Source organism: Squalius cephalus, assembly GCF_949319135.1.
Source record: "Squalius cephalus genome assembly, chromosome: 20".
NCBI classification, from domain to species: Eukaryota; Metazoa; Chordata; class Actinopteri; order Cypriniformes; family Leuciscidae; genus Squalius; species Squalius cephalus.
Window position 1 is genome coordinate 6,201,876 of NC_137141.1, and position 288,358 is coordinate 6,490,233.

Consider the following 288,358-nt stretch of genomic DNA (forward strand, 5'->3'; position numbering starts at 1 on the left):
TCCATATCCTCAGCAAGAGACAAAATGAAGATTGCAGCAGTTGGGCGTTCCCTCACAAAGCGTTTATTCCCAGGGGCGGAGTTTCCGGAGAAAACATATTTAGTTTCAACATTACCAATTTTATATGGTTGAACATCCTAAACAATAAATATATTGAACAAGATTAAAGTATGTTTTGATGAGAAATACGAAATGCAGATATTAGAAATTGAACAACCTCCCCATTACCATTTTTTCAGTGTAAGTTTTCATCTTGAAATATTACTAAAAATATAAAGAGTTATTTACCTTCTAAAAATCTGTGAGGATTTCACAACATAAAGGCACATGAAGCACGAGCTGAAGGGGGACGTTTTGTACAATCATACTAGACTGTTTACTTGTTAAAAACAAAAAGTCTAAACAATCAATCAGACAATAGAAGGCATGGAGTAGATTGTGTGCAACAGGGTTTCAGCAAAGTTTTGATCATGTTGATCATTTACAGTAAATTGGAGTAGCCTATCAAAAATATGAAATAATAGGGTAAATCTGCACAAATTACCTGATGCGTTTCGGTTGAGCTGGGTTTAGTCCAAATGATGGTATAAGAGTGTAATTTTGCATTCATTACAATTATTTAATCATCTAGTATTTCCCGAAAATTTGATTTAGCAACATTAAACTGGTCTTGCAGTTCCCATAAAATCCCAGCATTTCCAACAGATCTCAATTAGTCAGAGAGAGTGGGATTCAGAGAGGTGTGAAGTGTGGCAGATGTGTATGATACATCTCCAGGGATGATGTAATCCTCAGATGAGAGTCCTTCTAGAGTGCCTGCTAATTCTCCTCGTCTTCATGGAGGACACTGGCACCACATCATTATCTCACTCACATTTACTGTGTGCGCAACTGTAGTTCAGTCTGAGCTGCTCAGTACTGATTAAAGATCTGTGTCTGACCTCACGATGTTTCTGCTTCCCTACCGATCAGCAGGACTAAAAAAGACCCCTCCTCTCCTCATGCCGCTGTGATGAAATACACCGTAACCTCACAGCAGTGTAGAGAGACTTCCTCCCTTGGTTAATTATCTTGAGCATATTTGAAGCAGATAAAGTGATTATGTGGCTGGAATAGAATTACAGCGAGACACTGAGTGGGAGAGATAGAGGTAGAGAGATATGTCAGCATGCTCACTAACAGAATGAGACTAAAAATCATCATCAAAAGGTGAATGTCTGGGAATAATCAAGTAAACCTGAGTTGCTTCAATCCAGCAAGTGTAAAATATTCTGAGCAATATAACATTTATTCTTGTGTTTTCTTCATAAAAATCAGTGCAGATTTCACAGCAGAAAGACACATGAACCATGAGCTGAAGGAGGATCACATTCACATTTATGCTAAAAGAGTCTAAAGTATCAATCAGACGACAGAAGGAATGTAGTAGATTGTGCGCAGCAGGTTTTTTGGCTAAGTTTTGATCATTTTGATCATTTAGAGACCTTAAAGGGTGGATATCTGTGAAAATGCATTTCTGATTGAGTTGTCTTGCCATTTTTAATAACAGCATTTCTAATCGCAATTTCACACCAATGGAGGCTACACTAGTTCTTTGGTGCCACCTCATGAGCAACTGTGGTGAAAAAGGTTTTGGAGGGCAACAGTATTTAACATGTTTTTTTGTTTTGTTTTTTCAGGCAATCAAAAACAGCGTCTGCTTTCACTTCCCATTCCCATAGAGACGCTAATGTCATCATGTTGCTAATTAGCCTCATTTGCGTCGGCATCTGCAGGCGGCTCATAGCTGCAGTCTGAGAGCACAACCTTCACCCTGAAACTCCATTTGAATTATCCTGTAGATTTCCCGTATGTTCCTTTACCAGCCAACAGATGTGAACGCAGTTTGCCTACCGCTCACACCCATATGAATCCAACTAGTATGGATAGGTGGATTGATCTTTTTCTCCTAAGGATCAAATCTCACATAATATTAACCTATAAAGCCTACTGTATCATGTTTGATGAGCAAATTTCTAAGAACGTGTTAAAAGCTTTGCTGAAAAAAACCCTTTTGCACCCAATGTTGCACATGCCTTCTGTCGTCTGATTGATAGTTTAGACTTTTTTAGCAAGTAAAAGGTCTTTTAGTTTAATTCAGCTTCAGCTTGTGGTTCACATGGCCTTCTGCTGTGAAATCTTTACTGATTTCCTGGTCGTTCAGCGGTGGTACAGCAATTGTGGCGAAAGGACGTAGTAACCTTGACATTCCCTTTCAGTCAGTCATGTTCAACGTTACGTCAGAACGACTGATGAATTGGGATCCCTACCAAAGCACTACTATTGTTGCCCTTCCAGCACTCCACACCTACTGGGGCTGAAGATGGGACATGGCTTTACACAGACAAGGTCAATCACTGCTGTTACGTCTGTGAGTCTATTGGATAACACTGGGAAAGCTAGCTATGGAGAGGGACATTACGGAGACCACATCATGCCCCTAGGGAGGTATCATGTGGGAACTTAAACATATGGAATGGCCAAGAGGACAGTGCTACATATGGAAGGTCTCTGTGGTAGATCCAGACTAGTTAAGGTGAAGTCAATACCGACAGAGACTGCAGAGCAGGCCCTGCCAAGGGAAAGGCGAGGCAAGGCAAGGCAAGTTTATTTATAAAGCACATTTTATACACTTTTGCAATTCAAAGTGCTTTACATAGAGAGGAATAAAAATAATCACAAAATAAAGGCAAGGAAAATTCAAACAGTTATTCAAAAGCTTTACATAGAAAGGAATTATAATAATCACACTATAGCAATTCATAGAGCTTTGCATAGAAAATAGACGCAAAATAAAAGCAGGGGAAATTAAAACAGTTATAAAAGGAATTAAAAGAGATAAATTATACAGCTATAAAATGAAATGGAGTAAAATGAATTAAAATAGTAAAAAGATGATACATAGAATAAACTTCTCATCTGGCAAAACACCGGTGCATCTTATTTTGACTCTGAGATTTCCCCATGACGGTCAGTATTCTTCTGTGGATTTTCATATACCGTGGATTATCTGAGCCCAACAGATTAGTAATCTGTACCAATCCAGATCAGTAATCTGTACTAGTCACCATAGTGTTCTCTTGATAATCCCTACCAGAGACTAGTAATCTGTACTAGTCACCACAGTGTTCCCTTGACCGTCATGAGTCAATCCCTCTCAAACTCCACCACAGAAAGGTGAGCACTTGCTCACAAATTTGGTCATCAGGACCATCAGGGTTTCCCCCACTACTACAATACCCTTCACCAGTGGCGCAGATAGGATTTTTTAACTGGGGGGGACCAAGCTGTCAGCAAATGATTTAAACTCAATTCGTTATTTTGCGTAATTTGGGCTTTAACTAGTGCTCAAGTAGTTACTTTGCGTAATTTGGGCTAATGATTTGCACTAAAAAGCCATTGTGGGATTCTTATTTGAAATCATGTATAAACAACAATGAACAAAGGTAAACAAAGGCCTACCTCATCACCACTAGCAATGCATGATCAGATCAGACTGTTATTTGACTAGTATGCCAATCACCCACCAAAACTTCATGTCTTCAGCAAGGTATGTTTTATTTAAACATTTGCTTATCTCAGCATACAAAGTCTATCATTATGAATTCTACTGTCTCTCATTCCTCATGCTGTCTTTTTCTACTGTGGCTGCCCTCCTGCAGATCCTCACTTGACTGACTAGGGCCTGCCTTACTGTCATCAAAAATTGCCTGCAGGCCAGGAGGACAACATTTTAAATCTTATAATTTCATTTAACCCTCTATACCTCTATAGAATTTCACAACAATGTGAAATACAACATATTCCTGAGAATTAATGGCTAAAACTACTATTTCAAATGTCTAAGAATAACTCTAAATTTTAAATTTAAGTGTTAATTACAAGTTTGTTGCAATTTATAGATTAGAAATATCTTTCAAATGATGTAGGACATATTAAGAAATGTTTTTCATAGTCCATAATTTAAGAATCTATATCCTCCGTTGCTCCGTACAATAAAAAAAAAAAACATGATTTCCTGCTATAAGAGGATGTCAAAAGTTTATGTAGGCCTTTATTTGTTGTTTGCATAAACCTTGCACCACACAAATTTACTTATAATTATTTTTATAGTGGCTTACACGACAGTGAACATACCTCAGTCAATTTATACAGTACAATGGGTTAAATAAGATAAAACATTATTTCCTGACGACGATAAATTGATTTATCCAACCATTCTTTTTGTGTTCATTCATTATTTGCCTCTGTCCACTCACCTAAATGCATAGTTATGGTCCCCACATTTTGCTGTGTTTGCTAAGTGCAAAAGCCTTCTTGCCATTATTGTCAGACTAGCTATTCCCCTTAACAAATCTAATCTGCCACATCTGGGAAAGTCAACAGGCATAGGATACTTACATTGTTTGGTTTTTGAAAAAACGAGGTGATTGTTTTTTGTCTCTTGTTTGTGAGATCACAGACTCAGCTCAGTCATAGATTGTATATGATCACTATGGTTACCGCTCCTACAGGCACGATTGAGGCAGCTAGCAGCTCCTCATAGGACCCCGGCGTCACTCAGGAGTCGTAGCACACACACACAGAGAGAGTGTAAACGTCGGTGGCATCGTGTGTTTATTGACAACAGAACAGCGTGTAGTGAGAACGTGGGTACAAAGTAATGGTGACCGGTGTAGATTATTATTGTGTGTCAGCCTGCGTCTACCCCGACCCGATTCTGAAGCAGCGGCGGGCCGGGACACTACTTTGGCTAATGTATGGTACATAGCGAAAACTCTGGTTAACCCTCGCCTTTCGTAGGGATAGTGAGGGCGGGGAACGGATCGGGTCACTATGAATCTGGGGGGGTCATGTCCCCCCCGTCCCTAGTGCCATCTGCGCCCCTGCCCTTCACAAAACACTGGTTATCAATCAGTGCCATTTGAGTTCAGTTTAGAATCAAAGGGAAAAATACAGTAGTTTAGAATCAAAAGGAGAATGCAGAGATAAAATAGTGTAATCAGTCGGACGAACAGTGGCACAGTGCTCATTCATTTAAAAGCACAGCTAAACAGAAGTGTTTTGAGTCTGGATTTGAATGTGACTACTGTAGGAGCACATCTGATCTCTTCTGGAAGCTGGTTCCAGCTGCGGCTGGCATAATAGCTAAAAGCGGACTCGCCATGCTTAGAGTGAACCCTTGGTATTTCTAGTTGATATGATCCTAGTGATCTGAGTGATCTGTTGGGTTTATATTCAGTGAGCATATCTGCAATGTTTTGAGGTCCTATGCCATTTAATGATTTATATACCAGTAATAATACTTTAAAATCAATCCTAAATGTAACTGGGAGCCAGTGTAAAGACCTGAGGACTGGTGTGATATGTTCATATTTTCTGGTTCTGTTCAGAATCCTGGCAGCAGCGTTCTGTATGAGCTGCAACTGTCTTGTGGTCTTTTTGGGAAGGCCCGTGAGGAGTCCATTACAATAATCCACCCTGCTGGTGATTTAGTTATTGTTTTGACATGACTACTGAAGCAAAGGTCTGACTCCTTGCTACTGTATACAGGCCACCAGGGCACCATAAAGATTTTATCAAAGAATTTGCGGACTTTCTATCAGAATTAATATTGACTGCAGATAAAGTACTAATTGTTGCTGATTTTAATATACACATCGATAATGAAAAAGATGCATTGGGATTGGCATTTAAAGACATTGTAAACTATTGGAGTTAGACAACACGTGTCAGGACCTACTCATTGTCGTAATCATACTCTAGATCTAATATTATCACATGGAATAGATGTTGATGCCGTTGAAATTCTGCAGCAGAGCGATGACATCTCAGATCATTACCTAGTCTCGTCAAGTCAAGTCAAGTCATCTTCATTTATATAGCGCTTTTAACAATGTAGATTGTTTCAAAGCAGCTTTACAGAGATAAACGTATAATTTATGGTAACAGAGATTGTTTTGGCTTTATAGCGGTTCTTTAGTAAAGTTATTTTCCAGCTAAGGTTAGTTATGATTGATTCGCTTCCGTCGCAACAATCATTTGTTATTAATTTAGGGGCTGCTAAGACGACACAATTCTCTCTACACAGACTTTAAACGCAAACCTGTGAGAAACGCTGATGGCGTTCACATGCGCATTAAGAATTGGTTCTATAGTTATGTGCGTTTGAATATATGTACGCCGGTTTGTAATTCCCTACAAACCAAGCCTAAACAAAGTACTGGTGTTTCCTTATTATTTTTGATACAGAATTTTATTTTATTTTATCAATTCGGGGTAGATACGCGAATTGAGTTTCCTGACGACGCTTTATCTGTAGAGTGGTAAAGGGATCCTCCATAGGGAGAGACTAGTTGGCACTTCGGCACTGCGTTGTCATCGGGTCCAGGCGAAGGTCCTTCGTCAGATCTGGATACGGCCTGGATCCGGCAGGCTGCGGGAAAACCTCGGGATAAACAAAGACACTAAAATTAGCGTAGATGCCATTCTTCTTATGATGTAATGAGTACATCAGGATTTATGGGAAGTGTTCCCGGTTCCAGCTGACCTAATCTATGCAGCCTAATATTGAATTATAGAAGTCTATAATGTATTATGTGAAAGCTAGGTCAAAGAGATGTGTTTTTAGTCTAGCTTTGAACTGACAGAGTGTGTCTGCTTCCCGGACAATGGTAGGAAGGCTGTTCCAAAGTTTTGGTGCTAAATAGGAAAAGGATCTACCGCCAGCAGTCGATTTTGATATTCTAGGTATTATCAACTGGCCGGAATTTTGAGATCGCAATAGACGTGAAGGACTATAATGCGTTAAGAGCTCGCTCAAGTACTGCGGAGCTAAACTATTTAGTGCTTTGTACGTGATCAGCAATATTTTAAAATTGATGCGATGTTTAATAGGGAGCCAGTGCAGTTTTGACAGAATCGGGCTAATATGGTCATACTTCCTGGTTCTGGTAAGAACTCGAGCTGCTGCGTTTTGAACCAGCTGTAGTTTGTTTATTAAGCGTGCAGGGCAACCACCCAGTAGAGCATTACAATAATCTAGCCTTGAGGTCATGAACACATGAACTAATTGTTCCGCATTTGTCAATGAGAGCATATGATGTAATTTAGATATATTTTTAAGATGGAAAAATGCAGTTTTACAGATACTAGACACGTGACTTTCAAATGAAAGATTGGTATCAAAGAGCACACCCAGGTTCCTAACCGACGACGAAGACTTAACAGAGCAGCCATCAAGTGTTAGACAGTATTCTAGGTTATTACGTGAGGAAGTTTTTTGTCCAATAATTAGAAACTCTGTTTTTTCAGAATTTAGAAGTAGGAAATTACGAGTCATCTAATTTTTTATATCCGTTATTTTGTGAATTGGTAAGTTTCGTTAGGTTTTGAAGAAATATAGAGCTGAGTATCGTCGGCATAACAGTGAAAGCTAATGCCATGTTTCCTAATGATATCTCCTAATGGTAGCATGTACAGAGTGAACAGCAGCGGTCCTAGTACTGAGCCTTGTGGTACACCATACTGAACTTGTGATCGATGAGACATCTCTTCATTTACTGCTACAAACTGATAACGGTCAGATAAGTATGATTTAAACCATGCTAGTGCAATTCCACTAATGCCAACATAATTTTCGAGTCTATTTAAAAGAATGTTGTGGTCGATAGTATCAAATGCAGCACTAAGATCGAGTAACACTAATAGAGAGACACAACCACGATCGGATGATAAGAGCAAATCATTTGTGACTCTAACGAGAGCAGTCTCAGTACTATGGTACGATCTAAATCCTGACTGAAAATCCTCACAGATATCATTTCTTTCAAGAAAGGAACACAGTTGTGAAGATACTGCTTTTTCTAATATCTTTGACAGAAAAGGTAGATTCGAGATTGGCCTGTAATTGACTAATTCTGTAGGATCAAGTTGCGTTTTTTTAACAAGCGGTTTAATCATAGCCAGCTTAAAGGTTTTTGGTACGTATCCTAGAGACAAAGATGAATTAATGATATTAAGAAGAGGATCTATGACCTCTGGAAGTATTTCTTTCAGTAGCTTAGTTGGTATAGGGTCTAACATACATGTTGTAGATTTAGATGATTTAACGAGTTTAGTAAATTCTTCCTCTCCTATAGCAACGAACGAATCAATTTTTTCCTCAGGGAGACTACAATGCACTGCCTGATGCGATACTGTAGTAGACGGTTGCATAGTTCTAATTTTCTCCCTGATATTATCAATCTTATAAGTGAAGAAGTTCATAAAGTCATTACTGCTGTGTTGCTTGGAAACTTCGGTGCTTGAAGCTTTCTTTTTCGTTAGTTTAGCCACCGTTTCAAATAAATACCTAGGATTATGTTTATTTTCTTCTAATAGGTTTGAAAAATAAGCAGATCTAGCAGCTTTTAAGGCCTCTCTGTAAGCAATCGAGCTCTCTTTCCATGAAATGCGAAATACCTCTAGTTTTGTTTTCTTCCAGTTGCGCTCCATTTTTCTGGCTGCTCTCTTAAGGGCCCGAGTGTGCTCGTTGTACCACGGCGTTGGACTATTTTCTTTAATCTTCTTTAAGCGCAACGGAGCAACTGTGTCTAAAGTGCTGGAAAAGAGAGAGTTAAAAGTTTCTGTTGCAATATCAAGTTCTTCTAAGCTATCTGGGATGCTGAGATGATGAAACTGATCAGGAAGATTATTGATAAAGCAATCTTTAGTGGCAGAAGTGATAGGTCTAACATATTTGAAACACGGAGTCGGCTTTGCAGCCTTGGCTAAATGAAGTTTACACGAGACTAGATAATGATCTGAGATGTCATCGCTCTGCTGCAGAATTTCAACGGCATCAACATCTATTCCATGTGATAATATTAGATCTAGAGTATGATTACAACGATGAGTAGGTCCTGACACGTGTTGTCTAACTCCAATTGAGTTTACAATGTCTTTAAATGCCAAACCCAATGCATCTTTTTCATTATCAATGTGTATATTAAAATCACCAACAATTAGTACTTTATCTGCAGTCAATATTAATTCTGATAGAAAGTCCGCAAATTCTTTGATAAAATCTTTATGGTGCCCTGGTGGCCTGTATACAGTAGCCAGCACAAATCTCAAACGTGATTTATAATTTATACTATATATTTTTACATTAAGTACTAACACTTCAAAAGAATTATATTTAAAACTTGATTTCTTAGTGGTTTTAAAAATATTACTATCGATTACAGCAACTCCTCCCCCTTTGCGTTTCAGACGAGGCTCATGTTTATAACAGTAATCTTGCGGGGTGGACTCATTTAAAGTAATGTAATCGTTTGGTTTTAGCCAGGTTTCTGTCAAACAGCACATCTAGGTTATTATCTGAAATCATATCATTAACAATGAGTGCTTTTGAAGTAAGCGATCGAATATTCAGCAACCCAAGTTTTAGCATTTGCTCATCTGTATTATAGCTGTTTTTTATTTGTTGAACATCAATTAAATTTTTAACCTTAGATGGGTTTAAACATTTTTTGGATTTCCAAATTCGGGGAACAGACACAGTCTCTATATGATGATAGCTAGGTGAAAGAGGCTCTATGTGATGGGATTTATCTGACCTTGGTGATGCGAGGCCGCTAGCAGACAGTCGGTTTAGCCAGTCTGTCTGCTTCCTGACCTGAGCCCCAGATTGTCATGTTTGAGCTCTAAGACTATGTGCCATATTACTAGAGAGAAGAGCAGCACCATCCCAGGAGGGATGAATACCATCTCTTTTCAACAGGTCAGGTTTGCCCCAAAAACTTTTCCAATTGTCTATAAATTCTATATTATGTTGCGGACACCACTTAGACAGCCAACCGTTAAGCGAACACAATCTACTGACTATCTCATCACTCCTGCGAACAGGAAGGGGGCCAGAGCAAATTACAGTGCTTGACATCGTACTTGCGAGTTCACACACCTCTTTAATATTCATTTTGGTGATCTCCGACTGGCGGAGTCGAACATCATTAGTGCCGACGTGAATAATGATCTTAGAGAATTTACGATTAGCATTAGCCAGCACTTTCCATTCGTAGGAGAGGAAGAATTTACTAAACTCGTTAAATCATCTAAATCTACAACATGTATGTTAGACCCTATACCGACTAAGCTACTGAAAGAGATGCTTCCAGAGGTCATAGATCCTCTTCTTAATATCATTAATTCATCTTTGTCTCTAGGATACGTACCAAAAACTTTTAAGCTGGCTATGATTAAACCGCTTGTTAAAAAAACGCAACTTGATCCTACAGAATTAGTCAATTACAGGCCGATCTCGAATCTACTTTATCTGTCAAAGATATTAGAAAAAGCAGTGTCTTCACAACTGTGTTCCTTTCTTGAAAGAAATGATATCTGCGAGGATTTCCAGTCCGGATTTAGACCGTACCATAGTACCGAGACAGCTCTCATTAGAGTCACAAATGATTTGCTCTTAGGTCTCTTAGGCACTAAATGGTTTAGCTCCGCAGTACTTGAGCGAGCTCTTAACGCATTATAGTCCTTCACGTCTATTGCGATCTCAAAATTCCGGCCAGTTGATAATACCTAGAATATCAAAATCGACTGCTGGCGGTAGATCCTTTTCCTATTTAGCACCAAAACTTTGGAACAGTCTTCCTAACATTGTCCGGGAAGCAGACACACTCTGTCAATTCAAAGCTAGATTAAAGACACATCTCTTTGACCTAGCTTTCACATAATACATTATAGACTTCTATAATTCAGTGTTAGGCTGCATAGATTAGGTCAGCCGGAACCGGGAACACTTCCCATAAATCCTGATGTACTCGTTACATCATAAGAAGAATGGCATCTACGCTAATTTTAGTGTCTTTTGTTTATCCCGAGGCTTTCCCGCAGCCTGCCGGATCCAGGCCATATCCAGATCTGATGAAGGACCTTCGCCTGGACCCGATGACAACGCAGTGCTGAAGTGCCAACTAGTCTCTCCCTATGGAGGATCCCTTTGCCACTCTACAGATAAAGCGTCGTCGGGAAACTCAATTCGCGTATCTACCCCGAACTGATAAAATAAAATAAAATTCTGTATCAATAATTATAAGGAAACACCAGTACTTTGTTTAGGCTTGGTTTGTAGGGAATTCCAAACCTGCGCACATATATTCAAATGCACATAACTATAGACCCCTTTTGCGCCGACGTCACAGTTACGTCACGGCGCTAGCTGGAGGCAAAACAAACGGAAAACTGGAGGCGGCCAATACAAACCAGCACAGATTCGGCTACATAATAAGGAGCTTAAATTATTATTTTTATTATTAAATGTCATCTTGTTGTGTTGTTGGGTGCAAGAATCGATGAAAAATGAGTATGCTGTATCTGGAATTTTTATTTCTAGAAAATATTCATATCATTAAAATTGCACCGTAGTGTCACTCTTTACATTGTCGTCTTCTTGGCGCTGGCTAGGCAGAACTGCGGATAGTACCACACAAGTCTTTACATGGCCATTCAGCACATAGTTATAGGCATCTAAATATATATACCCTCAGTTTCTCTTTACCCTCGGTTTATCTGTCGGGTAGGTGTAGAAGTCAGGCCACTCAACCGGAGGTAGCGTTAACGTTAATCCTGTCAGATCGTCCATTGACTGAGCGTGTACGGTCAGCTGGTTCCGTCCGTTAAAATTAACTTTTACAAATAACAATCGCGGTCCTGGACAGTGAGTGACCTTGCACATTAAGACAAAATCGGATTTTCTCCAGTCATTGTTAAAAAAACAAGCTAACAAAACTTGCAAACTAGCGTTAGTGAAGCGGCCAGAGGGATCTTTCTGCCTCCAGCTAATCCCCGCCCACACAAATACTTCAGCATGTTTACCAACTGTAAAAGGGTCTATAGAACCAATTCTTAATGCGCATGTGACCGCCATCAGCATTTCTCACAGGTTCGCGTTTAAAGTCTGTGTAGAGAGAATGGTGTCGTCTTAGCGGCCCCTAATTTAATAACAAATGATCGTTGCGACGGAAGCGAATCAATCAAAACTAACTTTAGCTGGAAAATAACTTTATTAAAGAACCGCTATAAAGCCAAAACAATCTCTGTTACCTTAAATTATACGTTTATCTCTGTAAAGCTGCTTTGAAACAATCTACATTGTTAAAAGTGCTATATAAATGAAGATGACTTGACTTGACTTGACTTGAAAGACTTGCAGGTGTGGGACAAGGAGGATGCTGGGAACTGTAGTGCAAATGACAGTGACCATGACGGTGACGATGACATTGACAGTGACAGTGATCGTGACAGACGGAGGTCCAGTAAAAATGATCTCAGTTTTGTCCATATTAAGTTTTAGAAAATTGAAGGTTTAGAAAATGAAGCCAATCTTTTATTTCATGCACACAAGCAGAGAATTTGTCGGTTGTGACAGATAGAGCAGGGGTACAGATGGTATATAATTGGATGTCATCAGTGTAAAAATGATAATTAAAACCATGATGGTGGAAGATCTGACCAAGAGGTAATATGTAAATTATGAATAATGATGGCCCAAGAACGGATCCCTGGGGGACACCTTGCTTCAGTAGGTGAGCAAAAATCTTGTACTGAAATGTAGAATTGAATGTCAGAGAGATAGGAAAAAAAACAAGAAAGAGCAGCACCAGAAATACCCACATCCGAAAGGCGAGAAATTAGAAGTTCATGGGAGACAGTATCAAAGGCAGAGCTGAGGTCGAGCAGCAGGAGTGTAGACCGAGAACCAGAGTCACCAGAAAGAAGTAGATCATTCAGTACCTTGACAAGTGCAGTTTCAGTACTATGAAATGGGAGAAATCCAGATTGAAAGGTATCAAAGATATTATATCTAATATTTGTAGCATCATTAGAGAAGCACTGGTGGACTAACAAGGTGGACTGTCTTTTCTAACAAATGATTCAGGAATGAACAGCCAAGTTCATTTGAAGCTAGAGCAACCTGAGATGGAGGTTTGGTAAGCTTATTTATTGTGTTAAATAATGCTTTTGGCCTGTTGCTTGACTTGTTAATTGTGGCAGATACAAAACTAGAACGAGCCGAGTTCAGGGCAGATTTGTAATTTTTTAGATGTTCAATAAAAGCTAAATAGTGAACAGTCAGGCTGGTTTTCCTGTAAAGACGCTCAAGCTGTCTACCAGTGGCATTTAGGATACGAAGCTCAGGAGTGTACCAAGGAGAAGAATGGACGGAAGGGATGCTTCTGGTCTTAACAGGAGCATGCTTTTGTAAGATTTCCGAAATTATGGAGTGATAGTTAGATAATACCAGGGAGGGAGAAGAGATATCAAATACAGATCAAATCAAGGGAAGGACCATGCATATGAGTAGGAAAATAAACATGCAGCGTCAGATTAAAACATTCAAAAATAGAAAGTAACTGATTAGTGTTAGAGCAAACAGCATCAACATGAATATTAAAGTCACCAGGCAGGAGAATGGGAAATGACAATGAACTGGCAAGGGTCAACAGTTCACTGAGTTCAGAGAAAAAGTTGGACAGGGCCTTAGGGGGACGATAGAGCAAGATAATTATAAGAGAGTCAGGCTTTAATACCATGTATTCAAATGTATTGGTGTTGTGCAAGTCAAGTTGCTCGAAGGTTGCTTGCTTCGAAGTCGAAGGTTATCACGATGGATGATAGCGAGACCACCCCCTTTACAGTGTAGTCGAGGTCTAGACAGATACTTATATCCATCTGGTGTAAGTAGATTTAACTTAAGAAAATCTTTTCGAACTTGCCAAGTTTCAGTGAGAAGAAAATGTCAAGCTTATTGTCAATGATCATTTCATTGAGATAAGGGGCTTTGTCTGAGATTGATCAACAGTTCAAAAGTGCAAAGTGATGATGCAAGACATTCAAATTAGAGGTCTGTTGCTGATCGCTACTAATGAGATAGATCAGAGAGCGCTGAATAGTGTGACCGGCAGGCAATTATCTAGGTATGGACGACAATCTGTAGTTGGTCCAGATGCATGGAAGAGCATGCAGGCTTAGAGCAAAAGGTGCGCTTGAGTGCACGCCGCAAGCGGTGTGTGTATCGTAGGCGACAGAGAATCCCTAGTATCTGACAGCATTTATGCGTCATAGGATCAAGACGCGGGCAGCAGTTCAAGGCCCTTAGAGCTTGCAGCAGCCCGATGGCAAATGTATAGACAGCAAAGATTTCTAGTGACAACAGTCACTTCAGAGATCAGCAGTGTAAAATGGAGTAATCCAACTAGGTGCGAAGCAGCTGGACAGACGCGCACAGCGTTCTAGAGGTCAAACTTACAAACAGCAGAGGTAGATAGTGACAACAGTCCAGTTCAGAGATCAGCAGTGAGAACACAGAGTTCCGCTAAAAATTATCCGAACAGAACAAGACCCTCTCTTCTGCAATATTCTAGATTTCAAGTCTGAAGTAAGAAAAGCTTTGCTACTTCCAGTACGAAATAAATAACGAGCCATGAGGCTACAGGTGTTGCATCACAGGCCCCCAGCTTGTTCTGTTCTGGCAATCATGCATTGGAAGCATGCCATCAGATAGCGTTAAAGCCTCATGGAGAGAAAGTCGATTTTCTAAAGGGAAAAGGACTATGCTTTGCATGTCTTCTAAAGGAGTATATGAGCAAAGCGTGTAGAAAACGTCTGGATTGTAAGACTTGTCACAAAAGGCACCCAACAATTCTCCATGTTGAAAGCATGCCCCCCAAACAGCAACACACTTCCCAGAAGGATAAAGGTGGCAGTAACTTAATTACAGTTGCCATGGTGTCAGCAGAACAGAACGGAGGTTGGTTCTTTAGGCTACAAACTTGCTATTTTGCCAGTGAAGATTAAGGCCTGCAACGGGAGTAACATAATACAAACTTATGCTTTTCTTGATCCTGGAAGTTCCGCAACTTTCTGTACAGAAAGTCTAACGGAAAAGCTGCATGTGAGAGGGAGAAGAACAGAATTTCTACTCAGGACTATGGGACAAGAAAGACCAATATGTACATACAGATTGGATGGGTTGGAAGTAAGTAGCCTCGACAGTAACAACTTTTTGTCCCTGCCAGAGGTTTTTACTCAAGCTTCTATACCAGTTGGTAAAGAGAACATTCCTACTCAAGAGGACATTCAGCACTGGCCATATCTCAAAAAGGTCAGTTTGAATACCATTGAAGCGGAAGTCGGTATGTTGACTGGAGTTAATGCTCCAAAGCTTATTGAGCCATGGAGGGTCATTAATAGTCAAGGAGATGGACCCTATGCAGTCCTAACCCAATTAGGATGGCTTATTAATGGACCACTGGGCAGAAGCCCATCTATAAACTGAAATGAACAACTAAAGGTCTCCTGTAATAGGATTTCAATTTACAGCATGGAAGAACTTCTCCTGAGTCAGCTAAATCATTATTTTCCGAAAAGATGACACTAGATCAGCTGTCAGGAAAATTCGGAAGAGTATGGTACATACCCCATCACAGCGTGAAAAAGAAAATTAGGGTTGTATTTGATTGCGGGTCCTCATTTCAAGGAACATCCTTAAATAAAGAGCTTCTACAGGGACCTGGTCTCTCAAACAGTCTCCTCGGAGTTATCCTTCGATTCCGTCAAGAACCCGTGGCAGTCATGGCGGATATCATCAGGTTAAAGTCACACCTGAGGATGTTGACTTTCTGCGGTTCTTATGGTGGCCTAACGGTGACATTAGCCAACCACTGGCAGAGTATCGGATGTTAGTTCACCTCTTCGGTGCAGTCTCTTCACCTAGTTGTGCAAACCATGCACGCAAGAAAATGGCAGAGGACAACGAGGGCAGCGTTGGTAAAGAGCTTCTTAGTACCATTCGAAGGAACTTCTATGTTGACGACTACCTAACTTCCCTACCCAATGAGGATGCAGCCTTTGCCCTCATTCGAGACTTAAGAGCAGTCTGTGCCACCGGCGGATTTAGACTGACGAAGTGGACAAGTAATAGTCGCTCTGTCCTAGCTTCAATTCCAGTAGAGGAGAAGGCCAAAGAAGTGAAGGAGTTAGATCTTGATATAGATAAACTCCCTGTGGAAAGAGCTCTCGGAATTAAGTGGAGCACTGAAACAGACTCCGTTTTCTTTAAGGTTAACTTAAAATAGCAACAGTCCACCAAGAGGACTATTCTTTCCACTATAAATTCCATTTACAATCCGATTGGGTTTCTTGCCCTATTGATTCTTCCTGCAAAAAGAATCCAACAGGAACTTTGCAGAATCAGCTGTGGTTGGGATGATAAGATTCTAGATAAGTTAACAAAATACTGGGAGGAATGGCTTGAGGGTTTGGAGAAACTTAACAACCTAAGCATTCACAGATGTTTCAAACCAGCAAATTACGGCAAAATAAAAACTGCCCAGCTACATCACTTTAGTGATGCGAGTGAATCAGGGTATGGTATTGCTAGTTACCTGCGACTTACCAACATCAGTGGTGATGTTCGTGTTGCCTTTGTATTGGGCAAGACCAGAGTTGCTGCATTAAAACCTGTAACTATCCCCAAGGCTTGAGTTGGCAGCCGCTGCTGTTTATACATGTGTTGACAGGATGCTCAAGAGAGAGATTGAAATTCCTCTCACAAAATCCGTTTTCCGGACAGATAGCACATCTGTCTTAAAATACATCTTTAATGACACAACACGATTCAAAACATGCGTTGCAAATAGAGTCTGCAAAATACGCGATTTGTCTGATAAATCCCAGTGGTATTATGTGAATGGCTGACTAAACCCTGCAGATGCTGCATCACACGGCCTTTCGATTGATTCCTTCCTTGGTTCAGAAAGATGGTTGAATGGTCCAGAATTCCTTTCACTACCTGAATCAAACTGGCCTTGCTTTCCGCAGGAGCAAATTATCATATCTTGTGACGACTTCGAGATAAAGAAAAAAGGCTATGGCTTTCACTACAGTTTTAACAGGAGTCTCTGATACTATTAACAAATTCATAGAGCACTTCTCTTCTTGGAATAGCCTTAAAAGGTCTACTGCATAGATCCTGAAGTTTAAAAGGATGCTTTGGATGTCGAGCCAAAAGCAAAAAGATGCTCACTCAATTCTTCATCTACAAAGCACTGATCCTCATTATTCGGCCAGGTCTAATGACAGGAAAACTGAATTCAAAACTTAATTTGTATATAAAGTGCTTTCAGTAAAGGATCTTAAACAAGCAGAGAAGGCGTTAGTAGACTTTATCCAGCAATAGGCATTTCAACCGGAAATTACGTCTCTGAGAAAAGGACATACTGTTAAGAAAGCTAGCAGTATTTACAAAATCGACACTTTTCTGATGGATGGTATCTTAAGAGTTGGAGGGAGGCTGCATAAAATGTCAGAGCCTGAAGATTTGAAACATCAAGTAATTTTGACAAAGAACAGTTATCTGTCCACATTACTTTTAGACCATATTCATCAATCAGCAGTTCATTGTGGAAAAAATCAGATACTCTCAAAGCTTCGCCAGAGATACTGGATAGTTCATGCCAATTCCGCTGCTCGAAAGCTAGTCAGAAACTGCCTGCCATGCAGATGTTGGAACGCACCAGTAATGGAGCAAAACATGGCAGATGTATCTCTAAGTCGTCTTGCTTGTGACTCCCCTCCATTTACATGTGTAGGTATTATTATTGTCACGGTTGGAAGATCCACTGTCTCATTCTAGTCTTGTGTGTTTGTGTGTGTGGGGTGTCTCGTTACACTGATTGTTTTATGTGGGCGTTACCGCTGATTATCAGTGATCAGCGGCAGCTGCATGTCATCTCACCAGCCTATTTAATGCCCTGTCTTTCGTCTCATGTTTGTCAGATCGTTGTTGAAGCTTCCCGTGTTCGTGCCTGTTCATGTTTTCCTCGTGTTTCCTGTTCACCGGATACCGGATTGCTTCACTCCCGTTCTCACCTCTGGCTCACCGTCATCTTCGTCAGTCACCTCAGGATCGTCCATCTTAGTCCCTGCGTCACGCTCTCCTGCTGTCTGTGTTCCTGATCTGACCCTCTCTTGCGGAGTGACTGCCTGCCTACACTGAGTTCTGCATTTATGCATCTGACATTTCTGAGTTTCCTGAGTGAACCATTGTTAATAAACATAATTGCACTTGCTATTGCTTCTGTCCTGTTTATCATTACAATTATAGATTATTTTGGTCCATTTGAGGTAAAAAGGGTCCGGAGCCTGGTAAAGAGATACAGTGTCTTATTTACATGTTTGGCAAGCAGAGCAATCCATCTTGAAATGGCCTAATCATTGGATACAGATTCCTGCATTTTGGCCTTAAAGGTAGGGTAGGTAGGATTTTTATAAAAAACTTTTTTTTCAAATTTGTTTAAACTGTCTTTATATACCAATACATAATTAAAATGTAAGTGCTCTGAAAAAGAGTGTATAAAAATCGAGTGACTGTAGACCTTTTAATCTGCAATAAACACAGCTCATTATTTCCATTCGGGACGAAACAATTGATTGGTTTGGGCGACTGTCACTCACTCTCGCAACCATGGCTACCACCCTTGTTGCTAGATCTGCCCATATGCGCGTGCACCCGAAGGCAAACAAGGCAAAAACTACTTCCTCGGACCCTGGTTGCCCGCACTCTTGAACGACCTCCTCTGCTTCGCCCTCGACCCCGAACTGTCCTCGAACCGACGAAGCGGTACTTGTCTCCGGAGTGTAGTCCTCATTAGAGTCAACAATGTTTTCATCATGGAAACTCGTAAAACACCGTATATGTTATGAATCTTACACGAAATTCACCTTCATCACAGTGTAACTGATGGTAATGGAAAAACGTGTATCAATGCAACCTGTTTGTAGCTTTGCCTTATAAATATAGCTCGTTACCTATAAATATAGCTTGTTACCGAATCAAACAAAGTATATTTTAAACTTTACCAGTATCGATATGCTAGCTTGATAGTGAGTACTAAAAGAAATCTTATTTGTTTATATTTATAGTGATAAAGTTAGGTATTTTATTACATGTGATTCTGACATGATGTCACTGCATGCACTGCGCTCCTTCCTCTCCACTCGTCTCAGGTAAATAAATGCGTCTTCCAGCTGAGCCTGAGCGTTTGGCGTCGCGTGTTCATGTGTTTTGGGGGCGTGGCTTTGGAAGGAGCTCAGAAGGGAGGGGGGGGGGAGTGAATGGAAATAATTAGCTGTGTTTACAACAGTCGTGAGAGGTCTACAGACACTCGATTTTTATACTCTCTTTTTCAGAGTACTTACATTTTAATTATGTATTGGTATATAAAGACAGTTTAAACAAATTTGGAATGTTTTTTTTTTAGAAAAATCCTACCTACCCTGCCTTTAAGAAGGTTCATATGTAGAAGAGGTCAAGTTCAAGAAATGATATCAGACAACATAACTAATTATGTAGGAGCCGAACGAGAGCTTAGAGATTGTCTCGCTCCGCTAGATAACAGCAAGATCAAACGTGCAATGCTGAACGAGGGAATCAGATGGAGTTTCAATCCTCTCTAAGGGGCTCATCACGTAGGCGCATGAGAAAGGCTTGTCCGCATCAAGAAGTCTCAGTATTCTGTTTTAAAACAAGCCTTAGATGAAGAGGGACTACAGACAGCACTCTGTGAGGTAGAGGCTATAGTTAACGATCGCTCTATTACCACCATATCTCATGATATCACCAATCCCGAGCCTCTTACACCTAATCATCTCCTACTGCAGAATGGAAAACCTATTCTGCCACCTGGACTGTTCATAAAAATTACTTGTATTCAAGACAGAGATGGAGACAAGTCCAGTATATCAGTGATCTATTTTGGAAGAGATGGACAAGAGAGTACCTGCCACTGATGCAAGAAGGGCAGAAATTGCATGAAGTGAGAAAAAATCTTAAGCCGGGAGACATAGTTCTTATAGTGGACGATACATCACCCAGGAACTCTTGGCCTATCGGACGGATCACAAAGACTTTGCTTGACAAAGAGGACATGTTCGTCGTGTTTTGGTTAAAACGAAGTCCAACATACTGGAAAGACCTATTAATAAGTTACGTCTTCTTCAAGATTAACCCTAATAGTAACTTCAGTTGTTTGCAGAGTTGACAAGCTCTTTTGATGAAGGTAACGATTTTTTTTTCTTTTTTCATTGGACTATTTTTGAATCTTTTTCTTTGTTTGTTTCTCCATTAGACTATTTTGGACACCTTTTTTTGTGCATGCACAGATTTAAAAATCTTGAGGTACATTGTAATATGTATTTTTATGGCTCCTCAATATATGTATATTTTATATTAAATTGCCTTAACATCGTCAATTAAGGGGCTGATATGTAGGAGCCATAAGGCTATTAATTATGTTACTCAATGTCATCGCTGTATGTAACTATTTTCTGTACTCCCCCTGTGGTAAAGGGAAAGAAATGTACCCCTTTTGGGGATTTCCTGAAGGTAGCCATCTTAAACTGGAAATTATGTGGCAAGGAGCACGGGGGAAGGGAGACAGTTTTTTGATCTACATTACACCACACTGCTTGTTTTGGAAGGAGAGTTTTGTCTTTAATTTTTCACCTTTTTGTTACAATAAAGTTCAAGTCTTGCTTAAACCGGTTCGTAGCATCAAAGATACTTTCCCTCACAGAAGGGGCTAAAAAGGAAAGTGACCGTCGGTGCAGAAGGGCCTCAGTCTGCTTCTGGGCGGTTGAAAACTGTTGGGCACAGTCCTCAACCACACCGCTGAAGAGCCCAGCCTGGGATATGGGGGAGCTGGGAAACGAGTTCTCGGACTCCCGCACATCAACCTGGTTGAGCCCTAATGGTGTTCCTGGACCACACATGTGGGCATCACCTGACCCAGGGATCACGCAGTAACCAACGTCGCCCGTAGAGCGAGGTCGGTACAGTGCACAGCGGATCAACCAGCCCGGACATGGGAGGCATAGCATCATGGCGTGGGGGTGTGGTCAGATTCCGCGTTCTGACAGTGTAGGCCAGGGAAGGACGAGCGTTCCGCGGGGGCTTGGTCTGACAGAAGTCCCGGGTCAGCACTGCCTCGGAGGCGCAGGCGAACCACAGCTCCATTTACCCACTCTACCCACACGGACTCTACCCACACGGAGATCATTGAGTCTCTATCTATAAACATTGCGATGGTCATGTTCCCGCAATGAAAACATGACTCATCCACGAGCGCTGCCGAGCGTGATTAAGCCCAGATGTGACCGTTAGGCAATGCGATCTTGCTGGAATACACCATCGCATCAACACACTGAAGAGCCGCTCATCTCGTAGAGTGAAGATGATTCAGAATGGCTTGTAGGAGTGAAGAGAACTCTTGGCTCCGAAGCGAAAACATATCTGCATGTTGCCAGTGTACTTCCTTATATACCCACGAGGTAAGGCGGAGTTACGCAATGCAAATTCCGCAGACCCATGGCATTTCTTTGCCATTGGCTCATTTTACTTCCCGAAGATGAGAGGCTTTCTAAGCGAAACCCCACTCGTCGTCACAACGTAACTCGTAGTGACCACGAAAGGGAACTAAGGTTTACTTGATTATCCATACATAATTATTTTTGAAAAATCAGCATCTGCATGAAAAGTATTATTTTTATATAGTTTTTGCTCAGTTTTGGGCCAGTGCATATTATGCACTGATACCAGTTTCGGCATCAGGCCCGATCCTGAAGTCATGTACTCGTACTCATTTAATGCTCCAATACCACGCAGCATGTACAGTCAGTGCTTGTGACAAAGAAACACAGATAACAGACAATAGAATGGATATATCACATAAGGATGTCTATGAAGTCAAGTCAAGTCAAGTCACATTTATTTATATAGCGCTTTTTACAATATAGGTTTCAAAGCAGCTTTACAGAGATAACAGGAAAATAATGTAACAAAGTTTGTTTCCAGAAGAATGTTTCCAGAATGTTTCATTTTTGTTGTAAAAAAGTTATTATTTTAGTTCATTTATATATATATATAGCCGCTCTGGAGAAAACCGTGATGTCATCATCCAGCTCGATTCAGTTCTCATATAATGGTGTCAATGCAGGCAGATTTTTATTGTTCAAAATTATTGTTGAATATTAAATTCAAAAAGCCATGTTGCGCATCCATTTTGAAAATATATTAGACAAAGAGGGACATACCTGGAAATTCAAGCTTCGCCTTTTGCGTTTTGACACTCAGTGGCACCGTGACGAATGCGAGGGGGAGATTACTCGCGACTGCCGGCAGATTTGAAATAATACAGCCACCGTCCTGAGTTAAAACGCCCTCTGAATGGGAGGGGCTAGAAAGTAATATCAGTTGGTAGTCATATACAATTTCACCGCTAGATGGGAGAAAATCCTACACAGTGTAGCTTTAACACATCAGCAACAACTTCAACATGTAAATGTAGTATTGATATCATAAATCACAGAGGTAATGTGAAGCTTGTCTGGGTGTTACAGTGACAGATGAACACGTGTGTTTATCCGGTGGAGAGTGGCTGATGAAGGAATGCTGCCATCAAAGGCTTCGAGTGAGTATACTACAGAAATGAATTGTTTATTTTAATTATTGTAATTTCAAACAGAGCTATTACAGCACTTTTCTGATTCTTGATTTCTGTGCATTTGCTGCAGATCTTTTGTGGTAGAGCAGAGGATGCAAATAAAGATGATGGCTGGGGTGGGGGGGGGGGGTTGTAGGGATCTTACTCTATGTAAAGTAAGATCGTTTTGTTACTATTAATACTAAAATCAACATTGTGCTGTTAAAATGACTGATTTTGTATTATGTTTGTGTATTTTTGCAGGATCTGAAATGTCTGCAGACTGGTGTGAGCACTGAGGATGGAGAGCCACAGCTGAATCCTGGAACCGGTATAGTGCCATCCTTCCACCGGCCCTTATTGCCTCAGATTGTGAAGCGCAGCACAGCACGCAACGACCTCCGGCACAGAGGAACGGCTCACCTCTGGCGGTCAGCTGATTCATCAGAATAAAGCCACAGAATGGGAACCGCTGTGTTGAGATGGAAGTAGGATGATTGTTAGAACAATAAGTTTGAATAAAGCTTTGTTTCATGTGCTGTTGACTTGTATTATGCATTTGTTTGTGATGGTTACTTTTATTCATTCTTTTACTAATTTATTCATATTTCTTATTGTTGTCAGTATATAAAATATAATTATTTAATTAATGTAGGCCTATGCATTAATTCATTGCTTGACTGAAAATTGAGATATGTTCACAGTACTTACCATGTGTGTATTCATGCCTACAGTACCTATGTCATATGACATAACAAATTTTGTTTGCCTTATTGAATTATATAATTTTCAGTCAAAAGTAATATAATTAAGTATTGGTCAGCATTTATCATTATTATTGTATGTTTCGGGGTAGACTAGCAATGCAATTCATTCTGGGGTAATATTAATGAACCTTAAAGTTTTCGAGTATAAAATCAACAGTTTTCTCCAAAGGCGAGATACTCGAGCAGCTGCCCGTCTCCTTTGTGCAGACATTACAAACATTACAAACGCTGTGGAAAACCATTCAGGGCTGTCGAGTTACTGATGAGGTGTCAGTGCACCTGTTGCTCATATCATTTTTTTTAATTTTTTTTTTTTTTTTATTGCAGAACTTATACAAGATCAGGGAAAGATACCATTGTTGTATCTTTAACAATAAACAATCATAATGACAAAAAAAAAAAAAAAAAAAAAAAACATAAATATCATGGGTACCTATGTGTACATCATAATATGAGATTTTATACACAGGAAAAAATAACTGAACTTAAATATCTTTGAATAATTCATTATAATACTTTTTTTTTTTCTTAAATGCATGTTTTGTTATTTATAAGCCCGAGGGATGAAACGAGAGTTAAATTCAACAAGAAAGAGACGAAAACATAAAGAAGATTTAAGCCACTTTTGCTTGTGGGTGAAACATTCTGGATTTAAAATAAAGACATATTCAAGAGATGACGATTTTGGGATTTCGTAATAAAAAAAAAAATAGTGTAAGGATACAACTGTGGGTCACATTAGTAAAAATATAAGAACTTAAATCAACCCTAAATGTATTCACAAAATAAATGGGCTGCAGTTTCTTTAACAAGACCACAAAATTAGCAAGTTTAATCAATATCAAGATATTTACAGATAGATGAATTAAACGTGTCGTTCATATCTTTTAGGCTAATGCTGGGTACACACCAAAAGATAATCGGGCTGATTTTGGGCCGATTTCCCCCCTTCCGACAATCCTAGCTATGTCCCGATTATCTTGATGGTTCAACAGATTATCTTATCAGATTTTCCCTTGGTGTGAGGTGTGTTAAGAGTGTCCGAACCTGCTCGGAAGAACGTCGGAGCCGCCCCGATCGCGAATCGTAAATATTAAACATGTTTAATATTTACGATCAGAAATCCTGATGTGTGGGGGGAACCCCGAGGACAAACGCGCGAACGTTCTGGAGATTATCACGTGAAGCGAAACAATATCCAATCAGAAAGTGAGATGATGGAAGACGGTCATTCTCACACACACACACACGCAGGAAGCTGAGTGTTATAGGCTAAGGGTTCAGTGAGGGATTAAATAGGCTAACTTTTTCTAAAGAGAAAATAAATACAATAAAGAATAAATTAAGACAATAAAGAATGAATATATTTCTGTATAAAAGGTTATATATAATGGTGGGTACAATGTTTTTTTTATTTTTATTTTTTTTTTTTTTTTTTATGTGAATTTTCTGTGAAAATCATTCATCAAACACTATCATCATAATTTCTTCCTGCATATCATCCGACATGCTTATTCTGAAGTCTCGCGAGCTTTTGTGAGATTTCCTGTGTTCACAGTCGAGAATCTGGTTGAAAATCTGTTTGTGTGTGGTGTGCTGTCTTTGTCACATCATGGCACACCACACACTATAGGAGCAAAATGCTTAAATCTAGGATTTTTTGTCCTCATGTTTGTGGTCTATCACATTTTGAAAATCTTATAAGATGTAAAAAATCTTTTGGTGTGTACCCAGCATAAGTTGTTGCGCTTGTGATAACGTCATAGGTCACATGATAAGATGTCTGGTTCGCATTCATACCTATGATTCATACTTAACGTGATCAGGCTATAAAGTACCTACTCTTTTAGCGCTCGTCAAGTACTTATTAAAATTAAGGACCTACTCACTGAATTTGCGTTCGAACGCAGCCCAGGTATTATTATACACCTCATTGGTATTGGATCCCCACCCAGTATGTTTTTCGCCACTAGGTGGCACCATTCCCAAAAGACTGATGTCACTCTGCCTGCACCATCTCTTCAGTGTAAATCTCAGACCCAAAGCTTTTCACAATAAACCAGGCTACATTTTTCCATGAAGCTGAAAGCAGGTTGGCATTTGTTGAACCGTTCATGCAGATTTTATTGTAAATCCATATGTAAATACCTATTTTGTGCAAGTGTTATGTATTCTCCCACTGTTAAATAATGTAATGTTAATAAGAAAGGGTGTATCTGAGGTGTATCTTATGAGATTGCTTTTTTTATAGGCGGTAAGCAGGGACAGTGGGCAACCGGTGAAAAGGCCGATTTAAGCCAGTGCGAGGAGGTAAATGTCATGCACTGCTTGTTTTTATTGGAGGTTCTGCCGCAATCTGCCCTTTTCCGTTCCTGGGACCTATTGTTTAAATAGGAGCTTTTAATGCAGGGCACCAGATGGGCCCTCAAACAAGTGTGGATAGAGGCATGTTTACCGGTCAGCGGTGTGTGCAGAGCAGGTGAAAATATTGAATACCCCGCACCAATGGCTGTGAGGCAGACGTGACACTTTTGCTTGTAAAGCTTTATTAGGCATATGCAATTGTGGAGAGGATATTATCATACAGAAGGGAGGATATGAGAGCAGATATGTGCAGCGATTTGAAAACACATTTAAAGGCAGGTGAAGTTGTTCCTGCACTAGGCGGGATGCATGATTACTGTATTAAATCAATAAGAGCCTGTATTATGACAGAGTGCCAAATTAGCATAAATGTCTGAAGGCGAAGGTTTTATCCATCTTATTTTGCAACGTGGAAGTAAGCAATTTTCTATTATTGTGCAATACTTCTGATTCATTTGCCACTATAGGTAAATAACTAGTAGAATAAAAGTACAGTAAACACTACAACTATTTGATAACAAATACCAGTTTGCAATATCAAGCAGCATAACAGACTGTTTTTGTACATCTAAAATAATAAGCATCTGACACCAGAAGCCTCACACATTCAAGCTCTTAAAGGGGTCATAAGATGCTTTTTAATGTTTTCATTTAGTGTGCAATCAATGTATCTGTTGTGCATGTATATAAGATCTGCAAAGTTACAAAACTCATAGTTCCCACAAAGAGATTTATTCTATCTAACAGAGAACAGCTGCAAACCTGCCTAAAACACCTCAATCAAAGTCCATATTACTTCCTCAAACGTCACAATGTGAAATATTAGAATAATGCCGCCATAAAGCCTTACGCAAAGAAAGAGGGCGAGGCTTCAGTGAACTGTAGTGTTGTCGTCATGTTGTGGAGACACTGTGTGTTTGGATGCGAAAGCAAAACCCCTTTGTTAGGAATCAGTGGTTAAGATTTATATATAAAACTGTTCCAGAGCTGTATAAGCCAAAAGTTTGCTTGTGCACAGGGCATTTTACAGAGGAGAGCTTCCTGAACCTGGGAGAGTACATTCCCAGCTATACACACCTAAATAAATGAGAAATATACACTTCAGTATATAGTTAACTATTTTATGTTGTCCCTTCAGAACAAAAAGTTGTCGCAGTGAAGACAAATTAAACCATTACAAACTGCATCTGAAAGGTAAGAGAGTTCCACTGGTCAGTCTGCTTGATCATCCGCATTTTCAGAATCTTACTCGGGCTCGAACTGATACTTTAATACTGACGACATTATTAACTGTAGCTGAAGCTCACGAATTTAACAAGGGGCGTTACATTTCCAACACATGCTTGAGGTGTTTGGCCAATCACAACGCACTGGGTCAGCTGGCCAATCAGAGCACTCAGAGCTTTTCAGAAGGAGGGGATTTGTAGAGATGTGTTTCAGACAGACTGGGAATAGAGGAGCTGCAATAATGTACAGTATGTGAAAAATAATCTGTTTCTTGAGCATTAATGCATGTTAAGCTATTCTATTACACCCAATATAGAAAATAATGAACTGTTAAAATAGCATCATAAAATGCACACATTTTTTGTGTGATGTTTGTGATCTGCATATTCCCGGAACAGACACATCACATTTTTTTGAAAATGCTCAGAAATAACACTATTATCTTTCTCTGTGAAAAATGCATTACATATTACTGTGACATTTCATATAATCAGGGCGGCTCTGAAAAATGGGTGGAATGCCCCAATTACTGTCCTGTGTGATATAGGACGTGTGTCGTGGATTGTGTGTGTTTGAGCACCTGGCTCTCTGTCAACACAGGATCAGGTCACTGTGTACATTACGCTGCTCACAACGACAAAGGCTGCTCGGTTTCCTGTGATTAAAACTGAAGGCCAATACTGACCACACCGGGCCTTTGATTAACTGCCTCGCTTTTCTTTCTTCTGTGGATCTTTTGAGAGTTTGTCCATACAATGAAAGTCAGTGGTAACCAAAACTGTTTGGATCCCAACATTCTTCAAAATGTCTTCTTTTGTGTTCCTCAGAAGAAAGAAAACATCATAAAGGTTTGGAATGCCATGAAGGTGAGTAAATGATGACAGAATTAACTATCCCTTTAATGATGAAGCTGTGCTATAAACATCTAGGCAATAATGCACATGCTCTAACAAACCCTTTAAGACTCAGACCAAGACCAGACCCCTCAAAGCCCAGATCCAGACCCAAGAACCAGGCTCTCCAGATTAATAACCAAAATAGAGAAAACTATGAACTTATTTCTTTAAAAAATGCTTCTGTTTTATACAGTTGTTGGCCACGGTTGAGAGCTTTAGTTTTACATGTATGCATCTGACAGACATTTTTTATCCAAAATGTCTTGTAGTGCATTCAAGTCAAGTCAAATGTATTTGTATTGTGCTTTCCACAGTAGCCTACTCATTGTTTCAAAGCAGCTTTACAGAACATTACATACATTATGTGTATTGTATGCATTACATGCATTACATATCCGGATGACCTACTACTTCCGGCCAGATTCTGAAGTGTGATACGATGGATGCTTTACTATCCCATTAGGCCATCAGAGAAAGATTTATGAATGGCAGTGAAGTGACGCAACTGATTCTTGTAGATCACATGATAATGACAACATGGTGAATGTAGTACATCCGGATTACATCCATAATACACACATTCATACTATATAGAACGTCTCGGTTACGTATGTAACCCTCGTTCCCTGACTAGGGAACGGAGACGTTATGTCGTGACGACAAATGGGGTTTCGCTTAGAAAGCCTCTTACCTTCGAGTATACAAAACGAGGCAAAGGCAAGAAAATGCCATGGTTCTGCGGAATTTGCATAGCGTAACTCCGCCCCACCTTCTGGGTATATACGGAAGTACGCTGGCAACATGCAGTTATGTTTTCTCGCTGAGGAGCCGAGACTGAACTCACTCCAGCGGTACAGCGGAATGGCAGGGAGATGTAACGTCTCCGTTCCCTACTCAGTAACGAGGGTTACATACGTAACCGAGACGTTCCCTTTCGTGGTCACTACGAGTTACGTCGTGACGACGAATGGGGTTCCCAGTCTAATCACGCCACCTCGGCTGTCTTCCAGTGCCCGGCATAAGTCTGAGCTCCCTGTCGTGAGACTAGCACGGACGAAGGACTCCTACTTAACACAGGAATACCAAGGTACACTGGGAAGCATATCTCAGAGGAAATATGCAATCAGTGCCAGCCCAAGGGGGGACTTACAGAATACACATATGACCCGAGAGGGGGCTGCATATGGAAAAACACTGGGGTGTCCACCCTGCAGGGTGGAATGTTTCAACCCCAGGGGTGGCAAGGTGGCTTGACAAGGGAAAGACACATGCTCGAGAGAGGCTTACAGTGGAAATACACATGTGGGGGTCGCCCAGAGGGGCAACCATGCACATGGAGGCACCTGGCCAACGCGAAAGACACCTGAGCAGATCCTAGTACCGGCTGGTTGAAGCGAGTACATGAGAGGACACTGGCTCCACTCGGATATTGTAAAATCTTGCGAACATATTGGGTGTCGCCCAGTCTGCAGCTCTGCAGATGTCTGTTAGCGAGGCGCCATGCACTAGAGCCCAAGAGGAAGCCACACTCCGGGTGGAGTGAGCCTTCACACCAAGGGGGCACGGTCGACCTTGCTGCTGGTATGCCAAAGCAATGGTGTCCACTATCCAGTGAGACAACCTTTGCTTGGAGAGAGCCTTTCCTTTCAGCTTCCCACCATAACAGTCAAAGAGGAAGCGAAGAGGAGACCGTGCGAACTGAATCGCATAGCCGAGCCTGATGGTTCTCACTACCCAGCGGGACAGGTTGGGAGCTCTAACCACACAGCCAAAGAGCCCAGCCTGGGACATGGGGGAGCTGAGAAAACGAGTTCTCAGACCCCCTCACATCAACCTGGCTGAGCCCATTCCTGGACCACACTTGTGGACATCACCTGGCCCAGGGATCACGCAGGTACCAATGTCGCCCGTAGAGCGGTCTGACAGAACTCCTGGGTCAGCACTGCCTCGAAGGCGAAGGCGACACACAGCATTGCATGCCTGTGCCACGACAGTGACAGAGAACATACAGACCATGATCGCCACGTCAACGAGGGCAGGGAAGGCGGAGGACACAGGATCTCATGCGGCCCAGAGGCGTCCTGATGCACGTCCGGGAGAAAGGCACTGGGGGCGAGTGCTGGTAGAGCAGCACGCGTCACGCCCAGGAACCAATCGTCAAGCCTACAGCGCCGGCGCCACTCCAATCGATGCTTTCAGCTGCCCGGGAAAGTATGGCCGTCAGCTCTGGATCTGACTCGGCTAACGCTGGCACTCCCGAGGGAGGCAACGCAGTCAAATCCTCATTTCCAGAGGAATCAAGCCCGCCTTGTGATGCTTTGATTGACATGACATCATCCGCCGGAGCCCCGAATGAAAACACTGGGTCCCCGGGAGGAACCAGGCACATGCGGAAGCTCCACTGTTTGCGATGTGGAGGGGGGCGTGGCCCGAGGAATGACTCGTCGGTTATTGTGCCGTACCGTAACCCTCTGATCACCCTGGCCACCAGCCAATGTATCCCCTCTCGAGGAAGAGATAGATTGGGGTGTGGCAGAGGGGACTCTACCCACACGGAGATCATTAAGTCTCGATCTAAACACCGCGATGGTCATGTTCACGCAATGAAAACATTACTCATCCACGAGCGCTGCCGAGTGTGATTAAGCCCAACACGCGAAACAGCGCTCGTGACCGTTAGGCAGATGAATCACGCGCCCACATCCAGAAAACACACGGGCAAGCCGTCTTGAAAAAGACGTGCCATGTGCAGCTCTTTTAGAGAGAGGAAAAAGCTCAGCAGCGTGCTGAAGCGCCCAGGGAGAAGCACACATACTGTTGGCAGATGACTGCACAGATCAGCAACGAGAGCCGCTCGTCTTGTAGAGTGAAGATGATTCAGAATGGCTTGTAGGAGTGAAGAGAACTCTTGGCTCCGGAGCAAAAACATAACTGCATGTTGACAGCATACTTCTGTATATACCCACGAGGTGGGGCGGAGTTACGCTATGCAAATTCCGCAGACCCATGGCATTTTCTTGCCATTGGCTCATTTTGTATACTCGAAGGTGAGAGGCTTTCTAAGCAAAACCCCATTCCTAGTGACCACGAAAGGGAATGTACTTTTTTAGTGGCCGTGGAGTAATTACTTATTTAAAGTATCTACTCAAAAAAAGTATGCGATTTCGAACGCAGCCGCTGATTGTTTCGTTGATTGTTTCTCACGCCAGCTGCACTGATGCAAGACTTTACCAGTAAACCTTATTCGCAGCAGCGTCCAAAAGGTATGACAGCGAGCTGTGAGGGATAGACTTATCGTTTTTTCAACGGCATCCACTGCAAGCTCTAAAGCTCCTATATTTTCCACAGCTCATGTTGTTTGGGTTTTTTCGTCTACTGAAATTCCTTGGAAAGATATTTTTGCAGTGTTTCATCAGCAGAACAATCCCAAAACACGTTACAGAACAGCCCACTGAAGAGATGCATGTCTATCCCTCACTTTCATTCCCATTAAAAATCAAAGATGGCGCTGCTATGAATAAGGTCAATTGGGGATTGGCGATTTTCAGGGGTGCAAACACATGTATGGTCAAAAAAGAGAGAGGTAATCGAAGCCCTCGTCCCGCGGCAAATATCCAGATACTAAATTGCCACCATCCCCAACCCACCCCTATAGGCACATAGAGTCAAAATTAGAGTCAAATTTAGAAAAACTATCTTGCACTTCTTCTTCTTGCTTTACTGCTACTTCCTGAAAACAATTTAACCTGATGATTTGAATAGCTCTTTTTGTAAAGAATTAATAATTCTAGGATGATTGGGGTAATTGTGTAGGGTAGGCCTAGTGCATCTGCATAGAAACTAATAAACAAAATACAAATATAAATACAATAAAACACAAATACACGAGAAATAAAGCAGTGCTTTATGTTTTTCAGGTAAATTAACTGTATTAAGTATTAATACAGTTTATCTTTTGACAAAATGTGATTTTTCTCTTTCTCTTTTGTTGTTTGATTAACTTTGGTGACACAAACAGCTGCAGGTATATTGGGTGCTGTCCCTTTAAGACGAATGCACGTAGCCTATCTAATACCGGTAATGACACGCATCCGTTTTATTTTGACTGCGTTTACGGGGAAACTCGTTGAGACGGACACTGGCTTATTTTTTCGTGCACATGTCTGTTCAAACACAAATAGATAAGAAAGAAAAGGGAATTCGGTGTTCACGAACTTCACGTGCTGTCTGCGACTGCGTGGCTCTGTGCGCCGACAGACCATCTACATTTGGATGTTAAACATAATATAGCCTGATACAGCAAAGACAACGTCGGCAGTATTGACGGCAAAATAGGCTACAGAATATTTCGTTCTGTAGGCCTATTGACAGGGGCAATATTTGGAAATCGATAATTAGGCCTATTTTTTAAATTACAATTATATATGCATTTGTCAAAACCGAGAGACTTTCAAGCATCAAAATGTAATTTATTAATATGTATTTGCGCCTTCTATTTTGTCTGAAAACTTCCAACACTCTTGCGTGTCGCGTGAAAAATAGGCGTCGGTTGCGGTTCTATTTCTAGCACGCGGTTTCGGCGCGGCTCGAGAAGTGTGTGTGTCACGCAGGCATTGTGCTCTAACACAAGCTCTAACTAGTTAATATGAGAGCCGACCCTATTTTTTACAGTCTATGAGAGCCGACATAAAAACGGACACGCCACGCAGAGAGAAATGTGATGCAGTGGCAGATCCAGAGTGAGACAGAAACACTAGTGGTTCACGCTTGCGCACATACTGCTGGTTTGGCGCGCAGTGTTCTGATTCGCTTATTTCCTATTTACTTGTTGGTGGACGCAATCCAGAATTACTGTTGGTTAAATTATAATCAGACCCTCTCACCCCCCCCCCCCCCCCCCCCCCCCCCCCCCCCCCCCCTTAAAAAAAAAACTCTTCGGATCTGCACGATTCACACAAGTCACCCAAACTGACGTGAAAAAAGCGGGAGGCGCCGAAAAGCGCGCTGTTTGCACCCCTGGATTTTATTTAGAAGGCGGGACTTATTCGGCCACTTCCACACTTTCTCCCATTTGTAGTAATACTGTAATACTACGAGTGCACCATATTGGTTTATCTTGGTAAGTCTTTGGCAATACGACAATATAAAACAAAGATATAAGTGATCCTCTGGATTTAGATCTTATAGTGTTATCTAGCACATATATCAGGCAATTATGAGATTTAAATATTGGTCAGTATTGTTCTATTAAGAGGTTTCAATTTTGGTAAAAATCTTCGGTTGAAAATATTTTGGCCATATTGCCAACCTCTAAGTAATTTTAAGAGGGATCTGCTAGAAAGTCAACATATAATGCTTTAGTTCCCTACTGAGAAAGCCTGAGGCGACTGGCAAGAAATGAAAAACTCAATTTTGGTGGTCACAACAAGTGTCTTGGAGGCTGGTCTCTGATATACTGATGAGCCATTCACAGGTAAATATTCTCTCAAGATGTGTGTTCCCTGGAAATCAAAGGTGTCTACAGAACATGGGATCAAAACCACAAGATCAGCTTATTTCTCATGCAAGTTCAGTATTAGATTATTTTGAGAATTAATCAGGATGCTCATCCTAACACACAGAGAGCCACCACCTTCTCCTCTGGCCTTACCAGCTGCCCTTTGACCGATGGCCTTTTATACTGGCCATGTGCTGCAAGACAGAAGGGTCTCCTCACATTACTCACAGGGACAGCCAAAGAATCCTCCCCGAAACCCCTCGGACAGAGACGGATGATGAGCAGGAGCCGTGTCCCTTCAGTGGCTGTCGGCATGGGCGTCCGTCACCAGCTAATAATGAGGAGAGTCAGTGGAGCAGGGCTCGGGTCAAGTTTGGAGACAGCAACGTGGGATTGTCATCCAGCAATCAAATCAATCATATTCCACATCAGGAGCCAATATCTCGAATGGTGAAGCTCTAATGGGATGCAGAGATCGGATGGACACTATATACGTGTGATGGCTATAGTTTGTGAAAAGACAATGGGTGAAAGGGTGAGTACAGACAAAAAGATTTACAACACAAGCTCAAGGGTCAATAAGAACAGACACAATGACCATCAAAACGCCCAAATGTAACGCCTTCTTGCCATCGCACAATAGAAAAAAATATTCACACACAAGAGCATAGTATTGCTCAGAGGTTGCTCTTTGCACATTTATCATCCATGTGATCTCAGATGTTTCGAACAAAGTTCAGGAAAATAAAGGGAGGTACAAATTAGACTTTTTTTACATATAACTTTTTTTTTCTAAACACAATAGCCTGTAGCACCACCATTTCGGAATATCAGCTTTCTTTTTAAAGTTAGTTCTCCTTTGTGAGCACTGAATGAGACGCAGCTCTAAATAATGATTTTTCAAAGTCGTACATAAAACAAAGAATATTGGAGTATGTTTTACAGGAAATAATATGAAATACTATTTCATACTTTATATGTTTAATTCAGTGTTTCTAATTATTATTTTCAGTGCATAGAAGAACCATTTTTGTTTCCCCAAAGAAGATTTCAATGAACAGAATCACTTTTAATAATCTAAAGAATGTTTTTTTTCCCACTATAAAGAGCCTTTTGTGCAATGGAAAGGTTCCATGGATGTTAAAGGTTCTTCATGGAACCATTTATTAACCAAAATAATCTTTTTTTTTTTTAAGAGTGTTTCTCATTCATTCTTTTTGTCAGGTCACAGAGCATCTTTCACCTCCGCTGGCGATGCTGAAGGAATGCGGCCTCAGATTCGAGACACCTGTCATGTGAAATACCAGAGCCCATTGACATTTCAACATGACATTTGAGATCCACTCCATCTCACTGAGGGAGACCGTGAAATACACCTTCCTTTTGCATTGCCCCATTATGTGCAAAAGAACATTTACAGGAGAAAAGAATTGGCCATTGTGTTGATCACATTAACTGGGTAACCTTTAATATGCAACTGGCGCTTGGGCTTCAGTTTCCATTTTGTTCATTTCATGACCGTAAAAATGATCATAATTTTAACGGTAAAAGACTGTAAAAGTTCATTCCTGTTAACAGTATACGTACGGTGAAATTTTTTAATAAACTAAAGGGACATTTCATGTAATTTTACAGTAAAATACTGTTAAATGTACCGTTTTTGGAAGTGAAAAAGTCATTTTAAAATTTATTGTGAAAAAACATAAATTGACAGCCAGAATTCCCCGTGCGACATTTTATATTTGATGGATTTTCATTGAAATGAACTGTTTCTTCTTAGTTTTTTTCTTGTCATTTATGTAAATGTGGGTTTTATATTCCATTTTATGTTGTTAAATTAATGTTTATTGCATTATTTTAGTGTCATGTTTATTACCATGATGATGTTTGTGTCACCCACCTTTATATAATAAAATTGGTCCTGTAAATTAACAATAATTAGGCTACTGTTAATTGAACAGTTTACAGCATGTTTCTGTAATATTACCATGCACTGAATTAAAACCTGAGTTAACTCATTTAACTCAACCGATTGCCTTGAATTAAACTGCCTTAAAACTATTTATACTGTGTTAGTAATGTGAGTATATTAGAACTGTGAACTTATTTCATTTGATAAAATAAAATAGCACTTCAGTTCAACATTTACTCTCATTATCAGTGATTTAGTTAGATAGTAACTAATATTTGAGAGAAATTAACTTGTTTTGTTTAGTAAATTTGGCTGTAGGTTTTACAGCACATTGCTGTATTTTCTTAATTTTACAGTAAACTACTGGCAACCAGAACCAAGTTGCCAGTAATTAACTGTTCATTTACAGGAGAATTCTTTACAGTTACTTGTGATGAATATCAGATCATGTGGCTTTCTGTACTAGTTATAAACGTTATACGTTATAAACCGTTAGACCCGTGTAAACTTCAACAACGTGAATCTGTGAAAACGGGGATGGCATGCACACGTGTATTACGTGTTTCTATCGGCATGTGTGTTTAAATGCGCATGTGCATGAAGCGTAGTCTTTCTTTACAAAGTGACATGCAGTCTGGCATGTAGTGTTTTTAGTTGTTTCCGTGGACCCGTGTGAACGGGAAACATTTTGCTAATGTTTTCATCTGTACATTACATGTAAAATAAGTTTTTAAATTGTAAAATTAACCAAAAACGTTTGTTTTACGGTAAAGCTCTGGCAACAACAGCTGTTTTTTGTTGTTTTTTTATCATACATTTTTACAGACCACCCCCCCCCCCCATTTTTTTTTCTTTTTTTTTTTTCCCCCTTTTTTTTTACAGTGTTGAAAGCTTTTCTCTTTCGTAACTCTTTTGGAAAGAAGCAACTGCCCACTGATGCAGTTTTTTTTTTTTTTTTTTAGATGCTAAAAGTGGTATTTAATAAAATGTACACTTTACAATTTGTTTTGCAATTTTGAAGTTTATAAGTCCTCTGAAGATATGAGATATGAATGGTTTTAGGCAATGGTTTGTTTTTGGCAGTGTTCGTTGGCACACCGTAGACCCATTGAGGCAGAGATTGGGGATGGGCTGCTCCGCTGACCTTTTAACCTTTTGACCGGTAAGCCACTATCATGCTAACCAACTAGAACACTCTAGCAATCATCCAGCAACACTCTAGCAACCACTCAGAGCTATGTGACTTATGAATGGGCAAATTACCACACACACATATAATATTAAAAATCTACCATTTAAGTTTTGCAGAAAGCAAAATTACATTTCTGGTTTCTTGCGTCCTTGTTCATTATTTACAATTCTTCATCATAAAGCAGTAATTTTGAAACTTACAATAAGATACAATATAACATAATTCAAATTTTGAACTGCAACAAACAACATCAGCCGAATGACAGTGGGCTTTGGATTTGATTATCTAATCACATTCCTTGTAATCTCCATCAGTCCTCTCAGACCCTTCCACACGGCTCATCACGGATGATCATGTGATTGTGATTGAGAATCTAGAGCAGCGGATAGAGAATACTGGTGATTAATGTGCCCATCATGTGTTGGAGAATTGATTTCTGCACAATTAGCATATCACAGATTGTCTCAGATCACAGCTTGTTCAGCTCTCAAGGGTCACAGCACGGTGATCATAGAGAATTCAGTCGTGTAAAAACATAAAAATGATCGAAACTGGACAGACAGACAGACAGGCAGATAGATAGATGGATGGATAGATAGATAGATAGATAGATAGATAGATAGATAGATAGATAGATAGATAGATAGATAGATAGATAGATAGATAGATAGATAGATAGATGGATGGATGGATGGATAGATAGAGCCAGACTGACAAATATAAATATATATATATACACATAGATAGATAGATAGATAGATAGATACTGCAATTGACGAGTTTTTCCAGCATGTTTTCACTGTTATCAGACAGACAGACAGGCAGATAGATAGATAGATAGATAGATAGATAGATAGATAGATAGATAGATAGATAGATGGATGGATGGATGGATGGATGGATGGATGGATGGATGGATGGATGGATGGATGGATGGATGGATGGATGGATGGATGGATGGATGGATGGATGGATGGATGGATAGATAGATAGATAGATAGATAGATAGATAGATAGATAGATAGATAGATAAATAGACAGATAGACAGATAGAGCCAGACTGACAAATATAAATGGATGGATGGATGGATGGATGGATGGATGGATGGATGGATGGATGGATGGATGGATGGATGGATGGATAGATAGATATATAGATAGACAGATAGAGCCAGACTGACAAATATAAATGGATAGATAGATAGATAGATAGATAGATAGATAGATAGATAGATAGATAGATAGATAGATAGATAGATAGATAGATAGATAGATAGATGGATGGATGGATGGATAGATAGAGCCAGACTGACAAATATAAATATATATATATATACACATAGATAGATAGATAGATAGATAGATAGATAGATAGATACTGCAATTGACGAGTTTTTCCAGCATGTTTTCACTGTTATAATGTTGCACGTTATACGCTCTCACAGATCTTCTGAAATTGTACTGCATATACATTTGTTATTGCGGTGCATTGTGGGATTGAATGAGTGCACTTGATAACATCCACTATGGTTTCAGACAGCATTACAAATGGCTGTTCCCTCAAACAGTGCCCTAGGGAATAGTGATTTCAGACACAGCCCAGGAGCGGATCTTCCTGATCTACGTTCTCTGCTTTTTCTTTGAAACATGTTGATAAAAAAAGAATGCATGAAGCGAGAATAAAATGTTTTTTGTTGTTGTTTGTTTAAAAGCAGAGGCTTTGCTCTTTCTTTTATAAATATATATAAATATATATATTTTTTTAAATTCAGGTGAGATGATGTGTAAATAAGGGCCCTGAGTTTACATTGAACAGTCCTGATTCCAGCTTGACTAATTTGTTTTATTGAGATGGAAATGAGCTTGAACACAACTGCTCAGCGGATATCCTGCAAATGTTGCATCACAATCCTTCAACACACACACGTCATCCACTCCACGGCCCGCGGTGTCAGGAGACCTGTGCTAAGCGAGGGTCAAACTCTGTGTCGGTCCAGTTTAAGCGACATGTAAAGGCATTGCCTTCAGCTCAGCGTCTCATCTCGTTTACAGGGTCTTATTATGCAAACCACTCCCTGACGCCCACTGGCTAATTAGGCCTAGATTAATTTGAGTCCAATCTTTTGTGTCTCTGGCCCAGGCTGTACCACTTCCCTCCATTTGCAGAATCATATTAATGTTCGTGTGGGAGCACTACTCCTGCAGATGAAAAGACTGATACAATTAATTAAGTCCTGCCTCTGTTCTGGCCTCCTCTCGGCAGAGAAACGATAAGTGCAATGAGCTGCCTCTTATTAACCCAATTATATGGGCTAATAAGGAAGATCATATACAAATCAAGGATGATTCACAATTATACGGGAATGCAAATGATGGCAGCTAACGAGCTGTGTGTGTCAATGTTGGAAATGCTTTGTTTGGGAAACGCGACATTCAGCATTCTTAACACGGACTCGTTTATTTTCACCAATTGCAACGTGTTCCTGGATCGGCATCTTTGTTGATCCTTGAACAACATTTCAGTCAACCAATCAGATGATGAAATGAGGGCCAAGTATAAAGTGCATGTCAAGTTTAGGCTTAAAACCAGGGATAGGTGCTTCTACATCAGTGCTATTCACCTCTCATTTCCCTCTGATTTCAGGGATAAGTTATGGGCAGGGTTAGGACTAAAGGAATGTTGATCCGTGAACATGTCTTACTTGGCATAATCATGGTGACGGTGAACATCTGTAGTTGTGTATGCATGCCAACGAGTGCTTGATGTTCTTCTCACATCTTTATTAAGTGTCAATGCAGTCAGGAAATGTGAGAGAATAGTGTTAATACACTCTGAGAAGCAAAGGCTGTGTTCAGAACCATGGACAGCAGCCAGTGAGTCTCCGTGTGGAAAACTGTGCAGCGCTCCAATGGATTTAGCTTTGCTTCACAAAATGTTTCATTGGCAATATGGCTATCACGTTCTTACACCGACACAAATGTATGCACTGTGCGCACAATTTATCATAGCACATTAACATGCTTTGCTTATCCTATGCGTCCTTCACATAAGCCAGAAACGGATCATTTTGCGATTAAAGATGTATAGAAAACAAAATGCTCAAGTAGTGTTTTGATTGGCTGGTGCAATAGCTTGTGCCAGTCTGTAGGTGGAGCAGTGCCAATGACCCTATCACACTTCACTAAATACACCCTAATACTAAACCAGTAAACATTTAGATGTGTTCATTTATGTGACCTGTTTAGGCTGTGCATGTCTGTTTACGGTATGAATAACGTTCTTTTGAAACTCTCCAACACAAACAATAGTAAAACACAAAGCTCACACAGATGTAATAAAGCCCTCGTATAGTCTTCTTTTGCCTTTGAGCCCCGGAGCTTGTAAACAATGACGTATTCGTTAAATGGCCACATTTGTCATGTTATGGGTTTTGGGGTAATATGTTGATAAGTCTTTACTGTGATCCTCGTATTGAGAGGGGGCTCGTGGCCAGCAGGGGAGGGGCGCGCGCCGGCGAGCAGCTGTATGCAAATGAGACGCGACAAGCACGCGCCACACAGCAAACACGCGCAAAAAGCGGCCGGGGCGCGCGCACACAATCTCATTAAAATGCCATCGAAGTGCATTGTCCTGGGTAAGACCTAGATAAACAAACTTCAGAGAATGTTAACACAGAGGAAAACATGTTCTGATGATGAAAGGAAAACGAGTGAAGAATCAGAACTCGAGATGAAGTTAAATATTAGACGTGCGCAAATCCGGGTCTGCGCACATGCATGATTTAAGCAGAACTTTAGACGATTTTGGGAACAAGCGACTGTCTATTAATAACATTAATTATAGAACATTTCAGTTAAAGTCCGCTGGTCTTGCAATATTCCTGAAACTGCAGTGAAGAACGGTGGCAGTCGCATATCTGAACGCTTGAGCAATTATTTGACTCGGTCATACAGCAGCTTTATGCTAATGAGGGGAACAATGGATGAATGCAAACCCGTGCAACACGTCTGTCCAATTATGCGCGCAAAAGAGAATCTAAAGCAACTGTTTCACAGAGTAAAAATAAGATCTTTAGTGACCTGCGATGCAGCTTTCATTACTGTGCGTTTTCTGACAGTAAACTATTATTGAAATCAAGCGCAGTTTAATCATTTTGAATGCAGTATTTCTTCTGTGCGTATGGCCCAAAATATACCACTGATGATTTTATTTAAAAGTAAACGAACACATTATGTAGAAGTGAAGGTTAAACACTGTGCAATAACTACTAACTGCACTAACTTTGTACGTGTTTTTCTTTACGATTGCAGCTCATTATATTTACAGGAAATGTGTGTAGTTGGACCGCAATGGACAGCATTGCTCAGTACAAAAGCTCGAATGTCTGAGGTTGTCAGTGGTCACGGTGGTTTGAAGAAATGCAGTGCTGCCTGACCCTTGGCTTGACCTCGAGGTCAGCGCTCATCTTTGATGGCGTCCAGCACGCGTCTCTCTTTTGGCCAGATTGCTCGTGTATCCCTGTAGAGGTCAATTTGCTTTTCAAAGGCAGAAAAGCCTGTGACGGCTGTCCAGACGCGCCATTGTGTTCAGAGATGAGCCTCTTCTGATGACTTATGCATGCGTTAGCCAGCTGATTTATACTGCGCTCAGACAGACGCGTGGCCTTACAAATCTCTCCTATATTGTCCAGGTCTGCAAGCTTGGGCAACGCAGGAGGAAGCTTTCGACAGACATGTTCGGATTTCATAAGTAGCTACTAATTAATAACATGCTTTGTGTAATTACTTTGTGGAGCTTCTTGAAAATACTCAGTTCGTTTTTAGTAGCCTATTCTAATCCCACTTATAGGCTACGCGTGAAACAACACACAAAACAAGCCCAGCATCCAAATTGTTTATTACTTTTTTTTTATCCTACATAATATTCCATCTTTTACAAAAATGACAACGTTAATAAAACTCTTTTTCTTCCCGTCTGCATTCACTTCTGTTCGCGCTTGTGTAAATAACTTGCATTGTGTACTGCAATTATTGAATTAATGCAATTGTAATGTAATCACTTATAATATTTTTCTTTTTTTTTATACTTTAAATGTATATCTAAATGTAGCTCATAGTCTACACAGTTAAAACAGCAGTCTGCAACAGTTATTGTCCCGCAATCATTTGTGGATACAATTTTAAACATAGGCTACATTTCAACGAAAGATGCAGAAAGGCATCAATATTTAAGTTAAGACATTCTCAGGTCTAAACTAAGCATTCAGAAAGAACTTTCTTTGTTGTCGGTCATTCGGAATTCTGATGATAGCGGTGAGTGACATTTCCTTGTGTTTCCCTATAGCCGCGGCACGCGCTCCTCCATACATCTCCATCAGACCGTGAACGGAGCGCAGCGCAGCGCGCATTACTACAATAAAGGCCAGGTACATCTGCTCTGTAGCGCCCGGTCCGAGTCTCTCAGCCCTCCCACGGGCAATTCCACAGAGATCCGCGCTCGTCCCTGATTGGATGAGGATGGAGCGGCGAGGGGCGAGAACAATAACATCATTCCAGCTTAAAAAGAGTGCAGCTATGCGTTGAGAAGCAAAAGCATCTCTCAGAGGGAGGGAGGCGGACGGCGTGTTTGTGGCTCTGGATCTCGTCTTGTTGTGCCTTGTCATCCTCGCCTCATCCAAACGCCGACATGCCCAAAGGATTCCTAGTGAAACGAAACAAGAAAGCATCGCTCGTTTCGTACCGGATACGCTCGGACGAGGATGGAGGATTCGCTCCAGAATGTCAGATCGCGCAGATCGTCGCGTACTCGCCCGCGCCCAGCGCATCCAAGCCGGACAGCATCATCTCTGCGCTCCCGTCGGACGGGGCAGAGGCGCCGGTGCCGGTCCACAAGCCGGTGCAGTTCGGCAACCCGGAGGCGGTGTACCAAGCGCTGTACAGCCCCACCCGGCCCATCAGCAAGGAGCACGACAGGAAATATTTCGAGAGAAGTCTCAATCTCGGCTCGCCCGTCTCTGCCGAATCCTTCCCAACTGCCGCCTCACTCACCAGCCTAGACCATCATCTTCTGTTCGCGCCGGTCGACTTGAAAATCGGCACCAGCAACAGTAACCGGAGCGGCGCGCACTCCTCCGCCATCCGACCCGGCGTTAAAAGACCTTCCTCTGACGCAGCCGAGCGTAAAAGCGGCAAAAGCGCCAAGAAACCCAAAGCCATACGCAAACTCAACTTCGAGGATGAGGTAACGACTTCCCCGGTGCTGGGCCTGAAAATCAAAGAGGGGCCCGTGGACCCGAAGCCCCGAGCGGCCTCGGGCAGCTCCAACAAGCCCCTGGGAGAGTTCATCTGCCAGCTTTGCAAAGAAGAATACTCGGACCCGTTCTCTTTGGCACAGCACAAGTGCTCCCGGATAGTGCGGGTGGAGTACAGGTGTCCCGAGTGCGAGAAGGTGTTCAGCTGTCCGGCAAACCTGGCCTCCCACCGGCGCTGGCACAAACCGCGCGTCCCGAGCGCGCCCAAACAACCCCTCCAACCCGCCAAAACTTTCCCCGAAGACCTGAGAGCAGAGTTCCCCAGCGACAGAGACTCCCCGAGCCCGGGTCTGTCAGAATCCGGCTCGGAAGACGGGCTCTATGATTGCCAGCACTGCGGGAAGAGATTCAAGCGCCAGGCGTACTTGAGGAAGCACATCCTGGGACACCAAGCGCTCCAAAATCAAATCATCGGAGAGGCTTTTCGCAACGCAGAGAGCCCAGACATGGTGCCGAGGGAGGACAGCCAGAGCCCGGGTCCGCTCAATCTAAGCCCCGCGGACTGTCTCACGTGTCCGGCCTGCGGAGAGAAGCTTCCCAACCGGGCGAGTCTGGAGCGGCACCTGCGTCTCCTGCACGACGATGCCCAGGCGTTTCCCTGCAAGTTCTGCCCGGCCACTTTCTACAGCTCGCCGGGTCTCACCAGGCACATCAACAAATGCCACCCCACCGAAAACAGGCAAGTCATCCTCCTCCAGGTGCCCGTGCGTAACGCCTGCTGAAGAAGAACACACTCCAATCTGGCCTTTTAGAACGCTCTATTTTCTTCATCCAATCCCTCAACTAGAAACGTCTGGAGAAAAGTATTAGTTTGGTCCTTACAAAGGTATTTTTCTAGAACCTTGCACACATGGTAATGTAATAGCTCCTAGACCTAAGATTATGTTCATGTACCTCTGCCTTGAATTCACATGCTGTGCGTTTCGCGTCTGTAGCTTTAATCTAGTGTGTGAATTACAGGACTGAAAATGTTCTCTCTCTCTCTCTCTCTCTTTCTTCGTACTCAAAACAACTACAACACATCTTGAAAAGTTTCCCTTTAGTAGCCAGAAATGCCTTTAGAGAAATACATCAAACTACTGCCTTAAGAACTCTTCAGTGTAATGATTGTTTTTGAATGTCGGCACACAATTACAACTTACTATCATGATGTAAAATTATTGTAATATGTTTATTCGTAATATTTTATTTATTTATGTATTTATTTATTTTCAATGGCTTTGTATAATTTATTGTGTGATTTTTTTCCTGTGTCACATGTTGCAGTCTAATCGTTGTGTCGAGATCATCTTGTCTTGGGTTTTGTGCGCTCCCTTGAAACGTGAAGCTCTTATAGATGCAATCTTTTTCTACGTATACAGCTTATTTTCCTAAATGTTTGCTACCTATCGCTTTATATGTGCGTCCGTGTTGTCTACTCAAATAAAATATTTTCAAAATGAAAAAAAAAACAAACAAACAAAAAACATCTTTTTGTTCGTGCATATTTGCCACAATAACGTGTACTACTTGTACAGTAGTTTATATGAATGAAAAAGGAAGTTACTTTCGCTCAGCCTCACTGTATGTGAACTGTAGATGGCAACTCATCCCTTTCATTTGAACCTTTAAACACAACATAACTGAGAACTGTCCTCCATACACACATTAATGTTATTCACTATATTTATCTACAGACTTATACAAAACTAAGAAAAACATAGTTTTTTTGTGTGTGTGTGTGTGCAGCCTTTGCTACTGCAAAGTTCATGTGCGGCTGAGCAACTACAAGGTGTTTTTCTACAGGTGTCAGATGATATGAGATGATATAGAGCGGTCAGACAACCTCTGGCAGTTCACTTCTACAGTTTCTGTTCTAAACCCTTGTTCGTTCTGTAAAGTGCAGCAGTATTGATTTTATATTTGTCAGGTCATTCTGAAGTCACCATGTAAGCTCTGCTTGATCAGTGAAATAATGGATTTGGCCCTCTGTAAATCCAGCTGAAATCATTTAAAGGGTGACAACAGCCTTTGTGATTATGAACTCAGAAATGTACGAGGACATTAACCCAGTAATGCATTTCACCACTGCCGTTATTGATTCTCCAATTTTCTATTGGTGCCTTATTCGTAAGAAATATTTTTTTTTTTGACAATAGTAACAAACACCTCTAGAAAAAGTGCTGTAAGAGCAACTTGTGCTCCATTTACATAATAGGTTGCTGAGAGATTCAGATAACGAGCTGATACAGATGAAAAATAAATGCATCATCAGCCATTAAATACAAATCACTAAAGAGGAAGGGAACAAGTTTGCAAAATGAGCATCAGATTGTTTCAGCAAACTAATTAGTGCACATTATATTCATGTTTAAAGCTCTCACTGTGTCCTGCAACTGGCAATAAATGTAAAAAATAAAAAAAATCCTTAAAAGAGTTTTGGTCAGATTTAGTGCACACAAACACACACAGAGTCAGTAATTAAACGTGTGTGTGTGTGTGTGACGGAGGCCACCTGCAGGAGCTGTAGGTGTTGGAGTGTGTGCACCTGTACTCAGAGACTCATGGAGCAGCAGGAGAGACAGATGGGAAGAGGGTCAGGTTACACTCTTATTCCCTCAGCTCCAGCAACACAACAACCTCTAACCCCGAGCATCACTTACACACACTCGCTCCAACACACAATATGTCCACGCATTCTCTCACAAGAGCACAAAGTCATGCATGGTTTCAGACAGATATAAAACAGTTCTTCAGTTCAGAAGCGGCCCAAAGTCAACGTCTTATTTTATGCATGAAACAGGGTTTCAGTAAAGACAAAATACTTTCTGCTGTGGAACACAAATGGATTTGGACTCCAAATTACTTGCATTGTGTGTGTGTGTATATATATATATATATATATATATATATATATATATATATATATATAAAGCACTTGAGGGTGAGTAAATGATGTCAATTTTCATTTTTGGGTGAACTGTACCTTTAGAGGGTATAGTCAATTCAAATTGTGGATAGTTGACAAATAGAATGTCCAATAACTTTTTTTTGTCAACAATAAACATTTAGGTTAACATTTTATTTTTGGTGTAACTGGACATTTTTGATTACTTGTTTTGCATTTTACTTAAAGGGATAGTTCACCCAAAAATGTAAATTCTGTCAAGTTATGTCAACATTATGAAGTCCTTTCTTCTGCAGAACACAATGGAAGATATTTAGAAGAATGTTTGAAAGCAAAAAGTTGACGGTAGCCATTGACCTAGTTTTCTACCGTCAACTGTTTGATCTGTTACCAACATTCTTTAAAATATCTTCTTTTGTGTTCAGCAGAAGAAACTCATACAGGTTTGGAACGACATTAGGGTGAGTAGATGATGACAGCATTTTCCTTTTTTGGGTGAACTATCCCTTTAAATACACTGTAAAAAAAAAAAGAAGACCTTTTCAAAGTGGCGATTAAAACAAATAATATTGGAGTGTGTTTTACAGGAAACAACTTTTTCAGTGAAAATTCTAAGTAAATCCTACAGCATTTTTTTCTTTTTCCAGTGAAGTGCTGCAGAGACATTGGTTAAAATAATCAGAAACATTGTTTAAATAAAACATAAACGTGCAGGACACTGCTGACGTCATGGCAACAACCTAAAGAGAGCAAGAGACAATGAATAAAACAGAGCAAACAAATGCATCTAAACATGAACTTCAAATCGATTTAATGAAATGTTTCGACTTCTTCACATTTCTAGTAAAGATAAAGCGATTACTTTTTCTATTAAAAACAGTCTGATATGTTAACAAGTCATGATGAAATCTTCAAGCTTCCTTATCAATGTCTTTTACAAAGATTATATTACAGGCATTATTATATTTATATCCTTCAGAATTTAGAACATTCAAAAAACAAAAACAAAAAAGACACAATATACAGGGCTAACAACAAAGTCTACAATAAACATATCGTCCTCAAACAGAAGTCAGGCTAGTTGCAGTATTTCAAAATCCGTATCAATCTGGGATTAAGCTGGGATTCGGGCCGTCGGTTTGCATACATTCGTCAGCTTTTTCATTCAGTGCACTCAGAGAATGCCTCCTATGTTACTTAGCGTTTGGAAGAGAGGGGGAAAGTGTCAGGCGAAGCAAGACTACAAAGACAAGTGTTCAGGTAAGGCAAAGTAGTGCAACATGTGTCCTGTTGCAGCGTGGGCGGAGCTTGCAGTGTGTAACACCTGGTCTCCATGGCAACCAGGCCGGTCTCTACGGCGACAGAGAGGGGCGGCAGGGCGTTGGCGAGAGAGAGCGAGAGAGAGAGATGTAGAGAGATAGAGAGAGCGAGAGAGAGAGATGTAGAGAGATAGAGAGCGAGAGAGAGAGAGAGATAGAGAGATGTAGAGAGATAGAGAGCGAGAGAGAGAGAGAGATGTAGAGAGATAGAGAGAGAGAGATGTAGAGAGATAGAGAGCGAGAGAGAGAGATAGAGCGAGAGAGATGCTGCTGGTATGGTAAAGGGCACTCGGAGAGGCACGTGGGAATCGGGGAAGCAGGTGGAAAAGATCCCCATCCAGCATCTAATCTCACAGAAGCAGCTCTCACAAAACACAGACAATCTCATTCAATTTACTCCAGTGAAACGCAAGACTCGTGCGGATCTTTCTCTCGTCTGCTCTCCATCCAGGAAGTGTGGGATCAATTAAAGTTGTGGAGGGGAAACACAAAGAAAAACCCCACAGACTGGTTCCAGTTGGCCAAAGAGAAGCAGCGGACAGGCACTGTGAGGATCGCTTCATTCACAGCCAGAGTTCGGGTTTACCTGAGGCGCTTCCTCGGGCCAGTCTGCTACAACACGCCAGATCCTGCTCCGTATATACAACATGACACAAATATATATCATCCAATCAAATCAAATCAAATCAAATCAAATCAAAATGAAAGCAATGTACAGTACATTCAAACACAGAGGGAAGAAAAGAAGAAACCACGGCATCTTCACCACTGAGAGAGTGCAAAAACATTGGAATGTTAGAGTAGATTCACATGACAGGAACGGGACGCGTTCAAATCCCAAATTAAGAAGCACATTCATGCCACACCTCGACAGAATCACAAACGACAGGTGCCTTTTCAGTTCGGCACCTTGCATTGATCAGCTCCATAAAACAATCAAACCAGTAGCTTAAAAGTAATCATAACGAGAAAAAAGAAAAGAAAACATGATTTCATTGCTTTGAAAGACGTCACTGGTTACACGTTATTAAAGTAGTAAAAGCTGACGCTCTCTCTTTCCACGATTCAAGAGTGTCAGTGTTCTCTCAGACTGGCCAAAAGCGTCGCAGTGCCGGGACGACACCAAAGTCTCTCCCACATTCATCAATGCTTGGGGTTTCAGTGTTTGACATGAAGAAAAGTGAGTGTTCTGAACTAGATAAAGCCTCGGCCGTTTTATAGCATCATTCGAGTTCTGAATGCGGCATTTCTATGAAAGTCCTTTTCTTCAGCATACATTATTCTCTTGGTTTTTCTTTCTTTATAGTGACGACAGTTGCATCTTTCAATGCTACAAGGCTTCAACACACACACACACAAACTAAAGTTACAGGTGAAAGACATTCCAGTCAAATAATACATTCAAGCACAGGTTTAAGGACGCTGCAGTGTTCGGGCCGGAGGAAGAGCTCAGTTTGAGGATTTGCTGATGGCGCTGGCCGAGCGGCGGAGCTTCCCGGACACCCGGTGTTTGGATGTGCGTGGTATCGTGGGAGAGACCTGGTCACCGGTGTCGATGGTCATCACGGTAACACTGAGGTCAGCGCTCGTGCTGCCGCTGAGGGAACCTGGGAAATGAGGACATATTACACGCAGAGTCAAGCATCAGCAAACACGACTTTAATAAGCTGATAGCATGCCATTCCTGAAGCAGAAACCCCTCTGATGGAGACGGATGTGAATGGTGCTCAAGTAAATCAGCCATTTTACTGTTACCGCCAATTACTGTCGTTCTACAAACTCAGGCGTTTAGATGTGAAAAGCAGTTCCTCTCTGCTGCAGGAAAGAAACAGAGATGCAAAAATATGGATTCTGCTGGAGATCGGAGACACTGGTACTCAAGAAAGCATCTAAATTAAACAAGCTTCCTGCTTTGTCAAGATGGCATCTGCTTGGCTATTTTCTTTCTTTTCGACCGTTTTCCTTTTTTTTTTTTTACGGGCATCTCAAGTTTCTGAGAGCAGATGGTGTGGGGAACATGGACCTCCACTCCAGGGCTTCTCTGAAAGAGGGGGAGGAGAGCGGAGAACAACAGCCTCAGCATGTGAAAGGAGTCGGGGAGGAGTGAACGAGCGCGGGCGGTGTCCGTTCCACTCGTCCACACACACCACCTCAGGATGCCAGCAGAGAGGACACACACTTATCCACAGGTCCCTCCTCTCCAATGCTGAGCGAACGAGGGATTTCATCATTTATTGATCTAAGAGATGACTGTTTCCACACTGGAGCTGAGCTGAGAGCGTACCGACCCAACAGTGCTCTTCATCACAGTGATTGATCCGATCATCTTCAGAATTAACTAGGTGAGGTGTGTGAATCAAGTCAGTCATGCAAACCCTGAGAGTTTCTGTCTTCATCAGCACCTCTCATGTGTGCGTTTTCATGAAGTGCACTCAAAATTAAAAATAAGAGTGTTGCTTGTGAAAAGAAAAGCGTGAGTGAGAACAGCATATAAATATTACACGGGCCAAACACAAAATAACTATATAGAAATATAGAATTCATTTCATTTCATTGTATTTTTTAATTTTTATAATATATTTTAATTAATTATATATTTATTATTATCAAAAATACACACATTCTGAAAATAAAGTTAGAAATGCCAAAATGTTCAACAGCACAGATATATATTTTTTCTTAATTCTGTTCATTACAATCAAAAGTTTAGAGACATAATAATAATAATCATTTTAAAAGTTCTAATATTGGTAAGAAGGAAGGAAGGAAGGAAGGAAGGAAGAAAAGAAAGAAAGGATAAAGGAAATAAATGAAGAAAGAAAGAAGGAAGAAAGAAAGAAAGGAAGGAAAGAAAGAAAGGAAAGAAGAAAGGTTGGAAGAAAGAAAGGAAGGAAAGAGAGAAGAAACGTAGAAAGGGAAAAGGAAGAAGGAAAGAAAGGTAGGAAGAAAGAAAGAAAAGAAGGATGAAAGAAAGGTAGGAAGGAAGAAAGAAAGAAAGAAAGAAGGAAAGAAAGGAAGGAAGAAATGAAGGAAGGAAAAAGGGAGAAAAAAAGGAAAAAGTAAGAAGAAAGGAAGGAAGAAAGAATAAATTTGTGAAAATACTGTTGTGAAGTGAGACTGTAAAATTCAGTGTGACGTGTAAATATCCACATCCAGCAAAATTAAATGTATACAATTATTTCCTGTTTGGCCTCTATAATATATATATAGAGAAATATATATCCCAGCATATTTATATATAAAGTAAGTGTCCCTCATTCCCAGTTGCTCCCCCAGCAGTCCAAACAAAAGCGTAAGTGACAAAGACATGTTCCAGTAGGGCAGGTGTTAGTGTCAGATGTGGCCTCAGGCAAACACACACACGCCAAAGGACAAAGACGAGGAGAAAAGAGGGAATAAAGCGGAGACATGCAGGAGAGGAGGAGAGATGGAGAGCATTCATGCTGCTACTGTGTTACGATTACTGCGCTTGAGTCCATAATCAGAACGGCCTCGCTGTTGCTCCAGAGGGAATAAAGAGGGGAAGATGAGTAGACGAGAGGAAAGGAGAGGGATCTCTGGGACAGACACCAGGCTTCCGCTCAGACCGAGACTCTTACCTTCAGTTACTGAACTCACACCTGTAACACACTTAATCTGAAGAGGAGAGAAGACAATAGAGCAACACGTAAGCTGTGCACCGTCACGAGTGTGTGTGTGTGTGTGTGTGAGAACGCTGTGGAAGAAGTGTGTTAGAAGTTACTCCTGAGGGGTGAAGGAAGGACAACACAAAATGTTCAAATACACACACAACAGTGATGAACTGAAAGGAATGTTTCAAACTGAAATTTAGCCGAAAACAACGTTTATTTCATCATTTGCATTTAAACATTTTTGGTAACACTTTACAATAAGGTTCATTAATTAATATTAGTTAACACGAACCCAGAATGAACAATACTTCTTCAGCATTTATCAATCTTAGTTAATATTAATTTCAACATTTACTAATACGCTATTAAAATCAAAGGTTGTATTTGTTAACATTAGTCAATGCACCGTGAACTAACATGAACAAAGATTAATAAATACTGTAACAAATGTATTGCTCATGGTTAGTTCATGTTAGTTAATATATTAACAAATGAACCTTCTTGTAAAGTGTTACCACATTTTTATATCGACTTCTTAATAATATTATGTTTCTACTCCAGTTTGTTGTTGAAATATAAACATTTAAATTCAAAAACTTATTCTCATGAAATATTTATCCAAACATTTATTAAATAATGAAGTTAAGGTTAACTAACTATAATATGAATATGTAATACAGTGCATACATTTAGCAAAATGCTCTCTACATTTTTTTACATGGGCTTTTCTGATGTAAATGTAGGATTGCGTGACATTGTTTACAAGCGGAGTTATTGACATGTATCGCCGTTACAGAACCTTAGGGTAATTTTCCACCCAATGTTTGCGGTTGCTGAAACTTCAGCGCATCACTGACACACAACATACAGTGCTCATGACAGACAAGCAGAAGGTGGAACATTTCTATTCACACCGTGTGTTTTCTGAGAATGAAAGAATGTTTAACATGGGAAAAGCTGTGGGATGCCAGACATGGAAGTGGAAATAGATGCTTGTTCAAAACATGTGCATCAAACTTGTGTTCACCGAAATGAGTTTCGTTTACACCCGAGCACAAGGCTATTTCTGAACAAAGATGATCAGGCTCGGTGTTTGTGCTGGAATAATGACATAATCATATAATATATCTGAGTTTTTATATGAGGGAGAGTGTAAATGATATCAGTTCCTGGCCTATGTCTGCAATGAGACGATATATCTCAGAGCTCTTGTCCACCAACTGTCATATCAAACAAATAAACAACAATTTAACTCAATCCTCAATTCCTGTCAATACTCAACTCAATCGAAGAACCGAACGGCCCAAACCAAACCCTGCATGGATACAACCAGAGATTTCTATGCTCTCACGTTTAGTTTGCCCTGTTCCAAAACCTAGTGAGCATCCTACCTGATTCGAGGATCAAGAAACATTTCTGATTATTAAATTTTTTTCAGCACTTTAACAGAAAAAAATGTAAACAGTGTAAAAGTATTTACCATCACTTTTCTCAAATGAAAGGATCCTTGTTGAATAAAAATAAAAATAAAAATCTTACTGACCCCAAATCTTAGAACGGTAGTTTACTTCGCTTTGGCATTACATGATGTACAGTATCCTTCACAGATGAGGCAATCCCAGAATACACAGCAATGAGCTTAAACAAATAAATAAATTGGCAGACAGTGTTGAGAGATACATCACTTATATCATTAATCAAAAACAGCTCAGTCTGAATACACAAAGTAAGGTTCATTCCAGTCTCCTAGAATGCTGCCTTTGAAGCTTTAGCTGCTTATCTGGTGGTGAACTAGGTTTTGGAACAGAGGTAACGTTTTTTTTAAATAATGAAATATGTGCCTATCCATGAGCTCACATGATCCACTGCGCTTTCCACAAGTGCAACTCACATTTTTGTTTTTTAAAGTACCCCTATTATGCTTTATTAAAGGTCCCTAATTCAGTTTTGCAGGTCTCCTACAACAGGTTTCGATCCGATGGTGAAAAGACCAGGTGCAAATGCCCTCCGAAACACATCTGAGACGGATTTGAATCCGATCGCTCAAACCAGAGGAGGTCTGGGCCGTATACCAGACCAAACTGGACAAGTGTAAACGCATCTGGTTGTTGAAACCACAAATGTAAATTTGACTCCTCCCAACAATGCTAAAAAAATAAACGTGTGAGAGCGTGTTATAGGCTATATGTCATGTTATAGTCAGATATGACGACGCTACTGCAACAGCTGAGCATCTCTTCATCAAGCCAACACGCAAACTATCGCAAATCAAAGTCACAGACGCTTAACACACAATCATCTTCATTAAAATTAAATGAAGCGGCCTCCTATTCTCCTATTGCGGTCTTTGATTTTGAAATTAGCTGATGATCAATAAAATGCAGCTCATATCTGTTGCTTTCGGTGACGTGAACTCCATTAAATCTGCATATAGCGCAGGAACTGAAGATCAGATTTATATCCGTTTTACGAAAAACACATTTATGTGAGCAGGTGTAAATGGGATCGTTTTGATAAATTAGTAGAAACGCATGAAGTGACCAGGTGTAAACAGGCCCTAAGTGTCTGAAACGGTTCGATCAAGGATTTGGTCTCTCTAACCCTAACCCTGCCTGCTCTGCTCTGATGCGATTGGTCGAACGCTTACTGTGGCATTGTGCATGACGGAAACGAACTGGCCATTAGCATCTCTGAATTTCAGCTCTTCCTCAGGACTTGATACACAGTGATACGAACAGTAACGATGGTGTCAGTTTTTCCATATCGGCTTGAGCTTGAGTCCTCATCTTTTGGAAGAGTATGTGCTTTAACAGCGCAGAAACCAGCGTCTCCTCGACATGTCGGCAACACAAATAAAACTCTTCCAGCTACAACTACAGTGTTTGAGGGCGGGTCAAAGTAGACTTTGTTCACGGACAGCCAATGAAAACCATAGGTGGGCATTATGCAATGAGTTATAAACCTACAGGTTGGTCCAGGAAGTGAGACTGGAATTGCTGACAGTTTTGACAGTTCAGAATCGATTCTTTCTTTTAGGAGACTTTAACTTTATTTGACGTGCACTTAGGTCTTTAAAACTTTGCAGACATTTCACACTCACAAACAGCTATATTACACACAGCAAAAAGGGTAATATTCAAAAAAGCATAATAGGGGCACTTTAAAAGAAACCGTTCCGGGAAAACAAGGAGGAAATTCTATGTGCTCGATTGACTGTCATAAAAAGGGAACATGCAGGGTATATTGAAAACGGAGAGAAGAAGAGTGAAAAAGACAGGTTTGTGTAACAGACGTGTGGGGCCACATGCCTAATGGAGGAAGCAGGCAGAAAGGCTTACAGTCCAGCTTGGCCCAGAGGTAATCCACGTCCCAAACCATCCCTGGCCAACGCCTGCCTGCTGTCATGGGTGAGATGGTGGTGAAACATGGAGCAGGTCAAGAGACCGTCACCCACACAACAGCTAAAGTCCTACTGGGTGAGGAGGTGTTTGAAATGACCTGCACTGAACGGTAGTTTAAGCATCTGTGAGTCTGAACATGTAGTGTGAGTGAATCTGTGGCTCTGCTCCAGAATGCAGTGAGCTGTCTAGTTGTTGCTGTCTACATAGGCAGTTATCTCATAAAAGTGTCAACATTGCTATGGCTTGATGTAGATGTCACATCAGAATATTAAACAAAGAAAGTGGGTAAATTACTACTCTACCCTTCTGAAGTTTGGGTCTGTAAGATTTTTTTTATGCTCATATTCTCAGCAAGGATGCATTTATTGGATCAAAAAATGCAGTAAAAACAGCAATATTGTGAAATATTATTACAATTTAAAATAACTGTTTTCTATGTGAATATATTTTACAATATAATTTATTCCTGTGATCAAATCTGAATGTTCACATCATTACTCCAGTCTTCAGTGTCACATGATCCTTCAGAGAAATATTTATTATTATTAATGTTAAAAATGCAAAACTTTATTTTTCTTCAGCAAGGATGCATTCAATTAAATTATTTTGATCAAAAGTGACAGTAAAGATTTCGGTTTCAAATAAATGCTGTTCTTTCGAACCTTCTATTAAACAAATAATAATTAAAATACGTATAATGTTTTTCACAAAAAAATTAAGCAGCACAACTGTTTTCAGCATTGATAATAATCAGAAATGTTTCTTGAGCATCAAATCATCATATATTAGAGTGATCTCTGAAGGATCATGTGACACTGAAGACTGGAGTAATGATGCTCAAAATTCAGATTTGATCACAGGAATAAATTACATTTGAAAATATATTCACATAGAAAACAGTTGTTTTGAACTGTAATAATATTTCACAATATTACAGTTTTTACTGCATTTTTGATCAAATAAACGCAGCCTTTATGAGCAGAAGAGACTTCTTTTAAAAACATAAACAAAAAGATCTTACTAACCCCAAACTTTTGAATGGTAGTGTTATGTCTCAACTTTATTTTCAAAGGAAATCCATAAGTGTAAATAATTAGAGTATATAATTACTACTGTACAACATTAGTTTTACAGAATCAAGAATTCAACAGACTCATGGTACAATCAAAATGATGGTGTACCAGCCTTTGCTATGAACCTCTGATGTCTCTAAAACGCTCTTAAACTGGACGGATCTCTAGGCTTTGGAACAGAGCTTGCATGTCTTGTACAGATACACAGAATCACCTCTTTCCATCTTAAGGCTACATTTTATGGGTATATTATTAATTTAAGTGTTAATTAGTAAATAAATATTGAATTTGTAATTTAGTTTTGGCGACACAAACAGAAGAAACACGAAAGGAAAAGAAACCGGCATGACAACTCAGATTATACACAGAAAGGAATGAACATGAGACAGTAATTAGAACAAAAGAGAAAGGCGAAAGAAGAAAAAAGAGAGAACGACAATCTGGGAAAGCAGTTTCTGATGTGTTTGATGGAGGTACAACAAGAAACCCTGAGATGCAAAACAAGAGAAATTCAGAGAGATGGAGTTTGAAGTGTCTAATAGGGTCGGTCTCCCTCCCTCTCTCTCTCTCTCTCTCTCTCTCTCTCTCTCTGGGTTCAGTGGGTGTGTCTGTGAGCCGCTCTGTATGCAGCTTTTGTCATGAGTCAATAGAGGTCACCATAGTGATTTTCAACGCCTTTCTAGGAAATAAATGGGCGTCGCTATAGAAATCAAACCGTTCAGAGGATTATTCTGCAAAATGATGTAAAAGAGAGAGTCCTGTACAGTGCACTCCACACCAGACCTGCTGCATTCAGGGACGGGGGAATTACCGTCCACTTGAAGAACAGAGTGCACATATTAAACAACTATTTAAATAAGAAAGAAAAGTAAATAAACTCGGCAAAATGCACTACATGTCCAGCCAAACAAACACAACCGCTTTTGTCATTCTGTAAATGTAATAAAAAAAATAAAAAAAATTCTAAAATCCTGAAAAACTGACGAAAATGAAGATACAATGTTTGTTTTGTTTTTAAAGAAAAAGGGAAAGTCGTGACTGTAGTATATGAGACAGGGTTACTATCAAGAACTTAAACTAAAACCATAAAAAGACATTTTCATTACGTGAAAAAACAAACATTAACTGATATAAAACAAAATAAAATATACACAATGTTTTTTTATTAACTTATTTCATTTCAGTTAGTTGCAACATCTCATTTTCGTTTAGTTTAAGCTGAAGTACTAAAAAAAGCTAAAACTAAATAAATTTAACTTTTCAAAAATTAAATAGACATATTCACTACAGATATGTCCGTGATTGTTAAGATTAGATTCATTCTCATGACACCCTGGTTCTTTAAATAGAGTTATGCCCACATCAATTTCTCCTTTTCAGGTGTGTGGTTCATTAAGCTGTACAGCCGTGCAATTGTGGTTTGACATACTGCTTTCACAATCGTAGGCTGTATTGATTTTATTTTTGCAGTCATAAAATGTCGAGCCTGTGTGGTCAGTGCAGGGACCTCATGGTTTCATCTAGACCTGTGCATTGCACACATCCATAGTCTTACACCACATGTGAAATGCAATAAGCAACCGTATCAGACAACCTATCCATTTTAGTGATTTCCCAATTTTGTAAACGGGGATGGAAGAGGAATTACTGAACAGCAAAATGAAAACTGCACTTTATTTTGCAGTATGTGCACTTACAGTTTATTTACGCAAGAAAGTACTGACTAAAATAAGTTAAAGGAATAGTTCACTTGAAAATTTCAATTCTGTCATCATTTATGGACCCCAGTTACTATGGAAGTCAACGGGGTGCATCGACTGTTGTTGCTCATATTCTTCAAAATATCTTCCTGTGTGTTCAACAGAAGAAAGAATTCATACAGGTTTGGAACAACTTGAGGGTGAGTAAATGACACAATTTTGATTTTTTTAAGTGAAACTATTCCTTACATGGACTTAACATGGGTTAAGTTGTTAGGTTTAGGTTCTGGGTTAGTACAGTACCAATCATTAAAAGAAGGAAAATAAAAGGCAAGCGGCGGTGTCTCACCTGCTCCTCCCGTTGGCCAGTAGCTGGGGGAAGGAGAGAAGACCTGGGCAGCAAAGTCCTCGAAGGTCATGTTCTCCTTGTGGTTCTGAATGATGGCCTCCAGGTAGAGAGCTCTCTCCTCATAACTGATGGCCCATCAAGGAAAATTACATTCACATGACAGAAGATCATCACAGGGTTCACAAATACCCAGGAACAACGACTGGACAGTGAAAACAGCACAGGAAAAAGAGTTATAATGCTGTCAGCATCTAAAAAGTGATTCATGAAATCATCACAAAGTAGAAATTTTGTGTGAGGAACTCACTAAAATGTATGCACGCATATTCAAAACCGGTGAATCAAGATGTTTGCACCATTTTTATGCCAATGATGCCAAATGTAACTGGTTCTCATGAGTTTTGGTGCCAACCAAATCTGAATATGCAAAAGTGCGAGGAAGCTTTTTGAGATCTAACAGTAGATCTAACACATATATATACGTTTTTAAAAGATGTCTCTTGTGCTCACCAAATCTGCATTTATTTAAAAAAAAAAACAAAAAAAACAGTAAAAAACCTTATCCCCAAAGCTAAACAAAACCACAAAAAAAAAACAAAAAAAAAAACAAAAAAACAATGCTGTCAGTACTGTATGTATAGATATAAATTCTCATAAGATCACTTTAAAATGCATCAGTTAGGGTTAGTGGATAGAATATACAGTCTGCACAGTATTAAAAAAATCATTATCTCTATGGAAAGTCCACATAACACATGGGAAAATATATGTGTATGTGTGTGTCTGTGCTTAATGTATTTGTAAAAAAATTAAGGAACACTTAATACTAATGCACTTAATGTCCAACAAAGGTTGGTTTAAAGCATTTCATTAATGACATTTTCTGATTTTCTGTGACCTAATGTAAAGTGAGTACTATTTACGGTTAATATGATTAATTAACTATAAACTAATAGTTTGCAAATGATTTGTAAGTACTTTATTACTGTATACTTTTTATAAAGTGTTACCAATGTAATTTATTCCTGTGATAGTAATTAGTCCAGTTTTCAGTGATCCTTTAGAAATCATTCTAAAGGTACTACGGTAACATTTACCGCAGCTCTGCAAAATTTCACAGGCGAAATCCAGTCATTCCAATGGGAATATATTTGTGGAAACCATGATACATTTTTTTAAGAGACTTTGATGAATAGAAAGTTCGAAAGAACAGCATTTGTTTGAAAAAGATTGTTTTTGTAACAATGAAAAAGTTCTGATCTAAATAAAATAATTAATTTACAAAAAATCTCCTCAAAAAAGACCTCACATTCTTTAATGGTTCATAGAGAGTATTATAATGTACATGTCTTGGTGAAAGTGCATTATTTTCATGCATGGGCGGCAGCAGTGTGAACATACTGCTAAACTTCTCCTTTTGTGTTCCACAGAAGAAAGAAAGTCACACAGGTTAAGTAACACAGCGCTCAGTAAACGAGTTTTAATCTTTTTTTTTTTTTTTTTGCACAGGCAGCTAAAATAATCAAGGGAAGTAAATTAAAAAGAAGATGTAGTGGAAGACTTTTAGAAAAAGGACAGTTAAAATTACAGTTTGCTTTAATCACAATTTAGCTTCAGGATCCGGCACATTCCACTTGGCATTTCAGAGCAAATGGAAACTTCATGTAATAGGTTGGGCACTGGTACTACGGCAGACGAAACAAATCAAATCTTCCTGAAGCCATTTGCACCGCAGTCATTACACACATGGTGAGCGTGGCCTGTTCAGTTACAGCCACAGTCCGTTAACCGTCCAAACAAACGCATGAGCAGGTGTTTCTGCCCTGACGTCCACATACACACCAACACAAGCCAGGAAATCACTCAAGAGCTAATACACGTATACAATCAGTGTGCATTGCTGTATATATATGTATATGTGTGTGTGTGTGTGTGTGTGCTCTAATGTGTAATGAATAGGTTGAGGAGTGGAGGCACATGCTTGCCTGCTGAAATTCTGGAGGGCCCGACTGATGCCATTCCCATCTCATTAGGGAGGCTGCTTATTCCGCCAGGCGCTAGGCTGTTGCCAAGGCCTTTGCACTCCATCATGACCACGCTGGCTTCGCCACACCAGTGTGTGTGTTTGTGCCACGTGCCGGCGCAGCAGGAGCTGAGGCAACCGTGACAAATTGTTGAAAAGGTCCGACTGAACCCAATGCTGACAAGCACCTGAGCCTGAGGGCTGCACACAAGGAGGGAGCGATCGGCTTCACTTCTGCATGCTTTCTGCTCAAAACACACAGCGGGAAGGGAGGGGGTGCGGATCTGGGTGAAAAACTTATAGCTTAGCCTCGAAATAAAACCGACTGATCAGCAACAGACGGCATGCGGTGTTATCAATGTGTCCGTACAAATCTGAGTATTACAGGGGTATTATCTAAAAATGAAAGGTTTTGCTGGTATGGAAACATGGGCAACATTATAGGAAAGAGCCTTTGTATCAGGAAGAAACACCTTACGCACAATATAGCTTAGCCTCGAAATAAAACTGATAAATACAGCATGCATACATAAACATAAAATCTAAAGATTGCACAGTAAAGAGCCTTTATGGTTCATCAGGAAAGAAAACTAAAGATGAAAAACAGTGAGTCCTGAAAACACAACTGAGATGTAAAGCACATTAAGTAATGGGTGCGAAAGAAAAGTGTATGTGCGTGAAATAGAGGACAGAGGGAGGGAGGGGAAGAGAGGAATGAGAATAAGGGATAATAAGCCTGATCCCACTAGGTCAACAGAGCCATATGGCGTGCCATTATCAGAGATGCAGATGACTTAAGCGTGGCTCAGCTATTGAGATTCCTAAAACAAATATTGACCTCAGCCAGAGTCACTGCTGCCATCAGCCAACCTGCACTCCCACTTCCTGAGGATGGAAAAAAAAAAATCTTAACCTCCCATCTATTGAACACATTTATGCTGCAGTCACAGCACATTACATATCATACATTCATCTGCGCCTAAGCGATGTTTGCGGCTTCTGGCACACCTCAGATTTACGTGATACCGCTCCGGCAGCTGTTTACATAAATGCACGCTGGTCTTTAGAAATAGGATTTGTGCTTTATTGTTCCTTGTATGCTTGATATTATAATATAAAAAAGGTGTTGACAACTAACTACAAAAAAAGTAGTGTAGTAGAAGCTATTTTCACTCAGAAATTGCTAGTAAATTTCACAAATTGCAAGTAACACATTGAATTAAACCTGAAATTTTCTTGTAAAACTTGAAACTTGATCTCGAAAGCTATTTTTTAAAGTGTAGAAGTCAAAACCATCAAGCTGCTTTTACTGACAGACTTGATTTATGATTTGTCCACCATCTCTGCCTCGGGTTTCTCTAATTGTTGTGGCACAGGTTGTTCCTTTGAGTGCACGAGGTGGGTTCCTGAGGGCTGGATGACGGTGACATGGACTAATTCAATAAAGCAGAGAGCAGAGACGCCGTCCAAGCGCTCGTCTCTGTCGGAAGCAGGGAGATCTGAACATACAGGAAACACGCTGAATGTTTGCACAGACTGAGGTCTTTTAGATGACACTGTTCCAAAATGCTAATGTTGAGAGAAAAACAAACACGGGACCGTTCTGTATTTTCCGCAGGCGAGCGGGAACCTATATAAAGTAGTCAATGATAATAAAGTTATCCGAAGTTTAGGGATTTCCCAACGTGATTGTAATTTAAGTCACCATTTCAGCACCTGTGATGGAAAAACTCTCCAGTCTGATGGAAACGAAACGTAGTGGGAATTTCCAAACCCGTGTAAGAACACGACTCCCAAAGTTTTACGCGCCCAGAACACTCTACACAAAATATTTTAGAAAGAGCTGGAATGGGATGTGGTGTCAAAAGGGCCAATTTAAAATCCCCCTGAATTGTAAAATAATGTGATGACCTCATTCAAGCACAGGTCAGATTGTGCGTAGATGGGAGAAAGGGATAAAGGGGATAAAAAAAAGTGTGTAAACAAAAAGTACAATAGCGCTGTTACAACAGAGAGGGAAAAACAGACGAAGCAAATTCACTTTGGAGAAAAAAATGTCCTCTAAGCATAGTGCGGAGGGGTTTTAACAGATAATGCTCTTTTACCACTATTTTAGAGGCCACTTTGCCACCCCACGGTGCACCAGGTGACAAAGGCGAGGCATTAAAGGCTGTCGAGAGCAGAAGCCCAGGGGACCGCACAGACTCATTGAGTATTCAGGAACAGTCCAAAACAATCTATTCAACTGGGTCTTCAACCAGAACACTCTGAAGCAGAATACAGTCGTAGAAGCTTCAACTGGTCTGTACATGTTACTATTCAAGTATGAATCTGAATCATCACTTGTATAGGGGTGTATCTTCTATTATAATATCGTAATTGTTGTTTTAACGATGTACAAGCTGACATTCACTTTGCCAAAACCAAACAATAAGATGCCTTGAGATTGCACTTTAAGTGTCTGATGTAGTCTAGTAGAATGCGGTTAGAATTACCCCATTTTTTTAATATATTTTCTCAGAATATCAGCACAAATATCAATGTGATTGATTACATAACAGCAGTTCAATAAACAAGAGGTTGATATTGGGTTGCATTTTAAACTTAGTATTCAGGAAACTCATTTCGTTACTGAATGAATACGCGCTTTTGAACTAATCGGTTGAGTCAATGATTCAATGACCCATTTATAAAGACAGTCACTCTTCATTCCTGAAAGAATCAGGAATTTGAATGAATGACTCAATGACTCACTCATTACACAAACCTATAGGCAGTTTTAGTGTCATCTTTAAAGTATCATTTAATAAAAAAAAAAAATAAAAAAAAAATTATATATATATATATAAATTCATTTTTAAAAACAATGTTTATTGATAAAAATTAAAGCATATGATGCGTTCATCTAATTAGGTGAGAAAAAAATCCATTATAGAAGGTAAAATCGCCCTGGAAATCAATAAAAAAAAAAAGGAAATAAAACTGCTGTGAATTGCACAGAATATGAAGAATTTGAAAATCTTCGGGAGTCAGCTGTCCACGACAGGCATAAAACCAATCAAGGTACCAGCACAAAAACACACTCAACAAAATATCATGTAATTACTGATATCAACAAAATCCCAGAAACACGTTAGGATACAAATTTTGTCAATATTGCACACTCCTACACACATATTTAGTGGTTATTATAAGTCAGATGTTTTACCGTACGAGTAAGTCCATTCGTTTTTATCACCCTACCCTACTAAATTAGCCATCGTGAAATTATAATTTTTTCTGACGTGTGTGTCAGGGTGATAGAGCGAGATGAAGAGAGTGTGTGTAGTTGTCCAGATGGTAAGGGGTGGCCAGTGGGGAATTGAGAGGTCAAGCACTTTGGCAGATCAAAGCCAAGGTCAGGTGGCAGTAGTGGCCATGTTCAAGGTGCAAAGAGACTCCGAGGGCCTCAGATGGCTTCTCATTAGCAGTCAGCTCAGGGCCCAGACCCCAGGGACCGCCTTCTGAACCCATCCCACCCTGAAACCCCTCCTCTCAGTCCACACACACAACAAAAGATCTCACCCCGCAGGACACCTCAACACTGCTGACTCAGGGTCACAACGCCAGTTTGACAATGCGCATAAATCCATCATTTACATGTTGGTGGAGATAAGGAGGTAGCAGGGTAAATGGAAAGGACAGCCGTGGTTAAGATTACATCATGAAATATCAGAAAATGGTCCTGTTAATGAACCTTAGTCAGAGTAGACACCATTTGTAGTGCGATGTGAACTGAAAACAAGACTGTGAGGGATGTGGATATCAGGGGCCGGATTCATGAAAATCATCTTAAGAAAGATGTTAAGCAATTTCTTAGGTTAAATTCTAAGAAATTTGTAAGAATGTTCCTTGGTGCAATTCTTGAAAAATTCGTAAGTTCTGAAATATATTCTTATTTTTGTTTTCTTAAAAAGAAAATGCCAGGTTTTGGTGTTATCTGATTGTATGATGGTAATAATCGGAATAAACATTCACGTTATTTCCGTTGCAACTGGCTTGACTGGATTCAGAGTCGAGTTTAACGCATGTTTTTAATGCTTTTTTTAAAGATCTCTAAATATGGATAGGTCTGTTGCGTTAATAACTTCATTAAGCATCTTGGGGATTTAAGACTTAAGAACTAAGTTGGAGATTATCCATTATTATCCATAATTAAATTATATATGTTATGCTATTTACCATTTTAAGAATATTCTTTTCAATAAATTTGTTTAAAACAATCTTAAGAAATGTTTTGGGAATACAAAATATTCCCAACTGTATTCTTGAGTTCACAAAAACCAAGAAAATAGCAGTTAAGAAGAATTTTAGTCTTAAGAATGTTTTGTAAATCTGGCCACAGGTCTTATTTTCACAACCGTGTTTTCTGGAGTTTTTAATTCACAGTAAATTTTGTGGCGAGGCATATTTTCAATGTTTTGTTTGCAATCAATAAAATAGTGAAAATAGTATCTACCCTGACCAAGGTCTGTAAGCATTTATTCTGTAAGTTTAAACATTAAGCCAATTTTGTATTTAACCCCATAAATAGTACTTTGATAAAATGGAACAGGTTTGTGACAAAGTGCAAAGAGCAGATGGACACAGTGACCCAGAGGGCCCTGAGGAAGAGGAAGAGGAAGAGGTGTAATGCTAGAGCTGTTTCAGTTGGGTTTAGAGCTCTATTAGCATCGCAGGGGTCAATTATCAGACAGAGGCTTGAGGCCTTACACTGCTGTGTCTGGTTAAGCTGAAGAAAGGCCAGGTCTGATCAGAGATGGAGGCTGTAATTGAAACATAAGGAGCCTCTGGAGTTCTAGCCTGAGGACAGGCCACTTCGCTGCGCTTCTGCATTTAACTGCCTGTGACAGTGATGCTTGAACAAAAAAAGTGCAAATTGTACAATACATTTAAAATGGAAGTCTATGGAGAAGTACACTAGGACAAAATAAAACAGTGTTTTAAATGTGTAGCTACAAGACACACCTGTTCACATGAGACTAGTGTGATAAAAATCACAAATCAATTGTTTGAGCAAAGTTACAATACTGTTAAAAGGTTTGGGATGAGTATGATTATTATTTTTTTTTATTAATACTTTTATTCAGCAAGGACACATTAAATTTATCAAAAGTGACAGTAAAGACATGTATACTGTTACAAAATACTTCAAATACATTCTCTTCTTTCCATTCATCAAATAATCTGAAAAGACACTGAAGACTGGAGTAATGATGCTGAAAATTCAGATTTGATCACAGGAATAAATTACATTTTACGATATACTAAAAAAGTTATGTATTAAATTTCACATTATAAGAGTTTTTCCTCCATTTTTGATGGGATAAATGCAGCCTTGGTGAGCAGAAGAGACGGTAGTGTACATCCAACTCCTGTCATAAGCATGTCAAAATCTGGCTACTTTCACATAATATGCACAAGGCTACCAAGTCAAGTAACTATCCCTAAAAATATTTATTTTTTTCTGCTTTTTAAACCCTCAGGAATTCCCACAAACGTTTACTGCAACTGCACTAATGTAATCAAGACATTTATTCGCTTTTACTACAAACGAGGTAACATTTTACTAAAAAAAGTGACTGCTCAATGTTCATCAAAGGTCTTCCTCATTACACTGCTATTAAAACGTTATTTTAATTAACCTCTATTATAGACAGAAATGATGGACAGGAACGTTTATGGACAGACATTTAAAGTTTAAAGAGCAAATGCAAATTTCCATCATTTCATTGCTGTAACTATCAAGGCACGGCAAAGGTTAACAATACGCTTCTGCACACCCCTCTCTTATTTGGCCTCTAAATGGGCTCTTGTGAGAGGAAGGAGAAGTTGAAGAACTGGAGAGTGACCATGCATGCTCAACCTCCACTCCAGCCAAGCACCAGCCATTAACCTCCACCAATCACATTGACCTTGCCGTCTAGTCGGGGAAGAGGATAATTGGCTGGTTTAGAAAAAAGGCCCCGCTGCTTTTGGGATATTGTCCGAGCGAACGCACTGCTGACATTCTCTATCTGTGAATGGAATGTTCTGCATACAGATGCCTTTCCATTTCTGCTGCACTTGTGCTCTAATTAGGCGCTGACACCAGCAGTCAGATCAAACACACTTCCACAGTCTCAGCTACGCTACAATTATATAGTATCACCACCACAGACTTATATCGTGTCATGCTGTGTGATTGACCATTTGTTATGCTGAGATATGGGAGAGAACAAAACACAAACTTGGTTAAGGTGTTATCTAACAAAATTATATGGCAAAAAAGGCAAACCACAGTTCCAGGTTTTATTTTTCCTATGCACAAAGAATTCATAGAAAAACATAATATAAAAACTATTCATTAACTACAACATAATCAGTTACTAACATTTTTGTTGGTTCCCTCTCGTTTTTTTAAATGTCTTGGCCAAAAATTATGCCATCACAAGCACAACTACACAAACTGCTTACAAAATCTTACATTTTTTTATAATATTTGACGCTGCAGATTCAGGGCTTGATCATACTCTTAAGCCCAAAGTTTACTTCGGTTTTGGCACAAATACTTAGCATATGCATGCAGCCAAACACAGACGCTTTTGAAGTATTTTGAAGTATCGCTTCTATTACCAATTAACCATTTATGAGGGCTTTTATGGGATGGGAAAAAGTTCTCAAATCTGAGAAGAGCAAGCAACAAGAGATGTACAGATAAAGAGAGAGCACAATGGACTTGATGCCAGTTCCCGTCAGCTCCAGTGCCCGTGGGATGGCAGGTGTTGATTGGTGGATTTCTATGGCACCGCTGTAAGGGTACCTGTTGTCACGGCACTGGACGGAGGCGCGAAGCATGTCTCGGTGGAAAAGCCAGGAGGAGGTGTGAGGTGATTATGGGATGGATGGGGGAGGGGAAGAGAGGGAGAACTCCGGAGGGACGAGTGAAACAATGCTGCTGATGTGCTCGTCATTAGCTCAAGGCCCTGGCGTCTCATTACTCAGCTTGTTCTCAGAAAGAGACGATGATTACTGATCAAGAGTGCCAGAGAGAACATGTGCATGAGACACGGAGAAACTACAACAAACAAGGGTGGGGACGCGTCAGAAAACATCCCTCTCGTCTTTCAGTCAGTAATGTCAGCTTCTGAAGGATGTGTGTGTGTGTGTGTGTCTCTTCCACTTTAACACAAGACTAATTAAACCCAAAGCCCAGAGCTGAGGGGACATGAAGGGGAGTTGAGACAGGTTAATTGAACCTCAAGGGGGACGTTCACACCCTGCACATCTCACCTCTCCAGCATCCATCTCAGAAGGAGACGCAGCGACGTAGAGTTACGAGCGTGACATCACTTCCCATGCAGATTCCCGTATAGAGCTGCCAGGCCGGCCGAGTCTGAGCGCAGATTTACGATGGGTTTAAATCAAACGTCTCTGCACTACCTGAGCGTGAACATAAAGGCTCCTCTGCCTACGGCGCTCGAAGTATTGATCCGATCTATGGGTCAAAGAAAAGGGCTTGTTGGCATAGAGTGAGAATGTAGAGAGGTTAACAGGTTACACCGCACTGAAAGATACAGGTGGCACTCGTATTATGGATCTCAGGGGAATTGTTGATTAAGGTGAGGTGTATGTGACTCGGCAGTTTTCCCCATAGAGAAGACGCGTATCCTGAACTCCAGTCCGTCTCGCTTTCTCACTAGAGAAAGCTCTGATAGGAATGGGGAAGTAACTTTTGAGGCTGTGGAAAGTGGGAACACAGGATTTTCGAAGACACAGCTGGACGTGTCTCTCTGAAATTTTCACTGGTCAACCAATGCCAGCACTGCAGCAAAATGTTTTCAACCTCTGGTCACATGATGAAGCGTTGCTTTTGTGAACCTTTGTACTTCTCCTCTACCTCCTTGTGACAAACCATTGGCACTGAAATCAATGGCTTTGCTGCATTCAACTCTAGTGCGTAGGCATCTTAAGACTTTGAGAAGATTGCACAGCCACACATTGCTTAACTCCAAATTCAGTCTTGCATTCTGCTGTCTACATAACATGGCACAGACGAAACCTGTTGATCGTATTATCCAGCATGATGTCACACATTTGCTTATTAGACTAATGACCTAGAATCAAACAAACAAAACACTTAAAAAAAATTAAAAACTTTTCAGTTATACATTATACATTACTAGAAGAGTCCATTTTTATTCAAATGAACAATTTTTTTTCTCTGTCTTGGAGGATTTTGTAATCTTTCCAGATAAATGTTTGAACAAATTCAGACTGATAAGAGCTTTAATATGAGATGCGATGAGGGAAGTAATCAAGCCAACAAACCACTACTATAAAAGGCAATTGGGAACAGTGCCGCTTTTAAAAGAAGTTTTAATAAGATGGAGCCATCAAGGCAGACGCATCTCAAGTCAGAGGTGGGCAGCGCAGGTTCTTTGAAGAGCTCTTTTGTATCAGACACAGGCCTCTTTGTGATAAAAAGCTCCAGCATTTATAAAGCCCTCCTCACTGAGACAATGAGATTAATTCACATGCGAATATGCATTGGGTGCTGAATAATCAGCTAAACATGCGGTTCTGAATGGACATGGATTATAAGAGAGATCCTGTGATCCTCTTCTAAGGTATCAGACGAATGCATGGAAAATTAATAATGGTGTTAAACAATGATCCAAAATCTAAAAATCTAACTCTAGTTTCAGTGAGAGAAAAAAATGCCAGCCTTTCTACAATATCAGTAGTACAGAATATCAAATTAATTCATTCAATACATGCCTTTACCACACATGTTGTTTATTAGGAACATGTAACCAGAAAAAAAAGAAAGAATTAAATACAGTCAATAATAATGATTTGTCAATTAGTGAGATTTATATAATACATATGCATGTGTTATTTTGTTAAGTATCATATTTGATACACCAGACTTTATGGATGATATAGTCTGATATAGTGAGACTATGGAGATAGTAAAAAAAAAACCTTCAATTTTATTCAGAGGCCCAAACTGAGCAAAAATACAGGCTAAAAATGAAGATGCAATTATAATAGCTTGTAATCTAAATCAATGAGATCTTTATAACAATATGAATATTCTAGTAAATTTGTTTCAGTCCAGTAAGTGTTCAACTATTTTACTAAATATTACTAAAAATATAAAAGTTATTTTTATGTTTACTTTATAAAAAATCAGTAAAGATTTCAAAGCAAAAAGACACGTGAACAACAAGCTAAAGGGGGAAGTTTTTACAATTACACTAAAAGGCCTTTTACTTGTTAAAAAAGCAAAAACTATCAATCAGACGAAAGAAGGCATGTAGTAGATAGTGTGCAACAGGTTTTCAGCAAAGATTTGATCATGTTGATCATTTAGAGTCAAATATGATACAGTAGGTTATAAAGGGTTAATATTTATAGGGTTTGATATTTAACTTTAAGCATGTTTAGTAGCAATTTGGCTTTTTTCTGAGGTATCAATTTTCACTGGTATTAGTATTACCTGGCAAAATGTTGATATCACAACAATCTGAACAATCAGAAATGAGAGAAAATAAGAATATGTGTAGGTGGGGATGATAAACAGACTTCTGGAGTAGCAACTCTCTCTCTCTCCATCTTGTCTTTTTTTTGGGGGGGGGGGGGGGGGGGGGAATTCCTGCCTGCAGGCGCTCTGTGCAGTCAAGCGCACTATTACGAGGCAACAATTAAGCGGGATGTGGAAGCCGGCACCTGGTCCAAGGCATTCAGTGGCTTTCAGCAGCAGCTGACTGTACAGTGTCCTCCACACCAGGTGGTCCTCCTTCAATGACATTAGCTAGTGACTCCAGGGTTAATAAAGGGCCCGCATTGGCCCAGTGTGCTAGCACAAATCCCATTCACTTAGCCACAGACACTGGCTCTTTAAATGGGCTGACCAAACAATGTGCTCTCACAACACACACATAAAGACAGCTCGAAACACACGTTGAGAATGTTACTTGTCATCAGAAAGCATACAGGCTGTCTTTAAAATGTAAATACATCTTATGGATATTCTGCTGGAGCAGCTGTAATGCTTCCTAATATTGGTCTCCTTTTCTGCACAATCACACTGCTGTGACAATACAAACATATCTATATTTCTCACAATATTACGGTGATCCTTAGATTGTTTTTTGTTTACTTAATACGTTTAATCAATCATTTGTCCTTTATCTAATGACAAAGGGATTAAAATCATGATCCAACATTTTAAATTGTGATTTATTTAGAGCCATACACCACCAGTCAAAAGTTTAATAAAATAATATTAAAATAAATAAAATGTAATAAAAAAAGATTGTTCACCAAGGCAGCAAAAATACAGTAAAACCAGTGATATTTTGAAATGTTATGACAATTTAAGTTTTATATTTGCAAAGCTGAATTTTCATCATCATTACTCCAGTCTTCAGTGTCACATGATCCTTCAGAAATCATTCTAATATGCTGCTCAATTATTATGAATTATTATTTGTGCTTAATTATTAATAATAGCATCAATGTTAAAAAATAGTTTTGTTACACACACACACACACACACACACATACATATATATATATATATATATATATATATATATATATATATATATATATATCCATATATCCTTGTCAAATAAAGATATTAACTTCTTTAAGTAAACAGTAAAAGATAGTAAATAGTAAAAGTAAATACAATAAAATGAATGGAAGTATTAAGTTCTCAAAATATTAGAGTATTAAATATTTAGTGTATATTTAGTTTTTAAAGGGGTGGTTGATTATGATTTCACTTTTCTAACTTTAGTTAGTGTGTAATGTTGCTGTTTGAGCATAAACAACATCTGCAAAGTCACGACGCTCAAGTTCAAAGCAAAGGGAGATATTTGCTTTTAAAGAAATCGTTTTTTAAGGACTACAACAAACGGCTGGTAGAGACTACACCACATTCCTCCCGGGTTAGTGACATCACCAACCTTAAAAATTTACATAAACCCCGCCCCCGGAACACGATTTATAGATTATCAAGACAGAAAATGCTAATCAGTGATTAGAAAATACAGTTAACTCCACATCAGCTACATACATTTAAACATAAACAAAAAGGTTTTTGAAATTTTCAGGACACAAGCTGTTGTAGCTCCGCCCTCTGTGCCGGGAGCAGCTGCTCATTTGCATTTAAAGGGACAGACACAAAAACGGTGCATTTTTGCTCACCCTTAAAAAGTGAGAACTTTAACATGCTATATAAAAATATCTGTGGGGTATTTTGAGCTAAAACTTTACATACACACTCTGGGGACATCAGAGACTTATTTTACATCATGTGAAAAGAGCATTATACCACCCCTTTAACATTGATAATAATCAGAAATGTTTCTTGAGCACCAAATCAGCATATTAGAATGATTTCTGAAGGACCATGTGATACTGAAAACTGGTATAATAATATATGTAAGGGATAATATAGAGCAAGGCGGTTGTTATAGCGAATACAACCCTGACAGGCTGATCAGGACCTCGACGTGAAGCGGAGCCTGAAGGGGTTGTATTCGCTATAACAACCGCCTCGCTCTACATTATCCCGCTTATTACATGGCTACCCACCAAATAAATCAATAATTTGACACAAAATATTGATTTAAAAAGGAGTTTATTGATTTAAAAACGATTGTATTGCTTCCGCTAAAGAAAATAGTCTGTTCCGTCTCTACGGTTAGAATCCTGCGTCCATAGCAACGCTCTGTTTTTCATGGCAACGGTGTGTTATACTTCGCAGCGGTCTGTTATCAAGAAATAACACACCGCATTCTACATTGGAATTCAACCAAGCCATGTAATAAATATATATATATATATATCTATATATATATATATATATATATATATATTGCACATCATTACACAATATATTTTTGATCAAATAAATGCAGCCTTGGTAAGCATAAGATACTTTTTTCAAAAACATTAAAAAACATGGTAATTAGTCCAAACATTTGACCGGTAGTGTGCACTTATTTGTCGATACTAAATGGATAATTCACTTTATAAAATAGAGATAAAAAAAAAAAAAAAATCAATAAAACGTTGTGATATCAATTGCATCATACTTGTGGGAGATCAAGACAAAACCCTGGGCTGGTGTGGGGGAGGAACTATAGACACCTCCACATAAAGCCTGTGCATCCTCACCTCACAGCTTTGTGCATTAACCCTCAATGAGACTCATATACATGACAACAGCTATAGATTTGTAGTGGCTCTGCCACAGTAATTAAAAGGCTGTATGCACTGTTTGAAACCAAGACCTGCAAATCACAATGAGATGCTAAGAGCTTTCATTTCAGCAACATGCTGGATTGTCTGGCAATCAAAAGAAGCAGCAAAAATAAAAACCAATCGCAGACCCGTAATGAAGTTCCAAACAGACGTTCAAAGATGAAATGGCCTCTGGTTGAGGCACTACTTTATAATGAGCAAACAAATGAATAAGAATCACGGGGGAAATGACGGCATTATTATAGACATCCAGCGTAACGTTCTCATGCCAGGAAAGCTAAGGGACATTAGCAGAGCTTAGCCCTTCACCGAGCAAACTGCACTCCTCTACTTCACAATGTAAAGAAGCTCCATTTCCACATCAAAGCCCGGATGGAAAAAAAGCATGATGCACACTTTTATGTTGCTTTGCGGTTTTTGCTGTTGTTTTGTTTATTCCCCCTATCCTCTTCGCAGAGACTCCGTTTTGTGTGAACATGCAAATGGAGAAACACAAGGACATCCTTTAGCTCAGAACAATCACAGGCAGCGCGTGGAGGAGCCGTCTCTGCCTTTGAACTGTTTAAAGTGGTATTAATGGCCAACTTATAAATAATCAACTAATTCCTCTTTAAAGATATCCGCCAGTGGAGCGCTGGAAACTGGGAGCGCTGCAGTCTTTAAAGCAGCCTCAGAGCGCAATGTTTTATTCATTTATTTTTTATGAAAAGCAATGATTTGTTGCTTGCAAAACTTTATTAAACAGCAGATGCTTTAATCAAAGACCGTCCCCCAGGCATTTTCATTGAAAACTGTTCACGTTCAACCAGATTTCTTCATTTGTCTTTATAAAAGAATAATTTAAATATTACAGGCAAATTCCAGGGTACATTCAGCATAATCTGAGCAGCATCTGTGCATTCAGAAGTTTGGTGCTAATGTACATTAAGAAATAATTAGTGTTTTTGTGAAGTCACCTGAATGGTCTACACTCACTTGAGATGAAGACTGCGCTCATAAGAGCTTTCTATAAAAAGTGTTTGATTGTGTATAGTGAAATGACAATGTACAGTTGTGATGACGTGACCCACTAGATCTCGGAGAGAATCATTGGCTGCCAAGTTGCTAATGTTGTTGGATTATACAAAGAGAGCAAAGTAGACAACGAAAGTTATTATCGTGAATCAGTACCTGTACGACCGAAGAAGCAGAAAAGGTCTGAAGCCAGAAGACTAAAAGAATGACAAAAAAAGTGGAAGGTGGAAAGATGTTATGACTGAGAAAATCCTAAGTAGTGATGTTCGTTTGTACAATTATACTAAAATACCTTTTACTTGCTAAAAAAGTCTAAACTATCAATCAGACGACAGAAGGAACTGGAGTAGATTGTGTACAATAGGTTTTTCAGCAAAGATTTGACCATGTTGATCATTTACAGGACTTAAAATTTCTGTCTATCAAATATGATACAGTAGGCTTTATGGTTAAACACCTTTCTTGTACTTGTGCTCAACACACAGGCAACAGATTGAAAATACCCAAGGATATTCCTCGTTTATGATGCCAAGTATTATATAAAGCTGGACCAACTAAAATGTGTTTGGTACATACATGCGTTTAATTAAATTGCTCTTTATACATCTAACTTTTTTTTGGTGCATGTGGTATAATTGTTAAATTAGTGCCACAGCCGCTTGACAGAAACAACACGACACAGAAGCATAAAATGAACGTATCACGGGACGTACAATACAGTTGGCGGGTTATACGGTGGCTGACATTTGAGTGACATTTAGGGAAGAATTGGATATGTGTTGCATAAGAGAGGATAAGCAGTCTTCATTCAGGCCGAGAGAGCCAGAGATGAGTGACTGAGCTCTGGGAGATTGAATGGTAATCAGGACACTGCTGATATTCACCGATTGAAGACTCTTGCTCACCATTGGAGGATTTCAATATCACAAGAGCCCTAGAGGCAGTATTCTTATCAGCAACGGCCTCAGACAAAGAAACCCCCCGAATGAGATATGAGCTTTAACGAGGGCCAGCGCTAAACAACCATGACGATTAGCCAGAGAAGATTCAGGCATGCATGAAGACGCAAACACAAAGGCACGAAGCCCCTCTCCTGCAAACGTGTCCACAATCCATATCCTGGCACGCAATCGCACGCAAACGAACACGAGCCTTGAGACACCACAACTCTTTTGAGAAGAATACCTCCGCTGCCGCAGGCAATCTCATTCTAATGAGCGAGAAACAAAACACAAACAAAACAAAGCAACAGTGCTCTGGAAAAACGCAGTCCGATCTTGCGCACACACACACTCTCGTACATTCAAATACTCCCACACTTAAGTGCCAAAGCTTGCCAGAATTGCTCATTATCACTCCCTTTACAAGACTATAGACAAAGCGCGCCAGAGACAAAACCCACACACAGCTCATCAATGCGAACGCGTTCATTGTGTACAAGGGCGACAAACAAAAAGCGGAGCGACATCCATTTGGATAACCTGAGAGGGCTAACAGCTTTCTCCCAGAGTTGGCAGCCTGAGGAGGGAGGAGAAGAAAGTTCATTAATTAAACAGGGCTTGGGCAGACAGATGGAACCGCTAGCTGGATGCTAATTACTCGGAGACGAGCAGGTTTAACACTCGTCCTCCCCTCCTCCGCCATCAATCACAATTAGCACGGCTCCGAAATGTCCATCCTGCTCATCGGATCACCAACAGGAAGAGTGGGAGACAGAGGCAGGAACTGTGACCGACTGGGCCACTTCATGTCGGCTTAGAACACTTTTTGCAGATGCACAGGACAGGTGTAGACTTGGGTATGGACCAGAGGATCGTGCACCAGTTACGAGACCAAGAATGTTTTATTGCAAATTAAATGAGCAAAAACTTTGGAGAATGCTTGCGAACTTGTGCACAGTCCCTTCTAAGGTGCGCCTGAGGCCGCTGAGAGACATCTATCCTCTTTGCATCCTCACTGTTCTGAGAACATATCAGCTGAACCAGTTAAACTCAGGTAAAACTGTTCAAATACAGCAGAGGAACACAACTATCCACACTGGCTGTGGCTATGGCTCTTAGTTGTGCTCAAGAAAATAAGCTCTCGGTGTCTAGCATTTATATTTATGTTTTTGATCGTCGCTTATGCTCACCAAAGCTGGATTTATTTAATTTAAAAAAACAAACAGTATAAACAGTAATATTGTGAAATATTATGGTTGCACTTTCTTCTACAGTGTGTGTACTTGCAGTGTACTTACCTCAGAAAGTACTTAGAAATAAAAGGTAACTACGTAGATTAAGGTTAAGTTTAGGGGTAGGTTCAGGGTTAGCTACCCAGTTATTGTAATCACTTTAATAAGTATATTAAAGGGTATAGTATGTACATGCGAAACAGGTCTGTGAAATTATTATATTATAACAATATTATAACAATTTAAAATGTTTTCTATTCTAAAATGTAATTCATTCTTGAGATGGCAAAGCTGAATTTCCAGCAGCCAGCTGTGCGGCTTTATATTTTTGTTGAAAACCGTAATACATTTTTTATTTCAGGATACTTTTATGATGAGAAAATTTGCAAGAAAAGTATTTCATTAAAATAAAAATGATTTGTAACCAAGTAAAAGTCTTTACTGTCATTTTGTATCTTATATGTATCTTATGGAGCCCAAATCTTTGAATGGTACTTTTGCACTTTGAAATAAATAAGAGTTATTTTTTATTAAAACCATCAAAGACCAGTCTACTGTGTGGTCACTGTACGCGAGTAGGGGACAAACATGTAAACAAAGAAACATTCTGTCTAAACAAGAACAACTGATCAGCCATGAGAGCTAATTTCACTGTGTACTTGAAAACATGATCTATTTGTACAAATATAATGTTAAACCATTGCTTGGAGGCAACCGTTTATCCATTGTTTCGCATTTAATACAGTTGTCTCTTATCCACACAAAATAAACAACAACAAAACAGGAGAATACTCTATGCCAGAGTGCAAAAACACAAGCTGGCAGGAGCCAACAGGAGCCGCTCTCACGCTTTTCTCACGCGGTTTACTAACGTCACTCCTGAGGGAGCATTAATAAAGGAGCAAGCTCTGTGTAACTCTACCTCTCTCTCTCACACGTACACACACGTACACGCACACACACACATGCGCTGGGGATCACAACCCTGATCTGGCAATGGCTCCTCCATTCACAATAGTGGCAGAACATGGACAGATGTCAAGCATGAATGCCTAATGGAGTGCTAGTGATTTTTTTCTTTTTTCATTTTGTGTGGGAGGAGACGGAGGTTCAAGTTTAAACGTAGATTGTCAAATTCAATCACATTGGTGCAGACGTTCTGTGACAGAAAAAAATATCAGAGCAACAAACTGGGTGTTAGCTGCTAAAAGAAGGCAACATTTTGTGGAAACTTACTCAACTAACCCAGTGCACTTTTAAACAGAGGTTCTTTATTGGCATCGATGGTTCCATGAAGAACCATTGGAACCTTTCCATTCTACAAATTGTTATTTACAGTAGAAAAAGGATTACTAAAATGTTCTTCATACTAAGAAAAAATTGGTTCTTCTAAGAAATGTTCATTGTCAGTTTCTATTTTTGCATCACAGAACGTTTGCATAATGTGATTAAATTGGACAATCTACGTTTAAACCTGAATCTCTGTCCCCCCCCCCCCCCCCCCAAAAAAAAAAAAAAAAAAAAAAAAAAAACCTAGCACTCCATTAGGCATTCATGCTTGACATCTGTCTATGTTCGGCCACTACGGCATCGCTGTGAAAACACCCTTTTAGAAAACTAATTTTAAAAGAGCAAGCAACCACCCTGACAACTAGTCAAAATGAGTTCTGCATGAGCAAGCACTACTTACATTGTATTCAGAAATGTTAATAATCTAGTTTACAATGTTACTTCCCCATGCCTTCATCCTCGTCAAGAAAAATGAACATTTAATGCATTAAAATTCTGGTTGGAGAGCGGCAAAACAAAAGAAAACCGAGAATATCATCAAGTGCGTATTTCATATCACGTTGATAAAGTATGGAAGAGTTTGACCCAGTAGCATGCAGTACTCATATCAAATTAGACATGACTCGATGACCCGGGAGTCTTCCTGCTCCCTGCGGAAATTTGATTAAAAAAGCTATTGAGGATTCCGAGCATGATGATGATGTGCAGAAAAGAAAGCCACGGCCGCATGGATAAACATGAAGTACAAATTACATTTGCCACCTGTTTTTTCTTCTTTTATCCATTCCCTGAGTTGTTTACTGACCTGTGTTTAAGTCCTGGGTTTACCATAAGAGAAAATCCCCCACGGGCATTTGTGTGTGCGCGCGCATGTGTGTGTCACTATTCTTTGTTCCAGGCATCATGAGCAGCAGGAGGGGTAGAGAGAGCTAGAGAAGAGTAATGCTATGAGTCATTCAGTGTTAGAGAGAGAGGGTGGGTGGGAGAATACTTGAGTATTTCATATAAAGAGGCAGCAGTGAGACGCCATATGCCATATGGGCAAAACTGACTTTCCACTCATGGCTGGGCTTGACAGGCCTGTGGATGGGAGCCCCCCTTCATTGTGTGTGCGTGTGTGTGTGTGTGTGTGTGTGTGTGTGTGAGTGTGTGTGTGAGTGTGTTACAGAGGCTATGTTCAGAATAAAATATTAACTTACCAAATAAAATAAAATATTTACTTACTGTACTGGGCTTGAAACATATAAAGTGAAACAGTAGGTATTATTTCACACACTGCAAATAGAAGAATAGTTGAGAATATTTCATCCATTCAAAACACTTGAGCCATTCAGATTTTTAGGTTCTCTTACTTTATATGAATATATAGTTTAATAGAACATTTAATGTGTGAAGTGAACAACCCTATGCAAAAATCTCTGGATATAGTTTTTGTAGAAGGTTGTAGATAGACCTCAACATATGACATAAACCTAAAAAATGGTGACAATCAACAAATGTAAATGATGAGCTTGTAACAAAACAAACAAATGATTGAAAATCTGAAAGAGCAGAAAGTGCTGTAACGTTGAAAAAAAAGCATGTTGCCTTTAACATTTAGCAGCCGCAAATATTGAGCCAATAAATCATTGTTTACATTGGAAATGGAAAGTTGAGTGCATTAACTTGTGACGTAAAGTGTTCTATACATTGTATTTTAAATGCACTGAAGCAATAGCAAGGGTAGTATGGTAGTTTGATATTCTCAACATAGCCCATAGACTGTCTATGAATGTGTGCAGGCATGAACGAGAAGAAAAGGAGAGAAAGAGATAGGTGGGTGGTTGAGTTGGTGTAACTCACTGATCTGAACACACTGGACTTTGTCAGGACCTCCAGTAACAGCTGGCAAGTTGGGAGACCCAGGAAAGCAGACTAGGGAGGGGGACAAGCATGGGGGTGGAGAAAGGAAAGTGAAAACGTGCTTAGAGATGCTGAACTGCTCTCCACTGAGACATCGTCCACCAGATCTCCAGTCAAAGATGCTCATATCAAAAGGGAATCTTCCCAGAAAGGCCAGAAATATTATTTATGTAAGGATGCAAAATGTAGGCATGAATGTTGGCCAATGCATTGGAAGTGCACAGTCCCGATGAACATACTGAATGTGCGCTCTTGCGTTTCTGTGGTGGCAACAAACCTCAGTGGTTATTGCGACATCAAGGGGGTTTCTAATACTGTCAGCTAAGCAGGTTTATTGAATTAAAACGTTTATTTATTTTATATTAAAATATTTTAAAATGCCAAACACTTTAATATAGTTTCAGTAGTTTTATTGTTTTTGTCATTTTTGTTAGTTATTGATTTTTAATCCATCCATCCATCCATCCATCCATCCATCCATCCAACTAATAAAAATGACAAAAACAATGAAATTACTGGAACTTCAATATAAAAATATAAAATAAAAACGAATTCAAAATATGAATAAAAACTATAATAGTATCTCAATTATACTGAAATTTTTACTGTTGGTCTACACTCATTTTCAACTGAATTTCTTTAGTGTTGTCGATACAAACATGTGTAGAAACTGCTGCACCATTATTTGAATGCTGTTATCTACTATTATACTATGTTGGTCTATTATTGTGGTATCAGTAATTGCAAATGTACATGGCCCCAAACGCCATGCAAAAAAGCTAAGTGTGGATGTCACTAGGACAGTCTCTTCCAGTTTAACTAGGTGGTTCTTAGCAAGAATAATCTGCAAATTGTCGGCAGTCGAATGTCAGACTCGGCCTCAACACAAGAAACCATGTAAGCCATTTCATCCCATTTGACTTAACCCTGACAAGTGACTTCAACATAATCTATGGATACTGTGCTTAAATAAGAAGCTACTATGAACACAGTAAGATCTAATATGGTGGGATGGCCACAATGACATCCAAATGATCACATTCATAATCCTCACCCTAAATTGCTGGTACTTATATTATGGTTTATATGAGACCACATCCCCAACTTAAAGGGTTAGTTCACCCAAAAATGAAAATTCTGTCAGTAATTACTCACCCTCATGTTGTTCCAACCCCGTAAGACCTTCGTTCATCTTCGGAACACAAATTAAGATATTTTTGATTAAATCTGAGAGCTGGATCACTCCTCCATAGGCTTCTAAGGCATTGTAACTTGCTGGCCCAGAAAAGTTATTAAAGGTGCCCTAGAATGTGAAATTGAATTTATCTTGGCATAGTTAAATAACAAGAGTTCAGTACATGGACATGACATACAGTGAGTCTCAAACACCATAGTTTTCTCTTTCTTATTTAAATCTCGTTTTTGAAAAACACCCCTGAAAAACAGGCAAATCTCCACATAACACCGACTGTGACGCAACAGTCGGGATCATTAATATGTACGCCTTTTTTCCTCGAGAGACATCGTGGCTTGCAAACGAGCGAACGAAGCATGGCAGTTGCTCAGTGTTTGGATGTACAAATGAACACAAAAATATTTTTTTAGCTCCTTCATCCGAGCCTCTGGAGAACCAGTGGGTTATGTGAATTTCTGATGTGTAATTGTTAAAGTTCAGACAGATAATCTTTCTCTCAAAGTCGTTCAACACTGTTTATGCATCAGTAAATCGTGTTGCAGTGATAAGATCTTCATTCACGCGATCAACAGGCTGTCATCTGCTCAATGCTCATCACTGCAACCTTTTATGTGATGGGAATAGATCTAAATACTTAAAAAACTTCTCATGATTCGTTAATCCCGATAGCTGTAGTAGTAAAAACGTATAAAAGCTGTAATAGTAAAGTTTTCCAGATAGTTCCACATGTAATGCTAGATATTTCATATGCAAGCATGTCAGCCAATCACAGCAGAGGGCGTTTACTCTGAAGTCTCACAGCAGACACGCCCCTTCAAACTGAGTATTCAAATCAGAGGATGAAATCAGGCTAGGTAATATGCCTTTTATTTCTAAATTATAACAAATTTTGATCTAAAAAACATACTAACATTATAAGGGCACCCCAGGAAACATTATTAAATAATAAAATAATCCATTCTACGGCACCTTTAAAGAGATCGTTAATATAGTCCAAGTGACTACAGTGGCTCAATCTTAAGTTTATAAAGCGACGAGAATACTTTTTGTGCGCAAAACGCACAAAAATTTTTTGGGGGGCAAAAATAGAGGCCCAGAGAGAAGGAAATGAATAATGAATAGTTATTTTTGTTTTTTTTTACACACAAAAAGTATTCTCGTCGCTTCATCCATCACGGGTGCTAAAAGCTGAATCTCGCATGACTGACGGTGGGTAGGAACAGATTATGGCTATTGATTGGTGCCTAGAGATGGATCTGAGCCAGGAGGAGAGAGGGAGTAAGCAGGCTAACTCCATCGATTCTTGTTCAGCAGGGAGGCAGCAAAGAGACTGAAGGTCAGTGAATCTCTGCCTCACCTCTTAAAGGCCACTGGACTGCCATCGCAAGCCCATATGGATTAAAGCATCTCAGCTTCATGCAGAGAATGACAGAAAGAAAGTGAAAAGACAGTGTATGACACACTGACCTTAGGCCAAGAAAGGTCATATGGCGTTATGACAACACCAGGGTGAGTAAATAATGATCCAAGTTTAATTTTTGGATGAACAATCCCTTTAAAAGGACACATTATAGTCCTCAGCAATACAAAGAAGGAGAATATGAAGGAACAAAAGGCTCTCGTATCAGCTGAAGATTTATTGATCTTGTAATATATCCTAAGTTTCACTGCACAAGGCTTCATCATGGCCCACTTCAAACTCGCAGCAGCTGATGAATCAATAATCACGACGCATTATGCGCGACGTGAAAGGTGTCAGCAGGAGTGAGGACTCTCCATTCAAGCTAAGCCCTTTGGAAAAGCATAATCCCAGAGTCGGGTGGGACAGAGATCCATAGATTAGCTCCGCACACTCACCTGCATACACGCATACGAACACGGACAATGGAGCGCAGGGGTGTGGGACAGCGCAGGGCACAGGGGTGGACTGCAGTGCCCCATGCCAAGCGCTGGTGGTCATTTCACCAAAACCCATCCAATTAGAGCTGAGTGATGGTGTACCCCGCTGGAGGCCAGAGAGAGACACCTGCTTTTATCAGCCTGTGCAGGGAGTACGAGGACTCGCTTTCAAGAAATATTCAACTAATTACGTTGGAGCACCAAGCACAACAAGCAGGAAAATTGCAGGGATCCCGACCCATTGTGAAGCAGAAAACTCCAGAGAAGATTTCATCTCCACACAAAACAGACGTCTTTTTTCAGACTGCGAGGCAAGGTCATGGTTCAGACCGGGAGACGGTGAGAGAGAGAGAGAGAGAGAAAGAGAGAAAGAGAGAGAGGAGAGGACCAAGACCATGTTCACACTGCATATGTGATGTAGATCTGTTTCTGGATGACAGTGTAAACGGTAAAATTAACACTCAATCTAACAGTTCTGGTCTGGGCCGCTTTCATACATTGGAATTAAATCATAAATGTACCAGATTTTACATAATGTGACTGAGTAAAACCTACTGCATGTAACGTAAGGCATGGGTTGGTTCTATCCATCGGTTATTGATTGGATTTTGAGATGTTGGAGGCAGATCTGAATGAGAGCTTGCAGTCGATTGTAAAAAAAGGGGCGGGTTTTAGCAAACAAAGTGATTGGAGAAGTCTGGCATATGTCACCATAGACACGTCTGTCCCAGTGTTGTTATCGTTAACTAAAATTAAAATGGTTAAAACAAATCTGAAACAAATCTGAAATAAAATAGAAATTTTAGATGAAAACTAAAAAGTAGATTTTTTTTTTTAAATGTTGCCTTGGCAACTACCTGAGAGAAAAGTACTAAAATTACGAACTGAAAGAAAACTAAAACTGAAGCTAAAAATAAATTAAAGCTATTAAGAAATATATATATATATATATATATATATATATATATATATATACACACAAAACTGAATAAAAATGACAAAAGCACAAAATATCAATAACATTAAGATCAATTCATATAGAAAATAGGTAATGTGAATTTTCTTTTAATGACAACCAGAGGATTTTGCCCACGCCTCTTTAACATCATAATTAATTACTGTTGTTTTATGTATGCGGGTCAGTGCAGGAGCACCGTCTGTTCAAGCCAATGTCTGACATGAGCCACTTTTCAAAAAGTCACAACCTTAAAACCAACAACAACAAAACAAAAAAATCTGATTTGATCAGAAAACTGGAATTGGGCTTGTGTTGTGAACTTGGACAAAGAGATGAGATGAGCAATGGAAAGACAAACAGAGACAGAAAGACACACAGAGAACGAGAGGATGCACTTATGTGTGTATGTTGAGCAGATGTTCTTGTGACGGACAGATAAGAGACAGTGGTGCAGAAGCAGCACCCAAAAGCAGATCAATTATTCATAGGGACAGATCAAGTCATTGCAGGAAGCTGTGAAAGCAGAATATCCTTAATGGCCTTTCACACCCTATTCACAAGAGACAATTAACAGTCACACACACACACCAACACACAATAATGATCATACTGATGCAATATCATTCCAGAAAGCAAAGAGCAGAATTAAAAAAAAAATCAGGCATGATGCAGCAATATCTGCTTACAGTTTGATCTGCAGTATTCTCATAAGTGCCACAGGTGAAATACAAGCTTGTTACACAGGGATGGGAATACCGGATTGGTAATTTTTTTTTTGAAAATCTGTTAAATAGATGCACTATGCACATGCACTACCATCTTATTTCTAATTTAAATAAATGCGTTTTACTGAATTTACTGCATTTTTGTTAAAGTAAACGCAGCCTTGACGAGCACAAGAGACTTGATTCAGAAACCTTAAAAAAAATCTTACCAACCCCAAACTTTTGAATGGTAGTCTAGCACTCCTCCTTCTCACAAATCAAAATTATATCCCCTCAAATCAATATTTTTGTGACCATATTTTATTTACTTGCATTAAATGGGATAATTTGCAGTTAGCTGATCATTATCAAAAAGTAATGACCACTGTTTTATGTCAGCGTTCCTTTAAGGTTCATTTTGTGATAATTCATATTTTCCCATATACCAACGGCACGTAAAACTGGTTGGCACACTTTCCAAGAGAGTTGATTTATTATTTACAGCTACACAACTTGACGTATTACATTACTTCACTTCTTGCCAAACACTTTCAAACTAGTATGGCAGCTTACTCTGTTTTTAGAGAGAAGTTCTACATGCAGATGAGAAAGTTATGAGACAAACAAATATACATTTAGTAACAGTATAAGCATAACAGTTGATTCCTGACCACTGAATTATTGATGATTAAAGCCACATTTCATGTTGGCCATTGATTTGTTATGATTACATAGCTGGTCTGTTTCAATTTGATCATTAGTTCCATAGAAAATATGCACTACCTAGGAATTTATCATTGTCAAAATCATTCAATAAAACATTTGCTCACTGAAAATTCCCAGAATACACCATAAACACCAGAATATTTGGACTTACCGGAAAATGGTGCATTGTCTTCGCCAGAAATGGAGGACGAGCTGTACTTTTAACAGCTATAACAAAGAACAACAAATGATGCCCCCCAAAAAATAAACAAAAATTTGCTCACGCCGTATAATACAGCAATAGTGATAATGATTAACCTCATAATGGCGTTGTGATTATTGAGGCATCAGTGTCCCGACATTTAGTGGAAGTCATGTTCACGATATAATGATCAGGGAACTACACACACAGAGTGTGTTTTCTCCACAGGTACAGTTAGCACCTAAAGCACATTCAGATACTCGAATGCAGTGACCTGACAGTCTACTGCATCACAAACCATAAAGGTGAAAGGATACAAACTCTGGTAGAGCGGCAGTCGAGACTTCACGGCCCTGCTAGCATTGATGCACGTGGCCCGCACCAGACTGGGCAACAGCGTTCCAGTCACTATCGCCCCGTCGAACAGAGGCCCGAAGAAAGGAACCTGGTCAAGAGAGGGTACAAAAAAATGTTTCAAACTTTAAATCACTATACATGAAGTCTCAGCCTGATGTTGCATGTGATGTGTAGCGGAGTTACAACAGCTCGTGTCCTTAGCAGCTTGCAGACACGCACTAAAATGTCAGAAACTATTCTGCCTTTTATATTCAAACTGGAGTCGGACAATGATGGACTCAAGAAGAAGTGACAACATGTAGAAGCAACAGGACATTTCTGAATTGTTAGTTGATGAATTTAGGTAGGCGATTTCGAGTTGTATCTTCTAGTCATTGATTAGCATATTCTGTCATTGATAATCTATGAAACGCATTACGGGGGCGGGGTTTATGTAAATTAAATATTAGGGTTAGTGATGTCACTAACCCGGGAGGAACCCATTGTAGTCCCTACCAGCCGTTTGTTGCAGTCCTTAAAGGGTTAGTTCACCCAAAAATGAAAATTCTGTCAGTAATTACTCACCCTCATGTTGTTCCAACCCCGTAAGACCTTCGTTCATCTTTGGAACACAAATTAAGATATTTTTGATTAAATTTGAGAGCTGGATCACTCCTCCAAAGGGTTCTAAGGCATTATAACTTGCTGGCCCAAAAAAGTTATTAAAGACATCGTTAATATAGTCCAAGCAACTCCAGTGGCTCAATCTTAAGTTTATCAAGCGACGAGAATACTTTTTGTGCGCAAAAACACACACAAAAATAACGACTTTATTCCACTATTCATTTCCTTCTCTCTGGGCCTCGAGTGAGTTCATGTAGTAAAACTGCGTAGCGCGTCTGTGTTGTACATCACACGCATCACACACATGACCAGCGTTGGCCAATAGCGAGCCTACGTGTGACGTACAACACAGAAGCGCTGCGCAGTTTTACTACGTGAACTAACTCGAGGCCCAGAGAGAAGGAAATGAATAGTGGAATAAAGACGTTATTTTTGTGTGTTTTTTTGCGCACAAAAAGTATTCTCGTTGCTTGATAAACTTAAGATTGAGCCACTGTAGTCACTTGGACTATATTAACGATGTCTTTAATACACTTTCTGGGCCAGCAAGTTATAATGCCTTAGAAGCCTATGGAGGAGTGTTCCAGCTCTCAGATTTAATCAAAAATATCTTAATTTGTGTTCCAAAGATGAACGAAGGTCTTACGGGGTTGGAACAACATGAGGGTGAGTAATTACTGACAGAATTTTCATTTTTGGGTGAACTAACCCTTTAAAAAGCGATTTCTGTAAAAGACAATATCTCCCTTTGCTTTGAACTTTGAGCGTCGTGACTTTGCAGATGTTGTTTATGCTCAAACAGCAACATTACAAACTAACTAAAGTTAAAAAGGTGAATTCATTATCAACCATTAAATCACTATGCATGAAGTCTCGTCCGATGTTGCATGTGATGTGTACGCCACTACCAGACATGAAAAAATCTATGAGCAGGACAGCTGAATCTAGTCGATGGATAATGCAGTACTTCCATTTATCGAGCGGATGACACGAGAGTTAGTTGAGTGGAACGGCAGATAACAGTGACACAGCTGAGGGAATTTCACTAATTGCAGCCGCTGACATGATGCAGGAACCATATATATCTGACAGCATCCAGGCCACTCAACACACAGCAGTCAAGACTCGTAGAGGTGACGTGTTTACGAGAAATTACAAATGATGCACGCTTGGTTTCTCTGGGGATCTAGTGGCAGACGCGGGAGGAGGAAGATGAAAGGCAGCTTGACCGCGATGAGAGTGGCGTGCCGACAGTGCAGTAATGGACTCTGAGCATTAGTGCTTTCAGGGAACAGACAGGAAGAGAAACCATTCAGCCACAATCCACATATCCTGACAATCAACCAAACATCGCACATCCTGGCGAAGATCTTAAGACGCCTCTGGAGAGGCATTTCACGTAATATATGAAAATCTGGCAAGTTATGGTGGACGGTTGTGGTTTTTAATGTAACGTAATGTCATTATCTTCACGATGGGGGACGTACCTGGGTTTTTTTCAGGATCTGAACAAAGAACATGTGGTTTTTCATCGGGTAGATGATGATGAGGACATCTCCGAAGTCGGTGGGAATGATTCCTCGTCTGTAATCCCGCGTGTGCTCCGACCACACAATGTGCACTTCATCGTTTCCCAAGTGACGAAGCTATGACCAACCAGAGGCAAAACGCATCAATAAATCTGACACAAAAAAATTGTAAACATTAGTCATATAACTCACAAGGGGGCTTCATGTTGGAGAAAAAACAAACAAACACAGATAATCATTTGTACAGGTCAAACATATTGAGCAGACAGAAAAACAGATTCTTAGAAAAACATTAAAAAAGGATAACTCAACCTCACAAACATGTATGTTTTCTTAGTGATCAACAATAATTCCAGAAAGAAAATACTACATTTATTTTAGTACATAACAACTCCTGGAATTATTTTGGGAATTTTCAATCGGAAGACAAATGAGCTGGAGAAATTGGGTTCATTATGTCTCAATCATTTAAACAAATTGGCTTTTGCCAGAAAATTGGACAGATTTTCATTTTACATAAAAATATACATACATTTGTAGGAAATGCATTTTTCAGAAGCTAATTTTTGGCAAGGAACATGAAACACATGGGTGCCGAGAGTCTGAATAATATGTAGTTCTAATGTTGAAGCACCAGTAACATATTGCAATGATTTTTTTAATGTTGTACATGTGGAAATCTGTGAATCAGAGCAATGGGTTCAGAGATGTGGTACTATCAGCTGTCAAAGCTGTAAATGCCTTTCAGTTCGGGTAAAAAAAAATAGTAGAAATTGTTTCTAGAACTCGACCGGTAAGGGTCAGTGCTGATACAGATGTCTAGAGAGCTGGTGACATACTGGTAAATATAAATTAATTCAATAGTTATTCAAACCACAATAAATAAATGTGTCTCTATCCATTGACACAGCTGTTAGTAGATTTTTTGGTAGATTCACTGCTGATTTTATGATAGATTCTGACAATTAAAACAAAAACCAGGCATGTGTATCTATGACATCAATTACTGCTTTATTTGTTCAGAAACGGAAGTATCTTAAGATGCTATTTGTGTATTGTACTTTTCATATTTTTTGAACAGCAAAACAATTTTATGGAGCTGTCAACACTGGAAACTCTGATGGCATGCAATCATTTATAAAACTGTACGTTATTAAATTGTATACATACAATTATTTTATTTACAAGTCCCATGCTTGTGGTTTTTTTTGTGCTGTTTTATTTGGTGCATTTGTTTCTGAATATTGCTTTATCTACACTAGAAGTCTACAATGTTTAGATTTTTTGTTTTGCAAAAATCCCCCCCCCCCCACACACACAAACACATTAACACCAAAACACACCCCCCCAAAAATTGTACATGCACTCTGGCGCTAACCCTGACTTGACATTTCCCACAAATAAATACATTTATATGCTGTTATATATACACAAGAGGGCTGAATAAAGAAGCAAATTCACTCTCTGACAGTAGGTGGCTCTTATGGAAAAGTAGAAATACACGCGTTCACACAAAGCAGTGCTGCGCTTAAAAATGAACTGCCAAAAAGAAAATGAAATGGATAAAAAAAGTAGTTTGGTAACAGTTTACAATAGGGTTCATTAGTTAATGTATAAACTAACATGAACTAACAATGAGCAATTCATTTGTTACTTTATTTATAATGTTAGTTAAAAATCCAGCTGTTCATTGTTTATTCATGTTAGTTCACAGTGAATTAACTAATGTTAACAAGATTTTAATAAAGTATTAGTAAATGTTGAAATTAACATTGACAAAGATTAATAAATGCTGTATAAGTGCAGTTCATTATTAGTTCATGCTAACTAAAGTTAACTAACGAAGCTTATTGTAAGTTGCTTACTGTGTGATACAGATACTGCAGTATTGTTATCAACCAAATTAAGAGAATAATGCGCTAGACATATCGCCCAATCCAATAATAAAAATTATCCAAAAATTATTTCTTCATCCAGGGCATCATTCACTGTTCCCAGCATTCACTGTAACTAAACAAAACAAAAGCAGGGCAGACAGACCATTAAGACTTAATTCCAAATAATTAACAACAATTAAGTGGAGTATTAGCAAAATAGTGAGAAATTAAAGTGACCTCTGTAATCAAGGAAAAGGAGTCTTGGAAGCATTTCGCTGCAACAGTGTGGCCTTAAGCGAGCTCTTGTCAATGGGTCGTTAAACATCTGCCGATGCACCCAAGCCTAATGAGCCATTACCAAAACATGTCCTCTTCACCAAAAATGCAATTACCACATTTCCCCATAAGCCCTTAATTATGCTAATGGGCTAAAATTAAACAAATCCACAACAAGATGATTGGGTCGGCGCATACCGATCCATTTGGAGAGTCAGCAGAAGAATTGGCGGCATGTAAACAGGTTGGGGGGAAGAGAGGAAATGCAACACACATTGTACACATATACCAGATGCCATTCTCAATGAAAGGGATCAGATGTTAAAGACTGCAGACTTCTAAGAAATGCAAACTTTAGAATAGGGTGAAGTAGAAGGTGCTGCTGAAGGAGCTGAGGGTGGTTGCCATGCGGTTGCTATGCATTGCTAAGATGTTCTATGCGGTTGCTAGGGTATCTGGTGGTTTCTTCCCGGCCCAAGCCAAAAGAGTCCCTAAGACCCTTTGATGTGCTGGTCTCTAGATATAACTCGGGTCATTCCACCAATCAAAGGCTTTGGGATTTTTTTCACCCCATTTTATCACTCACCAGATGGAAATCACAGTGATGGCACAGCTTTTCTTAAAGCTACACTGTGTAATTTTTTAAGTTGATTCTTAGCAAAAAACACTTTGTTCTTTCAAAATGATATGTGCTCATTAATGTGTAATTACTTCTACCAACTAATCAAGTATTCTCGTAAGCGTAGAATCTGCCATTTAGAATACATACGAGCGAGTGCGGCAGCCATGTTGCGCCTCCATCTTGAAAATACATTAGCCAAAGAGGGACATACCGGGAAATTCAAGCTTCGCCTTTCGCGTTTTTACACTCAGTGGCACCGTGACGAATGCGAGGGGGAGATTACTCGCGACTGCCGGCAGATTTGAAATAATACAGCCACCGTCCTGAGTTAAAACGCCCTCTGAATGGGAGGGGCTAGAAAGTAATATTCAGTTGGTAGTCATATACAATTTCACCGCTAGATGGGAGAAAATCCTACACAGTGTAGCTTTAAACCACATGACTTGTGGTATCATGTTTGTGTTGGACAGGACTATTTGCCAAAGTTTAATCAGGGTATCTGCAGATTTTTAAATTCAAAGACGTTTTACAAATAAAATGAATACAAAGAGAGAGAGAGAAAAAACAAAAACAAAAAAAAAAACTCTCAAAATAAATCGTGTATTTACAGTAAGATCCTTTTACTTAAACAGGCTGGGGCATATATTCAAAATAGGGTAAACATTTTAAAAATACTCAAGACATGTTTTATTTAAAATATACTGACATTGGTTTTGTGTACCAATATATAAATACATATGAATTATAGGTCGACTGATATTGGATTTTGCGGATACGATAATGTGTTTAAAAAAAATATTATTGTACCGATACTAGTGAAGTCTATATACTGAATGTATTAAATAATGTTTTTTAGTTTAGGCCCAGAGAGAAGCTGCAAGAGTTTGTTAAGATGCCAGATACAGTTTACTGTCTAATAAAAATAGCAAAAAACAAAACAAAAACAAAAAACAACTACAACAAAAAAACAGCAACAACAACATTGTATGTATAATGCACGCCTTTTTTTTTTGTGATAATTTTCATGACCTTAAATTTGATCAAACTGAATTTAAAACTTAAGGCTTAGATCTAATTGTTTAATGCCAAGTATTGTTCGAACGGCAATACCTTAAATTTATTGAAAATCAAGCTTTTAATGTAGTTTATATGTCTATGTGGTGTTTTTAATATGCTTTAAGACAAACCATGTGTAAATTCATAAGTTGACAGCATTGCTGAGTATTTTCTCCTTAAAACTGCAGTGAACCAAAGACAGTCTCAAAAACACGCTTTGAAATCGCTGGTGTTTCTGACGACACAAACTACCTTGAACCAATCTAAACCTAACCAATCAGGTCAATGTGTGATCGTCAGCGAGTGGATCTCAGAGCTGTGTGAGTGAGTGGAGGCGGGGCTCATTTGCATATTCATAGAACCGCATACTAAATAAGGCACGGGTGTCGAGTTACATTCAAGCTATTTTAAGACAAGAAGATTTTTTTTAAAAGGAAAAAAACATTTAAATATGTAATTTTGGTGATCAAAAATTAGTTTTAAGGGATAAATTATTGACTACAGGAGGACTTTAAGTATGAGCAATAGTAATAGTGGCATTTGGATCAGCAAACATGAAAATATGAGCATATTAGCAGCCATATGTTGCATGGAGTATAACATTTACACTGAAAACAATTCACTCAGAAATTGCTAGTAAGTCTCAAAAATGAAACAAGGAACACATTGAATTAAACGTGAAATTTTGAAGTATAAAGACTGAAAAAATATTTTCTTGTGAAACGTACTCCAATAATCTTTATTTACAGCTTTAAAAAAAACTATTTTACAGTGTACATGCAGATTGTAAACACACAGACGCTGAGCAGAGCAAGAGATGCCCTGAAGCTTAAACGCTGCCTTGTAAAGAAGCAGCGTCCCTCCCTCTGAAACAAAAGAGAGTGTGTGTGTGTGTGTGTGTGTGTGTGTGAGAGGTGCCTCCTGACACTGGGCCTCGCATGGAAACACCCTCCCAGTAACTGCATTACTAGCCTGGCCAGCTGCTCTGCTCGATCTGCCCCCAGCACTCAATTTGATTCAGGAATTCTTCTCTTTTCTCCTCTCTGTGTTCCTCGCCGTCGTCTCTTCACCCCTCCTTTCTCTCACTACCTCTGAAAGTTGCATTTGCAAATTAGAGGAGTTACTTCCTGTCTGCCTGTGGCTGATAAAACAGCCCTTTCACCCCTCCTCACACACGTGCCAGAGCGGGAGCGCGGCAATTACGGGGCCTGATGTCCAAAATGAATCGAGCATGGCTCGCGGCACACACACTCCCTCCCACTGGCTCACAGAGGCACGGAGCGTGGCTGAGATGGGCTAATATGAGCTCTGACGGTGTGAGGCTTCGATGTCCGGGAGCCTGATGAATTTTTCTCTCTGCAGGCCTGCGCATGATCGGATTGAGCGCTCAGAACTAAGCAGGATCCCACCGGCTCATTTTGCCAGAGTTAACCTGCTAACGCATGTCGATCGCCGTCCCGCAGACACAGGGGGAATTCGATAGCAGGGCCCTGCTGGTATCCGGCAGGCCTTTGGCCCTTGCGGCGTGAGTTAATGTGCTGATCGGGACCCCGGTCACAGCGCGCACAGGAGTCCAGAGTTACTAAACCTGCACATGCTCGGCTCCCTCACTCACGACACGCTCTCGCAGCTCGCAGAGATCTGACAGAGACCAGCGATCAGCAGCACGCGCCAGAAGTCACGCTTTATACGCATGTCACCCCTCATTAAATCAACATTTTAAACACAATGAAATGTCAATAGGAGTTTTTTGTTTTGTGTTGCTTTTAATTTAAAACAACGTCCAAAGCACATACACACACACACACACACACACACACACACACACACACACACACACACGCACGCACACACACACATAGATATTTTACCTGTCAAGCATTTTCAATTGACTATGACAGATGCTTTCATTCTAAAGCTTCACCATGCATTTCTTTGTCCAGCTTGTAGACTTCCATGGCTTATTTACATCTTGGTGACTAGATATGATTGCTAGATTACAAATGCACTCAGTTTTCACTCGATTTGATTGCTTCTCTCTCACTGCTTGACAGTGGTAGAACAAACGGCAATAGAAAAGCTTGATAGTGATAGCAACAGTAACAAAGGGGGCACAGTTTAACAGCAAAACCAAAGATAATGCACTTTTTTCTTCCTCATTTCCTCTCTGAATGTGACTGGAATGCCTGCACTCCTGACCAAGCTGTGATGCAATTTATGATACTGATAAATGACAAATTTCTACCAGTTTATTGTGTAAATCACATTAAAACCGCTATATTTATTTTAAAAGTGTATGGGTCATGTCAAGTAGGAAATGAGGCACTACCTTTTTGGTGATGGAGTCATCTGAGTCAGAAGGCATGCGAGTGGACACGTGGAAGATGACCTCCACGTTGGAGGTAGCGTAGTACGGCGCTGTGGTTCCTGTGCTGCCATTCCTCTGCAAACCACCCATAAACCCACAGTGAGACGCCAGATTCACCTGAAAGAGAGAGAAGCTTTCTGATGTAGTCACAGGACATGATCTCTGCTCACTACAGACGCATTAAGTGGATTTTATGTGTTCTTTCACCTCCCATCCCAGCCCAGAGACGAAGTCCTCATACGCCTGACTGCCCTCTGTGTTGGACAGAATGGAGCATTTGTCCTCTTGGCCTTCTCCAATGTAGAAGACAGCGATCTTGTGCGTCTCTCGACTGGAGACAGAAAAACACAAGACGAACAGACATCATGCAAAAAGTTGTGACATCATGACATTTGAGGTGTCACCATATTTGATGTGTTCAGTGTATTTAATCACAGGCGAGCCAGAGAAATGAGAAGCACCTGAGCAACATTTCAAGTGTTGTAGCAAAGGGTGTGAATACTTACGCAATGCGATTTTTTTTCTTTTTAATAAATGTAAATCAAAAGTAATCACAAATCTGGTTTTACTTTGTCATTATGGGGTATGCAGTATAGATTAGTGTTATTTATGTTATTTGTTTATTCACATATAAACATTCATCAACTCACACATCAGTTGTGGTAAACGAAACAAGCATGTTCGATTGATGTGCGAGAACCAATGAGGTTCATTCTCGTGTTACGCAGCACGTTTGAGCTTCAGCAAGAACCAGTGAGGTTCATTCTCGAGTTACGCAGCACGTTTGAGCTTCAGCAAGAACCAATGAGGTTCATTCTCGAGTTACGCAGCTCGTTTGAGCTTCAGCAAGAACCAATGAGGTTCATTCTCGTGTTACGCAGCACGTTTGAGCTTCAGCAAGAACCAATGAGGTTCATTCTCGTGTTACGCAGCACGTTTGAGCTTCAGCAAGAACCAATGAGGTTCATTCTCGAGTTACGCAGCTCGTTTGAGCTTCATCAAGAACCAGTGAGGTTCATTCTCGAGTTACGCAGCTCGTTTGAGCTTCAGCAAGAACCAATGAGGTTCATTCTCGTGTTACGCAGCACGTTTGAGCTTCAGCAAGAACCAATGAGGTTCATTCTCGAGTTACGCAGCACGTTTGAGCTTCAGCAAGAACCAATGAGGTTCATTCTCGTGTTACGCAGCACGTTTGAGCTTCTGCAAGAACCAATGAGGTTCATTCTCGTGTTACGCAGCACGTTTGAGCTTCAGCAAGAACCAATGAGGTTCATTCTCGTGTTACGCAGCACGTTTGAGCTTCAGCAAGAACCAATGAGGTTCAGTCTCGTGTTACACAGCACGTTTGAGCTTCAGCAAGAACCAATGAGGTTCATTCTCGAGTTACGCAGCACGTTTGAGCTTCAGCAAGAACCAATGAGGTTCATTCTCGTGTTACGCAGCACGTTTGAGCTTCTGCAAGAACCAATGAGGTTCATTCTCGTGTTACGCAGCACGTTTGAGCTTCAGCAAGAACCAATGAGGTTCATTCTCGTGTTACGCAGCTCGTTTGAGCTTCAGCAAGAACCAATGAGGTTCATTCTCGAGTTACGCAGCACGTTTGAGCTTCAGCAAGAACCAATGAGGTTCATTCTCGAGTTACGCAGCACGTTTGAGCTTCAGCAAGAACCAATGAGGTTCATTCTCGAGTTACACAGCTTGTTTGAGCTTCAGAAAGAACCAATGAGGTTCATTCTCGTGTTACGCAGCACGTTTGAGCTTCAGCAAGAACCAATGAGGTTCATTCTCGAGTTACGCAGCTCGTTTGAGCTTCAGCAAGAACCAATGAGGTTCATTCTCATGTTACGCAGCACGTTTGAGCTTCAGCAAGAACCAATGAGGTTCATTCTCGTGTTACGCAGCACGTTTGAGCTTCAGCAAGAACCAATGAGGTTCATTCTCGTGTTACGCAGCTCGTTTGAGCTTCAGCAAGAACCAATGAGGTTCATTCTCGAGTTACACAGCTCGTTTGAGCTTCAGCAAGAACCAATGAGGTTCATTCTCGTGTTACGCAGCTCGTTTGAGCTTCAGCAAGAACCAATGAGGTTCATTCTCGAGTTACACAGCTCGTTTGAGCTTCAGCAAGAACCAATGAGGTTCATTCTCGTGTTACGCAGCACGTTTGAGCTTCAGCAAGAACCAATGAGGTTCATTCTCGAGTTACACAGCTCGTTTGAGCTTCAGCAAGAACCAATGAGGTTCATTCTCGTGTTACGCAGCACGTTTGAGCTTCAGCGAGAACCAATGAGGTTCATTCTCGAGTTACGCAGCACGTTTGAGCTTCAGCGAGAACCAATGAGGTTCATTCTCGAGTTACGCAGCTCGTTTGAGCTTCAGCAAGAACCAATGAGGTTCATTCTCGTGTTACGCAGCACGTTTGAGCTTCAGCAAGAACCAATGAGGTTCATTCTCGTGTTACGCAGCACGTTTGAGCTTCAGCAAGAACCAATGAGGTTCATTCTCGTGTTACGCAGCACGTTTGAGCTTCAGCAAGAACCAATGAGGTTCATTCTCGTGTTACGCAGCACGTTTGAGCTTCTGCAAGAACCAATGAGGTTCATTCTCGTGTTACGCAGCACGTTTGAGCTTCAGCAAGAACCAATGAGGTTCATTCTCGTGTTACGCAGCACGTTTGAGCTTCAGCAAGAACCAATGAGGTTCAGTCTCGTGTTACACAGCTCGTTTGAGCTTCAGCAAGAACCAATGAGGTTCATTCTCGAGTTACGCAGCACGTTTGAGCTTCAGCAAGAACCAATGAGGTTCAGTCTCGTGTTACACAGCTCGTTTGAGCTTCAGCAAGACCCAATGAGGTTCATTCTCGAGTTACGCAGCACGTTTGAGCTTCAGCAAGAACCAATGAGGTTCATTCTCGTGTTACGCAGCACGTTTGAGCTTCAGCAAGAACCAATGAGGTTCATTCTCGTGTTACGCAGCACGTTTGAGCTTCTGCAAGAACCAATGAGGTTCATTCTCGTGTTACGCAGCACGTTTGAGCTTCAGCAAGAACCAATGAGGTTCAGTCTCGTGTTACACAGCTCGTTTGAGCTTCAGCAAGACCCAATGAGGTTCAGTCTCGAGTTACGCAGCTCGTTTGAGCTTCAGCGTGGTTTGTTCTCGCGTGTCAAGCAGGTTCGGTTGAGCTTCTGTTTAAGTTTGCTGATCAATGATTATGTAAGGGATAATGTAGAGCGAGGCGGTTGTTATAGCGAATACAACCCCGACAGGCTGATCGGGACCACGATGCGAAGCGGAGGGTTGTATTCGCTATAACAACCGCCTCGCTCTACATTATCCCGCTTATTATATGGCTACCCACCAAATAAATCAATAATTTGACACAAAATATTGATTTAAAAGCGACTGTATTGCTTCCGCTAAAGAAAATAGTCCGTTCCGTCTCTACGGTTAGAATCCTGCGTCCATAGCAACGCTCTGTTTTTCATGGCAACGGTGTGTTATACTTCGCAGCGGTCTATTATCAAGAAATAACACACCGCATTCTACATTGGAATTCAACCAAGCCATGTAATAAATGTGAATAAAATACTAAATTAAATCTGTTCATCATATAAAGCGAGATTTTCTTAAAAAAATTGGACTTAACCGCTCAATTCAAATGGATTAGTTTTACGATCTCTTTATGAACTTTTTGAAGCATTAAAAGTGGTAGTTAACAATGCTCTCCCTAAAGAACAGCTGTGGCTTAAAAATTGTAGTCAAGTAATAGGATATTACGATAACCTTTACATGGAACAACCTTTGTTATGCTCATTAAATTCAAAAACCCTAAAACAAAAACCTAAAAAAAAAAAAAAAAAAAAAAAAAAATATTGTAACTTCACAGCTATTGGCTAATAAATACAATACTGGTATGCGCTGTGTATGTGTGAGCAGTGTGTGTCTCTTCGAGCAGTGCTGCTAATGAAGCCTCGTGCCCTTGCAGTGTGATGTTTGGCATGCTCAGTCAGCGGTTGCCATGAGTGGGCCGGCTATGCCTGCAGAGGGGAACGCTGGCCCGATCCTGGGGGTATTCTTTAATAAGCCTCTGTAATTAGCCACTCTGAGTGCCTATTGATCGCTGTTGGCTGAGAAGTGTGGATCTGTGATCAGCCAGACGTGGGCAGGATTAGGCTGTGAGGAGCGGAGTATCTGAGAGTGTTCTTAAGACATGTCTCCTTAATAGTGCTTTTAAAGGATTTAGCCACTCTCTGTAGACTGGCATTAGGCTGCACGATAGAGCTCTCCAAATGCATGCTGTTGTTTACTGCTGATTTTTAGCGTTAAGTGCAGATGAGTCAGAAAGAAGATATAATTCAGTTTTCAAGTCACTATTTTACTTGGTGTATAATTATGTATGAAACTTTAACTCTTTCCCCGCCATTGACGTAAATTTACGTCATTTATGAGACAACGCTTCCCCGCCATTGACGGAATTTTCCAGATTTCCATGTTTTCACTGTTACACGGAAGGGGGCGCTATTACGCATCTTCTAAAAGAGTACTGAATCTCCTGATCAAAACACAGGGGGAAAAGAAGCAGAAACAAGAAATGCCATATGTAAGCAAATGCATATGTAAAATAACACGATCATCAACATTAAACGGCACGTAACATTAAACTTCCTAATGTTACCGAATGAAATGTCGACCCAGGACGAGCTATAGGAATGTGAAGCTTGGAAGGTGTTGATGGACTTGATCTACTCCATCTATGTTTTAATCATCGTTCTGAATCCGATCTGAATGTAATCTTTGATAAAAATGCGATTTTCTCATCTTTTTGCTCAAAATGTTTTTTTGTTTTATTAAACTTACCCACATTCAACTGTTGATAAAAAAAATATTTTTTTTTTCTATTGTTGTTGTTCAAAAGCAGAGGCTCTGTTCTTTCTTTTGACATATTGCATGTTCAGATATTCATACAACAAAATTCTGGCAGTGGCTGGCTTTACTTTTTTTTTTTAAACGCTGGCGGGGAAAGAGTTAAGGCATGAAAGTCAGATGTTGTCCTAGCAGAAGCAGAAACCCTTACCACTGCCTCGAGTCCAAATTCTTCAGCTCTCTCAAGAGCTTGGAGTTCTTCTTTAGAAGATGAAAGCTCTTTCTATATAGAGAAAATAAAATGGAACATCATAAAACTTTTCAAAAGATAAATGGTGAGACAAAAGAAAATCTAATTATTATTTTTAATGTTAAAATGTTTCCTCCAATCCCACTGCAACCAATGTTCAGGCCAACTAGAAGTACTGCATGCATTTAAAATATATTTAGACACCATGTATTCCATCATATTCACACATTATTTTGTGACATGCTCATATAGTTTGAGATGCAAAAAGGTAATACAAAAAAAAAAAAAAAGAAAATTCTTTAGTCATTTACTCATAATTCCACATCCATATTAAGAAGTATAGAGGAATATCTAAGCAGCTCTTTTCCATTCAAAAAGAACAAAATGGCACCATAAAAGTAGATTTTTAACCGTTGTTCGAATAGTATATTAAGCATATGATCAATCATAAATTAACACATTTTAATGTGAATAATGTGAAAAAAAAAAAAAAAACTCTGGAGAGGAAAGATAGATCATAGTGTTGCAATTGTATGACTTGTGTCTGTTCTGTCCGTTACTGTTACTTAAATATTATACTGTTCAAATGTTTGGGGTCAGTAAGATCTTTTTGAATGCACATTAGATTCTGGTCGATCCACCGATTAATATTTACAACACAGTGTGTATTCGTAAAACATGGGTCTAAACGTGTTAAACATGCAAACATGCAGCCTGAAAAGTGAAGCCAAAGCATTTCGATCGCCCCCCGGTGGCTCGCTGCAGTATAGGTCATAAACCCCACCCTCTCCATGTAATCGAATGGGACGCAAGCCAAACTACAAAAATCCAATCATACTTCAAATAACTTTTTTTCCAAAGATTGTTTCTGTCATTTTAGGTAGTTCTTTTGTTTAAGTGTTTTTCATTTTTCCAATAAGTTTGGGTTTACCGATAGTTATTTGATGCTATAAAAACTATATGTAACGTATAGTATATTACAACGTATATGTAACATATATGCAATATGTAACGTTATGATTGACAGCTGTGCTTGCGATTGTGGGCATGAATTTGATCCTGGGGCTCCACCTCAGGATCACTACATCATAGACTTGGGCTCTGAATGACGTAATCGGCAACTACCATTTCTGGGTTATACTGGTGGAAGGAAATGGAGACGCGGATTCCATTTAACAGTCTATGATAAACACCATAAAATAAACATTGTCATAATTAATTAACAATAGATCATAAGCAATCATTTGGCATAAATGTGCGGAATTCAATGATTGTGAACTACTCTGAAACCGTGAACCTGTAGAACGTGCAATAGCGCCCCATTTTTACTTTGAAACGTGCAGCTCTCACATTTATTTCATTAAATCATCGTCTTTTAAGGTTTCAATCAACACATTAAGGCCTGGTTTCACAGACAGGGCTTAGAAAATCTGCCTTAGGAAAAAAAAAAAAACATTAATGGTCTTGAGACAAAAAAAATTGCACTGACATTTTTTTTTTAGATATGCCAGTGCAAAGTTGCATTCAGATAAAACAGCTAAAACATGACTTGTAGTCTAGGTCTAGGCTTAAGCCTTGTCAGTGAAACCCGTGGTAAGTCGCATAATGATTCCTGTTTTTCTGTACCCAAATTTAAGAGCTCTTGCAATTAAAATGAAGAGAACTCTTATACCATTTAACATATTTAAGACTTTTTATGCTCTTGAATTTGATGAAAGTAAATGTAAGACTTTTTTTTAAGGACCAACAGGAACCCTGTCTGACTCCTAAGCGAAGAACGAAAAAGAACTTCACTTGAGTATATTAGGCCTTAAGAATCAATGTCCAATGATGTGGGAAAGAGCAGCTTTACAAGTGGGTGAATAAATGACTTTTGATCGAATTTTGTACCTGCGATCCCATGAGTTCATGCCGAGGTCGTTGAGGAGAAGTCTGCAGAGGTAAAAGGGTGATTTGGGCTCCTGATGTGTGGGCTCTCTCTGTGTCTCTGCTCGGATGCTGGGGTCTTCGCTCTGTCTCCGCATCAGCTCCTCATCCTCTTGCTTCGCCTGTCTGTGGATGGCATCCATGATGAGCTCTTCCATCTCAGGGTTCATGCCCATGGGTGGAGCCGGTGGTTGTGTGAGCCTCAGCTGGGGCTGCGGGAGGCACTCGGGGCTGCTGTGGCCGAGATCTTCCAGTAGCTGGTCCAACACATCCACACCATCCTCCATTTCCGACTCAGAGGAGCATTTACTGGAGCGGACGGAGCTCTGCTTTTCAGAGAGACCGGTGTCATGAGACAGCTGATCTCTACTGCCACTGGAGCTCAAGCCAGATCCGTCCAAAGTGCAGAAGAGAACACCGCCGTCCCACGAGTACTTTCCCGAGATGTCCCTGACAATGACGCGGACCTCAGAGGAATGATCCCTTGGGTTGGCACTTACAGTGCTGGAATTATCAGAGGGGATCTGAAGGTACGAGACTAGTGTGCTGTCATTGAAGACGAAGAGCTGTAGATTGGGGCTTTTGAAGACTTCAGAGGAGAGTTCGGAAGACTCTATGTAGGGGTTGTCGTGGTTCTCACTGACCAGGCTGTTTAAAAGAGCAGGGCCGCCGCTGAGAGGATGGTGTCCCAAATGATTGACCAGGTGTGACATTACCATCCGAGCAGTCAGAGGAATCAGCTCCATGCTTCTCCTTTTCTTTTCTGGGATGTCAAACAACTTTAGTTTAGTAAATTAGAAAAAATATGACTTAGGTATACACTAAGGGTAAGTTCACCCAACAATGTAAATGGTGTCATCAATTTATTTTATTTATTTAAAAAGGGATACTTAAAGGTATAGCGGAGGATTTTCTTTTTCCGGGTGGATCATCAAGACTATTGGTCCTCCTAAGTGTCAATCATTCTGGTGATATGTTTACGTAAGGCCGTCGTACGTGCTCGTGCACACGATTCACACGATGGCGTGTGCTCAAAACACAGGTTGGGCTTCCCACTGATGCCTCAGTCGCGAAGTTTCTACTTGACAGGTAAAGTTTGGCATGCTATTTGGAGAAATCCATTTAAAATCACTGCTAGTAAAAGTTAATGTAAGCTATGATTAGCTCGTGCACACGTTTAATAGGCGTTCCCTCTCGGGAGCAGGTAGAACATGAGCATGTTGCGCATGTGCATTTTTTCAAAAAGTGGAGAGGGCGGTTCTTTTCTAAAATTCGGGAAAATCCTCCACTATACCTTTAACATAAATACATTTTCAAATAAATGTTTATGTACCCGAGTTAGTCAAAAGGCTAATTCTCATCAGCACCCATTTTTGCCAGAAAAGAAAAAAGGGGTACAATAAAAACAACATTCAGGTAAAAATTCAAGTCTTCTGAAGAGACAAGAACGCTTTATATGAAGAAAAGATTTAATTTAAGCTTTTATTCACATTTAAACATTGATCAACGCACATACATATAAAGCACATCAAATTTGCTATAAAATGAAGCTCAACCCTAATTGCTCGATATTCGAGACCAAACTTCATTGGTTCTTGTGCTTCTGTTGATCATATTTGATGCATCCATATGATCTATACATGTGTTCATCATATAAAGTGAACGTGTTTCCAGAAGACTTGGATTAAACTGCTTGATTTATATAGATTACTTTTATGATGTCTTTTGGAAAAGTCTATGTTTTTAGTGGACAGAAATCTCTCAGGTCTCATTAAAAGTATCTTCATTTGAGATTCCAAGAAAAACAAAAGTCTTAAGGGTTTGTAACAACATGAAGGTAGGTAATTAATAAATTAATTTTATTTTTTTGGGGTGAACTAACCCTTTGAATGAAAAAAAAAAAAGGTAATCCCCATTACTGTTATTTAGAAATCTGCCCATCACCCTCTTTTATTACATGGCTCTCTGGGATATGTGATTCTGATAGGTCAGTTGTGGTATTCTGTTGGTAAACTGACCATCCAGGCCAACTAGGTGGCCATTATTTGGCCATTTTGAGATCTGCCGTAATTTGGACATTTTAACCATTTTTTTATTTATTCATCGCACAGACTTTTTCATAGCACAGCCCTGATAATGTACAGTCATCACCACAAATGATCACAAATCTCTTTGTAATATCTGATTCTGATTTGATGCATTGACTGTATGGCTAACTTTTTTAGGGTCCTGGTCACCCTGTCAGAATTTATTTTGCAATAATGATTGGCTGACTGTTTTTTCCCTTACTTATCTTTATCAAAAGCTAGCTGGTATACTGGCTTTTAGCTATCATGACCAATGGAGGCAGTTTTCCCACGTTCGCACCATCTATACGGGTGTCCACATAGACACCTTTAAAATATCTATTCATTCTCCTAAAACAGACTCAAAGGGCTGCACTAATGAGCATCACACCTTTTCGTGATGAGTGAATAGGGCTCTGCAAGCACTATGAATTAAAGTCCTCTGAATGCTGAACACCTCTCAAAGTGAGAAATCTAGTGTTGTCATTAGTGGATATTAAGATTAGGATGAGAGAGAGAGGAGGGGGAAAAAACGAAGTGCTCACATTGTGACAGTGCTATCAATACCATCATCCCCATATCAAAGTGGAAAAAGCTCTTTGCAAAGACGAGCAAGTTGCATTAGGGATGCACAGAGCTTTGAAGTGAACTAATCAATATGAGCTAGGTACTGGGATATTGCTTATGAGTTGCTCTTTGGCTGAGGTTGTTTGTTTTTTCGTACGCAGAGATATAAAAGGCATGTCAATGGATGGAGATGTTAGTGTTGCAGAAGCCAGCAGTCTTTTTCTTCCTCTACTCTGTTGATATAAATGTACTGTCACAAAAGGCATCCCTGTTGGAAGAGTAAAAATCCCCCCCCCCCACAGCCCAACCAAAAACAGATGACATTTGATGACATGCCAAGGTAGAGAACACACAAGAAATATTGCCTAATGGATAAAGCAAGGTCGGAGGAGAAAAAAAAAAAGAGATTTCTTTAATAATTGGCATAAATGGGCTTGCTTTGAGTGGATGAGGGAACTAATGCACACCTCTTTAAAATTCTATTTCGTTTTACATTGTGCTACATTTGCTCTAATATGATTCACGAGAGCTCAGTATAAACTCAAAGGACAAATTAAAAACATCCCTTTTTGTACTTTCTTTGCTTTTTCAAGGGAGATGCAGCGGTTTCACAATTTATACAGGAAAAGTTGACATCATAAATTTTGTAAATTCGCCTTTACATTACGGACATTACAAATTGATTTGTGTTTATTTGTAGCAAAAAATTGTTAAATATGATGTAACAAAATAAAAAATAAAGAAAATATGGTTGATCTCACAAAAATATTTTTTGCCGACCATTAGTAATAAATGAAGTATAACAAATACTACTATGGTGTATAGATAAATAATATTTGACAAATGCACTTAATTAGGAAAAGGCAAAAAAATACTGATATTTATTTTTTCTTTTGATTTTGGGGTGAGCAATGATCCAGCAGAGTTTTCATGGGATTTCCCTAAGCACGTTGTCGATAACGTGTTGTAGATAACAAAACACAATAGCAATACGATTAATTGGAAGCACAACAGGAAATCCTTACCTTCAGCAACAGTGAGGAGATTTCCAAAGTCTCCCATGACATTGTGTACGGGGGGTGGTTCAAAGCTCTTGACATTGCCTAGAGTAAGGAAGGGTTCGTAGTCTGTTGACAGATCAGCAAGGCTGAGGAGGTAGTGACTTTGTTGAGTGTGTAGGTTAGACCCTGATACACAAGTGTGCAGCACCTAAGACAGAAGAACAGTGAATTAAGCATACCAGTGATACGCTACAAAAAGTAAACAAAACTAAACTAAACTAAACTAAACTTTATTTTGACTAAACAAAATAAATAAAGTAAATAAGAAAAGTTTTGCGGGCCTAATACAGAACCCTGGGGAACACCTTCAGAAAAAAAAGTGAGATTACAAGGATTATTTATTAAATAATGAGCAGCTTTCTCGCTTGTTCTGTTGTTACAAAAGCACAATGCAATGCATAAGGTACTACTGAAATTGTTTAGATAAATCTAAACAGATCTAAGCATTTTTAAAATCTAATGAGATGTATCAAATAGAGAACTCTGTTATGATCAACAACTCAGCCATGAAGATGATCTTCTTGGCACACCACTGAGATGCATTAAAAAGAAATCTTTAATAGATTGAAACATTGTTGTTACACCCAGACGGTGTGGTTGAGTGCTGCAGGGCCACCATATGGAGATGGGACGATATTTACAATGCTAAGCCAGGAAACCCAATGAGAGGGCCTTTATGGGCTAATAATCTATTTCTCTTGTGATATGGGAGTGTATCGATGTGCAGAAACAGATGGTCATGGCTCTATTGGCTGGAGAAGATAAGACACGGTCCAGCACAGTTTATCTTAGTGCCTGAACAGGTTTGCTCTGTTTGATTTAATTAAGGCTTTATCCCTTGGCTCATTCTCAAACACCACACACTGACGCAGCGAACAATGACAATGTAAGCTACTTAAACATGATCTGATATAAATTCATGTCGTAAAAATACCTAAAAATAAAACCACAGAACTTTGATTTGCCACATAATCACCACCATAGAGCTATTAGTGCCATCTGGTTCAACTGGAAACTGCTGATATATCAGAGATACAGGTCATCCAAAGGTGTGATGGATGATCTCTCAATGTTTATCAGTAAAAGTGAAAATCAAGAATAAATCAGTAATAACTATTGGATGAGAAAAAACCTAAATTGAATAGAGCTTGATGACGACACCACTGTTTTCTGTAGAGGTGATTTATTCCGGTTGATTCCTGTTTATTACTATAAAGCTTCTTTAAAACAATCTGTATTGTAAACTCTATAAATAAAGGTGACTTGAGTTGACTAAGGTACTGTACAACCCACTGCACTTATATCCCTCACATACTGATTGCTGCGAGCTGCGATACCTCGGCCATAAACTGATTGCTTTTCCTGTTAGATAAAGTAGAAAATCAAACTGATGAAGTATAAAGCCGTCACCTAGTGACAAGAGGAGAGAGGAAGAAGATAAATTGAGGAAAATTTAGCACCCAAAGTATTAAATGGCATTCGCTGGTTCTGAGGATTCAGTGTGATTTTCATCAGTTTATACATTTTCTAAGTGGCACTTCTCAAACTGTGCTGCATAAATGAACCAAGACTCCATAACCTTCATCAATTTATCATCAATTATTATTTGAGTAGTACTATGAGCATGAGATGCTAATCATTATTTCTCGCTCTTAATTGAGACAAGGCACTCAAAAACAAGAGTATTGATGTGTTGTCCTGGCGAGGGTTATGTACATGTGCTCATGTTAGATGCTATTCAGCTCTGACAAATGGGAGATTAAAGTAATCCCACCGAGCATATAATAACTAGCAGAAAATGATTAACAGTCAAACGAGAGCAGAGGAAAACAAAGGACATTTATTCTTCCCCTTTCCCCTTTGCAGCAGGTGCATTTTCTCTCATATGATGATGAACTGAATTCTTGAGTTTGGCATTCATTGGTGAGCTTATCAATCCAACAATGGGGCATTTAAATAATTCGGCCATTTTTTTCTGGGAGCATGACATCTGCACAAAGGTCCATGTCTGTCTGCATCTGCACAACAGCCCGGGACTAATATCTCATTTATTCTGTGCCCCTCAATGCCCTCTCATTAGCGTCTGATGACTAAATATGAGCTGCGAGGGGACGAATGCATTTATAATAGAACATAATGCGCACACACACACACTGGAAGATTTCTGCTTTAATTTCAAGTAACAAACTAGAGTAACAGTCACTCTACGGCTGTACGATTAATCGAAATAAAACGAAATTGCAATATGGCTTAGTGCGATTATCAAATCGCAAAGGCTGTGATTTAATTAAATATATGTGCTGTGTGTTTCAGCACAAGCATGGCACTGTGTTTTTACACATGAGCAGCTCATGATCTGTCAGTGTGATGTTCACAGTAAGTGCCCACCCGAACTCCATCTCTGCATCTGCTCTGGGTTTGGGTCACCGTAACGTGCCTTTGTGAACACAACGTGTGCCAACCATCTTCCCATACATGTAATGAGAAGCGTTCATCAACAAAAGACAAACGTTAGGTGCTCATGCGGTTTTGTGTCAAATGTAATGTTTGAAAATGAAGAAATTTAGGGTGTGTTCACACTTAGTAGTTTGGTTATTTTAGTCCGGACCAAAAAATCAATTTATACATTTTGTCCTGGTTTGCTTGGTGTTCACATTGAACCTAAGAACCTAAAGGTTTATATATAAAAAAAAATAAAAAAAAAATAAAAAAAAAAGGTTTTTATGATGTTTATTTATTAGGGGTGTAACGATACCCTCATGTCAAGATTCGATACATCACGATACTGAACTCACGATACAATATTATTACAATACTCAAAGACGGTTAATAAAAAATTTACTGTTGATTAAAATGCTAAATTTGGTATTACATTGTGGGTGTAAATGATGAATAGTCTTGGACTTGGTGCTGGAAACCCAATGCACAAGACATTAGAGACACCAGAACAATATTCATGATTCTGAAGCTGAAAATACAGAATTATTTTAGACGAATATGTTTGCACTCCTTCACTGACTAGATATACAGTATTTAAAATAACGTAGGACACTTTTTACTGGTAACATAAGACATTTGGCATTATAAGGACCCACAAATATTCCCCCATTGCATTATTATACATTATTCAAATGAATCAGAGCAATCACTCCATAGTTTGTCTTAATTGAACCAAACCTGCCAAATGTGAACACAAGAATGAAGAATGTTAACTATAAAGTCAACTATAACGATAAATATATTTGAGTCCACACCAACGAACTGGTCTGTTTATTCTAAGCTTGCGCGCTACAGTTTCAAAGTGTGTACAACGTCATTGAACATGCTATGTTTTAAGTGAAGCTAGTTTAATCAATCTAATAATCTAACAGTGAATTTAGCTGATGTAGTCAATAAAGTGGAATAAAAACACCACCTAGTCTTTTTCACTGCAACTTCAAAGGAAGCAATGTTGTCGAAACGAGCGCTGGTTACCTGAGGTAATACTTCTCACCATTTATTCAGAGGGTATGAACGATTGTTTTCCATATCCATTTTCTTTATAAGGGGCTTGACTTTTCAAACTGGTGGATTTTTCTGGACCTCGGCGATTAACTTCTCCACAATGTCGTCTGCCATTTTAAATGCGCAAGCCATTATCATTAGCAAACCTAGATTTTTTTTTAAATCGTGATTTTTATCAACAACAACAAAAAAATCGTAATAAGATTTTTTCCCTAAATTGTGCATCCCTATTTCCTTAATAAAAGTCCCCGAGGCCTGTACCCACCCTGTAAATGTAGTCGAGTAGAGGGGCTTTCTGTGAGGTGGGGTCATCCAGCACAGGCATAGTGATGGGCTCCAGGAGGATGGAGAGGGGTACGGCCATGCACCAGTCCAGCAGGCACAGCAGTAGAGACACCATTAACTAGAGCACACGAGAACGCATTCATTTAGCACACTCATGACACCACTACAAAATAATCAATAAACCTGCCAAAGACAAGCTGTTAAGAAGGATGGAACAACAAGCACAGAGACAGAATAACCGGGAGCTGCTCATTCTGAATTCCCATGTCCAACACTGCTTACACACACAGAGATCTGAATAAAGACTCTCAGTTCTGCTTTGCTTACCTTTTTATCTGCCTCAACTGTTGAGTGTTCAGCACTGGGCAGAAGAAATGCTATGGTTGCTACAAAAATCTACAACAGAGAAAAAGCAGAGATTAATCAGGCGTCACATGCACAATACCACAACAGATGCATCATGCTGATGAAGATGCTTCATACCTCTATAATTCTTTTGGGAAGGGACGGCTCCAGCCTCTGTAAGTGCTGCCAGTGAGAAATCAGTAGCTGAAAGATGTCACAGGCCACATTTGCCACCACCTTATTTCCAAACTAAAAGACAAAATCACATTCACGCTCACGTTACGGTCTAGATGAGAATTAGAAAAAAAAAATGATAATAGAAATTACTGTTTTTCACGAAATGAACATGACCAGGAAGAAATATATTTATTAATTATTACTTATATGCAGAATTTGATATAAAGTATAAAGCTAAGTAGATGAGGCTTTACCTCTTAACATTCTATTTAATCAAAGAAAAGAAACATTTCATTTGACTGATTCTTTCAAGCTATGGCTCACTAAAACCACCTGTTCTCAGATTATAACTTATAGTTCATATACGTTGTTGATTAAATATATATATATATATATATATATATATATATATATATATATATATATATATATATATATATATATATATATATATATATGCAACTTAAGAAACTCTTTTTACAAGGTTTTACAGCCTAACACAATTAGGTATTAATAATATTATATGTGATAAATCAGACGGTAAGAGATGACGCTGAAAATTTATATATGGCATAATACATCATCATGATTAAAACACATGCCATTATTTGTGTCATTTCTATTTTTATGTTTGTTTTTGCTGTTTATCACCATGTTATTCTAGAGAAACACATCTCTGGGAGGATTCCAGGTTAATGGATTCTGTCTGTTGCTCTACCCACAATTCTCTCTTGCTCTGGGCTTCAGTCATGTGGAATCTGAGGTGAGAGAGTGAGTGTTTGCTCAGAGTAATAGAAGAGAAGAAGCCGCACATAAACTCCCAACAGCTCGGCACATGCTTTTAGAGATGGAAACCCTGTTCCTTTCCCAAAGCTTTCTTCTGGCCTGACCTGCCGCGTGTCAACATGAACTGGACGTAATTACGGCGGCATGAGGAAGGGAACGTGAGCACTCAATTTGGAAGGTATCGTTTTAAACGTGGTTTCAAATGACAATAACTATGATTCAAAAAGTCTTTCCAACTATGCTTCAATTTAATAATGCAGTATTTGATATTATTTGGATTTTTATATAATCCATAGATTTATGATAACCTTACGTTATGTTATATTGAAGTAATTTTCCACAATAATTTTAATTAATTAAAAAATTAATTAAATTATATTATCCTTTTTGTTTTCTTCCTGGTTTCTGTCTCTTGTCACAACAGCTTTTCTACAAAGGAAGAAGAACATGAAGTTTTCAATATATAAAAACCATGCAATTAAAACAAAATCCTTAATGCCTAAATAATTTATATGCAAATACTGAAACATGAAAGTGTGTCATTAACGTAACGTCAGACAGTTAGATGATCTTGGGGTCTGGTAGGTGGAAATTTCCATTCAAACTATTTAACCTGATTTCGCTTCTCTGTTAGCGATCAGATCGGGACAATTTTATTCCAATGATCCAGTAAGCAAATTCAATCAGTCAAAAACAGCGCTAATGTAAAGAAAAGCAGGCTGATTACATCATAGATGGCAGTTATTGCGTTTTCAGTGAATTATCCATTCCAGTGTGTTTAGCTTCAAAACACGAGCTCTGTCATATTCTGTGATGTTTCTGAAGATCGCGAGTCCTCAGGCATCCACCGCTGTATGGGCAGATGATACGCAAACTACATTTCTTGGCTGCATAAAGCAAACAAGCATCTCGCTTGAGGATGAGGATTGCATGACGAATGTGGTGTCGTACACTAGGCACATGTGAGTCTATTATATTGATGCATAAACAAAGTGTATGTGCACTCTCTGCACAATTATACATTATGTATTTGTGCACAGACACATTTCATTACAGTTGGTGCCACAAACATTCATGATAATGTTTTCATTTGTCATGTGTATGTTGGTGTGTTTAGTAATTCTACACATAATATAAACTATGAATTCTGAAATGTTTTTTTTTTATGTCATAAGTGTCACAAAAGGGTGCGATTAAAAACGGTAATCTATAAACACTAACACACACACATTATATATATATATATATATATATACACTCACCTAAAGGATTATTAGGAACACCATAATAATTTCGCCTTCAGAACTGCCTTAATTCTACGTGGCATTGATTCAACAAGGTGCTGAAAGCATTCTTTAGAAATATTGGCCCATATTGATAGGATAGCATCTTGCAGTTGATGGAGATTTGTGGGATGCACATCCAGGGCACGAAGCTCCCGTTCCACCACATCCCAAAGATGCTCTATTGGGTTGAGATCTGGTGACTGTGGGGGCCATTTTAGTAAAGTGAACTCATTGTCATGTTCAAGAAACCAATTTGAAATGATTCGAGCTTTGTGACATGGTGCATTATCCTGCTGGAAGTAGCCATCAGAGGATGGGTACATGGTGGTCATAAAGGGATGGACATGGTCAGAAACAATGCTCAGGTAGGCCGTGGCATTTAAACGATGCCCAATTGGCACTAAGGGACCTAAAATGTGCCAAGAAAACATCCCCCACACCATTACACCACCACCACCAGCCTGCACAGTGGTAACAAGGCATGATGGATCCATGTTCTCATTCTGTTTATGCCAAATTCTGACTCTACCATCTGAATGTCTCAACAGAAATCGAGACTCATCAGACCAGGCAACATTTGTCCAGTCTTCAACTGTCCAATTTTGGTGAGCTTGTGCAAATTGTAGCCTCTTTTTCCTATTTGTAGTGGAGATGAGTGGTACCCGGTGGGGTCTTCTGCTGTTGTAGCCCATCCGCCTCAAGGTTGTGCGTGTTGTGGCTTCACAAATGCTTTGCTGCATACCTCGGTTGTAACGAGTGGTTATTTCAGTAAAAGTTGCTCTTCTATCAGCTTGAATCAGTCGGCCCATTCTCCTCTGACCTCTAGCATCAACAAGGCATTTCCGCCCACAGGACTGCCGCATACTGGATGTTTTTCCCTTTTCACACCATTCTTTGTAAACCCTAGAAATGGTTGTGCGTGAAAATCCCAGTAACTGAGCAGATTGTGAAATACTCAGACCGGCCCATCTGGCACCAACAACCATGCCACGCTCAAAATTGCTTAAATCACCTTTCTTTCCCATTCTGACATTCAGTTTGGAGTTCAGGAGATTGTCTTGACCAGGACCACACCCCTAAATGCATTGAAGCAACTGCCATGTGACTGGTTGATTAGATAATTGCATTAATGAGAAATTGAACAGGTGTTCCTAATAATCCTTTAGGTGAGTGTAGATATATATATATACTTTATGAGGTACATCTTGCTAGTACTGGTTTGGACCCCCTTTGCCTTCAAAACTGCCTTGTTTCTTTATGGCATAGATTCAACAAGGTGCTGTAAATATTCCTTAGAGATTTTGGTCCAAAATCATTGACATGATATCACGCAGTTGATGCATATTTGTCGGCTGCACATCCATGATGCAAATCTCTTGTTCCAGCACATCCCAAAGCTACTCTATTGGATTGAGATCTGGTGACTGTCAAGGCCATTTGAGTTTAGTGAACATCATAGTGAACATTGTCATGTTCAAGAAACCAGTTTGAGGTGATATGAGCTTTGTTATCCTGCTGGACGTAGCCATTAGAAGATAAGTACACTGTGTTCATAAAGGGATGGACATGGTCATTCTGACCCTACCATCTGAATATCGCAGCAGAAATCGAGACTCATCAGACCAGGCAACGTTTTTCCAATCTTCTATTGTCCAGTTTTGGTGAGCAAACTGTAGCCTCGGTTTTCAGTTCTCAGCTGACAGGAGTGTCACTTGTGTGTCTTCTTCTGCTGTAGCTCTTCTTCTGCTTCAAGTCTTGACGTGTTGTGTGTTCAGAGATGCTCTTCTGCAGACCTCGGTTGTAACGAGTGGTTGTTTGAGTTATTGTTGCCTTTCTATCAGCTCTGACCAGTCTGGTCATTCTCTGAACTTTGGCATCAACAAGGCATTTTCTCCCACAGACATGACCCTCACTGGATATTTACTCTTTTAGGACCATTCTCTGTAAACCCTAGCGATGGTTGTGCATGAAAATCCCAGTAGATCAGCATTTTCTTAACTATATTTAGACCAGCCCATCTAGCACTAACAGCCATGCCACGTTCAAAGTCACTTAAATCACCTTTCTTCCCCATTCTGATGCTCATCATGTCTACATGACTAAGGGTGTTTTTAGTAAGTTTTTATTTGTACAGATGACAACATTATCAAAACGATCCCCGTTCACATGGATCCGCAAAAACAACTAATAAGGCTAGATTATGCATGCCAGAGAAGTAGTTGGCGATGTCACTTTGTAAAGAAAGACTACATGCACATACGCATTCTTTTACTACAGTGCACTCGAGCCAAACGCACATGCCTATAGACACAAATTACATAATCAATAATTTTTCTTTTTCTTTTTCAGATTTTCATTTTAAGGATGTTAATCTTGACAATACTGTTTTATTACTTTGTCTTCTGAGTAAATGTCATCTTCACAAAGCCAGAAACATTCACTGTAATCCCAATTTTATAATGTTCTCCTCTCGAAATAAAGTCCCTTTTTACTTCCTTTAAGAAAATTTCAAAACCTTTGAACACAAAAGGTTCAAAAACATGTATTATCCTTGAGTCTGTTCTAAGGAACCTTACATTTTTTCATGATGACATAATGATTTGTGTAATTCTTATAACCACTTGTTATGACCCTTATTTCTTACTGTTAATATCTGTATCCTTTCATTTGCAAAAAAAAAAAAGCCTAGACTAAACACGTGATAGCCTACACATGTGCATGACATCAACGTTTTCACAGATTTGTGTTTTTGGTAGTTTACACAGATACGATAAGTGTGTTGTTTTCAAAAACTTGCACTTTGAAACCCATTTTCAAAAGTTTGCATTTTCAGGCCACCAGAACGCTGTTGTGTAAATGAACGGCCAAAACACTTTTAGTTGAAAATGGTGTTGTGTAAACGGCCCATTAATGCATTGAGTTGCTGCCATGTGATTGGCTGATGAGATATTTGCGTCAACGAGCAGCTGAACAGGTGTACCTAATAAAGTGGCCACAAGCTGAGATATTAGAACTGATAAGAAAAAAAAAAAAAAAACTTTATATTTTGACTGGACAAAACAAGGCTGAACGTCACAAACATCACACACACACTTTTCAGTGTGTTTTCAGAGAAGTGAGATACAGTAAATTATTAGCTTTACTTTTGTGGATGAATACAAACTTCATACAGTAGTAATAGAACTAATACGGATTAGGAGGACAGACTAAAACAACTTCAGAGTGAAGAACACATCAAACATAATCACCTTCAGCGTGACCCCCAGGACGTTGATTGCATCTTTCACCTGATGGTGTGTTTCTGTGTGTCTCAGCTCCTCACACACCCAAACCCCTAGACTGCAGATCGCTACACACCTAAAACATGGTTAAAACACTCAGATTACTGCCAGACCAACAAAGCAGCCATTCATATCATTCACAAGGTAAAACAGATCAGCATGGTTGTCATCATGCATCTATGGAAGCTTGTTTCCGCCACAGAATAAAACATAAAAGATACTTGCGACTTTTTATCTCACAATTGCACAATTTTAATCTTGCAATTCTGACTTAATTTCTCAGAATTTTGAGATATAAAGTCAGAATTGCGAGATATAAAGTCGCAATTGTGTGATATTAAGTTGCAATTGTGTGTTATAAACTCACTTATGAGAAATAAACTTGCAATTTTAACTTATTTTCTTGCAATTGCAAGTTTATATCTCACAATTCTGACTTTATAACACAATTGCAACTTAATATCACACAATTCTGAATTTATAGCTCGCAATTGCGACTTTATATCATGCATTTCCAAGATGTAAACTCGCAATTACCTTTTTTCATTTTTTTATTCTGTGGCAGAAACAAGCTTCCATATGCATGGGATTTGAATAGGATCAAAATAAAATGTCAAAAATTAGTACAAGATCACTGAACACATAAGGCTCAGTTTCCTGGATTGTATCATTATAATTATAGAGATTGGTAAGAAAGTATGTTGTTGTACCTGGCTCCTTCACATGTCTCATTACGTGCAGTCTTCAGAAGAATGTTTACAAGGTAGTCCTACAGACAGAAAGCATAACAAAGACAGTTAATGCTAATACATTCGGCAGCATAATACATCTAATAGAAGGTCCAAGGTTCAGTTTTGTGGTCATGGTTTTGGTAATGGCCTAGATAATGTTGGTAGGAATGGGTTTATATATTTGTATGCCTGATGGTTTGAGTTCATCCAAAAATGAAACGTCTGTCATAATTTACTAATCCATAATTTACATTTTTTACTCCTTTTTTGTTTTGTTTTTTCAATTTTATGAAAGTCAAGTTTAATTTGTAAAGTGCTTTTCACACATACACAATGTTTGAAAGCAAAGAAATTCCTACTGTTCATGTTTGTTACACCTTAATGCCTTATAGTCCACATTTAGCAGTTTAGGGCTGGGTGATATGATTTAGGTGAAAATATAAATCAAACCAGTTAAGCTTTGCTATATAGTATATTGTTTTATGTATGCGGGTAGAAGTTGGGTAATCAAACAATGGCTACAAAAAGTCTTTTGTACCCTTCTCCTGATTGGCAACTCTTCACGAGATCCTTTCGAAAGCTCTTTGCCTGCCTAAGATTTGACTGGGAAGACATTAAAGGGGGGGTGAAATGCTATTCCATGCATACTGAGTTTTTTACACTGTTAAAGAGTTGGATTCCCATGCTAAACATGGACAAAGTTTCAAAAATTAAGTTGTACGTTTGATGGAGTATTTCTGTGCCAAAAATACTCCTTCCGGTTTGTCACAAGTTTCGGAAAGTTTTTTTCGAGTATGGGCCTGTGTGACGTCAGATGTGGCGGAATTTCCTTATACGGGTCCTAAGGGCACTTCTCCCGGAAGGGCGCGCGCGCACCCGTAGACCAGAGCGAGAGAGCGAAAGTTGGTGTTGGTGAGTATATGAAACGGTGTCAATCGTCAGTTGGCCGGTAACATTTTTATGAATCCTATTCCTAACAATGCAATGTTGTGAGAACATGAACGTGAACAAAAGTGAATGACGTTCAGCACAGGTGATGGGGCAGTTCTGTATTGTCAGGAAAGTTTGAGCAGTACGCCCACCAAAGCGCTGTGCTCGGCTTTAGGGAAGTCATCGGCTGCGCTGCAGTCACAGGACTTAAAGAAATAAACAATGTCACCAAAGAAGTGTGTTTTTGGTTGCCAAAAACAAGACAACCCTGCACAGATTCCCAAAGAACCCAGCGTTAAGGGACCAGTGGATGGAGTTTGTTTTTCCAGAGCATCAACGGAGTTGTGCAAGTGTTCTTGTTTGTTCCCTGCATTTCGACGATGATTGTTTTATAAACAAGGCCCAGTTCGATGCCAGATTTGCAGATCGTCTAATGCTTAAGGATGGAGCAGTCCCAACGATAAAGGTTCAGTCGTGCGTTGGAACCTCGGTACAGCCTATCTTTCGTTTATAAATATAATAAAACTGAAGACTTTTTGGAGATATGAAGGATGCAATACTACTCTATAGGTACTCAAGATTAACATGAGATTGACTAAAACTGAGTGTTTCACCCCCCCTTTAAGAAAATCCTTCGGAAACAGCTGATTTCTATTCAGAGTTAATCACTTAAATAATGACTGGAGGATTATTATTACCTTTTAGTAATAATTTGAATGTGTTTGGTTAATTCCAAAAAGAGTAACATGCACCATTAAAAAGGGCGTGCACACTTATACAACTGGGGAATTATAGGCTTATTTGGGCCAGAATTACCGTTAGGTGATGTGTATCACTGCCATGATTAAATTATGTAATTGGTTTAAGATTTTGGTTGTATCGCCCACCCCTAAGTAGTTTCATTGAGAAGTCAATTGAAAGCCAACCCAAAGGATACTGTGGCAGGGAAAATATAGTGCTCCATATGTGAGAAGACATTTCAATCAATACTAACTGAAAATGGCATTGACATGAGGAAATTAAATCATAAGGCTTTAAAATTTCCGAACTGTAATTAATGGGTGAATTTATCCTTTAAATAACACTGGGGCCTTCTTTATCTGAGGATTTTTGACAGTTTCAAACCAAAATGTGTAACCAGCTGATTGGAAAGCTAATATCAACTACAAAAGCATCATTAGATGTCTACATCATTAAAAGTCTGGAGCAGAAAACAAAATAATTTCAGTTTACCTCAGACCTTGCATGCGTTCATTCACGGCAGGCTAAAGAGAAGTGTCCACTTGGAAGACGAGCAATGTGAGGGAGCAGGGCCTAAAATTTACATTTGCCAAGCGCCAAATGCAAGTAAAATCGGTGTTGGTGAGTATATGAAACGGTGTCAATCGTCAGTTGGCCGGTAACATTTTTATGAATCCTATTCCTAACAATGCAATGTTGTGAGAACATGAACGTGAACAAAAGTGAATGACGTTCAGCACAGGTGATGGGGCAGTTCTGTATTGTCAGGAAAGTTTGAGCCTTGCCAATTTAAATATTCAAGTGCAAGAAGATGGGAAAGGGAACTCAATTCGATTCGATGTGTACACACATCCGAATCTCGCGCACAGAAAGCCACGCACTCAGATAGCGCACAAACACTAGAATGAGCTCTCTTTCACGTCTTCTTGTGCTTGAACTGACAAATTCACACAAAATTATGTACAAATAATTAAATACATTTTTACTCTGCAAGTATCCTTGTAAACATATTTGGTTATGTCTTAAGTGAAGGTAAACAGTCGAGAAAGAGAAGAGATATATTGGATCCCTGCATTATGTGTTCATTATGTAATCACAAAACAAAAGAAAGAAAAAAATCTCACACTGATCTTGTCTAAAACTTTTGTAAGTTTATTAAGGATTATACTACGGGCAGTTGAATGCTTGAATCTGATAGGTTTACGAATGTTCTAAGGTGTGCAATTATTTTCAGGGAAACGCACGGATAAAGTAGTTCCAGCAGGTCTTGACCGCAATTACAGTCCCACATCACTTCACCAAATGATTTCAGTAATTTCAGACTACAACAGGAGAAGAGAACCAAGACCCACAAAACTGACCAAGCAACTAAATATAGTTAACAATCAGATAAAAACTGACAAATTATTTCCATGTTTTTAGACACAAAATTACTTTTCTTTAAAAAGATGCTTAAAGCCATCTTTAAGCATGACTCTTTGGATTTATATGAAATGGTAACACTTTACAATAGGATTCCATTTTTAGCATTAACTAAGGTTAATGAATGTTGTAGAAGTATTATTCATTGTTAGTTTGTTAATTTCAACATTTACTAATACATTTTAAATTGAGTATAAGTGGAATAATTGGCTCCGGGCTGTTTAATTATTGAAAAATAATGCACACCCGAGGTTCGCTTCGAGTCGTGGCCGCATAACCATAACCTTGGGTGTATGCATTTTCTTTTTAATAATTCAACTGCCCGTCATCAATTATTCCTTACTTAATCTACAGTAGTCAACATATGAAGTGGATTAAAACCTTTCATCAAAGTTATACACAAATTGAAAACAAAACCCGTTCTTGTCTTAGGACAACGTTGATGAACTTTTTTGATCCACTTAAAATGTTGACTACTGTATATTTAATGAAGACTAAATGGAATGTTATTTTACATTTGAATACTTTATTCAATGTATGTACCTGAAAATTACTGTTAAACCTACATGAAAAACCTGAAAAGCACTGTTTATTTATTTTGTATCTTTGCTCTACTGTATTTACGTGTGCCATTGCTTGTAATTTGATTATTTGTTATGATTTTATTACTGACTGTTTACTTGTCTTTAAAGGGGTCATCGGATGCAAAATTCACTTTTATATGGTGTGGACACAATCACCATACAATGAAAAAAATCCATTCACTCCTTTTTTTTTAATCCTCAAAAAGCCTAAACACTCTCAATAATCAAGCCATTTGGATTTTCTGAGCAATATGATGTCATATTGCTATGCTCCGACCACGACCACTGGCGGACTGTCCCGTATTGGCATATTTCCACCCTCAGCCATTTGTATACTGTCTGCCAAGGCAGCACTTTACGTGTCTTGTGTCCACACACCCCCATGGAAGAGATCATTTAAAGAGACATGCACCGAAACGGGTCGCTGTGAACAGAGCTGTTTTTGAGGAGGTAAAAAGGGTGTTGTCTTACACAACCATTGAGGAATTTTAACCAAAGTATGCTACAAACTTTACATGAAGACCCCAAAGAATCATAACAACTTGTGGAAAATGGGGAAAAACCCCTTTAATAATGTTTTAAATGTATGTTAGTTGGGCTAGTAGTTTTAGCTGTGGTATCAAAATTGGAATAGAAAATTGTAAATTTTCACTGTTATCTAAAATGTTGGTGCCATTACTGCCTGTTTTTGTTAACAGTTTATTTACCAGTACATTTTCTTAAGTCACCGGCTATTGGCAGGTTTGGCAAAATGTAGGTTTTAGGCCCTGTGAGGGAGTATTTTGACTTGAAAATGGAAAAGTTTTGTTGCATATAACAATTCAGCTTGGTTATAGGCTTGTTATACTTTCGATTATGAGGGACAACACCAGTTTTTACTGGTTTAAAGGGTAACATTATGAGTAAAACTTACTTGACAAAAACATATCCTACATCAATATTCTACCAAATTGACTGTTTTATTCACAGATTAATAAGTAAGCTATTTCAAATGCATATTCATATACAGACAATTTTCTTCTGAGAGTTTGACTAGTCGACTAGTCAGTTACAAAACTTTAATTTTAAAGTTTAAACATTAATGATATTAGCAGTGGTGCACATTCCTAGTACCAAAACCTAGGAGGTTCAGATTTACAGGATTTGGTTCACCTGGATAACAGCATACCTTCATGTCCTCTTTGCCAACTACAATATCCTCAGATCCGGGGACAGACTGCAAAGATGGGATCTGTTGATACAGGTTAGGGAAGCACACCAGCGAACCAAGAACCGTCTGAGCCTCGATCCGTGGAGCCTGACAAGAACAAGAATGGAGAAGATGCCAGCATGAAGCAGTGTGCTTCTGTAGGTAGTGTGAGTGTGGATATGTTCATTTAAAGATTGGGCAGCAGCAGCATGTACCTCAAAGGAGTCTGTGTTCAGGACGCGAGCAGCTGCGGTGATGAAGTCTCCCACCAGCATGGTGAAGCCCGGCAGGCCAAGGAAGAAGAATCGTGGTGAACACCACTTGATCATCGTGTTCATCACATCCTGAGCAAACCAGAGCATGAGAGAGCAGGGACAAAAAAGACAAGATAACGTTTGAGGATATTCTGTGTGCCACTTTAATTTAGAGGACAGTAAAGAAGTGGTTCTTGAGTAGGAACAGATAACCTAATAAAATGTGGTGACACTCTTTCGATAGTCCACTTTAGACATTCTACTAACTGTAACAAACATTGCAACTACATGCAAACTAACTCTCATTATTATTATCTCAGTATCTCATCATCTCAGTATCAGTAGACTTTTAGGTTATGGTTTTTGTTAGTAAAATAGCTGCAAAGTTTCTTATAGTCAGTAGAATGTCTGTTGGGAGCATCAATTGTTAGCAGAAATTAAACAGTCTACTAATCCTCTAATGACTGTTAGCAACATTAAATATGGGTGAATTCATGTTGATTGGGACACTTTTTCCAGCAAAAAGGTGTCCCAATCACTCTGAATTCACCCCTACGTATTGACCTGCAAATTAGCAAATGTCTTATGTCATATAAATGTCTAAAATAATATTACTAAAACATTAAACTAAATATCAATTTAAGTTACTGATCATTCAAGGTTGCAAACAAGTGAAAATAATGAAATATGTCCACATTCAAGCATTTCAATGCAATGGGCTTAAACAACTTGTTTAGTTCACAAATAACTCAACACATAAATACAGTATATGTGAAATTCTGTATGTTTTATAATAAATACTAAAATGCCCCATTAATAAAATTAATCACACCATCAGTCACCGCAGACTCAAGTTTCAAGGATCTCATGGCACATTTGAGTCAGAAAGAAATGACAAATTTAGTGACTTGATGTCACTCTGACTCAATCACTGTTTTCATTTTCTTCATTTTCTGGATCAGTCCAGTTTGAGAATGAATCATTCAGTGTGATTTGTGAACTGATTCAACAGGTTCATTAAAAAAGAATCAGCTTGCTAACAAATTGAACGTTGCTATCGCGTCTCAGAGCGGGTGTCCATTCCTTCAATTCAAAGTAACAAATTATATGTTTGTGTAAATATATGAGTGTAGATATTTTTATTTAAAAAGTACTTTAGTATAGTAAAATGACAGAGAAGAGGTTCTGGAAATAACTCAAACTCAGATTCAAACCTAAGGTTACTTGCATGCAACGTTTCAAGGATCTATCCGCTACTCTGAAGGTGTGAAACATTACGTAACTCAGAGTGTATACGCATTAAACGCGTTATAAATCACAATTTGTGTTTCTCTCACATCAGTTCCTTTAAACCAACTGTGCCATGCACACAAACGAACGAACAAACAAACGAACAAACAAACGAACAAACAAACAAACGAACAAACAAAACAAAACAAAACAAACAAAACAAACAAACAAACAAACAAACAAACAAACAAACAAACAAACAAACAAACAAACAAACAAACAAACAAACAAACAAACGCATAAACAAGCACGGCTGCTCCGTAACCGCTACATTCATCTTCCTTAATTGAATCCTTTGTAAACACTGTCAGACGAGGAAGAAAAAAACACCAATATGGGCCACCTCGCTGCATAAAGAGTCCTGCTGAGAGGGAGATGTGAAATTGGTGAAAGCGGTGCATCTGCAGGGACATTTTGCCCTCATTCTGCAATAACTGACCTTTGCAATGCTTAGCAACCAGTAGTAATTAACCGGCACCAAACTGCTGCGTGATTACCCAAAATGAGCATTTTGGAGGAAGCGGCAATTCTGCAAAGCGGGACTATTATGCAGCGGTAAATACAGAAAGCGCAATCTGAATCTACAGTGTGTGTGTGTGTGTGTCTGTATGTGTGTTTGGCAGCTCAACATGGCCCAATGGTTTAAATTGTCAGAGCAGTGCAAGGAAATGTACATGTACAGTACACACGAATGAAAGCGCCTTTGTATCTGGAGACTCTAGATGTGCTACAGCTTCGACACATACTTCAATCTCTGACCTTTATATTACTCCAAACGGTGGAGGTAAAAATCGATGTGTGCGTACTGAATCCAGCCCGCAGTCCAACACCTGTTAGCACTGCTCTTATTTGTTGACTTTCCTGTCCCTATAGCGGCACACAACGAAAGGTTTAATCATTAACTACAGGTTCTGTGTGATTAGGGGTCCTGTATACAGATACATTTCGTAGCAAAATAATATGTAATATGTAATAATAGTTAAATAAATGCTTGTGATAATTCATTTTGAAGAATAAAATATAAATTTAACAAAAATCTATAAATATTAATGTGTTTGACATGAATTACTCAACGGTTTATTATATGCTTGTAATTCTATTTGTGAACCAGTGACTTACTACTGGATATAATTAAAGCCACTGTGAAATCAAAACCTCTTTTTTTTTTTAATAAAATGTTGCTTATTATGTGCAGGTCATTATTTAAAAAAATAAAATAAAATAAAAAATAACGAAAAGAAAAAGTGCTGCTGTAATCTTCAATAAAAATAAAACCATCCCACCTCCCTCTGGTGACATGTACAGCGGCTCGAGGGCTGGGAAATAACTGTCCAATAGCCAGATGAGTTTCAGTCCTTGCCCTCCAATAACCTGTCACTCATACGCAGTTTGTAACAGCCACTTTATACCATCAGTCAAATCAAGTCCTGCCCAGCATTTTCTGTCTTAGTACGATAAGCTGTTTCTCTCAGATATGTCACAACAGAGAAGAAAAGTTGATCGCAATTTCTGTTTTACTGACGACTTTAACAATTCCAAATCTGAACTTTATTTTTGACCACATGCTTTAAACAGTGGGTTTCATATTTCATTAGATTTACATATAAACCAGTGTGTAACTAGAAAAAGCACAATGCAATCTGCATGTAATCATGTGGTACAGTGCTTTGATATTTGCTAGTTCAGACCGTTATTATTGATTTTTGTACTGAATGATCTTTAACCCTGAAACATTTTGAATGTAACAAGAGTATTTTGAAAACGAAATGCCATATTTCTTTTCAAATTGGTTACACTCGATGGTCCACTTTAGACATTCTACTGACTATGAGTAACTTTATAACTACATGTCAACTAACTTTCACTAGAGGTTAGTATAATAAGTTGACATGTACATGAAAAGTAACTTATAGTCAGTAGAATGTCTGTTGGTAATATATAATAAAGTGTTATTAAGCAAACAGCCTACTAATACTCTAATGACTGCTAGTTGACATGTAGTTACAAAGTTATTTATAGACAGTAGAACATCTAAAGTGGACTATTGAACTAGGGAATGACTGACTCCTAAAATAAAAAATTAAAGGACCAAATTACTTTTTGGTTGCCAAATTACAGAATCCATTGCCCATGCTCATAATATATTGCAGTGGGTAAGGATTAATAGGATATAACTCACTCTGTAAATTTACAATATGCTATTGCTAGAAGATCAGTGTGTGGAACAGTCGCAGAAAACTGCACATTGTACACAATGTAGCACTAGCGCAACAACATAAACACTAACACATGCATTGTGCTGCTTGTTCAAACTAACTCAAGTTATTTCATTGGTTTCAACCAATGTGAGACTAGATGAATGATTTTTGTTGTGTTAAAGTAGCATTGTAAAACAGTAGAACATCCTGTTTTGTACAGGACTGGACTGCACATGTGACATTTGTGTTTAGATTTAAATCTGTCACACTATGTTCTGTAAAGAATATTTGCGACTGTTTTGGAGGGGGTTAAAACACTTTCTTAAATGTGTTGCTTATGGTCTCACACCCAACTTGTGAAGAATGTATATCACTGACTCATTTAAGCCCTGTGTTTCCACATTTTTGACAGGTGATGAAAATCCAAAAAACTTGCCAAAGTTCACACTGTACACTTGTTCACACTTCCGCACTGAAAAGCTATTATACATTATTATTGATTTTAACAGCTATTCAATTTTCAATGCTCCTGAAAAAAGAACTGACTAGCATAGGATTGCAGCTCATATCTAATGCAATTCAAGTAGTTTTTGCAGGTGGCAGAGAAACTGTATTGCTGTGAACATGAACAGTTGTTTCAGAGGTGTATAAGATGTGAACGTTAAGCTGAACTCTAACAGCCCCATCGAGTGAGCGGTAAAACAACCGTAGAAAGAGACGCACTTCTAAGCTACCATTCCCATTGTCTCTGAGCAGTATCTGGGCTTCAAATCTGGCCCCATGTGGAAGTGGAGTGAGACTCCCAGCCAACAGTGACACACATGGAATCTATTATCTACAGAATAGTGGCCAGATGCACTTTCACAAACTCCATTGCATCTCCACATTCAGGGAGCTCTTATTTTTTTGTCTAGACCACATAAAAAAACACACAAATAAAGTGTCGCTGTGCCAGCACACACACACACCACTGGACATCTGAGCATATTTCACTATACGGCATCATGATCAAAACCATAAACAAAAAATATAATAATATATTTAAAAAAAAATGTCTATAGTGCCTATAGTATGAAAAAAATGTTGCGTGTATATTAATCACAATCAGATCAGACTGTTTTGATGATTCAATAATGATTCTTTGCGTATGTTTAGGATTCAGGGATTTTATGATCTACAGCTTTAGAGAGCCTTTACTGCATCATAAACAAGACAGTTACACCATCTAGTGGTCAAATACATGAAGGTTTTTATTCTTTTTAAAGGAATATTTTAGGTTAAATACTTGTTCTACTGGAAGAATTGGTGGCATGCTGCCAAAACAAATCATTAAAAAAATAATCCAATAAAACAAACCTGTCCCTCACAGAATGGAAAACAATGTATTTTTTAACTGAAAGTCTAACAGGCGTTGCTGACATGTAAATTAGTCTAAAACATTTTTATTAGTGGAAGTACTTTTCTAATTGGATGAGGTATTGGTTATAATTATGATTTATTTAATTCCTATGGAGTTTGCAGAACTCAGCTTCTCTGTCATGTCCCTTCTCATATCTTTAACACAACATTTTTACTACCTGAAATAACTTCACATAATTAACAACCCATCATTATGTGAAGTTATAATCCATAATTCGCCAAACAGAAATACAAAACGTCAACACAGGAAGTTTAAAACCAAGAAGGTTTAATAAATGCATGCATGCAGAATGAAGTGTACCTGATCGTCGCTGGTGAAGCCTTTGTGCATGACGTGGTAGAGGTGCACCAGGAAGTCACTGTTGGGCAGGACGTCTTGGTGTTTCGTCATCATCTCACAGATCAGCTTATATGCCTGTAGTTTCCCAGCTTTGAACTCTGACGGCAGCATGGTAGCCTGAACACACACATTACAGGTCGTTCGGTATTCAATATGCCCTTCCTATTCAAAACGACAAGACGCAAGTACATACGGCGAAACATGCTCAGTGCATCATACAGTGTTTGCATTCCACCTAGTGTCAACTCTTCACATCTGTTTGCTTCTCTCCAACTCTCTGTGCTCATTTACCACATATTAACACAGACTAATTTTCAGTAAAGCTGTTTTCAATTACATATTTTTCCATTTCTGATGTCATGTGTGTAATGTCCAAGGATGTGTATTTGTTTTGATATTTGTTTTATGTGTAGCCTATAGACCTTATGTAGCCCCGCCCCTTTTCAGCGCTGAAGTCGTTGTCTTTTGTCTTCCGGTCTGTATTTTCACAGCGATCTTGCGTATTTATGAATGGGGCTCGTTTAAAAAACTTCCCGGTCTACTGACATTTGTTAAGACATCTGCTTTAAACATTACAATCCTCATGATAACTTTCGTTAACTTTACATTAAGTAAATCCCCTTCAAAAGTGAATTACTCCTGGACAGCAATGCCATAGAAATATACAGAGCGACCGCAAAAACTGAAGTTAAAAGACAATATTCTAAAGATGGCTGCGCCCTTGGTACTCTGGCGCATAAGGTCTAAATGAGTGAAAATTCTGTCATTAATTACTCGCCTTCATGTCGTTACAAACCTGTAAGGCTTTCATTCATCTGTCAAAGGAGGGACAGAAAGCACTCAGATTTCATTAAAAAGATCTTAATTTGTGTTTTTAAGATGAATGAAAGTCTTACAGGTTTGTAACGACATGAGGGTGAGTAATTAATGACAGATTTTTCATTTTTTGGTGAACTAAGCCTTTAATGATTTTTTTGTGGAAGCCATGATACATTTCTCAGGATTCTTGAATGAATAGAATGTTCAAAAGAACAGCATTTATTTGAAATAGAAATCTTCAATCTCTCTCTCAAAAAATAAAAAGAAAGACTGACTGAGCTCAAACTAAATCCAATCAGAAGTAGACACATCTGAGACACGTTATTATCAGGCGTGAACAGTAGTGTTTCTCGGCTGATCACTTGTGAAACAGGCCAAAACTGTCGTAGTCTTAATTTCAGAGAATGTTCCTGATGGGCTGTTCTGAATGTGTGTTACCTTGAAGAGCCAGGAAGCCAGCATGCGCAGAGGAGGGAAGAACAAGGGTCTGGCCATGGCTGTGTCTGTATCCACTCTGATCCCAAGATTATCTCTGATCTGAAACAAGAGTTGGACATCAAGATCTTCTCAGGTAACAGTACAGAAGGCTCTGCAGGGAATGAAGGGAACGCACCTTGGCCAGCTTGTGCCAGAGCTCATAGAGGTAACTGAAGACCTTGGCGTGGATACGGGCACAGCGGATGCTGTTCACATCACCGAGAATCCCCAGGATCCTTCTCCAGAGAACGAAGGCTGAGTCTGCGTGCCAACCGGTCAAACTGCCACCGGCAATGATGCTGACATCATCAGCCAGAAACTCACTGCTGTCTGCGAGGAAGAGCAGGCACACACACAAAGACCATTACAAGAAGTGGCATTTATACTTATAAAAGCCTATTAGTATCATTTTAAAAATGTCCCCTTCAGGTCATGTTCAGTGAAATCTGCACTGATTTTATACAGTTAACTTTAGAAAAACTTGATGAACACTTTATATTTGATGAATATTTGATGAACACTTACTGGACTGAAGCAACTTTGGTTTACTTGATTATCTATACATCATTTTTTTTTAAAAATCATGTTAAAATGTAAGTATCAAATATGATCTATCAGGCTTTTGATGAAGGTTTGTTTGCTCATCTCTTAATCATCATTGTATGGAGGTTATGCGCAACAAACTTCTGTAAAACAGGTTGCATCTCTTCCGGTTCAGGTCTTTTATACGTGCTTTTTAGAAAAGTCGTTTTACTCAAGATGCCTTCAATGTAGCAACCAAAGATGAGCATAACCAATGTCCATTACATTTGCAGATGGATATCTATACGTTTTTTATTGTTTTTCTTCTCACTAACATTTTGATATTTAAATAGAATAAAGTGACAATAAAAAGTAGTAGCTAGGGTAGCTGATTACCTTAAAAGCCCATAGATATTGCAGTCAGATTTTACTGCCGTTAACACTTTCTCCGAAAAACAGATGCAACTTGTTTGTTCCAGTGATGTTCGGCATAAAGCCAATTGCATTGCATTATATGTTTTAAAACTACAGAGCTTTGATCATAAATCTAAGCATTTAAATATCTGTACCACTGAGAAGCACAACATTTCGTTGCACAGTTGTGCAATATTTTAAAAGTATTATTTTCTATTCTATTCTTACCTAGACATATTAGTGGCAGATATTGAGAGACAACTGATATTTATATGCATTTTATGTAAGTAGTCTCTTATACAGTTATAAAGATCTCATTGATTTACATTACAAGCATCAGAATTTCATCTTTCATCACGCTCAGTAATATAATGTAGCAATTCAGTAGCGGAGCTAATTTATTAATAAATGTCGTGGGACAGCGCTGATAAGTTTCTGTGCTCCTAAATGTGTGTGAGTGACGTATACAGTACGTGTGTGTGTGCGCGTGCTTAAATGAAAACAGCGCATTGATATACTGTATAATGTGATTAAACTGACTTGGAACTACCTGTGCATTAAACGGTATCAGAATTGAGTATTCAGACAGAGACCATGGTATAAGAGCCATAAAAGATAAATATGATACTTTATAAAAAAAATAAAAACAACACATATGCAAACTGTTCTTTTAGATTAAAAAACAAATATTTTGTCCAAAGGTTTAAAGTCCCTGTGAACCGGAAGTTGCAAACGACTTTTCTCCAGTGTTATGACGTATTTCCAAGTGAAAAGGAATATTGAACAGAGGGCAGGGTTTTACTTAGCGCTCCTCCTCTCCATCTCTCGCTCATAGCAGAGTAACGGTTTGAGGGGAGTGGTTAAGCGTTTTCAAACCAAGCCGTCAAACCTACGTCATCAGAAAAAGACGCCATTCCAGACCGGAAGAAACTTTTCAGATTTTGATTAAAGATTACCAATTTTTTTTAATATATTTACTTGCACGGATTAATTGTTCACCACAAGACTAGTAATATGCGCTAACAAAGTAAATAGGGTCAATTTTGATTTCATGGGGACTTTAATAAACTGTTCCATCTGAAAAAAAAAAAAAAAAAAAAATCGGACTATTTCATTTGTCATGCTTTACAGGGTTAACTAGAGGCCTGTCCACTAACTCGAAAAGTCTTTAAATGTATCTATGCAAAAGTTCAATAATAGTCATGAGACTTGTTTGCTCTAAGAAACTCTTGAACTGTTCAAACTGCCCCCGTCCCCTTATTTTTCCCCATATAGTGAATGTCATTCAGCCCACAACAGGAGAAAGGTGAACGAAAATGAACGAGTGAACAAGAACATTAATGTAAATATCGAGGAGGGCTGTGAAGTTAATGCATAAACAATTTCACTACACACACACACACATTTACACACGGTTTAAATGTGCATTTTACACACACAACATTATACATTATACAAAAGAAATATGGTCAAAAGTATCTCAATGGTACTTGCTCGAAGCAAGAGAACCTTAATTGGTGTGTATATCAAACAAGCATGTTTGAGCTTCTGTTAACTGCATCTGATGTACAGTATGTGTTGATTAATGTTTATATGAAAATAAAGGCCTAAATGAAATCTACACTTATAACTTTTGGGCCTCTAATGGTTCCAAAACATAACTTTCAATAGAAGATTGCTTCAGCTCTGTGTGAATGCATGTGGACCGAGGCACCAGTGAACACAGATACAGGATTGGACAAATAAATGATGGTTTCTTTGTGGTTTGCTGATCCATGGTCAAATTTCCATGTTCATTGTGACAGCGACCTTATATCTTCACACTATTAACACACCATTCACAGTAGCCAGAGCTGTGTGTAAAATCTGTCCTGACCACTCTGAAATATAAATCATTATTATAGGTTTATCACAGTGTACTGTATTTGGATGAAGTAAATACATGGTTTGCAAGATTTTTTTTTTTTGTGCACTCTTCCTTTTAATTGGTTCATCATGTAACACAATCATGTCTCTTGGACTAAAGCGTTACATTTATTTTGTATTACTTTTACAATCTCATAATGAACTTTTCGAAGTGTCAAAGTTGTGGTGGAATGAAATCTCTCAGGTTTCATTAAAAACATCTTTTCAATATTGATGTTCCGAAAATGAACGAAAGTCTTACAGTTTGAGTGAATGTTTAATTCACCGTTTAATTCTGTTAGAAGTATTCGTTTTTTTTCTGCTACATCTTCAGGACACTAAAAAGTTAATTGCTATACGGAGGGAAAACAAGAATAAGAAAATGGACAAGAAAAACGGACTTAAACTGCCAACAACACTGCTGTAGATTCAGTGGATCGTTCTAAACCCTTCCGGTTTAATATGCAGTAGATCACACTGAACACTACATCCGAGTTAGCTTAGCGCAACCAGCACAAACCTTCTAGAACATTATGGATTATTTTTGTATTTATGGTGTATTTTGCACAGAAATGCACGTATCCTTCATGGATAAGGCCAGGGAAATGGGAAATGCCATTTATAAAAATACACCGTAAAAAAAAAAACGATTTCTTGAATTTATAATGAAACTTTTTTTTTTTTTGATTATTCTACAAAAAAAAAAAAGTCTTTCAACTTTAAAATTTTACATTCAATTCAATGTGTTACTTTATTTTTTTTTGTGTGAAATTTACAAAAAAAAAAAAAAAAAAAAAAGTGAAAATTGGATCAATGTAAATCCTACACTAATGTTTTTCAGTGCACCTCATGCAGTACTGAGCAGATTCTCATAATATTTCATTCTAATTACAAATGGACAATTTCACCCAATAACTGCATGTGATTTTTGCATTTCCTGCAGTTTCGTGGTTGTGCTAACGCCATGACCGCTGCCACGAATATCATTTCAAATCAGCCATTTATGAGATTCCATTTTGGCGAAGATGTTGTCTTAGGAAAAAGTCACCTATGCGAGGGTTTGGAAAAATGTTGTCTTTGAGGGATGGAGGTAGAGTGAAGTACAGAGGATGAGTTTGGTCTGAAGGAGGTTGAGAGGATGAGTGCAATACCCAGATGGTGAGGCATATTCATGGCATCCTCCAGGAGCTGAGGGCCCTCACAGCAGCCATGAGGCAGGAGGAGAGCCGGAGACACTGGGGGACAGTGAGGGAGGGCTGCACAATCAGACCCTACACACACACACACACACACAACACAACGATGGATGGCAGGGTGGTGGTGGTGGAATCACATTACACACAAACAGGGAAATCAAAACACTTAAAGACACAGACACGACAGCTGATAATGAAATTATTTTCTAATAATCATAGCAGACGTCAGGATGATTTAAAGCAGTGGTTCTCCACCACAATATTCAAAGGCACTTCTCTGTATATTCAACTTCAAGATTTAGTTTTAAAAGCTAGATATTTTACAGTTGATTTACAGGATAAGGATTTTTACTCTTTACAATTTTGACCCAATAAACTAGAAAAATGTACATCCATTACACAAATATGCATTGAGTTTTAGGATTTCACTAATTTACATGACTTTTCCAGGTCTAGAATTTATTTTATTAGGGTTCCTCATATATCCAAGGTTTTCCAAGACCAAAACTGTTGTCGAGGGGGTGAATTAAAATAAGAAAAATCGAGATTTTTTGCTGTTTTAGCTTATTTTAATACTCCTTATTTTACATCATTTTAACCCTCTGGTAATCTTCAGTTATTTTAGACCAAAACTTGAATTTTTAAAATGTTTCACTTCATCGGAATGGTACAAAACTTTTTAGCATTTACTATATGAACACAAAAATAATTTGTTGATATAATTAGAAAATGGTCTTACAAGTCACACTTGTGATCAAAAATGACACCATAGTAAATGAATGAAATGAAAAGAGCAATTGCACACTGTCTATTTTGAGCTCAGAGGTCTCAAGTGAAGAACAGTCATATTTAGGCCCTTTGAAAGTCTGCTGAGGCCCCCTAGTGGAGCCCCAGGCCCCAGGTTGAGAACCACTGATTTAAAGGAATGTTCTGGGTTAAATTCATCTCTCTATTCAGAGTCTGTGGTAAGCTGTCCACTACCACAGAAACCATTCCAATTATTCCAATTTAAATAAAGTAAATTCATTTACAATAACTCACTTACAATGGAAGTCTATGAGTAAAGAGTAAAGTAAATCTGCAACTTTATTCGGCTTCGATATTATTCAGCAAACATAATTAGGTAACACTTTATTTTAAGGTGACGCAGTTACATGTTACTGCATGTACTTACTATAGTAATAACAGTAAACTATGCATAATTACTGTACAAGTAACTAACCCTGAACCAAACCCTAACTCTATAGTAAGTACATTTAGTGAATTAATATCACTCAGTACTTATCTGAATAAGTACAATGTAACTAAGACACCTTAAAATAAAGTGTAACCCATAATTATTATTTGAGCTGAAAATGGTGTAAAAACTAGGTAGAAAAAAGGTATTTTCTATAATTTTTCTATGTTTTAAGTTATTCATTATAGACATACATACATATATACTAGTGGTGGGCATAGATTAATTTTTTTTTATCTAGATTAATCTCACTGTAATCTTGGAATTAATCTAGATTAATCTAGATTAAAATGGCTCATTTGAATTCTGCCGAAGGCATTCAGAATATGTGTGTGCTACCCAAATAATGACTAAAGGGCACGTGTTTCTTAAATACAAAGTGACATTTAAAAGAACTTGTGAAGAAATGCCAGAGATTTTTTTTAATTATTATTAAAACTAACATAATATTACAAAACTAACAAAGAAGGATTTTTTTTTTTTTTTACTTTGAGCAATGATGGAGCTAAACAAAACAGCTCCTTGGAAAAAATGAAATGTAGCCTAATATTGTAGTAGTTATAAACAAAGGTCTATTTTTAGTTCAGATTAACATTTGAGGGCAGCAATTTTATTCATAATGTCAAAATAAAAGGAGTAAGGAGTAGCACAATAAGGAGTAGCTCAGTTTCGTTCCACTTACATTACGGTTGCCATTTGATGTCGGACAATGTTGTGGTCGCGCCAGCGTCTCTTACATTATGAGCGCGCTTGCCACGCGCGACCCGCCTACATTTGAAATAACGAAATTTTGGTCGGCAGGAAAAATGCGTACCAAACACCGAACCGAATTCGGCTAGGTATACATCCGCGCTAAAATATCAAGGTGAAAGTCATCATAGCTTGCGTAGTATAGACCCAGCTCCCAACCCAACTTTGAGAATAGATTAACGGCGATATTTTTTTATCGCCCGATAAGAGTCTCACGTTAACGCCGATAACGGCCCACCACTAATACATACTCATAGGGCAAGGTAAACAATCGGTCGATATCTGGGTATTTTGAAATCGGTCAATGACGATGCCCACATGACCAATTAACTGTTCTGTTGAAACAATTCTAAAAATCTACCAAAAATCTTTATGAAAAAACTATTAGGTGTGTAGGTTTCATCAAGCGTTTTGGAGACGTTGATGCAGTTCTTCTGGATTTAGTCTGTCTCAGTTTCTTCATGTAATTCCAGATGGACTTGATGATGGTGAGATCAGATCATACCAGCTGTTGTCAGACTCCTTGTGCATACAAAAATCTCACTGGTTTATTACAATTATTGGCAAAGGAATGGTTGGCAAACACTGCAGCAAAATATATAAACAACTGGCTTAAAAAAAATTTTCAGGGGTGAAAATACTAACGTGCTTAAGACTTTTGCACAGTACTGTGTGTGCTTCAAAACAGAAACATTTCAATTATGTTGAAATGTCTATATAATTCAATTACTTGATCGAAGACATGGTTTGGGGATCAAGAAACGTTAATTCTTATTACAGTATTATCAATGTTTAAAATAATTGTGCTGCTTAATATTTTTGTGGAAACTGTAATGTTTTTTTTTCAGGATTCTTTGATGAATACATAGAGAACAGCATTTATTCGAAACATACATCTTTTGTTCAAATCTAAATGTGTTTTTGCTTTTATTCTGGAGATGTACAATCCCCTCATAGACTTCCAGTGTATGTGCTGAGTGTTGAAATTATTGTCAATAAAATGACCCTCAATGACAGAATAACACAGACACTGGTGTATTTATCCCGGACTATTCTTTATATCATATGCCGTGCTGCTGTCACCTGCTCACTTGACAGATACTGACACCACAGTAACGGGTAACAATAACAAACACATTAAGAACAACACAGCTTTCAAGTGCATAGGCTGACAGACTGACAGGAGGTCATTACGGTGGTAGTGTAGGAACACAGAGGGGTTCTGGTACCTGCCAGTGCTTCAGTGTGGCTGAGCAGGAGACTCCTCTGGCTCACTGTATCCGCTGTCACACTCATGCTCACGCTCATGTCATGAGTAGAGGGAGAGTCCGGCTCCTCCTCGACCGCATGCCACGCCAGCAGACCCACCTCAGCATCGTTCAGATAACCATTAGACGTCTCGCTGCTCACACTCTCACCTGACAAGAGAGAGGTTACACTGACATTAACATGCATTCACTTATTGTTCAGTTAATATTGGCAATTATTTATAATAGAAAGTTGCTCCTTTTGATATTTTCACTATACTGTATACTAATGCTTGACCCGGGTTTTTTTTTTTTTTTCAATTGTATCAGAGCTGTACGATTCTGGATAATTTAAGAATCACAAAGTTTTTGATAATTTACTTATATTTTTACAGGTTCAGACAAAATGTTAATTGCTGCAGTGCAGTCTATTTTAAAATATTTAAGTGAATGAATTATTTTAAAAAATGTTTCATTACAGGATGAATCAGCGTTTTTGATCGAATCTCTTGCATGAATGATTCAATGACACAATTTTTTTTAACAGTCACTTGTCGCCACCTACTGGTGTAAGCATGTAATTGTTTCCATCCAAAGTTGCGAATATAACTTGTGCACAAAATTGGAATATCTCATAAAACATAAATCGCAAATAAAGCAACGTTTCCATCCCATGTGTTCAAGAGAACAAAATCGTCCCTTCCTGGGAAATTGGTGCAAAATATCGGTAATAAACTTGCTGCAATCGGAGAAGAAACTGCGGCTCCTTTTCCTACATCATAAATGACCTCAGAGCGTGCAGACGATACCCAATAAACGCTGACAAGTTCTCTTGTGTTGTTTTCGCATGCAATCATGTGTGACGCTTCTGGGAGGGAATTAAACCTAATCATTTTGATGACAGACTTTGGCTCAGGCATTTCAGAATTATAAAACAAATATTTGAGATACTGTGCAATGAAAATGTTTTGTTGCGCATTGAGTGATTTATTCGGCAAATATGTTTCCATTGTAGTTTATGCACGTCGTCTTATAGGATAAAAAAATTTATCCACCTCAATTGAGAGCACAAGTTAATAAAAAAAAAATATTTAAAAAAAACTACACGAGCCCAATGCCGGTTTTGGTTTCAGTTTGGCTTTAAATGAGTTTGTTTTGGCTTGACGTTTATCCAGCTACTTTTGTTTTTCATTCTTGTTCTGTTCTGAATACCGTTAAATTGAAAGGATTTATTGAGGAGTGAGGGGAACTAAAATAGCCTATAGCTATGTTTATAGTGTTTTTAATGTTTGTAAACATTTTGCTTTATTAACCAGTATTTTACATTAATGTAATAATAAAATGTGACATACACAATTTTTTTTTCAATTCATACTGTCGATTAACCGGTAATTATGAGCATCCCTAGTTTTCATGTATTGAGGTATACAGGTACAAGCAAGCAAGCGGGAAAGAAAGAAAGGCAGAAAGAGATATATCTTCTTTAAAGAAGAGCAATAGAAAGATGCCAGGAGTGATGGTGGGACAAAGCTCACTTTTCTCACGCAGTTTATTTTTCAGGAATGTTGGCGCTCCATCTCCTGGATAATCCAGATCTGCTGGACTGCTGCTCCGCCGGATCAGAATCTGACAATATCCACAAAACCTCTATGAAACTTGCATGTGAAGAATCATTTAATGAATCGATACCAATGAGACGTTACTGACCGTGGGAGCGTCGCTCTCTCGTTTCCCAGTAGAGCTGCTCTCTGACACACACGTTCTGCTCGTATCTGCAGACTCATCTCTCTTCTGACCTGCATTTCATTCAGGTGTCCCACATATTAGCAATCACACTACCTTCGATTTTCAAGCACATTTCTTCAAGCAGTCTAAAAGAGACTAATTCTTAGTTTATGTTGCATTGGCCAATTTGACGACTGTGTGATCAATCCAACGTCATGTTTAGATTAATGTTATTTTTTTAATGGCATCTTTTACTAAGTACTAAGAATCAGAGTCCTGCACGGGTCCTGTTCGGTAAATCCGCACCCGCTCCACAGTCGCAGTACTTAACAGAACACCCGACCTATTATCCGACAGCAACACTCATTTAATTACGTACCTGACCCGGCCTGTTAGACATAAAGACCCGAAATGCACCCGCATTAGGGCCATATTTACTAACAACTTGCGTCAGCGCAAACCCTCTTTTGGCTTTAAAAAACTACTGCCAGGATTTACTAAAGACACGCAGTGAAAAATAAGCGCTGAAAAGGCATGGACAGGGTTTCCATTTCAGACGTAAAATGTATGGGAGAGTTTTTAAATGAATCATGCAAGGTGATTTACTAATGTTTGTGCTAGTCAATTTACTGGTACCAGATGCTAATTTGCGCAGTAGATTGCGTTGGTCATTTTGGAAATGATCCGACTGCGTTTGTGTTCTTTTAGGGGCTGTTTACACGACACTGTTTTCAATTAAAAACGTAAAACTTTTTATGCGTTTTGGCTGTTCATTTACACGACTACAGAGCGTTTTGGGTGCCTGAAAACGCAAACTTTTGAAAACGGGTTTCAAAGTGCAAGTTTTTGAAAACGGTCTCTGTGTAAACAATAAAAACATGAATCTATGAAAATGATGACATCATGCACATGCGTATTACACCGTGTCCTAACTACATAAAAGGTATCTTTTCCAATCAGAGTTTTTGTCCAAACCAGCCGCGATGGCGACACGCGACAATTCTATTTTAGAAACAATTTCAATTTTTCTGCGACGTTGCGCTGGAACTTCAAACACAAAGTGTGGCAATGATAATCTCAGTACAGTTTATGTGCTTTATTTAATGTTAAAAGCGTGTAATGTGACTTTGAATATCATTTAGAGCTCCAGCTTTGTAGCTGTAAAAGCAACAATGGATAATTCACCTCAGATCTTGAAATTAAACAAATGGAAACAAATTTGAAAGAACGTTCAAACTGTGAACAAACAAGTGTATTCTTTGACAAATATTGTTTTAGTAACTCAGTAGCCTATGTATTTTTAATAATGTTTAAATGGTGTAATATTTGTGCATTTGATTATGTATTTATCCATTTTCTGGTGCTGTGCACTTGCCGCGAGACTCCGCCCACAGGCTGTTCTGATTGGCTGTGGGTTTTGAATGATTTTCACGTATTTCGTCGCGTGAAATACGTGAACAGCTAGTGTGGACAGACAAATAATTTGCCGCTGGAATCTTATCGCATCGCGTCTGGTTAGGACACAGTGTTAAGTGTTCAGTCTATAGTGTTTCATCGCCATCTAATGGCCTGGCAGCAGAATACAGCGTTTTTAGTCTTTTCCGCAGATCCGTGTGAATGGGGATCGTTTTGACAATGGTGTCGTCTGTATGCAGAAAACGCAAAGGAAAAACTTCTCTGTTTTAAGCATATCGTTGTCATGTAAACATACCCTCAATTTGCGCATCATCAGTAGATTGCGCAGAACTTGCCACTTCCATCCAGCGCTTTTACGAAATTGTGCTCTTAAGGCTTCAAGCGAAATTGGAGAACAAACTGATGTGATATTAGGTTCTCTTAGAAGCATGAAATTTTTTTTAAAAACTATTCACAAATCTATTGTGAATAGATTAAATACAGAAAGCGAGTAAAGAGCGCTCCCTTTATAATGACTGAAGCTGTCAATCAGTTCAGCTGTAAATAGAAACCTTTGATGGTCTTCAGACTACAGAGTGTGAACACATCCTATCAGTGTGTACCGAATTGAGTCGAAATAGTCATGGCTATTGGACCCGCAGTCCGCCCCAGTCTATTGATTCTCGACCCGCACCGCAAATGACAAGGTAAATATTATTCCACCCGTTACATTAAATATTAGCGGTTCCCCCGTCAGGTGCCCTCCCGCGTGCAGGACTCTGCTAAGAGTGATGATACTGATGAGGCCCACCACAGTTTCATAGTGAACCAAATTTTTTAACTCCTCATAATAACATAAAATGTGTTAAAACATAATATAGCCTCATCTATAGATCATCAAATCACAAAAGGCTGTGATTTAATGAAATAAGTAAATAGTCTATTGCACTGTACGTTCCAAAGCGAAGCACGGCACTGTGTTCATGTGATTTATAAACCTGTTTTCATTGAAAATGCAGTTGTATACAAAAATAAAAAGACTTTACAAATAAAAGGTTTAACTTTTGAAAAGTGAAGACATTAAGACATAAGTAATGTATTTTACTATATATATATATATATATAAAAAGACATTATTATACTTAATTTACGATTATTTTATAGTGCAGTTGTATTACAATAGTAATATATGCATTATAATAGTAGTATATCATTGCCTTAGAGATATGCAAAGCCAATGCAAAGGTGTTTTTACTGTCAGTATATTAACGTGTGTAGTTTGTGTGATTGTGCTGGTACCTGGGAAGGTGTCGTTGATCTGCTGTGTGATGTCAGAGGTGCTGCTGCTGCGGGGCAGAGGACTGTCTGCATCCCCCATCTCACACTCGGACAGCTGACACTCCTCCACGTCTAGCGGACAAAACAGACACACTGTCAGCAATACTGCACCTCATACGATCACCATGCTGATTAGAGCTCGCAAGAAGAAAATTATATACATTGTCCATTCTATTTATTTTCATACTAATAGGGAAAAAATGTAATAACTGAAGTTTGCTACAGGCAGTTCTGAGGGCACTAATGGAAAACATTGTTTTTTTTTTCTTCGTATTTGCACATTGATGGAAATAAAGTATAAGAGTTGCATAATTTTATTTGCAGATTTTCATGTGCTCTGCAAGGTTTTGAAACTCACTGACTGTCTACACAGTTTGTATGCTTCTGCAAACACACTAAAGTTACTAGATGCTCCACATGCTTAAAGCTGCAGTCCCTAGTTTTTCCTCTTTGTCAACATCTCTGTTCGAAATCTGCAATTGCAGTTCGCGGAATTATCAACTTTACGTGGGTTGTGCCTCGGCACGGCACAGCGCGGATGAATCCAATGTTTTGAGGAGAATGTGCGGCTGTCAGTCGGTGTAGATACTGGCATTCGCAATCACAGATTCTACTTTTTGGAAGTACGACCAACATAAGAATTTTCACCGGAAAATGTCGTCTGAACAAGTAACATCCACTTTTGTTCTGAGCAACTAAGGGGAAAAAAAAGCATTGCAGTAAATCACGCTGATTAAATCTAACGATCGCTTTGCTTATCATATCACGACAAACCGTGCAAATTATACTTTGTTCTCAAATTGTTAATGTTAACAACATCAGCATTGCGTGACTACAATGCCCTTCCGATGTTTATCCTTGTTTTCGCATGGGCCGTTTGCAGTCTCTTTTTGTCTGTAGCCATTCCGAAGTCCGAAGTCTTTCGCGTTTTACAACGGGTGAATCTCCAGTTGTCACTGGTGATTGTAGTTTGAACCTTTCTGGATCCGCCATTAAATTGACAAGTTTAATTATATCAAGTGCTGTGAGAAAAGGCTATAAATCTCCACTTCCAGCATCCTCACACTCATGGCCTACTAGCTGAGACGACTCCTTTATGTGTACAGATGTGACGTAATGACGCAAAGACATGCTTGAATTTCCGCGGAAATCCACCAGTACCACTGGAATTAAAAACATAATTACAAGCTTACCGTTTTGAATTGAGCTAAGGCAAGCAGATAGCTTTGTACACTGGCTGGTTATGTATTTGCTGTACAATAATGTATTAACCCAAAAAAGTTACGGACTGCAGCTTTAAGGACACTTTAATTGAATCTGTGAATAAAGCATGAATGAAGTGAGCGAGTGTTTCCATCAGTGCTCTCAGCACGGTCTGGAAAGAAAATAAACCGTGTCTTTATAAAAACATACACACAATGAATTATCTGCCTTTTTCCTGGCAATGCTAAATCTTAAATGAAAGCGAACGACAGCAAGATGGAAAACGGGAAAAGAAAGCTCTGTGAGAGAGGAAAAAGGAAGTTACCTGAGAGTCTGTGAGAGCAGTGAGAGTTGTGAGAGATACCAGGTAAGAAAGAGCTGACAGTGTGGAGGAGCATGGGCACACTCTTAGTGGCCGGCAAAGCCTCGCAAAGATGCACACAGTTGCTGATAGACTGACTTCGCTTAGCTGCCCACAGAAGCAGGGAAAGAGCGCGCAGGGGAGAGAAAGAGACAGACAGACAGAGAGACAGGGAAACATATCAATTGCATTCTACAGCTGTGGTAAAAGCCAGACAATTTATCAAAATTGAAGTGTGTCATTTATGTGCCAACAAAGAGACCATTGAACAACCGAACTCACACCAATAGAGCTTACGCATCAGAGAAACAAGCGCACAGCCATCTTTTGAATTTCTTTTTTAACATCCGTTTTTGCGGCAGCTCTGTGTATTTCCATGGCATCGCTGTCGAAGAGTAATTAGCTGGTGAAGTGGATTTACTTATTGCAGAGTTAACGAAAGTGATCATGTTGTAATGAGATGTCATAATAGATGTCAGTAGACCGGGAAGATTTTAAAACAATCGGTTCATTCATAAATTTGCAAGATCTTACTGTACCTTTATGCTGTGGAAAAACAAACTGAAAGATGGAAAACAAGTGTAGCGCTGGAAAAGGGAATGGCTACATAAGGTATTTAGATCAATGAAGGGTTGATGCAGTTTTGTAGCATTTTAGCACTTTTAATTCCATCGTCTTAAAGTCAAGGTTTTTTTTTTTTTTATATATATATAGAATAAGGTAAAAAAAAACAAAAAACATCTCAAGATGTTCTCAAGTTTTAATCTACGAAATAAAATACATCAGTAATTACATCAGTAAATATATCAGTAATTTCTAAAAATATAAAATTAGCTAGCTAGTCATGACCCGAAACCAAAACCATATTGCTGCAAATTTGTTGTTCAACCACGTTGGTTAATGATGTCACGCATGTGGTGGAGTAATATTTTCTTTTAATGAATCTGTTTGAGATCGAACTGATGATTTAGATTTGTTTGCTATAAATTACAGATATGGCATCTGAGGACTAATTCTAATTTTTCTCAGTCATTTTTCTTTATTTCTAGCCTGGTTAAAACCAGACCATTCTCAGTAGTAATTGAGTTATGGTCTGGCAAAGCTCCATAGACAAATCATTTCCAAAGGGGCGTCACCAACGGACGTCGCACAAATGCTTCTGGGCGCAGTTGGATAGACCTAAAACCAATCAGAGCGATCGGCATCGTGTAAAGCCATATGCTGCGTCCCAATTCGCCTAAGTTACACTACGCCATAAAAGTATGTACTCTTTTTGTGAAGAAAAGGTATTTACTTTTGAATGTGTAGCAAAAAAGTCGGCAAGCTTTGGGACATACTACTTCGTCATCTTTATCGGACGGATCTGTCGCGTGCATCCTGTCACTTAAACTGCCCTGTCAATCATCGTGTCACAGTTAAAATCCTCTATTAAATCTAATTTAATTTCCTACCGTTTCGGAGAGAAATGTAGTAGCATGTTCATCTGCCAGTGGAGATGGAGACTGTCCTCATGTGTTTGCAATTTGAATATAATAATGCATTTAAAAGTTGAACGGACGTCGCTCAAATGCCTCTGGGCGCAATCGGATAGACCTAAAACCAATCAGAGCGATCGTCAGTGTGTAAAGCCCGCCTCAACGTTTCTGATTGGTGCCGTGATTTCTAGGCCATGGAAATGGGCTTGAATGAGCTCTTTGCCAGACTACTTCTCCAGCAAATCTGAATTTGCCGGAAGTTGTCTGGGTTTTCCCAGGCTACTTTATTTCCAGATTCATTCGTAGACTTGTTCTTATGTACTAGATCACATACACACATGAACACTCTTCAAAAACGGCACTTTAAATCTCTTGACAAACTCAAAGATGTAAATGAAATTTATATATAATTGAAATGAAAAAACTTAATTCTGCTCAAGATAAGGATTTACTAAGTCAATAAACAAATTTAAGTCATGCAAACAAGAAACTAAGTTTCTAACCACAGGTGGAGAGAACTTTTCAATGCTGTTTGCGATTGTTTATTGGTACTATGGTTTCGGGAAACAATGACTCGATGAACTATGCTGATATTAACGACGGAAATTGCGACCATAGTTGAATGCATTTAGAAACGCAGCCCTGGTAAACTCATCCACTCACTAGTCGCTTTCACAGCCTCATCGTGTTTATAATCACGCTCTTGCAAGCTACTCTAACTCGAACATTCAGGGAAAGAGTTGTTGAAGCTTAATGCTGGTGACGCTGAAGTCATGTGACCATGGTGAAGCTTGTTTACATCTTATGTCTAGATGTGTTCATGTGTGAAGATTATCATGATGAACAAAACATGTTAAAAGACTAACATTTAATACTGTTCATTCCCACCTCGTGCTCTTAGTTTTGATTAGAATGCATCACATCTGGTCGTGCAGTCGCATAATATTTCAACACAGCCGAAGCTCAAATTAGATCTGAAAATTCTACATTTGCATATTTGCATTCATTTGCATACTATTCTCCACTGGAAATGAATGACTTCGGTCTGTTATTCATTGGAGTTAGTGGAAAAGCTGGATAAGAATGTCAGTCTGATGCAAGACATTCAACAGTCTACAACTACACAAACTGTCCATTAAAGACAACAGTTGAACAACTTTTACCTCAGTGGAAAATAGAACAAAATCATTTTCTTCATGAGCGACCAGCAAGTCTTATTGGTTAAAGTAATACTACACCTTTCCTCTCCTAGAGCCTCAGGAACTAATGTATCAGTCACGTCTATGAACTATGCAGGGACAAGAGGTCCTTCTAAGCCAAACTATGAGAATCAGTAACAGTGAACGCCAATAAAAACGCACAGACTAAAATATAGATTCTGTTCCACGACCTCATGAAAGCATCACATCAAAGCACAACCTGAATGAAAGCTGTAAGCGTTCTGTTCAGTAAAGAGCATTTTCACCAACCCGTATTGGTATTTTTAAGCTGAAGTCTAACAGAGGACACACTTTGAGGATTTCTAACCGTGCTCTCGTTCGGCTCGTGCCATCCTTTGATACTCAATCCCCGAGCAGGAAATATGAAGCACATTATTTTCAAGTTTTCTCTGCCAGCTCAGATAAGACAAAATATTAGCATTGTGTTTTTTGGCCACTCCATGTCACGTCTGGAGAAGAGCCGAGAAAGCGGAGGGCTCTATTATTCCTTCTACGGTGCGCTTTAATTACTGCCTTTTCTTTCTAGATTACATCGCTTTCGCTGAGTTACCTATTTATGCATATTAATGAGCATTAATTACGCTCTTAATGAAACTATCAAAAACAGGCAGGCAGTCTGATGAGGCGGCTCTCCTAACGAGCAGGAGAGGACGCTGGGCCGTTTGAAGAACAATGTAGGAGAAATCCAATTAGGCAAAAGAAAAGGAGGGAATTTAAAGCCACGCCGTTTCATGTGTGCGCACACACACACAAACACAGTCGAGGATGTTTCTGGGGGCGGTGTGTGTGAGAGGCATCCTTCAGTCTCAAACACATCTGCTCCAAACTCAACAAGCTCTCCACTATAAAGAGATACAATCATCTTCAAACCAGGAGACAGTCAATGGAAAGTGTTTCTGCGCATGTCCATGCAAGGAGACAAAGAAACAGAAAATTCATGCTTGAGAGAGAGTTGAACTCTAATCAGGGGTTGAAGTGACTAGTTGATGTGTGTGTGTGTGTAAGTCAACTAGACTTGGATCACATGTGTTCAGCTGAACTTGTTGTATAGATGGTAACAGCAAGAGGAATATTCCTCTGTCCCAGTGAAGCTCCTCGCCCAATGTCATCTTCAGGGACATATGATTTACGCAATGCTGAAAATGCGGACAGAATCGCAGAATCCAGTCATTCAAATGTAATTACAGTATAACGCAGAATGTCACGCAATTTGGCAAATTTTGTATAAATGTATTAATAGCACAGCTGTGCACTTAATCAAATTGTGATGTGTCTGTGAATATTAAACTGCAAAAACACTATTGGTTTAAATATGAAGTCTGCATATTCTTTTGATTTTGTGTGAATGAGCGGCACAGGTTTGTTATCTACAAATAATCAAGATTGGACAAATTGTGACAGAATTAAATATATTACTATTGTCCAGTAGAATGTACTTCTCAAAGTAATAATAAAATAATTTTTTGCAAAACTTCTTATTTTTTTAGGGAACATCAAAATGTTTTTTCCAAGTTTTAATTTTAACATTAAACCTCTGTTGTGCTGTTTGTTTGCCAAAATATTAATAATTAAAATAATAATTTAATTGCATTTTAAAGGGTTAATTTAATTTAATTTTTTATTGAAAATTAAATTTAATGTTTTAAACCTGCATTTAATTACCAGAGTTTTGGATAATAAGTTTGTATTAAATCACAAATCCAGAAAAAAATTAAAGCCAACACAAAATTTTATAGTGCCCTATTATTATAAAAAATAAATAAAAAAAAACCTTTAATAAACTATTATAATGTTGATCTGACATGCTTTTTGATCATTAGAAATTTAATTAAACCATTAAAACAGAATCTATAAGAATTAAAACAGATTTTTGGACATAAAACAACATACCGGTAAACAGATTTCATAAGGCCCTAAAAATGTTTAATAAAATGCTGTTAAATTGTATTTTCATGATCAATTAGACATGCTTTTTGATTACAAACGTTTTTCTTTAAACATTAAAATGGAAAAAAGAAATTTTGAAATGATTTTTTTTTTTTTTTTACAAAAACGGAATTTGGGATAAAATAAATAAATAAAAACCGATTTCATAGAGCCCTGCATGGAATGATGTTATCAAACCACCATGCAGACACATGAGATGGTCTGAGCTCATGAGTCCTGAAGCTGGTTCTGACCTGAAGCTTTCTGCCTGACGTTGTTGCGAGCTTTCTCCACGGCAGGAGCTCCAGTGGTGGTGGCGCTGCGAAACCTCATGGGCTCCTGAGTGCCGCTCTGCTCTTCAGAGTTCCTCCAGCTCAAAGAGAAGGTCCGCACGCTATCGGCAGACTTCTGTGAGTCCTGCATCACTCCTGAAACACACACACACACACGTTGGGTTTTCATGTATTGTAGGGACATTCCATAAACAATCATTTTTATACTGTATAAACTCTATATTCTATCCCCTAAACATCAAAAAATTTCCACAAGGACAAGGATTTTGGATATTGCCATCTTTGTGGGGACATTTTGTCCTCATAACGTAGGGTTTACCTAAACACACACACACACACTGATTCCACTATATTTGTTTAATCACAAAGTTACCTTAAAATGGTGTTCACAATCCACTTTTTATGACATTTCTGTGTAAAAGACATTCCATTTAAAAATAAGAGTTAATTGACCAAAAGGAAAGCCTGTGCCATTTTAGAGGAAATACATTAATATCAATATATTTAATACAATAAATAGTGTCAAATATAGTCAAAACCAGTGATGTGCACAAGTGAGGTCTGTTTCCCACTAGACATAAGTAGAGCATAAGAAACGAATATTTTTCAGTAATAGGTCAAAGCATTTACACTGCATGCTGATGCGCTGCGGCATCGCGCTGTTTTCGTGTCTATTTTTGCTGCATGACAGTGCATTAATTATGGTCAAAATAATTATGGATTAACTTAGAAAAAGAAGCAATTTCACCATACAAGTGTGTAAGTGAAGTCTGATGTGTCTCACACAGCTGCTGTATGACTTTCAGCATTGTGTTAAAAAAACAAAAATCAAAACAAAACAAAAACAATATTGTACCAGGAGTTGCAAAAACCACAAAAGCATGTTTAAACTAAATTCTATCTTAAGTTGAAGACAAATGCAATCATAAAAACTACATGACACCGCATGTCATACACTACCATTCAAAAGTTTGGAATAATTCAAATGTTTAAATGTTTTTGATCAAAAATGTCAGTAATATTATGAAATATTATTACAATTTAAAATAACTGTTTTCTATGTGTTTTCTATTTTACAATGTAATTTATTCCTGTGATCAAATCTGAATTTTCAGCATCATTACTCCAGTCTTCAGTGTCACATGATCCTCCAGAAATCATTCAAATATGATGATTTGATGCTCAATAAACATTTCTTATGATTGATCATAGTTGTTCTGCTTAATATTTTTGTCAATCGTGATAGATTTTCTATAGTCAGCCTCAAGCTAAGAAGCAGTTTTGCTTATTTTGAATAAGAATATAAAAATATGATATCCTTTATAGACCGTTTTATTATGCACTGCCCTAATTAATGCATTATTAATGCATGTTGTTCGTTTAATATTTGTGAATAAAACACAAATTTTAATTTTATAGTAATAAATTATGCAGATGTTTGAGTGCAAAACTCAAGCTACATTTTAGCTCCATCAGCCCGCCCAAATACACTCCATGTAGTTTACACACACACACACACACACACACACACACACACACACACACACACACACACACACACACACACACACACACACACACACACACACACACACACACACCTCTGCCACGCTGCTTCTTTTTCTTCTGCTCTGAGAGTTTGTCCAGCGGCAGGTTGTGGAGGTCGAGACCGTAGACGTAACGGGCCAGTACTGCAGTGAGAGAGTCCATGATGCTGGCCCACTCGAACACCAGCTCCTCCCAGTGGCTGAGAGACGACAGCACAGCCAGCAGATCGTCCCACAGCTCACGGGATATAAACACCGTCAGGTTGGCCCGCACCCACGCCACGAAGATCGTCTGCAAATGACAGCAGCACACAAATCAAACATCAGATGATATCATGGATATCAGGCCTTTTCAACTATATTATCACAATCACAATTTTACACGTGTGATGAAGGGTAAAACAGTCTTGCGCTTTTCAAAGATTTTACAGTTCTATGTACAGATTTGGTAAACCCTATAGGAAGACATCTTTAAGGAATTTTAGAATTAAAGAACATTAGCTTGATGTTGAAACTCATTGTTCAAATCGATTCTTACGACACAGGATCATATGATCATTAACAGTGTAAACTACCATTCAAAAGTTTGGGCTTAGTTTTCTATTTTCTATTCAGATTTCTAACGTTTTTGATAGCATTCTCTTAGGCCGTGTTTCCACCAAAGCATAGTCAGCTGGAAACGCCTAGCTGTGGCGCTTGAGAGCGTTTTGGCAGCGCAGCATTTTTTTCAGTTGAGACACTTTGCTTGTTATGATACGGGATATCCGCGAAAGTGTTACTAGTATCTCATTTCACACATATTTTGTTTCTGTGTTGAATCTATATTAAAATGTCGATACAATCTAACATATTTTTTATAGCTCTTGTTTTAAATGAGTTTGTTCCATTATTATGCTTCTTGTTGTCCTCATCTGTTGACGTTGTACAAGCAGAATGTGGCGGTTAGTCAGTGTGGTATTAGTCCCGCCCCTCCTCCACTGTGATTGGACGGTTGGGTAAAAAGTGACAATGATGTGCGCTGCGTTTTACCCAAAGTTGAACATTCTTCAACTCTCGGCGACCTGTAAAAAACACAGAGCGCTCAGCGCTTCAGCGTGAAGAAAACGCTCAGCGCCTCGTTACGCTCATGACGTTTTAAAAACGCGCCGCTGCCATTGAAAACAACTGAAAAAATACGCCAGCTGTGTGAAAAAAAACGCTTTGGTGGACACACGGCATTATGCTCACCAAGAATGCTTTTTTTTTTTTTTTTTAACTGTCCTATTTGAATATATTTTAAAATAAAAGTAGCCTATTTTATTCCTGTGATCAAAGCTGAATTTTCTGCATCATTACTCCAGTCTTCAGCGTCACATGATCCTTCAGAGATCATTCTAATAGGCTGATTTGATGATCAAGGAACATTTCTTATCATTATCAATGTCGAAAACAGTTGTGCTGCTTAATATCTTTTCGTAAATATTTTTTATAATGAAATTAAATTATATTGGCACTCTTTGATGAACGCAATGCCATAGTGTTTTTACCATAATGCTGTTTAAAGAGAAGACAAAGTATGATACAAACATCAGTCATAATCCTACCCTTACAATAACTGTTCTGTTAATAACTCTCATTCAATCCGAATGTCTGTGGGCGGGGATGCAAAAATGCAGAAGTATAATCTGTAGATTTCACAGTACCACAATTGCAGTAGTCGGTACCAATACCAGTAACATTTCACGGTTTTATGTACCAATTTCGGTACCACAGCAAAAACTGTTGGAACTATTTTATCATTTTATTTAACAAAAAATATAATATATAATGAGTTTAGTATTTACAAAGAAACATATTATTCTATTATTTTGCATTTACTCTCCAAGACTTAATGCACAGATCTATTTTGACAAAGTATCAGACTGTATGCTATGGTTATACCACTGTCAACCATTGCAGTTTCGGATTCAATGGCGCATTTTAATACAACTGTAAATCCAGAAACTCTGCAGTGTACTTAGTAGTGAGAAAAACAAAACTTTTATTCAAATTGTACATGGGTTGAAAACAAAAAACGAGCAAAGAATGCTCCCTTTATATTCACTGAAGCTGTCAATCACGCCTGCTCACTGAGAGCTACACTCTTGTGAAAACTCCAGCTGTAATCAACAGAGCTGTCTACACCGCACAATCAATCTCTTATTTACATGGTGTTTAGACTTTGTTGGTAATAATGAAAGGATTTCCAAGCATGCAGAATGGTTTTTAGAGCAATGTTGAGCTGATTCTGACTAACTTAAAAGCCTCTGATTGGTTCATTGCATTCAAGCGCTCAACAGATATGTCTGTGATTGGCAAAAATGATCAACACGTTGTAAACAGAAACCTTAGAAGCTCTTCACAGAGCACTTACACAGATACAAACGGCGGAGCTATCAGCGGGCACTGAATATACCTGGTACTCTGTACTAGCGGTCCTGAAGAAATGCTGGTATCACCATATATTTAGAATTTCAGAACCGATCTGATACCAAAGTACCGGTACTTTAGGTGTCTGCCGTATTATACAAAATGTTTGCTGACAAAAAACCTTGAATTTCTCTGTCCAGGTAACACGGAGAACGAGTAAACATAGTTCATTTACATATACTACCGACACTGTAACAATATAAAGCGGGTTAAACACCGTCTTAAGTTCTTCTTTAATCTCAAACTCACTTTGAAGAGGATGCTGGCCAGGCTGTGAGCGAACGTGTCTTTTCTTTGGTTCTCCTGGGGTCTCTTCATCACTGCCTCTGTGATCCTCAGCAACACCTGCAGCAACTGCTCCCTAAAACACCCAGTCACAGCCTCAGTCAAGCGCTTTTGCACACAATATGCTGAATGTTTCCGGATTCATAGTAAAGCAGAGCTGCGCTCCACACAGACTGACCAGGTCTGGCGGTTCATGTTCTGCTCCATGATGATGTGCCGGTAGACGCTGAGCACAGCTCGGCACGCCTCCAACTGGTTCTCCAGCAGTTTGGGCACATCCTGACATGGCTCCAACAGGAACACGTTGGCAGAGTTTGTCAGGAACACCTAAAAACACCAACAAACAATTCACTCTCTCAAACAACACTACGGTTCAGAAGTTTGGAATAAATCAGATTATTTATGTTTTTGAAAAGAAGTCTCCTGCTCACCAAGGCTGCATTTATTTGATTAAAAATGCAATAAAACAGTGATATTTTGAAATATTACAATTTTAAATAATTGTTTTCTATTTGAAAATATTGTAAAATGTAATTTATTCCTGTGAGTTATCAGCATCATTACTCCAGTCTTCAGTGTCTCATGATCCTTCAGAAATCATTCTAATATGCTGATTTGCTGATCAGTTATAATAAATTATTATTTGTTCTCAAATATTAATCAATAATTTTTGTGGAAACAGGATTTTTGGGGCAGTCTTTAATGAATAAATAAATGTATTTACTGTAAATATAATTTATTAGCATATTATAGCATAGCATTTATGATTTTTGATGAATATTCTAATATTCGTTCCGTGGGTTGGTATTCGATTTGAAAATTTGACATTCGAATATTCATTGTCGTTTTTTTGCACACATGGCATCCCCCTCGAAACGGTTCTCATTCGCGCTTGAATATGTTCAACACTATAAAATCTGACGAAATACAATACTCTTTTTTTACAATTATCTTATATAGCCTAGCCATTTTTAATAGGATGGACAGTTGAAGGAACCCAACCTAGTTATACTTAATAAATATATTTGCTTCTTCTTGGCCTACTAAAGTGTTCCTGCAACGGGAGTATTCTCTGGCTAGAGCGCAGAACAGCGGAGTGTGTATGGACAGAAGTGCATGCCTGAGCTTGTGTTTTGGGTTAAGCTGCTGTTGCTTTGACATTGTGGGAAAACAGAATAATAGAAAAAAATGTATTAAGCTTTTTACCCGTTATTATCAATCTAAATTAATCTCGTTTTTAATTTAACTTAATTTCGTTTTTCTTTATTTAAATTTCGTTTTTTTCTTTATTTAAATTTCGTTTTTTCTTTATTTAAATTTCGTTTTTTCTTTATTTAAATTTCATTTTTCTTTATTTAAATTTTGTTTTTATTTATTTAAATTTCGTTTTTCTTTATTTAAATCTACCCTTTACTGTGTCAGTAATTTGTTAGTCAGAAAAATATTAGACTACCTTATTAAAAGTATTGCTTAAGTTAACAGACCTGTGTATGTGTGTTACATGCGAGTGTATTTACTTTGTGTTGTTCATGGGGAAGATGTGTTTAATATCACTAGTGCAGTGTCCGTTCTCAGAGCATATAAGCCCTGCCCGTGTGAGGTGCGCCACTTCCCGCTCGCATTGTTCTGTAGTTTATTAAAAGTTTATTAATTCTGAACGTGTCACGTCTCTATCTATACTGCACCAAATGCGACACTGCACTCCCTTGAGAAGTCGATTGGATGAACGGTTCTCGAAATAATCAAAATGCAAACGGACAGACACATAGAGAATACTGCCTTTATTAGAGAGAAGAATATGTTCATCCCCCTCTCTCCGAAGCTTCGAATATTCGATGTTCATTACTACCGAAGCTTCGAAGCTCAAAAAATGGTATTCGGACCAGCCCTAGATAATAATCAGAAATGTTTCTTGATCATCAAAACATCATATTAGAATGATTTCTAAAGGATCATGTGACACTGAAGACTGGAGTAATGATGCTGAAAATTCAGCTTTGATCACAGGAATAAATTATATTTCAAAATATTTTCAAGTAGAAAAATTTTAATATTGTAATAATATTTCACAGTATTCCTGTTTTTACTGTATTTTTGATCAAATAAATGCAGCCTTGGTGAGCAGAACATTTACTGCTCTTTTGACCAGTAGTGTACATTCTGTATCTAAAGACAACATGAAACAGCATTTTCAACACCTTTAACATCTGCCTGAAGCAGTGTGAGAGCTGAGAGTGTGTGTGAGCACCTGCAGAGTGGACTGGACACCAGCCTTCACGTCCTGGTTCTGTTCTTCAGTCAGACAGCCTCTGCTGATGGCGCTGCTGAAGGAGTATGTGCGCCCCCAGCTGGACGATCGTTTGTGCCCATGAGTCTCCAAGACCTGAAGGTTCGATAAAGGACAGGTAAGAGGGACCAAGTTTATCCATCAGCATGAACCATATTTTGAGTGTGAGTGTGTAACCGTGCCTCCACATGCACATTGTCCGTCTCTGAGACCATCTGCTCTTCCTCTCCATCTTCCTCCTGGCTTGTCGTCTCAGGCTCAGCCATGAATGTGGGTTTATCCTGAAGAATCCACTTCCTGTAGACTTTGATCACTTTGCGAGTGGCTGAGGCTTCACAGGACGGCAGCAGGAAAGCCTATGCAGTGACACACACACACACACACACACACACACACACACATAATGATGCTCACTCACACAATTGTCACGGGCTTTGTGGGGCTTTCAAACTTTTTGATACCGAGAACTCCACGACATGTTGTAAAATATTAAACAACATTTATACATGTTTCCAAAATGAAATAATGGGCTTTTATGATCTTTTATTTATTAATTTACTTAAATAACAACAGAAAATCAAATATAAGAGAAAATCAAATATAATTCTTGAAGTTATTAAATTTTTTCACACATTTTTTCACAAAACTTCAAGCAGACTTTTTTATTATTATATATACACATTTCTTATTGTTAAAAACAAAAGCTCTCAATTAATCTCATGACCAAACTAGAAAGGAGAATGAAACAGGAAAGTCAGAGAAGTTGACATTGAAAACCCCTGGTCTGTAACACACATGTGCTTTCTGGTTAAAATTCTTAAAAACTGTAAATTGCATGTGACTCTAATAGAATAGTGAGTCTTTATTGTGATTCACACGAAAATGTACTAAACTAATAAAACGACTAAATCTGCTGAAACAATTATTTCAACATGATGACCAGATTCTGGCCACAAGGTGGCAGCAAAAGACAGAGCATCTGAACATCCTACATAACAGTTTGTGATACAAATAAACAATTCATGATTTAATACAGTACCTTGAAAATATGGACACTTCTTTTTAAGTTGTTAAACTAAGAAAAATAGGTAACACTATTTTACAGTGTTACATGTTAAAAGTACATATGTTACACGTGGTTACTGCAGTAATAACAGTAAATTATGCATAATTATACAACTAACCCTAAACCAAACCCTAACCCCCCATAGTAAGTACATGTACTTGCGTGTATAATTACACTGTAACAAAGACACCTTAAAATAAAGTTTGTCACAATTGAATCAAATTTTATTGATAAAATGAAGACAAAGTGACTTAGCGATTAGTTTCATAGCTAATGTGATGAACTACATCTGTGGTTACTGAGATATATTTTAACGTTACTAGCCTATGTTTTTCCTCCAGAAATGTCAAATATAATTGTATTAAATTTGCACTTTTAATAAAATTTTAATATTAACATTTAAATCTAATATGATGTGAATATGATAGTATGATGCTCTGTGATATGTCACAATATGATACACATGTATTGTGAGGCAGTGGACGATATCCAGCCCAAGACAAGTGTCTAAATACTTTTTTGGGGTCACTGCATCTCTAACCAAGTGGAGAGTTTGTCTAAAAAGGCGCCAATATAACGTTGCAGATCTGATCACACTGTCTCTGACCTGATGGAAGACCTCGTTGACGAAATTGACATTGTCTCGTGTGGAGAGCAGGATGGACTGCACCATGTCGTAGACGCCTCGATGCTCCTCCTCGATGCTACACACACTGGAGTTGCTGCCTCTGCGGTCAGACAGTGTGCTGCTGTTTGAGTGATTCTTCTCCTGCTCCACCGGACCGTTGGACTCAGAGTCTGAGCTCTTCTCCTGACTGATGCCGCCCGCAGTCACAGTCTGAACACCAACACACACATAACAGAGATCTGGCTCACATTCAACTATTTCTACAGACTATAGTATTAAGACTTATGAAAGAGTTACAAAGAGATCCCCCATAATCAATATAAAACATGTGGATAAGTGTTTAAACTCATTTGGGAAAACAAAATTAAATGTAAATAAAATAAAATAAAATATTTCATCTGTCACCTTTTACTGGCCAACATTTCACCCTCTTGGTTACTGTCACAAGTTTGTGCAAAGGTTACGATCAGGGAACTCTAGAATCAGATACTTGGATAGTTCATCCAAAAACAAAATTTCTGGCATCATTTACTCACAAGTTGTTCCAACCCTGTATGAGTTTCTTTCTTCTGTTGAACACAAAAGAATATATTTTGAAGAATATGGGTCACCATAGTATTGAAAAGAAGGAAATACTATGGCAGTCAAAGTGGTCGTAAAGTTTCCCTCCAAAGGAACAACTTCTTATTGGCTCACACACTTCCAGAGGGTGTGACATCTTCACACTTTAACGATCACTGGTCACAAGATCACGGGGATTCTGGGAAATTCTGATGTGAAGATGATGCTGAGCTAGAAGTCTTCTAAGGAGCCCTAAGTTTGTGCCAGACTGCGGCCTTGTCTTTCCTCTGTCTCATACAGGTTCTCTCTCATCAAGAAAACATCAGCAAAGATCAACTGGAGCCTCAACAAATTGCATCAGGACAGTTTTATGCATATGGGCGAGACGTGTAAGTATCAAACTTACATTACATTAAGTATCCCAATCCATTTAAAAAAGGGTGTGTTGATCTACTGTGTTGATCTTGCTTTCCTGTATTCTGCTTCAGCTCTCTTTCCATTGCAAAACTGTGTGTGTGTGTGTGTGTGTGTGTTAGATTAGACTAAGTGTTCAGTCTTGTTAATAAAATAATGTTCGTGTCACATGTACAGTTTTTTTGTGGTTCATGCTCATATCCTGGAGTCCCTAATCATGCAGATTTTGGCTACATGCCCTGAGTAGTTCTGTACGGTAAGAAAGTTATTTCCCTTGCCCCGGAAATGAACATTTCTCAGAATTAATAAATAATTAATACTGAGCGTTCGCTAAGTTGACTGTGGTATTAATTCTGCTACATCAAGTTAATTCTACCAACTGATACAAATATTTATAATTATTTATAATGAGTTGGTTTGTATTCTTAAGCATTCTCAAGTTTGTTATCACTCAAAACATATACAATATTAATTGCATTTTTTTGGGGTGATTTTTTGTCATTTTTGGAGCTTGACAGCAAGTGGTATGGAAAAGAACAGCTTAAAAATTCTGCTTTTGTGTTTTTAAAACAAAAAGATGAGTAAATGATGACAGAATTTTTGCTGAATTATGCCTATAATGGTGTTATTTGAGTGAGAATGCTTCCTCAGAAGATATCTGTCCACGTTAGCTAGTAGACATTAGACAGTAGACAGCTTAAATGAGGAAAATCCATATGTTTTTTTCATTATCAAGCTTCCTCCCACCTGGATTATCTTAGGAAGGACCTCTCCTCCATTCTTAGAGCTGCTCGTGGCCGAGTTCACATACTTCTTCTCCAGGAAGAAGTTAACAAGCCACGTGATGAAGGCCACGCGGGGAGCCAGATACTGATCCCTAGTGCAGTATGTACTCTCGCTGTTGCGTGTCACTTGGATGTAGAGGGGCTTGGGTCTGTGAATGGGAAGATCTGAGAAACAGAGAGGGAAAATTATAACTAAAAATAAGGAGTAACAGTGTTTCCAGTTAATTGCCTAGACAGTTTCATAATGAACCGAAAATATATTTACACTTGTCATAATAAGTATTTCACCATTGCTTTGACACAGCATCTATCAATCCAACTAAAATAGAAATTGTGACATGGTTTAATGCACTTAAGGTTGTGGTTTAATCAAATGAGCATATAATCTCAGAGCAGCTCAGTTCAGTGAATGCCACGAACCCCATCTCTGTGTGTGCTGAGAGTTTAACACGTACTTCAGAGGGTTTTAAATTCACATCGATTAAAATTGTTTTAAATTCACATCGGTATAATTTCCAACATTGTTGTGGATGGATTGGGATTGCAGCATTTCACTAGACTTTTAGTAATGAGAAGTCTGTTCTGTTGAAAAGAAACAAAGATCTCCCTGCAATTTTCAATCAAAGTTAAAGCTCAAGAGTACAGAGTAATATACTTTTAATACTGAAAATTAATGAATATACTCATGAAATATTCAATATATGCATTTAAACAGGGTTCTTACAGATACTGTAAAAAGAAATTTCAAGGACTTTTCAAGCACTACTTTAGACTACAATAAGAGATCGCACTTATCAAACAATATCTTTAGGATTTTTTAAGGATTTTTTAAAAACAAATTGCAGATACATGGTATGCAAAATACAACTTGCAACATATTCAATAATATATATTAAATACACAGTTTATAATGGCTATTATTGCTCAATAATAATAATAATAATAATATGTTATATTATAATGTTGGCGTACTTCATATCCAGAAACGGTCTGATGGGGGTTTATCAGACGGGCAGCAGTGTTAACTTAGTTTGAAAAGATAAAATTTCATATATATACAGTACAGGCCAAAAGTTTGGACACATTACTATTTTTAATGTTTTTGAAAGAAGTTTCTTCTGCTCATCAAGCCTGCATTTATTTGATCGAAAATACAGAAAAAAATGTAATATTGTGATATATTATTACAATTTAAAATAATTGGTTTTCAATTTATTATACTTTAAATTATCATTTATTTTGGTGATGCAAAGCTGAATTTTCAGGATCATTACTCCAGTCTATCAAATGATCCTTTAGAAATCATTCTAATATGATGATTCATTATCAAAGTTGGAAACAGTTCTGCTGCTTAATATTTTTTCATAACCTGTGATACTTTTTTAGGATACTTTGATGAATAAAAAAAAGAAAAAGAAAAAAGAAAAGAAAAAAAAAGAAGCAAATGTTTTCAAGATAGAAATCTTTTATAACAACAATATACACTACTGGTCAGTAATTTGGGGTCAGTAATTTTTTTCTTTATTTTTTTTTAAATAAATCAATAATTTTATTCAGCAAGGATGTGTTAAATTGATAAAAAGTGATAATAAAGAAGATTTATATTAAAAAAAAATGTATTTATTTTGAATAAATGCAGTTCTTTTTAACCTTTTATTCATCAAATACATTAGGCAGCAGAACTGTTTCCAACACTCATAATAAATCAGAACATTAGAATGATTTCTAAAGGATCATGTGATTGACTGGATGTCACATGTGACACTGAAGACTGGAGTAATGATCCTGAAAATTCAGCTTTGCATCACCAAAATAAATGATTTTGCACCTTGTACGAACCCTGATTTAAGTGATCAATTATATAAATTATTGCTGTCATTAATATAATTATTATAAAAATTGCTTGGCTTTCTAATAACACCAGTGTTGATGTCATGTGGACTGAGACATTATCATAACTAAAAGGAGGTTTGAGTCCACTTTAAAGTCCAGCATCAAGTCAATGCAAAGACCTTTTTTTATTCCGTTCAATTTGGCCACTGTAAAGGTTTGAGCTCTTTATTTGCTCTCAAAGTGCATCAGACTGATGCATTAAAATTTAAACTGCAGAAAATTGTATTATGGTCTAACAAAATCATGTGGGAAACACTGAACAATATATGACAAACATGGGAACAAACCATTGACAGCCAACATAACCACAGAATAATTCATCACTAATAGTGCATTATGTATTATCTTTGATTATTTTGCTGGCCAATATGACAGCAGCCTTGGACTTTACATTAACAACCATCTGTGTGGATGCAGCATCACACAATACAAGTGTTTTCAGCTACAGATGGCACGAAAAAAAAAGGCCTATTCACGTGTGTATTTGTAGTATCCATCAATCTAAAACATCCCATCCTGATGAAACACTTGATGAACGATGAATAGTTTTCGCATTGTGTTAAATTTCCTGTTCATTTTCTTGTCAGCGTTCCAAACTTTCAGAGCCGGAGTTTAACCAGAGCATATATCTGGAAGTCTGGTATCCGCTTTTATAGAAATGTTTCCTTAAAAGCATTAGTTAGACAGTAGAGAAATGACTAGGGGTGTGACAAGACATCTTACGAGACGAGACACGAGACTGAGTTCACGAGAATGAGACAAGATTTTTACACAGTATTTTTAAGAAATCCTCAATGACGAAATACATGACTAGAAAAATAGTCTGCGGGTGCTTTTGAAACTAATCATCTTGTATTGAATGCCATTTCAGTTCTACTTTCTGGGTATGAATTATCAACAATACTCAAGTACTGTTAAAGGTTTTGGCACAAACTCTCTCCTGTATGATTTCATGAATCTCATCAGACCAACTGTACGTGATTTATGAGCTTCTACAACTTTTGACCTCCTAATTGAACTTATTTCCACAAATTGATCATAGGAATAAAAACAGTATAAATACAAATTAATAAAACAGTTTTCTCTTAGTCTTAAGTGCAAACAATAAGTGCATCCATAATCAAAGAACTCTCTCAATATTCAAAGAGCAAATAGAGAACAACTTTTTCTTCAAGCATGACACAGAGCTAAGAGATGGTTACAACTACACAGCCCAGCCTAAGATAGCTTTAATATTGGGAGATATTTGCATTCTACAAGATCAGACATTTGTCAGACGCGTAGGCTCTGTTGTGGAACGAATCCTCCGCCATGGTCTTGTCAGTCATCTCATCACGTGATCAGTGAACTCTGATTCCTGCTGCACTACGTACGACTCTGCAGCTCGTGTTGGATGAGCTGGATGGAAATGAAGCGACTGTTGTCCAACTGAATTTTTTATTTTTATTAAGTTTTTATTTCTATATAAAACAAAACGAAAGTGTAATGTAGGCGTAATGTAAATGTAGAGGACTCCGTGATGACAATATCACGAGACAGCTTTTCACCTCGATGAGAAATCTCGTCACATTTTAATCTTGTGAGATCTCGTGTCACGAGATCATGTCAAACCCCTAGAAATGACCCATGTACTGATAAACTGAACTCATTTATATTTTACAGGGGCAATATGTAAGAATTCTCATGTATTAATTGCTTTTTGTATTGCTAACGTGTGAACAGCTTGAAACGAAACTCAAAAAGCAAGACCCTCCCGACTTCCTAGGTTGTCTTTACAAGCCTGTAGACTGATTTTTATGTATAGGAATCGAAAGGATCTGACGTTTTCGTGCGCTCACAAGAGCTTTTTTTGTTCTCTGACACATGAAACAAATGCTTATACAATGTTCAGGATAATGCCGAAAGAGCTATTCTGTACTTTAATGTCAATGTGTCATGCAAAGAAAAGGGATTCAGTCAAACTACAGTCAGATCTGTATAGTCTATAGTCTCAAATATACTTTATAATGAAACTATCATAAACAGTGTAATAGTAATTACCTCATCTGTCGACATGATGCTGCGAATCAGAGCTGGTGCAAATATATCCACATCACTATGATCAGATGCTTTCTTAAAGGTAGAGCAAGTTTTATAAACACTGTTATACTGGCTGAACTCTTTTCACATCCTGATAGCAATCAATAATAGAAGTGGTCTAAATATTAAAACATGTACATATACCTTCTGTGTCTCAGGACCAAAAAAGTTTGTATAAACCTATAAAAACGTAAGTGTCTTTAATTGTGATTAATCACAGAAAAATTTGAGATTAGTCGAGTTATTTTTTTTAATCGATTGACAGCACTAGCTTTGAGACATGAGGTCATTCAACGCCGTCTGTCGTGAGGTTTTGCAGAATCTGCTGTGTGAGTTCATGTGTTTCGGAGGAGACGGGGCTCTGCTCTGAAGGGAGGGTGGGATCTCATGCTTTCAACAACAACATTTATTCATAAAGCACATTTAAACACAATATAGATTGATCCAAAGGGTTGTACATAGTACAAAGCAGGTCTACACTATAAAAAATAGAAAAAATAAGCTAAATAGCTATTGCTAACCTCTCTGAAATTGCCTTCCCTACCTCTAGCTGCAATTTCCCACTGCTGTCATTTTTGTTGTTGTGTTTATTAGGGCTGGGTATCATTCAAAAAAATTCGATACCAATACCGATACCGATACCTTGATTTCGATACTGGTTCCTGAACGATACTTTTTTCGATACCAATTTTATGAAATCCATTTTTAACAATATTACATAACACATTACCTCAGAAAAACTTTGGTTTTATTTTTTCAGTTTGACTCATGGTCCTTAGCCAGTGCACAAAGGAACAAATAACATTTTTTTTATATATATATAAAGAGCTCATGCTCACCAAAACTGAATTTATTTGATCAAAATTGCAGTAAAACTTGTAACATTGGGAAATAGTATTACAATTTAAAATCTTATTTGAATATATTTCAAAAAGTAATTTATTCCTGTGATGTCAAAGCTGAATTTTCAGAATCATTACTTCAGTGTCACATGATCCTTCAGAAATATGAAAACAGTTTGCTGCTTAATATTTTGGAACTATGATACATTTTTTCTTAGATGAATAAAAATTTCAAAAGAACAGCATTTATTTGAAACAGAAATCTGTTATAACATTACACATGTTTTAAGGTAATTTTTGATCACTTGAATGCATCCTTACTGAAAAAAAAAAATACTGACTAACCAACACATTTTTGAACGGCAGTGTACATTCAGTAGGTCATTATTGCAATATAAACACTGTCAGAGTGATCAACAAGGTACCTCTTCATTTACCAGTCGAAGACGGAGCAACTTTCTGCTCTTATGTTTACTCCGTGCACTGTCAAGGTCCTCATCTTATCTGTCGCGGTACTGGTCTGCAGCAATTAGCAATTATTTTACCGCAAGTTCTGCATCGCGCGCTGTTGGCATCGAACCTGGAGAAATGTAGCCACACTTTTGATCGACTTAGGGTATTGTGTGTGTGCTCGCGTCTCATATGAGTATGTGCGCGGAGAGTTTGTGTGTGTGTGTTCGCGTCTCATTGAGTACGTGCTCACCTCTTTTGTGTGTGCTCCCGTCTCATGAGTATGTGCGTGGACAGTTTGTGTGCGCGCGCGCGTCTCATATGAGTATGTGCGCGGAGAGTTCCGCGCGTCTCGTGTGTGTAGAGTTTGCGTGTATGTGCGTGAGCGACTTTAGGTGTGTCGTTGTGCATTTTATTTGTATTTGTTTGAGCACTGACATTGACGAGTTAACCCTTAGGTATCGAAATCTGGTACCGAACAACAAGTCATTTTTCGATACTCGATAGTATCGAGGCAATTCGGTCGGTACCTAAAAAGCATCGAACTCGGTACCCAGCCCTAGTGTTTATTTTGTTATTGAGAGAAAAGCATGCAGCACATATTTACATATTTATCTAAACCGCGCTCTCAGCAGTGTGGACGGTGGCAAGATGTTTAGCATATCGCTGCAAAGGTATTTCCACTCCTTTTTACCCCCAAGCGAAGAACGAAGAAGAACTTCGTCACGAGTATATCAAGGCATTGAATTACGCTCAGTCTCTTGTACGTAACTCATATGCGAGTGCAAACACGAGCAAAAAGTTGCTGGCTGCAGTTCACTCAATGGCCACCGGTGTCGCTAACAACAAGGGTTTCTGAATTATACATATAGCCCCTTTAAGTTTGTGCTGAGAGATTGTCTGAAAACTATTATTATTATGATATAATATGTGATACTAAATTATTATTCATTAATACTTGAATCTCTTGGCTAGTTCTTGATGAATAATTAATGAAATTGTGAGCTGCTAAAATCAGGTTTAAAGTAAAAAAAGTTTCTTGTCTCAAACCCACCTAATTGTGGCTTGTAGAGGTTGGTGTGTTTTGTGAAAGAAGGGAAGAGATGAGGCAGGTAGTACTTCTTGAACAGGGAAAAGAGAAATCTGAAGCCTGTGTCCTGGTTCTCTTTGTTTTTCCAGTCCAAGCTGGATGCCTGTGGGGTGAAAACAAATATCAGGGGTTCAGAGTACATCACGGCAATCCAGTTATGAGAAACATGCCGATTTCCGACAGAACACTGATGTGAGCAGCTCTCTCTCACCTGGAGAACCATGACCTTGAGCACGATCTGGAGGACAGAACAGGTGTGGTCGTCTGCCACCTTCTCTCCGGGAACCGCAGGCACCAGTGGGGTGATCTCCTCCGGCACAATCTTGGCTACAACACCATAAACACAGATTATGATCATTTAAAGACATCTATGTCATTTATTTGCCAGAAAGATTTGTAAAATAGATAAAAAGATAAAGCTGTTTATTTCACACTTTTTGTTACCATTTTATTTGTTTGCATTGTATTATACAGTTTATTTATTTATTTTCTTAAGCATTTACCGGTTTTATGACCAAATAATTTACATGAATGTTCTAGTTTTTTTTATTCTTACAAATATTATTTAATTTCAAAACAGTTTCTACCAAACAAAATATTATACAGCTTGACATAAGTAGAAAAAAATTGAAATTTCCAGGTTTCCAGGTCTGGAAATTACACTTTTAAAATTCACTTATATATCCAGGTTTTCCAAGAGTGTGAGAACCCTGGTTTTAAATAAAAAAGACAGTTGTTGAGGGAAAAAATTTAAATAACAAATATGACATCAGTTTACAACTTTATTTTTTAGCAATTTATCTTATTTTAAATCCTTTTAAGCCAACTTGAGGCCCCTGTGGAAGTTTGCTGAGGCGCCCTGCTTGAGAACCACTGCTCTAGATATTTCAATGCAAGTCTGGGGGATTTTTTCACCTGTTTTATCACTTTGGAAATCATATGTTCAATCACACTCCACCCCTCAACAAGCTGCAAAATATAACAATACTTGGATGAACGTTCAAATCCTAATCTTAAAGAGTCCATATTATGCCCTTTCACAAAGTCTTGATTTCGTTTTTGGGCTCTACTAGAATAGGTTTTCATGATCTTCAATAAAACACATTTTGCCAATATTTGACATTGTTGTTGCAGCTCCTCTCTTCCCAGTCTGTCAGTAACGCTCTGTTTAGTTCCTGTCTCTGTGAAGCTCCTCCTCCTGAAAAGCACACTGTGCTCTGATTGGTCAGCTGGAGCAGTGTGTTGTGATTGGTCAAGCGATTCGAGCGTGTTTGGGATATGTCACGCCACTACTTCACTACACTATTTCAACACACTACTAACCAACCAGGCCTCTGCCCTTTATTCCGCGTATGCCTTTGGTGGGAATTATTTAAATTAGGAATATTGTGACGTGTTCGTTCCCGAAAGAAAACTCTATAATGGACTGCAAGACTACAATGGATACATTTCAGAAAAAGTGCCCACTGATATAGAGAATAACTCCCTTCAGAGGGACTTTGCAGACGTTTATCATGCTCAAACAGCAACATAACACACTAAAGAAAGCTGAGAAAGTAAAAAAAAGAAAAAAAAAAAGAAAACCGCATAGTAGAAAAAGTGATGCCTCAGCACAAAATGATATTCCTACCCCTCCAACAACAGGTAATCCTGCACAAATTATTCACATCACTGGTTGAGCCAGAAGTTTAGAGTGTGCTTTGTCAGCACCACACAGTCTGTTATGGTGTGCATGCTTAACTATTATGTTTGAGACTTTATAGTTGTCTATGCCCAATAAACTGGGGTAGAGAAAGCATTTGAACCCTTTAAGCCATGGAGGGAATTTTTTTTTTTTTTTGAGTGACATACATAAAAGTAAAGACCCACAACTCCAAAACTATATAAAGGAGAGTCAAAAGGTAGGTTTCGTTAGATAGAAAACTTTTTAAAATACATATACATATATATATATAAAAAAAATTAATAATAATTTTACATCTTTCTTATTTGACTGCTAAACAGAAAGTGGCTGTCTCACTGACATGTAGAGTTCTTATTGTCTTACATAATGTTTAGGTATGGCAAAATCTGAAATCAATAATATCACAAATAATACACTGTTGTAGAATTTTTCCCCTACATTTGAACTGCTTCTGGATCAAAATTTGTGGTGGCAGCATAAAGTTATCAAAAGTCACAGCATTTGGAATCACTGTAGCCTTTTTGTTTAGCTCTTGACCCCCAAATGGGCAGTTTTTAAACTGTTGAAAATCTCATGATCAACGCAATGGATTACAGGGCTCCAGACTAACTTTTCCACTGGTTGCACTGGTGCTACCAACTTTCTCAGTTGGTCGCACCAGCATATGATTTGGTCGCACCTTTTTTTTTTTGCTACATACCATGGGATTAATCAATGCATGCTGATGAATAGTGGTCTCAATCTGCATACCCTAGTTTTGCACTGATGTAATAAGACTGACAGTGACACAAGACCTCATGTTAGCAAAATGTTTTAATCTTTTAACTCTAAAAAAAAAAACTAATAAAAAACATATATGTTCTTTAATGTTTGATTATAATTTTACTGTCTTCACATAGGGATGGGAATTGATAAGATTTTATCAATAATAATGCCACTGACGATTCTGCTTATCAATCCATTCTTTAACGATTCTCTTATCGATTCTTGATAGCACTGTGTGGAAAAATGTATTCAAATGCTTTTCAAAAAAACAAGTGGTTTTATTTATTTTAAAGTTTAAGCTTGAGTAAGCAAACTGTACTTTTTATGTAATTTATGTAATAAATAGAACCTTATTGTATAGTGTTACTGATTAATTATACACCGATTCAGACGTCTCCCTGTTGGAAAGATCAGTTTTTTTAACCATTCATTAAAATTAATCGGTTCAAAAGAGTCATTAGTTCGCGAATTGGACGTGTCATGCGCGTTGTGTGATTATCCCAGCACTGACATGGACATCCAAGATTTGTGTCAACACAGAAAACATTTCATCACTGGATAGTTTTTTCGTTTAATTAAAGTGTTGTTTTATGTCAGCTGAATGTGCGGAACGCTTTTCAGAGAAGATAAGGCAACTTATTTAGCACAATTCACACCCAGTGGTAATTCAGGGGGGGAAAAAATATCCGAATGCTCCACGGAAACTCTTCCGACCTTTTACCACCATGTCGATTTATTTTGATTAATATGCGCGCGGGAGAGAGAGCAAGTTGGAGACGGTGTTCGTCTTGTTTACACTTTCGCCTGGCTCCGAAGAGAGACCGGGTCTCTCTCTCTCTGCTCTTTCTAACAGGTTAAACAAGCGCGGCAGTTCATCTACATTACTCACCGATCAAATAAGACTTTGGCGGGCGCTAAAACAAGTTAAATGCAGGAAAATTCATGCGTGAATTTAACTGAGTAGTACATGACCATGTACTCGCACAAATGCGACCACATCAAATTTTAACTCGCACATTCTCAAAAAATGGTCGCATATGCGACCATTTTGGTCGCAGTCTGGAACCCTGGATTATGTTGATTTTGGACTCATTTCAATCGGGAGCATCCACTTAAAGTAATGATGTGCCATTTTCTACGATCTATGCATGTTTCACAAAGTTACAAGCGAAAATGCCACGTGAAAGCTACATTTGATTTTACTTAGCTACATGTGCACCTGTGGAGTTTTATGTGTGGTAACTCCATGAGGAATATCTCATGATCAACACAATGGATTGTGATGATTATAATTTTAATAGTGAGAATCTGCTGTAAATATTGAAGTGCCATTTTCCACAATCGGAGCATGTTTCATGAAGTAACACGCGAAAACATGACATAAATGCCGCATCTGGATATTATTTATATATGGGTCTTGCGGGGCTTCAAAGTACAAAAACTCGCTCAAGTTTAGTCAAAGCCCAAAACAATTACGCGTGTTGTATTCTACTTTGTGAGACCTTTCAAATGACACATGACACGTACATATCTGAGCTGTGTGATGTTTTTGACACATTAAAGTACATAGTACAAAAAAGTACTTAATAAATTATGCAAATTTGTATTTATATATCTGCAAATAACTCAAAACTACTTAGGAGTTAATCAAAGTGGCTACATTCATTGTAAAGTTCAGACTATAAGCTTACAGATGACAACTATTTTGTGTTGATCAAGGGAGTAGTTTTGAAAAATATTATACATTTTTTAGTAGCTAGGTGGCGCCCACAGGTGGTACACTCTGTTTAAGAGGGACTACTCAACACTCGTTAAGAGTTGAACAAAATGGTTAGATGCATTAAAAAGCTGAGTTTCTAATCTTTAAAATTATACCTATTTCGGGGGTACACTTTGGGTTTAAAGGGTTAACATCCAAAAAAATAGCACTCCTCACCTTTCAAGTAAAAACAAATGAGATAATTATTTTAATTTGAATGTTTTGATTCATAACTCTTTCATGACACTTTGCAAGATCTGCATCCGGCTTATTTTTATCAAATGGATTGCTTTTTAGGTTTTGTCACTACTGCCTTTGTCGTTTCAGAGGGCTGAACAACCTTCAGCGCCGTGAATAGCTTGGATTTCACTAATGAAATCTATTCAGACATAAAGCCCGTCAGCACAGACAGAAAGGATTCACTGATTTCAAATAAATATGAACACATGCACAGTGCTTTGAAATTAATGGGTCATTACCAGTTCAAGGGCATCAATAAAATCTTTTCCGAGAGAAAACATCAAGGGAAATCATTCCTTTAAGCATTTAACAGACTCTGACCTCCTTTTCTGAGTATGCTGTGTCGCCATTTGATTATTACACTCTAATACTAGATTTAAAGTGCCTTTGTGCCACAAAGAGCATTAATGGCTGCCATTAAAAATCACATTCTCAGACAGGAACATAGTACTGTAGATGTGCTGTAAATGGTGAGGGATGAAATGAATGAAGGACAAAGTTGTGAGCACAGAAAAATATCAGGGTTATTGGGTACTTCGAGTGCATGTACAGCATTCGTTTTTGAGTTCAGCTGATTTGTCCAGGAACTTCTTTTTAAAAGACTACAAGCATCTGGAAATGAGCACTAAAAGTCCTGCCAAACTCCAACCTTACGTTGTCATTCCCAGCAGTCACTACCTTACCAACAACATTTGTTAAAAATGTTAAAAACATTTTATTATGTTATCCATCTCAATTTATTTGTATTGTTCTATGTCATGTGTCTATGTCATGTTTATTTGTACTTTACTGTAAAGCGACCTTGAGTTTTCTGAAAGGCGCTATTTAAAATAAACGTATTATTATTATTATTATTATTAATATTACCAATGCTGAAGATTAACAGTCAACAAGTTCATGGACCATACGTCACATGGAGTGCTGCAGGAATGACCAAATTTTTGAAGACCAAAACATTTTTTAACACATCCGGTCATTTTGAATGGGTTTTTGGTTAAATTCCTGAAATAAGGTCTGTAGTGAACACAAGTTCAATGTATTTTCATGTTTTATTGTATGACATCAAATCCACCAGTATTACCACTTTGTGATTTTTTAAAAGCTTTGCTAACTTGCTAACAAGTGTCTAAATGGGACTAAAGAGGATGTCAGGATATTTCAAGATTTCTATCCATCTTATTCCTACGCCCCATGACGCTTCGCGTGAATTATGGGTGTAACTTCCGTTAAGCTGTAAACAATCAGTGAAAGGCTCGCTCTATAAACGCAATAAGATTTTTTTGTTGTTTTTTGTTTTTGTTAGCAAGTATATATATATAAAAATCTGTTTTATGTAACATATGTTGCCTTAGTCAAAAATGTTCATTAACTTCAGCATTGCGTGACACTATTTCAATATGATTTCCGTTATTTTGACAGATCAATGAATTTTATTTACCTGTGAAAACAAACCTGGAAAGAGACGTGAGGATTTGAGGAGAAAAACGAGAGTGCATTTGTGCATTCCAGTGAATTATTAATAGGGGATATATTGTAAATTAAATCGGGAGAACTGTACACAAATGTGCAGGATATGTTGTCCTTTTTCACACTTTTACAGCGGATTGCAAAGGGAAAAAAGAAAATAACTATGACGAAAAGAATGCAGTGACTTAAAAAACCTCTTGCCATAGATATTCTTGTTATAACATGTCACGTTAAAATACCAAGTGTTATGTTATTCTCATGATGTCTGAAAATAAATCATGAAGGAAAATTGACAGCGCATTGAGTCAAACTGACAGATCAGCTTTATTTGTGGGCAACCTTATGATTTGAAATGATTTGTTTTAATTAATTCCCCAAACCGGAAGTGCCACCCATTCAAAACGCAGTAGGCTCGTTAGGAATAAGGTGGATAGACATGTTTTTCATGTCTGTGTGGCAAGTATATGCTGAGTTTTAGTTCATTTTTGTGATGTACTCCAGTTCAAGGAGACCGAGACGGCAGAAAGTGCATCCTTTTTATAGGATACACATAAAAAAAAAAAAAAAAAACATTTTGTTATTGTCAATTAAAAGTAGAACCTTTACAGTTCCAAATGATTTCTTACTCTTATCAGTACAAACGGAAATTTCAGATATTAGTGAAATTTCACAATTATCGATACTTCAGCAAAAAAAATTCTACTAGGTTGACAAATATATATATATATATATATATATGTGTGTGTGTGTGTGTGTGTGTGTGTATATAAGTACAGGATCCTCAAAACAGTTACATACGATAAATAAATAGTCAGCAATACATTAAGAACAAAGAAACTAATTACAAACAAAACCAACAAATAAATATAACAAAAATACAAATGAAATAAACAGTGCTTTAGGTTTTTCAGGAAGATGTACTAACAGTGGTATTCAGATAAGTAACTAATAGTCTACAACAGAAATTGAATAAAGTAGTCAAATGTCAAATAAAATAACTGCATAGTCTTCGATGTAATACATTATTAAATATAGACAAACTCTTATTAAAACTACAAAAGTTATTCATTCAAGAGCAGTGAGTGATTTTTTCTTTGTCTTTTGTTGTTTGATTAACAGTAATGACAGACTGAAGCAGTAACATTGGGCTGCAGTCACTGGATCCAATATACTGTTACACACAAATGTGTTTTCTTTCTCAACTCTTTACATTCACTTAAGACATAATGTCAATCATGTTTACGAGGATACTCACCAAAACAGCATTTTGACATTTTTGTGTGTAGGCTATTTGACCATTTATGCACGTATAGCCCATATTATACTTTCCATCTTGGAGCGTGCACACAGAAAAAGCCGCCTGGGGAACAGTGTCTCTCTCGCGGCTTAGTGCGTTTTTAATAACACTGTTTAATATTTTAATATCTGCTTATTTTAATATATTAAAATAATATATTTTAATATCTGCTTTTAATATCTGCTTTTAATATCAAGCAGATCCCATAGTTTAACAACTTAGCATTCTGATTTGGAAAATCAATTTCGATTAATCACACAACCCTAGTTCTTACTAATGTTGTCTATACTTTCTTTAAATCAGAGATTACTGGTCTATTATCTGAATGATTTATCTGTTTTGACACAACAGTGTGTTATTTGTTATATTATTGATTTCAGATTTTGCCATACCTAAACATCATGTAAAACAACAAGAACTCTACATCTCAGTGAGACAGTCACTTTCTGTTTAGCAGTCAGTTTATTGTCAGATTAAGATGAAAGTGGATTTTATGCAGATAGCCTAGAGACTAGGATTAAAACGTTAGATCCCTCTTTATATTAGGTAATGCACTGAACCTATGTCAAAAAAAAAAAAAGTTAGGTAAAATGTATTGGTTGTGTTCATGTCCTATTGCAAAACACAGTAACACTTTATGTTAGTGTCCTTGATACATGCATAATTGCAAACAACTAACCCTAAACCAAACCCTAACACTATAAGTACATATTGGTAATAATTACACAGTACTTATTTGTGCAATTACAATGTAAAATTGACAAATAAAGTGTAAACCAAAACACCTTTGCTGGTACTGAGGTGGGATACGGCTAAGGTTAGGCACAGGTTTGGTGGAATGGGTTTAAGGGTTGGTTAAGGTGTAAGTCAATGTTCAACAGTGTAATTATTAGGGGTGTAACGGTACGTGTATTCGTACCGGACCGTTTCGGTACAGGGCTTTAGGTTCGGTGCACGTGTGTACCGAATGACTGAATGCAATATTTTGTGTGCGGAACATAGGTACATTTTCGTGTTTCCACACGAACATATTAAGTGTCGGAAGTCTCCGCGTTCAGCGCAAATCCCGCCCTGCAGCTGATTCTAATGTTTTACCAGTGTTTTACCCGTCGTCACTGTAACCTAAACCAATGAAATAGACTCCAGGGCGAAAAAAAGCTTTTCCGCTCCGTGTGCGCCGCCGCAATCTCTGTTCCGTGTGTGTGTGTGTGTGTGTGTGTGTGTGTGTGTGTGTGTGTGTGTGTCTGTCGGCCCGCTGCGCTCTCTGCTCAATGTTCGAGTCCGTGTTTGCCCTGCGCGTTCTGCTCTGTCGTTAACGGCCCAAAAACTCCAATCATGTACCGATCACGCACTGGAAAAGCAAAGTCCGCTCAAATAAGGTGAAATTTCTCAGTAGTAGACTTCTGTTTGCTGAGCTGGTATAGTTAAGCTGGCAACAATGGTAAAATGACCTGCTCTGATCACATGCTCTGGTAATAATAGCTTTGTACTATAGCTTTGGACTATATTTTATTTTGATAATTATTAAAAAAGTGAAAAAAAAAAATCTTAAATTGATTATGTTGATTGATTATTGAAAAATAATAATACATTGATATATTTATGTTTAATATTATTTTAATATAGGGCTATTTTCTGTTCCTTTTTTCCCCGTGTTTCATTTAATTAGGTGATTATAAGTTTAATTATTGATGATTACAAGCTTGGAGGAATTGCAATTAATTACAGCAAATTGTGCAATTAATTAGTTCTTTTTTTTTTTATCGATTCCCAGCCTTAATTTTTTAATATGAGCAGGCCTACAAGCTGGGATTGGTAATGCTGCACTGTAATCATAGTTATTTATTTATATTTTTCATTATATTATATTATGTGATATTGGTTTGAGACTGAGAGTATTTTATTTAGTGGAGAACTTTGCAGCAGTATTTTATTTCTTATTCTTTTTTTTTTATTTTATATCTATTTTATTATATTTTATTAAAAAGTGTAAACAAATTGTTAAAAAAAGTTTATAGTAATAAACAACCTGCAGTTTAATGTTTGCATTTCTTTCCCTTACTGTACCGAAAATAAACCGAACCGTGACTTTAAAACCGAGGTACATACCGAACCGTGATTTTTGTGTACCGTTACACCCCTAGTAATTATAGCTGAAATTAATTTTGTACCGACATAGTCAATGTGTGTATTTGTTTGTTACCGTCAGGCGGGTTGGAAAATGGGTTGTAAATGATGGTGTCCAGTGTGCAGGGTCCTCTGGATGAGGCAACAGCAGGGAATCCTGGGATCAGGCAGGCAAAAATGAGGAGCTGCTCTTCTGCACAGTTACTCTGCAGAGCCTCTAGCCAGAGCAGGAACAGACGCATGCCATCACAGCGGATCTGCACACACAAACAAACACAGTTTCCTCTGGTTACACATCGGCAACCGAGATTCATCTCATCATTTTGGAGGTCTTCTGATTCATAAATTGACCTACCTTAAAAGAGTTTCCAGTGTGCAAAAGTTTTTTGAGTATAGAACCTATAAAAGAAAAGTGTTTAAACACAGACACAATCAGTAACGGACTTGATCATTACAATGCAGAAATTATGATGCACAAACTTAAAGGCATTAAAAAGGTTCCTTTTGACTATGATCCTTAGGCCTATATCATGGTTTGAGTGATTTAGATCATGGTACTGGTATATATATCAAAATATAGTTAAATTTGCTGGAAATTCAACACTAAATGTTTTAAATATTACACAACTCAATTCTCCAGAGGCCTTACTTTTATTATTATTATATTAAAATTTTGAAAATTATAAAAATTATATTATTTATAACAATTGAACTGGCATCAGAGTACAGACTGTTTCAGATAGGGATGCACAATATATCGTATAAATTTCTATGTTCCTATATACACAATCATCATCTTTAAATCATTAAATCTTTAAATATTTATATTTCTCCATCATTTTAAATTTGATTATGTAGTATTGAAGGCGTCATGGGATTGTTGTTCTTTCCCTCGTTAAAGCTGTTAGGTACACAGTCTTGTACCTTTGTCTTTTTGTCTGATTTCCACATACGTTTTTGCTATAAATCAACGTTTGTAATGTTGTGAATCCTCAGTTACACAGTGGTGGATCGAATGTGGTGCGCAACAACTTCCCTTATAATCAACTAGCTTATGTTTTGATACTTCATGACACACAGAGGATTACGAGTGTAAGAAAATAGCAACACATACGTAAATGAAATCAAAAATGATAAACCTAGAAACTGTTGCTTAAATTTTTGCTTGAATTTCCCTCGGGGATCAATAAAGACGGTCTGTCGGTCTGTCTGTCTCTATGTGGAGGGCTCTAATTGAGGTTATTGACTCCTTTGAGGGTCTTCCTGTACAGAAGACTGAAACCACGAGACGCATAATTTAATCCAGTAATTTGCATTTCAAATGAAGCCTCTCATTTGCATTTTCATTTATTAACCTCCTGCTCTCACTCTCGATGTAGCTAATTATTTTCTCTGAGAAAGTATTAAAGCAGGTTACACTGACTCTCTCCTGAACCTGCTTTAACAGCAGAACTCTTGCACACCGACTCATAAATAATTATGCACAAAGAAATAGTGATACTGTAAGCAATTTTTCAATTTCAACAGCTAAACCTTTGGCATGAACCACGTCAGTGTAACATGGTCTCTCTGAACAGCACTTACCTATACTGTGAAACTGCCATCGACTGTTGATTTTCTCAGGTAGAAGTTGAAGAATTTTCTGAGAAAAAAAAACACAGCGTGAACACATTAAACTTATAGCAGAAAGAGCAAGAGCTCAATGTAAGGGATTTTCTACACCCAATAATAGTGATCTGGTGGAAATCAAAAAAGCCCACGACACTTTTCTATGCCATTCTGTAACGTCTTTAATGTAAGTTTATGGTTTATTGTCCACCAGGCCAAAATACAAAGAATGATGATCCCAGAGAAGTAAAGCAAAGCCTTCTCAATTATCGGTCATGTTATTCCACCATGTTTGAGGAAAATGTACCGTTTACGATAATATCGTAATTGTTGTTTTGACGATGTGGATGCTGACATTATCAAAAATGTCACTGCAAAAAATAAAAATAAAATAAAAACATGTCTAAAGATTTCATTGTGTAATGTATTCTAGTAGAACGCAGTTAAAATGACCACAAAATGTAAGATATTGTGACAAAAATGTCCCTGTGTGAGTTTATTTTTGTGTCTTTTTCTGTTTTCCCCAGAAATCTGCAAATGTGATGATGTATTTTGAGTAATAAAATGTATTATAGTCATTTTAAATACAATATTTTATTGTTTTTACACTATTTCACCAATGATAATAATTCCAAACAAAGTCATAACAGAACCGTTATGTTTTGTTCCTAAATGAATCAGCATTTATGAAATAATCAGTTGAATAAATGGCTCAAGGACCCATCTACTGGAAAGTATAGTTTCATAAAAAAAAATAAAAAATCATATTTAATTATTCCAAATATTTTGAAAAATCTCAGAATTACTTATGCAATTGTAATTGTAGTGAAAATACTGCAAATCTAAATGCTCCTTTAGATGCAGCTTTTGTTGATACTGATTTCATTTGATTGGAAACAGCCAAAAGTGTGGCATTATATTAACTGAATTTATTGATTAAAATGTATGATTTTGACATAAAAGATTATACATAATCTAATAATGTTAGAAAAAAATGCCCTTAGAAATGAAATCATCACCCACAGACTGAAGAAAATGAAACCAACACAAAAACACTCAAAATATAATACAAATTTTTCTTTTGCTTTTAGTCCTAATTCATCTAATTTGTAATTGGGTATTTGTCTACAAATGTCTAAAGAGGTCTTGGTTCACTAAGACCCCTTTGACACCATGTCATCAGTGTCTATTCACAGACAGTTACATGTGTCCCTGTTGGACGATACATACTGAGACAAGTGGGTTAAGATTCAGACTAATGGACAATGGTAATCATCAGTGGCAGTGCATCATGGGTAATGCCATTATAAGACACTCAACCAAAACACAGCAACATGGGATCAAGTCTGTCCCCACACACTCCCGTCCACAGCTGATTAAACTCACTCAAACAGTGGCAGCCGTGACACTCCACGAGAAGAGGACACCATAAAGTCACCATAATCTCACGCGTTACGTGACAGCCGTCACTCCCGGTGCAAACAGACCCGTCTCATCGTGTCAATCTCATTTACTTGCGGTGTTGATGTGGAACGTGATGACACATGAGTATGAGAGCATTCGAGCACCTCAGTATTGATCTTCAGCGTCTATCAGGACAGCTCTGGATTACAGCCTGTCATTGTCATGAGGAAGCAGACAAATACCTGGAGCTGGTATCCAGTGGTGGGATCTGTTTAAGCCTGCGCTCTCGGGGTCCGCAGAGGAACTGAGGTTTCGGCAGCGGGAACAGAAAGCGCTCCCCTGCTGTGCCGCTATGGCGTCGGGGATGGTGGATTTGAGACGGGTGGCGTGGAGCTTGTGAGTTGCTGCCGGTTGCCAGAGTCTGTGCTAATCTGCAGTGTCTCTCCAAGCATAAGGATGAAGCATTACCGCAGGCTTTCCTGCATCTGCGTTATCCACACTCAGTGTGCTTATCACATGGTGAGCATGACTGAGAATACACTGGAGCCGGGCGGTATATCCACTAAAAACAATATGGCGTGACGTGTAGCAAAGTATGGTGTCCCATACTCGAAATTTGTGCTCTGAGCTTCACCCATCCAAGTGCACACACACAGAAGTGAGTATTGAACACACACACACACACACACTGTAAACACCCACCCAGAGAAGAGGGTGAAAGAGAGTGGAAGAGAATGCTGTTCATTCACTCCCCCACCTACATTTACTGCCGTAGAGAGTTGTCAAAAGTGGCCAATGGCCAATCAGAGGGGTTTAAGAATCCGTTCAACAGCGAATAAAATGCTTGTACTACCTAAGTCGGTACTTTTTGACAACTCTACAGTAATGAGACTCGAATCTGCAACCTTTGGGTTACAAGTCAAACTCTAAAACCATTAGGCCACAACTGCCCCCAAAGAGCCAGACTTCTGGAACATCAGAGGACACTTTCTGCATTGGCCGGGAATCAGACCTGGGTCTCCCGCGTGGCAGGTGAGAATTATACCACTGAGCCACCAATGCAATTACCGTTTATATATCAATATACTAGAGATGCACCAATTAAAATTTTCTAGGCCGATTCCGATTTCTCATTGCGTTTGACCTGCCGATACCGATTTTAGCCGATTCCGATTTAATTTTTTTCTAACCACTTTAACAGCACACACAAATATTTATTTTTGATCTTTTCTTTAACCCTTTCACGCGTAAGTTTAAAATATTCTAACTGACACCCCCAGCCCCAGAGTGAGTTTTTTCAAGGCGAACGTTCCCTTTAATGTTTCCATGGCGACGCGTCATGCGATGTGTCGCTTTTATTTCGCTTTTCCTTTTTTATTCAAAAAAATTCACAAACTTGCTTACCATGTCATCAACTAGCCCATCTGATATTACGATTCTCAAATACGTGGAAGTGAGTGTGTTTGGTCGTTTAAAAACCTTTATAAATAATCTTGATCTATAACATGAGATGGGGGCCGCAATGTTGTCCAGTCAGTCGGATTTACAGCACATGAATTCATCAGTTTCTCCCGAAATAAATGCAAGAAAGTGGCCAGTGAAGTGAAAAGAATAGAGTAAACTTTATAGTTACATCCACTATGTTTGTCTGATATGAATAACACATGTCGGCAAATTATATTTGAATAGATTAATATTGCTGCTTCCACAGACATCAGTGTGTATTTTACAAACTCCAAATGTATTGTTTTACTCGTGCTTATGTGTATTTAAATATCTGAAACCTAAAATAAACATTATGAGGCTGAAAACACTGCTTAGTTGTGATATATGACAGCACTGAACGCATCCGACTCTGGCTCAGCGCCAGCCAACGCACGAAAGCACAGTTTGAATCTGGCAGTTATGCGACGTCACTGAACACTCTAAATGTGGCACCCACTATCAGGGGCACAGAAATAAAAATCCCATAAATGAGACCGTACCGCTCAAAAGGTTAATCATGCGGCGCCCGAGTGCATTTGACCGGCATAAAATCGGCATATGTCAGACTGACTGGCCGGTCGCCGGTCATGGCCGATCACGTGAAAATCGCCCAATTCCGGTCACCAGCCAATCAATCGGTGCATCTCTACAAATATTACAGTAGTTTGATGTGGGTGCACGTGAAAAATAGCAAGGACACAGAGTGAGGGAAAGTGCTAGATCCAAATAGTTCAAGACATGCTTAAAGGTGCAGTATGTTATTTCTCAAAGTCGTTGCTGAACATTGTTGATATTTGAAATCAACACAAACAAACACACTCCTCTATTGCTCCGCCTCCAATCTTGTCGATATCAAACCCCGAATGCCGGCATGTTAGGTAAGTACACTAACAAGAGTAACACTGCATTCTCTAGCTAGCAGTCATCAGCCTGCACAACTCTCACTAACTGGAGAGTGGATGTATTTATTGCAGTACAAGTGCAACAAAATAATGCTTCACGAAAATTAAAGTGAAGAGGATGAACAAACGACAAGAAAGCACAACAAATGAACATACATACACAAGAGTAAATGCAAACAAGAGTTTGTTGTTAGTTGCCAACAGCACAGCAGCTCCAGACACACAATGACACTCAAACCCAGTGTTACTCGGTGTGGAGCGAATCAAAGCAACATCCGCGTCTGTTTTCAGGCCTTCCCGCTTCGCTCTCTCCAGCGCTGGAAAGCTTTTCTAATATTAATGCGGGTCCTAAAGTTCTTTCCTGAACATAAACCTTCATTTTCCAGTGATATTCATCTGAGCTTTTCTCTTTTGTAATGTCTCTCAGCCATCTCTCTTTCTACAGTCTTTCTTCAAATCTCCCTCTTACTCGTTCTCTCTCCTCCACTGTCATATGCCCACAAATGCTGATTGGCTACACGTTTGATGTTGTGTCTGGTTGTGTCTGGTTGTGTTGGGTTGTGTCGTTCCGACCAACTCATAAGCATATAGTGAAACGCGGCTTGCCCTTTCAGGTGCTCTGACAGATGTTATGTAAGCATACAGACAGATGTGTTATGCAAGCATAACTTACATTTCATGTATATTCTCCGGTATTTCCATTTAGCAAAAAGACTTGCCCTGACAGCAAACGGGTCATTGAAGGCGAGCTGCCATGCACGTCAAACAGATGGAGTGCACTTGAATTAAATTGAATAGGCTCAATAATTCTGACTAAAACATACATTTTGCGAAAATCTTTGTTGTTAAAGGTCCCGTTCTATGTGATCCCATGTTTCAAACTTTAGTTAGTGTGTAATGTTGTTGTTAGAGTATAAATAATATCTGTAAAATTATAAAGCTCAAAGTTCAATGCCAAGCGAGATATTTTATTTAACAGAAGTTGACTACATCGAACGGCTGGATTGGACTACACCCCTCTACTTCCTTCATTAATGATGTCACTAGAACCATAACCTCCGCCCACAGGAACACAGGCGTATTGATGGCGAAATGTCAACAGACGTGGTTGATGTTTATCTATAATCGGATACCGCAAAAGTTTAATTCGAAGTTGTTAGTTTGCTCTGTCCATTTCACCACGGACTGTTTTTCTAACCTGGAATAATATCAAGCAGGCTTCTCTCAGCGTTTCATACTGACGAAGGGGGCAATTTCAACTATATTCCAACAAGCGGTAAGTATTCCAGCAAGCGGTAAGTATTCCAGCAAGCGGTAAGTATTCCAGCAAGCGGTAAGTAAAAATCCCTTTCCAATCGCCCAAGCTGCTGTCGGTGACACAGCGCGAGTTTATCTGGACTCTTGCCAAAACTCGTTATGAAATCAATGACGCTGTTACACTGCACAACGAAGCTCTTACTGTATTTATATACCTCATGTTTGCATTGGTGAAATCATTAGTGAGTGCAGAAACTGCGTTGCAATGATAAGATCTTTCACGCGATCAACAGACTGCCATCTGCTCAATGCTCATCACTGCAACCTTTTATGTGATGGGAATAGATCATTCTAAATACTTAAAAAACTTCTCACGATTCGTTAATCCAGATAGCTGTAATAGTAAAAACGTATAATAGCTGTAATAGTAAAAGTTTTCCAGATAGTTCCACATGTAATGCCAGATATTTCATATGCAAGCATGTCAGCCAATCACAGCAGAGGGCGTTTACACTGAAGTCTCACAGCAGACACGCCCCTTCAAACAGGGTGTTCAAACCAGGGAATGAAATCAGGCTAGGAAATATGCCTTTTATTTCTAAATTATAAAAATTTTTGATCTAAAAAACATACTAACATTATAAGGGCACCCCTGGAAACATTATTAAATAATAAAAATAATCCATGGAATGGGACCTTTAAGGCTAATTTACACCACACGGACATTCACCAGACTTCTGTACCTCACTTCTCAGATATTCCAGGATCCGACAAACACCAATGTTCAATCGGTGAAAACGTGCTGACCAAAGCCACTGATCTGACGAAACCCGACAAATGTTTTTGTTGCTGTTGGCTGTGCCTGTTGGTGCAGTGAGAATTAGCCTATAGATGTAGGCATTGGTTGTAAATTAGCCTTTAGACCAGTGGTTCTCAACTGGTTTGACACCTTTTTCCATGGTCATTAAGCCGCGACCCAAATTTTTAGGAATTTGAAACAAGCTAATTATTTATGAAAAATATTTCACACACACACACACACACACACACACACACACACACACACACACACACACACACACACACACACACACACACACACACACACACACACACACACATACACACACACACACACACACACACACACACACACACACACACACACACTTTACTTAACATTTACATAAATTGTAAGAATATCACTAACACTGGTGAATAAAGGTAAGACTTTTAAATATCAGTCCTAAACTAGTTTGTGTTAATACAATAAAGTTGGTATGGGCCACAGTAACCAAAATATATATAACAACATGAGGTTGAGTAAATGATGACAATTTTCATTTTTGGATGAACAACTATCCATTTAAGACCAACTAGCTGTTCAGACGTCTAGATGATTTTGATAATGTTTAGTTTTATATATCCCAAAGGGACAGTAGAAATCAAAGATGGGTCATAATTTCAAGCAAGTCAAAGTCCATCCATATAAGGACAAGAAAGTTGATGACGCAGAAATGGCAGTCATAAGACACAAGGACCAGCGAGCTGTCAAAAACATAACCACAGGAAGGTCAGAGATCACAGTCTGTAAGCAAATGGTTTGTACAGGATGATCAATCTCATAATTTTATGATAACAATTTATCCCTCAAGGCACAGCATAAGAAACACTGAAAACTGCCGACTGCAAACATGTAGCCTACACTGTGCTGTAATAATGAAAAGCCTCAACAATGTTTTTGAGATGTTAAAGATGTGTTGGTGATAATGAATTACAATAATAACTATTTAGTTAGGCTAGTTATTATTAATCTTTTTTTTTTTAATTATTGATACTTTTAAAGAGAAAAATTATTAATTTAGTTTTTTGTTTTTTTGTTTTCCAGGTTTGAAATCAGCATTGAGTCAATGTCACATGGTGCCATGCTGAAACGTGGGTCACGTGTTCGTTTGCATAGCCTTGATGCTGACAGAGCAACAGGCTTTCAATCAATGACAGACACCTCTGGCATATTTGTGTGCAAAAAGCATGTATTAGGTGACAGATTTATGGAGAGGTGGAAGTTTTTAGATATTAATATCTTACAAAACATTGCATAACGTATTTGTCCAATGTGTTGCATGCATTTGTGAGAAGTTTTAATTGTGAGTTAGAAAACAAAAGAGAATATCATTTGTATTATTGTAATACACCTGGATGTCTGACTTTGAAGTTGTTCATATTTTTTGCTTTTTTTAACACTAATGTATATATGCATCATGTTTAGGATTTGTAACATTTCTTTAATTCATGCTAATTTACATACATTTGGGGGAAAAATGAAGAAAAAAAAAGTACAGACAAGAACACTAACATATGGTAATAAATGTACAACACTACTACAAAGTCAAACAAATGAAAGAAAATAATCTAACAACTTTGTTTACTGAATTAAAGGGATAGTTCACTTTGAAATTAAATTTTGGTATGTTTTAGCTTACCTCAAGGGCATCCAAGATGTAGGTGTCTTTTTTTCCTCAGTAGTTTCAATTTAGATATTTTTAGGTCAAACCGTTCTTGTCTGACAGTCATATCATGCAGGTCTATGGATACTGTCTCAAAGAGCATGCACAGAGTCCAAATTAAACAATTCCCCATCGTAAGTACACATTGATGGCCTAAGACACGAAACGAGCGGTTTGTGTGAGAAAACGAACAGTATTTATATCGTTTTTACCTCTTATAACACACCCACGTCCAAGTGATCTGAGGGCGCGAGCGCATCCTGGTGTGTGACGTGTGCGCAGACTGGTGCATAGATATATACACTAGATGTCGCCTTAAAGACATTCGTTCCAATGAACTGCCGTAGCCAATGCGACATCTAGTGTATATATATCTATGCACCAGTCTGCGCACACGTCACACAGCAGGAAGCGCGCGCGCCCTCAGATCACTTGGACGTGGCTGTGTATAAGAGGTAAAAACGATATAAATACTGTTCGTTTTCTCATACAAACCGCTCGTTTCGTGTCTTAGGCCATCAATGTGTACTTACGATGGGGAATTGTTTAATTTGGACGATGGGGAATTGTTTTAATTTGGACTCTGTGCATGCTCTTTGAGACAGTATCCATAGACCTGCATGAAATGACTGACAGACAAGAACGGTTTGACCTAAAAATATCAAAATTGAAACTACTGCGGAAAAAAAGACACCTACATCTTGGATGCCCTTCAGGTAAGCTAAAACATACCAAAATTTAATTTCAAAGTGAATTATCCCTTTAACATCTGACTCTCTGACTGAACCTTAATGTGAAAATTAGTTAACGATATACATAAAATATATAATAGTGCAATACACTGATATGTAAAATGTTTATTAAAAAAACACATGGTCCTGTATTAGTTATTTTACAGTGATATAAAATAGAATCTACAAAATTTAATTGATAACATTTTGGTGAAAATACTGTGGTCTCAATTTAAGAAAGAAAGTGTGTCTACAATGCGAAATCAAATCAACAATAAAAAAAGTTCAATTGCCATTTGTCCTGCTACAGTAGTACAGGTAACTGAATGATCTGAATCACTTTACTGATCAAGTTCTTTTGGATAATGTGCCATAAACAGCATTTTGAAGGACGTCTAGATCAACCAGTGATCAAGCAGCATCTTGTTTAAAATGAACCACATGCTTCTCTGCAGGTTAGATTTTAGGAAACATCACTGCATTACCCAAACAATCCAGAAGAGGGAAGCAACTCAATACAAATCACTCTAATACAACAAACGTTTCAATATTTGCTCTACTCCAAAACAGGGACGTCAGAAAGAGAAACAGAGGAATAGAGGAACAGGACATGGCAGTATTTCTCCATCATTAACTGAAAATAGCATACTGACTTTATATTAAGGCCACACATAATCATGTGTTTTGTCAACTTTATGTCAACATAAAATCAAAAATGGCCCTATTTATTTGCTTGCTCTTTCCTGCTCTTATTGAGGACAGTTATTTCACATTGGTTATTGGTTATTCCAAAGCAAACGTCTTCATAATATAAAGCTGCATTTTACCATGGTCAACTTTGTCCCCACCATTTGAAACACTATGACACTGTTTGTGTCAAGGATGCATTTAATACAGAGGAAGCATTTTCAATTAATTTTCAATAGTGTGTGTAATAATGAGTGGAGATTTGGCGGTATTATTTTTGATGTTGAGTAGTTGTGTTTTGAGACCACTTGATGTGGAGCGGAGCGGACATCATCAGTGGCAGAAAACGCACTTGATACTGACATAAAGATGCAATTCTGGTTGATTTCAATAAAAACAAAGTTACATTAGGGCAGATTTGAACCTGGGATTTAGATCACCCCATACCAAAGCAAAACCTTCACTATCCATCAGTGTTGAAATTAACAGGGGCTTGGGGCAAAAATGTCACCAAAATGAACAAAAAAAAGGGACATTCTGAAACTTTTAACGTGAAAAATGCTTTACGTGGCTTAATGTACTAAGATAGTGATATTAATGCCGTGTGTCCACTAAAGCGTTTTTTTCCTCACACAGCTGGTGTATTTTTTCAATTGTTTTCAATGGCAGCGCCGCGTTTTTAAAACGTCATGAGCGTAACCAGGCGCTGAGCGTTTTCTTCACGCTGAAGCGCTGAGCGCTCTGTGTTTTTTACAGGTCGCCGAGAGTTGAAGAATGTTCAACTTTGGGTAAAACGCAGCGCTCATCATTGTCACCTTTTACCCAACCATCCAATCACAGTGGAGGAGGGGCAGGACTAATACCACACTGACCAACCGCCACATTCTGCTTGTACAACGTCAACAGACGACAACAACAAGCATAATAACGGAACAAAATCATTTAAAACAAGAGCCAGACAAAATATGTTACATTGTATCGACATTTTAATATAGAATCAAAACAGAAACAAAATATGTGTGAAATGAGATACTAGTAACACTTTCGCGGATATCCCGTATCATAACAAGCAAAGTGTCTCAACTGAAAAAAACGCAACGCTGCCAAAACGCTCTCAAGCGCCACAGCTAGGCGTTTTCAGCAGAGCACCTAGTGTTTTCAGCTGGCTATAAACGCTTTGGTGGAAACACGGCCTAACAGACCAAACTCAGTAAACATTATACAAATAAAGAATACTATGTATAGAAAAGCAGATTAGCCCAGAATATGAACGCAACGCGTTTAATTACACGTAAAGAATTTTCCTCCCCTTCAAAACCCTTATAAAGAAAACGATTGACGCTTAGGCTAGTATTACTGTTACGTCCTTGCACTGCTTAAGGTTTTTTTTTCTTTCACCGAGTCTTTCTCTTTTACTTTCTTAGTTACGTCCTATTGTCCTACACCGCTCACCTGGTTGCAATGTTCCTGTGACATCACTGACCGGCTCTCCAATCAGATCAGTGCACCGTGGCATAAAACTGGAGAGGAGACTCCAAAGGCCCTATAGACGCTTTCAAACTATGTTCTGTGACAACCCTATATTCTGTGTATAGTTAATTTGTGTATCCCGTGCCGTGTGTTTATTAATTGTATGTAACCGCCTTGTGTTCTGTTTCATCTTTTTGCTCATTTGTTCTACCTCTGTTATTGTGTGCTAGTCACATCTGAGTTTGGAGAAAGGGACAGGTAAGGAGGTCGCGCGACATACATTGTGCACACTTAGGAATTTCCCTTTAAATTAGATACACTAGTTTAGGGGCGAGCTCCACCTGTTGTATTTTGCGTTTGGGTAGTTAGAGCAGGTAAGGTAGTGCGTCGGAGGACGCAAAGACTTTTCATTTCATTAACTTCTTTTGACAGTTAGGTTAGAGATTGGGACGCAAGTTAGCTTAGTTTTGTTTTTGTTTATTTCTTTGATTTGGAAGCCGTCCGCTTTCCTTCTCCAACTCTCCCTGTTTTTATTTGTATAATAATAATAATAATAATAATATCTGCTAATACCATAACATTAAATCTGATTGGTTTGCATTGGTGACGTAATATGTAAAAGATATGTGGCCCGTGAGACTTGCACTTGGACCATAGTGAGGCCAAGTGGAAAAAAAGGTTGAGAACCACTGACTTGAGATATAAATGACTGTGCTCACTTGCTTGTCACTTTGACTCATTCATAGGTATGTGTATTTAACCGTTCAAGCCCAATCGGGCAGCGAAAAGCACAGTTCAGTTGGGTTCTCACGCACTTCATGTGCGTGTCTCTCTGACAGCGTTGAGAAACAGTCTCTCTGACAGCGCATGCATATGCTGAGTATACTGAAATGAGTTTTATTTCGCTGCTAATTACGCTTCAATGGTTTAAAATCGGGTTTTTTAAACCGCAGTGCTTAAAAACGCATCTAGCTCGACTAGCAGCAACAGTATTAATTGACTAGTCGAATAGTCTTGCACATACCTGGTAAATTACATGTTTTAGCAGAATTAAATAAACATAAATGCCATGTCAGATGCAGCTTTTGTGCCACCTTTACATCATAAATATGGCTTTTGTTGGTGTTGATGAAATGTTTTTGGTAGCAGCCTATAGTATTTTGATTGACGGAATCAACAGTTTAAATTTTTGAGGTATTTTACATAAAAAACAAATAATAAAATATACCCTTATATAATAAAAATTACCATACAATGGCAAAAAATAAATAAAAAATAAATAAGACCAGAAATCAATACCAGGGGACAAATATTGTCCCTTAAATGAAAAGTTAATTTCTGACCCTGGTATCCATGAAGTCATACTTGGCCTTTGAATGCTGCTCCATGAATTTATTCACTTACAATCATAACAGCCATGGCAAATATTCTTCTACAGACAGTCTCCAGATCAGCAGATCACATAGACAGTTTATCCAAGCAGTGAAAAGACCACATTAAATGAATTGTGCATAACCTAGCCTAATAAATATTCCATAAGTTGGCTGACATCACAACCACCACAACTGTGTTAAAGCTATTATAATGCAAGTCCTTAATATTTGTATAACGTAGTAACAATTTTTTATTTAAAATGAATAAGAGACTGTAAAACTCAACCACAAACCGAAAATATCAAAATCCAACAAAAGCAGCAAAAAAAAAAAAAAAAAAAAAATCCCAGTCAGACAGGTGGATCTGTTCTGAAATCACAGGGTTACTTAAGGTAATTTATACTGATGAGCGGAAGTGAGGGATGAGGAGAGAGAGAGAGAGAGAGAGAGAGAGAGAGAGAGAGACTGAGTTACAAATCCTTGTTCTCTTATTTATGACCTTTTAGGTCCATTTGCATACTGATGCGTCCTAATGTGCCTAAATGGATGTCACTGATGGCCAATCAGCTGTTCGTGAAAATGGGCACAATTACAAATGGATTGTTCAGACTCTGATAACATTTGGTACAGAAGTTATCATATTAACTCGCTCTCATCTTATTAGGACTGTGCTGAAACAATCATTTAGTTATATAGCCTAGTGTGAGTATTTTTCTCCTATACTCACTGCACCAACTCTTTAGATCTTTGTTTCTATGCATTTTAATTTATGTGTGCATTCGTGAGGAAAACTAGTTGTATATCAACATACTCTTAAAACTGTTTAAGAGTCCTGAAAGTCACATGAGGTGGAGAACATAATAAAACGTGTCATTTTTCTTCAATCTATATTGACCCTATTCACTTTCCAAATGTGCATACCTGGTTAGTTGTGCAAATTATTTCATAAAAAAAAAAAATGTATAAGCCAAGTAAGTTTTAGAGTGTGGTGGTCACTCTCTTTCATAACCGAACTGCACATGACATGAACATAACCATATATAACACTCAAACACACAACATATGCTGTGGTGCGGTCAGAGGCGCTTCTATGAGGCTCCATACTGGATAGAAGTAGAGGAACATGTCCATCAGCAAAGTGCCCCGTGTTCACTAGAGACTAAGCAGTCAGCAAAAAAAGGCAAAAAGGCAAAAAGTCAAACTGCGGGACAGCCCTGACCCAGGGTCACACCGGTCAGATGGGCTTCAGGAAGGAGACACAGGACATGAGATTAGAGATTCAGGGATCAGAGGTCTGGTGATGTTATGGAGACAGAAGGGCCTGAGACCACAGCGTTCAGGCCTGGACCAGCGAAACCGGGTCAGGGATTCCCGCAAGTTTCTCACAGACGCGGATGCAGTCACATTAACCATATTTTGATGAAATTTCATGCACTGTTAAAAAAAATAAAAATGCTATAGTAAAAGCTTGTTGATCGGTTAACTGAATGTTACCTTACCATATACAGTAATGGTACGAAACAGTAGTTGGTTTAACATCGCATTACATATCATTTCAGTGTTAATTCACTGTTTTTGCAAGTAAAAACTTATTACATAAAAACAGTAAAACAACTTTCCTGGAAGTCCCTGCTTAACAAATCACATATGATTTTTTTTTAAACTTTTTATAAATAATTGTGTTTCTTCTTATTTTTGTAGGTAATGCTAATTAGTGTGTTTTGTGTTATACCTATTGATTAATTTCTGATTAGTCGATTAATCCTTTGGTTAACTTGCCAATAAATAATAAAATGTCAAAAGCAAAACAACAAACGGTACTAAAATAATCTCACAGTGTGCGGTAAAACTACTGAAAAATCACAATCCTGACCTTAATCTCCATACGAAAATTCCAGATGGCCAGACAGTGCTTCATCTTTTATGTATCGTTAAAATATTTGTGTCCGGGATGCAGTGAGCCCGAAGACTGTTGTATGCACTGTGAGTTTAAAAGCTTACCTTTTATGTGTAATATGAGTAAATAATGCTCATAAATGGCTAAAACAGTATTCTCACGTAAAATAAGTGGAGGCTTGCACCCGGAAATGCTATTCCTTAAGTGGATAATCATAACTTCTGCAATTAATCTTACAACATGTTATTCAAACAAAGCAGGTTTACAGAGAATGTGGTTGTGTGTGGAGTTCTGAACATTTGTTAGTTCTGCTACAGAATGCCGCTGTCACACTAATAAAAACAAAATGATGCATGAACACAACAGTATTTGGCAAAAAAAAAAAATGGGACTTCACCTTTGCTTCCTTTTTGCACTTGAACGGACAAATTCACACAAAATTATGTCAAAATCCCCATCTTGGTGAGTATCCTATTGAACAGTCAGTTTTGTCTTAATGGAACATAAAGAGTAGAGAAAGAAAATGAATGTGTATCAGTATGTTAGATCAGTGCATTAGTCTTAAAGTGACAGCAACCTAATGTTCCTGTTGCCGTCTGTGTAATCAAACAACAAAAGACAATAAGAAAATTGCTCACTCCTATTGAGTGAATAACTTTTGTAAGTTTAATTGCAAGGATTAATCTGCAAATCTAGTAAATTTAGTTTAGTGCCATAATATTATTATTAAAGTAAAATGTTAAATTGGTCAAAAACAACGAAAACAATAACTGTTTTATTTGATTTATTTATTACTTTTTTTGTGGTGGAGCCAGTGAAAATTTTGGCAGGACAAATAAAAATTTGAATCACTGTCCCAACTGAGCCATTAGAAGAAAGCCTTAACATTGAGGCCTGAGAATGCACAAGCCGTGTTGACAAGTGTAATGATACTTTAATGGTGCTTCAACTGTCCCCAGTTGCCTACTATTATTGTATAGAAGTGAGTGGCATGAACATTATGCTAAATATCGCCTCATATGTTCCATGAAGTCTTTCTGCTCATCCTCAACATCCATTGTAGGGATGCTCTGATCGATCGGCTGCAGATCGGTATCGACCGATAATCACATTCTATGACTAATCGCTCGATCGGATCTCACCAACTGATCGCAAATTGATGACGTCAGACTTCATGTAATCATGTCATGTCAGTCATGCCATCACCAGAGTGAAGTTATAACACGGTCTCAAGAAACAATGGGTCTCATTCATGAAACACGAGCAGAACAAATTTTTGTGTAAATCGTGTGTAAAGAGGTTCTGGCGTAAAATTTCGGATTCATTAAAATGTTCGTATTTTCCAAATGTAAGTTGGTACGAAAGAAACCTGCTCCCAGCCACGCGTAAATAGTGCGTTTAACATCCGAACGTTTTGCTCATTAATAAGGCTGCATTTTAATTCACCTTAATCGGGTTTATTTGACGGGGTTACATGTCGAACCATTTTCTTTTCACTTCTGGGACTGTTCGATTAACAGATGAAACCCCATTAACTGCATCTGTAATATGCTGCCAAGCTTCCTTTTTTTAGGACCTGATACACCACTATGTACGCTTGAAAATAAAATGTGGCGTTTTGAATGAACTTCTGATAATAAAACTTCAATTTCTGCATCTGAGAAATTTCTCTTTTTCATTCGCTTTTGAGAAGACATGTTGAAATCCTTCGTTTGGTGTCATAATATGATGCCCATATATAGTTGTCAGTCGAATTTAATGGGCGGGATTTATGGTAATTGAGAATGAGCGTGCACGCGCGTCCCATTTACGACTGATTGGAATTCATTAACACACACACACATTTCACTATCACATCTGACGTTTACGAAGTATTTGTGAATCAGGAGAAGAGTTTTCGGGAAGGTCTCTTTACGCGCAAATCACTCACATATTTACTCGTATATTTACGAATGTTTCATGAATGAGACCCAATGTGTTTTAAAGCCTTGCGATATAAGAACAAGTTATTTGAAACCGCTCACGTGCAGTAAGCAGAGAAACGGCGCTGTTTCACGCGATATGTGCGCGCGCTGTGTGAGAGACGGGTTCTGAGCACAGTCAGCACACACACGCACATACAGCTGCTGCTCATACAGCGCGCAAGTACTTATCTTACTGGGCTTGAACGGTCAAATACACACACTTATGTGTCAAAATGTACGCGAGTATCTTCGTAAACATAGTCTTAGAGAAAGCTGGCTAATAAAGCTGATGCTGTCCTTGCCTTTCATGTTAATCAAACAGTCTCTTACCCAGAGCATGTGTGTGAAGCGGAGCGGCTCAATATATTTCACTCTATGCCAGAACGCTCCACTCATGAACCGCTCACGCTCACCGGTAAAACAACGTTCGCTCAAATCCCGCTACGACATAAAATGTCTCTGTAAGTGTTATAGCCATTAAAGAAAACATATCTAGTTTCATATTTTTTATTTTTTTTATTTCATCTATGTTGATAATGAAAGTGAACAGCATTAGAGTGCTTAGCTCTGCTCACATGCGATCCACTCAGTCGCTCACGGCACACGCTCACGCTCTACTCATGAACCGCTCACACTCATCCTGCCAAGAATCCTGCCTTACCTTCTTAAGTAGGAATTAGGAAGGAGGAACACAAACACTCAGCACTTGCTGAATAATATTCCTGATCATTTTTGTATCAGACTACTCATTTTGTTCATTTAGGAGTTGCAGTGTTTCGATTTGTTTTTGTCCTCAGTCACATATTGGACAATGTTTAACTTCACCTTATGGGTTGTAATTAAAGTTCAGTTTGACAGTTAGGAGTATCCTAATATGGATAGTGTTTTGCATAAGCCCAGTTTTTAAAGGCCTGACACAGATACATTAATTCAACAGAGAGCTTAATTATTACTTATATAAAGAATGATCAGGATCGTTATAACCCGATCATGATGACAACAAAAAACAAAAAAACAAAAAAAAAGTAATCTGTATCGGCTGCAAAGATCCTGATCAGAGCATCCCTTACTGTTTCAGTCAGAAATACATCAGATTACGGAAATAGTTACTTTGTGTTGATCTGAAGCCAGTCATAAAGGGAAGATCTCAGATTTCATGCGGATCTTAAGAGAGATGTTTGGGACCGTTTTAAGAGGAGATGGGAAGCCATGCAAATGTGTCCATCTCCCCTCTTCCATAAGAGGCTCTTTGTGTGTGTGTGTGTGTGTGTGTGGCACCTGTGACGGGTCGGTGGGCAGCTCACAGCGAGCCCCATTATGTGCCCATCTAGATGCCAAAGGAACTGCCTTAAGCTAATGACTATCAAGGGTGATAACAGTGCTCTCATTCATCATCTAAGTAGTTTCATGAGCAGCCAGCATGAGTGTGTGTTTGAGACAACAGAATGCTCGAGTTAAATTCAGACTGTAATGGCTGTATTGAGTCTCGAAGAAAGGCGAGAAAGTTGATCTGTTTATTCTACAAAGGCTGATTTCACTACACATGGAATAACTGTAACAGCGTGTCCTAAACAGGTGAAAGGCGATACGTTTCCAGCATCACGTTATATGCCTGTCCACACTAAACACTGAAATGCTGTGTGAATCAGATTCAAAAGATACTTCATTTTCAAAATAGATCTATGTGATTTTGACCAATGAGATTTCATTGAAGGTATGTGACAAGAAGTAAAAAGCAACAGAAATAAAAACCAAGTTACCATCAAAATATCTTGGCTTGCACAGAAACTCTTGGTTAAAGGTGTGTTGGCGCAGAAGATAATCAAATTTCTGGAGGTCGCCAAGTTGCTGTAGTGCTCTCAACTGCGGTACCCAATGATACCAAGCGCCAGATCACGTGACCTTCACTGCCTGCATTGAGTTGTCTTAACGCTGTGCATTTGCATAAAGCAGCTAAACTCTGTCAATCGTTTTTGTGGCCATGTTGCTCGGACTCGCCACCACTCAAACCATGTTGAAAAATGCTGTCATAGTGAATATGCCTGGGCAAGGCTGCTATGGGCTGGCTACACTCATTTTGTGCATTCATATATTTGTGCAAAAACAAATAACAGGATGTTGAGCTGTGCAGGGTTATTTTAGTATTATTACATTATAGCTTTTTGTTAATATTTTGAATTACATTTTATTTTTATATTTTCTGTTTCCACTTTAATTTTGAAGTTTTAATTTGTCTCTGTGTTATTGTCATTTATATTAGTTTTTAATATATATATTAAAAACTAATATAAATTACAATAACACAGAGTATATTATATTATTAATTTTCAGTTTTAGTTAAATAAGAAATGTTGCCTTGGCAACTAGCAGATCGCGATTAATCGCATCCAAAATAAAAGTTTGTTTACATAATATATGTGTGTGAACTGTGTATAATTATTTTGTATATATCAATACACACATATGCATGTATCTATTTAAGAAAAATGTGTTTTTTAATATATATATATATATATATATATATATATATACAGTATGCAAATATTTCTTAAATATATACATGCATATGTGTGTATTTATATACACAAAATAATTATACACAGTTAACACATATATTATGTAACAAACTTTTATTTTGGATGCGATTAATTAAAATAATATATATATTTTATATATATTTTATTTCAGCCACCGTCTGTTTCAAGCTGCAAAGGTGCTTTTATGGTTTTAGTTAATGATAATAACCCTGGTGCTGCCATCAAGCACGATCTTCAGCTTACACATTAACAAGACATAAACATGTGTGCATGCTTTTGAAAGTGTGTTCACCACATATCCACACTCAGGAGAACGTAGCCATGATCCACGAGTGCGCTGGATGTCTCGATGGTGCCAGACACAAAGAGAGAGGAGAGGAGGAGGAGGAGGAGGAGGAGGAGGAGGAGGAGAACAATACCAGCCCCCCACACAGAGCGATCATCTCTCCTCTGCCGACCCATAAAAAGGGGGTCAGACACCCACATGGAGGTGTTCGCCGTAATCCCTTCCAGCGCGGCACCACACAGAACAGCAGCCATGCCAGGACGGGTGTCACACGGGATGAGTGAGAAATGAGGGTGTGCTGGTGGAGATGGGCCTGTGTAAGATGGAGGTTGTGAAGCTTTCATGCTGCATTAACAGCGTGAATCTACTAATGGCTGGTCTCCTGCTGTCGCTGTACACAGGCGCTCCACTACACAGCATGCTGATGCAAACGGGAAAAGCTTAAAAGAAATGTTCAAGCTAATGAGATGTTCAGTTTGAGCACAAAGTCCATTCTTCTCATTTGCTGTCAAAAAAAACAAAAAAAACAGTGTCTCTTCATACGGCAGCCATGTTATTGATATTTCAAAGCTCATTTTTATGATGCTGTAAGAGCATTATACTCCACAACAATATAGTTATTGTGGTTCTTTCATGTAATTCATTTTTATCTAATTACGTAATATTCTATAAATAATTTAGTTTCAGGTTAGGTTTTTATATGCTTCAGGTCAAGTTTTTATATAATTGTGTTTGCTGAGCATTAGCTCAGGAATCATCAGAATATTTCCATCTAAAATAAGCATGACCTTTGAATTTAAGGGCAGAAAAAGCTACTAGAGCTGGTATTTTAAAAACACCCTAACGTAGGAGGATATGTTGAATATATACACAATTTGCTCAGCAAAATATATTTTTACACCACTGACTCACCTATAGACACCCTGCATTCAAGCTATCTTTCTAGGGTTGTAGCTATCGATTATTTTAGTAATCGAGTATGGTCGGCAACCTATGGCACTCGTGCCAACACTTGAGTAAAAATGAGAGAGATGTACAGTGGGGAGAACAAGTATTTGGTTTGCACACACTGCAGCAGGAATTTTGGCCCACTCCTCCATACAGACCTTCTCCAGATCCTTCAGGTTTCGGGACTTTCAGCTCCCTCCAAAGATTTTCTATTGGGTTCAGGTCTGGAGACTGGCTAGGCCACTCCAGGACCTTGAGATGCTTCTTACGGAGCCACTCCTTAGTTGCCCTGGCTGTGTGTTTCGGGTCGTTGTCATGCTGGAAGACCCAGCCACGACCCAGCCACGACCCATCTTCAATGCTCTTACTGAGGGAAGGAGGTTGTTGGCCAAGATCTTATGATACATGGCTCCATCCATCCTCCCCTCAATACGGTGCAGTCGTCCTGTCCCCTTTGCAGAAAAGCATCCCCAAAGAATGATGTTTCCACCTCCATGCTTCACGGTTGGGATGGTGTTCTTGGGGTTGTACTCATCCTCCTTCTTCCTCCAAACACGGCGAATGGAGTTTAGACCAAAAAGCTCTATTTTTGTCTCATCAGACCACATGACCTTCTCCCATTCCTCCTCTGGATCATCCAGATGGTCACTGGCAAACTTCAGACGGGCCTGGACATGCGGTGGCTTGAGCAGGGGGACCTTGAGTGCGCTGCAGGATTTTAATTCATGATGGTGTAGTGTGTTACTAGGGGTGGGGGAAAAAATCGATTCTTCGATGCATCGCGATGCGGACGTGGACGATTCTGAATCGATTCACAAATGTAAAAAAATCGATTTTCTAAAAAAAAGATATATTTTTTCTAATAACGTAATATTGACGGAACGCAAAAGGTGGAACTATAAGCGGATGTGCAATGCACGGACAGTCTGTGGCGTGCACATAACAGAGACGCGCACATAACAGAGTCGCGCACATACATAACAGACTCATGATGGCTGAGCGCCAAATTCGAACGGCACCTTCTTCGTTAAAAGCTAACGTATGTAAAATTGGCAATTTCATTGTTACCTATTTAGTATTTTTGTATGAGAGCTGCTTTCTGTATTGTTTAGTTTTCACATCAGTACACTGTGTAAACCGATCTGTTATACGTACGTTATACTGCAATATGTGCAATTTCAGTCACAAAAAGTTACATTTTGACTGTGCTCTCTGCAGATGTTCATTCACTTTTTTTGTATAAGCTGTTTTTGATTGTAGTATACAGCAAACATTTCAAGTCATAACTCTTTATTATTTAGTTGTGTATAAGAGTGGCTTTGTAGGTTACTAATTGAAGCAGTAAGTTGTTCAAAAATGTTCATTTTGTCTTCTTAATGATTAAATTGGACAATTTTCTTCTAGAAAGACAAGGTGTTCAGGTGGAGAAAACACTTTTTCTTTACCTTGACATGTTTCGACTGCAACTGAACACCTTGTCTTTCTAGAAGAAAATTGTCCAATTTCTACAGTATGTTGGTTCTGATCTACTTCCTAAAGGAAATAAGCCTTTCATTTATTTGTTATTGTTTAGTTCAACTTGATGAGTCACAACACAATGTGATGTATTCATTTCTGTGTTCTACAGAACAAAAGCTACATACAAATAATTCTTAAGTTATAACTACACGACACAGAAAGTGCTTTGTGTTGTTGTTACTCAATAAAAGAGTTAAGTAATTCAGCAGCTGACTTTTTTAATACTGCAATCACTTTGTAGTGTATTTTCGTTTACTGTTGTGAAATGGCAAATCAATAATCGCTAATCGAGAATCGTTAATAATTGAAAATCTACTGTAATCGAATCAGGACTTCAATAATCACAATCGAATCGAATCGGAAAATCAGACAGATTAACCACCCCTATGTGTTACTAATGGTTTTCTTTGAGACTGTGGTCCCAGCTCTCTTCAGGTCATTGACCAGGTCCTGCCGTGTAGTTCTGGGCTGATCCCTCACCTTCCTCATGATCATTGATGCCCCACGAGGCGAGATCTTGCATGGTGCCCCAGACCGAGGGAGATTGACCATCATCTTGAACTTCTTCCATTTTCTAATAATTGCGCCAACAGTTGCTGCCTTCTCACCAAGCTGCTTGCCTATTGTCCTGTAGCCCATCCCAGCCTTGTGCAGGTCTACAATTTTATTCCTGATGTCCTTACACAGCTCTCTGGTCTTGGCCATTGTGGAGAGGTTGGAGTCTGTTTGATTGAGTGTGTGGACAGGTGTATTTTATACAGGTAACGAGTTCAAACAGGCGCAGTTAATTCAGGTAATGAGTGGAGAACAGGAGGGCTGCTTAAAGAAAAACTAACAGGTCTGTGAGAGCCGGAATTCTTACTGGTTGGTAGGTGATCAAATACTTATGTCATGCAATAAAATGCAAATTAATTATTTAAAAATCATACAATGTGATTTTCTGGATTTTTGTTTTAGATTCCGTCTCACAGTTGAAGTGTACCTATGATAAAAATTACAGACCTCTACATGCTTTGTAAGTAGGAAAACCTGCAAAATTGGCAGTGTATCAAATACTTGTTCTCCCAACTGTATATGCATTTAATTCAGATAAAGTACCTCGTACCTGCATACAGATCTACATTTTGATGTAATCATTCCTCATAGTAACACAGCCTGTTATATTAAGGTAGGAGTTATACATACTATTAAAAGTGTGAGAATTAAACTGTGCAAGTCAATAAAAGTGCGCAGCTCTGACAAACCATTAGCATGTGAATCACGCGCACACAAGTTACTGACTGGCAGCTTACAGCTTGTTCCGCTGTACATAGTCAATATTATAAACAACTGGTGGGTCGCAAGACTGTTTCGAGTGGGTTACAATACATTACAGTAGTGATAAAAACAAAAAACGTGGACAAAACGGTCACTCTTTGAAGACTTTGTTTAATGAGAGTGCTGCCGTATGCTCGAACATATCGAGCTTTTGAGGTTTTGATAACACGCGAGCGCAGGTGAGACCTGAACAGCACAAACTAAACTTATTTAAGCCTTGCCAATTTAAACACTCGAGGGCGTGGGCGTGGCGTGTCCGTCATTAAAATTAAAATATTTTAAGACTGTTATGACAATTCATGTTGACAAATAAAAATATGACATGAAAACATGTCTATGAAAACATGAACGTATGAATAGAAAAAAAGAATAGCTGCTTGAGATCTATGTCAGATCTCCTGTGAGATCTCCTGTTCTATGACACATCCTAGATTAATAATCAGATATCCTATAACATAAAAGTAATATTACAACTTGCATCTACACAAAAGGACGTGAATGCGCATGTGAACTACTTTTTTTTACAGTCTATGGTTCTATCACGATCCTGTTCTCATTATAATGCTATACTGACGCTGCACATATTGCACTTAATTTTTATTTTTCATGATAGAAAGTGATTACAGTCATCATTGCGCATTTTCGAAGCCATAACAAGAAACAACTTTAAATAAAAAATGTGAAAAAAAAATAACACTGCTGCATTATTAATATCATCAATGATGTTTTCCTATCAAGTCGATCTAAAAGGAATATGACCGTCTCAAATAACCCAATCATAGTCAATAATGTTGGACATTCCATTTGAGCTGAAACTGAAGAGTGAATTAAGTAAGGGATAATCCACGGCTAGCCATGCATTAAAGAATTTTAATGCACGACGTAGAGGCGAAGAACCACCCGACGCGAAGCGGAGGGTGGTTGCCTCTACGAAGTGCATTAAAATTCTTTAATGCATGGCTAGCCGTGGATTATCCCGCTTATACCTTGGTTATTTGCCAAGTTAAAAATAAGTTAAAGCTGTAACTGATGTTTACAGTGTAATTTTTTAACAGACGTGTAAAAATGACGGTTATTTCTTAAGTTTAGGCTCGTCAGTTCTTGCACTCCGTCTGCTTTAAATAAAGTAGAGCCATCGGATTGCTTTTATTTGAATGAATTCACATTTATTTAAATTCATTATTAAAAGAGAGAGACAGAGAACTGAAGGAGAAGGAACAGAGAGAGAGAGAGAGAGAGAGAGAGAGATGCGTGCACGAGTTAACGTTACCTGTGTGCGTCGATCTCTTCTTTAAAGTCTAGCAGCTACAGTCCCCTCGTTGCTTAAGCCTACCTAAACGTTTTCATATGCGTCTCTCACTCTGCTTGCAAGTGTATCTGTGTTACTATGGTTACCAATGTAGCGGATTAATTTCGAACTGTAATCAAACTGACTGGAACTACCTGTGCATTAAACGGTTTTACTGCACACCTTCCAGCCAATCAGAATCGAGTATTTAAACAGCCCATGGTATAACAGTCGGTAAACTGCAGCGTTTTGCTAGCTGGTTATTAAACTCAGCCAAACGCTTCTTATTTGAGATTAATCAGATAGACAAGATAAAAGTAATCTTACAACTTACATCTGCACAAAAAGACGCAAATGTGCACGTGACCGTGCTACTCTGACGTTATGGACACGCTCTCGGCGCGCTGAAAAACTAAAGCACAAAGAATTTACAAAATTCTTTTACAATCGTGTTCTCATTATAATGTTAGGGGGTATGATAGATTGGCGCTGCACATCTTGCACTAAACTGCATTTCATGATCAAAGTGATTCACTGCAGTGCGCGTTTTCAAATCCAGTTTCACTTTATTTCGCCAGTCTGGAAGGCGTGCTGTCTAACGCTAACAAATCAGACCTCAGGAACCGCCCCCAAATGCCGCAATAACCAATCAGAAAAAGAGATCAATATTTTAGGGTTTTTTTGGGCGATCATCGTTTTCATGATTGATCGTCGCTGTCATGCACATACTAGTGCCCATCCCTAATGCCAACATGCCCGTCTTGATAAGTATCCTAGATTACTTTATTCAAGTTCTGTACCTGAAAACTAATGCCAGCACTACCTGAAAAACCTGAAAAGCACTGTTTATTTTATTAGTATCTTTGCTCTTTTGTATTTATTTGTGCTGTTGCTTGTAGTTAGATAATTTGTTCTTATTTCCTTTTTTTTTAAGTGACAGAAGTCCTTTTTTTCCATGAACATACAGTAGCACATACCGAACTGTACCGAAACCGTGACCCTAAAACCATGATACAAACTGAACCGTGAGCAATTTGAACCATCTAGTCTACAATTTGGCAACACAGGCCCTGACTGTTGTTTCACAATCAAAGAAGAAACAAAGAAGATGGAACAACAACTACTAGAGACCACAGCAATAACGTCCATGTTGATGACTACTTGTGCAAGGAGGTTAGGAGAAAGCCACAACTCTAGTTTAAAAGATTACAAAGACATTTTAGCAGTCATAACTCCAAGAGAGAAATAGCACAGACAATAGACAAAGACTGGAAAAAGTTTATGATACTATTGCTGTCATATTTTATTACTGACCAGAAACATGTTAGACAGGTTCTGATAGTTTCCCTATTCAAGTATTGTACATATGATCTATTCATTTTGCCTACATACAATAGCAGCTCTGGGGTGTAACCAACTTGCCTTAAAGAGTAGAAAGACTGATATATTAAAGTAATGGTTATTCAGTATTGTTAATATAAATGGGGATAAAATTGTTTTTGTAAATAAACAATATTATTTTTAATAATATATAGATTTAGTATAAATCTATATAATATATAATTATCTAAGTTAACGTCAGGAAATTATGGAGTGCCACAAGGGTCTGTTTTAGGCCCCCTGCTATTTTCAATATGCATGCTACCCCTTTGTTATATAATTAGAAAACAGAATTAGTTATGACAATGATACTCAGTTATACTGTATATTTCATCACGACCAGATCAAATCTCCAAATTATCCAAGTTGACCAAGTGTGTTCAAATTTTGATAATACATTTTTTTATTAAATTCAGATTGAGATATTACTTATTGGACCAAAACCCTGTACACAGAATCTTCAGGAATACAATTTGGTAGAAGGATGTATTGTTATTTCATCCTCTAAAGTTTAAGACCTGGGTGTTATTAGACAGAAATTTGTCTTTCAATAATTGCATTTCAAATGTTACAAAAACAGCCTTCTTCCACCTCAGAAATATCACTAAGCTACAGAAGATGCTATCAGTTTCTGATGCAGAAAAGCATTCATGACCTTTAGACTGGATTACTGTAATGAACTAGTAGGGGTTTGTCCTACATCCTCAAGAAGCAAACTACTGTCCAAAATGCAGCTGCTAGAGTTCTTACCAGTTCAAGAAAATATGATCATATAACACCAATTTTATCATCTTTACACTGATTACCTATTAAGTTCCGTATCGATTACAAACTATTGATACTGACCTATAAGGCCCTAAACGGTTCAGCTCCTGTGTAGCCTATTTAGCCTAACTGATCTTCTATCACCCTACAATCCATCATGCTCTTTAATGTCACAAAACATTTGACTTTTGGTAGTACCTAGTACCTAGAAAGTCCACAAAAGGAGGGAGAGCGTTTTCACATTTGACTCCTAAACTCAGGAACAGCTTCCTGATAATGTTGGAGAATTAGACACACTCTCCCAGTTTAAATCTAGATTAAAGACACATCTCTTTTACCAAGCATTCACATTAGGGCAGTTGTGGCCTAATGGTTAGCGAGTCCGAGTAGTAACCCAAAGGTTGCTGGATCGATTCCAGTACCGGCAGGAAATGACTGAGGGAATGACTACCCCCTAATCGCATAATGGCTGCCCACTAGGGCTGTCACTTTTGTGAAAAAATCCTGTTCGATTTTTTAAACATAAGTGTTCATTGAATCGATTGTAAAATCGATTTTCCATGTCTAAAGACGTTTCCATTTTAAACGCCAAATATGGGCAAATTCACGGACAACTAACAGGCATTAGGACGAACATAAAGAGGACGCTTGAGACGCGCACAAGTCAGTAATATTCCTGATGATTTATTGGCGTGAAGTTTCCTGCACAATGACAAACAGGAGTGCAACATTCTCGAAAAACAATAAGCAGAGTGGACTGCCATAACAGTGAACAACATTACTGCAGTCTTCAACATGCCTGTGTTTACGGTTAGAAAAGTTAAACAAATTTCGCCTACGTAGGCGATTGTAGACCGTAGCCCGAATCTGTATCTGCATGCATGAGACTGTCTGCATACCGGCAGAATTCAGTTTTGTTGTAAAAAGAGACACATTATGAAGAAGAAGAATTTGCTGTTTTGTGTGTATGTCAGAGCCTGCAGTTGCTGTGAGAGTCAAGTTCGCTGCGCGCGTATCGTCACGAGCTGGACGCGCTCCGAGAAAAAAGACCGTTTATAATCGATTCTCTATTTTCGTTTTCGAAACATGCGTTGGTTGGTCTGATCGATTGTGCAATCGATTTTCGAACGAAAAGTGACAGCCCTACTGCCCACTGCTCCGGGTGTGTGAATGGGTTAAATGCAGAGGACAAATTGCGAGTATAGGTTACCATACTCAACCTTCACATGCACCTCATAGCCTTGCACTCCAGTTATATCAGATCAAATGCACATGATTATCTTTTGCTTGAAATATTATGAACAGCAGCTATGCTAATTATCTTCCATCTGTCCCATCCCAAGGTAACTAGAGAGTATGTCAGCTCCAGTTTGGATCCAGCCTCTTATGAAGACTTCAGATGCCCAACACCTGAGAAGAGGTGACGCTAACCCCCTTGTGAGGACTTCAGATGATGCCAACTCTGAATCAACATGCACCACTGCCTTTTCTATATATGCACTACCATTTTCTATATTTGTAATCATTATGAATTGGTAATAATTTCTTTAATGAGATCATTATTTCTGCCAAAATGAATACATGATATTAGCTAACTACATGATTTGTTTTAGAACTGTACATTTTTTATAAGTGGACATTAATTTGACACAGTCACCTATTGTGACAGATTATTCTAAATTGTAATGTAGAAACATTCACATACAAATAAATGTGAAAATGTGAATTATTCTGATTAAACATATTAAAGGCATTTCCCCAGGGTGACCTTTCAAGTCAATGTCTGTTTATGCAACGCAAACTCTCTTATCACACCGAGACTCTATTTTTCCTAAAAAAAGAAAGACTGTTCACCTCCCTGAGCAATGAAACCAGAGAATGCCCTGCCTGCCTATTTGTATTGCAAACTAGAGTCTACTTTTCAACCACGCGGGAAAAACACAGGGAGGACGGCACCTCCAGGAAAAGCAGGAGAGAGAGTGGAAAAACCTGCTCTGTGAAGAAAACCAGCATCTATGCAAAACCTCCTTAGAGCTGCAGGTGCAGCAAACATCAACAGATCCAGAGATGCCAAAAGATACTCAACAGCAACAAACAACACTAAAGTTTAAACACTAATGAAGTGCATGCTAAAGGTGCATGCTGAAAAGACTTACTTCAAAAATAAAGAGGATGGAGTCCAGCTCCTCCCGTTGAGATTTGTTCCCTGAAAGAAAAGCAAAATAATTAGTAATAATTAATTTCAGATTCATTCTTGTTGTTCACAACATGTTGACCTTCAATGAATTAGGGATCGGCATGAGTACCCGAGTGCTCTAAAGTGACAGTGACACAGATGATCAGTCATGAAAATGATGATCGTGTGATGATCATACATTAGGGATTGAACGCGGGTTGCCTTGTACACAGCTACGGCATATGACACAGCACTGCCTACAAGACTATTGCTCCTACATAACAGCTTATTTTTATCAGTTATTTTGTCTTTGGGTGATTATATTTCTCACAGAATTCTGCTTGTTGTAAATCAGATACAGATAAAGTAGCACGATTACATTTATATGACTGCAATAGTGAGAGAGTGATTGTGCGTGAATACGTTCTACCTAGCAGCGTCTCTCTACTAATAGTGAAGCTGTGGGTTTTAGTTACTAAGAAATATATGTTAGAACTTTTCAGTTTCTAAGCTATTTTATTGATAAATCACAGAACAGTGTTGACAATACATTTCTAAGCCACTGAATGATTCTGTGTGCGATCTGCGCATGATATGCAAGCTACTGTGTGTGTATGCGTTTCAATACAGCACCAATTAGTTTAGAATGGCGAGTAACTTATAGGTCCAATAAGTGGTTTAAACATGCATTCATCCGATCAATTTTGGGCATCCAGATGGTATAATCAAACATATGAAATGGTGCAATGTTATGCAAAAGGAATGAAAACAACTAGGCTAATATTGTGTGAAAACTGAATGGAGATTATCGAACTATCATACAATTTGTGAGTAATTTACAGCAAAAGAGAACTCGGTCAGATAAAGGCTTATTAAGGAAAGTTTCTGTCAAAAAAATAAAGAAAAGTATTAAAAGGACAGCTATAAAGAAGCAACTGTTGAGCAGCGAACAGGTATTTGAAGCTGCTGGTGTCTCTGGAGTCTCAAGAACCTCTTCATTCAGGCTGACAGTTGTGTGTAAAGTTGCATTTCAGCCACCTCTAACCAAAGCTCACAAAGAGAAACTATGTATTGCCGTGTAAATGCAAAAAAATAGCAGCTCTGCCACTTTTTTCTATGTAATGAGTAATGTGTTACTGTTCATTTTATTACTAACTTTTCAAATCAGTTACTCAGTGAGTTTGTATATGTAAATTTACAGATTTTTAAATATAAACTAGTTCTAAGCACTTTGTTTTATGATCTGTCCTGATAGTGATTCTTTTTAATTTTAAATTTTAATGAAAACATAGGATAAGTTAATAGTAAAAACTGTTTCTTTGCATTTATTTTGCATTTACTGTCAGTACTGGGCTCGCAGGTCACATGGATAAAGCACTCTGTGTGCGGATGACCATGTTCGTACGCCACCACGAAGACCATTTTTGACCCAGGAAAAAGAGTTAGGGTTAGGAGTTTGTTCATATTGATGGTTGATAAGGTTAATGTAGTTATTACCACAATGCACTGCTGCATATCAGCACCGCAAATCTGTGTTCCAAGATTTTAATTCCTGTCCAAAAAGTTACTAAGTTAAAAACCGCTCAGCTGAATCACAACACCACTCTCCTCAGGGAAATAAAGAGGTGTACGTTTCAAACAAATACTTCTGCTGCAGAACTGTGTTTCAGCATGAAAGACAGGTGACCTTCACTGAATACAGTGCAGAAAAAAACACTTTGGTCAGAGATGGGATTCAACAGAAACAAAAGCCTCATTAACTTCACACGAGGGGGCATACAGGCAACAGCGAAGCAGGGCTGTTACGTCAAGCTGAGGAAGTGTTGGACTGAATCTTTTTTCTTTTTTTTTTCCTGGAAGAATCATGCATTATTCAAAAGCTCTTTTTCAACTTTTGTGGGCTGCCTTTATATACAAGCAAGCTACCTACTAATGTAGCATGAAACTGAAATAGAGCCTTTAAGCTATACAGTATGAGGCTACGTTTACACGGAAACGATCTGAAGAGAAAACGTAAAAGTGATCACTTTTTATTCTGCGTTTAGACGAGCGTTATCGGGGGGAAATCTGCGTGCACATGGTGACGCAAAAGTGTGTGAAATTCAATGTAGTATGCACTCCAGGCGGCTAGGTGGCAATGTGAAGCACTGATCGGTGCCTTCACTGTCTAGCAAACTTTTGCATTTTTACCGTTTAGACGGAAACGCGACGGTGGAGCGTTTTTAAGATTTCCACTCTGGAGGGTGGTTTCACTTTTTTGCGTTTTTAAGCCCCGAAAACGCCGTCGCCGTCTAAACGAAAGGCACATCTGATAAAATATTTTTACGTTTTCACCCGCGAGCGTTCTCGTGTAAACAGGGCCTGATTGGGAACGCCCTACAGTAGAAGCACAATATATATATATATAAATTGCCAAGACCTTATCAGTTATTAGCTGATTGATGATTTCTTGTTTTAAATATCAGTAACGGATGATATTGCATATTTATCAGCAGATAATAGATATTTAAGTGTAGACTTCAACTATATTTTGATTTTGATCACTTTCGCAGTCATTAAAACTGAAGGGATAGCAGCAGTTTTATGGAAAAGATATAACCTTTATAAGAGCAAACTCTTTAGGTAAATTTTTTTTTTATGAATGTTATTTACATGCACATAGAAACACATGCACTTGATTCATTTAGATATTCTGATATTTGGAAATATTTCAAGTATATATAATTGTTCTTAAGAAAAAAAATCTCTCTCAGCTAATTCTGTAAACTATAGACCAAGGGCAGCCTAGAGAGTTATAAACACACCTCCCCTGATCTGATCCACTGGCAGACACATGAAAATAGGTTTCCATCCAAGGGTTTTTTTGCGGAAAAAGGTTTAGAGCATCAAAATGTTTACTGATATAGCGGATAGAAATGCCAATTATCGATAATTTTTCTGCAAATGTCGACACAATCTTTTTCTGTTTAACTTTAGCGCATAAATTCTAGGTCGATACTTCAAATATCGCGAAAAACTAATTTAGAAACACCTTTTGTCAATAAAAAGTGCTTTAACGCAAATAAATGTGACACATGACAGAATTAGCCTATACAGTGTACAATTTTATAAATACCATTTATTAATATGTAGCCTAATATGTTTTTATCTCAAACAAATTAGAAAAATAAAGTGGGTTACTCTAAAGCTCTAAACGAATTTAAGAATAGTTAAGACGGCATTAGTTAAGCAAGACCATATAAAAAAGTTAAATAGGCCAGGCTCCACAAATAAAATCTGCATCTGTCGCTGAAAAAAATCAGCAGCAAGATGTTTTTGATCAATTTGATGTTACTGAACTTTGAAACCAGAAAGAATAACTGTTTTGGTTTGAATGATCTGAATATGTTCTCGGCCACATCAATCCGCATCTCGCTTGACCGAATGTTCAAGACTTACATTAAATATTGTTGCTATATGACCGAACATTTCACTGTACTGCCAACCTTTATTATGAACCCTTAAATTTTGCATAGACTACATGACAAATGAGCTGCCCTGTGTCCAAATGGGCTTCGTCACAAAGGTTACATGCAGTCCTGTCAGACCGGCAGTCCCACTTCGACGTGATCCTCTGATTTCCTAATATTTCCTAATTAATAGGCTTATTATTCGTGAAAATATTAAGCAGTAAACTGGCGAATTCCAATTGTCTTATTACTCTGCATTTAAAAAAAAATAAAAATACGCAAAAGATAGCCTACAATATAATTTGCGATATACGCGACACTATTTATGGAAACGACTTGAGGGCAGATTTTTAGCGATACAACAAAACTTATGCAACAATGCTTTTTTTTAGGGATGATGTCATTACGCACACCATTTTAATCGGTAAAAGGCCAATTGGATGGAAACAGGCCGGAGACAGCAAATTTCACAATCTTTTTTTTAACGCATATACACTTTGTCGATAACAAAACAGTGCAAAAAGTGGATGGAAACTTGGCTAATGACTCAGCCACTGCATTTTAAGCTCCAGAAAGCAGACAAACATGTCTTACCTTTTTGCTTTAAGTTGCTTTCCAGTGTAATGAAATTTTCATAGAAGATAAAATAAATCTGTGAGCAGTTGGTTTCAAAAAACGTCCTCAGTTCATTCCTGTCAATAATATCTGTGGAGAAAATAATCAAAAATAAAGAATTAGACAAAAATCACAAAATAATACACAATAAGTCCAGATGACACTGCAGTTCTATATGATATGATTAAATGCTGACCAAAATATTTAGAGACATGCATATAGATGTTGACTGTTAGTAGATTTCATCCCGACACAAAAGCTTTCATGAGATCGTAAAATCAACTGGTTCAGACTATGGCTGTCACGGTTTGAGTTTGTTTTGTCAAGTTTATTGTTTGTAATTGCTTCTGGTTTGATCATTAGTTCTGTTGCCTCCGTTCCCCCACCTGTTAGTTTCTATAGTTACAGATTTGATTAGAGCCCTTAGTTCAGGTGTGTCTAGTTAGTTTCTCCCTTTGATTTCTGTGTATATGTAAGCCCTCTGTTTCAGTTAGTCCCGTCTTGCATTGTTAGGTTGGTTGTTTCTTTCTCCTGTGTATCCCTGTAAGTTTGTAATTAAAGGGCGGCGTGAAGATACAGTATATCTTTTACCACCAGGGTCTGAAATTAACTTTTTCACTCACCGGCCAATTTGACTACTAAATTTTTAAGTTTCCGGCCATTCAGAACTTCTACTAGCCCCCCCAAAAAAGGGAAAAAAGAAATAAACTACATCACAGCTTACACACACACACACAGACACGTGTATATATATATTATAAAATTTGGATTTCATACATTCATTTCTTATTCAAACAAAATCCTGTCATCTAACCATCTCCTCCCTTCCTCTTTCATCCTCATCACCAAAAATCTGCTTCAGGTGGACAGATCAATTCAGTACAAAGAACATAAAAAAAATGAGGATGTTGGGAAATAACAATGTATTTTCTGTTAACCAGATGCTTTTTAATCTTTGCTATTGCTTCAATGCAAATGAACAAGCGTGCCGTTATTTGTTGCGTAGTGATGTGTGTGTTCAAGTAAGCCAGATATGCGCAGATTATGCGCAATACGCTGTATTTAATATGACTCACGAGTTGAGTTTTTGCATATTTATATCTTTGTTCCATTTGTTCCAAGTATTTATTTATGTTATTGCAATTTGATTATCTTATGTTATTACTGACTGTTTACTTGTCTTTAATAATGTTTGAAATTCATATTAGTTGCCCTAGTATTTTTTGCAGTGGTACTGATCGACATTGGAATTGAGAATTGTGACATTTTACTGGTATCTGAAATTTGGTGTCATAAACCTATTTATTACAATACATGGGTCAAAAACTACAAAAATAATAAAGCTTTCATCTTATGTTTTACATTTTTGTGGTGGGCCCAGTAAAATTTTTGCAGGGCAAGTAAAAAAAAAATGAAACCAAGAATAATAATAATAATAATAACAACAAAACATTTAAACTCTTTAGCGTTGAGCACTGCTCTTTCCTCTTTCCTAAACAAAACCATTAAAGCAGCCCAAAGCTGCTCCAGGGGAACTGGCATTTGCAACCAATTTGTAGTAGTGGCACTGGCCTGATTTTTAATAGCAGTAGGGACAGATGATAGATGATGACAAGGAATGGATTTGATGGCTGAAATAATATTTTGCCTGGAGCCAGACTGACAGAGCTGCGGGAACACAAATGTGGATGTAGTCGTTACACAGGGCCAGTGGTGCTTACACACTGTATCTTAGGCGACTGCCCACCGAATATTAACAATTCCTGAGAAAAAAAATATGAAAATCTAAATGTAAATGACATCTCTGGCACTGATATTACCATAAAAAGCTATAAAAGCTGAAAGACATTTTGATGGGTGGGCTAGCCCAGGGAAAATCCACATCTGATTAAGGCAAGTAGACATCCTAAATAATGACAAGATGTAAAATCAGGATGGATACTTTAAATCTGTCATTAGACTGGATCTACAGGCCAAAGAGTAATTACTTGCACATTATAATTTGGCACTGGAAGATGGATTTAAACTTTTCTGCCTTTCTCCTCACACATACTTTGTCTGTGTATTACTTTTGTGTTTCAGAGAGAGAGAGAGAGAGAGAGAGAGAGAGAGAGAGAGAGAGAGAGAGAGATAGAGAGAGAGAGAGAGAGATATTATACTCTCAGGACTCATGGCAAATATTGACTTTAAATTCAGTCGTATGGGCCTCGCTTTAGTCTGCATGATGGGGAAATATATTAAATATTTTTAATACATTCACATAGATTTAGCTGGTAATATAAAGTTTAATTAAGTTTATATTTACAACGTGTTTTTGCAGTGTTAAGCTTTGTACCCAATCAAAGACATATCTGTTTAGCATGTGCACAATGGCCATCAGATCCACTCAATACTGCTCGAAACAGCAGAGTTTCTGTTCAGCGCCAGTTCTGCACTCTCGTCAGTTATAAACACAACGGCAATAATAGATTCATTGCACAGCTTCATTGATCATAACGGGAGTTTTTGCAAGAGCGCAGCTTTGTGTACATCACGTTGTAATTTATATATATGCTTTCAGTATATAATATATATTTTGCTTGCTGCTAACAACACGTTGCAAAATTTCTGGATTGACAACCATATTTAAATGTGCGATTGAATCTGATAGACATTGATAATCATAGCAATGGATGGGACAAAACAATCTGATACTGTATGTCAAATGATCTGAGTTAAGTCTTGGAGTGTAAATGCAAAATAATAGACCTGACACTTTCCTATGTAATGTGTAATGTTACATTGTTGTTCACTTTTCAAATCAGTCACTTTTTACATTTAAATTTACAGATTTTCAAATACAAAATAGTTTTAAGCACTTTGTTTTATGATCTGTCCTGATAGTGATTTTTTTTATTATTTCATGAATAAATGGGATAAGTTAATAATACAAACTTTTATGTGATTATTTGCATTTATTTTGGATTTATTGATTGGCTGGGTAAGGTGCTTTGTACTGTGTGTGTGGATGAAGTGTTGGTCTGCCACCACCGAAGACCATTCTTGACTCAGGAAAAACCCTGTTATTATTGTTGTTTATTGACGTTCTGAAACTAATTCTATCCTGAAAATAATGTGTAGGATTTACCTTGAAACTATTTTTAGTAACACTTTATTTTACAGTGTCCTTGTTACATAAGTTACATGTACTTACCATAGTAATAACAGTAAATTATGCATAATTACATGCAACTAACCCTCAACCAAACCCCAATGCTACCCGAACCCTATAGTACGTACATGTAGTTGATTAATATTACTCAGTACTTAAATATATAATTACACTGTAACAATGACACCTTAAAATAAAGTGTTACCCAATTTCCACTCAGAAATTGCTAGAAATTTTACCAATAATTGAAAGAAACGGCAAGAAACACGTTGAATTAAACATGACATATTTTAGTAGAAAAGACTAAAATAGTTCTAAATCTGTTTTATTTACAACTTCGAAACATATTTTTTACAGTGTATCTCAACCGCTGTGAATTGCAAGTTCAGCAAATGTGTTTGATTTCTTCTACTCATGCATCAGACACTGCAAACCCATATAGAAAAAAATCTGTCGGGGAGCAGGAAGGCCTGAAAATGGAAGCAAAGGTTGCATTGTTTCTGCCCCATACGTGAGTAACATTGGTTTGGCTATGTTTCACAGACCCAATATATGTTGTTGTTAATGTTAGCTATAGTAAAAGAACAATTTTGAGTGTCATTGTGTGTCTGGAGCTGGTGTGCTGCTGGCAACCAACAACCAGCTTGTGGACTCGTGTGTATGCATGTTCATGTTCATCGGTCATTTGTCATCTTCACTTTATTTTTTTGCGAAGCATACTTTTGCTTCACTTCTGCTATGATAATGAGACATTATCAGCTCTTGCATTGGATGTTTGTGCATTTTAGAGGCAGAGCAATAAAGGGAGTGTGTGTTCGTTTGGGCTGATTTGAGATATCAACAGTGTTTCTCAGAAATCGCTAGCTGCACCTTTAGAAATTTAGAATGATTATACATCTTTGGACTTACTCTCATTAACGGCCATTAAACCCCTAGTGAGTTGAATTAATCTGATGCTCATATCTGGTGTGTGTTGATGTGTATTACAGTAGTGCGCTCATGAAAGAGTTGACACAGAGATCAGGGCAGAAGAGCAGCAATAACATCACAGGCGTGTCTCTTATCACAGCCGCTCACATGCTCTGCTTTTCAACCAGGCCTCTTCCTGCTGCCCAAGAAAACACACTGACTTACTGACAAAACCTGGGGTTTGGCTGAGCGTGTGATGGAGAGAGATCGCCAATAACAAAGACTTTAGAAAGACGACGCACTCATATTACTATGAAGGGGAGAACGTGCAATACGACGGAATAAGTCTCGCCTTCTAACTAAAAGAACTAGAGATGCACCGATATTACATTTCTCATTTGGCACACTATAATATTGGTTGCAATTAACAACAGAGGTATATTAAACTGCTTTTTACTTTCAGATATAATAATTACACCCAAATAGTGTTCATAAGCACTTGTCTTCATGGCAAATTTGTTCAAACATACATATATAATTAACAGTAAATAAGCTTCTCTTTAGTGTTTTTTTATAGCTGATTATCAAATGGATGACTTTCCTGAGGTAAATGCAACATTAAGTGATATTGTTCACAAGCTGTTTGACTGACATATTTCCGTGGTTGAAGCACAGATTGAGTGATTACATGAGACATGATACGGATTTTGGTAAGTTGTACTGTATCTTTTAACATACCTTCTGATGTTCATACATGTTTTTCTAGATATAATTTGTATTAAAGTGAAAGAAAAGACTCGCGCACAACGATCGGTCACGTCACATTTAAGAGTTAACACATTTAACGTCATTTATTGTTTGAATTCCGTGATAAAATGGACAGAATGTGAAAGATGACACTTAGTTTATTTATAGAAGTAACAACGCACAGAGCTATTTGCGATTATTGAATGAGAGGCGCACTACAAATAATGTTTAGTATTGGGAAAAACTGCAACAACTGCAGATCTGGCAACCCTGACATGAACTACGAGTGATTCATAGGGTTAAATAGAGCATGCTTTTATGTAGCTGTTTTTAAACTGTTAATGCGTTATTGACGCATTAACTTGCCCTAAATTCAACACGAGAGATTTTCTTCACACCCAGTATGAGTTGCAGTCAGACATTGACAGAATATAATCGGCCCTGATAATTGGCTGTTTTTAGTGAAAATAATAGCGTTTATCGGCCGATACCGTTTATTGGTCGATACATTGGTGCATCTCTAAAAAGAACCAATCAATGATTGATAAAGTCATCATGTCACTGCAGCTGCCGTTAGAAGCTCCGGTTGCAATAGAAACAGTGAATTTTGCTTTTTTAAATGCTATAAGAAACCATATTCATAAGACACTTATTGTCAGATTTCATTGGCGATTTCAAATATGAAATTTAATTTTAACTGCACTTGCATGACTGAAATAAAACATCTGCCCGAGAGGTGTTTCAAAGATGGCCGCCGGGTGAAATTACTCGTCTTAAAACCATTGGTGGTGGTTGAGGAGATCCCCCCCCCCCCCTTCTATGTAAAGTGCTTTGAGTGCCGAGAAAAGCACTATATAAATGTAATGATTTATTATTATTATAAAGGGACTTTGCTAATATGTAATGACAGTTGGATGTCGAAAAGTTGTCAACATGCATGCATTTGAGATATGAATGGGACTGTCCTAAAGGTCACTTCATCTTCCCTCAATCAGTAACAGTCAGGCAGATATAATCCTATTGTTGACAGCGCTGTTAAAAAGAAATGGCCATGTAAACAGCATTTCCTGATTGTCTTGACAGAATGTTCAAGGTTTAATTCAAGTTAAGCTCAATCCACAGCATTTGCCCTATGACCCATACATAAATGTTGCACTGGAAAAAAAATAGACAATGTAACAAAAATTATGTAACATGATGTAACAATTTAAAAAATGTATTTAGTTGTTTTCAAAAAAAATATTACATATGTGACACTTAAAGCAGTACATGAGCATGACAATGGGAAACAATCTGACTTTGACCCCATGATAGCCATTTAGGGTGCACAACTGATCTTATTAAAACCTGAATAGCTATATGACCTTGCACATGTAATAAACCACAAAAACTATATACTCTGCATTTACTGCTTCTGTTAGAGTGAAGAAATTGTGCTCTGTTAGCATGTAGGGCTCTTAGCAGTAACATGAGATGACAAACATAAAGCAGACACAGAATCAGCAAAAAATAAATAAATAAATACATTTCCTTCCCAAAACTTGGCTATAAATGCAGTGAGCTTAAATAAGACCACAGAATTAGTCAATGATCAATCTGAGTCTTCATTAGGGTTGGGTACCTTCACATTAAATCAATCGGTGCCAAATTTCATAACTGAGAACGCATTTAAATACGCATTTAAATGCAAGACTATTTAAATACGAATCCTACACTTGAGACTGCCATCCGGGAAAAGGTACAGGAGCGTCTGCTGCAGATCCAGCATGATGCTGAATAGCTTTTTCCACAAGCAATCAGGATGGTAAACAAACTTTCCCTCCCCCATCACACACACACACACACACACACACACACACACACTAACATTCAATCCCACTATACCATTACCATTGTTACCACCTTACCATTGTTATAACATGTTGACAGCTAGTCATCTGTCAAGGTGTTTTCTTATTAAAGCACTTTATTAAAGGACATTAAACTAACTTTCTTATGCTGCTGTAAATTTTTGAGTGTGTAAATATTGTGTTATATGTTAGGTTATGCTATACTGTACAAGTGGAATGTTGTTGTTTTTTTATAAGAGATTTAAAGGAGCTGTATGTAAGAAATGTATTTCAATTAATCATAAAATGGCCCTGATATGTCACTAGACATTAAGAAATCATGTTCATTTCAAATACTTATATCGCTGACAACAGTAGTCCGGCCAGGATATTGTCATTTAAAAAGTGAACTTGCAGCCCTCAACTGATGTTGATGTTGTCATCTTGTGTTTTGGCCTGAAGCCCCACCCTCCACCTATCTACCAATCACAAAGTCAAAAGTGTTTCGGCATCCGGGTTGCCAGCTCTGCTGCTCTTACCATAGCAGCAGCTCCTTGTAGCAGCCTACGTTCCTGCTGGATCCTGCAGCATATCTGGCAACCTCGAGTCAGGGGGGAGGGGGAGCGGATACACTGCTCTACTACAGTAATTTGAAAGTGATTGCAGTACCAGTTTTGGCCACAATCTTACATACAGCTCCTTTAACTTATTCTGACCTAGTGTATTTTTGTATGTATCTTTTAGTGCACTACAATAAGCTGGTGAGGAACGGTATTTTGTTTCTGTGTGTATGTAAATACTCAGAGGAATTACAATAAAATGGAACACTGAACTCTGATGTTCTGCTTCTCGGTGTGAGTTTGACAGTATAAAGCTCAGTTGTGCAGCATGTTGTTTGACAAAAACAGTTTACTTGCATATGATTAAAAGATAAGTTAAATCAATGTTTTGTGTCTTCATCTGATTACCAGAAAATACATAACACAGAATTAGGGCTGCACAATATATCGAAATATCGCAAATGTATATATTGTGATATGCATATCGTAACAGCTTGCAATAATTGGGGTCATGAACAAAAGACAAAGAGAAAATCACTCACTGCTCTTGGCTGAATAACTTTTGTAGCTTTAATAAGAATCAGTATATATTTAATTCATACAATGAAAACTAAGCAGTGTTTTATTTTTATATTTGATTATTCAGTTTCTGTTGTTAAATAATCTTAATGTAGGATAACCTGAAACCCTAAACCCCGTGGTTTACACTGATGTTAAAATAACACCTCTTATGATACAGTAAAACACTGCGGTTCACTTTCAGAAGTTGTATGGATATTTTCATATCACAAAAAGAATGTGAAACACGTATGTAGGTTATTTAATTTTAAATATATTTGAAAGATAATTTAAGTTCATTTTACACACTTTAAGCATTATCATATCGCATTTCGAATATCGCATTATTTAATGAGTTATCGCATTTCACATTTTTCTTCAATATCATGCAGCCCTACACAGAATTTGTGGAAAACAAAAAAATGTTTTAAAAAAATTATTACAATTGTTGTTTTTATGAATATTCAAACATCACAGACAATGGGAGACAGCGACCATGGCAGCTCAGACATAATGTATAAATGACTTCTATAAATAACTTACAGTTTCTTTACAGTTATTGAGGTAAACATGCCTAAAGTACCAAAAAAAATACTTTCAGGTACCGGTTAAAATGTGAACGGTACCCAAACCTGATCATCATTGTGCTGGAGCACTGGAGGTTTGTAATTATCCCACTGATGTCTATATGATTTCATTTGAAGCTTCCATAACATTTAAACACAGTTAAGGAAAATATATAAACTGTCTTTTGATCTCTCTTCTGAAAGCATGAAATGAGGCTGGGAGAAAATGTTATTCTAGTTTTGGTGTAAACCTCATGTGCTCTTAAAAGAGTAAAAACAAAGAATATATAGTATTAACTACTAAAGCCACATTTTGTTTTGTCTGTAATTTGTGGGAAATGCATTCAGGCGTTTCAGGACCGTCGTCTGCTCACATTGATGAAAGATAATTTTGTTTTTGTTTCAAATAATCATGCAGCCATAACACAAACAAATAAACAGATAAGAAAGTAAAAAAGGACATAAGTGAAAGTGAGCAGAGAGAGTCTGTGTGTGTGTGTGTGTGTGTGTGTGTGTGTGTGTGTGTGTGTGTGTGTGTGTGTGTGTGTGTGTGTGTAACTGCTCCAGTGGGATGAATGTCAAAAAACCATCGGAGCCTGACATGTCCCTTTCATGCACATCTACATCATCCTCCACTCACAGTATTCAGACCTCTTCATTTTTTTCACATTTTGTTATGATGCAGCTGTATGCAAAACTGCTAGGGCTGCGTGATTAATCATATTTTTATCGTGATAACGTTTTTTGCTTCTCTCGATTAATTAAAAATAATCGTTGCAATATTTTCCCAGCTGATTATTTGTCCTGAAAATGCTTTTTTTTTTATTATTTAGACATTTCCATTATCATGCATTGGTAAATCTCCACTATCTTTCCTGCTTGGGGTTGCCAGATCAAGAGAATAAATCTCCCAAACTGGGCTTTTCCTTTAAAAGGATACATTTTCTGCCCAGACTTACTTAATCTTCTCAATCTAGCAATAATGGAAAACTTTCATGGTGCCTTTCACCCAAGGTTGGCACAAACCAGTGCTTAATTTGTAAATAAAGAATTGCGGGATCAAAAACAGCAATTAAAACGCACTGTAACCGACAATGACCATACAACTTAAGTTTTTCCCGGAACATAAAATGACGTCATAAAGAGTGACGGCACGAGCATCATTCACAAGTTTCTGCACAGGCTTAACTACAGCCTAGTGTGTTATTCTGTCATGTATAGCTACGTTGAGGCCAAAAATCATTCAGTTGATCAGTGATATTCTCACGGACAACGTTGTTGCCTTTTCCATTACAGCGATTTCTGATTCTGACTAATCTAATTCCCGTTACTCGTGTCTCCTGCTATCCTGATTATTATTAGCAGTTCCATCTTCGGGATCTCTTTTGATCAGAAACACTACCAGCTTTACTCGTGGATATGGAAAATGAAAAATGAAAAATATGCTTGATTGTCTTTTTGACATTTTGGCGATATGAACTTATTTTTATTAGAATAATTCACCAGGGATATACAGTACAGGCCAAAAGTTTGGACACATTACTATTTTTAATGTTTTTGAAAGAAGTTTCTTCTGCTCATCAAGCCTGCATTTATTTGATCAAAAATACAGAAAAAAATGTAATATTGTGATATATTATTACAATTTAAAATAATTGGTTTTCAATTTATTATACTTTAAATTATCATTTATTTCGGTGATGCAAAGCTGAATTTTCAGGATCATTACTCCAGTCTATCAAATGATCCTTTAGAAATCATTCTAATATGATGATTCATTATCAAAGTTGGAAACAGTTCTGCTGCTTAATATTTTTTCATAACCTGTGATACTTTTTTAGGATACTTTGATGAATAAAAAAAAAAAAAAAAAAAAAATGAAAAGAAAAAAAAAAGAAGCAAATGTTTTCAAGATAGAAATCTTTTAATCACAACAATATACACTACTGGTCAGTAATTTGGGGTCAGTAATTTTTTTCTTTATTTTTTTTTAAATAAATCAATAATTTTATTCAGCAAGGATGTGTTAAATTGATAAAAAGTGATAATAAAGAAGATTTATATTAAACAAATTTTTTTTTTTTTTTTATAAATGCAGTTCTTTTTAACCTTTTATTCATCAAATATATTAGGCAGCAGAACTGTTTCCAACACTCATAATAAATCAGAACATTAGAATTATTTCTAAAGGATCATGTGATTGACTGGATGTCACATGTGACACTGAAGACTGGAGTAATGATCCTGAAAATTCAGCTTTGCATCACCGAAATAAATGATAATTTAAAGTATAATAAATTGAAAACCAATTATTTTAAATTGTAATAATATATCACAATATTACATTTTTTTCTGTATTTTTGATCAAATAAATGCAGGCTTGATGAGCAGAAGAAACTTCTTTCAAAAACATTAAAAATAGTAATGTGTCCAAACTTTTGGCCTGTACTGTATCTCTTTCCAAACTTGATCCTACTCTCAAAACACTACACTTTACTTCATGCACATGAAAGGTGCATTTCTCTCTATAGGCGTGCATTCACTGTACTGCAGGAATGACGAGTCAGCATCGTCATCTTCATCTTTGCAGCCAACACTGACTCAGAAAACACTAGTTATTAATAAACAATTAAAATGTCTCCTTGCTATTTTTTTCCCCACACATTCATAATCATTAGGCTACTTTTGCCAGTGCTTTACAGCAAGCTTTATGTGCGCTTGAGCGTGAGGCATATATTCCGCCCCCAGTGGACTATATGAGTCATTGAGTCTAAATAAGTCAACAAACTGAAAAAAAAACACCCAAAGTTTGTTTTGGATAATATGTAATGCAATCTTGATAAAACGGATTTCATAAAATTGATATCGAAAAAAGTATCGTTCAGGAACCGCTATCAAAGTCAAGGTATCAGTATCGATATCGGAAAACAAATCAACGATACCCAGCCCTACATACAACACTACAGGAAACTGAGAGCTGACAGCTAAAGACGTAAACTGCACCAGCCAACAAGAGAATTTGCTTAAAAACTAACTAAATAGCCTTAAAAAAAATTAATTTATTGAAGCAAATTCACAAGCAAGGTACAAAAGGAAAACAAGTCAACCACTGTACAAAATGTTTACTATGCAGCTTGGTTATGAGATATGCTTAACAGCAGAGCTCATGATTTGTTTTCAAGCCCTTAACATGGATATTGCTTTCTACACCCCCAATGCCAAAAATTCCTTCTCCTTCTCATTTAACCATTCCATTGTTTGACACCTCACAGAAAAAATAATACAAAAAAAAAAATCTCATTTTACAAAACACAGACCTGATGGCATGTTTTGCACGGAGTGCTCAAGTCTGCAGAATGAGTTATGAGCTGTTTCCTAATGGGCTGGTTGTTTCAGGACGGCAGTTTCCTGCAGGCACGACCACGGGCACAGCAGCGTCTGTTAAGTTATCATGTGGGAACGCTAAGTGGGGAAAATAAAACCTACAGCAAGACCTGATGGGCATATAAAAAATTCAGACTGGGGCATTCAGGGTGAAAATAACAGCTTTTCAAAGCAAGTGGATTCGCTGTGTGATCAAACATATTGAAAGCAAAATAGAAATATCAGGCTAGAAATCAGAGACTATAGCTAGATTGGTCTGTGAAACGCAGATATATTGGTGCTTTAAGCAGACAGTTTCAAAGCATTTACTCTCATATAAAAAAAGAAGTAAGACCTGAGCCACTGATTAAACTTTAGAGCACACACACTTTGGACTAAATGCAAGCAAGCGAACACAGAGGCACATGGGAAGTAGAATAGTGTGATGTATATATCATGCAACGGCACAAATGTGTCAACCGAGAGAGATTTTGCTAGACTGTATCTTTGTTTGTTTGATTTTAAAGGTGTATTTTGCAGTGGGCGTACCAACGTGGCTATTAGTGACATGTAATAGCAACACAGAACCATAGAGAAATGTGGGAAAGAAACAGAACGGGTCCCAAACAAGATGTTGCGGAACCTGTTCTCAGTGGTGATTGCTAATTACTGCAATTAGAATTATTAGGGATCAAACTAACTCTTAAAGTTGTGATGTAACACAAGTAGTGACAGATCTTTTCTTCCATATTGTAAGATACATCCGAGTGAAACAAATGACTATCGGAAAAAGAAAAATAATGTAGGGCAGGGACACGACGATTCATCGGTTGTTGATTGGTTGGAGGCGTTTGAATGTGAGCTTGCAGTCGATTGTAAGAAATGGGTGGAAAAAAATGATTGAAGAATTGAAGTCTGATGTTTCACCGGATGGTGGAGATTAAAAGCCACAAGCTTAAAAAAAAAAAAAAAAAAAAAATTAAACATGCAGAATGAATCATTCACCACAAGATCAATAAAATGCATTTGGAAAACAGATAAAAGAAAAAAAGAAATGTCCATTTCATGCCAACTTTAACTCAGCACCAGTGTTTTTTACTTTGAAAAATGCAGTGCTCACATTTATTTCATTCATAGGCTTTTGAAATGTAATTACTACATTAGGGTGTTTATTCCATCCTAAAATTTAAGACCTCTTCAAACGATAATTAAGACATTTGTTATGCCGTTTAAGACTTTTTGTGACCCTAAATTTCATAAAGCTTGACTTTTTTAAAAAAAAAATTATTCCCACACGTTCTCCTAAATCCATTTCACAGTTCTCACACACACACACACACACACACATCTATTTTTAGCTGTAAACGCGAGTGCAACGCTCACTCATGGATGTCATCCCCACTCAGCTGATGTGCGGTCATTCCTTGCCAATATGTTCATATTACCCACTACTTAAGGACAACCTTATTTATACATACAAAGCTGCAGTTTTTCTCAGCTTACCATTTAATACAAATAGTTGTCCACAACAACAACAACGACGACAAAAAAAGTAAATACAATAGACCAGCAGAAAAAGACAACAATAAAGCACAAATGTGCACTGGCTCAATGGGAGTCAAGAGCTGGTGCCTTTCTGCAACAGACTATTAAGTATTGAGAAACTGACAGAGGCAGCCGCTTGTTAACCACACTGTGACAGGGGTTAATAACAAATCCATGCCTGTCAGCTGGAGCTAAACAAATATGAACGCAGAGGGCAATAAAGATATGGCGAACTCTGGGGCTTTTACAGCACTCTAATACAGTGAAAGTGAGTGCTGATAGATTCTTGGAACGGCATCAAATTCAGGATGTGAATAATCAATTCTTCATCCTCACAGTGGGACAGACAGCTTTCATCACAATGCCAACTAGAGGCCACTCTTCAAACTCCTGCATCTGAAACACGTAAAGCTGTGAGCGACGACGAGTGTGGCCTTCATAAAGCTTCACCTGTCAGACAGAGGAGGTGAAGAAAAGAGCCCTGTTAACACACACAGTCTTAAAGGCAATAACAGTTGAATATATTATTATCAGTATGTCTGCTGTTCATGAGTACTACAGCCTGATAAAGAGGCGAATCTCCCTGCTGAGGAAAACGTCTCGTTTCAAGGTCCCGCTGACCTTGTAGTAAAGTCAAACAACAGAAGTGTCGGTCACATGCTGCCTCGCATGTGTTTTTAACTGGCAGGGTTTGTGTAGTCATCAGACATTTAACTTCCACTCCCAACACTCACAGGCTTTATATGATGAACAAGGCTGTTGTTCATATTTTTGTAGAACATTTGCAGTGTTTACCAACAATATGACCAAGAGCAGGCAAAAGTAATTTGAGGAATAAATTGAAGCAATTGACTGAACCCATCAGTAAAGCTGTGCCTCTTTTGTTTATAGTTTCAAAGTCATTGCAGATAGTAATTCACTACAGGCAATATCTGTAATAGCAAAGAAATCAATTATTTTATATTCTCTTGCCAAATTCAACCCTTTCAATCATTTTCAGATTTTTTTTGTGACATGTTTTATGTAATGCTAAAACACTGCCGTTCACTTTCAGAAGTTGTAGTGATGCTTTCTTTTCCCAGAAAGAACGCAAATATTGGTTAGCCTATATAATTTTCAGTCTTTAAATATTTTGAATATAATTTCAATTGATTTTACACACTTAAAGCAATATCGTATCGCATTTCGAATATCACATTATTTAACGAGTTATGACGTTTTTCGTCAATATCGTGCAGCCCTAATATCAACTTAGTACCAAAGTAATGATATATTCATACTTTGAGTGCCAGGTCTACCCAGAGCAAAGAGAAGAAGAAGAAAAAAGCCACAAAGAAAAAGCTGCATTTCAAAAAGTCAGGCATGTTTGACCAAAGGACTCAGTTTGCAAGCTACTGAAAGTCACTGTTCCTCACAGAGGGAATCTTAATGCTAGTTGACATTTAGGCTTGTTAAATGAGTTAAAGCAGGGGTGCCCAATCCTGCTCCTGCGGATTGACTGTCCTGCACAGTTCATCTCCAACTCTAATCAAACACACCTGCCTTTAATTTTCAAGTGATCCTGAAGACGTTAATTGGTTGCTTCAGGTGTGTTTGATTAGGATTGGAGATGAACTGTGCAGGACAGTCGATCGGCAGGAGCAGGATTGGGCACCCCTGAGTTAAAGCCTCATAGACGACAACACAGTCCCTAAGGAGCGCAACAGTTGGGTTGCAGAAGGAAAAACTTAAAGAGAAATTTATTTTTGAATGATAAGTTATAAACCTTTAAAGACAGACAGTTGTGAGCTCTGAGGCTGTTAATTGATGTTAGCCTATATGCTTTTGTTGAAGACCTATTTTTAAAACAATCGTGATTAACAGTGAAATTCATGGAGAAAAATTAATTGTATGCATATTTATCAATAAACTTATATTGTTTCTATAGGTACAATCAACAACTTTAAATGAATAGTTTTATATTTCACCACCATTTTTAATTTGACTGTCATTCGCTCAATGCCGAAGTTGGATTGAGTTATTTCTCACTAAAGCCATTTAAGCGGCAGATTTACTGAAAAGGACAACTTAGCATGAGACCGCAATCCCATACAAAAAAAAAAAAAAGCGTAGCATGTCAAACACCAAATGGGTTAAGAGTAAGACATGCTTTATTGGCCGTTAAATAAATGGCACAAATACCAGTAAATTGACTACCACAAACCTTAGTAAATCACGTTATTTAAATACTTTTCTCCCATAAATTTTGTGTCTGAAAGGGAAACTCCAACAAATCCATATTCAATAACGTGTCCACACCTTTTCATTGCAAATTTTTCACTCTATGTTTTTAGCAAATTATGACAGTCATTTATTCAATGCCAAAGAGGGTTTGCGTTGACGCAAGCAGTTAGTAAATCCGGCCCTAAGACCATTAGACATTTTGTTGTTTTGTTTTTGTCCAATTTTCTAATTCTTTTGTGCTTCAAATGCTTTTAATGCCGTGATTCACCTCATAACTGGTTGGTTTGGCACATGGCTTATAAGCTTTAACAAAGACTTAAAAAAAGACTTGGAAAAGTGGGTGGGCACTAATGCGCTCTACTGGTAAAGTCAGCTGAGCACTGTGTGTAAAATTGGACAGGAGTGGCACCACAGCCTGTTGAGCAGGAACAGGAGGGGCGCTCAGTACCACTCCCTCTATCTATTCCCTAAAATCAACTCTTCATGATTACAGTTGCCTTTAGAGTGGGAACAGCAGGTGCACGGCACTCCTAATGTCTTCTGAAGTCACCAAACCTGTACAGCCAGCCCTTTCACAATAGAAAGCCAATGTACTGTGAAATTAGTTGTGTCAACTTCAATATCACAACAAATACTTTCAAATATAACAGCAGAAGATTTGACGTGAGGATGATTAACGGACATGGTCTTGGACTCACAGACTCAGTGTCCGTCAACCAGTAAACCACTTGGTGCATACACAAACATGGCAAGCACTGTTCTGAACGGCTGGTTAAGATGCAATTTCCGGGAGCTTGGGTGCAGAAATGTTACTGGTCAGCCAGAAAACAAAGGCGTATTTACAAGGCCACTATAGATGTGCCAAAGTTGCAAGGCTAGTGGCATCAAATTTATGAAGATAGCAGGACATAGCGGCCACTAAAGGGTGAATTACTGGCAACTACAAGCATTCAAAACTTCACTGATTCATATGAGACTGTAATTCAGATGTTCGCCAGATTGTTTTAAAAATACAAACGTGTGAATTGTAGGATGTGTCATTACAGTGATGCTTCTGACTCACATAGTTCGAAACAGAGAGGACAAACATACTGAAAATTAGTTTAAGTGTGTGTGCACGATCTCGGTCTCACTCAAACATGTGCGAAATATTATATAATTTATGTTTTTCTCTTGTTTTTGAGCACATCACTGGAGCAGTTTGATCTCATGATGATGTTCACTGGTTGAACACAATGATCTTGTGTGTTTTGTGTGTGATTGTGTGAGTGTTTACTATCTTAAAAAATGTAAATTGTCAGAAATTTTAGAGTGTTGATATTTTGATTATATGCTACATCAAAATATACAACACTTTAAAATTTCTGACAATTTACATTTTGTAAGATAGTAAACACAAGTGTTGCAAGGGTGACTTACAGCCAAAGACGGCTTCAACAGAAAGTGGGGGGTGTCATGACCCTTTAAGTAGTCAAGTCATCTTCATTTAAATAGCGCATCTTACAATACAGATTGTTTCAAAGCAGCTTTACAGTGATAACAGGATAATAAAGCAACAAAGTTTGTTTCTGCTGTACAGCAGATCTAGAAGAAAATAGCGTCACAATCCAGCTTAAGTTCAGTGATGGTTCATTTCTGTTGTAAAAAAAAATAAATGAATTTAGTTCATTTATCTATATAGCCGCTCTGGAGGAAACAGTGATGTCATCATCATCCAGCTCAGTTCAGTTCTCATATAATGGTTTCAATGCAGGCAGATCAATAATATCGTTGAATATTAAGTGAATAACACAACTACTAAACTAACTAGAGTTAGTCACTTTACATGTCAGTCATATGTACTCTTCCCATTTGGACTGTATGTCAATTGTCTAAGTCTAGCTATTAAAGACTTTAACGGTTAAAAAAAAAAAAAGAGTTCACCACCAGGTGATAGCATTACTAATTCACTTTTCATATAAAGCACAGCTGTCAGAATATCAGTGGAGCGCTACAATAAAAGACAAAATTACAATTAAAAAATAATAATCATAACATGCTTTGTAGTGACATTTGGGGCCTTGAGACTGATGGATGGATGTGTGTGTCCTTAACCAAATCATCCAAGGTTTGCCGGGACTCCTAATGGGATGGAGGCCAGACGATGATTTGCATCATTCAAACACACATGTAAATGCAGGACTCATGTAAATAGATTACAATCAGCTTCCTGGTAACCTTGTACTGGGAAACAAGTGCTCAACTATCCCTATATAACCGTATCCATCTTATTTTCCATCACAATTGATCACATTTTTTAATTATATTTGACAAAAGCCCAAGACAAAAGATGAAGATAATGTAGGGCATTTCATTATTGTGCAGTAGGGTTGTCACATTATCCTAAACATATCGCGGTACAACAGCAGCTAAAGTGCAAGTATATTACATTATTACCATGTTTCTTTTCAAATCCTATTCAATTTCGGTAGTATTTCTTACTACATGTTAAATAAACCTATGCTACTGTACATAAAAAAATGTAAAAGTTTATTTAATTTGTAGATTTTTTTCCGATTGTTTGTGTCCCATTCAAAAATAAAATAAAATGTCCTGCCTTGCTTTATTACAGAAGAATGTGTGTAATGACTGTAGTCAGCTCAAAAGGCATTTGTTTTATAATATTGGGTTGACTAAAATGGGAAGAAAAACTAAATAAAATGTCAAGGTTCACATTTAATTCAGTAGGATTTTTTTTCCCTTCTAGACCTATTAAAATGTCTACAGCAGTCAAATAAGAAAAGTAACAGAAAACAGAAAACTACAATAAAATCTAAGCACATATAGGGCTGGGTATCGAGTTCGATACTTTTCTATCGAGTATCGAAACATTGTCTTGTTTTTCGGTACCAAATTTCGATACCTATGGTTAATCTCGTAAACGCATGCGGAATGAATGGCAGTGGCGGAAAAACACTGGAAAATACCTGGTTCGCACGTGAGGCTGTAGTGTGTGTGTGTGTGTGTGTGTGTGTGTATGTACGCATCCTAACCCCACATAGATGGATAATATGTTGAAAAGATTAAAAGTGTAGCTACGTTTCACCAGACTCGATGCCAACAGCGCGCAATGCAATATTTGCGACAAGATGATTGCTGCAAAGATCGGCAACACAACAAATCTGATGAAGCACTTGACAGTGCACGGAATAAACTTGATCAGTCTTCAACAGCAAGAACTGGAGCGCATCACAAATAAACCGACACTCAGCGTATAGGATACTTGCCTCACAGACATGAGAAATAGACACATAGAAAGCTTGAAATGTCTACTTTTAAAAGAACCAATTTGAAACAAATTGTAATACATTGTAATCCAAATGAAAGGTGCATTTCTCTCTATAGGCGTGCGTTCACTACACTGCAGGAATGACGAGTCAGCAACGTCAACTTCATCTTTGCAGCCAACACGGACTCAAAAAACACTAGTTTATTAATAAACAATTAAAATGTCTCCTTGCTATATTTTCCTGACACATTCATAATCATTAGGCTACTTTTGCCAGTGCTTTGCGGCAAGCTTTATGTGTCATATACCAGGCATATATTCCTGTAAAAGTGATCTGTTATCAGTAGGCTAATGCATTGCATCGAATCGTGAGGTACCAAAAGATTCCAAGGCCTAATAAATAGCCTATTTAAACAGATTTCCTGTAAGGCTTGTCGTGTACTGACAACTAAAACCGTATTTTCTTCGCTAGGATGTTGATATAACAACTGTTCAAGTGTCAAGAAAGTTTCATTTATAATGTTTTTCCTTTAAACCGTATTGTCCCTCATAACCGATAGTTTAACAAGCCTATAAGCAAGCTTAATTGTTATACTAGTTTGATATGCCATAGAAGAAAAAGGAAAAGCTCGAGTGGACGTTTCTCTGAACCCGCGGCGAGTCAAGACCAACGCATGCAAAACCTGATGTAAAATTAAAGGATTTTGTTTTGCTGCAGATATACACTTTTCAAAATAATATATTAATTTCAAGATGTAACATTGACATGACAGTAATTTAAACGCAGCCTTTGTAAAAATATAAAGCAAAACATTAAATGTGCAACAAAAAAAAAATTGTAAACGACTAGCATTTCCAAGTCGACTAGCAGTAGCAGTAGCCTTTCATTTAATCTACTAGCCGGCTAGTCTCGCACATCCCTAATCACGTCCTCCTGTGTGAACAGCCCATAATGCAGCATTAAGCTCAAACAAATGAATCATTTAAACCACAAGCATAACTCTACAGCTGTGTTTAGCTTCAGTGCCACATTTAAGATTAATCAGTAACGTGCATCGCCATTTTGAGGGCATTTCATTACCTGTTATTATGTGCAAAGAAAATGGCAAAGGTTTAGTTTGCAGACCTAAAAGTGGAATAATACTTCTAGGGTTGTTATGTGGGTATGGGTCAAAATGATCAATTTTTCTTTTATGTCAAAAATCATTAGGATATTAAGTAAAGATCATGTTCCATAAAGATATTTTGTATATTTCCTACTGTAAATATATACAACATTTATTTTTGTGAGTGAATGCAGCACAATCGCGAACATGAATGGACAACTTTAAAGGTGATTTTCTCAATGTTTAGATTTTTATGCACCCTCAGATTCCAGATTTTCAAATATCGTCCTATCCTAACAAACCATACATCAATGGAAAGCTTATTTATTCAGCTTTCAGATGATGTATAAATCTCAATTTCAAAAAAATGTACCCATGTGACTGGTTTTGTGGTCCAGGGTCACATATATGAATAATAAAAATAAAAAAAACCCTATCTGGAAAAACTGCGTAAAGCATGCATAATATCCACCCGTGCACTAGAAGCAAAATGATTTTGCCCTTCTACAGCTGATTAGAGACGAGCCAGTGGAGTGGGTCATCCCTGCGACCCGGACTGTGGTGTTGACCGTTGTCCTGTCACACTGATAGTGGCCATGGGGGGAGTGAAGGCAGGCTGTGTGTGATCAGGTGCTGCTGTAATTACAAAACCCAACCATGCTCAACCACGTCTGACCAGTGAACGCACACACAGCAGCTCTGACTCTAACCCACAGACACAACATTAATACTGATCAAAACATGTGTTTTTGGTACAAACTTAACAACTATTGGAACTATTAACTTTTTATTTAAAGGGGTGGTTCAGGATTATGGACATCGGACCTCATTTCCAAGTTAGCCTGGGTGTTATTTATCAGTGGAGACAGGTTTAAAAAATTTTCACCCAGTCCTCCCAGTTGCATAGTTCGCCAGTGCTAGGCTAGCGCGAGTCAACGGTAACTGCTAGCCTGCCATTAAAACAGTTTTACCCACTCCACAGTACACCAAAAGCAAATGAATTATAACGCCAGACTATCGATGTAAATGTCTGTTGAGAGAATAATGTTAGAAATCAAACTACTCTTGCATCTCAATGATCGCATTACATTTACAGGAACTAGTTTCTCAGCAGCGGCGGAATTTTACTTTGCTCCGGTTAGTACTGCGCCGAAAAGTAAACACAGAACAGAAGCGGACTACAGTCGGGACGTCTAGCTAGCTAGTAGTAGTCTCGGTTGCCTAGGTAACTTAATATCACTCCGCCGCTGCTGTAGACTGTGCTAATAAATACAGGGAACAAAGTATAACTATTGCAATGCGATGAAAGGGTAGTTTGATTTCTAACATTATTCTCTCAACAGACATTTACATTGATAGTCTGGCGTTATAATTTATTTGCTTTTGGTGTACTGTGGAGTGGGTAAAACTGTTTTAATGGCAGGCTAGCAGTTACCGTTGACTCGCGCTGGCCTAGCACCGGCGAACTATGCAACTGGGTGAAAATTTTTGAAAACTGTCTCCACTGATAAATAACACCCAGGCTAACTTGGAAATGAGGTCCGATGTCCAAAATCCTGAACCACCCCTTTAACTGTGTGGGAAATAAAAAAGATATGATTATTAGGGATGCACCGATATGAAAATTTTAGGGCTGTCAAAAGATTAATCGCGATTAATCGCATCCAACATAAAAGTTTGTTTTTAATAATATATGTGTGTGTACTGTGTATAATTAAATTTGTATATATAAATACACACACATGCATGTATATATTTAAGAAAAATGTGTTATTTATATATAAAAAAAATATATTTTTATATAATATAAACTATATAAATATATATACAGTATATGTATGCAAATATTTCTTAAATATATACATGCATGTGTGTGTATTTATATAAACAAAATAATTATACACAGTACACACACATATATTATGTAAACACAAATTTTTATTTTGGATGCGATTAATCGCGATTAATCTTTTGACAGCCCTAGAAAATTTTGCCATATTTGAAAGTGGATAACCGATCTATATTGTCCAACAAATCTAAATCAAAATGTATATTTTTAAGAGCCTGATTACAAAAACAAAAGGCTATACAGCACAGTAGCGGACCAGTGTAATACATTTATTTTAATAATTTTACACTCCTATGGCCACATTTCCTTTTCAAAAATAATTACTGCCTTACAAAGAAATAAAATAACGCCTAAACAGTGCAAACAAGTCACGGCAACCCGTCAAAATAAAAGTTCGGTTTAACTTGACAAATATATTACTGTTTTACAGTAGGATTTAGATATGTCTCAATGTAATAATAATACGAACACTAACAATAAGAAATGATCATCAAAACTTTACTTAAGGAATAATCACTTTAACAGCATAAAGCTCAGTTGTGCAGCATGTTGTTTGACAAAAAAAGTGTAATTTCATACGATAAATTAAAAGATAAATTAAATCAATGGTTTATGTCTTCATTTGATTACCAGAAAACACAGAATTTGTGTGGAAAAAAAAAACGTTTCATAGAAATGATTTATATATATATATATATATATATATATATATATATATATATATATATATATATATATATATATATATATATATATATATATATATATATAAATGGCTGTTTTTATGAATTCAATTAATTAAGTAGCTAGTAGCCTATTATTTACTGGTAACTATTACAGTATACAAACATCACAGACAATGGCAGACGGTGACCAAAGAAGCTCTGGCATAATGTATAAATGACTTACAGTTTCTTTACAGTTATTGAGGTAAACATGCCTAAAGTACAGAAAAAAGGTACCGTTGGGTACTGTCACCGAATTTCATGTACAGGTACTGGTGCCGGTTAAAATGTGAATGGTTTTGTTTTTATAGGCACCAACGATTTGGCATTAAAACGTCAGCTCCTTTAGTGGGCAAAAGGACACTGGTGAAGGTTTTGCTTGGGCAGATTTGTCAGTGTGTGTGTGATTCATTAACTAGGCCTGAAATGTCCTGAACACATGACCAAATCATGCTCAATAATACAAGCAACCAAACACATAAATAACAGCACAGAGAATAAAAAATTAGGGGGGATAAATAAATAAATAAATAAAATCAGGCCACTAATGGCACTTCTCTATAGCGCCATCACTCATCCTCACTTCCTGTCCACACAGGAAGCAGCCTGTGAGAGGAAATTCTTCCTTTAATGAAAACACTGGACAATGTCACACTGCAGCTGGGTGATAGTTTGGAGATCCTAATAACAGCTGATGTGCAAAACACACCGGTTTTATCTAGCTCCGAATACACCGACCACAAAAACACACTAGGAAGTCACAGACAGCATCCTCTGACCTCTGACCTCTGCTTACTTGTCTTGACACTGAACCAGAAATGAGTCAGCAGGAAAAGCACTGATAAACTATTCATATAAAGACAGCTGGCAGTGTAAAAAAAACAGTTTAAAAGGTGAAACAAAGAACAAGTACAGAGATTTCATGTTTCTCAAAACCCAGTGAGCTGCAAACTAGACTGCATTTTTGGACATCAAAGAGAGCGCAGTCCAATGAGAAGAGCGGTAAAGGGTGCAGCACGTAGGCCTATCTGTGAAGGAGAGCTGTGAGGGGCGATTCACTGTTTATATGTGTTAAAGCACTGAATCGCTATCAAATAGCAATTAATTCGATTCTTTCTAAATCGATTATTGATAGAAATTTACGATTCACGATTCCAAAATGCATGTTTCAAGGTCAATGCATATGCATCGTCAGGATTTGTAATTGATGCAACGAGAAAACGAGTGAATCATTACAGCCCTATCCACATTATTATTACATTATTGTCTTTATGAGTCAGTAGCAAATACTTTTATATTGAAAGGGACTGAAACAAGAATGGAAACAAGGACATTTATTTTTACATTTATGTATTGCTTTGACTAGCGCCATCTTGGACAAAGACAAAGACATCGCTTTCCTCAGAGGGCATTCAAACTGATTTTGTGATTATGAATAAGCTATATGATAGACCTGAAGAATATCTGCAGGTAATGCACTCGCATAGTCGATCTCTCTCTCATAATACTACACATAATACAATAAGCTTAAGTAAATTAGGTAAATCTTATATATATAGCACATTTAAACACAGCAAAGCGGACCAAAGTGCTGAACAGAGTAAAGAAAATATTAAATAGAAAAACAGAATAAAACAAAATAGAAGACAAACAATATTAAATACTAAAATTAGATTGAAACGCCTGGAAGAAAAGATCTAGCTTCAATGAAGCGACTCAGCGTTCCTTCGTTGCTTGTTGTAAAGTGACGTTTAAAGGCAGGGAGGTCATTTGTTCCAGAAGCATTTTTTGTAATGCTGGTGGAAGGAGTAGGACCATAAAATGTTCGTCCAATCACTGCATTCGGTCCAAATGCAATGATAAGATGTAATAATAAGATGTTCTACCTTTGTCAACGCATGTATTTCCATACCTCCGCGCAGACAACACACGTCATCAGCGCATTTTTAAGCGCTATACCGAGTTAGACAGACGTCAGTCACCGAGCACCGCATCCAAAACAGTTCCTCCTGAACCAAAACAACGAGCTCATGCCGCGTTCACGCCAGAACTACTGTCATTTGGAAGAGACGTACTCGGAGCAGTTCATTTTTCTTCAATATCGTGCAGCCCTGACTTCAGACATAAGGTAGTTTAACACCATCTCTCATGACACTTTTGTTTGCGTCCTGCTGTACGTGTTCATGTGTTTTGAAGGAGGCGTGGCTTTGGAGACGCAGTGAATGGAGGGAAGGATCTCATGCAGCTAGCTCGCTATCAGTGTTAATTGTGTTAACGAAATCCATGACATAAAATGTTCACTAACGACCTTTTAGACGTAAAATGAGACGATAACGAGATGACTCCAACGTCATTAAACGATAACTGTGACTATATCAATATGCAATATCATTGATGAAAAAAGACGAGACTAAAATGTAGTTCAAAAAATAAAATCTTGACCAAAATCACTTCGTTTTTGTCGAATGAATGAGGAAAAAACATTACAGACTGTTTTTAACAAGCAGCTACAATCTTTCATGATTACGGTTGCCAGATTTCAAGAATGTAAATCCCCCAATCAGAGCTGTTAAAAGAACTTGTTTTCTTCAGTGTTTTACTTAATATTTGCAATCTGGCAATAATGCGAACATGTTCTCTCTACACTCCGGAAGAAGCGTGAATGATCTGAAAACACAGACAGAAAAGTAAGCTGCAGTTCAGAGATCTCCATTTGAGATTTTCTGCTTAAATGAAAGTGTCTACGAGCCACTTGCGCTCTTTGCTGCGACTAAATCTGCGATCAAACCTTCTCAGTGATGAACTGTAATAAATCCTAACATGGATCTCGTTATATTTGCGATTGTGGTTTTAATTTTTGATAGAAGTTTTTTTGTTTTACCAGTTGGCCTATATGAGAAATAGCCTATAATAAACCATGTTGGCTCAACTTTTAAACTGTCAACTTGAGATCTGAATCCGTGGCAGGAGGAAGTAGTTTTAAGGGGTTTTAAAGACACTCTATTGTTGTTTCTTACTTATTTACATACTTGTGCTGTCCAAGTTCAAAATGTTGTATAAATGTTGTGCGATACGGCTCTATATCAGCATTTTCTACAGATTTTCTACCATATGATCAATGGTGGCCAAAAGTGATGTCTAGAGGGGATATTTGTTTTATATGACTCTACAAGTGCGATTATTTGGGAAAGAAAAGGCAAAAAACAAGAGCCTCACAGCAAAAAAGCATAAATTGACTACAACATAATCAGTTACTAATATTTTGTTGGTTCTCTCTTGTTTTTGGCATGCGTTCATAATTTCTTTGTATGACAGCCAGGCCAGAAAGTATGTTCGCACAATTTAGCATCTTTCATAGCGTTATCACAAATAATGTATAAAACAATTGACTACAAGCACAACTACGCAATATGCTTACAAAATCTCTATATATTTGGTACATATATTCGCACATGACATACTGTCAGGTCAGTTTTTTACATATTCTGTATATATTCAGACACATGTCCTTTTATTATATTTGTTGTTCATATATATATATATATATATATATATATATATATATATATATATATATATATATTTATATAAACACCCTTGTATTAACGTTATGTTTGTTGTTCAAATGTGTGTGTGTGTGTGTCATGCGTGTTATTTATAATTTCTGTATATAGTCACACATGTGTGCGTGTCATGTCTGTTGTTTATATATTTGGTATATTCACACTAAACAGGCTGTCAGGTCTGTTGTTGATGATGTAGCACGATAAGCTAGCTAACGCTAATCATTCAATCCATACATTATCGATCACAAATGGAGTAACACGCACATTAAAGCCCCTGTTTCACATTCAAACACCCATTTGAACATCTCTTTGGCATTTAAACCCTGAAACCCGCACATTTGCTGCGGATAAATCCGTGGTGTAGGGAATATATGCCTCTCAATGTTCCAGTCCTGTCAGAGTCTCACTCACCTAACAGCGCGCGTAGATGCTTCAAACGCGTGAAAACATCCTTCTTTGGGTCCAGAACTTTCTGTGTAGATTTCTTGACGTCTCCATAACCCCTTCGAGTGAACATTCCGGTGTAAAAGGCGATTTTGTAGCCGGTTTTACCTTCCTTTCACCATTCAGACCTGTGTGTGTGTGAAGAACAGCAGCTGCCTGACTGACTGACCGAACGACCGACGGCAGGGCGCCAGATCCGCTGAAAAAACTCCCCTCGATCACTGAGAGAAACAAACAAACACATTTAGATCAATATTTTCAGGCTTTCTGCTGGCACGGATGCCCATTTCTTGACAAAACAACGGTTTAGTCTACGAAAAATATGACATTTTATCTACATTCAGTAGTTATTATATAGCAGTAGCATTTCAATATCCCTAGGCGTGCACTGAGGTGTATTGATAATATACTGTATATTATATACAAAACTATATAGAGTGTTTTTGAAAATATGGCAACACATATCGCCGTTGTGGGTGTGTAAATACGGAAGTATACTGACAGATACACTACCTCATGTTGTTGTTGTTGTTGTTATTATAATTATTATTATTATTACTACTCTTTACCTAGCAAAAAAAAAAAAAAAAAAAAATCACGCTTTCAAAAAATGTTTTAAACATTTGCCATATTTAACTATTTTCATAAAATTATCCAGATAATAATATATTATGTGCCATTATAATTAAACATTTCAAGTTCAAAGATATTTGAAAAGATAAAAGATATGATTGCATCCCGTTCGTCATGACGTAGCCCGCGGGTTCAGATGTAGCAGGTGTACCTGAAATGGTCGATTATACTCGCGCGCCATCTGGGGATTGATCTTGAAATTGCATCCACCTGCTGCTATTACTGCGCATGTGCACCACCAATCACAAACATGCAGTATTTAGACTTCTGCTCAATTTAGATGTAGCTTTAAATGTAACATAGATTTAATAGCATTCATTTTTTTAATATTAGATCATACATCTATAAAATTATACTTTTGATAAGGAATGTGTTTTCGAAAATGTTTAGTAAAAATGTTTATAAAAGCTTGTACAGCAAAAATTATTTCTTTAAAAAAAAAAAAAGAAAAAAAAAAAAAAGATGGAATATCACATTATTTTTTCCCTTTCCTTTTCAATGAGCTGCACTATATAAACAAACTCAAAATTGATTAAAAAGATAAATAAATTAAAACAAAATTACTTAACACTAAATCCATACAATGATCATGGGGACCTCTAAAGGGTTTTCTTTTATTCAAAGAGTGTGTAAAATAATGTGTTAATTACCTAATTCTATTCATTTACTTGCCAGTCGTTATTAAATTATTTAGCTTAATTGTCAAAATGCATTCATTTACATATAACCTGCCTGGAACAACAGTCAATTATATAATGCAAAAATATTTGACTCAGTTTTAAAGAACCCTTTATGCCAAAAAGGTTCTAAGGAGAAATGTCTTTGCATAACACTTTCATGTTTATTTGCATTTTTTTCAATAAAGTATGTTTACGAGCTGTTTAATTCATAACATTTGATTCGAAGTCAAATTTTATTATAACAGAATTAATTAATTAAAACTAAATCCATAAAATGATGACATGATGGAACCCCTAAAAGGCTCTATATATGAAGCATCTGACAGAACGCTTTAAGGTTCTATAGAAACATTTAGTTTACTCTTACCTTACACTTAGTTTACTCTTTACGAGAAGTGCAATGGGATTTTTGCTTGGTTTAACGTCTCATGCAGAGGATGGTGCTTGTTTCAGTCTAGTGTCCCGTCATTAGGACCCACACAGAGCACAGGGTGAGCGCCCCCTGCTGGCCTCAAGAACACCTCTGCCAGCAGTCACCTGGTTTGCCCCAGGAGGTCTCACACAGGTATTACTGACCAGACTCAACCTGAGCTTCAGTGGGCAACCAAGGTCATATGGCTGTGTCCATGTGTTTGTTGCTGGCCGGCGTCTGCATGTGTCATTTTATTTCAATCAATTAGTTGCAAATTAACATTTTGAGGTTTACCAGAGAGCAAATGCATTTGCAAATTGCAATACAAGAATGTGCCTGTAAAGCTGGTAATTGAATTAAAGCTAAAATGCCATCTTACAATATACTTGATGAAGCACAAATGAAGATCATTTTGATGAAATCTGAGAGCTTTCTCTCCCTCCATTTACAGCCTATGCAACTTTGATGCTTCAAAAAGTTCGTAAAGAGATCGTAAAACTAATCCATATGAATTGAGCGGTTTAGTCCAAATTTTGGATCGATATGATTTTAGGCTTTTATTCACATATAAACATTTATCAGCGAACATAAATCAACCGAACCTGCTTGACACACGAGAAAGTGAGCTTCCGTTTACCACAACTGATGTGTGAGTTGATAAATGTTTATATGTGAATAAAAGCCTAAATTCAGTCTGTTCATCATATAAAGCGATTGAGTCTCTTCAGAAAATTTGGACTAAACCACTCAATTCATATGGATCAGTTTTACAATCTCTTTATGAACTTTTTGTATTGTCAAAGTAGTTGCATAGGCTGTCAATGGAGGGACAGACAGCTCTCAGATTTCATACAGGTTTGGGACAACAGGGTGAGTAAATGATGACAGAAATTTCATTTTTTTGGGTGAACTATACCTTTAAGAAAAATGAATTGTATAAATAGTTGTCCTCTAATTTGCAATCTTATCTTGCCTGAATATTGATATAAATAAAAGTGTAAATGAGAGGGTGCATGTTGTCAGCTTATAGTAAAAGTGTATGAAATATGTTTGTTTTTGTGTGCATGAAGAGGAATTATATTGACCATTGTTCGCAATTACAATAGAGGCGAAAGAAGATATTTTGAAGAATGTTGGTAACCAAACAATTGCTGGTCCACATTGACTTCCATTGTATGAAAGAAAAAAATATCCTACTATGGAAGTTAATGAGGACCAGAAACTGTCTGGTTACCAATATCTTCTTTTGTGTTCAGCAGAAGAAGAAAACTCACACATGGTTTAGAATAACTTGAGAGTGAGTAACTAATGACTTTGTATTTTTGGGCGAACTATCCCTTTAAATGTCCCCTTCACTGATGTGACCCATACCTTCTAATTCAGACGTGATATTGTAGAGAAAGGGTGATGCGAATATGCATGCAGTTTTATTTGTCTGAATTAAACCAGACAACACAATTTTTAAGAATTATTCAGTTAAATTAAATTCAGTTCACATTTATTTGTATAGTGCTTTTCAGAATACACATCGTTTCAAAGCAGTTTACAGAAAAATCATGAGTCCACATTACAATTGATTACAATATAAGTTAACAATTAATTGAAGTTTCGGCTACTTCTGTCACATGCACTGATAAAGACAGACAGCAGATGGCGTCTTTGAGACACCTGAAATAACTCATCTTCAAACTGTTAGAATAAAACCATTAAAAAGTAAACATTCAAAATTATTTTGGAACAATTGTTGGAATTGTTTAGTGTTAATAATGTTCAATCACAACTGTCTGTCTAACCTCTAGGCTATTTAACCTGTTAACCAAAATAAATTTAAAAAAAATATGCATTTTACAGTTATGCATTTAGCAAACGCTTTTACAAGGCGACTACAAAAGAGGAGCAAAAGCAGTTTGTCAAAGAGACAACTAGAATAGTATGCAAGCTTAAGAAGAGGTTTGCTATATTTTAATGAGCAACAGATCGCTGTAGAGTTGTAGAATGCGTTACAAAATGAGCAAATGTAAATTTGTTAGTAGCCTAATATGTGAGGCACAACATTCCCCAGACATCATGTAAATATAGAGTGGTAGATCTAAGTCTGTTACCTTTATATACCTTTATATCTGTCACTCTAGGATCCTATACTTGCAGGATGTCTGGGAAATGAGGCCACAGGGTGGCGAGATGACTCCATGAAAAAAACACTGCTTCAGCTTTACAAAACACATTAATGGAAGGCTTGAAAGCACTTGTCTCTACTAAATTCACATGAAGAGCTTGCAAATACTTGACTTTTGTCTTTGTGTGGTTATGTTTTCTCCTTGATGTGAATCAAAGTGTCGTTAAAAGTAAACGTATCCGATTAAGATTAAAGGACAGCGGGGCTATATTATTCCTAAATGTAGGACTACCTGCTTGTGAACGATTCTTCAGACAGAGAAATATTCCTGGACTTAAAGTAAATGCGTGCGTTGATGCTGACTGACTTTAGTCTCACACATTTATTAGGCCTGGGTGTGGAATAAACCACAGTAACAATAGGTTACTATCATAACCCTGGTTCTGTGAAACATCGAGTGGAGAGATCCACCTATGGGAAGGGCATCCGTACCTGACCTCTGCAGAAGCATCCAATTGCACCAAGTCTGACTAGATACAAGTATTGCAAATACTTGACTTTTGTCTTTGTATGGTTATGTTTTCTCCTTGATGTGAATCAAAGTGTCGTTAAAAGTAAACGTATCCGATTAAGATTAAAGGACAGTGCAGGAATATATTATTCCTAAATGTAGGACTACCTGCTTGTGAACGATTCTTCAGACAGAGAAATATTCCTGGACTTAAAGTAAATGCGTGCTTTGATGCTGACTGACTTTAGTCTCACACATTTATTAGGCGTGGGTGTGGAATAAACCACAGTAACAATAGGTTACTATCGTAACCCTGTTTATCTGAAACATCGAGTGGAGAGATCCACCTATGGGAAGGGCATCCGTACCCGACCTCTGCAGAAGCATCCAATTGCATCCAAAAGTCTGGCTAGACAGACAGAAGCCCGCAGCCAATGCCAGGTAAGGTCCCTCCCCCTTACCTGAGGGCACATAACACCTGCAAGCCTGCACTGCTATTCTCCAGTAAGTATGTTCGCTTCTCGTGCAGCAAGCGAGGCAAAGCTGGTGGATCTCTCCACTCGATTTTTCAGAGAACCGGGGTTACGATAGTAACCTATTGTTCTCTTTCATCATCTCGTGTTCGAGATCTACCTATGGGAGAGACATGGACAGCTCCCGATTGCCCAATACACTCACAGTGAGGTTCTGTAAGCCAGAGAGGGACGGTCACCCCAGGGAGCTCTGATGTCCCCTGGGGGCTGCACTCCCTTAGATTCATATGCCAAAGCTATAGCATCCACAAGCCAATGTGAGAGGCGTTGCTTAGATATGGGATTCCCTCTGTGAGGGGGCGCCCATGAAACAAAGAGCTGGTCGCTCTTCCGGAAAACACTGGTCCTGGTCATATATGTCAGTAAGGCACGGACAGGATGCAGAGCATTCAGCCTCTGATCCTCCGATGAGGAAAAAGGTGGAGGGTGAAAAGCAGAAAACTCTAACACCTCCGATGTGAACGCAGGGAAGCATTTCGGCATGAAGGCCGGATTAGGCTTAAGGGAAACCTTATCTCCACTAAGAGAGAATTTAGTGCACGAGGAATGAACCGAGAGTGCATGTAACTCACTGACATGTTTAGCTGACGCCTAGGCCAAGAGCAACGCCTTCTTGAAAGACAGCAGCGTTAGAGAAATACTTCCTAGAGGCTCAAAAGGATATTGAGACAGAGCCTCCAGCACCATAGAGAGGTCCCACTCAGGAACAGTTCTCCTGACGACTGGCAAAGAGCGACGGGCACCCTTCATAAACCTGCGGATTAAGGATGCTGCCCGACTGTTGAGCCCTCAAAACCCACATGACAGGCAGATATCGCAGCCAGGAAGACCTTATTGTGGAAAAAGACCTCCCTTTTTCCATGAGGTCTTGAAGGAAACACAAAATATCAGGAACTGAACACTGATATGATGTGAGACCACGCCCATCACACCACTTTTCAAACCCTTGCCACTTACAACCATATAAGGACCATGTAAAAACGGCCCTGGCATTCTGTATAGTAGCAATCACACGCGACGAAAGCCCCAGTGCGCTTAGGTTCGTCCTCTCATGGGCCAGGCCCAGAGAGCCACCCTGTCCGGGTGTGGGTGATGCATCTCCCCGCTTGGGACAATAGGTCTGTACGGAGGGGGAGGCGCCACGGTTCGGCATATAACAGAGGGATTATCTCCGCCAGCCATGGTGCTTTGGGCCGTCTGGGTGCTATCAGAATGGGAGACAGGCCCTGCTCTCTTACCCTGGCCAGTGTGGAAATTAGGCACAGGGGAGGAAAAGCATACAGTAGCACTTTGGGCCATGGGTGGGCCAGTGCATCTACCCCAAGGGGCGATCCCACGTCCTTTAGTGAGAAGAACATAGGACAATGGTAGTTTTTGCGCGAGGCAAATAGATCTACGGTTGCCTGTCCGAATCTCAACCATAACATATCCACTATCTGAGGGTGAAGGCGCCAATCTCTGTAGATTGGGTATCCCCTCGATAGAAGGTCCGCGCCTCTGTTCAGAATGCCTGGAACATGCGTTGCTGCTCCACACCAAAAGCTTGTAAGCTAGAGCGTGGAGTTTCGATGAGCGCACGCTGCCCTGACGGTTGATGTAAGCCACTGCCGTGGTATTGTCGCAGCGTACGAGAACATGATGTCCCTGCAGGCGAGGCAGAAAATGATTCAGAGCTTTCCCTATGGTCATAAGCTCTAAATAATTTATGTACGCTGAACGTAGTCTGCTCGGCCACAAACCGTTCACCGTTCTGCCCTCCTGGGTGGCATCCCAGCCTATTAAGGACGCATCTGTCGCCACAACTTTCCGCATCATAACCATCCCCAGAGAGGTTCCCTGTGCGTAAAAGTCTGCGCTCTTCCAGTGGTGCAAGGCTGCCGAGCAGGCACACGTCACTGTTACAGAGCGGCAAAGATCGCATATCGGGCTGAAATGTAGTGACAAAACCCATTTCATGAATGCTCTCATTCTCAGGAGTCCCAGCGGCAAAACCTGGATAGATGAAGCCATAAGACCCTGCAGTCTGAGACATGTGCGATATTGTACTTTTGCATCCTCTCTGAACTGCGACAGACAGTTCATTAGAGAGAGAACGCGCTCTTGAGAGAGACTCCCTTGAATTGCTCCCTTGTTTAGATAGGAAGATATTTCCTCTTTTAGAATTTGCGTGGCGCTCTCTTCCGTGTGTGAAGAGAGAACGCCGGGTTTTATTGCGAACTGCAGTCTGTAGCCCTGCACTATTGTACGCGTCACCCACTCGGGAGCCGAAACAGTTTGCCAAGCCAATTCGTGACTCGCGAGTGTTCCCACCCGAGCCGGAGCGGAGTGCACAACGTCCACTGAACACATGGGCTGGGCAGCCTCGGGAGGGGCCTTTCCTTGCCCTGATGGAAATTTCATCCCGTGACCGGGTAGTTAGGCAAACGCACAAGGGGCACCTGGCGTGGGGCCGCCTTCCTAAGAAGGCATAACTTGAAGGCCTCATCCTCCTTCTTTTTGTCGTCACTTCATTACTGCATCAATGCGACGGAGTGGCCAAAGACAGCCCGGCCGGGCGCTACTGGAGCGCCCGCGATGCTCCTCTTCTCACTGTCAGGAAGGCCCGACAGGTTAAGCCAGAGCACACGCTCTCCCACCACAGAAAGCGCCATAGAGCGCCCGCATGCTTGGACGGCATGACGAGCGTTACAGAGGACGAGGTCGTGAACCGTAAGGATCTACTTCCACAATGGTAAAGAAGGGGTTCCCTTTTCCAGCTGTTGCCCTAATTCGTCTAAGATCTCCACCTGGTAAGCAGAGAGGAGGGAAGAGACGTTCAGGGCCCTGACAGCCAAGGCCGAGGACTTGTAAGTGGTCTGGTGAACTGAGCCACCATATCCTTCACCTCAAGGCCCATGAGGCCGTGCTTGAGATCGAGCGGGTCGCTCCAGTTGTGCCTCATGTGCTTTGCGCACGCTGAAAGGACGGGGAAGAGTTGTTTCCTTGGACTGGGAGGGGGTCCCAGCACTTTTCCGTCATAAATGTCCCTTTCCTGGCCGGTGGCACTCTGTGAAGCCGGCCACTCAATGTTGAGGCGAGCGGCCACTCGCTCACACACTTCCAGGAGGATGGACTGAGGCAAGGCCGCAGGGGCGTAGGCCTGGGGAACACCAGAGGGCGGGATGGCCTCCTCGTCCTCTGAGACCCCAAGAAGGGCCGTGTCATCCTCGTCTCCGGAACTGGCCGGTTCGTCGACGAGCGGGAGGTTGCCCGCTAAGATGTCCTCTTCGGGGAACGCAGGATTGGGCTGGTCAGCCCAATTAAGTGAAGTAGCGCCCCCGGTAGCGTGTCGTCAGTGTGGCTAAACCAATCTAATCAGAGCAAAAATAAATTAAATAAATAAGTAAATTAAATAATAATAATAAAAGGCCTAAATAATGTGCAATCGAATAAATAGGCTACCTCAAACAAATATATACTTAAATGTATAGGCTATAATACAATAACTTTTCACCCTCATGTAGCCTAATATTATTCCTTCATATTTTTTCAGACATTCGTTTGTCCTCCAGAGGGCGTTTTCAATAAGTTTCATTTATTAAAAAAACAGCTGCAATAGGACAACATTTAAGTTCTGTTTCAGTTTGCTGATCATATCATCCTAACACGTTGGACATCTTTAATCAAAGCTATATCCCAATACAACAATAAATTTGAAGTTTATTTATTTGCTATATACGTGTATTGTAAAATTTGAAAAGATGCACTTCTGGTTATTATTATGGATTTGATGGCACAGATAAACACGTAGGAAGGCTACATTAAAAATGACCTAAAACTGTAATTAAAATTCATTCATTAATAATTCAGTTCAACCTAATTCTATGTGCCTACTTATAAAGCCAAGCACACAATTAATTAAGCTCTGTCCCAAAACACAAGATGTATCTGAGCAGATAATCTACTGTGAAATTAATAAGCATTAGAGAGGGGAATTCTTATAATGGAGAGAAGGCGTTTTTGGTCATATGCATGGCAGGGGTCTCTGTGTTGAATGTGTAATAAAAACTCTACAGCAAATAGATTTTCAGTTTTCTTACTCTATAATCTGATTCCAATTAAATTTGTCATCAGACACTTTGGAAACAAGATAGTAGATGTGTGATCCAAAACATCTCTGTCATAATTGAGTTTGGTTAAACGTAACATTACCTGCCCTGTGACCATAGCTTAGCTTTTAAAGGTTTGAACCGTACATCAGTTAAACTGGGAAGTAATTTCTCTCTTCATTTATTCATCTCAGAAAATAACAGACTAGCAGCCTCGCATTTCAAATAGCAGTGTTCATCTGACAAACAGATTGTAGTTTTCAATGAGACTGCTTGAAATTCAATGTCCTTCGAAATGAGGCAGTTATCAGTCAAGTTTTCATCTTCTTTATTGTGCGCTTTTTAACAACTCAACATGTGGTGGGATTGATTCAGTCAGACGCACAAAACAACCATCATAATGTGTGCACATGCATTTTGTTAATAAACTTACACACACAAACAGAAATCAGCAGCTCTGATTTGCTATAAGAAATCTATCCATGAAGGCCTCTGAGTGATTCCACCCGGTTTCATCATCACTGCTTTGGTGCCATCTTGAATTGGTAACACAATCACTTCCCGCTACCTCTTCACCCCCCGATCCTCCACACCGTTCCTCCACCACTGATTGGTGCACTGGCAGTTTGAATACTAATGCTTGCTGTGTCCATCTGACCCGTGCACGTATGCGATCCTGATGGCTTCAACGGCTGAGAACAGAGTAGTATTTACACCATCAGTATTTACAATCCATTAATGAATGTTGTTTCCTCTCTTACTTGCATTCACTGTAAATAAAGTTTAACAAGTAAATAAAACAGATTAGTGGAGTATATTTTACAGGAAAATACTACTTTCACTAATTTCACTTCCATTTCTTTGTAATTGTTTGTGCAATTTACTCGCAACTTCAGAGGGAAATCTTTTTCTACACTATTTATTTTCCAGTGTGTGTTACATGGAAGAATTTCATGTACAACCAAACTACGACTAATATTAGAATATGGATTATGGAATCACATTAACCAGATCAATCCAATACTCTGACTTCTAGAACACCTATTGTACAAGACAGCTGGCATGTGCTTGTATTAATTGGATTAAGTTAGGTTTCGAAATATCCACTGCAACGGGATATTCATTTAAACATGCACGTCCAAATGAAAGCGAGATTTTTTTTTTAAAGAAATGAACACAATTTGGTGCAGATGACTGAAAGCACCATTATAGTCCCATGACCTACATTTTCCTCATTGTCAAGGACATGAATGACAATTATTGAGTTAATCACAGCACTGTGCAGAATTATTAAAAGAATTAATAAACACCAAAAGCGTGAAAATAGCGGAGGAAAAACTTGCAATTCTTTGATTATTCGGAATATGCTCATCACACAAGAATATTAGGTGTGAAGCATGTGAATCTTTTTTCAGAATAAAGCCTCAAGGAATCTAGAGCTTAATTGTGAAATGATGTGGATGCAAAAATGGTCACTAATTTATGGCATTTATTATTTTCATCAGATTATTTTTGTATCATTGTGCAACACCATTATCCAATTGGGCTTCCCATATTTTCTTGGTCCAAGTCAACAAAAACCTAAAGATTTAAGTGGCTCTTTAGGGACCTATTTGGATGGCTAAGAACAACAGTCTTTTCAGACTCAGATTAACCTTGTTACCCCAGTAAGTTTTATTGCTAGTTTTTAAGGGATTGTTGTCAAACTTGCAACCACAGGGGTGTGAAATAACAAGCACCAGTGGGATTTCAGACAGACCATCATCACAAAACAACACACACAACCAGCTAGTGCTCTGAGACTTCAGAGTTTAGCTTCTCTCAGTAAAAAAAAAAAAAGAAAAACAGTCACTTCAGTGAATTATTTCTTTATGTTGACTCAAAATGCTAGAGATCTCAGCATCATCATTATCGTTCCTTTCCTCCACATCTCCAACTGAGTTTGGTGATATACCTCCTTTTTTAGGTTTGTTTTATTAGTATCTTCTTGTCGGTGAAAGGCACGGTTTATCACCGCTATCGTGAAAACAAAGGGCCTCTTTTCTTATGTGCCGACAGAAAATCGATACCCTGCTTTCCCACAGACGGCTAATTAACAAAGCACTTATGTCATGTTGGTTCACAGGAAGAGGTTTTATGTAAGACGATTGTATCGGTGTGAATGCATGAGACACTGAACTACAGATTAAAGTGTCAAGAGGTGAGAAGTAAACACACGTGCGCACGTGCACTCGCGTACAAGATAACATATTTATTTCCTCGGGTTTCGACCGGAGAGTTCTCGAGCTGAAGATTCGGCAGTCAACGGTGTGTGTGTGTGGGGGGGGGGGGGGGGGGCATTGGAAATGACCAATCCGGTACATGCCGCAGAGAGTGACACTTGCGAATTTCCAGTACGGACAAGGTGGCAGTACAAACGCTTGATAGATGGCAGGGAATAAAAGGGCTTCTCGTGACAATCTTTCAGCAAATGTCAGCCTTTCATGGTGTTGAGAAGGCCCATTTCATATCTATTACAGCAGGCTTTCCATGGCCGATATTTCAGATTTTAGTGCACGCCGTGCCGCAAATCCTCTGCCAATCTTCCCCATAAGAATCGTTTGCCAGCTCCCCCACCCGACGCATTCTTCCCCTCTGTACCTCCCTCGCTCGCATCTTTGATGTGACAGAACAAACCACGACCTATTAGGATTAAGGCTTTGAAAAGATCTTTGATGCTGCTCAAGGTTCCTTTAAACTGGCAAACTGACAATATGAGCTGTGTGGAGGCAGGCTTGAATGAGGAGATTGGTTGTCCTCGCTGAGGTCCGCAGCAGCACCTCCGTTCCCCCACCTTCCTTCTCAACCCCCAAGAACACCCCTGAACCCTGCAAAAAGAGGAGTCTCGTATAGCCACAACCTGGTATAAGACGCCTACAAATGTGTATTTTGCTGTGGGTTTTTGTCTTGCGTCGCTAGCGACGTCTGATTCGCAGCGCTTGGCTCGGTGCCCTTGCCATATCTGAACTGTTGCCCGGAATCAAAGGAAAACAATAGCTCATTTTATTTTCTATCCCCCCACCCCCACCCCCACCTTCTTTTTATTCCTAAGGACACATAAGCAACGTCAAAGGCAGCAGCAGACTACAGAGCCGAGGATATGTGAAGGACAGGGATAAATGCTGTGCCACGTTATTCAAAAGAAACGAGCTTTGGAAAAAAGAAGCCCTTTTTAAAAGAAGAGGGGGGAGAAACCCTCAGTCAATCTTCTATCGCTAAATTGAATTCGAAATGCACCGATGAGGGCTCCTGCATATCATCCAAACATAACGGCCCCCTGTTTTGATAGTTGTAGAGACTTTGCGCTAAAGGTGTATGACTCCTCACACCAGCAATGCGGAGGATGTGGAAACGGTAGTTTCGCAAGGAATGGATGCTAGCATCTATCTATAGCGCATTGCGTCATTGCATTCAAGCTAGAATCTGCTGCCAAAGGACATTATTTGATCTCTCAAGAATATGCTAAAATCATACTCGTTCCAAGTCTTTTGGTAGAAATATCCGAAACTAGATTTGCATGCAAAGCATGCTGAGCCTGAATCACACTTAATGAGACTGATGACTGCTGCTAGACGTTTCAGAGCAGTTCTCTTCTTTAAAACATGCCCTGCCTCTGTAGTTTTAGTTTTGACCTTATCTTCATAACCTTATTGACCTTATCTCTCAAGCTCTGCATTTCAATTCTTAACATTGCTTGAAAGCCTCTTGGGTCTAAAAGAGAGGTTACTGATCTTTTTGAAGAAGAGCCTGAAGTTTCCTCTCTGATTTGGAAATTGTATTTTTAACAGAAATATTAGATTAGATTATCCTGCAGCCACTTAATTGAGATTAGATTTGCAAATTATTTGTTTTAAAGCGACGGACTAACGGACGGACGGACGGACAGATGGATAGATAGATAGATAGATAGATAGATAGATAGATAGATAGATAGATAGATAGATAGATAGATAGATAGATAGATAGATAGATAGATAGATAGATAGATAGATAGATTGATTGTTGATTTGATGTTTCCTTCTGTGGTCTTTTTCTCATAACATAAAAAAATAAGTTGTTTAAACTCAATATTTAATAGCCATGTACTGCAGGGTAGTGTTGGCAGAGTGCAGCCCTGTGTTTGCCTATGGCATTCATAAGACATTTGTAATACAGAGCACGTTTCACAGCCTTATGGATTAGCTAATTAGATAAAGACCAAAAAAAGCAAGATTTAGGCTTCAGCAGAAGCTTGATCAATCTGAACAATGTACCAAAACGGTGGTTTTATTCCTTAGAGATGCAGCACAAGGAGAAGCAACAAGCCTTGACCAGGCATTGTTTCTGTTCAGAGAACTAGAGAGGCATGTTTGTTTTTAGGCCCCGTCTAAAAGACCCAGTGGTGCATTTTGTTAGTCCCAAACAAACAGCAGCCCCACAGTACTGGCCTGTGATCTGCATCCTTCAGCCATGAATGACCATTAAACAATAACAAAGTTACCGTTCCAAGGTTTTGAGTAGCACTGGTTGGCTGCAGATGACTTTTGTGTATAGCTCCATTAAAATCCCTGGGTGGAAATCCATAATCCATAGACACAGACATGGGCATATACTGCCAAATTCCCTCCTCTTCAGCCTGTGTCAATTTTCAGCTCCTTTTAACGCGAGATTGCTTGCATAAAGTGGGTTCTTATGCCATTGTTCAACTAATCATATCCTCTTCTGTAATTTCATTAGATGTGAAAAGATGAGATAGCAACCATTAATCTCTTATTGCTTCATCTAAAATTAAAATAGAGCCAAAAAAGAAAAAGCTCAGGAGAGAACAGGGAATCAATTTGTCATAGTTAGCACATTCACTTGAAAGGAAACATTAATTTGTGCCATTATCTGTCTGAAATCCCATTAAAACTGGGTTAATGTGGTAGCAGCAAATTTCAACATTGTCAGATCACTTCTTTATTGATATCCTGTGGACGTGTTTCTTCGCAATTCATTTATTTAGGGTTGCAGAATGTTAATCTGATTTTGTTGATAATATCAGGTCAGAGTACTCTGTAGAAAATTGAAAGCCACAGAGCATGTTCTGTTTGTTAATGGAATATAGAGAATATGGATCAACAATATCATATAGGGCCCTTTCATACAATGGCAATGCAGCGCCAGGCGCGACAAGTGTTTTTTGCTAGTTTCAGCCCGACACAGTTATCATTTTCACGATCTGCGCCACGTTGTTTAAATAGCAAATGCATTTGCACCCATTTGTGCGCCCATGGGCTGCTGGTCTGAAAACAAGATGTGTTCAGGCGCATTGTTGGCGCATTGCTATTTTGAGATAACTGAAATAGACCATTGACCAAAAAAACCCTGGTCTTAAGTCAATGATGCAATATTATAATTTTTCATTATTTAAAGCATGCATAAGTAATATTTACCTATAGACACATGGACACGCAGCAGCACACAAACATGCCAAATATTAAAAATAAGAGGATTACAATGTAAAAGATTAATATTGTGTACCAAAGATATGGTGGAATCCGGCTTGTCCCGTAGATGGTCTGCTTGCGCGCTTTAATCTCTCGCACGAGCAGATCCGTTTCCTCGCTAGAGAAGCGTTCAGTCTTTCTGCTTGCAAATTCCTCCATGTAAATAGTGAATCTGCTGTGTCGACTATGCTTTGGGAACGCCCCTGTATGATTGCGTCTGAAGCATGTATGTCAACTAGTCTAATGGCGAATGAGTGAACTTCACGACCAGGAAAGGATAAAAGCACATCCGGTCTGACCGTCTCCATCCTCCATCAGCACAGGAAGTTCCTGAGGTTTTCTTTCGGGGGCAACGAATACCAGTATCAGGTGCTTCCATTCAGTTCACGAAGTGCGTAGATGCAGCTCTGGCCCGGCTCAGGCTGCAGGGCATAAGCATTCCCTGGCTGCAGGGCATATGCAACTCACATTAGCAGAGTCGGAGCAAGTGGCGGTTCGGCATTGAGATGTTGTCCTCGCACACATGAAAAAATTGGGGTTGAGATTCAACGCGTGTTGGGAGTGTTTGGAGCCCTTTGCCATCGAGTTGCGCTCTCGACAGATGCTTCCCTCACTGGCTGGGGGGGCGGTAATGGAAGGCTGCTCAGCTCAAGGTCTGTGGAGGAGTCATCATCTCTCTTGGCACATCAACTGCCTGGAGATGATGGCGGTCTTCAATGCATTGAGACACTTCCTCTCAGATCTGAGGGGCCAACATGTGCTTGTCCGGTCAGACAACACATCGGTGGTCTCTTACATAAATTACCAGGGGGGTCTGCGCTCACGTCCACTATGCAAACTGGCGCACCAGATCCTCCTGTGGTCCCTAGGGAAGATACCCCTGAGGGCAGTGTATATTCTGGGGTACCAAAATATAGGAGCAGACATCCTGTCGAGACAGGGGCTGAGGCCAGGGGATTGGAGACTTCACCCCGAGGTGGTGGAGTATATATGGGAAGTTTATGGCCGAGCGGAAGTGGATCTGTTTGCGTCTCAGAACACGACGCACTGTCCACTCGTACAGACGTGGCAGAGGCTGCGTCTGCATGCATTTCCCCTAGCTGCTCTGTCCCTGGAGTTCTGGAAAGAGTCCACCGGGGTGGATTAAGCCTACTACTGGTAGCACCACGCTGGCCAAGCTGATTCTGGTTCACGGACCTCTCATCTTACCTCACATCTCTCTCCTTGATGGCTCTCCCTTGGAGATTCCGAACAGGAGAGACCTTCTATCTCAGGTGGAGGGCACAATCCTTCACCCCCGTCCAGAAATTTGGAACCTGTGGGTTTGGCTTCTGAGGGGGCCTAACTCATAGATGCTGGTCTCTCAATCGAGGTTGTGGAGACCATGCTTCACTCTAGAGCTCCAGCCATGAGGAAATGCTCTGAAATGGAAGGTTTTCGTTTCAGTCAGCGTCAGTGGGATCCAGTTAACTGCCCAATTGGTACAGTGCTCGAGTTCTTGCAAGATCACTTTTCAGCAGGGTTATCTCCTTCCACCCTTACCAAGTCCCTGTGGGTAATGCATCTCTGGGGAGAGACCTGATTATTCCTTTCCTCTGTGGAACTTTGAGGCTGAGGCCTGCAACTCATACCCGGGTTCCGGCTTGGGACCTTGCTATAGTCAAGTCAAGTCACCTTTATTTACAGTATATAGCGCTTTTTACAATACAGATTGTTTCAAAGCAGCTTTACAGAGATAACAGGAAAACAATGCAACAAAGTTCTTCCAGAAGAAGATAGCGTCACAGTCCAGCTTAAGTTACGTGATGATTCATTTTGTTGTTAAAAAAAAAAAAAAAAAAAATCAATAATATTTTTGAATATTAAATTAAATGTCCCCAACTAAGCAAGCCAAAAGTCAATGGCGACAAAGGCAAAGATAGGTGAAAACGGCGACAGTGGAAAGGAACCAAAACTCCATCAGGTGACAGAATGGAGAAAAAAACCTTGGGAGAAACCTGGCTCAGTCAGGGGGCCAGTTCTCCTCTGGCCATCGAACGAACGAAAAGTGTATGATTATGATTCAGGCAGCATTACAGGTCAGAAGTCAGATTTTATATTATATACTGAATATTATCCAGTTCCATCTTGTTGAAGATCGAAGTCATCACGCGCGTATGGAGACGAGTTTGTTGAGGATCAGAGCAGATGGCTGCCGTGATAGTCCTAGAAGACCTATCTGTGGCTCCCTTCGAGCCCCTGGAATCAGTTTCAGAAAAGTTTCTGACTTTTAAGACCATTTTTCTTCTGGCTATTTCATTCCTGAAGAGAGTTAGAGACCTTTAGGCCCTTTTGGTTTCTCCCACCTGCCTTGAATTCGCACCGCATTCGTCAAGGCATTTCTTTACCCTAAGCAGGGCTACGTCCCTAAAGTGCCGCCCAATTTACCAAGGCCTATCGTGTTGCAAGCTTTCTCTGTCCTCCTCCTTTTACTACTCAGGACCAGGAAAAGCTGAATCTTCTATGTCCAGTGCAAGCACTTGGCACATATGTCCAAAGAGCTGCCCCGTGGAGAAAATCAGATCAGCTGTTTGTCTGCTTTGGATCACCTAAGAAAGGTCTTCCAGCATCTAAGCAGACAATCAGCAAGTGGATAGTTGAGGCTATTTCTCTTGCTTATGAGTCCTCTGGCCAACCGTCACCCTTGGTGGTCAGGGCGCATTCTACTAGGAGTATGGCGGCCTCTACAGCCTTACTCTCAGGGGTTTCCCTACAGGAAGTGTGTGATGCAGCGGGCTGGTCTTCCCCGCTCACATTTGTGAGGTTTTATAGCCTGGACCTGGACGCTGCCCCAGGGTCTCAGTTGCTTATGACTTAGTGCCACAGTTTCCCATACAGGCATTTGTAAGTCTGGCGTTTGGGTATTGTCGTTCCCAAAGCGAAAGGGACCGTCTCAGGTTCCAACTTTAACCCTAATTCCCTGAGAGGGGAACGAGACGCTGCGTCGCCCTGCCATACTTCCTGCATCCCTGTGATCGACTTGTTTCGGCTATATCGAAGCTAACGCCGGTCAGACCGGATGTGCTTTTATTCTTCCTGGTCATGACGTCATCCGCCCATTACGTTCACTCTTGCCATTGGACTAGTTGACATACGTGCTTCAGATGCAATCATGCAGGGGTGTTCCGAAAATGTCGTCGACGCAGCGTCTCGTCATCTCAGGGAACTAGGGTTACAGTCGTAACCTGAGACGTTTTACAGAATTATTTCTGATACTTTATAAATTTTCTGGGATGTCCTGCATGAATTTCAGAAGTTGAAAGGTATAACAACAAAAACTAGAATGAACATGAACAGCAAATGTCTGATTAGTAGTGTGAGACATCTATTGAAATAAACATATGATTTGATTTTATGAAAGAATAATGTAATATTATTCAACTTTAGCACCTGCTATTTACAACAACGTCAAGCTAAGAAAAAGTGGGACTGGATAAAGTATCATTTAACACAGTGATCTACGCATTAAAAGTTTTCTGTTTTCAGTTGTAAGCGGTGTTGTGTAAGCAGTCCCTAAGTTAATAACTAATGATTTTTACAACAGTAATGAATCATTAAAAAACGTACTTAAGCTGGACAAATGACTTTCTTTTAGCGCTGCTGTACAGCAGAAACAAACTCTGTTGCATTCATTTCCTGTTATCACTGTAAAGCTGCTTTGAAACAATCTGTATTGTAAAAAGTGCTATAAAGGTGACTTGACTTGACTACTTTGTTAGCATAAAAAAACTTGCCAAAAATTCTACCATCTAGCTTCATTCTTGCCGACTCTTCTGTTTTTGAATGCTAATTTTTAAAATGATCACAAGCCATATCAGGAAGCAATCATTGAGCATGATATGCCAACTTTTGCAAAAAACAAAAAAAAAGAAGAAAAACAGGTTATGCTCAAGAAAGAATATACACAGATTTGAAATGTCCAACAGTATTAAGAACAAGCCATCCACCTTCTTGCTGAATTACGGTCAGCGAAACCGAGCCCTTTGAGTGCGTCGCAGGATATTTGATATCAAACACAGCATCTTTTCTTATATACATTAAAGTCGAGAGGTTTTATGATTAAAAGAATAAAGCCGTACACTTTATGCATGGCCCTTAACAATGACTGAGGACTTCCGTGGTGAGGACGCTGAAATGAAGCTCACAATTCCCATCGAACACAGGTAAATTGAGAGGCATAAATTCTGCATTCTCCAGGTCTGTCCTTTATTGTTCCAGGAAATCAAGGACTCTCACCATTATGATTGGCTGTGTTGCTGTAGTGTTGCTAAAGCCTCATGATGGCTTTCTGTTTTCCTTCAGAGCATTCCCTCTCAGTCTCCTCTCGCTCTCATTTTCTTTCCCTTTACACCAAGTTTTTCACTTCACTAGAGATGTGCATGAGAATGACCTCACATCGATTTTATTTTGGTTTTGTCAGATATTCAGTGTAGCGATCTGCCTTTGAAACCGCCTCAAAGCGCAGATCAAGGATTTTTCTCTTCCTTGTGCAAATTGTGGCAAATATTAAAGGTATTACAAGCCATTCTCTCTCTTTATTTGCAGTTTAGTAGTCTATATTGCTTAGTTCATTGTGCATTCATGGATATTTTTCGAAGTCACATGTATTTTAACAAAGGTGCTGTGGTCTTGTGTGTCTAGTCATACATGTATTCTCTTAAAATGCTATTACTTTTAAAATGGCCCTGGAAAAGCTGGACCCTTTCACAATATGAAAACTGACTCTGTGACAGTGTTTTTGTTAACTAAAAAAAAAAAAAATAAAAAAAAAATAATAATAATAATGAAAATAAGAAATTAAAAACTAACTGTAATAAATAGGTTTAATTTCACTAAAACCAAAATAAAATAAATGATAACACTTTACAATAAGGTTAATTAGTTAACATTAGGTATGTATGTTATGTGTATTAACTAACATGAACTTACAATGAGCAATACATTTCTTACTGTATTTATTAATCTTTGTTAATGTTAGTTATTAAAACTACTGTTCATTGATTGTTCATGTTAGTTCATAGTACATTAACTAATGTTAACAAATACAACCTTTGATTTTAATAACGTATTATGTTTAAATTAACATAAAAAAAAAAAATTCCTGAAGAATATTGTTCATTCTTAGTTCATGCTAACTAATGTAGTTAACTAATGTTAACTATTGAACCTTATTGTAAAGTGTTACCAAATATAGGAAAGATAAATAGAATATTAGCAAAATTTATAATAAAAATGACAAAGCACATTAATTTACTAAATCTTAAACTACAATTTAACTTAAAATGAAAATATAAACATAAAAGCTATATTATATATATATATATATATATATATATATATATATATATATATATATATATATATATCATTTCAATATATTAATACATATTATTTAACTAAAATAACACTGCTCTGTGACAAACTTGTAGGTTGATTTGATTGATAACTGAAAAAAAAACCATCAAAGAAAGAACAAGAAGTACAATGTAATAAAGCTTAAGCAGATCAAAAAGCAGTGATATCCAGGCATTGCTGACAAAATGTTGAATGCAGACTGATTTTCGACTGATTAGACTGATTTTCTGATTTGACAGTCATTTGACCAAATTTACCTGAATTTGACATATACAGTGCTATACGTGCTAGAATCATATTAATTACATAAACTATTATTTTTATTTGTGGCAACAGACCACAAGTTGTATGTGTGAAATATGCGTTACAAGGCATACAAACTATTTTTCTTCCATTTTTCCATTTCAAGATAATGACAACATGAACATTACATTTTAATAATGCTTTAGATACAGACTCTTCTCAGAAAAACGGCATTGCATATTTTTGATGCTGAAAAATGAATTTTGCTTGGCAATTCCTGCCACTGTATTGAAAATGTAAAAATGTAGGATAAAAAAAAAAAAAAAAAAAAAAACAGTCTTAGGATGATCATCATATTGAAAAATCAGAAAACTGTCATTAGCTATGTTTTCATCCGATGTTTCAAATTTAACGTATACACAAAATTGGAATATCGCATATAACATTTTGCGAATAAAGCACTGTTTCCATCCAGTGAGTCGAAGAAAACTAAATTGTCACTTCCCGATAACCTGGCACTAAATATTCTAAGAAAAATGGAAGTTGCTGCAGTAGAAGCCACTGTATATAATAATTTCATATATAACAAATTACTGTGCACAGAAAAAACACAAAGTTATTAATTTAATTTCAGAACAGTTATAAAGTTATCAATTTCAACAGTTAACAGTTATAAATTTACAAAAAGTTATCTATTTCATTTCAGAACAACTGAAACAGCATTTCAGATGCTGTGTGACCAGATCGGTCTGCTGGTTAGTCCAGTTATGCCCAAGTCACATGACTTCGAGGAATTTATTTGGTAAAGCGTTTCCATCGTAGTTTATGCTCATATTTTCTCATCGGATAAAACGTTTATAAGACTCAATTGAGCACATACATTTTTTTATGTGCATTTTTTGAATTTATGCACATCTTGGCGTTTCCATTCAGAGTTTTTTAATGCGATAAAAACAGGTGAATGTTAAGTTTCTAGAAATATTTGTTTACAAAGTCAAGGATAATACAAAGTTTCTAAAATGAAGTCCAATAAGCCAACCTGATCACACGGCAATTCGTACGAATTTTACGAGGTGGCTAATGGGTAGGTTTACGCATTCGTAAGACCTCACTCTTACGATTTTTCAAAAAGCATCATCCAGAAGGACCACCCTTAACCCGCCCCTAAACCTACCCATCACTGGGGTCTCGACAAATCGTACAAGTGAGGTCGTACGAATTCGTACGAATTAGCAACCTCGTAAAATACGTACGAATTGCTGCGAGATTGCATTGAATAAGCTTGAAAACATTATAACTAGGGCTGTGCAACGATTAATCACGATTAATCACAATTAATCGCATCCAAAATAAGTTTGTGTTTACATAATATATGTGTCGGTACTGTGTATAATTATTTTGGTAACACTTTACAATAAGGTTCATTAGTTAACATTAGTTAATTACCTTAGTAATATGAACTAAGAATGAACAATACTTCTTCAGCATTTATTGATCTTAGTTCATATTAATTTATTTATTAATTTAAGGTTGTATTTGTTAACATTAGTTAATGAACTGTGAACTAACATGAACAAACAATGAACAGATCGGATTTTTATAAACTAACTGTGACAAAAATGAATAAATACTGTAACAAATGTTTTACTCATTGTTAGTTCATTAAGTATACATTAGTTATAACTTATAACAACTCGTACAACTTATACATTAACTAATGTTAAGTAATGAACCTTATTGTAAAGTGTTACTATTATTTTGTATATATAAATACACACACATGTATATATTTATATATTAATATGTATATATTTAAGAAAAATGTGTTATTTAAATCTAAAATATGTATATATAATACATACACATACATATACATATATATATATATATATATATATATATATATATATATATACACAGTATATACATGCAAATATTTCTTAAATATATACATGCATGTGCGTGTATTAATATATACAAAATAATTATACACAGTACACACACATATATTATGTAAACACAAACTTTTATTTTGGATGCCATTAATCGTTGCAGAGCACTAATTCTAACACATGCAATAGTAACCGCAGACGCACATAAAAAGACGAAGGAGTTACACACTGTAGAGAGAGGAAAACAAGTCAGTGCTAGTAATGTCAGAGAGGTGTGTTCTCACATTAGTCGTGATGGAGGGAAGAGAGGGAGGTGTGTGTGAGACAGAGACGCTCATTTGTTCAGTCATCTCTCAAACGGCTAGTGTTTGACTTCCCGCCGGTAGGAGTGGGTAATTCAGCGGCACCGTGTGAGCTTGTTAGATCACCAAGGCCCACGGTGGTACCATTCTTTGCAGACCCTTGACAGCAAATATGTAGTAATGATATTGTCTCCAGCTGGGTAATAACACACAATTCAGACGGCCACACACTGCACTGCAGAAATACAGGGGAGAGAAGAATTACCCTGAAGCACTAGAGGAAAATGACAGTAGAAATGTCTCCAGCCTCTGAAGTGGGGCATTGAAAAATGTTCTTCGGTAGAACTGGACCCTCAATAGCCGTTTTGTCTCTCAACAAAACAAACAAGCTGCTTGAATAAATGAATGTATAAATAATTACATGGACATGTGAATATATAGAGACACAAACATTGACTTATCGTGCTATTTAAAACATATTAAAACACAAAAACCACATATCGAAAATGGAACTGTTGTTTCTGTTTTCACGTTTGGTTCAACTGTAGCGTGGTCCGAATCCAAGTTCGCTTCCACCCCCTCATGCACCATCATGAGTAACAGTTGCCGTTTACCACGGTAACTAGGAGAAGATGCTCATTATTTTATTCATGTGTTTGTTGCTTTGGATGTAGCAGCAAGAGTGACAGCAAGCTTAGTCCATGTGGAGTCATCTATCTGCTGGTGTACAACTACAGGTTAGAGGATATACATGTTCATCTTCCCATGTTTTCCCAGGATAACAGACACACACATGTTCATGATTTATCACATACAGACAAAAATGCCCCCCAAATTCAAGATAAGGGAGCAAAAAAAAAAAACCCTTAGACAATTAATCAAATTCTATAATGATTTTCGCAACTAAAGTGAAATGTGAAAATGAACGAGAAATGTTGATTGCACCATTACATTTGCATCAGATTTCTTTTTACTAGTTTTTTTTTTTATTTGCAGCGTTAAGCATTTTAATCACACGTTTGACGTTTCTGTTGAGCTTATGAATACAATAGCCAGAGGCATTTAGATTAGTCACCACTGAAAACAGTTTTGTTCAGAATCAACAAAAAACATTATTATTACAATATAAAGAGCAATAATCAACAATTATGATTTTATGTCATTATACTGTGGCCCTGCGTTGTTTTAGAATTTATATACTTTATGTAAGCTGTTTACATAGTGTAATTGTTGTGTAAATACATATATGCCATCATTGAGCAACATTAAAAAATGTGTAAATAAACATAAATGCTTTGCAGTGTAAAGATGGCTTCTGTTGATGTTGATAGAATTGTATTGGTAAAAGTCTATAGTATTCTGATTTAAATTTAGTTATTCGCCCAAAGACAACACAGATACATTTAAGGTAATTATAAAAATGGCCTTAAATGAAAAAAAGGTAAAAAACCCCTGGAAATCAGTTCCAGCTTGAAATGATTGCCCCTTCATGGAAACATTGATTTCTGATCCTACACAGGATTATTTTATATAATTATCTGTTGCCCAATACAATGTTAAATTATAAATATCACATGCCTCTGACTAGCAAAAGCAAGAATTTGGCCAACGTCCAGTTTTATTCCGACATACGTCACCAGAAGAAACAAAACTGTGCACGTCAATTCATTTCATGCTGCCTTTAAACCAGTCAGACTGACATTGATTGATGACAATGACATTTACCCTGTAAAAGTGAACTCCACTCACCTCTTTGTTCCCCTACTGTAGTGTGAAATCGTGGCACATGATTGTTAATGAGTGTGAAGTAGTCAAGGGCTTGATATAATGCCTCAGGGGCCCCACTGGAACAGTCCATTAGCTTCCTGCTGGGCTCTGGCTCTCACACAGAGATCACTGCTCGGGGTAAGATGGTCCAGTGTCCCTTCATGGATGCCTTCAGGCTATAAACTGCACTTCTGCTGTCAATCACATAAGTTAGGGGACTGGGTTAAATCAGTGGTGTTGGTTAACTGTTTGCTTGTTTGTTTATAGTTAGGGTATTGCGTATAGTGATATGATTAAACCGCTAACCCTATAAGTTCATTTTCGGTACTTAATTTGTCTTGAACAGGGGACATAATTATTCCTCAGCATGTGTGGCTTTTCAAAGTGATCAGATTCAGAAATTCTGAGATGTTTCCCTGGTGGGTGATAAAAGGAAGGATATTTGTGCACTGGAATATCATAGAGATTTGGGGGTGGGATCTTGTGACGTAAAGCAACCACCCAGAACACCTTTGTAATAATTACTTATTAAATGGGTGGTTGATTATAATTTCCCTTTTTTAACTTCAGTTAGTGTGTAATGTTGCTGTTTGAGCATAAACAACATCTGCAAAGTTACAACGCTCAAAGTTCAAAGCAAAGGGAGATATTTTCTATTAAAGAAATCGTTTTTTAAGGACTACAACAAACGGCTGGTAGGGACTACGATGAGATTCCTCCCAGGTTAGTGACATCACCAACCCTATAATTTACATAAACCCCGCCCGGAACGCTATTTATAGATTATCAAGACAGAATTTGCTAATCAATGACTAGAAGATAACTACACATAAGCTACATAAATTCATCAACTAACCATTCAGAAATGTCCTGTTGCTTCTACATGTTGTCACTTCTTCTTGAGTCTCTCCGTCATTGTCTGACTCCGGTTTGAACATAAAAGGCTAAAAGTTTTAGAAATTTCCAGTGCATGTCTGTGTGGGGTAAAATGACACAAGCTGTTGAAGCTCCGCCCTCTGTGCCGGGAGCAGCAGCTCATTTGCATTTAAAGGAACAGACACAAAACAGTGCGTTTTTGCTCACCCTCAAAAAGTGACAATTTTAACATGCTATATAAAAATATCTGTGGGGGATTTTGAGCTAAAACTTCACATATACACTCTGGGGACATCAGAGACTTATTTTTCATCTTGTGAAAATTGCATTATACCACCCTTTTAATTATATAATCATATGGCAAAAAATTACAGGAAAAAAGCGTAGGCCTGGTAGAGAAGAGGAGGAGGAGGAGGGAAAGTTTTTTTTTTTTTTTTTTTTTAACTTTCTATTCATCTAAGAATCCTAAAATAATAGGACAAAAATTATATAACTGTTTACAACATTGATAATAATAATAAATGTTTGTTGAGAATCATCACTGAAGATCATGTGACACTGAAGACTGGAGTAATGATGCTGAAATCACTGGAATAAATTACATTTGATAATATATTAAAATAGAAAACAGTTATTTAAAATAGTAATAATATTTTGCATTATTACTGCTTTTTTATTTTATCAAATGAATACAGCCTTGGTGAGTATAAGAGACTTCTTTTAAAAACATTAACAAAAAACATATGATCCCAAACTTTTGAACTGCAGTGTACATACAAGCTACTTGAACTATAACAAAGAGTGCAATGTGGCGATCAAATATTTTAGAGCGGAGCACAACTATGAAAGTTTTTTTTTTTTTAAAGATTCTATTTATTTCCATGAGCTTTCTCGGTCTGGAAAATAACCATTTTGAAATTCCAGGGTTTTCATGACTGTGGGAATCCTGAGTCAGGAAACTAATCCAATTATTACAATATAATCTGATTAAAGTGGCGCTATGCAGTTTTGGCAATTTCTTTGCTGGTTTCTTGCTTTTTGCTCGCGGGTTTCTCTATAGAGCTTCCCCTACAGCTTCGGAATAGATATTTGACAACACTGTCATAAAAAGCTGTCCCAAAGTTGCTAGGGTGGTTTTTCTGCTCACAGGCGCTAGAGGGAAGCGAGACGGCCACCATTCAACCCGAAAAAAGTCATATAACCATTCCAATGAAGCTGTTCGGTTAAGGTAAATTAAGCTAAAAAAACTGCATAGTTCCACTTTAATTTAGTTTAAAGGTCTAATATGCAGCAAAAAAATAAATAAAAATAATAAAAACACTATATCCTAACACCTCTTAAATGGTTTCTACTTACCTAAATAAACACTGATACCAGTAAAATGTCAGTTTTTTTCTTTATCTTAATAGTGGTGAGGTTTGACTCACCATACTGCTATTGTGCAGTAGTGCTATTGTGTGTTATAGAGCTGTCATCTGCTCGTGTGATAGTCAGTGACTTTCCTGTATTTTAAAATACTGAATGATACTTCAATTAGCATTTTAAATAGATTCTTGGCTGAAACAAACCATCCATGGTTCAAAATTCAAGATCAATGCATATAATTGATGCATTGAGAAAATGAGTGAATCTTTACACTCTATACGCAGTGATCTCAAACTCAATTCCTGGAGGGCCACAGTTCTGCACAGTTTTGCTCCAACCCTAATCAAACACACCTGATCCCGCTAATCAAGGTCTTCAGGATTATTAGAAACTTCCTTGCAGGTGTGAATTGGAGCTGGTTGGAGCTAAACTGTGCAGAGCTGTGGCCCTCCAGGAATTGAGTTTGAGATCACTGCTCTATAGGCTATGTGTTACTGTATTCTTCCATGCGATGGCTGAATGAAAACTGAACTGTTCCATGTATACCAAAGCTGGACCTCAAAGATGGAGGGAATTCTCCCCCACTCCCACAGTGACACACACACAGACACACACACACAGATTGTTCATGAGAGGTTGTGCATGGAGAGCTGTCCTCGGGCAGGAGAGAATACTTTAATCTGAATGCTTGATCAGAGCTCTCCTCACACACTGAATCTCCCTGTCACCCCGCTCAATGTCCTCATCTTGTGGCCGTGAACTCTGTCTCCCATCTAAGCACTAAGCGGGCGAATGGATGAGAGAAGAGATAGAGGCAGAAAGAAAAAAAGAGCTTCCTGCTCCTCTCCATTATTTCTAGCCTTTGATGCCAATATTTTATAATGTGAAAATAAATTAGAATGCGATGTAAAGCATAGCCTTGATACACCCTGATAAAGAGAAAAGCAGCCACATTAAAATGGACTAATTCATCTTTTTTTTTTTTTTAGCTTGTTCATAGGTTAGAGCTGCTTTATTGAAATGAGTCCCACTTGCTGCATACACAGCATACATTTCATATAATGACCTCTGATTAAATTCATGCAAGAGACGTAAATGTTCAGACTTAACTTTTCTCCTTTTGAAGGAATGAAGAATTTAAGCCTTTTCCTGACATTTGGAGCTCTTCAGTACTGAATCCAAGTCTTTGTTTTGTTTAGCTAGTGTTTGTAAAAATCAATTTGAAGCTGCACATTAAACGTAGAATCAACTGTTGAACCAGCACGCAGTTTTGCAATTCTCTCCTCAAATCACTTCTATATCATTTTTAGGGAATACTTTGCCAATCCATTTCACGTCTTGGAGTTTCTACTGACCAGCTAATGAGTTAAATGAGGTGCGTTTGACTAGGAAGAGCTCAAAAACGTGAGCTGTTGGTGTGCCTCAAGCGCTACGTCTACATTAATCTGGATAGATTTGAAAACTGAGTTTTTGTTTAAAATCGCTCTCCGTCCACACTTGCGTTTTCAAAAAGTTTGTCATCCACAGTGAAACGTTGGAAACTGCTAAATACACCTTCAAATTCGCATGATACAATCTCATTGAGATACAGACAGATCAAGACATAATCAACTTATCGCACAGTTATTCTGGCAGGATCATTTTATTTAGTTATATTTAATTAGTTTTATTTTATTATCTCAGCATTCACTTATGCAGGTCGCACTCACTCACCATTATATATTTGGTCTAAAACGCAACCGCTCTCATGTTTTGCCGCAGAACAGCAAATACGAGTGAATTTTCTGTCAGCTTTGCAGGACTGTGATATGAAGAGTGTGCGAAGTAACATTTTAACAACTGTGTGAAAGTAAATAGCACTTTGCAGGCACAATACCGGTATAAACATGAATATCTATGGGTTCAATATCACATGACTAAACTTACATCATCGTTTTTAAATACCTCTGTTTTGACAGTCCACACTACAACGCGAAAACAGCATTTTCAAATGTATCCACTTTGGAGAGCGTTTTCAAAAAGCTTTGTTTTCATTAATAAAAATGCCATCTCAGTCTGGACGGAAGGACAAAACGGTGAGAAAAATACGCATTATCAAACGAAAACGTATTTGTGTGGACAAGGAACAGAGTTGGGAAACATTGGCTTAGAAGGACACATGCTACACTAAAACCACAGCACCCATCATGCGTTCACATACTTCGACAACATGGAAAAGGAAGGGGTTTTCAATAGTATCAAATCCAAATATGATCAATATTATCAAATATGCAATATGAAATATTCAATATGATCAAATATTTAATAGTATCAAATAGGATGCAAATTCAATCATTATTTAAAATAAGTAATCTTCTTAAAGAGTAGGATAGAGCGATAGAAGTCTGACTGATTTAAATGTTTGATCCACAGAGAAGTGTCCGTCTGGAGTGTAGTTGCACTACGCAGACTGAGACATATATGTTTAAGGAGTGGCACCCTGTGTCTCGGTTCCCATGTCCTCTTTTATTATTGCGCTTTATCTTGAGCTCTGTGTGAACCTAAAGGCTCATTGTATACTTACGGCAAACTTCTTTGTTCTTCGCTCGGAGGTAAAAAGAAGTTTGAGACAGCGGAGCAATGGAATATTGTTTGTGAACATTTGTATGCGTACATCTGAAATGATGGACAAAGTGAAGAAATAAACCGGAAAAGTTGATTTCAGGCAGATTTGAAATTGCCTGTGTTTTGCAAGCAATCCACGATGAAGAGAGAGTGTTTTCACTACCTTTAGGCGATGACACAGGATGGCTTTTTGGTGTGTGTTTGGTGTGGTGTGCTTTTCTAAGTTTTCGCCACACGAAGACTGTGCTGGGGAAGTAAAATAGAAATCAACTCTTCTCTCTAAAGAAGCCCCTGAATCTTTCTTTATGTCTGTCTCTCTGAAGCAGGACTGCCATTATATTATTATTATACTGCAGGCACAAACTGCAATAGGGATGTGCCCGAAGCCAAATACCTTATTCGGAAAGGCACAGATAATGACTTCAAAAACCCTTCCCAGGAGCTCCAGAGTTTGTCTAATAAAAAGCTCCACATGAAATTCAATCTTCTGCTGAAAGAGGCAATAGAAGAAGTTGCTTCGATTCAGAAACAGCAAAGGCTGCTATTTTCTAGCAAAGAAAGTCCCAAGAAAGGAGGCAGGTTGCACCCTATTTGGGATCTGAGAAGCTTGAATTTCACTTGAAATTCGGTTTCAAAATGTTGAAGCTAAAACAACAATTCAGTTTGGTGGATAGATCTGAAGGATGTATATTTTCATATTTGGATTGTAAAAAAGCATAGCATATTTCAGAGGTTTGTTTTTGGGGGCAAGGCATATCACTTCAGAATTAATTCAATTGGGCTTTAATTGACCACTTTCACCAATATCAATGGATGCAGTACTGGCCCCTCTGAGGCTCCAGGGCGTTTTGAATGATCTTGACTCATGGTAGGTGATAACACACTCAGAGCAGCTGACTAAACAACACGGAGGGGTATTGTTCTCAGCCATCTAATGGATTCAGGTCTGAGATTTAACCTAAAGCGTTTTGTTGCTGAGACAAGAGACTCTGTTTCTATGGATGGAGCTGAACTGCTGATGCAGGCACTTTTGTCATATCCCAAGTTCAGTCATTCTGCCACTGTGTTCAAAGTAGGGCACAGTCTCACTGTATGGGTATAACATTTGCTGTCATTTTTCTGGTCATTTTCAATGATTTTGGGGGCAGACCTCTTTTTAAGAGATGAGTAGAGACTTGGGGAATGGAGGTTGCATTCTCAAGTGGTCCAAAAGATTTGGGAAAAATACCTGTAGATGTTACTGAACAGTTGGCTGGTAAATGCAATTTTGTGCTCTTGTGAGGCCCACAGATTATCGCAAATGGACGTTAGGGCCAATTTTATGAGGATCATGGCTTCCTTCTGGACTGTGGCTAAATGTGCATTTGACAGCCCTTTGGTAAGTGTCTGTATGATGGAGGGCTTTTGTTAAGTTTTACAGTCTTAATGAACTTAATGTCTGCTTCTCAGGTTTTGTCTCTTTGATCAGAGTTACTTATATTTGTGTGCATATCATCTTGGTGGACCACCATTTATCATCTAGATGCTTCTTACATAGGCTAATAAAGGTGGAAGCTATTCATTAATATTCCTTGCTAGAACATATGAAAGACCACGCCTCAGTAACACACAGTATATAACCCTGTTCCCTGAGAAGGTGACGAGACAGCATAGCTTGACGACACTTCTTCACTGCTAAAAAGCAGATGCCTGCATATAAGGTGTTGATTATGAAGTGCCTTATGGGCAGCGCCAATCATCATCAACCAATGCTGTCATCAGTCAAACCTAATTGCAATGATTCTATACGAGCTTAAGGCAATTGTCACACCTGGGACATTCATCACAGTTGTGCACAAATGATGCTGCTTCTATGCAACAGGTCAAGAAACAAAAAGTTAAAAGTAATGTACTGCTCTCAATAATTAATTGTTGATTAATTATTTAAAAAAAATAAAATAATTTAAAACGTTTTACATATAAAAGGAACAAACAAAACTTTTGAAAAATATCAATCAAATGATATTTACTCATATGAGATGAGGGTCAAGTTTCAACAAACCCATTAACTTTTTTAATCATTAAGCCATCAATCCCTTTGTTTCCCTGTTTCTACCTTGGGATGCCCATCAATCTACAGACTGAGCCAGCTCCAGTTTGGGTTCAGCCTTTGCGATGACTTCAGGAGCCTAACACATCTTGTGTCATGGTGATGTTAACTAACAACATGACATGTATTATATTACAGCTGTATATTACTGTCATAAGGAGATTACTTTGACACACTCAACTCTGGCTAATAACGGAATGCTTCCTAAATTTTCTGTAAATCTGATTTAAAAACATAAAGTGCTGTACAAATAAAGTTAATAAGACCCACTGTTATAATTGTAAAGTATTATGGATAAGCGTTTTCTTAAATTGCAGGGTTTGTTGCAACCGTCCCAAAAATTGCAGAACCCCATCTTGACATATAACTGTATATCAACACCATGTTAAAGCGTACTTGTATGATCTGGGATGATTGATAACTTGGAACAAAAAATAAGAAATAAAAGGGAAGTTTGATTGATTATAATATTGTTTGATCAATTCAATACCATTATGTATTTCACTTAAATTTATATCATCACTGCAGTTTTAAAGGGATAGTTCACCCCAAAATTAAAATGAACCCATGATTTACTCACCCTGAAGCCATCCTAGGTGTATATGACCTTCTTTCATACTAATACAATCAGAGTTATATTAAAAAATGTCCTGTCTCCTCCAAGCTTTATAATGAGAGTGAATGGCTGGAGAAAATTTGAAGCTCAAAAAAGTGCCTCCATCCATTATAAAAGTAATCCATATGGCTGCAGGGGGTTAATAAAGGCCTTCTGAAGTGAAACCATGCGTTTGTGTAAGGAAAATACCCATATTTAAAATTTCATAAACTATAATCACTAGCTTCTGACAGACGGCCAAGATTTTGAGACAAAAAAAATCTGTCTGAAGTTGAATAACTACACATAAGAAATCACTGATCATAGATCAGGCATTAGAATAAACATGGTTACTTCCATGTTTGTGGCATTGCTGATGGATCCATGTAGTAAAAGTCTGTTTGCAAAGCCTGCACCGAAATTGCGACTGAATTACCAAATAATCCACAGTGAAATGTACCGAATACAAACAAATAATGTGCTGCTAAGACTTTAACATAATTGAAAAAAAAAAACACTTTTTCCTAGCATTAGGATCCTTTGGAAGGTAATGTTACTGATCCTGTGTCGATCTTTTCTCATTCTCATGTCACTATTCACTAAGGCACCAGCCGGCTACTGCAGCTGGCCTCTACAAGCTACTTTTATAATTTAAAAGAGGAGGCTTACCTTAATATCCCCTCCCCGCTGATCCTGTCCAGCTCGAAGTCTCCAGTGTTTCCGCTGGTTCCATCCAGTTCAGAGTCTCCTGTGTCTCCAGAGTTTCCACCCAGCCTCCCCCTCCCACCTCCTCTTCAAAAGTCAGCCAGTCCGTCAGCCCCATCTTCGCTGGTTCCCTTCAGCCCCTCGTCTTTTCCTCTAACACCAATTTATTGTGTGGATCTGCTTTGGGTCTTCCAGTCTCCAGCTCGGCCTAAGCACAAGGATCCCCCGGCTTTGTCTACAGCCGCTGATCCCGTCACTCCACCTCGACTCGTCGACTCCGAATTGGCTCCTGCCTCCCTTGGCTCCACCCGATACCATTGTCCTTGCGGCTCCACCATGCTCCCTCATCCCTCTGGCTCCACCTTGGTCCTCTGTCCCACCAGGTACGCCTCAGCCCTCAGGTACCCTGGCTCCACCTCGAATGCGTCGCTGCGGCTCTGCCTCGGCCTCCAGGACCATCTGTCTCACCCAGGCCAATTTGCTCTCTGTCTGCACGTTGGGCTCCATCTGCGTCAGCCGTCCCCCGGCGTTGTCAGCGAATCTCCTCCACGGCTCCTCCCTCTATAGTGGCCTATCGTCCTGGCTTCTCTCTGGGTCCCCGTCTGGCTCCTCCCACGTCATCGCCTCCCTGGTCCTCCCTCTGTCATCTCACCTGGTGTCCTGCCTTCCATCTGCTCCACGTCCTCCTCCGGGGACACACCTTTCGGGAGGGTGGTGTAATATCACGTGTGGTTCTGTTTTGGTTTTGTTCTCTGTGTTCTGTTCCTGTTTTGCCTGTGTTCCTTTTGCTAGTTTGTTTCCATGGTTATTCATTGAGTTCACACATGTTCCTAAGTTTCATTAATCACCCCCTGTCTATTTAAGCCCTTTGTTTCCTCAGTTTCTTTGTCCAGTATTTTTTTCTTTTTAAGTTTTGAAGTGGCTGTTCTATAATTTGTCTCCTGATTGTTCTGTTTAGAGTTATTAAACACTATTCTGATTTCCATTCCTTTGTCATGCGCATTCTCTCCATCCACTTACATTACATATAGAGTTGGCAATATATATATATATATATATATATATATATATATATATATATATATATATATATATATATATATATATATATATATATATATATATATATACATACAGTGGATTCAGAAAGGTCTATTAAATAAGGAACTGTCATATCACATAGCATAAATATTCAGATCCTTAACTCAGTACTTAGTTTATGCATCTTTGGCAGCAATTACAGACTCAAGTCTTTTTGGATATGATGCGACAAGCTTTGCACTCCTGGATTTGGGGATTTTCTGTCATTCTTCTCTGCAGATCCTCTCAAGCTCTGTCAGGTTGGATGGGGACTGTCGGTTGACAGACATTTTCAGGTCTCTCTAGACATGTTTGATTGGGTTTAAGTCCGGACTCTGGCTGGGACATTCACAGAGTTGTCCCTAAGCCACTCTTGCATTGTCTTGGTTGTGTGCTTAGGGTGATTGTCCTGTTTGAAGGGGAACCTTCTGCCCAGTCTGATGTCCTGAGCACTCTGCACCAGGTTTTCATTAAGAATATCTCTGTATTTAGTTGCATTCACCTTTCCTTCTACACTGACCATTCCCACAGTCCTTGCTGCTGAAAAATACTGCATAATGCATGCTTTACCATTGGGATAGCATTGTGCAGGTGATGAGCCGTGCCTGGTTTCCTCCAGACAAGTCCTTTAGGTTAGCCTAGAAATCTAGACGCACCCTAGCGGCAGCAAAATGTATTTTGCAGCCAGGGTAGTCTAGCAACTCTCCGTTGACTTTCGGAGCTGTAAAAACCTAAATTGGGTCAGGCCAATCACATCGCGTATAGAGTAGGCGGGGCGGGCTTAACATAATGACGACAGAGTTGCAACGGTTCCCTACTACTTGAAAACAAAGAAGAGTTGCTGCTTTCTGGCGAACAGTCTTTCAAACCGGCTTTGGCCGCGACTCTGGAGGACTTGGAGTTAAGTTTTTCTTTGAGAAAAGAGCAAAGAACGGCACTTAAGTCATTCTTAAAAAAGGAAGATGTGTTCGTAGTTTTGCCGGCCAGATTCAAAAGTTGAATCTATCAACTAACGTTAGCTCCGCTGTTGGGAAAACGCTCTGGTTGGTTGAAGCGCTGTCCTATTGCGTGCAGAGTGAATTTGAAAGACAGCCGTTTATCCCGCCCCTCGGATTGAGCCGTGTCTATGGTGAGTTGCCAGACCTAACATCTTGATGTAGGTCTGGCTTGCCAGGCTACCTTTAGGTGCTTTCATGTGTCATCCACTAATAAAAGGCTTCTGGTCACTCTGCCATAAAGCTCAGATTGGTGAAGGGTTGCAGTGATGGTTGTCCTTCTGCAAAATTATCCGATCTCCACATATGATATCTGTAGCTCAACCAGAGTGACCAGCAGGTTCTAAGTCACCTCTTTTACCAAGGTCCTTCTCAGTTTGCTCATTTTGGCCAGATCTATGAAGAGTCTTGTAAGAATTATGGAGGCCACTGTGTTCTTGGGAAGTTCAACACAGACTTTTTTGTAGGCTTCCCCAGATCCTGCACTCAAAGAAAAGTCTGTAAAAAATAAATATGAAGGATTATATAATTTTTGGCACTGATTTTTAACAGGTGTTACACTTGTATTTTGATTTCCGTATTGCATTGTGTCATATTTTAGGGTATGTAAATATCTGTAAATTAACATATATTGTCCTGGCAGAAAATGACCAGTACCTTTTCTATTTTTTTGTTGTTGTTGTTGTTGTTTTTTTTGCTAAAGATTTTTTCCCCACTTATACTACGGTTACCACACCAGACATTGTTCAGATGTTTTATTTCAAAAGCTGTTTTCAACATCATTGATAATAATAATACTAAATGTTTCTTGAGCAGCAAATCATCATATTATAATTATTTCAAAGGATCATGTGACACTGAAGGATTGAGTAATGATGCTGAGAATTCAGCTTTGCATCAGGAATAGATTATATTTTTAATTTGATTAAAATAGAATATATTAAATTGAAAGCATATTTCACAATATTACTGTTTTTACTGTATTTTTCATTAAATGAATGTAGCCTTGGTGAGCATAAAAGAAAAAAGAAAAAAAACATTAAAAATAGTAATGTTTCCAAAATTTTGACATGTACTGTATAATTTACAGAATGTTTACTAAGTAAATCATTTATAATTTGGAATTTCAAATAGTGTGTCAGGACATTGTGCACATTTTCTTGTAATTTTCACCCCCATATCATTTTAAGCCCATATATCATAACATGCACAGTGTTTAACAGAGTAATACACATAATAAAACATCAGTCAGTCCGCTGCGCACATGTGCAGGCAAATGGACAGTGGCTGGTGCTATGAGCTGGAGGTCTGAAGGATTGTTTTGTTATCTCAGAGTGAGGAAACTTCTCCATTGCTCCCCTCCTGAGAGCGGCAGTGACCGCGCTGCAGAGAGAGCGCACTGCAGGTGGGGAAAAAAGCAATTTCATGGTTCATTCAGCCTGTAATGTGTGGCTGTAATCTTCGGATAGAGCCTGGCTTTTTGTTTAAGTTTCTCAGAGGACCGAGCTCAGCCCTGCCCAATTAATCATTCTGCTAAAGTGAACAGCGATGGTGGGGGAAATGAATGTGAGCTTGTGTATGTGCAAATATGGATGTATAGAAAATAACATGTTGCTTGTGTAAGGTTACATCTAAATTTGTTCCACATGCATGTACAACTTCAATAACACAAGCTCACTGAAACACGTTTGCATGCGAGTCAGTACATGAATATGTCGCAGTGTGGTTTAGGTAATCCTCTCTGACTGATGCATTAGCTCTCGCCATCTCTCCTCCTTTGTTTTCATCTCTGAGTGGCGGTCTGAAGCTTTCAAACATGCAGAAGAAAAAAAAAAGCCAAGAACAATCACAGCATGAGGGTCATTTTCTGCAAGAGCTCACCTCTGCTTCCCCAGCAGCCTCTTGCCCAGCAGGAGCACTAAATTAACACTTCACTTCACGGCACTGCGCCTCAGCGCTGATGAGCCCTAACTACAGGAGGAGGAGGAGGCGAAAAGGAAGAGTGGAGGGTGCAAGGAAAAACGAGTGTGGGAAAACAAACACTCCATTTCCGCTTCATTTGGCCCTCAAATGCAGAGATACGCTCACCTGGAGGGGTGGCGATTGGAGATGTAGCAGCTCACTTCTGGCCTAGGCGAACCCTGACAGGGAAGTTGCTACACTCTTAAAAACAATGGTTCCAAAAGGGGTTGTGAAGCGATGCCTTAGAAGAACCATTTTGGTTCCCACAAAAAAAAAAAAAAAAAAAAAAATCTTTCAATTAATTTTTCTGTTTTTTCTTAAAATTCTTAAAATTGTGCGAATATTATTTTAATCCTCTAAAGAACCTTTTTTCACAATAAATAAAATTGTGTGCAATGTTTCCATGGATATTAAAGGTTCTTCATGGAACCATAGATGCCAATAAAGCACTGTTATTGTTGAGAGTGAGATTAGCAAGACGATCATGAGGAAAGGCTATGAATATTATATGAGGGGCTGATACAATAGCTGCAGCAGTGAGCGCTTGAGTAATGACTACGGGATGTGGTGTCACGGTTTGGGACCCATTGGTTCTCTTACACCTGTTGGGCTTCATCTAATTACTCAGCCAGAACATATGCTAGCCGGTCGGCCGCTGTGGAATTGGAAGATTGCGACACCGACGGAGCATGAAATATGGAGCAGATCATGTGTGGCCATGAGACATGATGGGAAGGCGAAGTGTGGATGAGAGAAAACACGTGTGTGTGTGTGTGTGTGTGTGTGTGTGTGTGTGTGTGTGTGTGTGTGTGTGTAACAGAGGGACCTCATGTATTTGTTTTTACACTTCATGTACTCAGAAAAGCAAAACATTGTGTAAACCAACGCTTGACATCCCTCACGTGACTAGTTCCGAAATATTCCACTGTAGCCTCATTACGGTGAAGAGACATTCCACAAACAAAAACCAGCGCAAATCAGCAAAAGTCGTCTGTTGGGGGTGAGAGTAATTTAGCAGGGTGGCATGAGCATATTTCTAAAGCATTCATCTTGTTATACCTTCAGTCAATTTCACCATTGTTTTTATTAGGTTTTTTTTGTTCTCTTTGTTGTTCAGAGTGTTTATTTGCACGCATAAGAGGGATTTGACGTTTTGTATCCGAGCAAATAGAAGCGGAAAAGTGCTTCAGAGTGGAATTAATTAGTGTGCTCTTAAACATGAGCGTGGAGCGAGTGTTTTTGTTTGTAGGGTGAGGCTAAGCAGCAGCGTGGTGAGGGGGTGGATCGCAGGCAGGTTAAAATTACTTGTTATGATGGAGAGCGTCATGATAGGATTCCAATTGGTCAGAGCCGACGAACAATCAACATGGCCATCGGAAAAAACGCTTCATTTCTGGTATGACCGCTTGAATGCTGATGGATATGAGAAAAATTCCACGCAAAAGTTTAGCTTTATGTAGATGTCTGAATGTCAGACATAAACATCAGGGAAGAGAATATAAAGCAATTATTTCTGTGTATGCTACCAAAGATGACGTATTATATTTCTTGATGAGATTACTATCTCAATGTCAGCCGAACCATTTCAGGTCGTTGTTCCATTGTAATCAACATAATCAATAAAAGAAGTGACATCAATAATAGAAGTGACATGTCTGTAGTGGAATGGAGAATGAAATGGCTGTTCCCGGCTAGATAAGATCCAGGTAAAGCAGGATGACGTTTGGATCGTTGCTTGTTTAACATCTCCATTTTTGAAGTGTCTGAGGAGAGTGATCTTATCATGGATTAACAGGGCGATAGAGCTCCCATGTCTCAAATGGACATGGACACATAACAGTTTTCAAGCCTTCAATTAGAAGATCCTAACACACTTTCATTTTTAGTGTTAATTTGTCTTTTAGCGTAATTTTTTTTAGTGTTTTAATGTTTAATTTTAAGTGTTAATTTGCCCGAATAGTCTTTAAAAGGATACAATTTGTGCCCCTCATATACAAATTATCTTTGCTATATTACCAAATATGCACATTTACATGAAAACAAATTAAATGGGAATAAATAGTCTCTGGATCTTAACTGTGCACAAAATCAATCACTTACTACAGTGCCTTTCTAAACAAGAACAACTGAGGAGCTGCAATTTCTTAATGTGGGAGAAGCAAGAGAAGCTCAATGGGATTTAAGTTACCAAACCACGTCAGAAACGTGCAGCCTTCAGTCTTCATCAGATGAGGCTCCTCAGCTAAGCACCATGGACAGCGTAATGACCAGACCTTGAGAGAAATGGAATCATTAGGCAAAAGCAAAAAAGGTTTCAGATGAATTTTAATTGATTTGAAATATTTTTTTTTGTCACGATTCATTTTTGACAATATGTGTACTTATAAGGTATTTCACCCAGTAAAACCTCATGAAAAAGAAGTGCTCTTTCAATGCTATTGAGTGTACACTTGTAATAGATAATATAATATTAATGAAACAAAAGGGCCCTTGATTATAATTTTAACTGTAGTGTGTTATTTGATGTACTAAACTTCATCATTACAAATGTGGAATTACAAATACATTTAAATAGGCCTACATTACATACAAGTTTCAATAGAATTGACTGCTAGTTTAGCTTAAATGCTTGTCGGTACATTTAGCAGTACACTTTAACCATATTTCAAATACAATAGACATGATTATGAAATGATTACACAATGTATTTGTACTAAAGTCTACATAATTGGGTCAATAAAAAGCATTATAAAGTTCATTTAACATGCAATTAATTGTCTGAAAACATTAGATTAAGTTAGCAATGAAGAACATTCTTTTCAAATATATTACTTCTGTAATAAGTACTCTTTTTTCACATATGCCATCTTTTTGGAAATATACCATCTTTGAGCCAATCACCTGAGCCGTAATCTCATGTGGTTAATTACAAGACACGCACAGTCCAAAACTCCTCGCTAATGACCATCCTGAGCTCTGACATGAAAGACAGCAGACAAAACGTAAGTCAATTTCTCGCTTTTAAGAGCCCTCCAAAAACAAACAAACAAAAATAATTATAAAACATCTACTTTGACATAATGCTTGCAAAAATATATTTGGGCACATTACACAGCTACAACGAATGTCTGTGAATGGAAAAAAAGATGCTTCACAAAACCATATGGTGTAGCATGAAACAGCAGGTGCTAACTGGATCATGCTAACCAGCCACATTTGTATCCTTGGGGCAGTCATGAGTTGATTTATTCAGATGTCTGATGTCAGAAAGATGAGTAGTTCAGGTTCAGTCATTTCTATAACTTAGTTTAATCGTCTGTTGGACTAGATTTGGACTGGAGTCCTGAAAGTAAAATTTCTCACGATTTGAGCCCTTTAAAAGTGGGAGGGGAGGGGGGGGGGGGGGTTCTGTTCAGGGGAAGAAGAGTGGGAAAGAGATAATATGTGGTGGCTCTGTCAGGGAATGTTGTGTTGGTTTCTCAAAGACACACCCACTCGTTTCCAGTGGTACAGCTAAGCTCTCACTCCCTGAAGTGGAGACACTTGAAACACTAAGAGTGACAGAAACTTCCCATAAGCTAGGAGGGCTCCATCACAACGGCCTCCCTCCCATCCTCTCTCACGCCTCACCCCAAGGCCGTTCCACTGTTCTCCCGGGTCATAGGCCACCCTGCGTGGGAGCACAGCGCTACCGTCACAGGTAGAGATTAGAGGGGTGATAGTCCATGATCCCTCGCCTAAAAAAGAGGAGGATAAAAGAATGAAAGGTGGGATACGCGGGGGGCTCTCGTCCTCTCTGTGGCGAGCCGTAATTGTTTCGCTTCGCTCCCAGTCACAGGTGCCACCCAGCAGTACCGCAACCATGTAATCCCCCCAAATCCAGCCTCTTCCGACGAGTGCTAACCAGGAATGTTCTAGCAGGGTCAATGGATTAGATGGAATTCACGGACATGGCTTGGCTTGAGAGGCAGAATTAGAGGAAGAAGTGACGGATGGAGACGGAGAAAGAAAAGCGCAGCGAATGAAAGAGGGACAGCGCTATATTAAAATGAGCTTGCCAGGTGGTCCCAAGAAAAGTGGACACAGTGTGTCGAGTAATCTGAAAAGACCCGGCTTCTCTCGCCGCTCATTGGCTCCCGCTTTAAAAAGCGAGAAAATAAGAGCGCCAACGAGGGGGTGGGGGGTGGGGGGGTGGAGGTAGGGTTTGGAGGTTGCACTGATGTGCTCTATTGAGGTCTCAGTGAAATGTCTGTCAGGCTTGGTTTACCACAATCACAGCAGTGATTAGGCTTCTTTTGATGATAGGTTTAGTTTTCTGGCCATTGTAGAGAAAGAGGGGACGAGTAAAGGCTGGGGGATGTGCGGATGGGATGGGCAGAAGGAACGGGGAGGGGTACCGGGATGGCATATTAATGTCCTAAACCGGGAGGGACCTCCTACGTAATTTCCCAGCGGGTCGAAGGGGTCAGGTTTGTATTTAGTTAGTGGTAATGATCTCGTTAGGGATCTGAATGGACCACCGTCTAAGCCTTTTCAGGCCAGCGAGCGTGCCTGTCCGCTAACCCTCCCCCAGCCGACGCTGTGTGGGCTTCCACAGCCCCTGAACTGTGATTAATAGACTTCCAGGGCTTAATAACTTGCAAAACAGCATTAAACAAGAGACGGCCTGGGACAATCGGCCCAGGGGAGCCCGGGAAGGCCGTGGAGGGGGTGGGCCGTAAACAGGGACGGCAACAATCGCCAATGCCTGGAATTAACTGAGACGGCAGCGGACAGCACAATGCTACAGCTGGCCACTGGCGAGATGCCAAACTCCTTTGCAGCTTCCAGGTGGCCCGAGCCCAGCCCAGACTGAATCTTTTCAGTTTTGTAAGTGTTAAAAGATAGAGAACGAGGAGGGAGGGAGGGAGGGAGGGAGCGAGGCGCTGCCTGCATGTGTGTGTGTGAGGGGTGGGACGGACAGTGAGAGGAAGCCATTGAGCAGGGACAAGAAAGAGAGTAAAGAGCAGAGAGTGATAAGCAGATAATAGGCAGCACATTCAATGGAACAAGTAATCCTTGACATGTCAAAGCCCAAATATGAGCGTGCTTTGTTTTTGCAATTCGCTTCGCCCACAACACTAAAGTGGGAACAATGGGCATGGTGACCCATACATACACAAACACACACAAACAACCCCCCCTCCGCCGCCCCACATATCTTCCAGCCCCTGCGCTCTCTGTTCCCACCCTTGTGCTCTCTTGTCTATATACAAATGTGCTCAGCATGGCGACTTGTTCAGTCCGCCCTCTCTTCATGTAATGTAGCGTTTCCTTTCTTTCGGCCGTGGGTGTGCACTTTATGCCAATATATCTCTGCTTTTTGTGCGAAAGTTTCCCTGTACCTCCAAAGAAGCACTTTTATTGAAGAAAGCCTAGTAGATTCCTTATTTGAGGCTTTTTTTCACATTGAAAGGTCTTAAATAAATATCGAATTGAATAATATAAATATGAAAATTATGCAAGAAAACAAGTTCATAAATCTAACCTCTGCTTAACATATGCATACGCACATACACCTATAGGAGCAGTGTTTGTATTGGTCTGATGGATGTGTCTCTTTGTGTAAAGGCACTGATTGTGCTCATACTGAGAACATGTGGCCTCTGTGAGCGGGACACAAGGATGGGTGGCGGAGCAGCGTTCGTCTCACAGAGAAGCTTATAATCAGAGCATCAATTAAACAGGCCCGCTAAACGGCCATTGGCAGGAAACACATAAATCGTGCAGCATGTGCTCAATTATCACCAATCATGAGACAATTCTGAAGGTATCTGCTTAGAATAAGAACAGGTCATTTTTTCTCCGACAATTTCCCACTAATCTGTCATCTGCCGCCATTTTTACCCAAACAAAGCCAACAGCTGGGAATTGTAGTAAGACTACAATATTATGGACAGCTTAACTTTTAAATCAACATTTCTATTTCCTTTTTTCAAAGACAATGAAATGAAGGCATGACATGCAAAGCATAATTGTGTCTGTATCTAGGAATTAGTGTGTGGGGAGAAAAAAATGCAATTCGTTTTGGACTAATTTTAATATTAGTCTGATACCATATTGAGTCTCTGGTTTTTCATTTAATCCTTGACATTTTTAAAGAATTTAAAACACTTTAGAAATGTTATAGTGCAAAATTAAAAATAAATAATATATACAATGCATATAGTCCTTTAATATTTCCAGGTCAGTAATTAAAATAAGCAGATTTGCAATTCTGACCACATTCACCCCTTTGAAAAGTCGGATATTCTTGCTTCCATTAAAACACTAAAGGAACATTCTCAAATCATGCTGGGATAACACAGATCGGCAGATTTTGTTCATGTAAGCTCAATTGCATGAGAGGGGCGTACTACATCTTAAATACATAATTCTATACTGTTTTTTGGTAACATTTTACAATAAGGTTCATTAGTTTACATTAGTTAATGTATTAACTAACATAAACAAACATTCAGCAATGCATTTGTTACAGTATTTATTAATCTTTGTTAATGTTAGTTAATGTCATTCTTTGTTTGTTCATGTTAGTTCATAGTGCAATGTTAACAAATACAACATTTTGATTTTAATGTTTACTTACTATTAGTAAATGTTGAAATTAACATTAACTAAGATTAATAAATGCTGTAGAAGTATTGTTCATGTTAACTAAAGTAGTTCTAATCTTAACTACTTATTGTAAAGTGTTACCGTTCTTATGTTGTTGGTCGATATTTAAAGAAGAGTTTATCATACACCAGTGTTTTAATTGCATGCATTTAAAAGTCAAGCGACGTTTAGATACAATAGGACAGTTCTCAGTTTAAACTTGCCATTACAAAAGTTAAAAGAAGAAAACTCTTCCCACAGTTTTACAAAAGTGTAAAGACGTTAAAGTGTAAAGTCGTCATATTCTTTATACACTGCTAGAGCTGCATCTTATTCAAAGAGGATTGACAAAAGATATTTAGTCCGGTTCTAATCTGTTTTCCCAGCAGACGAGGAGTTTCTGCAATGAGTCCATTTGTATTTTAGAAATATCTGCTTGAACCTTTCATGCAGAAAATACATTAAAGTGAAATTCGAACAAGTGTGTGTAAGGAGAATGAGTGTGTCAGTGTTCTTTATCGGCAGACCTAAGAGAGAGTTCAAAAGTGTCTAAGTGCTTCACTTTTTTCTTGCGTCATCTCGCTCCTCCTCATTCCCTCTTTTTTCCCATCCCAAAAAAACCTTTTTGTGTCTTCTTTGTGTCTCTTCCTCTCTTTTTTGACCTTTCTCAGTTCCCTCTTCCCACCCTTTCTGTGTGCTTCTCCCAGCTGTCGCTGGCTCGTAGTGTGGGGGTCTGGGAGGGCCGGTACGGGTGGGCTTCTCTGCAGTGCTAAGCCCCTGACTCCATGCTTAGCTCTGCCATGAATAATGGATTGAAAAAAATACATTTATCTTTTAATAGCCATGGCCTCCCCCCACGGCCCACTCTGTTAGGCTGACACTGGAGGGTGAGGTTCACACTCGTCAATTGTCTCCTGTCTGTTTGAAGCCGTCGCTTCTTAGTGTCCTAGAGAAGTTTAATCAGGCTTGATTTGATCTGCCAGCGATATATTTCTTTCTGTTTTTCTCCAATAAGTGGGAATGATCAAACATTCTTTATTGTGTTTTTTTTGTGTGTTTTTCTCTTTTCTTCAAAAGTTTGTTCTGTGCTGCCATAATTTGCAATGCAATGTTTTTTTTTTTTTTTATAGTGCGGTTTATTGTCAGGAATTCTCACAAAAAAGCTCTGTCCTGAATGATCAATCAGCATTGTATTTAAATGAACAATGAAATAATGTCAAAGTTTCAGTTATGGTTTTCTCATTTGTCATAGCAAGTACTGTCAAATGACAATATTTAGGCAAGTGGCCTTGAAAAATATTAGGCCCCTTGAAATTAAAATTAATAATATGATTTTGCTCCGTTCTTTTTGTTTCACAAATAAGTTTTGAGGTTATTGTTACTAAAATTATAACTTTATACTGTGTTATCATAATAATACTATCATGTTGAACATATTTCGGTAACACTTTACAATAAGGTTCATTAGTAAACATGAGTTAACTACCTTAGTTAACATGAACTAAGAATGAACAATGCTTCTACAGCATTAATTAATTTAGTTAATAGTAATTTCAACATTTACTAATACATTATTCAAATCAAAGGATGTATTTGTTAACATTAGTTAATGCACTGTGAACTAACATGAACAAACAATGAACAGCTGGATTTTTATTAACTAACATTAACATAGATGAATAAATACAGTAACAAATGAATTGCTCATTGTTAGTTCATGTTCGATTATTACAGTAACTAATGTTAACACATGAACCTTATTGTAAAGTGTTACCAATATTTCAAGCTAAAATGCTTCAATATAAATAAGTATATTACCATAAGAGATGAAAGAATATTGTAATAAGGATGTAACAAATGCATTTGTGTTTGTTTCGGCGTATTCAGTTTCATCATAAAATTCCTGGAGATGGAAAGAAGCCTCGTACACTGAGAGGAAGAGAGAGACTATTTGTGCAGCCAAATGAAGTATTTGCAACACAAATAAAGGAGAGCTACTTCAGCGGATCATTTCCCCTCACTCTTAATAAAGTGCCTTTGAATCTCATCTCAACCAGCCTCTCAGGCCCCTCTCTCTAATACACCAATAACTCGCCTTACTTTGTTTAAACGGGACCAGGAAGATTTGTGAGTGGAAGAATATATCTCCTCTTTCATCCTCTCATCTACATGTAAGCCATAGCCTTAGTGACAACAGCCAGTCAAAAACAAAACTGCTTGAACATGCCAACATGTTTTCTATTTTGTTTTATACTGTGAACATATGGGAGAACAGGTTTCACAGATCACAACTCCACTGCTGTAATGTTAACGCAAACTAACCAAGAACACATTTAATGTTGTTATACCTCTAAACTGAATGTGAATTAATTTATTCGAAATGTTTACATTTCTAATGATTCTGTTTTGAATATGACACGATTAACACAGTACGACGCAAAAATACCCAGTGCGCCAAAAAATAGTATTTGTCATTCTTTAATGTTGCTTCCCTAAATTCATATTATTTGTTCCTTAGATTGATCTACACTAATTATGAAAACCACAGGATGAGGAAAGGATCCTGAAACACGTCCAGCTACAGTCCGTCTGCGTGTAATATGATATTACTGAAGATGAGTTTTGCATACAGATCGTTTTCTTTTAGTGTTAATGAAAATGCATCTAATTACAGGGCTCTGAATTATTATTGTTTAAATAAAATGTTGTTGTTGTTGTTTTTTTAATGAAAACTGTTTATTAAATAAATTATATATTACTAAATAAATTAGATCCAGTTTCCTTATATTTCAATAAAATAAACACAATCAGTACAGCAATAAATTGCAAAAGTAAATAGTAAACAGGATAATTACTGTAATAAAGCTGTAGTAGCAATATAGCAAATGTACTTAAGAAAAATGAAAGTTATTTTTTCCCTCACTGTGAACTTATTGTCAAAATGCAGTTAGTCTTGAATAGAGATGCTACTATCCTGCAATCAATCCTTCACTGGGCTCTAGTCTATAACAAGCATCTTCATTTCCACACTCACGGCTCGTATAAACCCTTATTCCCCCCGTTTTTCAGTCCGTCCATGCAGCAGGAGGAGCTGTGCACGGGCCAGGGCCTCAGCGCTGCTTTCTGGGCTTCCAGGAGCAAAAAGAGGAGACTGAAAGCCTCATTTATCATCACTTGTGTGGGCAGTGTTGCCAAGGCAACACTCAGGCTGGCAAATGCCACTGCGTGGAATACTAATGAGGCACTTGGCACACGGAGGACACTGCTGTCACTCTGCTCCAGGAGCCCTTACAGCTGAGGTAAACAGTCAAAAGGGAAATCAATTAAGGGCCTTCCATAGGGCTTGGCAAGTGTGTTAATCTGCAAAGCCACGTTTAAAATAATGCTCCAATCTGCCCGCAGTACCCTCCAACTGCTGGCTCAAATCAACTAGAGGAAAAACACAAACAAACACGGAAGACAGACAAGGAAGTTTCACTTCAGTTCGCTCTCGCAGCATTTAAGATGTTTCGATTCGTTTATGCAGATTACTACAATAAAGCTGAATGTATAATCTGGAATCATTCCTACAATCTATGTGTTACTTATGTAACAACTGGAACCGAATTTATATGCATGTACTTTAAAGTAAACCAGTACTATACTACTGCTTCCCCGTGACAGCATGACCTATGATGTTTTGCAAAGAAGCAAACTCCAGGCACTAAACCCCACCTTGAACACCTCTGTCTTAACAAGACTGCTCATTTCCACCTGACAGATTAGTGTGGTTTCTCCCCTCTCATCTCTCTTTCCACAAGAAATGGTGCATGGGATAAATTAAGCTGGAGCATGTCTTTTCTCTTCTCTCTGTGCTACTTTATTGATTCAGGTACTTTGATCGAGCAGGTCCTAATCAATTCTTCAGCGGTGAGACGTGGGCAAAATCATTTCCCCGACAAACCCCCTTCAAATGACTTGTCATTAATTTGCCTCTTTACTGGCACTTGTTTGCTCAGAAAACGAGATGCGTTTGGCTTTCTCTGTCTATTAGCAGGGGTTGTGCTCTTTGGGGGATTTTCATGGGCTGCTAAGCGTCAGGGAGGGCACAAGGAAGGATTGGATACACCATGTTTGCTCATCCTTACCGAGTCACTTATTAGCGCTAATTGGGTGGGACAGTTCAAACAGGCACAGCAAAGTGGGGTGTCACACAAGCGTGACATGGGTGCAAACAGGCAGACAGCAGTGGCATTGGTGCTGTATAAGGTGGGGGTTACACCGCACACAGCTCCGGTCAAACCACAGTGCTTCTTTTGCCAGCCTTCATAGTGCTGGTCTGGTTCCAAGCCTGGCAGGACTGAGGAACATAAAGTCCCCCACCTTGGGGAGCCTTTTTACAGCTCTTCTTGAGTCAACAAAAAATGGCTGGGGAACAAGAACACGGGCTCATATGAAAAAGACCATGAACACTTGGTACATGGACAGCTGATGTAAGAAAACGTACACTGGGTTAAAAACAACCCAAGGGCTGGGTACATATAGGACAGAACACATGTTGGGTTAATTTTACCCAGCAAATTGGGTTATTTATTTAACCCATCATACTGGGTTGATTCATTTATACTATTGTACTAGCTCTTTTCTTCTTATTTTTTACTTCATACATGAATTAATGTTTACAGAATAACTTAAATCCTCTAAACTAAAAAAAAAAGAAAAGAAAAAAAAAGTATTTATATTCTGTATCTTTTTTTTTTTTTTTTTTATAAAATCATAAAATTGTATGCAAGGCATCAGGCGTTTCCATCACGCGAAAAGACAGACGCGACACTTGTTTAGGTGACTCAACCTAAACCTAAACTTCGTCTAGGCCCCTGTATGTTACTTTGCATAAAATTAAATGATATACAGAACAATAACGAATTTATAGATACAGAAAAAGTACACAAATCTTTATTTTACCGAAGACACGCACCAAGTTGACGGAGCTGCTCTGCTCTTTCCTGGAGTAATCGCAAAAAGCCTACGATAAATAACTCAACCCTTGGGTTGTTATGTCAGATCCAGGATCTGGGTTACACAAAAACTACCCAAACACTGAAAAAATAACCCAAAAAATGTATACCAAAAAGGCTCAACCCAGGATTTGGGTAGAAAAAATAACCCAAGATTTTTTAGAGTGTATATAAACTAGCACGGTCTTTCAGTGTCCATCCATCCATCCATCTACACCCAATACAAGGTCTCAACAACCATGTGATGTTACACACAGCCCCCCTGGCCCCTGGGAACCTTATGCTAATGAAAAATCACAACATCTCACTGTCAACACCAAGACCCTTTCCCCCTGTAATAATGTTTAGGATGTGTTTTGGCTAAAAGATGCTAATTTCCAGGGATTATTTACCTCCATAATAGCTGCAATTATATTCCATGCTAACCGATTTAAAGTATAAGCACCAATTAGTAACTGGTCATTATCTTGAGCATTTGAAACTCGCAGTGAAGTAATAGGCTGACATTTCCTAGGCTGTGCAGGGGAATTGCTGTAGTGCCTCTATAATTAGAGCCTGTTTACCTTCAGTCTCCAGAAGATGATATAAAAATCACAGCTCTATCATTCTGCAAGATGCCCAGAGCAAAATCCCACCAAAATCATGAAGGACGTATGATGATATCTAGTCAAAAAAGGTAAATTCTTTCAATAGATTGTTTTAATGAGCCATGCATTATCTTCCGCTCAAGCAGGGCAATTGGTGTAATTACTCATAACATATAGCATGGCTAGAACAATGGCAGAATCAGAACTGACAATTTAACACACACCTGTTAGTGTGAAAAATACACTCTTAGGTTCTTTATTTGCATCTGTGGTTCCATTAAGAACCTTTAACCTCCATGCAGCCTTTCCATTGCTCCAAAGGTTTTTTTATATCGGAAAAAGGTTCATTCGATTTTTAAAATGTTCTTTACACTAAGAAAAATGGTTCTTTTAAAGAACTGTTCACTTAAAGGCACACTGTGCAATTTCTCACCGCTAGAAGTCGCTTATTCAAAACAAAGGCGTATCTTGATGACGCTGTGATTTGGGCTCGAGAGCAGTGGAGCTTTTATCACGCCGCAGGCGACCTCTTCCGCTTCTTCTGGTCATATATGTGGGGTAACAGTTTAGATACATTTGAGTGTGACATGTTATGCTATAATGCTACTCTCTGCATTCGCTACCATGAAACACAGTGAGCTAGATCTTAGGCATGGTAAAAATGGTACTCGCGGTAAAGCAAGGAAACAAGATTTAAACAAAAAGACCAACTGTGTTGAGCTGTATAACAATGATTAGTTTTCTGTCGATGAATGTATCGAAACAGTTGCTCATCTGTCAAATAAAACACATATTGAAGCGTCTTTGGTATTTCCATGGTTTCTACAAAATACAGTATAACCGGAAATCGAGGGTAATGCGGGATGATGTCATTGATAAGTTTATCCCTGTCCTGGTTAAAACTGCTTATTTCTCTGGATTTAAACATTCTTGGAAACATTTGGGATAATGTAAATACACAATTCAACAAAATATATTACATTGTTCTAGTGTTTTTGGGATATTTTTAATCCCAAAATCTTACATGTTGTGTCTTTAAAGGTTCTTTGAGGAACCCAAAATGACAAAAAAGTAAAAAAAAAAAAAAAAGATTCAGATTCTCCCACATTTAGGAAACTTGAATCAGTGATTTTATTTATTCTGTTTTTTTTTCTCTTCTCCCAGTTTTAATAAAATGTAAACAATTATTTTGTTTAGCAAGCCTTCCTAACTCGCCGTTCTAAGTTTTACTGCGGTCTATAGCGTTCGCCGCAGTGGCGGGGCGGAGAGCCTCCATCTCCCAATAAATCAAGACAATACATTGGGTCTGGCTAATGGATGTTTAACAAAACCCCCTCATTTCAAACAGTTTGACCCCATGTCCCAAAACACAATGTGAAAACTCCCCCTGGATTACCACTGACCCCAGGGGCAGGCAGGCCACACAGGCACTAATAGAAGCTACTATTGCTGTCTTGGAGCGGTGGCTCTGGGAGTACGCATGAAGGGAACAGCAACTGCGTATGCATGAGGAAGATTTGTATGCATGTGTGTGTGTGTGTTAGAGAGATACATGACAGTGGGTTGGGAGAGGTCACTGTAAAGACTTCTTAATGGATCGTCATTGACACCCACTAAAGCTGCGCCGTGTCTGGGTGCTTTTTAATTAGGCTTTGTGTCCCCGGCGCTGGACTGCCCACATGAATGAGCCGACATATTTACAACACTACAAGCCTTTCGCCCATGTATTCGCTCGCACCATCCTTTTCTATGGCGCGCCTGCTTGTGTATATCTAACCCACAATCCAACAAATTCATCCTTCAGCAGTCATCTCTCACCCTTGAGATGAAATTGCCTTTCATATTCCAAGATCAAAACTATTATTTCACTTAAAAACAAGTCTATTTTGTTAGAAGTGGCCCCATTGAAAAAGTGAATACACCCATCAAACCGAGGGAGAGGAGGAAGTAGTTTTCATAAGCGGAAAGATGTAGATTGAGGTGGGAGAAGTCAGACAGAAATGCAGATTTTATTTTCTTAGTAACAGACCTTGATCTGACAATCAGGAGGGGGTCAAAGACTCTCCAGTCATCACTGCAGAACCCAACAGAATGATAATGAATTGCAGCGCTGCATATTAAAACGGGGCTTTTCAGCGGCGCTGTCTAAACTGTTTCGGCACGTCGAGTATCCCTGGCTGAAAGATGAGAGAGATCTGGTTGTAAAACTGGGTTGGAGCCGTTCCACTCTGTTCCAGCAGGGTGGGTATTTTCCTCCTTTTTTCTCTCTCCCACTGCCATGGTGCTGAGCGAATGAAAGAGCTGGTAAATAAAAATTTCTCTCAAACGAGGGCTGCGTGACACTGTGCGGTTTTGGGGAGCACAATGGGTCCTTTCAGGGCCAGGCGAGAGCCAAGCCGTTTCCGCTGGCCCGGACGTGTTTGAGTATTTATCTGCGGTTTTGTTTTGTGGACAGCTGCAGGCCTTGTTTGTCTTGGCCTGTTTTTGATCGCTTAGCACGCTTGAAGAGGCCACGAGTCACAATTGTTTCAAAACAGAGTCTGGCATTGTAAGTGCTGGGACTGCTGTAGTGGCTGCTATCTCCAAAATCCAAACAGAAAGCGTAAAAGGAACAAATGCATTTCTGAAAGGAGAGTGAGAAAAGAAAGAGATTATTGCAATACTGCAGCCAAAAACCTACACACATTTTGTTAAAGAATTCTACCAAATGAAGACAAATGTACATCGGCACTGTTGGTCATTTATTTTAAACTACGTATACTACCAATACACAACAACAAAAATAATTGTATATATATATATATTTGCATATCTGTAATGTTAGTAGTCAGTTATTGACTGACAACATTAATAATTATACAAAAATAATTATAAATAGCCTACAGTATATATACATTTTAGAATTAAATATTTACTTGTATAACTGTAATGTTGGCAGTCAATAACTGATTTTTCAGGAACGTTTCATTTAAAATGGTGATTTCATGAGCGGGTAGTTCAAGAGCTCTTAACCCTTAATCTTTAAAAATAACACCAAGCCCATGATTTCCTATTATTAGAGTAATAGTATTAATATTACATTAACAATATTGTACAATAACATTACAATAATTATAGTATTTTCATACATATAATTATTGTTTTTTTGTAACTGTTATGCATTTTATGTTAATACAATGAATAGATAAAAATGAATTAGCACTTGAAAGTATGTCTAGCAGAAGCATATTTGCTTTATTATTGTATTGCAATTATATCTAAGATCTAAGTAGAAAAATAATTAAATAATAAAAAGAATTAAATGTAAAGAATAGGATTTTTAACTGGCAGCAAACTAAAGCAATTAAATGTCCTTTTTTTTTTTTTTTTTGCAGTAATAAGGGACAAATTAAACAACATGAAAACTGATTTGCTCAAATAAGATCAGATCTGAATCCACTCTTCACACTGAAATATCTGTGCAAAGACATCCAGAGAGCTGCTATTTCTGAACACCTCTCTAGTAAGAGTGCTTTCATTCAGCGGCTCAGACAGTAAGCTCTGATGATATATCAGAGAGTGAGAGAGACAGAAAGCTGCCTGTCTTGTTGAACTCTACAAACCTGGTGCAAGCATCTTAGCACTAAGCTTTCTCCCTTTGTCACAAATTTTTACATGGTCACAGCTGGGATGAAAAAAAAAAAAATGAATGTAGAGAAATATATCAGCGGACAACATCTGCAGATGGTGATTAGCATTAGGAAATTGCCTCCTTGAATGAAATTGGAATGTCGACTGTCAATTTCCTTTTATGCTCGCAACTCCTTTTCTGGAAAGCTAGAGGGCACTGCTTTGTCCTTAATTGGTTACAATTTAGATAAAGAAAAAAAATACCAAACCCCCCCACAACCACCTAAGAAAGACACACACACACACACACACACACACACACACACTCTTATGATGTATTATTAGAACACAAAAAAGGCACAATTAATTGTGTCGACTATGAAGGCCTTTATTTAAGTGTTTTGCGTAACTTCTTCTCTTTTCTGTTTGGAGGCTTCTTCTTTTTCTGGGTGTTATCAAGATGTTTGGCTGTAATTTTGCGTCTGCTTTGTAAGGCAGTATTATCTTCAGTCTTCAGCTCTGGGTACGTGTCTCTCTTCCAGCTGATGAGGCACAGCTTAATTGGGCCTGTGCTTTAAAGTCTGTAGGGCTCTCCACAGCTCACAGAGCTGCATTCATGCTCTGCCCATTTACCTCGAGTGTGTGCTAGATGGAGATATTTTATTTACATTTACAAAAGCCACACAACACCGAGGGATTGCACTTATTTCTCTTTACATTTTAGAGAAAATCTGTAAATTAGTATGGTGAAAATAATAATAATAATAATAATAATGCAAATTATAATAAAAATAGAGCAACTGCATAAAGGTTGATGAAAGATCCAATTTTATGTCATGGTCGTAATATAAATTAATATTTATCTAATTTGTTATTTGCAATTAATTAGGTAAAGTAAACTAAATATTTGTGACATTTAATTTTAGGATGCTCTAAAACAGGGGATCTGTGGCGGTACGGCAGGAGATTTGGCAATTATTGTTTTGTATATTTGAAAAAATAATCAAATATACATTTTAAGTATTAAGTTACTGAAGCCAAAGCTCAGCAAATGTTTATTGTTCTGCAAATGTATGAAATTAACTTAATGTAATAAAATTGTATTATACAAATATGTGTGTATGTGTGTGTGTATATATATATATATATATATATATATATATATATATATATATAGTATACACAACACACACACACACTTATAAATGATTATTTGTACAGCTTTGCAACATAATCATCATAAGAAAATATGTAACATTAATATAGTACTATATGTATGTTACTAAATGCAATATAAAATAGGGAATCCTTGCTCTATCTCTTTATCCAACAAGGCGTCATTGGACTGTAAATGGTAAAGAACTCGTTATACAATATTCAATTTAATATTGACTATAGAATTAGGACTGACATTTTTACATTAGGTAATACATTAGTTAATATGAACTGACTATAATCAATATATTTTTTTACAGTATATATTAACCTTTGGTAATATTAATTTAAAAAATACAGTTGTTTATTGTTTGCTCATGCCAGTTCACAACGTATTAACTAATGGTAGCAGATAAAACATTTAATTTAAAAAATGTATTAGTAAATGTAGAATTAATATTAATCAAGATTAATAAATGCTGTAGAAGTATTGCTCATTGTTACTACATCTTCCCTAATGTAGTTAACTAATGTTAACAAATTAAACTGTATTGTAAAGTGTTACCAAACATGCAACAAATTAATTACATGATATACTTAATTATTAAGATTAATAAAAAAATAAAATGTATTTGTTGAGAAAATAACCCAAATTAGGATAAAATGCTATTGTGGAAGTAAATTATTGAACAGACCTAACAAAAAGTGACTTTTTGTCAATGTATTTTTTGTTTTATTTCCATATCCTATTACATTGCCTGTAATAGTGCACAGGATTTTTTCAATTAAATTTATAAAAAAAAAAAAATGTTTTATTGAGTTCCACAATTTCTTGTACTAATATTGTTAATTGTTAATGTCAGCAGAAAGCATAATAAAAACAAAAACAAATACTTACTATTTAATGCATTATGCTTGCACGTAAAAAATAAATAAATAAATAAATAAAAAGTATATCATGCAAATAAAAAAAATAAAAAAATTAGTTCCACAATTTCTTGTACTAATATTGTTAATGGTTAACGTCAGCAGAAAGCATAATAAAAAAAAGACAAATACTTTCTATTTAATGCATTATGCCTGCATGTAAAAAAGTCTATCATGCAAATAAAAAAAAATCATTTAGTTCCACAATTTCTTGTACTAATATTGGTAATGGTTAATGTCACCAGAAAGCCTAATAATAACAAAAATAGACAAATAATTACTATTAAATGCATTATCCCTGCACGTAAAAAAAAAAAAAAAAATCAAAGTGAACATTAGAGAAGTCCATCATTAAGATTTGAGTCACTGAGGTCAATGCATGAGGAAAGTATAACGATTCTCTGCCAGTGGAATATTTGTGCAGCTCCCAAGACCTTCCCAGAGCTAATGGGAGACTACAAACAATGCCTACAACAACAACAACAGCTCTGCTTCCCTTCTCTCTCGAACAGGCAGGATTTACAGGCCGCCCAGATGTGCCACAATAAGGTTTTAATGCTGGAGCTGTAGATAAGGGTAGAGGCTTCTGTAAGCACACACACACACACACTCCAGCAATTAGCATGGCCGTTAAACCCTAGTGCAGCCATTAACCAGGGAAAGATGACGTGTGCGAGACAGTGGAGAGTCTGTTCCTGCTTCCCAAACTCTTGAAGTATATTTGGCTTTCTTTTTATGGCCATATGTGCATGGATATGGAGTGTCTCCGAATGCACTGATAGCACGACACTCCTGTGAGGCTGATGAAGTGAGGAAGACTCCCCTTCTCCTCTCATTAGTCAGTGTGGCTCAGCATTGCCTCACACAGGCATAAATGAGGCAGCTATCAGCCACTGCCTCGACGCTCGGCCTTATCTCATTAGGTTCCACATCAAAGTTAATCAGAGATGGGCATGGTAATTGGTGGAGGAGACAATGCCATAGATCGGGGAGGAGGGGGGCTTCTCTGAAACGTGTGTCATCTTGAAACATTGGCAGGGCTGGCAACAGAAGATAGGCAACGGCAGAAGACAGAATGGGAAGAGGGTGAATGAGCGATCGAGCGAGAGAGAGGGGGGGAGGGTATAGAGGGAAAGGAGTAACGGCACAGGCATAACAAGCAAGCTGCTCAGAATTAATGAGCTTAGCCAATAAGAAAAGAATAACCAATCAGTGTGTGTTGGGCAAATATAATTTAGGAATAATTGCTTGATTGCTTTTCTATCGCGGGCTGATTTGACCACACACGAGAACTGAGAATTAAGATGTCAAGACAAGAATTAATTTGGCATGCGAGGGCACATAAATTCTTTCTCTCCTCTTTTCCCGCCCGGCATCGCTAGGCGATGTTAGCGGAGTTGTCTCCCGCTAATGATGAAAACACAGAGGTAGATTGCGCATTCATTTCCTGACTCCATTATCCGTAAGGAGTCGCTTCACTAATGCCACAGATGCCCTGATATCATGGAAAAGAGTGTGTATGCTAACACATTTAATTGCTGTTTTTGCATATTCCACTCCAGCCGTGATAGCAAGCCCCGGCTGATTGTGCAGTTTGTTTCTGTATTGATTTCAGCTTCTTTTTTTCGCGAGACGTGCAGGCAGTAATTGTGATGTCTGACGGACCCCTCCCCTCCCGCAACAGTGCTCATTTCTGAAGCTCTCACTTTTGAATGTGTGAATGTATGATTGCTAATGTGCGAGGGCTTAAGAGAGGACTTTTTATTACTCACTACCTGCTTTGAGAAATGAGCCGCAACCTCTCTTGACAGTCTCCTTGGAAGAAGTCTTGCGGAAATGTTTTGTCTCGTCTTAGAGAGGCCATGGTCACGGGGAGCCAGAGTGTGGCGTCTGCAATCCCAGCCTCTGCATCTCGGACAGTCTCCACTCTCCACTAAATTGACTGACCAGAGTAACGCGATTGCTTTATTTCGACTACGGTAGTGCGAGGACAGCATGTAGTTACTTGTTAAATAAAAAAGGAGGCTATAATAACCACTATATCTAATGCAAGACTGGGTTTGACATTAGCGTGATCAGTTGGATTGAGTTTGAGCAGCCCCAGTTCAATTTATATTTAAATAGACGGCGTGTCCAAATAGGGGAACGTGCATATGAATATAGCCATATATTTGCTCCCACATGTGTCTGCTACTTAGTTCCAATTAGGCTCAAAACAGCACTGCTGTGGCACAGTGTCTGACTTATCGCTGCTCTGCAGGTTCCACGGCTACGTGTTTATTCATTTCTTTCGCATGCATGTGTGTGTGTGTGTGTTGACACCAGCGGTGGGCTGAGTTAAAGGGGAATAAATAAGGGGATGAGGTTTGTCAGGTGGGTATTTTGACTGCCCTCAGTGTCCCTGCAGCTTCAGCTCGGAAAGTCGCATTCAACCCCTACCTCACCGTTTAGGAACATAGGGTACAAGCTACCTCTGCTCTGAACCGCATGAGGCCTAATTGAGTCACAGCCGATGACTCTATCTCTTCACATCAAGGAATTTGCCAGTGTTCGATTATTTCACTGGGGGATTAAACCTCATTTTCGGGTGTTCCGCATTAACCTATTAGGAAGGCTCATTTGCATTGCTAATGCGGGTAGGGGACAGCTGTCACAGGCAAGGGGAAAAACATGATCGCGCAATCCTTGAGTGAGTGATCCCAGCTCCGATTAGCTGCAGTGAAGTTCGCTGAGCCCAAGTGATAAGACAGGCAGAAATTCCCAAGTTGCCAATAGCTCTGAAATTTATCAGACTGTAGGCAAAGGCAAAATTGTGCCTCGCGGCGCCTGGGCTTCAATCCGGGGACTGCCCAGATTGACATTATTTAAAGCTATGGAAATGTGGCATGCCTGCCTATCAGACCCAGGGTAAAATAAGATTTTCTCTCCTTCGTGCTCGTTTATGTACATTTTCAGTATCCTGCCATTCTCGAAAAAGCAATTTTGAGAATAATTTAACAATTTTATGATCTAATCCGGTTAACACAAATAAACAAACCTCTGCAGCACTAGGAAGGATGCTGGGTATAGCATTTGTATGGGTATATGGTAACATAGAAACATATGCAACAACAGTAAGATACATGCATTGTTTCATTGCCATTATTGCTATGGTTACATCTCCACAGCTACAGTATCACATGCATATGCATTTTTATTGACCGTTCAGGGCAGACGGCCACTCTTCACCACCAAAATATCACTCATATGACATTCTCACCTTGTGACCATCTTAACTGCAATTACATTTATATTATTTTATTATATAAGCATAACATTTTATAAATTTTGCAAAGAAAAAGTAATAAATGCATAATAAATAATTAATATATAATAATATATATTTAAAAGTAATGTAGACAATCATTTATTCATAACATGAAAAAAGCACTACACTTCAGGTTCTCTGAAGACAATGTCAATATCAATGCAACTTTATTTATAAGGCACTATTTAAAACAACAACTGTTGACCAATGTGCTGTATGGCATAAACATAAACATAATCAAATAAAACAAATGACAGACAATAAAACAGATGATATGATACTGTATCATCGATTAAATTTAAATAATTAAGAGCTAATGGCATTTCACATCACTAAAAGCAAACCTGTCACAAGCAGAAAATGTTAAATGTTTTTTTTTTTTAAGTGAGATTTAAGTTTGTTGCAGGGAGTGATTATCAATGGATAATTTTGGTCTATTCCTCACACAACTTAAGAAGACTTGGATATAGCTATCTAATTAAACTAAGACAAGTTTTATGTTGCTTTTGACATTTTTGGAGATGCAGACGTTCAAGAGAGGAAAATAAATCTAATGAGTAATAAGTACATGGCAACAAAATTTCATTCATTTTAAACTTTAACATTTTAATTTAGCCTTGAATAAGGTAATGTTATTCTCAACAAACAAGCTGAAGAAGGTCACCAGCTAAAGTAACATGTTCGTATGAGACGTGTTGTATGAGTGTGTTGGTAAGTGGTAATGATGACTAGTCTCGAGACACCAGGCACTGTTGTTGTGCGAATGAGCGGGCCGGAGGGCGTTAAGGGTTTTTCTGTTAGAACGGTGTTGTGTTAGCGGCACCTAAGTTAATAACTAATGATCTTCGCAACGGAAGTGAATCAATCAATCAAAACTAACTTTAGCTGAACAATAACTTTATCCTAGAGCTGTCTAAACAATCTGTTACGGTAATTTCCTATTATCACTGTAAAGCTGCTTTTAAACAATGCATATTGTTAAAAGCGCTATATAAATGAAGGTGACTTGACTTGACTAGTTATTTGAGGAAACAGTTCATTTTTGTCTGTCTACAGGAGATTCATTCAACATAGTTTTTAAATGGCTCAATTGCAGGCTGGCAGACTTGATGAATTTGTAAGGTGGACTATAATACTCACGATATTGTACCAAATATGTGGATAATGTACACAATGCTTAGTGGTATTCCTAATGAAATGAATTTCCCTAGTTCTAAAGAACAAACACATCCTATATTTTGATACGCTGTTGTCATATTCATATGCGACATGTGAAGTCACATTTTCCACAGGAGGTAGTCTCAAGAGGCCCATTGAAACCAACACAAATATCACTCTGTGCCAGCTTCAGTACATTTACAGCTCTGTGGGTCAGAATGTAGTGGCCTGCTAGGTTTCTCTGACATTGGGCATTTGCCAAATTCAGCTACTGTTGGAAGAGCAATGAAATATGCAGATTCTGTACAGTCTCATCTGTATGCAAATTGTTCTCATTGTTGTCTCAATAGCAGGTTGGTGTGAATGTAACTTTTGGCCAGTAAAATACAGATCAACACAACCAGTACTTCAACAGAACTGTTTTGTTTTGATTTGGACAGCCTAAGAGAAGACATGCATGTCCTTAAAAGTGTCACAGCACAATATTGCAACATGCATATTGAACACTCATACAATTGTCCCCACTTTTGCCATTATAGTTCTAGAACTATATAGCTGTAAGTTATTTAGCTAAATAACTATTTGCATATTTGAGGATAAACTTGCATCTTGCACAGTACACACTGCGGAGAGTTTCTAGCTGAGCCAAACCTAATCAATGTCAGGGTTGAGGAGAGAATCCTTTGGCCCATGCTGTTTGACTTAAGCGCCCTATTTGTGCTTTCTCTGGTCCCATTGCCTTTGTGTGCATTGTAATGAGTGTTACCATAATCCTGGGATTTTCCCTTGGCTTG

General features: G+C 38.4%; 2 protein-coding genes and 1 long non-coding RNA gene across 10 annotated transcripts; 1 reads left to right on the forward strand and 2 right to left on the reverse strand.

Annotated features, from left to right (window-relative positions):
- The first annotated feature begins 41,594 nt into the window (after positions 1–41,594).
- insm1b (insulinoma-associated 1b) lies at positions 41,595–44,188 on the forward strand. Its single transcript, XM_079854162.1, has one exon. It carries the CDS (start codon positions 42,119–42,121, stop codon positions 43,463–43,465), a length of 1,347 nt encoding a protein of 448 aa, XP_079710288.1. The 5' UTR covers positions 41,595–42,118; the 3' UTR covers positions 43,466–44,188.
- A 2,225-nt stretch (positions 44,189–46,413) lies between these two features.
- On the reverse strand, positions 46,414–229,023 carry ralgapa2 (Ral GTPase activating protein catalytic subunit alpha 2). 8 transcript variants are annotated; one of them, XM_079854345.1, is made up of 43 exons: positions 228,810–229,023; positions 202,413–202,523; positions 198,350–198,399; positions 170,454–170,511; positions 169,225–169,268; positions 168,946–169,126; positions 159,742–159,857; positions 159,495–159,633; positions 153,139–153,341; positions 151,396–151,626; positions 149,905–150,078; positions 149,684–149,818; positions 147,614–147,762; positions 147,400–147,511; positions 144,757–144,994; positions 143,117–143,290; positions 138,206–138,349; positions 136,639–136,749; positions 133,927–134,015; positions 133,755–133,845; positions 132,202–132,390; positions 128,941–129,060; positions 125,085–125,278; positions 124,910–125,008; positions 123,614–123,769; positions 118,367–118,495; positions 118,131–118,259; positions 113,265–113,323; positions 112,522–112,630; positions 107,163–107,273; positions 107,007–107,075; positions 106,660–106,797; positions 102,855–103,038; positions 99,161–99,959; positions 97,232–97,303; positions 92,368–92,491; positions 92,122–92,277; positions 85,920–86,078; positions 83,790–83,917; positions 57,105–57,229; positions 53,920–53,979; positions 50,549–50,585; positions 46,420–48,556 (listed from the first exon to the last, which is right to left on the reverse strand). In XM_079854345.1, the coding sequence occupies exons 1-42, from the start codon at positions 228,913–228,915 to the stop codon at positions 50,581–50,583; spliced, it is 5,970 nt and encodes a 1,989-aa protein (XP_079710471.1). In that variant the 5' UTR covers positions 228,916–229,023; the 3' UTR covers positions 46,420–48,556; positions 50,549–50,580. The 8 variants fall into 8 exon arrangements, with proteins under 8 accessions (XP_079710474.1, XP_079710475.1, XP_079710469.1 ...); XM_079854348.1 differs by lacking the exon at positions 53,920–53,979 and having other exon boundaries at positions 46,414–48,556; XM_079854350.1 differs by lacking the exon at positions 138,206–138,349.
- Positions 229,024–238,253: 9,230 nt separating this feature from the next.
- Positions 238,254–253,114, reverse strand: LOC307148269. Its single transcript, XR_013819430.1, has 3 exons — positions 252,903–253,114; positions 251,136–251,388; positions 238,254–238,507 (listed from the first exon to the last, which is right to left on the reverse strand). It is a non-coding gene; the product is annotated as an uncharacterized lncRNA (long non-coding RNA).
- Positions 253,115–288,358: the final 35,244 nt, after the last annotated feature.

Bases quoted from the DNA above. Each gene is read 5' to 3' on its own strand.
- insm1b (XM_079854162.1), top strand. From the start codon at position 42,119: ATGCCCAAAGGATTCCTAGTGAAACGAAACAAGAAAGCATCGCTCGTT.
- ralgapa2 (XM_079854343.1), bottom strand. From the start codon at position 228,915: ATGTTCACTCGAAGGGGTTATGGAGACGTCAAGAAATCTACACAGAAA. The intron at 150,079-151,395 runs GTCAGAGACAGT...GTCACTGCATAG, and splicing joins TCAACGAGGTCTTCCATCAG to GCTTTCCTGCTGCCGTCCTG. The intron at 125,009-125,084 runs GTGCGTTCCCTT...CTCTTGTTTCAG, and splicing joins TCTGGCACAAGCTGGCCAAG to ATCAGAGATAATCTTGGGAT.